Source organism: Rhinichthys klamathensis, unplaced genomic scaffold, assembly GCF_029890125.1.
Source record: "Rhinichthys klamathensis goyatoka isolate OS25496 unplaced genomic scaffold, OSU_Roscu_1.1 h1tg000261l_1, whole genome shotgun sequence".
In the NCBI taxonomy this organism is placed as follows: domain Eukaryota; kingdom Metazoa; phylum Chordata; class Actinopteri; order Cypriniformes; family Leuciscidae; genus Rhinichthys; species Rhinichthys klamathensis.
In genome coordinates, this window is record NW_026606782.1 from 367,875 (window position 1) to 589,825 (window position 221,951).

The 221,951-nt window shown below is 39.4% G+C and overlaps 7 protein-coding genes across 15 annotated transcripts; 5 read left to right on the forward strand and 2 right to left on the reverse strand.

Moving 5' to 3' along the window:
• Positions 1–19,259: 19,259 nt before the first annotated feature.
• On the forward strand, positions 19,260–24,442 carry socs6b (suppressor of cytokine signaling 6b). Its single transcript, XM_056267517.1, has 2 exons — positions 19,260–19,581; positions 22,538–24,442. Exon 2 carries the CDS (start codon positions 22,655–22,657, stop codon positions 24,245–24,247), a length of 1,593 nt encoding a protein of 530 aa, XP_056123492.1. The 5' UTR covers positions 19,260–19,581; positions 22,538–22,654; the 3' UTR covers positions 24,248–24,442.
• A 17,293-nt stretch (positions 24,443–41,735) lies between these two features.
• On the reverse strand, positions 41,736–43,601 carry cbln2a (cerebellin 2a precursor). The gene is made up of 3 exons (XM_056267527.1): positions 43,232–43,601; positions 42,943–43,062; positions 41,736–42,136 (listed from the first exon to the last, which is right to left on the reverse strand). Exons 1-3 carry the CDS (start codon positions 43,517–43,519, stop codon positions 41,939–41,941), a joined length of 606 nt encoding a protein of 201 aa, XP_056123502.1. The 5' UTR covers positions 43,520–43,601; the 3' UTR covers positions 41,736–41,938.
• Positions 43,602–49,909: 6,308 nt separating this feature from the next.
• LOC130101742 (neuropilin and tolloid-like protein 1) lies at positions 49,910–54,563 on the forward strand. Its single transcript, XM_056267587.1, has 5 exons — positions 49,910–50,059; positions 50,143–50,270; positions 51,209–51,437; positions 51,649–51,762; positions 53,798–54,563. The coding sequence occupies exons 1-5, from the start codon at positions 50,029–50,031 to the stop codon at positions 54,379–54,381; spliced, it is 1,086 nt and encodes a 361-aa protein (XP_056123562.1). The 5' UTR covers positions 49,910–50,028; the 3' UTR covers positions 54,382–54,563.
• A 1,264-nt stretch (positions 54,564–55,827) lies between these two features.
• atpsckmt (fATP synthase c subunit lysine N-methyltransferase) lies at positions 55,828–57,633 on the forward strand. The gene is made up of 4 exons (XM_056267516.1): positions 55,828–56,241; positions 56,445–56,582; positions 57,144–57,194; positions 57,292–57,633. The coding sequence occupies exons 1-4, from the start codon at positions 55,957–55,959 to the stop codon at positions 57,487–57,489; spliced, it is 672 nt and encodes a 223-aa protein (XP_056123491.1). The 5' UTR covers positions 55,828–55,956; the 3' UTR covers positions 57,490–57,633.
• A 547-nt stretch (positions 57,634–58,180) lies between these two features.
• Positions 58,181–82,809, forward strand: marchf6 (membrane-associated ring finger (C3HC4) 6). Its single transcript, XM_056267597.1, has 26 exons — positions 58,181–58,450; positions 59,239–59,338; positions 60,339–60,412; positions 62,094–62,237; positions 62,356–62,428; positions 62,631–62,799; positions 65,361–65,550; positions 65,652–65,713; positions 65,797–65,829; positions 65,910–65,961; positions 66,084–66,142; positions 66,245–66,325; positions 66,884–66,952; positions 67,283–67,357; positions 67,632–67,766; positions 67,853–67,972; positions 68,226–68,326; positions 70,427–70,564; positions 71,439–71,643; positions 71,758–71,827; positions 74,658–74,839; positions 75,587–75,721; positions 76,454–76,543; positions 77,163–77,295; positions 78,395–78,530; positions 81,149–82,809. The coding sequence occupies exons 1-26, from the start codon at positions 58,432–58,434 to the stop codon at positions 81,234–81,236; spliced, it is 2,733 nt and encodes a 910-aa protein (XP_056123572.1). The 5' UTR covers positions 58,181–58,431; the 3' UTR covers positions 81,237–82,809.
• A 2,273-nt stretch (positions 82,810–85,082) lies between these two features.
• On the forward strand, positions 85,083–93,528 carry ankrd33bb (ankyrin repeat domain 33Bb). Its single transcript, XM_056267588.1, has 4 exons — positions 85,083–86,376; positions 90,539–90,668; positions 92,155–92,295; positions 92,420–93,528. Exons 1-4 carry the CDS (start codon positions 85,924–85,926, stop codon positions 93,238–93,240), a joined length of 1,545 nt encoding a protein of 514 aa, XP_056123563.1. The 5' UTR covers positions 85,083–85,923; the 3' UTR covers positions 93,241–93,528.
• A 3,589-nt stretch (positions 93,529–97,117) lies between these two features.
• On the reverse strand, positions 97,118–203,533 carry ctnnd2b (catenin (cadherin-associated protein), delta 2b). 9 transcript variants are annotated; one of them, XM_056267545.1, is made up of 23 exons: positions 203,248–203,533; positions 182,703–182,836; positions 169,772–169,884; positions 158,323–158,357; positions 156,544–156,660; positions 149,568–149,734; positions 147,993–148,533; positions 147,665–147,808; positions 144,286–144,535; positions 141,841–141,897; positions 124,936–125,068; positions 123,432–123,645; positions 119,658–119,841; positions 117,599–117,716; positions 115,165–115,350; positions 112,047–112,220; positions 111,436–111,586; positions 110,372–110,591; positions 109,233–109,317; positions 108,748–108,874; positions 100,435–100,566; positions 100,001–100,077; positions 97,118–99,431 (listed from the first exon to the last, which is right to left on the reverse strand). In XM_056267545.1, exons 2-23 carry the CDS (start codon positions 182,829–182,831, stop codon positions 99,186–99,188), a joined length of 3,600 nt encoding a protein of 1,199 aa, XP_056123520.1. In that variant the 5' UTR covers positions 182,832–182,836; positions 203,248–203,533; the 3' UTR covers positions 97,118–99,185. The 9 variants fall into 9 exon arrangements, with proteins under 9 accessions (XP_056123520.1, XP_056123516.1, XP_056123515.1 ...); XM_056267541.1 differs by having other exon boundaries at positions 144,286–144,601; XM_056267540.1 differs by having other exon boundaries at positions 112,026–112,220; positions 144,286–144,601.
• Positions 203,534–221,951: the final 18,418 nt, after the last annotated feature.

The window sequence follows — 221,951 nt, forward strand, 5'->3', positions numbered from 1 at the left end:
TTAAACTGATTAAACAAAAGTGCCAGTAAATACATCTATAATGTTATAAAAGACATCTGTTTCAAACATAGGCTGTTCTTTTGAACTTTCTTTTCATCAAAGAATCTTGGAATAAATGTATCAAGATTTCTATATATATATATATATATATATATATATATATATATATATTTATAAATTAGCAGCACAACTGTTTTCAGCATTGATAATAATAAGAATTTTTTCTTGAGCAACAAATTAGAATGATTTCTAAAGGATCATGTGAATCGGAAGACTTGGAGTAATGGATGTTAAAAATTCAGCTTTACCATAACATGAATAAATTACATTTTAAAATACAGTAAAAAAAAAAACAAAAAAAATTTATTTTAAATTGTAATGATATATTTTACAATATTACTGTTTTTACTGTATTTTTGATCAAATAAATGCAGTCTTTGTGAACATAAGATACTTCTTTAAAAAACATTTTAAAATCTTACTGACCCTAATAGTGTGTGTTATGAAAAATTATGTACATTCATTATGAGAATAAGACTTCAGTCATAGAAGTAACCCTTAAAAAGCTGCTTTATTGTACATAGAGCAGGTCACCTCATGGAGGACACCATGTTGAAATCACATGACCAGCAAAACACTACTCTTTTCATCTCAGTAATCCTCCTGTTATTGGAGACTTCTGATGGTAGAATAAAGTCATGACTGACGATCTACAAAAGCATTTGTAACAGAAAACATAAAAAACAAGATCCATAGTCAAGAATCTTTGTGAGGTCACAAATGTTAACTATAGCATACATCTGGCTTTTATCCACTTTTGTTAAACAATTTGCTATAGAAGTTACACAGTAGTCCTTTTGTCAACCCACACTTTGAAGCAAGCTTTCTAAACAATAGTCACCAGTCTGTTGACAGTTACCTGGAGATGGAAGCTGTGTTGTGGAGGAAGCAGAGCAAATCTGTATGATGGTATCCAGAGAGAAGAGGCATGCATCAGAGCTCTGTCAAAATTCACAGGCCAGTGTGGCAGAAGCTGGAGCTGGATCAGGATAAGGACATGTCTGTACTCAAGACACAGGGGATGGCACTCCAATCAGAGAACTGATTCTGCACACACTGTGCTGCATACAAAAACACAATAGGATTGTTCCTGGAGTTTTTTTCTACATCTTTTTTTCACATTGGCAATCTAAGTCTCCCAAGTGTCAACCCCAGCAAACACATCCCTATATCCTCAAGATATGTTGTGGACCTTTGAAGGTGGGCAGTGAGTGTGAAGCTACACAGGTTTCACATGCTCATGTGTTCTTGGATTAGATCCAAGGTCTGAAAACAGTGTGACTTTATATTTGCACCCAACAGACTATTGGCTGGATGCATATAAACTGTAATGAAAAATCTGTTCATATTGCGGTCAAAATGAATAATGATCAGTATGCCACCAAACATGAGCATACCATGTTTTTTCCTAATAATGTGGTTCATTGCCATGAATTTAAGAAATATGATTTATCCTAAACATTTATTAGACTGAGAAAGATCCTTAACTAAATTATATGCATGATTACGGTCTAGATCAGGGGGTTTCAAATGGGTCTGGGGGCCACACGGGGGTGCTAGGGGGGGTCTACGGAAAATTTGAGAGAATTTTTTTTTTACAAAATGTATTTTTAGCACTGCCAAATTCACCATGTAAACTTAAAATATGAATTACACATGTGTAATGCAGTACTTTCTTCATTTGTAACATTTGATAGTCATGTCAATTAAATTAATTCATATTTAACCCTTAAATGCATGAATGTTTCGCCAATTATTATTACATTCGGGTCTTTAGTGACCCGGATCTATATCTAACACGGAAGGATCTCTACCTGTCGCGATAATATAAAACTCTCCTGATATTAGAGTAACAATTACAGAAGAATAAAGCATATTTTGTTACCTTTTGGAGCTTAAAGGGTTCAGTTTGAGCAGATGTTTTATACCATAACTTCACAACTTTTACTTGCATTGATCTTTTTCTTTTAGTTGTCCTATTTCATAGACAGCTATTTTCTTCTTGCTTTGTAAATTTGTTTAAATTCTTAATATTTTTCAATCTCGTAATATTCTGTAAAAGAGAGAAGTGAATCGCGCTGCTTCTCTCGCGAGAAATGAATTGCAGTTTCACTCTTTCTAAGCACGTGATTGGCTGTTCGCTACTGATGTCACACCTAAACTCCTAAACTCAGTATCAAAGCCTGAGTTGACAGAGAAAGTTGATGATCAGCATCATGGTACCAACAAGGCCTGGTTGGATTGGTTTGGTTTTGTCAACTCGAAACTAATCCTGTAACCCTGAATTTGTTCAACTATACCATCATGGTACAGATCCATCACGTGACATGTGACACTAATATTTGATTGCGTTCAGTACTTGCTTTGCAGTAATTTGACGAGCCATTTCAAGTTTTGCCGTGAATATTTCCTATTCTTTGTTTTCTGCCTGCGGTTACTATGAGTGAAACTTCATCATTGTGTATCAGACATTGCCACATTGTGGAATAACGGTGATTTGCATGCACGTATTCAGTCATCAGAGATTGAATTATTGTTGTGCAGAAAAAACATACTTACATTGTTAAACATCTCGGGTCATTAACAACCCTATATTATTATAAAATAATAATATTTCTTGTTATATTGTTTAGAATTAATTGATTGAGGAATACTAAGAAAGTTGATGTCTAATGTTAAAAAATGAATGAAGAGGAGGGTGGTGAATTATTTCCAGGGTCACTAAAGACCTGTATAAAGGTTAAAAATGTAATGTAAAATTTTTTTTTACCAGTTTTATTCAATTAATTTAAAATATTAGACAGAAATCATGAGATTATTCAAGATTATTTTATCCTATTGACAGACCTAGTTTTTAACATTATGAAATATATAGGCTTTTGTAAAAAGCACTTCAAAATAAATGTTACATTTACTTGAGAATTATTTTAGCAAAATTATTTAGTAATAATATAGTTTTAGAATTAACATGTTGTCTTTATAATATCAAACAATATTTATAATATCAGTTAAATGTGTCTTATACATAAATTTTTTATAATTGCCTTTATATTTTAGGAGTGCATCTGCTGACAACCTACCGAACAGTACCAAAACTGTTTATTGCACAAAATGTAATTTCAATGGTGTCATGCTCTCAGCAGCCAATAAATCACAACGGGAAACACATTGTGGGTTTCACAAACCACATTAATCCAAGCCTGGGTCAAATATTCTGTTACCTTGTGTAAATTTGTTACGGTAATAGTTTTCAAAGATGAGGACATTTCACGCAACCTGCCCTTGCTGTCCATAATAGCCTTTAGATTTGATGGGCATTTTCCTATTAACTATGCATGATTATATGCATGTAGTTGCATTTTATTATTCGTATTTAGCGTTAGATTTTCCCTGCTACCCACAGTCCTTTCAACAAACCTGTGACCCACCAGTCGAGAGCCAGTGGTCCAGAGAGAGATGACCACAGCATTGAATAGTGAGGATGTCTATTTGTGACCAATCCATTTTTGATATCCACAGCCTGGTCATTGTAAGCCAGTTTCTAGAAATGCCTCACACATTCATATGAATTCCTCAGAAGCCACTCTGTTGAGTGGACGTATATGATGTGTATGCGGTCGACAATAAGTACCTTCACATAAGAGCTTGCAGAGGCCGTGTGCGAGCTCACCACCACAGCAGATTTTAATGAGTACTATTCTAACATACTTACAGCAGGAACTTGGTGATGAGGGTGCGTTTCTTTGCATTGCTGGTTTGTATAATAATAATGGAATATTTTTAACAGTGCTTATATACATAAATATCCAACTCCTAACCCACAGAAGTGTCATATCTGGTTCCAGATGTTTTCATTCTATACATGTAAGTGTATTTCTGAAAATAGGACATTGTGCATGCTGGGCTTGTATGGGACAGAATTACAGGAAAACTGTTGTAACTTGATCTGAGAAACGTTATGATTCCAAAATGTTGGTTGCAGATGGTGATGCCCTTTCTGATGGGTGGAAAGTGTGGGTCATTTTGATTACATATAGTTTTTATACACAAAGAGGGAATTATTCTGAAAATCTTTCAAACTGAGGCCACACCATTTGCTGATATGCTGAAATATTATTCACCTTAGAGGTTTGTGTGTTTTTTTTTTCTTCTTTTCACCCACACACTCATCTAATGCCAACCCTCCCGTTTCTCACTACCCTAAATCTTTTGCGTTTCCCCCTCCCGGTTGCGATATTGGCTGTGTTCTAAGATGTATTTGTCGAGATCCCACACATTGAGGTTGTGCCAGTGTGGTGGTTGTGCAAGTTTTCCCTATGTTCACACAGCAGTAGTAAAGCAAAGAGCTTTCTGCCCACTCCCTGTACCCCCACTGTATGTCCTCGAAGAACCTGAGGAAAATTTTCCGCCATGGCTAAAACAGGCATGCTAACATTTGGCACGAGCCCTTGGTGCCCTCCTGTCGCTGACCTGAGCACACAACCGAGCCTATATTTTGATCTTAATATTTATGAATTTCATTAAATTGTATATTTTGATTCATTAGGAGCACACACCATCTCTTGAAATCACGACAGAGGGTTCGTTTTTGTCAGCTTGTGTGAAGCCAACCGAAAGAGAGTGGTTTGTTTGGGTTGGATGCCACAGTGGGTCATTTTGATGAGAATGTCCTGAATTAATTCAGGCACTGATTATATGTTGCTTTATTCATCAATATTCTTACATTTATTAGCAATATAAACATTGATGATCTGCTGCTTTAAATGAATTAAATCCCAACTTTGTTTCTTGTGACTCTGACTTTACAATGTGATCTCAAAATTATGACTTTATATCTCATGTGACTTTATATCTCACAATTATGACATTATATCCAACAATATGACTACTCACAAATATTACTTTATCTCTCACAACTTTATATATCATAATGTGATGCCATATCTTACAATTATGACTTTATATCTCATAGTATGACTTTGTCTCACAATTGCGACTTTATATCCAACAACATGATTATATATTTCTCACAATTACTAATTTACATATCACAACTGTGACTTTATAACTCACAATGTAATGTTACATCTCACAATTCTGCATTTTAATGAACAATTATGACTTTATCTCATATAATTATGGCTTTTTAATCTCAAAATTATGACTGTATATCTCATAAATGATGATGTATACATCACAATTATGAATTTGTATCCATAATGTGACTTTCTTTCTCATTTTAAATCACAATCACATATCACAATAACCTTTTTTCTTTTTTTCTTTTACTCTGAGGCAGAAACAGACATCCACAATATCCTATAGGAAACTATCCTAAAGTCAAACTGCTTATAAAATCACTGGCACACAGGTTTCTCATGTTTTGCATTAATGAGGTCCTAAACCACTGGCAAAACATTATAGATTTTGTATGCAAGGAAGCATTTCAAACCACACTATCAATTATTCTACAGCAGAAGATTTACTAACCATTTCAGAAAACAAACTTGTTGCTCTGTCTTCAAATAGCCTATATGCCCTGTGACTGAATGCTGACTGTGCGGTTCTTACATAAGTGCACTGTGCAGTGTGTACACATGCGATGACATGATTTCATCCAAGTCGTGGTGTTTATATGGGTGCTGGGGTTTCTTTCGCCAAGGGTAAACAGCGAGAGGTGCTGCTTATAGAATTGGACTGCTTAATGCTACGGTCAGGAGACGCGCTAATCCTCACTCTCCACGTCATCTCTGACCTTTTTTCTGTTTGGAGGAGGTATTTGATTTCACCTTTTTTTTCTCACGTTCACACATAAACCATTGTGGACAGTGGGTGAGTGTAAAATAGTAGCTTTTTTTTTTTATCTGATGGAGGTGAAGCAGTCAAGGCATCAAAGGATGGCACACAACCAACAGGAACGCCAGTAAAAATCAGTTTTAGATACAAAATTATTAAGTATTGTAGGCTATCTTCTGATCTCTTCATATTTAAATTGATGTAAATGGATGCTTTATGCATTCCCAGTTTATATAACCTGAAATTATTTATTTTGTATTAAGTTGACAGAGTATAATTAGGTCAAGATATAGGCTACCTGAACAGAAATAATTCAATACAATTCTGATTTATATGTAAAGTGCTTCTCACAAGTATATACTAATATTTGTATGCGTTTTTATGTGTTTGATGTGTTTGGACAGAAGATTCGGACGTTTGTCATTCAGATCAGTTTTTGGTCTCCAGTGCTTGCCTTGTTTCATCTCTAATATTAACGTTTTCACGCTACAAATGAAAACATATGACGAAATATATGTTATGTACAAGCACAAACTATACCTGTTCGCCTAATCTATTAATGTTTGTTATTTTCTTTCATAATGTGGACACCAAAAATTGAGCAAAACTCCTGATCTGGGGCCTCATTTATAACCGTTGCGTACGCACAAAACAGGCCCTGAAAGAGGCGTAGGCCTACGCCACTTCCGACGCATAAGTTGTGATTTATAAAAACAAACTTGACGGAAAAATGTGCGCACCTGCACGCAAACTCTGACCCATGCGTACGAACGTTTTGGAGACGGAGCAGTTTGGCGACACCGATGGTGAGCTGGAGTTAAATGTCTTTTTGGTCACTTTTAGACAGAAAATCTAAAGAAATTATACATAGGCTATACAGAAAGATAATACAAATATAATTTCACTCACCAAGCATATCACTTGAGGCAAATATTCATCCCTTCTTAAATGTCCGCGCCAGCGAGCGCGTTGTGCCGTTTAGTGAAACTAACGCTTATCTAACGACAGAGTCCTAATCATAAAAACAGTGCATGATGTTCACAATAACAGTTTAAATAAATAAAAGAATGATTTAAACTGTTTTACTTCTGATATAAACATTTAGATTAAATATGCCATTGTCATTGATGGAGTTAAACACTTAAACATGAAATCATTACTGAGAAGTTACAATATTTTTTATATTCAATAAATATAAATATTTCTTGTGGATGCAATGCTTTTGAACACTTTTCCTCTGGCATGCTGTGTTTTAATATTTTAACTAAAGAGATAATTGCTTATAGCAGATTGTCTGAGAAAATAGTTTCGTGCAAATAATGCACAACAGTCTATCTGTTTCCATTAAAAATATAAATCAATAAAAAATACTATTTGGTCAGTGGAAAAGATTGTGAAAACTTTCTCTGAAATGTATTTTACACTATTTGATTTATTTATTCAAAAACAAGGCAAGGATAGGCTACTAAATTATTTTTATTAATTTAGGCTAATGTGACGGCACATCCGTATTAGGCTATTTCATATTTTCCTAATGTCTATACCGTTAAACATGTTATCACGTGGATGAATAATCATATGCAAATGATATGCAGATGAGGATATGCATAGTAAAACTAGGCGTTGTAAGCTCCATATATGGTTATTTCGGGGAGGAGACGCGTGTGCGCACAATCTTCCGCTGACTGAGATTTATCGGGATTTATAAAGTGAATTCTGCGCAGGTTCTGGCGTACGCACGGTTTTATAAATCTGAATATGTTTTTGCGTACGTCATTTTTGGCTTTCGGGCGCACGTACACTTTTAGTAAGGATCCTACGCACAGTTTTATAAATGAGGCCCCTGGTCTGTCAACATTGTCAGCCGCTGTTTAAAAGCAACACTGCCCTCTACTGGACTCTTCGACTTCATTTCCTCCTGTTGTTATTGAAATTTTCATTTCAATTAGCCTTAAGCACAAAAAATCCTATTGTTCTACAGATGTGATAATTCATTATCACAAGGAAACCCACTGGGTGGTTTGGAACTATTCCATCTCAATCCCACAAGTAATATTTTATAAGCCGACCGTGACTGCACTACAGAAATGTTCAAACTTACACATCATTTCATAAAAGAAACCTTGCAACAGATAGCCTATCTATTGCAGTGTGTATCTATTCATCTTATAAAGCCAAAGAGAACAGTCATAACCTGTTCTGCATTCACTCATGCTTGTTCCACAAAGGAATGTAATGAAAGTGCTCAATTTGTCAGGTCTACCTACGCTTGACGAAACATTACGTTCTTCTTCTTTTTTTTTATTGGCCTGTTTTCAACCTTTAAATATAGTCTCATCAAAGTCTTGGATAACAAGGGAACCCTTTATAAGGGGACACTAGGGGCACAGTCAAAGCTGGTCTGTGTGGAAGAAGCCAAATTTCGTTTCGCTTCAGGGAAGTTTGGCACAATATATACTGCTTTCTTCCTGATAATCAAAGAAAGAGCAAATGCAGCAGAACTGTGAGTGTAGACCACAGGGAACCAGTGGGGTTAAGCTAAGCAGAAAGAAAATAAACCCCCCCATTTCAACAGACGGGACGCTCCAAAATATATTCATTGTGGGTGCTGATGATATTTTTGCCTACCTTTTGATGCAAATGCATTTCCTAAAATTTCCAACAAGAAAACACATTGATTTAAGTCTAAATGTCTCCCCTTTTCGTCATCTCTCAAGCTGCAGTGTCTCTGTTCTTATTTGCGCTAGTTTGCTTAGTCCACTATATCATATTAGGTAAATCAATTCTTGGCCAGCAAAGATATAAAAAATCTTGAGGTTTGCATACACAAACAGTCCATTAAATACAGCCAAAATAATCACATATGACTTGTGATTATTTACTCACTACCTGATTTTTGCATTCGTGGATGGCAATGCACCAGTGTGCCTATTAAACCCAGGGGGTAAATGTCTGGCAGGAGTCCCTCAGTGGTGATTGACATGTTTTCCTGTCTGTAACCACCTGAACTAATGGCAGTTTCAGCAGTTGTGACCCAAGCACACTTCATCGGCATGTTTTATTTAAACGTGGCATGACCTGTAAAGATCTCAAACACTATGATTTACTGTCACTCATTTACTTTCATGGATTGTGAGTAGATGTTAAATGTGCAATTAATGTCTTAATCTGCTTTTGACATATGTACATTGATGTTACCTTAATTTAATTATTTATTAATGAATCATTTGTTTATTAATTATTACTAGATAAATTCATTCAAGCAGCAGAATAAAAAGATTATTTAGAGACATAGCAATAGACAGCTGTTCAGTAGCATATATTTCATTTGAACATTGCGTGGACACTGTTTAATGAGTATTAAACTATTTTTATATATGAATGTACACACATGTATTTTTCTTTAACGTAAATATCTATATAGTAATATTCACTATGATTATATAAACATTTTTTTTTGAGGGACTGATTTCATGTAGGCCTATGTTCTGTTTATTAAACATTGCACTATTACTATTAACTTTTTACTAAGCAATCATCAAAAACACTGTAATGATCAATTCTTCATGTAATGACAGGCTCCATATATATATATATATAATTTTTTAATGTTTATTTTTCAAAAGATGCATAACTTTAAAGAATTCTTTTTTAAATCCTTTTTTCAAACATATGTCGACCACACATCGACATGTATATCATGACAGAAAACCTGATTTCATTATTTAAAAATTAATTAAAGTTTGCTAAACAAGTTTGTCATTGTGACATTACAGTAAAGTTATGTCTGAAAGATACTGACTGTGTGATATTTATAGATGACTAACAACTGTGATATACATTTTATTAGCACAAACGTAGCACATTCCTCGCATAAAACTGTGCAGTTTGCAAAAGCGCTTCGGTCTCACAGCAGTGCATAACAGCTACGCAGCTTAAATATTTAATTCCTCCATGGAGATGCTATCACACCTCTTGATGGCAGCATCCCCCTTTCCCTAGATATTTTTATATCACAAACAGACAGGCCCCAGGGTAACAGTGCCAGTCAGGAGGAAACGGATACACAAGGGGGGAAAAACAACAAACAAACCCTGGAACCGGTACAGGAAGCTATATGAAAATGAAGCTTGTCCATTCCTGCTGATGTTAGTTACTTTCAACTGTAGCCTAAAGCGTTGTATTGGTATGAATAAAATGAGCAGAGGTACAGCTGTAGGAGGCGATTGAGATACCGGTGTCTGGTGCAGATAATGAGGGGTACCAGAGAAATCTTAATTTCAGCATTATTTTCACTTGCAGACAAAGTGGAAAATGAGAAATCAAGCAAAGCTAGCAATGGAGAGACATATCAAACAGTGAACTTGAGTATAAATGTAATGCTTCGGCACATTTCAGGGACGTGTCTGGGTGAGAGATTGAAATGTGTTCTGCTGCAGGCTAGATGCTGTTAAGCTGTTAAACCAACCAAGAGCACTTTGCTTTTGTTTACAGTTTTGTTCTGCTTTGTTTGCTTGTAAAGCATTATTGTCATTCATTTTGTATTTATTTTTAGTAGATGATGTTTAATCAAATCACAATAGCTGCGGCACAAGTGCAGCACACACCAACAACTCGCAGTCCTATTATTTGAAATGTGCTTCAGCTCTTTAACTTACAATGGAAAAGCACTTGAAGAGATCCAATAGACCAAACAGGCTATTTGGTTACCAAAATATCCTCAAAAGTAGCCAGTTTATTGTATTAAACAATACAAATTCTGTGGAATTTTACAGGAAAATCATATATTTGTTTTGCAGCAGGCCTATATTTTCACAAGTACTGGTTTCTTTTATGATTCATCATTATCATTGTTCTGTCTCCAAAAGATGTAAAGTCAAGTCACATTTATTTATTTAGCACATTACAATACATATGGTTTCAGAGCAGCTTACAGTCATAAAAAAATAAACAGTATTAAATGTTGCAAAGTTCTTCAATTATAAAACAAATTCAATTTCAGCTGTAAAGCAGCTATAAAAAGACAATAGTGTCATTATTCAGCTCAGCTCAATTTAGTTGATTCAAATACAGTGTCAGTGTTGCAAAGTTCATTTTATAGTGAACTCAATTCAAATATAAAGCAGCTCCACAGAAGATAATGGTGTCATTATTCAGCTCAAGTCAGTTCAGTGTTGATTCAAGGAATCTAATATTTTAGCACCTCTCAAACTGGAGTCAAAGCTCTTTTCCTCCGATGTTAATGTCCTGTGCTAACGTGTGCCGCTTGAGCTGTGAAGGAGACTCGGGGCAGCTCTCTCCGTCTGAAGAACGAAATAAAGCCTTAAGTCGACAATCAGCCCTGATTTGCGATCCATCAGTCACATCACTCCATCACACAGTGAAGACTTCTGCAGTGAATGAGAACAGCCTGTTGGGTGAGTCATCACACGTACCCTCACACTGGGCTCCATCGCCCCCAATCAAACTCATTGTCCTGCTGCTCACCAGCCCTCTACGTGCACCTGATAAAGGATGGCCCGTCATGACTGCTTAATATGACCTTCGACCCTCGCGAGCACGTCAATCACTCTTGCTCATGTTTTCCATCTGGCCTCGCCGCCAATCGAGGCATGAAAACATGTCAGATGACATTGAGTCTGAGGCAGTTAATGCTATCAGGGGAAAGTAATGCGAGCTGTTGTGGCGGTATTTGTCACGTCATTGTTCAAAACTACTGAGATTCGTTTGACATACAGACAATGTAACGTAGCTCTAATAGCTCTAATTCTGAATGGCCAAACAGTGTTTGTTTACAGGTCACACCACTTCATTTAATTAGTGAAAACTAAGCTTTATTGAGTGGATGATCAAAATACAGTTTTTGACATTATAGGGGGGCTATACTGCAGGATATTGCAATCAAAAAAATGCAATATCCTGTCAAATGACATCATCTGTAATTCTGTGCCAACAAGGCAGGAATTTATTGCATAAATAATAATACCAAATAAAATGTTTTAAAACAATGTTCTAAGTAGAAGTAATTTTCTCTAAAATGCATAAGAGCAGAACCCATTGCGATGTCTGAGAGAGGTGTTTGTTTAACCCTCATCACTGAAGGTAATTATCCCTCTGCAGAGTATCTGTCTCCTTGTTGTAGCTTTCAGTACACCTGACCACAACAGCCCACAGCTCTGTCAGTTAAACAGGGCGGAAAAAACAACACAGGGAAAGAGTATGACATCAATTAGCCTGGCCTTGGCATGCATAGGCGCCCTCTTTAAAATATTACTGACACTAATTAGACCACACTTTAATCATCTAAAAGTCTGATGTGCAAAAGCACAGCAAAAGTTTTTTTTTTTTTTCTGTAAGCAGCAGTTAGAAAGACTGGTTTGCTTTTCCCGGGTCTCTTAAAAGAAGTACCGGTAGCTTCATATATACAAAAGATCAAAAAATACTTTAAGGTTTGATAGATTAAATCTGTTCCCAATAAAAGTAACGCTGAGAATATCTATATTTTGTTGTTTAAAATTGTACAATAAACAAATAACAGCTCTCCAATTATGATCACAATAATGTCACAAAAGTCTGGTCTGTCTTGAGTATCCTGGTCACATAATTTGCTTAAATTTTTTTGTGATCAATTAGTCAGCCTGACCTAAATCCAACATGGCTGCCAGTGGTGCAGAACATTCAGATTTTGAGATAAGTAAATATATATTAAACTTACTTTTCTTCTGAAAAAAAAAAAGAATCCGGCTAACATTAGTTGTGAACATTGTCTTAAGGTGCTGAAGGAGAAAATTAAGTAATATGTTGTTCATGTTGTTATTTAGCACGTTTTGAAATGTATGTGACTCCTGAGTCACGTTGCCTGTTTAGAGTATAAAAAAGGGATTAAAATAGCTCTATTTAAAATGTACTATTCAAACTTAAATTATTGTAATTCAAGAATGCTTTGGAATATAGACCTAAGTTTGGTCTTGTTTTAAAGAAAACAGTCTATTTATTGCTGAAGTGAAAGTACTTCAAAAAATGACTGTACTTAATATTTTTTCTTTTTTATAAAATATGTATTTTACAAAATATTTGTTACTATAAAATTACTATAAAATCAAAGCCATATAACTAACCAAGTTGTGTTCCAAATTTGAAGCTGATCTCACAAAAATAGAAGTTCCCATGAGATTTTGTTTAGGCATAGTACCAAAAATAGCCACCGGGTGACTTACATTCCATTGAATTTAATAGGCTATACTTCGCCTAACTTCCGCCTTTGACGCAAGGCTGCTCTTCAGTTTCCGGTTGGGGAGATTTAAAGCGGAGGAAAACGGGATTATGCCAGAGTCTTCAAAATTTGCTGTCCTCCCGTCTTTGAAACGAAACTTTCATACGTTTAGATGTCATTTTATATATATAGCCTATATATAGTTATGTTTATTTAATATAATAAAGCAAATAAGCATAAACAAAATGAGGGGTGGCTGTTTTGTCTGTTTTTGTGACTAACGTTACTTAAGTATAGCCAAAGAGTATAGAAGCCAATATAAATTCTCGGTATAGCATAGCACTCTACGATCGGCGGAAGTAATCCAGCATCCTTAGACCTTCACCGGAAATACGTCATGCACCGCCGTGCATAGAGCCTATTGTATGCATTCTGCAATGACAAATTAATACATTTCTGTCCAAATATCACTTCTGTCACAAAATATGGAACCTTGAGACTCAGACCTTTCTGACAATATGTGTTTTGTCAAGATTAGAAAAGGTTTTGATCATAAATTATGAAACACGACGATGCCCAAAAGGGGAGGAGCCCGATAAAATAATTTAGAGTACCGTTTCTATGGTAACGCAACGTCCAATTTCAAAACGGCTTTTATAGGCTGAATCTTGAGTTCGTAAGCTTTCGAATGATATATCATTTGTCATCATTAGATCAGGTGAAGTATGGGATATAATCGTTTTAAACATGCAGTGGCAGTAATAGTTAACAGATTACTGTTAACGTAGAGATTGACTTGATCCTTTTTTTATGGCCAAAAAAAAAAAAAAAAAACAGGCCCTAAATCAGGCCCTTTTACCCTAATCAGGCAACGTGACTCAGGAGTCATAACTCATAAAATCCTAAATATATCACATTTAAAAAAAAAATATTTTGGATATGTTTTATTTAAGTCCAGATGATATAAAAAATTACATGAAATTATTTTTTGCTTAGCATTTTCCACTCTTGCCTGTTTAAGGGTTAAATCACCATGAAATAAAATTTTAGAATTCTTAGTTTTTTTTTTACAGTTGCAGTGATTAGCCTATAAATGATTCATCCATGTAAGATACTTTTTTTTTTTTAATCATATGCCCTCGTAATCTTTAATCAAAAACGTTAACCTTCTCTCCCCTTTAAAAACTGCATCTGTTCTCTTCATGACATAGCCTATGTCTCGGTGGAGGGTGGGACTAAGCCTATATCCTCCATAACAGCAAACTGGCATTCAGATCTACGTCCATTTAAACGCCCAACTTCCTATGATTTGAACAATTCCCGAAGAACTAAATCTAATCCCGCCCTACATTTTTCTCATGCAGAAGCCATTTCACTCTTAAAGCCTATATTCTTTCTTCCCTATTGTGATGTAGGCTATTAAAAAATGTGGAATGTTTATTTTTGTTTATATCTACAGTCTTGAAATCTCAAATAGAGAAAAAAATATATATGACCACCATTATCCATCCACCCATGTTCCTAGCGTTATTCCCGCTCATTTGTAGGGTCAACTTCACACACACATTTGATTTGGTAATACAACCACTGAGAGTGCTGGGACACATTCACACTCACACACAATTTGGCATTATTGTTATCACCCAGGAAACAATATGGCCACTGTTCATTTAAAGGGGCTATATAAGAATAGTAGGCCTAATTCATCTATTACTCACTTTTTTAATGGCAATATGTGAACAGCTTAGGACAAACTTAGGACAAATAGCTTAGGACAAACTGTGAACAAACTTAAAAAATGAGAATTTCCCTGACTTGTCTTAACTTGAAAGCCTGTACTGATTTTTATGTGAAGGATTCAGTAGGGGTGTGACGGTTATTATATAACCGTGAGACCGACGGTTATAGTTGAACACCGTCATTAGAACTCTATAACCGCCAAAACCGTGCTATTAAAATATTTTTTACAAACATTTTTTATCATAGAGAATGTTTAAATACTAATATCAGCTTAAGAGGGAAACGGAGGCTGCTACTGCTGGAGATGATTCGGGAGAGGTCTGTGCACCTTTACCGATCAGAGCGCGCGCTGACACGGAGTAAAGCCTTGTTTATATTCGACGCGTCCGCACGATCGCGAAGGTGCGCGCGCCTGTAAAAATGACGCGTTCGGTGCGCAAGACCGGCAAGACCCCATTTGGCTTGGCTGTGTGTTTATATCTATGGGCTGTGTGCATGGCTTTTTTTTGTAACAGCGCGCGCGGCGCCGCGTCCGAATCATAGACTTCAAGCCGAATCTGCCCGAGCATGCACGTCTCACCGCACCGGCACGCAGTTTGCGCGTCTAAATTGCAAAGTTCATTCCAAAGTTTTTTCGTTAAGGTTTTGTTACTGTGTGTGACTTATAAAAAAAAAAAGCACGTTCATTGCAACGTTTGTTTGTTTTGTTAGTTAAGGATTTGTTTACTGTGTGATACATTTAATGGAAAGCACATTCACTTCTAGTTGTCTTGCTGTTCATGTTAAATAAACGTAGAGCCAGTAGCTAATCAGTGTCTGCTTGTTTATTCAAACTAAGTTGTCCTATAACAGACGAACAGTTATTCAACCCCCCCCCCCCCGACGACGGTTGTTATGAACCGTCACATTTGACTCACGTCATAACCGTCATCACCAATTCTGAAACCGGCACACCCCTAGGATTCAGGACATTTTTGATGGGAAAATCAAAAGGATGTGATGTTTACATGCGCTCGAGAGCCTCTTTTCCATTTAATGATAGGCCTAGGTGAACTGAATGCTTATACAATGTAAAGAAGTAACTTAAAGTGTGTGTTTTTCAGCTGAAACCATTAAATGCAAGTCAACAGCTACTGTCACTTTAAGCAGGGTTCTCAAGTCTCACGCATTGGCCGTGAGACACACGCAATTCAACCAGTTCACACGCTCACACGCCACACCGTGTATTTCTCACGCTGAAAAGGCAATGCCAACCAAGTTGTCCTGCAAGCTTTATATATAACGTTGTATACGAGGCGCATGCACACAAAGATAAGTTTCCTGCCGCCAGCGCGTCCGCATCTCGGCCAAATTGCGTTCGTTACTAGGCAACTTATAGACGCGCGAAGTCCGCGAACACACACGGAAGTTCGGCCACCGCGACATCGCGCGAACACACGGCGTGATGGAGAAAGTAAGTTGGAAGAAAGCTCGCCTAACATTTTTAGACTAGAAGTTCTAGAACATTTAATATATAGCCCATACATTATTGATGCAGTCAAAAACTCTACAACTGCTTTGCAACCAGGCCAAAAGCTTTGGCTCAGTTTGGCTAAGGAAATGTTATTGGGTATGTGAAGGAATGAAGATGTATTTCTTCAGTTTATTTTAAATTCTATATTATAATGTATTAATAGTATTTCTAGTTACATTAAGGCTAAGCAGAGTGCTCTTGGTAATATTGTATATCCTGTCAAAACATACATTAGCCTAATCATTGCCATTGCATTTGTATTTTTCAAAGATGTCAGGGAAAAATGCAAAAATATTTGTTTTTCCAAACATTTTGGAGCAATTTGTTATATATTTGTAGCCTAATTTTGAAATATAACATTAAAGAGTAGGCCTATATTTGATGTGATGAATTGCTCTGTCATTTATCAGATTTACCAATGTTATAATTTCAACTTTTGCTGGTTAATTACGAACAATGGGTAAAATTGGGGGCGGGGCTAGGCGGGGGCGGGGCTCCATTTAGGCTCCTCCCCTAACCGCATGTGATCTCACTCCTAGCTTTTGATAAAACTTGAGAACCCTGCTTTAAGAGTCAAATAAACATCTATTCTACAGGCTAAACAAAAGTAATACAGATGGCTCATGTCCTGATGACATAGCCTATGAGGTCTTATGAAGCGAAACGGTCCGACTGTGCTAAAAACTGAACATTATTATTTGTAACATTATTATTACGCTAAACCGTTGCTATGGTTACCACAGTGTCAATCATCGCAGTTTCGGGAGTGAGTGTTCCGTACACACATGGAACGATAAGGGACTTTAAGCAACAGCCTCTGGTGGAACGGCAACGGCATTCTGTCGTTCTATTGCGCATGCGCGACATTAACTGCTACTTCGCGACGTTCTACTGTAACCGTCTACAACGGGAGAACAGCTGATTTGCCGTAGTCGATACTACGTGACAGATTAAGAAAGTTAATGTTATGTTTTAGGTTATGTGGCATTATAATCGTTTCTGTATATCATTAAATGCCAAAATCAACTCTTCTCTTACTTTTTAAAATCAGTTTATTTTTTGTATTTTGTCTGATGATTAAATTATCCCCTATGCCGTCCTCTTTACTGTTGCTTAGTGATTTTTGCGCTCTTTAGCTACGGCAGTTAACCGTTTACTTCCGGCTGCCGTTGCCGTTCTATCAGCAGCTGTTGCTTAAAGTCCCTAATAATAATGCAGTTGTCAGTCACTCCTGAAACTTTAAAATATGTTGGCTACTAAGTGTGTACTATACTCTATGTAATAAGAGTAACTTGTCAGGATGTTGGTAACTAAATGTTGTTATTTAACCCGTTTAATCCCAAATTTTTTCTTGCAACTTGAGTACATGCATTTTACTCCTTAGACCTCCCTAACACTCAAACATTATGCCTTTTTTGATTTTATGTTGGTTAAGTTAGTGAAATATTAGGTTTTATACTCGGTCACAATAGTGACCGGTGGGAAACAACATAGTCAGAATTCATTCAAATTCTTCAATTAGACCTATTGACACAATTCATTCCAAGACATCCAATATCTCGTTTTGTCATTTCGTGAAGAAGGCTTAGTGAGGTTGTCATGTACAAAGTTACACCCTGGAGGAACTTCTGCTTGTTCGGCTAGACCCGTATGGGCTAGACCATGACTACACTTGGGCCCTGTCCTTGGCCAGTTTCAGGGAGATGTGTGTTCACTCATTCAGTGCACTGAAGATGGGCCGTGCGTTGTAGAAAGGGTTGTTTGTGGTCATGTGTGGGGCACATCAATTGGTTCTCATGAACATCTGCCCAATCCTCCAGATAATTCACCTCTGCATCGCCATTCAATAGTCTACTTGGCAAATGGGCTGTTTCACCCTGGTACTCCCTATCTGAGCCATCACTATCACAGTCACTTTCAATTTAGGGTGGGGGTGGGGGGAAGGGGGTCACGTACGTCAAGAAGGTCCAACACATTGACCGTTTCTGGGACACTCATCACTACACTGAACAAAATTATAAACGCAATAATTTTGTTTTTGCCCCCATTTTTCATGAGCTGAACTCAAAGATCTAAGACCTTTTCTATGTACACAAAAGGCCTATTTCTCTCAAATATTCTTCACAAATCTGTCTAAATCTGTGTTAGTGAGCACTTCTCTTTTGCCAAGATCATCCATCCCCCTCACAGGTGTGGCATGTTCAGTGTAGGATTGCCAAAACCTGCCAATACCAGCCAATACCTGTGTTTTCTATTGAAGCACTGTGTTATACTACCGGTCACAATTGTGACCGTAAACAAATTTACAAGTCTTACGAGCAAAATATATATGCAGGAGTATAATTTTCAAAATATATCAGTTGTAGACCCTTTAAAGAATATATGTACAAAATATGATAGTTCTATTATGTAAATTAAGATGTTTTATATACTACTTTTTGTAGTAGTCTGAGGAAGACATCTTCTTCTAGATGTGCAAGCAGGAAGTGAACTGATCTGGTCATGTGACCTTTCACACTAGTCACATGACATTAATTGATTTTAATCAAGACAATCTATTTTGTCATTTAAAAGTTGAATTTCTTGCCCAAAGTCAATAACAACATTTTTTGAGCTTCCAGAAATAAGAAAAAAGCTGTGGTCACAATTGTGACCGGTGGGATTAAACGGGTTAAGGGCCTTTTCATAGAGGTTAAAACAGTAAAACAATTATTCACCAAAAAAGCAAAACGTAGGCCATCCTAACGTTTCGCCAACAGAAACTGGAATTACAACAAATAAATGTGACAACATATAAACGTGACAAATGACTTGGCATTTATAAAATAAATTAGATAATATTATTTAAATAATATTTATGTGGTTTTGTGCTCACCAAGTAGACTGGTGTTCCGACGAGCATCAGAGATCTCCTCCCCTCTTTCACATTCACTCCCATGATGCAACAGCAAACAAAGAGGGCAGAGGAAAGAGACATTACATGGAGAAACGGCAGCTAGCTAGAGAAAAGTTTCAAACGCCGAAAATAGGCACAATTCAAAAAGTCCACAGCGTAAGGTGTCACTTTATCGCAAAACGCGGTCATAAACTGCCCATTATTAATCGTCTCTGTGAAAATTGAGTTCGTTTTTGCGCTGTTTTTGTAAGTGCAGGTATCAGCTAGCCGTGAAGTAATAATGTCTCTTAATGTGATTTCATAACTCTCCGGACACTGATATGACCACTCCTGTTAGTTGACAGTGTATTCAAGGAACATCGGGTAATGTATAGTTAATATATATGTGTAAATATTGATGGCTAGTGTTGTAACATTAGATAGAAGTGATGTTTATTATAGAGGGCCTGTACAGGTTAGCATGAGTGCTAACTGCTCTTAAAGCGTTAGCTCGCTCATATTTATGAATTCAATAAGTGTTTTATTTTGAACTTTGAAATGTATAACTCGTTAACAGGGTGACAAATTAATATTCTAGCTCTATTATCAGCTGATTAATCACTTTGTTCACTTTACATACTAGCTTTAATCCCTGTCAGACAGACATCAATCAGACATAAATACTTAACCTACTGTAAAATAATGTCTGTATTTTGTGAACGTCAGCCTTCCTTGATAAGACATTTGCCTTGATTAAAATCGCTGTTTGGTGTGCAATTTGGTTTTAGTTATATTGAGTTCATCTGGTGAATCTCTACTGAATCTGTGCTCATCTATTGAACAAATAGCCCTTAAAGTCAACATGAATTAAAAACCCTTGTAACCCTGTTTACTTTATTGGTTCATGTTGCTGATCTTAGTGTGTGTGTGTGTGTGTGTGTGTGTGCGCGCGTGCTTAATTTGTGCTTGTAACTTCCATGTTATCTCTTTGGGTAGATGATTTGAAATACTTTCATGAAGTTGACATGTCCTTCTGTGCTGTACTCCATCTAAATCTGCTGTGCAGTATTTAGATTCCATTCATAATTCTGTGTGCAGCTTCTGTTAGAAAGAGACTGGTAATCGTGTTGAACAATTTTTTATTCATTTTTTTCCTGATATTTCCGTTTCAGCTTCACCATTAACTCTACTTTATAACTGAGTCTACCAATTTAGACTATGAATACCAGCCAACAGCAACATTCATAAGGGTAATTTCATGTCAAATCAACCAGTTTGGAAACTTCCCCTGCTCAAATTTTTTATTTTGTTTATATATTTTTTCTGAAAAAAGACAAACATAAATGTTGATGAAAGCCAAAATATTAAATGTCGCAGATGTATATTGACTGAGTAATCCACTATTTTGTAGAGGCCTAGAGGGGGGTCAAAATGACAACTTTCGCCTGAGAGTTTGGAGCCAAATTACAGGGGGGTAAAAATTAGTTTAGAAAAAATGGCAGCATCATTATTTTAATTTTACACAGAGATTGCTAGGTCTATTAGTTAAATCTGTTGACTTTAGCAAGCTTTTTTGCATTAGCCTATATTGTAACAGTGAAAGTTCAAAAATGAGAAAAAGCACTTGTGTTTTTGCCCCAAGTTTGCATGACTGTAACTCAAGAAGTATTAAATATATCTTAATATCCTTTTAGATTTTGGTTTTTAACAAACATTTCTTTTGGTATCTTCAATTTAAAAGCGTTATATGGTTAAATCCCAGAGATATGGAGATCTTAATGCTGCTCCATGAGTAAATTGGTAAATTGTGCACATTTTCAGTCGTCAAAAACAAATGTGGGTCACTTTGCATACAGCTGATTCTTTTTTTCTTTTAAAAAGGATCATCTGAACAACAGATAAGATTGAAACTAGAAATGTATCTCGTTTTTTTTTCTATCAACACAATTGCATAGAATATACCTGTCTGAGTGCCATAAACATGTTTTTTCCAAAGTTTGTGTGCCTGTCACTTAAAAAGTATTAAAAATATCTCAGTATGATTTTAGATGCTGGTTATTAACAAACTTTTCATCTGAAATCTTCATTTTCAAGTATCTATGGTTTAATCCCATAGATAAGGGGATCTCAATGCGGCTCAATGTCCAATTTGTTGATTTTTTTTTTCCATTTTCATTGGTCGAAAACCAAATGTGATTCACTTTGCACACAGCTGATACTTTTTGCATTTAATGGGTAATGTTGTAAATAATAAATAATGTTGAAACTAGAAATGTATCTTGTTTCCCTCTATCAAAACAATTGCATAAATTGCACCTCTCTGAGTGCTCAGGTGAAAATTGTCATTTTGACCCCCCTCTACAAAATACAATATTTTGGCTTTCTTCCTCATTTATGTATTTCTTTCACCAGAATTTTTTTTTAAATCAAAATAAAAAAAAATTTAGCCCGGGACCTCTGGTTTAGTTGACACGGAACGACCTATAAGTTAAAATAATATATTTGATCTATTGTTTAGATAATTACTCAACTATTTAAATAAGTCATTTATTTTGAAGTGAGAATACACTATCGTTCAGAAGTTTGGAGTTTGTAAGCTTTTGTAATGTCTCTTATTCTCACCAAGGCTGCATTTATTTGACCAAACTACAGTAAAAACAATAACATTGTGAAATATTTAAAATATTATTTATTCATGTGATGCAAAGCTGAATTTTCAGCAACCATTATTCCTCAGTCCTCAGTGTCACATTACATGATCCTTCAGAAATCTTTCTAATATGCTGATTTGGTGCTCAATTATTATAAATTATATATATTTTTTTATTATTAGTGTTGAAAACAGTTAAATTCTGCTTAATATTTTTGTAGAAACTTTTGTAAAAAAAATATATATATATTGTAACGATACATTTTTTTTTACTGTCACTATATTAATCAGTTGAATGCATAGCCTACTTGCTGAAATAAGTATTAGTTAAAAAAAACCTACTCCAAACTTTTAAACAGTAGTATAAATGTAACTTTACAATTGGACATAACCCAAAACAAAGACGAAAATGTGACCATTTAGACCAACCATTAATTGTAGTCTAATATTAATTTATTATTACTTATTAATTTATTAGACACAACAGAATATTTGTGCTTTTTTGTCACAGCGTAGGACCTCTCAAGATGAGCTAGGCCAAAATGTGTATAAAATTGGTGAAAACCTTATACAATTGTATTGGTTTTATAGTTTAATTGCGAAAGTAACATGAGTTGCGGAATGTTTATGTAAGATTTCTCTGTGTTTTACTCTATATTAATGTATTTTTCAATCCTCTCTGTTTTGTAGGTATGGCAGTTGTGGGCCTTATGTGATCAGCTATGTGTAAGTGTTCACAATCATCTCCCTCATCCCAAGAACATCACGTGTAATCCCCCTCCAAATCATTAAGGGGGATCTTTCAGAATGAAGAAGATCAGTCTGAAAACAATAAGAAAGTCATTGAACATTAAAGGCAAAGAAGAGAATGAATATGCCGTATCGCAGCCGGACCTGGCAGCCAGTTTCTCTGCTGAAGACTCTCTGTTTGGAGGATGCTACAGCAAAGATTTCGCCAGCAGCGACCTGGATAACGAGGATGAAAAAAGATCCAAAGTCCGATCTAAGAGCGAGGGTCTCATGGGCACCTTGAAACGAAGGCTATCGGCGAAACAGAAACCAAAGGTCAAGAGTGGTTCTCCATCTGTATGCTCTATAGATGACGATACCTTCTCCTCCTCTTCGGCACCCATTACTCTAAGTGACATAAAATCCCAGCGTTCCTCCCGCTCCACATCCGTCCATAGTCATCATTACAGTCCCACCCCGTGGCCTCTCAGACCAGTGAACTCAGAGGAGATGTGTGTCAAAATGGACGTTAAGGCATTAATGAACTCCTCAGATCCAAGTCCGGCTTTCAACGGTGTGCGGCAAGACATCCTAAACCTCCAGAGAGAGTTTGAAGAATCTGGCAATTCGTTGAAAATCACCAGACGTGTGCCAGACCACCATTCTGGTGCTCAGAATGCTGATTTGCACCTTGAAATAGATGAACATGTGCCTGTAGTCATTGGTATTGCAGCTCAGGATTATATTCAGTACACAATGCCTTTAGATGATGTACTCTATCCTGACGACGAAGGTTCGCACTCTTTTTGCTTAGATGGTCCCACACCCATGGACGTTGTTCCGCAGTCAGAAGGATCTCTGCATGTAGATGAGGAGCCTATTGTCCAGGACCTCCTGTCACCAGACATCTTCATGGAGTCGTCATCTGTGAACCAGCTCTTTTTAAACACTGCAAATATCTTACTGCAGGGCTCCAGACTCGAAGCTCCTCTTTCCCCCATGCTACCTCCATTGCCCGATAGTTATCTCCAGAGAAGCTTCTCTCGGTTTGGTGGTACTCACGCTCAGGTTGCAGAGAGAGTCATGCAACATCTCAACTTTGACCCCAACTCGGCTCCAGGGGTGCAGCGGGTCTATGATGCTGTGCAGAACAGCGGACCCATGGTGGTTACTAGTCTCACAGCTGAACTGAAGAAGCTAGCCAAGCAGGGTTGGTATTGGGGTCCCATCACCAGATGGGAGGCAGAAGAAAAGCTGACAAATCTTCCAGACGGTTCTTTTTTAGTCCGCGACAGCTCCGACGATCGATATCTCCTAAGCTTGAGCTTTCGCTCACAGGGTAAGACGCTCCACACGCGGATTGAGCACTCGAACGGCAGTTTCAGCTTCTATGAGCAGCCTGACATTGAAGGCCACGTATCAATTGTGGATCTCATTGATAATTCGGTCAAGGATTCGGAGAACGGAGCGTTCTGCTACTCCAGATCCCGCTTACCGGGTTCCGCCACCTACCCTGTTAGACTGACCAATCCCGTTTCAAGGTTTATGCAAGTGCGTTCAATGCAGTACTTGTGCCGTTTTGTTATTCGCCAGTACACGCGGATAGATCTGATCCAGAAATTGCCTTTACCGAACAAAATGAAAGATTACCTGCAGGAAAAGCACTACTGAATGCAGTAAATCCTGACTTGGTTGCTACTTGCACTTTTTGGATAACACACACCGAAGCAGGTTTCGCAAACATTTCAAGAGTTTTGTTACCATTCAATTACACTTTTTGTTGAAAGAAAAGATGTTTGTCGGTCTGGTAGAGTAGATAATTCAGTGGTTTGTGAAGAAACGCAGTGCCAGAATGTTGTTAGAGTGTTTGGATCTCAATGTCGGAGCATTTTTCGCATGTTCTCTTAGTACTGTAGCATGTGATTTTGTTACAGTCAAAGACAGTCCAGTATTTTTCTGCATATCCCACATTATGAAATATCAGCACACAACTACAAGCTCCAGCTTATTGTAGGGCATTTAGAGATTCTTGGCAGCAATGCACAGAGGTATAGATGCCTTAATAATGGCCGCATGTTTGTGAATGCATAGACTACATTCCTCCTCGCCCCTTTTTTGAACACATAACTTTTGTTTTACTAGCCATTGTTGTGTCATGACCTTCTTCAAAGGGAAAATGTACTATACAATATGCCAAATGATGTCCTCTCACCCTACATATGATCTTACCCTTCTGTGGAGTTACTCTAATAAGCTATATTAGCTGCTCATATTTGTTAGATCATATTGTCACACCTCTTTTTTTTGTTGCATTTTTTAGCACATGTGAAGCCAAGGTTGGGTGCCTCGCTGAAATTCGTCTTTGCTGTAGCTAATTGATTTTGGACTGTATGATTTGTTCTTTATAACAGTCATCTTTTAACAGGCATGCAGTTATGTTATAAACGCATCTGGTCCATTGTTTAAGTGTTCATTAGAATAACTTATCATTGTTTGAAAACAGAAGGGTTTCCTGTGATGGACTATGTCAATGGTACAGTTTAAAATCATCTCTTTTTGGGAACATAATTTGCTTACTGATATGTTGTAACTTGAACTTGTTCTCCAGTTCAAAATAAAAGTTTTATATGGTTAATCTCTGTCAATTCCTTCTAATGTAAAATTGCTTGATCTGTTATTTAAATGTAGTAAAATCATTCTAACAGAAGCAGAGAGCAGTGCTGTGTGTGTATATATATGTATATATATATATATATATATATATATATATGTATATATATATATATGTATATATGTGTGTGTGTGTGTGTGAGTGTGTTTATGACAGGTTTTGCATTTATTAACATAGATTTTCTTGGTTCCCACCACTTATTCCCACTGTAATTTTCGCTTTCACCTCTTTTCGTTAATGAATTGCACAAATAGTGTCGAATTTTTGTGCCATTGTTGATGAGTTTCTTGACTTGCATATAATTCCTTGTTTTAATAGGCGCTAAATACATTACATTTTTATAATATCTTTTATACTAAAGTTATTTACTAGGAACAAGTCTTTCTTTCTGATTTTCATAAAACATGATGTCTTTGATTCATAGATTTTTATTGTTTAATTGATCATTATCCTTAAAGTTTGTGTGACATGCCATTTGGCTTATTTGGTCCACTAGAACAGAATTAAATGTGTGTGGGTTCAGATTGATGCTCAGTTGTGCTCCTTTGAGATGCTGCAGTGCTGTTATTTTACTGTTTTTGTGTGTGAATTAATGGTCTTTTGTAAAAGTGGGCAGCGTGTGGGCTTTAATATTGGTTGCCAAATAGGCTTTGCAATGTTTTCTCCATCCAGCACATTTAAAGAATTTCTTACCCTTTTCTTTCTTCATTTATATTATTACCAAGCAATTTGAGCCAGGATAATTCAACTTTATATGTGTTTGTTTGTAACTGCTGAGTAAGTGAAAGACCTCACAGGGCCAACAACTCCCTTTTGGCTGAATCAAAACTTGCTTTTCGCAAAAATATATGTTGAACGCAGAGAAGCAGTTCTCTTCAGACTCCAGAGACAATTTTTTAAGTAAAATGATTTTCATTTTTTTTTTACCTGCTCAGAGTAATGAAAAAGTTTAATTTGATGCCGCCATAGTATACTCACAGTGTCTGTCCGTCACCATATGGTGTAATGTAGAAGAGCAAAGCAATGTTTTGCTAATGCCAGCTTTTCTTGTAAACCGTAAGACAGCTGTTAACTTTAAGTTTTGATAGTACATTTCACTGCCTTTAAAAGACCTGTGGTGGACGAAGAAAATCTTACTCCTGAAAAAGTATTTAGTACTTCTATTTAACTTTACTTGAGTAACAGTACAAAAGTACTTCGTTTTTAGTGTACTTTAGTGTTAAAAGTAAAAAGTACTGATTGATGAATGTTTACTTATTGCGATTTTATAAACTCCATCCTACTACTCAGATTATGTGGGGTGGGGTAGGGGCTGTTCTGGCTTATTTGGTTGCCCTATATAGGCGAAATCAGCCATCACCCCAAACTCTCCACCCAAAAAGATGCAATAACATTGCATTGACATGCTTTTATTGTAGAACTACATACAACAACAACAAAAAACGCACCAAATAGAATAATTTAGTAAATATCTATTTACAACTCAACTCTAATAACTATTAAATAATAAAAGATAGAGAATTGACTAAAATCAGCTTGCTTCCATTTAGTGGGATTACACTTCACCTGAATTTAAAATGTAGCACTTCTGGTCTTCATTGATGCAAAGTCTGTATGAGACTAGAAGGGAGGTGTTGCACAAGGAACTGTATTGAAAATGTATTTTAATGAGTGGGGCAGTAATGACAAATGTCGAGAGCACATCACAGGTGGATTTCCTCATCTCGCACAAAACTGGACACTCTGCTCTCAAATATTAGACTAATCAGATACAAATATGCAGAATACTTCCACGATTGTCCATTGAAATAGTGTACCTTTAAATCGTAAAAAAAAAAAAAAATTGTAGGATCCATCTTTGTAAGTCGTGACCTAATTAATTTATAATTAATTTATTAAATTATAATTTTTATTTAGGCCTACAATAATAAATCCCAAAATTCTGCATTAGTAACTTACTTTTTGCGCCATCAGTTGGGAATGCACTCAAGCTCTGAGGATCTCCCCTTGGCTCATGTTCAGACAGACTTGTGAATTGTGAACTGGTGACTCGCTCTGACCAGATCACTGTATTTGAATCAAAGTTAGGTGTGTTTGACTGAAAGCGGTGATGCGCAGACCGATCGGTGTATGACATCAAAGTACGTGAGCGATTCCAAAGCATATGGAGCTTCTGCTCTCTAATCGCTCTTGCGGTACTTTGATGTCGAGAACGAATGCAAATGGCAAGCAAGTTGACACGTTTTTTATAAAATGTAGTGGAGTAAATGTACGGTATTATGCTTTGGGATGTAGTGCAGTTAAAGCAAAAGTGCAGATAGGCCTACTTGAAAAAAATGACTTAAGTAGGCCTTCGGTAACAAAGTAAAATATGTCCACTATTCATTTAATGAAGGCCAACATCTGCCCTGGTGGATTGGTGCTCAGGCGGTGTGATATTTACATGCCCTGGACTTCAGAAAGCATAAGACCCTTAGTTAGTTTCCCTGTAAGATCTTCTAAACAAGAAAGACATGAATCATTCAATACTATCTTAACCAGCATCCTTGCATATTGCTTCAACCCAACCAACTGTCATCCATTGTCAGTAAGGATTCACTTAGAAAGCTGCAGAAGTATTTTTATCTCATTTTATCATGTTGGCTATTATGTTGTCAATGCATGATTTGTCAATCCCCTACATCACTGTGACCCTATAGTAATCCATTCTGTTAAGGCTCTGGAGGACGCTTTATTACAGGTGGTGAAGGATTTCTGGCTCTGTTTATTACTCCCTCCCTTCTGTTTTAATTGGTTTCTTTGGAATTTCACATCAGACTCCTCTGAGAGCTTTCTTCACTCCACTTACCGGTGCAAATACCTTCTATGTTTTAATCAAAATTACCACTTTGGATATGTTTGTCTATTGAGTCTGAGGTAACTCGGGGGGTTTTGACAGAAGATACACTGCATACACTTGTCATTCACATAATGCATCAAACCACTATATTTAAAAGTACAAATATATAAAATAATTAATTGAGAGACAACACAAAATTCTCATATTTAATCATTTAGTCAAATTGGGTTAGCTATATACTCGAAATAGATGCATTTAATGCATTGCCACTATTTCATTGTTCCTGTACTCTTATTAATAACTTCAGTTTGACAATGAGTACAGCTTCTGGATGTTTTTGTAGTACTCCACCACTCGCATTTCAACCTTTGACTGTTGTGCATGAAAAGCCCTGCTGACATGCATCCACCATCATTCTTCTTTCAAAGTCACAATTCTTGCGCATTCATCCTTGAATTTCAAATATAATTATCAGTTTTCTCTCTACCTGCTGTAAATAATGTGGTCGGGTACACGTATCCCGTTATTGACAATATCATCTGTTCCACAGTCTGTTTTGTTTGTTTCATTTAATGGCAATGGCACATGATAAGACTGAATGCTTCTTCGGTTCACTGCTGATTTGCTCAATATAGGGTATATTTGTTAACTTCAAATGTTACATTAGAGATTAAACACTAAATTAGGTTTTATTCTGTCTTCACTGGAAAACTCGTGTGAGTTTGACTGGCAAGGCCAAGTGCCTTTTGAAATATATTTGAATATTTCACAGAGGAGCAAAATGTCACAGATGAAACAATCCAATCACATTTCCATAGCCCGTTTCTCTCCTGGCTTGATGATGAGGAAACGTTATCTGAGTTGGACCGACACCTACGAATGTTGTTTCAGAATAAATATTGTAGACCACCTGTTATGTATTCATTTGAACCAATGCGGTACCTTCAGCCTCAGCCTCGGTTGAAAAACAACTATAGTCCATTCATGATTTTGTATTTCCTTTAAATAAAGTTTTTTAGATCAGTAACAGAAGAACTGCTCTTTAACATTTGCTTCTTGAATTATTTTTATTTATCAGATATATGTACATCATATCTGCATTATTGTAATGCTCAACATCTCAGATTCAGTCTCTTTAAGTGCATAAAGAGCAGCAAAAATTGAGCCTGTAGAAAATCACAAAGGCATACGCAGCCTTACAGTGGATCTACTAGAGACCTGCAAAGTTGAGCTTTTTGTCACATTGACGCTGTCTTTATCTGTGAGCCATGCCATCTGTCAGAAACCCCAGAAGACCTCTTTCTGAGCACACCATGTGTCTCCACATAAAAGGGTGGCTTAAACAAACAGTACTGCGCGGCACCATACCTCACTCGCTTGAAGATTCATTATTCTATGAGATTACCCTAAGGGCATTTCCAGATGTGGCTTTATATAACCCAGAATTCACCTGTTGTTCTCAGTAGTATACAGATATGACACTTTAAATCATTAGCATCAAATTAAGTTAAGCTTAAGATAAAATGTGGAAAGATCAGATGGGCTGCAAAGTTTCATGGTTTTCCAGCTGTGTTTTGGTTTCAGGTGAGCTGTTTTAGTAGCATATTGGTGGGATAGCGTGCAATCGTGTCCCATGAGGATTCTTGCTCAGTTTGATAGCATCTACAACACTCTGGTTTGCTTGTTGCTAATTTTCTCATCATTTCAACACTAAATGATCATGATCACATTAAAAACTATGCCTTATCTGATTAAACATACTGATTACAGGAAAATTCTCACTAGTAAACCTTTTTTCGCAAATGGAGATTCACTTTTCACAATTGTGCATCAGCTAAGTATAATATATATATATATATATATATATATATACACTCACCGGCCACTTTATTAGGTACACCTGTCCAACTGCTCGTTAACACTTAATTTCTAAGCAGCCAATCACATGGCGGCAACTCAGTGCATTTAGGCATGTAGACATGGTCAAGACAATCTCCTGCAGTTCAAACCGAGCATCAGTATGGGGAAGAAAGGTGATTTGAGTGACTTTGAACGTGGCATGATTGTTGGTGCCAGAAGGGCTGGTCTGAGTATTTCAGAAACTGCTAATCTACTGGGATTTTCACGCACAACCATCTCTAGGGTTTACAGAGAATGGTCCGAAAAAGAAAAAACATCCAGTGAGCGGCAGTTCTGTGGGCGGAAATGCCTTGTTGATGCCAGAGGTCAGAGGAGAATGGCCAGACTGGTTCGAGCTGATAGAAGGGCAACAGTGACTGAAATAACCACTCGTTACAACCGAGGTATGCAGCAAAGCATTTGTGAAGCCACAACACGCACAACCTTGAGGCGGATGGGCTACAACAGCAGAAGACTCCACCGGGTACCACTCATCTCCACTACAAATAGGAAAAAGAGGCTACAATTTGCAAGAGCTCACCAAAATTGAACAGTTGAAGACTGGAAAAATGTTGCCTGGTCTGATGAGTCTCGATTTCTGTTGAGACATTCAGATGTTAGAGTCAGAATTTGGCGTAAACAGAATGAGAACATGGAACCATCATGCCTTGTTACCACTGTGCAGGCTGGTGGTGGTGGTGTAATGGTGTGGGGGATGTTTTCCTGGCACACTTTAGGCCCCTTAGTGCCAATTGGGCATCGTTTAAATGCCACGGCCTACCTGAGCATTGTTTCTGACCATGTCCATCCCTTTATGGCCACCATGTACCCATCCTCTGATGGCTACTTCCACCATGTCACAAAGCTCTAATCATTTCAAATTGGTTTCTTGAACATGACAATGAGTTCACTGTACTAAAATGGCCTCCACAGTCACCAGATCTCAACCCAATAGAGCATCTTTGGGATGTGGTGGAACGGGAGATTCGGATCATGGATGTGCAGCCGACAAATCTGCGGCAACTGTGTGATGCCATCATGTCAATATGGACCAAACTCCCTGAGGAATGCTTCCAGCACCTTGTTGAATCTATGCCACGAAGAATTGAGGCAGTTCTGAAGGCAAAAGGGGGTCCAACCCGTTACTAGCATGGGGTACCTAATAAAGTGGCCGGTGAGTGTATATATATATATAATTTATTTAGGTCCATAAAAATGGACTGATCTTTTAATAACTGATATTTTTTATTACTTAGGGTGGATGTTTGTTTTCTCCTTTTCGTTTTTTGTAGAGAAACCAGATTAAAACAACAAATCCTGAATCCGTGTATATCATGAAAAATCTATAGCAACAAACAATATATATTTCTTTTTTAAAATTTCAAACTCCTGAAAGCCCTCATTTTCATTCTTTTGATTTCTTTCTCTTTTTTAAATACATGCCTGCTTATTTAACAGAGAGTTGCTTGGTTTAAATATTTCATAATCTGCAACTGCAACCCTTCTCTGAATTATTAGCGGAGCAGGTTGCTTGTGATTTTGATGAAATAAGTAAGTGCACCATCCATAAAGCACTACACATTAAACAAATTGCTGGTGCAGCAGCCTCTTTGGGATCAACTTGGATGTGATCTCTCAATAAATAAAATATAAATGTGTAATCTCTCAGGAAACAAAATACTTAAATCTCAATCAGATATGTCAAATATCAAGCTAAATATGCATGTTAGTGCTAATTAATAAAGGCACACTGTAAAAAAAAATCCTGTTGTTTTTACGGAAAAAAAACTGGCAGCTGTCAAAAATACGGTATCAACGTTTTTGGTTTTACAGACTTAGCTTAAAATTTACAGTAATAAACCGTAATTCATTATCTGATATAATGACAATTTACCAACCTATTGAAGTATTAATATCTGTTTTGTACCATTGTAATACACTGACAACCACCAATCATCACAGCAGTGATGAGTCACATGATCAATTAAAGCTCATCACAAGCAGTCTTCCACAAAAAAAGTTAATACTATTATATTGAAGCTGCACAGTGTTATTCGCACAAACATTAAACACCATCATGGTAACACACATGACATTTTAAAAATGCAATAAACATTAATTTAACAACATTAAATGTAACATAAAACCCTAATGTACGTAACTGATTAGAAAAGAACTAAGAAAACTAAGAAGAAACATTGTTATTTCAACAAAAATAAATCAAATGTGAAGTGTCATGCAGGGAATTGTGGGAATGTCAATTTATGGTTTTTCACTGTAAATTATACAATGAGTTGTTCTTTTCACTTTCAAAAACTGTAAATTTAACGGTATTTTACAGTAAAATTACATTAAATGTACCGTTAGATCTATCACAGTTATTTACCGTATATAGTAAGGAAACTTTCTGTTAACCAATTAGCATTTTTACAGTATTTTACCGTTAAAATCACGATCATTTTTTACAGTACAGTGGTGTGTGATTAAACGAAGAGGTCTGAAATGATCAATAATGACAAAGTTGTGAAAGCATCCTTCTTTAAAAAGACATTCATTTGGTGCTGCCACTTTTGCAGGTGTTTGAGATTCACACTTCTCGGCAAGAATAAATGTGTGGTTTCATTAATTTAATGTATCCCCTGAGGTCTCACCCACATAGGAGATCCTTCCTTAAAGGAGAACTCCGGCGCAAAATGAACCTTTGGTCTAATTACACATTGTTACCTAGTCAACCGTTATCTGAGATTTGTTTTCATGATTATCGAATGTAAATAGTTTTATCTCTAAAAAAAGTTTAGCCTATAAAGCTAGTATAACGCTAGTATATTGGGCATAGTGTAATGACAAATAAAAATCGCTTGTTAATACCACTAACAAGGCTGAAAATAGCCCCACACAAACACGGTAGGATAATGAGGGTCCCTACCTTCAAACCGAAGCATTGAGAACTTTGTCAGTGTCCAGACAGTTTAATAAGAAGATATTTTAAACATACAGTCAACTTCGCGTATACAGGCACAAGCCATCTTTGAAATACAGTCTTTACCAGTCGATCTACGAACGCCGATCCAAGTGCGCTGGTGAGATGTGAACGAGCTATAAGTTGTGATAAGGTGAGCGCGAACAGCAGGCTTGGATCGGCGTTCGTAGATCGACTGGTAAAGACTGTATTTCAAAGATGGCTTCTGCCTGTATACGCGAAGTTGACTGTATGTTTAAAATATCTTCTTATTAAACTGTCTGGACACTGACAAAGTTCTCAATGCTTCGGTTTGAAGGTAGGGACCCTCATTATGCTACCGTGTTAGTGTGGGGCTATTTTGAGCCTTGTTAGTGGTATTAACAAGCGATTTTTATTTGTCATTACACTATGCCCAATATACTAGCGTTATACTAGCTTTATAGGCTAAACTGTTTGTAGAGATAAAACTATTTACATTCGATAATCATGAAAACAAATCTCAGATAACGGTTGACTAGGTAACAATGTGTAATTAGACCAAAGGTTCATTTTGCGCCGGAGTTCTCCTTTAAGTCTGGCCTAAATTATGCCAGAATTAAAGTAGAGGTTATCGTAATTCAAAAGACACATTAACGCACTATTAATATAAGCTGCAATTTTGTTTTTATCTAACACAATAATATAGCATTACAAAACAACTTAGCTGTTTAAAACAATCCAGTGATGGTGACTTAACAATATTGTCAATAGTTTCTTTGTTTTAGAGTGAACTAACAATTAACAACAATTGAAAGCATTTATTAGTCAATAAATATCTTTGGCCATTTATATATAACTAAGGTTAAAATATACAACTTGTAAAATGTTTAGTATATGAAGAAATTAACATTAAAGTCACCATGAAATTAAAATTAGATTATTCTAATTTTTTTATGGAATATTACAGTATTTGTTGTTAAATTAATTAAATTAAATGATTTATCTGTCCACATCATTATTTAAAACATATTAATGTGCCCTCGTAATCTTATCACTAAAGTGAGCTCCTCAGCAGACTTCTACCCCAGAGTCAAAGCGGCATTACATCATGTAAGTGCAGACTCGTTGGAATACTTTGAGTGTGAGGGTGCTATTTGGGACAGGACCTAAGGCTGCATTTCTCTGCTGCCACGTCATCAAGCGCCGCTGAGGGCCGTCTCAATTTGAAGGATCCTTGGAAGGCAGCCTTAAGGCCCTGTCCCAAATAGCACCCTAAACTTTGCGGTGTTCTTTGCAAGTCCACATTTCCGTGACGTAATGCTGCTTTGACTGCGAAGCTCGCTTCAGTGCAGGCTCGACAAAAGTGCTCATCGAGGGTGCATATCGACCGCAAAGGGGGTGCTCACGAGCACCCATCTGACACCTAAAATGACGAATGGGACACCCTACAGCATTGATAGGCAACTTCGGTCCTGGAGGGCCACTTTCATGCAGAGTTTAGCTCCAACCTTAAATACACCTGAATAAGGCAATCAAGCTTTTCAGGATTACTAGATAAATACAGGCAGGTGAGTTTTTATCAGGGCTGAAGCTAAACTCTGCAGGACTGTGGCCCTCCAGGACCGAAGTTGCCTATCCCTGCCCTACAGTCTTGTGGACAGTCATTGTAAGTCCACAAGACCAAAAGTGCATAAGACAGGGTCTTAGTTTCGCGTCCTTTATTCAGCTCATTCTGAAGGATGCATCGAGTGTATCCTTCGCATCCTTCAATCACTCACAATCCTTTGCTCACATTCCAATTCATGAAAAGGTAATGGCGAAAAACGACTCGGGACTGAGTTTGTCTGAGTTCATTATAAAATGTAAGACAAAAATAAAGTTTTCGGAGATAAATGCATGTTATCTTTTGTTTTGTGACCACAGACGGTTGTCATTCACTGTATTGCATTAATAAGAAGCCAGTTATTATAAAGATTTTTAAAGTCCCCCTGTTGTTAATAATGTTATCCCTTAAAACTCATCTTTGATCACCAAAATTACATATTTAAACGTTTTCCCTGGGAAAAAAATGTCTTCATGCCTTAATTTAGCTTGAATGTATCTCTACACCCTTGCTTCATTTATACACGGATACATGAATATGCAAATGAGCCCCGCCTCCACTCACTCACACCAGCTCAGAGATCCATTTGGTCAACTTAACTGAAGTAAATGTGACACAATCATGTCACTCTTTATAACGTTGGACACATAAAGGTAATTAATATGATTAGCCCTTTGCTTGATTATCAAACAGCTAATAATGTGTAGGTATAATGTTACACAAACCATGTTCCCGTTTGCCATCTCAGTCTGCCTTCTAAAAATCAGAATCCTTAGAAATGCTTTGTATAACTTAAGACCGTCAGTGGAGAAAGGCATGCAGTTCACCATAACATGATCGTAATATACATCATATACACAATTCACCTTTTATATTGATATATATTATGAATTTTCACATGGTTTGTCTTAAAGCATATTAAAAACACCACATAGATGAACAACATTGAAAACCATTTAAGCCATTTAAATCAGATATACGTCACAGGGGAAGAAAAGACTATCACAACTTCTTTTGTAGCTAAACACACTCAAAGCATGCATGCCTATTGTTCATGTGAATATGTTAATTATGGATAATGTAGTCAGTGACCGGCTGACTGTACATTAGCTCGCTAATATAAAAATATACTTAACGAATACTAATACATGTACATGAAATATTGATTTGAGTTTAAATTATTTGATCATTTTATATCCGTATAAAAATAGTCCATTATGAACATTGCAACAATATTACAGTAGGCTATATTAATACTGTAATACTACTTAATATAAGTATTAATAGTAGTGTAGTATTACAGTATATACTGTAATACTACTACAGTATTAATACTTATATTAAAATGTCCTTTAAGATAATTTTCTTTACAATAAACAACTGAGATGCATGAAAGAGATCCGCGTTTAAAGGAAGCGTGAATCTGCAGTGTGATATGAGATGTGAAAATAGTGCCGGTGTCAGTTATCCAGATGAGCAGATTGATACAGTTTTGCTGGATGATGCTGGATATTAGAACATTTCCGATCGCTGAATGATGTAATCAGTGTTTTTAAGAGAGTAATACTAATATTAACATATTCAACCTTAATGTTACCCAATACAAAAATCAATGAGCTAAACTGAAACTATGAGATTGTTCAAGCATCATCAGCACACCATGTGCTCATCATTGTGACAATAACTAGAAGTGAGGAGTGCGCTCTTCTCTCAGGCTCACTGACTTAATGAGAAGTAAGTAAAGGGTACATAACAGGAACCAGCAGATGCCCTTATTTATTATTTACATACAGCCACTGACATCCTTTAGAGACAGCTTCTCAGTTGGCATCACGGTCTACAGCTTACAAGACAACCGGGAGGCTCTGAGAACAGAGGACAAATGCTCAAACTCTTGTGCTGGTGATTGTGAGATTATTAAAGATTCTCTTTAAAGCAATTTGACAAAATAACTAAATTACTGAGCCCATGTTCACTACTAGACACTCTAGACAAATTTTGTTTGTATTGTACTTGCATTCAAAACTGAAGTGCTCCTCTGAGGACTATTTAAAAAAATCTAATATTACTTATTGTTGGACATTACTCTTCTAGAATTGCTGTCCCTCGCATTTCAAACCGGAGCAAATTTATGACCAACTTTTTTCAACAGATTGGACATAAATTTTATGATAAGCCATACTCTGTTAAGCGGTCTGAAAATCACAGCAGATGGGGTATGAAAAAATGCTTTAGATGCAGAAAAGTGAATGCTGTAATGTCAATATGCTCTGGCCAAGTTTGACACCATAAACCACTGTCTGTGATGGAGCCAGCATGCAAAGTGAACTATTGCATTCAAACAACCTGTTCAGAGGCCATAAAGTGAGAATCTGGACGGGGACAAAGGATACACATTGATATATTCACACACTGTATTTTACCTAAACACTATTTAGTATTAAGGTTCTTGAGGATTTCAAAGTATTGTCTTTGTTTCTTATTATTATTAATAAATAAAAAAAGAAATACAAAATAAAGAAATATAAATTATATAAAATTTTATGATTTTAAAATCCTACATATGATGCTTATTTATTGACAAATTATATATACATTATTTTATGTATATATTAAACTATTAAAAATATATACATTTAATTCATTAAATATAATATAAACAAATAAAATATAATTAATTTTTCCTTAAAGATATTTAATCATTGGCATTTGCATTGTACAATTAATTACATATGTAAATAAATATATATATACACAAATTGTATATACATGTGTCTGTATATATATGTGTGTTTGTGTGTGTGTGTGTGTGTGTGCGTGCATGCGTCTGTGTGTGTGTAGCATTGTTTAATTTTTAACTTTAAATAAATGTATATTTAAAAATACATACATATATGGATATATATGTATATTTTTTTTTTACAAAAAAGTATAAATAAGTAAATGATTACAACATAATATGTAAAAACACTGTTATATGAAACACCAGTACTGTACAGCAGCTTATTCAGCGGGTTAATGCAATGTTAGGGTGTAATGAAGATTGATGGTAGTGTTCCAGGTGTAATGGAGGCACAGAGGAGCCTAACACCTAATTATGTTTTAATTACTACAACTGTAATCATCGTGCCATCAGCACAATATCTGCCTCTTACAAGCAGAGATGCATGCTTTTCATTTTGTCATCATCTTTACAGTAAAATCATTCTGATTCAAAGACAATATCTAGTGTCTCAAACTATGTTGTTCCATTCCAATTGTCTAGCATCTTGCTTGGGCTATACGTGCTCCAGCACAGGCTGAGAGTTGATATCCAGATATCCTGATATATGAATGCCCGGTGGAGATGGCCGTGTGTTCATCTGGAGACGCTTCTGTCCCTCATGCCTGTAAAGGCCAGCTTGGCGTGAGTCTGCAGTGCTCGGGCTGATTATGGAGCTGCGTATGCCATGTGTCAGTGGGTCACAGATTGGACCGATGCTTTGCCACTCGGGCTCTCCCAGCATGCATCCCACAAGGGGTACGGACATCAAAAGGCCCCGTGTTGCACTCATGCTGGAAAGATGAGGAGGCTGTGCCTTTACCATCTGATCGGGGACAGAGGACACTAACACACATTACAGCCCAAAGATAGATGCAGCGACATGAAATATGCTCCTGTTGATGGCGAGAGAGAGGGACAAAGAGAGAGCTTGAAAATTTATTTGCATTTGCTTGGTAGGTCATTTAGGATTTCTCACCCTAGACAAGAGAGGTAACACGTTTAACTCAGTGGGGTGTTAAGCGTTGAATCTGGTCAATAAATCATTGCAGTGCAAAAATACACAGCAATTTTCTTCATAGGACAACGACTCTTCAATGCATAATGCTTGCTGCCAAAAGTCTGAAGCAATCTAGGATGATCCCACGCATGCATTTTGTTATTAAAGCTATTTTTGTATTGGAGAAATTAAGTAAAAAAAACATTTGCCAGATCCCATCTTATTATCCCATCTAGGTTATTCCCTTGGTTTGTGGCCTTTAAAGTGTAAAGTTACAGAACTCCCTGCTCTGCTGGGTTCTGGTCTGTCACTAAACCATCTGATCAAATCTATTTCAGTAGATCAATGCAAACACACAATCAGACAACATTCATTTGGGCAGCTACACTACTAGGTCAGTAAGATTTTTCTTTAAATAAATAATACTTTTATTCATCAAGGATGCATTAAATTGGTCAAAAAGTGACAGTGAAGACATTTATAATGTAAAAACTTTTGAAAATCTTTTGAACTTTCAATTTATCAAAGAAGACTGGGAAAAAAAAATGCATCACTGTGTTTCCACAAAAATATTAAGCGACACAACTGTTGATAATAAAAAAAAAAAATGTTTCTTGAGCACCAAATCAGCATTCTATAATGATTTCTGAAGTATCATGTGACACTGAAGACTGGAGTAATGATACTGAAAAATCAGCTTTGCCATCACAGGAATAGATTACATTTTAAAATAGAAAACAGTTCTTTTAACATGTAAATTTGTATTTTTTTTTTTTTAAATAAATGCAGTCTTGGCGAGCATAAGAGACTTCTTTCAAATACATTGACAAATCGTGGACTCCAAGCGTTAGTGTATGTAGACGGTTCTACGGTCAAAAGTTTGGACTGAATTTCTATTTTGCATTCTTATAAATTGTATTTCAAGCTTAAAGCTTAAATGCTTAAGATTGGTTTTGTCTTTACAAAGCTAACAGAACAAATCAATAAATAAAATGGAGTTGGAGCAGATGATGGAGCAACAGCCAACAAGTGTCCAGCTTACCAGGCCAAATGCTGCTTAACACACATCCCAGGATGCACCTCAGGGAGTTGGTTGAGAGAAGCCCAGATTTGTAATCTAGACAAAGGGTAGCTACTTTAGAAACTAAAATAGTTTTGATTTATTGAGCATTTTTAAGTCACTGGAGATTTCTTATCCTTCCATTAGTTTAATTTCTTAGCTCTGGTTCACATAATTGGGCATAGGTCTAGTATGATATTGATAGCATAAACAATTAAATGATAGACGAAGTATTCTTCAGCACCCAGTAGTACAAGCCAATTCGTAAAGCATTCACTATGTCTATGAAATCATGATATTTTATTCAACATAATTATTACAGTAATTAAATCAAGACTATTGGGGGTGAGACATATATATATATATATACTACCGTTCAAAAGTTTGGGGTCAGTGAGAATTTTATTTTTATTTTTTGGAGGAAAGAAATCAATACTTTTATTTATCAAGGAATAATTAATTTGATCGAAAGTGACAGTAAAGACATTTATAATGTTACAAAAGTCTTTTGAACTTCCTATTCATCAAAGAATCCTAAAAAAAAAACTAAAAAAAAACTGTACAACTGTTTCAACATTGATAATAATAATAAATGTTTCTTGAGCATCAAATCCTCATATTATACTGATTTGTGAAGGATCATTTGACACTGAAGACACTGACACTGGTGATGCTGAAAATTCAGCTTTGATCACAGGAATAAATTACACTTTACTATATATTCACACAGAAAACAGCTGATTTACACTGGAATAATATTTAATACTATAACTGATTTTTGTTGTATTTTTAATCAAATAAGCGCAGCCATGGTTAGCAGAAGAGAATTATTTTAAAAGTATTTAAAATCGTTCCGACCCCAAACTTTTGAACGGTAGTGTATTAAGAATTCAGTATGTTTTAGAAACAAGATTTATGTTCTTAAAGGACAAATGACAGAATTATGCATGAAAACATTTTCTGCATTTTGTCCCCCAAAACCAAAGTCATGTTAGTGACCTAGCAGCGACATGTGCTGTTGAGTCATGCTTTCATTCTTAATCATCTTTATGAAAAGGAAAGGTCAGAAAGAGACATTAGACAGCTTTTAGCCTTTGGGCAATGCCTTTTACTTCTAAGCCAAATCAAACGACAGTTCCAAGACAGACAAGAGAGATAAATTGTTTTTTCTTACTTACTTTTTAAAGGTTCACGGGCTGATCATGAGGTCAAACAGAAAATAAAATGTTTAATTATTATCTAACATAACCACTCGTTACCCCCTGAAACATTTCACACATGTGACGGTCTTGATCAGTGAAAATATGTGCAAGTGTCTTTTTAAGCTCTACTCTTGGAAGGAATATTTCACTGTTTAACACTTAACGCCCACATCATTCTCATACCTCATCACATTTGCATTTCACCTCCAAAAATTGCTGTCTTCACAGATTTTAATTGTGCCCTTGGTAATAAATTACCTAATTTCCATCCCATTTCCCAGCCATGCTTTGAAATATATATAAAGCTATAAATGTTAAATCTTTAAAGTTCACTGTTGCGTAAGACAGAATCTTGAAACACATGCCACTGCCCTGCCCTCAATGAAGAGACAACAAATCTGCATGGTGTCTATATCTTTCTAGTTTGTGCACATATTGATCTCCGTAGGTGGGTGTTGCTTTCATCCTTCCTAAAACTGCCCCGTTGATAGACTTAATCAGATATGTTTTAAGATTTTTATAAATATGTTTACACTCTTGGTACAAAATTACTCATAAATGCAACTTTTAAGATTATAAAATCAACACGTGAATCTGTAGATCTAGTCTACCTGGTAGCCATTGAAGGTATACGCTGTTCTCAAATGGTGACGTACTGTTTGTATTCAAAACAAATGTAACTGATAAATGTTGCACTGCGTGTTTCTAAGTAATAATTAAATAAATCATTCATATGTGTACTGGACAAGATTGCAGTTTTTGACGGACAGCTGTTTTCAGCACCACGGACAGCGTTGATTTCTTCTTTCCTCCACTCTCTCTTAAATGACTTTATTGCCTTTTTGCAAAATAAAACTTTCAAGTCCTAAATTAGTTTTTAAATACATTCCTTCTGTTTATGATATGGTATATATACATTCAAGTAATATAAAATGCAAGATATCGTTGCTTATCTATGCATTAAGCCGAACAACAACGATTAAAGAGAAATAGCTGTTTTTGTACTTACTTCGTTCATATTGAACATCAAATTTATAAGGGCTATACACAAAAATACAATGACGAGCACATTACAAAACACAATTCGTGCAAAATATGCTCTTGAATGCAAAAATGTCATTGACAATAACATACCGCTCTTTTCCAAAGCAATACGCAGACATCAATTGGTCCAAATACTGTCACTATCCTACTTGCTTTTAAATCTCACAAATAGTTAAACACACACACATACATACAAACTCATTACATTTCTTCAGATCCTAACAATAAATAAAATAAACTAGAATGCATTCCATGTTCTCTCTGCTACCTTTATTTTTGAAAGCAGATATGGAAATGTCCCTTGGTCTTCAGTCTGGGCCATTTAAAGTGGGCTATATTCAATCAGAGAGGGAAAACAAGGAAGCCAGAGAATGTGGAGTACTTCCACCCGCCCATGAGGTTCCCTCTCTCTAGTTTGAGATAGAGTCTGTCTTCACGCTCCAGGTGAAGAAGAACACTGTTACTCGCTGCCTCCCGGGTCACGTCTTGATCACCGGCAAACGCAGATATTATTGGGTATTCATTATGCATCAGATTGACCTAATGGCATGGAAACACAAGATGTGATCAGATGCATTACAACAAGCCAGATTAACCTTTACTTCATAGAACGAAACTGCATATGGTATATATAAAGCCATCATTTAAATTTCACTTGTAACTGTTCATTAATAGATAGTCCTTATTCCAGTAGTGGCTAGTCTCAGTTTAATAAGCCACTAGTATTGTTCATTACATTCATACATTTGTTTCCTTTGCTACTAGTCACTATTCCAACAGTGAAAACAAACTATTCTGTTTTACTGGTATGAAGTTACAAATTGAAATATTACCTTTAGACTAATAATGACTTCCAAATGTTGCTGATACTTATTCCAATTTTACTATTTCTTAGTTACTAACTAACATTTATTCCAGCTTTGCAAGTGGTTATTTAATACAGTACTACAGTAGCCTACATATTTATGTATATCAGTATCTATCCTTAATGGTACTAGTAACATTTTCTTATCTTATTTGTTTCCATTATTTTGTCATATGAAATGACTAGTCAGAATGATACAGTTCAATTAAAATATTTCTAGTAAGATAAGTGTTAGCCTACTATTGGAATACAGAAGTGTCTAATAAATAATATTCAATAGGTACTAAGAAAACTGGAACACATACGGTAGTAACTATTAAATTAAAGAATGAGTAGTAGCCTAGTGTTAAATAAATGTATTAGTAAAACTGGAAACGATACCAGCAGCTATTTCAATGGCCAGAGATTAATAATTAATATAGCCTATGCAATGATAAAAAAAAGCCGATGTAAAAAGAAGCAAATGTAAACATAGACTCGCCTGGATTGTCTGTCGGTTGTAGACCTTCACAACGTGAAAGCTGAAGCTGTAAATGCCTCGACGAGGAGCTTGAAATACACTTGCCTTAAGATCGAAATGATTTCCAATGTTCACTAGTACCTGCAAAGAGGTGTGTGTTCACTTAGTTAAAATGTTTTTTTTGTTGTTGTTGTTGTTGTTGTTTTTTTTTGGGAGGGGGGGGGGGGGGGGGGGGGTTGGGGGGGGGGGGGTGGTAACTTAACTCACAGATATGCGTAAATGTAAAAAAAAAAAAAAAAAAGGGTCTGACCTGATCAAAGTAGATTGTCATGGACTTGTTGCTCATTTCTGATGGTTCGTGGTTAGTTCCTCTGACAGCAGAAAAGGCCACTTTAGCACCAGCAGCCCGGACAGATATCCCAAACGACGAGGTCACTCCTCCTTCGGCGGACGGGTTCGAGTCACACACCACTAAACATTTTCCTTCCAAAACTACCGGTTCTGTGGCATTCTGTCCGAGGGAAAACGCAACGCCGCATCCCAAAAGAAGGGTGGAAGCCAGCACGGCCAAAGAGCCCTGTTCCCTGGCTCTCAACATGACTGTGGAAGACCTCTGAGCAAAAAATACTAACGACCACTCTTAGGAGATCAGTGAAGACGACAGCAACCCTCTCTCTCTCTCTCTCTCTCTCTCTCTCTCTCTCTCTCTCTCTCTCTCTCTCTCTCTCTCTCTCTCTCTCTCTCTCTCTCTCTATCATCCACACACACACACACACACAACGCGCGCACGCCTTATTTGAAAACAACGCCCTAAATTTTCACCATGTGCTAAAGTTTATAAATTGCGCAATAATTTCCGATCAAGTTCAAATCCAAAACGGATGCATCACAGCCTATACAGCCAACTACACATAGCCTATAATTAAAATAACCTTATTACTAATCGGTGCTTTGAAAACCATCACGACACAACAAATCTGTAGAAGGATAATGTAATGTAATAATGTAATGTAAATGTAAAAAGGATAAAGGATTTGTGCGTTGAATGAATTGCCTAGTCCAAAGATCTTAAAAGGACTGTATCCAATTTACTGTAAAGTAAATGTCTTATTATACCACTTTATTAACTTTAACTGCTCAGCATTTACGGCAAAACGAATGTCAATGTACTGTAAGAGGACAATGGCTGTACACTGGTGACATCCCTTTGTTTGTGAGTGTTTAAAAAAAGGAATATGATGTGCTATTGCTCCATCCAGTGGTTGTTATAAGATAAGCATTACATTAAAACATTAAAATTAAGCTCTTCAAATTTGAATTCACACATGCAGAGACTGTTAATCAACTGAAAGATGTAGGCTAGCTTGTAGGCTATACATCATAACATAAACGTGCAAAAGACCGCAGTCTGCATGGCTGACGTCTTTGGCTTTTTCTTTTAGCAACATAAAGATTTTAGGTTAAAAGCAGTTTTGGGTAAGTTACTCTATAAAAGTAGTTAATTACTAGCTACTAATTACATCTTTCAACGGTGTAATTAGATCAAGTAGCCTATACAAGTATTCCATAGCCTCTCAATTCATATGAGCTCATAATAATTATAAACATATTAGCAAAATACTGTATAGATTTAGATTAGCATGTAACACCACAGGACAACTTCATATGTCAACTACTTGAGCATAATGCAGAAAACAATAAAAGGAAAGAAGCAACTCTCAATGGTTACTGAAATGATATTTTAAATAGATATCTGCAGCCAGAATAAAAGTTAGAAAAATAGCATGTTATAATGACTACAACATCCTAGTTGTTTTTGTCTTTGAACCTATACTATAGGCCTACATTTATATATTTTCACTTCTCTGATGTTTCAAATTTCAATTTCAAGACTTGTTCACACATAACCTTAAATAAAATGTGCTTTAGGGGTCAGAACTGTTCATTCATTTTTATGAGACATATTTTGTAGAGTAACCTTTTGCAGCAACTACAGTTTTAAATCAGTTGGGGTGCATGCACCAGTTTTACATGTTGTTTGTAAATTGGGCTATCCTTAAATGCACATTTACTGCAGATTATTTATATTAATCGTCTTTCACACCACAAATTTCAGTGCCATACCATTTCAATTAATAGTTTTGTTCTTATGACTCAGTCAGTGTGCTAATTAAATTACTTTCCAGCTAAAAGATGAGAGATTTAGCCGACTGAAGCAGGTTATTTTGCAGTATTTCCCAGTTCTGGAGCATCCATTATTTCTTGTTTACAAAATGCTAATGAAAAGCAGTCCCACAGAGAATGCCAGTTTAGAAAGCATTCTAGATGTACAGTAATGTGGACCATGATATGGTCCCATTTTTCACTTCCCCCCCCCACATTACTGTACATCTAGTTTCTAGTTTGAACACATCACTCATATCGTTAAGTGCATAATATGCTGCTACAGGAACTTGAAAAAACTCACATTTTCATTTGGCACACGACAGTCAAACAACCATATTTCAAAGTGCACAAAGTAGTAGGCCAAATCAGCAAATCATTAGTTAACAATAGGCTACTTGGACAAACTTCATCTGAGGCAGGGTAGCCGATACTGCATTTAGAATATAGCCTATTCACGACGTTGTTAGCCAAGTCTGTCAACATGAGAGAAGGGATCTCGTTAATCCACTCTTCGTGTCCGCAGGTCTTCTGTGCAATGAGGCGGATTACGCAGATGTGTTTGTGTTCAACCTGTTCCATCAAACAGTCTTCAACTACTACACCGCGAGTTCTGGGAATAGCCGCAACAATCTTTGCAATGAATCTCACATAATTTGGGTCGCGTCCTTTTAAGCAGCCTCTTCTAATGACGGACTTTTATATATTGTAGTATATTATCTCTAAAATTTATCCTTCGCTTCGCCACTACAATTCGCATTTCATGGAATTCAAAGTTGAAACCCTTGGGAAGAATCATGGTGCCGCGGGTAAAACTGCTTCTTGGTGAGTAATTATCAAAACAGTGCGCTAGCCTATGAAAACGAACTTAAATGTTATGTTTTATTCATTGATATCGACCAAGTAACCTTGGGAACAATACATGCATGATTCCCTTTAAGTTTAAGCTATTCTTATGTTTAATGTATAATTCTGTTTGCAATGTTCACACGAAAGCAATATCAAAACCTCAAGTGGCAGTTAGAACATACACTTGCAAAAGTGGTTATAAAGTTGTAAAACGCAGATCAACATGTCGTTGTACTTGGGATATTTATTTGTTATTTAGCCTAGTCTTTATTTATGTACGGGACATACAGACACATGTCACAATTGACTGAGAAAACATCGAAGTGTACTGTATGTTGTCCTCAATTTTGATAATGCAGTGATAAAAGCCAGATAGATAGAGATAGGAATTGGTAACAAAAACACTAACACAGTAAACATTAAATGCAAAGACAGTATACATGTTGTACATTAGAGTTGTATTGGCACATTTAAGAACGTTTTAAGCATGAAGCAAGCTATTCTTGACCATCAGTATCTCTGATCATTATTATTTATTTTAGCAGTCGTTGCAAGTCTCGTCAATCTTGGATTTTCTGGAGCACCAACAGCACCACCGAAGAAAGCTGTAGGTAATTATCTCTTATTAACAATGACATATTAAGTGGGCAAGAAGGGCATTGTGATCTTGTGCAAAATCAGGATTGACTGATTCTAACAATGCACATTGTAGTTGTTTAACCCAAGTAGTTTTAATCTCATGGCAGTCTTCTTAATGCTTTGTCTCTTAAGTTGAAAACAACTCAGGTGTGACACCAGCGGGATTGTGCGGTTCTTGGGTCAAAGATTCTGATGGAGGAATTTTTACATCTCCTAACTATCCTGAGAAATATCCTCCTGACCGAGAATGCATATACATAATTGAAGGTTATTCAGCTTACATTTTGATCATTGTTAATGAGTCATATTTCTATATCTAACTAGAAATTTTAATTGTCCCATAGCTTTTCCAAGGCAATGCATCGACCTGTATTTTGATGAAAAGTATGCTATTGAGCCATCGTGGGAGTGTAAGTTTGACCACATTGAAGTCAGGGATGGACCCTTCAGCTTTTCTCCTATCATCGGCCGTTTCTGTGGACAAGAGAGCCCAAATTATGTTAGGTCCAGTGGACGATACCTTTGGTTAAAATTTGTGGCAGATGGTGAACTAGAATCCACTGGATTTTCAGCTCGGTACAATTTCACCCAAGGTAAGAGTTCTGTTTGTGTCATGATTATATGCAGGTCCGGGGTTCTGGTCCGGCGCCGGGAGGGTTGTTGTGGGGGGTTTGGGGGTGGGGGTGGGGGTGGGGGTGGGGGGTTTGGGGGTGGGGGTGGGGGTGGGGGGTTTGGGGGTGGGGGTGGGGGTGGGGGTGGGGGTGGGGGGTTTGGGGGTAGGGGGGCCCCGGTCCGGAAGGGAGGCACAAGGATATCCATGGCGCCAGGCCTGAGTATATGCATTTGTCTGTATCAACCAATTATATATCCATTTCTTTATACAAGTTTTTGTAAAACCTGATAATCATGTTGTCCAGATCATGATTTGAGATTGAACCATGGAGCATCTTGTTCTTCAGTGGGAGAACATCTGACCATCTGTACAAAGAGCGATATGATCCTTGTCACAAATTAACTTTTTTTGATTAGCGACCTGGAAATCTGAAATATTTTTTCAGTATGTTACAGGTTTAAATGACGTTTTGAATAGCAGATTTTGTGACTTTTGGACTCTGCTGTATCTATTGCAAAACAAAACGCATACACAGTTATAATGTTGGTTTGGTACTGGTGGTTTATTAGTAAGAATCCTACTTGTTTTGGTAAATGCTGTGTTCAGTGCTCAGGTCTGATGGCCCTGCATTTGTAGTGCAGGCACACGTGCAGCAGCTGAGTGGGGGAGGTTTGTGATTTTTCTGATCCCAGTTAATGAAAGCTTGTCTTCAGAGGAGCACACTCAGTCTGCTCCATGCCCTGAGCTCTGTCCTCCTACTTCAGCTTCACCAAATCCTATTGAAAATCTACACTCTAAAAAAAATAAAGGTTCCAAAAGATTCCAAATTAAGTTTTTATTGCAATGATGCCCTAGAAACAACATTTTGGGTTCTCCAAAGAACCTTTTAGTGAACGGTTCTTAAAATAACTATTTTTTTCTTATTGTGAAGAACATTTTATAATCTAAAGAACCTTTGAGCTTTGTCCAATGAAAGGTTTCATTGATGATGAAGTTTCTTCATTGAACCATCAATGCCAATGAGGAGTCTTTATTTTTAAGAGTGTTTGGGATGGCCAAAATATTTGTTATAGAGTATGCATTACTGTTGGGTTGCAAAGGGGTCATAAATGTTTTGTCAGAATATTTTTTATATTTTTCATAGTCACACCATTCAAAGTAAAAATGAATGTTTTTGACTATATTCGACTGAGGTTCGAGACAGATATGATGTCCGTTGGGCTGGTCTCCCTAATTATGTGATGTTAGGCACCGTGTTTATCGCAGCGGCCTAATAAACAGTGAACAGATAGGTAAGCAGTATTTAGGTAATGAAGCAGGGACATGAGGGAGAACCTGCCAGGTCCTGGTGGAAGGGGACCTGCAATAACGTCTTTGTCCTGAGCCCTGTGAATTTTGAGAGCCCTGAAATAAAGTCCAACACAAAATCCATGCATCATCACAGCCAAACACTATGACATCTAAACACTGCGGAAAGCTAAAAAATGAAAGGCAAACTTATTTTAATTTTACAATCAATGATTTTTGGTTATATGTACATCTGGAATACTGTAAAATACAATCCTGCAAATCATAAATCATAGATTTATCAGAGACCTACATCCATGCGTCCTGTTACATCATCATGAGAATAATCTTAGCCCAGCTGTACCAGAGGTAAGAAAACACGAGAGGATTATGGCGAATCCCTGAATGATTTTTAGATTGAAACCCTAAAGGACTCTGGAATATCCTAGTGAGTTTTTGGAAAATGATAGATTAGATCTAGATATAAACTGATCTACATTATAAACTGGCCAGAGCCTATTAACTGTTTAAACCTGAAATACTGTGCAAAAATATATTAAATACAAACAGGCTTCTGTAAACACACCTACATCTTATTACTTATTGCTTTCTCACGCTGTGCAGTCTAATCTGTGTGAGTCTGGTGCAGGGATTATTAATCCACGTACAATCATGACTCAAGCCCCAGGACATCATTCTCATTCCCTAATCCTACGTGTTTCAGTTATTAGGCAAAAAGAAAATAAATGATTGTGCTGGGATATAATTTTTCAAGGTCAGGGAGAGAAGTAAACCATGTGTTTCATTTATCTGTGTTAGTCTTTGAAACCATCAGGGAAATTAAATAACATCTGTTTTTAAAATAGTTCCCATGTTTTGAGGAAGAAATAATGGAGCCTACTGTCCAAAGTTTTGGGGTCCGTTTTTGAAAAAAGTCTCTTAAACTCACCAAGGATGCATTTATTTAATCAAAAAATACTGTAAAAAAAAAAAACAAAAAAAAAACACCGTAATCTTGTGAAACATTATTACAATGTGACGAATGTGATTTATTCCTGTGATGGCAAAGCTGATTTTTTCAAATCATTACTCCAATCTTCAGTGTCACATGATCCGTCAGAAATCATTCTGCTGATTTGGTGCTCAAGAAACATCTCGTATTATTATCTATGTTGAAAACAGTTGTTCAAAACAAAATCTTACTAATCTTACACCTTTGGACGGTAGTGCATGTACACTGTTTTGCATGCTGGTCCTTGCCAGGCTTCGTAACCAGCATGACTTTCCTTGCTAGACCAACTTTTGCAGAAAGATAATTGGGGAGAACTAGTGTTTTTTTTTTTTTAAGATAAACAGCATGACATAAACCTTTAAATTCATGCTGCTCTGCAGAGATCTTTACAACAACAACCACTCATTTAGGACAATATTTTGTGTACTGGCTACTTATTTGAATATGAAATCACTTGTGATTTTGACCTTGTAAACAGATCAAGGCCTTATTCAAATCCTTAATCACTCACTCTCCTCTGTATATATTTTCAGATCCTGATTTCATGAACCTTGGAGTTCCACCACCTCTTCCAAGTAAGTGAAGTGGGGTTTTTTTAAGTTCACCCTCTGGATATCAAAACCAGTTCACGATTCATTGCTGTGTTTTCATGGTGTAGTTTGTGAGTTTGAGATGAGCGGGCCAGAGGGCATTGTGGAGTCTGTAATGGTTGCGAAAGAGGGCAAAGCGTTGCAGACAGAGGCTGTAGACTGCAGGTGGTTCATAAGAGGTCCTCCTGGCTCTAAGGTAAACCTCCATTCACAACTGTATTCAATTCAATTTAAACCCAACATGTTGGTCTAAGCTAGTCTTTTGAGTAGTGTTTATCTTGTTCCAAATGACCTCGTTCAGAAGTTTACCCTCGTTACCTGGATGATCCACAACTTTTTTTTATGTTTTGTGATGCTTGTTCTTGAGTCCATTGTTTATCCTGAGCAGTTAAACTGCCTGATGTTCTTCAGAAAAATCCTGAAAATTCTTGGACCCTTTCCAACAGTGAATGTATGATTTTGAGATCCATCTTTTCACCCTGAGGACAATTGAGGGACTCATACGCAACTATTACAAAAGGTGAAAACATTCACTGATGCTCCTAAAGGAAACACGATGCATTAAATTCAAAACTTTTTTAATTTAAAGATCAAGGTAAATTGTACTTACATTTAAGAAACATTTAAGTATCTTCTGTTGCTTCTGAAGGGCAGTACTAAATTAAAACATTTGATATTTAAATAAAATAAGAAAAAATTGGACATCATCCTGTTCAAAACTTTTCACCCCCCTGCTCTTAATGCATCGCTTTTCCTTCTGAGGCATCAGTGAATGTTTTCACCTTTGCGAAATATGCTGGAAACCTGAAGAATTTGCAGGATCTGGAGGATTTTTCTGAAGAACATTAGGCAGTTTAACTGCTCAGAACAAACAAGGGACTCATGAACAACCATCACAAAACATAAAACCAGTCGTGGATCATCCAGGTAACAATACACAGTATTAAGATACAAGGGTATGCAAACTTTTGATAAATTCAGGTATTTTTTTTGTCTCGTGGACTATATGTTAACACATTTATGTAAAATATCTTATTCAGGACAGTACTAAATAAAAGAATAATTAACATTTTGCAGATTCTGCAAGTTGTATGTAAACTTTTGAGCATGACTGTAAATGTGTCTACTGCACAGATCTATTTGCGCTTCCTGGATTATGAGATGCAGAACTCGAACGAGTGCAAGCGTAACTTTGTGGCGGTGTATGATGGGAGCAGCTCGGTGGAGCATCTGAAGAATAAATTCTGCAGCACGGTGGCCAATGACGTGATGCTGCTGACTTCATTAGGTGTGATTCGCATGTGGGCCGATGAGACCAGCCGCAGGAGCCGATTCCGTATCCTCTTCACCACCTTCCACGAGCGTGAGTCATTAAATCAGTTTTTTTTTTTTATCTTAACACATTTCAGTAGCACATATAGCTTTTTAGCGTTAACGTTGTGATTTACCTCTTATTTTATCTGTATAATTGGACTAACACATTATGTGAGCTGTACTGAGTCACTTTAGCAGTTTTAACTGCATGATATGGTAGTGTCTCATGTGGTTTCTATAATTATCATTTTGCTCTTCAGCTCCATGTGAAGGAGATGCATTCTTCTGCCATAGCAACATGTGTATTAACCACACATTGGTGTGCAATGGTATCCAAAACTGTGTCTATCCTTGGGATGAGAATGGTTGCAAAGGTATATAATCACATATTCTGAAATGAAATACTTGCAATTGTATTTACAAAGCTAATGTAAATAATCCACTTATTAAGTAAAAAGTGAAGGGATATTCGTCCAAAAAAATCATTTACTCCCCCTCATGTCATCCCAAACCTATATCTACTTTCTTTCTTCTGCGGAATATAAAAGAAAATATTTTGAAAAACAGTTTTTGTCCATACAAAGAAAGTGAGTTGGGGTCCAAAACAAAATTGAATGATAAAAAAAAAGAAAAACTTTTTTAAAGTATCTTCTTTTGCTTTCCACAAAAGAATGAAAGTCATACAGGTAAATGATGACAACATTTTCATTTCCTTTTTTAGTAGGCTACACCACATCCATAAATTGTAATAATATTTCACAACATTACTGTTTATACTGTACTTTTGATCAAATAGATGCAGCCTTGATGAGCATAAAAGACTCAAACTTTCAAAAACATTTAAAAATATTACCGACCCCAAACTTTTGAATGTTAGTGTATTTTAATTTAAAGTAACAACAGGTAACTTTTCAACCTTCATAATATATTTCCAAGTCTCTTGTGATGGTACATCGACTTACAATAGGTTGAATGACACGTCTGCCATAGCCTGACGGGGTCTGTAGCGTTTTTAATCGTACTTTTAAACTTCGGGTTTCGGGTAGTAACCGGCGAACAAAGAGAACTACAAAATTCGACTGCTTTACGGCATATACGTCACTTCCACCACCACCACCACTTCCTTAAAATCGGACGTGCGAGCCAAATGTTATAGTCATGGCCGAAGCAGCACAGAAAAACAAGAAAGCAAAGGTTTTATCGGAGCAAAGCAAAAAGAGAAAAAGAGAAAGTGATCGCGTTAAAGGCAGAACGAGGATCAACATTGCAGAGCTGCCAACTCTCACGCATTGGCCGTGAGACACCCGCATTTGATTGGTTGCACACGCTCACACGTACGCCACACCCCCGGTTTCTCACGCTAAATTGTCAACCCGGTCGGTCAAATCCCTGAAAGATGAGTTTATCTATAGATCTACCTGTTGAGCCACTCGTGATCGACAAGTTATACCGCAAATTAGTTCAAATCTCCCGGAATCTAGAGCGAGCGCGCACGCGAGACAGAGACTGTGCTCCAACGCGCGCGGACGGCAGAGAGAGAAAGCGAGCGAGAGACCTTGCGTGTGCAGGGAGCATCAAACCCCCCATCGAAAAAAGAATGCCTCTCTCTGTCTAACCTCTCTAATTCGCTAGAGTAGTAGCGAATTATCAATCTGGTAGCTAGTAAACGATATTCTAGTTTTTGATGGTTAGCTATCGCTAGTATTCTCGTTCTGATTTGAACTTTGCAATCGATGAAATGCAAATAGCAAATGTTTGACCTAAAAAGTGTAGTCTACTCAACATGTACAAAGAAAGGAGGAAGATTATTAATAAAATCATATTTTAGGATACCTAACATGTCTGTGATATTTGTTTATTTGTCTTGCCTCAAGCTATAATGCAAATCGATTTGTAAAATTTGCAGATTCATTTCTGGTAGCTTGATATTATAATATTGACGATATATGGTTATTATCAACCACTCAAACATTGCATTGAAGTATCATATAGATCCAGTAAAACGGTAACCAATAGACTAGGCTACTATAATGACGCTGGCTTGTAAACGTGAGCATCGCGATCATTTGTCGTTAGAAAAAAAATAAAACCCATGAAATTATATTCATATGACATGCTGAAATATATGCCACTGTACCTGGGATGAAGACATTTCAGACGCGACGCAAGCAGAACACCTCCATGTGACCTCCTCCTACAGTGTTCAGGGCTATCGTGGTTGTCAACAATTGCACGTGCATGTAGGATGACGGAGTTTACGACAGTAGTAGAGGACAATACTGTTTCCCAACTGTAGGGGGAGCCCGAGAGCAAAAAACTACCTGTTGTTACTTTAATTATTTGTCATTTAGATATTTTCTGAATTCAAAACACTATACCACATAAAGTTTTCATGCCCCTCTCACACAGAGAAAAGAAAAGCCACAATCCTGGACAGCCTTGACAATACCAATGTAACCATTATTGGAGTGACCTGCGGAGTGGTGATTATCCTGCTTACCGTGTCGATAATCATTCAAATAAAACAGCCACGGAAAAAGTACATAATCCGCAGGGATGAATTTGACCCCACCTTGCTTCACGAGGCCTTTGAACCCCCGCACTACGAGCTGTGCACGTTACGGCAAGCAACCTCATCCGATGATGAGGTGTTACCTGAGGATTTCCCCAAATTGCAGCGCACCTCCTCCAAATGCATCCACGGTCACCACTGTGGCTCCGGGGTGTCCAGCACTCGAGGCAGCCGCACCGACCTCAGCCTGCGAGATGCTGCTGCCATTCTCTCAGAGATGGAGACGTCAGTACAACCCCAGTTCCCTATGCAAGCCACCCCTACTGGCCGCAGGAATATTCTGGTGATGAAGCACAGCTACTCGCACGATGGGGCTGAAGAGTGCGACCTGGATGATGAATTTTATGATGGGCCCACCACCAGCCACGGGCGAGCTGCAATGGACAGAACTGTGCATCGGTCAATATCCAATGACTTTTGATGGTTTTCCATGCACACCAGCCCAGCTTTCGGATTTATTGTTTCTTTATTGTCTTTTGTCTTGGTTTTATTTGTAGTGTTTTGTTTGTTGACAGACACAATTTCCTTGTCTAGTCACTTCATTTTCATCATTTTGCATCCATAAAGGAATATCAATCAACAAACATTGCTGTATGCATTAAATGAACCATTTACTGTCAGTTTTCTTTCCCTGATTTGCCTAGAACATTGTGCTTGCTGTCTATTCCATATAATTTGATGACTGTTATGCATTTTTGTTTTACTCCTAGTGTCGAGAAATTATATTAGGACAGAGGATCATTGCATATGTTTACATACATTTATGTTTCTAAATACTTTAGATTCATACTGTTTCGTTTGGGTCTGGTATTATTTAAAACATGACATAAAATCCTGTCATTACTGTTATGGTTATAATTACCATTGTTTTTTGGGGATCTGTAACAGGCTTCTCTCTTAAACTGTGGTTTAATTTAATTGTGTTTTCATTTTGACTTCATTTATTTGTATATTCATTGCTTTTATGCCAGTGTGAGAACATATGTGCTTCTTTTATACTTTGTTACCCTTCATACTTCAATTTTAATTCTCATATCACATTACTGATAAAATTATAAACAAGCACAGTTGTTATGCAGTCTGATTTTATTGCATTATTATTATAAAATGTGCATATACTGTAGAACAGTTGTTCTCAACCCTGTCCTGGCGTACCTCCAACACTGCACGTTTTCTTTGTCTCCCTAATCAAACACACCTGATTCAACTCATCAGCTCATTAATCCAAGTGATAATGAGCTGATGAGTTGAATCAGGTGTGTTTGATTAGGGAGACAAAGAAAACGTGCAGTGTTGTGGGTACGCCAGGACAGGGTTGAGAACCACTGCTGTAGAAAAAATATTTTTTTCACTGCATGTCTCCATTTTCCAAGCCTATTTGTTGCAATTTAATGTGGTCATAAGCACCACATATAAACATTTCTAAAAATGTGTAATCCTCGTCATAATAACATTTAAATAAGTTTTAAAAGTGGTGTTTTATTACATCCGCCACAAGATGCTGTGATGAGTATTGAGCCGCATAATAGTGCCTCCCACTGGTTTACAAAAGTAATTGCAGGGGAGGAATTTTCACTACTCAAAGTACCCGTAGAAAAGGGCTGTAAATTAACAGGTGGAAAGTTTTTAAGCAAAAATATGTTGGGCTTCTGCATGTCTCCCTTTTTATTATCTCTTGAATTAATAGTATGTGTCCATCTGATCTGTACGAAGTAACACAGAGAGTGGAACTAATGTCGACGTTCCAGTCTGTCGTCGGACAAATAAGTAGATGCACAGATTCTCACGCCTCTCGTCTGTGAAAGTTCTGTGGTTGTTGTATACAGTATAATAGATCTGTAGAATATGTAGACTTTTATACTGGTCTGTATATTTTCAGGGCAACGTTGTTAATTTATTGAAATGTTTAGCTCATTGCGTATCTGACCTCACAGCTGTCAAAAGCTGCGTGCTGTCATTGGGCATTCAGTAAGGAGGTCAGTGGATTCATTTCAGGATGTCTGACTTTGGCACAGAATCGAGTCTACGCTCAGATACTTTTAAACAGGGATCAGCGGGGGAAGGTGGTTTTAAAAAACGAATCGGTATTATTGCAACTTGTGTCGTCGGAGGGTCATTGGTCGCTCTGTATGCAGTCACCGGGCCGTTTATTGCACCAGCATTGAGGAAAGTTTGTCTGCCATTCGTACCTGCAACAAGGACACAAATGGAAAACGTTCTTAAGGTTTTGAAAAATAGATCAGGGTCCCTGGTGGACATCGGCAGCGGAGATGGACGGATAGTGAGTTTCCTGAATCGGACTATCTTTTGATTTGGAGTTTGCACTAACAGTAACGTTACCCCGCTTCAGTAGCGTGGTATATCATGGTCATTCAACTAAATAACAGCATTGATGTGATGTTAGTTAATCACAGTAACCTGTTTATAGTTGAACCATTATCCCAAAATCTCCTAAAAATCTTATTCCTGCATGGTTTGGTGTAGGTTATCGCTGCGGGAAAAAGAGGCTTCAAGGCAGTTGGCTTTGAGCTGAACCCATGGCTGGTCTGGTACTCCCGTTACAAAGCCTGGAGGGAAGGTGTTCATCACAGCACATCTTTTTATATTTCAGACCTTTGGAAGGTAAGAACAGGTCAATCATAATCTAAATGTGGATCTCCTTTTGTATTTTAATCAGTTGAGTAAGCAGCTAGAGATCAATATGATCTCTTAAAAAATAGTGCATGTGCTATAGATGCATCATGTAAGCATCCCTATGCCTCACACACTCTCTGAAAGGCAGAGCCCTTCAAATGGGGACTTTGGATGGAGCATGGCACTTATATAATATATATATATATATATAAGTGACACAGCTTTTTGAATAAAAAAAAAAAAAGTAGGACGGGACTTGATTTTGTCCATCCAATTAGGTGTCCACAACTTATTGGATCTTTGTGATTGCTATTTCTGTAATCTCATGTGAGTGACAGGTTGTCCCACCCTCATGAATAGTCATCATCAGAGAAGAGTTCTTGTTGCAAAGGGGAGGGGCAGTTATTTTGATTAAAGATTATGTGGGCACATGACTTTTACAAAAATAAAGCTGTGCACGGATAAATCATTTATCATAAATACTGCTTTATCCATAAAAATACAAACTGTCCATTTTGATTCCATGGTGACATTAAACTCCTTTCATAGGTCAGTTTTTCAGAGTACTCCAATGTGGTCATCTTTGGGGTTCCTCAAATGGTAATATGATGTATATTTAATATCTATATGTGTGTGTTTCCGATAATGCATCTAATCTAAGATCAGACAAACATTCTTTATCTTTTCTTCTCCACAGATGGAGCAGCTTGAAGTCAAGCTCCAAACAGAACTCCAGAGTTCAGCTAAAGTAGTAGCTTGTCGCTTTCAATTTCCCACTTGGACTCCTGATGATGTAGCTGGAGAAGGAATTGACACAGTGTGGGTTTACAATGCCAAGACATTCAAACCACACAACAGAAATGATAAAGATAGTGAAAGACAAGAGATGCCATAAGTCTTCAGCAGCGATGACCTAGGAAAACAAATACTACTTTCTTTACAATATTGACAAACATTTAGTCTCTGTAATATCATTGTAAAATTCAGACTATTTTGGTGTTATGTTCATAATAAAATATCCCTTTGTTTTAGTACAAAAAAGAATCTATTCTTTCAGCTTTTTTATTATGTGACAAAGAAAAGGATTATATATATATATATAAAGATTTATATTTATATATAAATCTTTCATAGCCTTATTTACACACCACCAAATAAACTTTGCTTTGTAGGGACCAACGCACCCATACAAAATATGAATTACTTATTACTAAAAAGCAGCTAATGAAAAGTCCCTACCCTGATAGAAAAAGGTGCGTTTGTGTGCACAGCACATGCCCAGGTGTGACTATCACAGTTCTATCCCTTAACCTTAACATACATGCAAACCACAAAGCCTCTAGTATTTTATGCTCGCCTCGCATTGTGCCCTGTATTCATAATAATAATAAAAGATTAAGGGTGGTATCTTAAAAATACGGTAACATATTTTGTGCATTATGAGTTAACAGTCGTAGTAGTAGTCCGTATGAAAATGTTCTACAATCCAGCGCAGTCACCACCGGAAAACGCTAGAAAGTGTCGTCGCGTTCTCTGCGCATGCGCGCTGCTCTGTCGTAAATCGAAACCGTAGCACTAGCAGCACAAGCACATTCGGATCTAGAGGCCACAAACATGTTCAGCCGAGCGTAAAATAGTCGACCAACAAGTATCTTGATCAGCGCTGTTTGTGTGCACTACAAGAATAAATAGTGTCCGGTCTGAGATTATGCGGCGGTCATGCTTGGATCGATTTTGTCATGTTTAATTTTAGCGTAATTGTGAGCTGATACTGTGTTTTGCTCCGCGGTGTGTGTTATGTGTTGACTGTAAAGAGGACAGTGCGTCACCGTACAAGATGGACACTGCCGAAGAAGGTAAGCTGTCTAGACACCGAGGCTCTCTGTCTGCTGTCTGTTTGTAGTTGGTTTTTATATGCGATTTGACAGAAGAGTGTTTATCATTATGTGATTATTTAGCCAGGGCGCTCAACCAAATATGCATCTTGCAATTATGCAATTGATGTGGCCTTTGCAAGCTAACAAGCTATATGCTTCCCTGCCAGCTTGGTCTTTAGTACAGCTGTCATCCTCCGAGCACGTCCAAATAAAGATGGCTTTAATATAAATTTGACTTAACAGGGTGTCATGGAAATGTTTAAAAGCACATCAATCATGTTGCCATAGTTTTAACCTTTATCATAACAACTGTAACTCACTCATATTTTGGCCAGGTTTAAACGCACATGAAATAAGATGACAAATTCAACTTAGTAGGTCAGTCAAATCACGTAGGCCTATATCTTCTTTGAAACACTGCAATGAGTGCTCATTAATTTTTTTAACTTTATGTGTGGAAGAGTGATAGTTGTCTCATGTTATTCATTACTATATCTAGTCAAGGTTTCTACAGTTATTACAAGAGGGCACAGAGATTGATTGGCAAGATAGCAAGCCATAATCGTGCTTGCATTGACCTTGTTTTGTTTTCGTCAGTAAAAATAATAAAACCTACTAGTCTTTTTTTCATAACTCGTATTCTCTCATGTTATTGTAGATTCTGGGTTTGTTGCAACATTCATTTCCCGTTCATCCTCATTTAATTGAATGTGTTAGGCTATTTAAAATTCTTTTTAACATGTTTATTTTGCCCTTTTGTCTGGCAGCTGATATATGTAGGGTGTGTCGATCTGAGGGAACTCAAGACAAACCCCTCTACCATCCCTGTGTGTGTACTGGAAGTATTAAGTTCATCCACCAAGAATGGTAAGAGCTTTGTTCATTCAGCGTTGTATTCCCTTTGCGATAACTGTTTTAATGAGATGCTTTTGGTTCAAACAATGTGAAATGTCTTCCAAAGTGTCATATTAGAAGTAACATTCAATGACGAAACCTGGTTCATCATGCCTAAAGTCACTTTATTATTAGTTTATTGTGAGTGCAATAAAATTCAGAAGATGTAATTTGAGCAGTTAACTACACTGAACCTTATGTCCTGCAGTAATAATTCTGGGTGTCCTACTAAAGGATGAGTCAGTAATGGCAAAAAATGGGACAGCATGAAATTGAAAACCTCTTGCAATGTAAGAAGGTAGTGGTTTTACACTGTTCATTATTAAGCTTACAAGTCAACAAGAGCAGGCATTAAGCATGGTTAGGATGATTTTGATTATTAGAAATAGAAAGTTCAAAAGAACAGCATTTATTTGAAATGTCTTTACTATCGCTTTTGATCAATATAATGCATCCTTGCGGAATAATATTATTAATTAGATTTTTTTTTTTTAAAGAAAGAAAATATTGCTGACCCCAAACTTTTGAACAGTTGAATGGCAATAGCCAAAAAAAATCTGAAACCAGTGTTTTAGGTGTATTGCACTGAATGAGAACCAGTTGAGGAATTTTTGTAATAGAAATCGCACAATATTGGTATTTCTTTCTAGAACAGAACAACTGTCTGATAGCGATATATAGGTTATCCTTTCTACTGGGGCTAGGTAATTTTGTTAGGCTTTGTGTTAATTTTTTAAAAAAAAATTTTTTTGGTTACTGAATAGAAAGAGCCAGCAACACCCATTTGACTAAATGACAAGCTGTAATTTATGAGCTCAGGGGGCCTCATCAATGTAATGGTAAACCCAACTATGGACTTCCAGCTGTTGTTATTCTTCCCCTGTGTAAATGGGAGATGAAGCTGGATTTTCAGTGCTTTTTCACACACGTCAGATCATCACCCTCATGCCTGCTTCCTTTTGTGTTTTCACAGCTTGGTGCAGTGGCTTAAACACAGCAGAAAAGAGTACTGCGAATTATGCAAGCACAGATTTGCTTTCACACCAAGTAAGTAAACCCCTCTCATTACATTCTTCAGGAGAGGTAAAGCCAAAGCTCTATATAGTCACAACGGCCTCGAATGGCCTGTTCAATAGCAGTGATTGTGTGCTTCAGAGCGATAGGGTTCTATGGGTTGAGTCATGTGATTTAAAAGCATGACACTCGTGTTGTCTGACGTAGATATTTGCTGAGGTGAAACAAGGTTTTTATACCCAGGCCAGAGTGAGTCATTGTTGCATGGCTTTGGGGCTTTACTACAATGAAGATGTCATAATTGAGTTTCGGGCTATGTTTTACAAAAGCGTTACAAATTTAAACACAGGCACTTTGGGAACCATTAGTTCCAGTTTCTTGCACTGTGTTATTTTACACACATACCGTTCATGATCCAGTGTTTTCAGTGTGTAAGAGCGGCTCAGTTTACAGAAAATGATGCTCCCCATGAACTCATCTCTGATTGTGCTCTGAGTTTAGGTTGCTTATAACACACATTTAAGGGTCACAACATGCTTCTATCTTCCTAAACTTGTAATGAAAAGTGCTGTCGTCAATAAAAGAGAAGCTTTTTGGGGTCCCTGTGGTTTTCTGCCGCAAAACTTGATGGTTTAATGTTCGAAAATTAAGAAATTAAGACAACCATATATAAAGTATATTAGTATTGTAATTTTACACTTGTAGTGTACAGCTGTATTATCAAATTATTAAAGCTGCAGTCCATAACTTTTGGCACTCTAGCGGTTAATAAACAGAACTGCATGCGTCTTGCGGAAGAACATTGTAGCCGGAGCTACTTCTCTCTGTTTATGTCGATGACGTGTCATTAGGGGTGGGCGATATCTCGATATTTAAAATATATGGAGATAAGTCTAAAATAGTCAGAATATAAACACTTATTGTAGGTGTACCTTAGTGATTCGAGATAAGACAAAAACACAGTTTGGAAAATGGATGCACGGTGTACTTGCTCATTATATACATTTTTTACATTTTGAACACAAAAAAAGTTACGAACTGCAGCTTTAATAAAAAAAGAAAATTATTATTAAGAAAAATCATTTTTCTTGAATGCTCTTTTATATTACAGTGAAATATTACAATGGTAATATTTCTTACTTTGTTTATTATTATTTGGTAATAATAATACTACAAATATTATTTATTATTATTATGTTTTTGTCATTAATATATATACATTTTTTGGACAGGCCCTACAAAAAAACAATAAAAAAAATGTCTCCCCAAAATCGTGCAGCCCATGCTCAAGTGATGCATAACCTTAGACGCTGTATCCTTGTTAACATTTTTGTCTGCTTTTAAATGTTCCCATCTGTGTTTATGTAGACAATAATTGTTGTTTTGATTCTCAAGTTTTTGATGACATACTTGAGACACTTCTGCTTCTTCTGTACTTCTATTTGTAGAGTTATGGTTTTGAGGCATTTCAGATACATGATCTGAGTGCAAGATGTATATTAAACATCTGAAAATAACCTAGTAATCAAAACAAGCCTGCACTCAAATAGTTGCAAAGGATTTTGAGCATCTTAAATTTGAATTAAATCAGTTTAAAATCCATATTCCTCAGTACTGAATGCTACACTTTCACTAATTTATGAAAAACCTTTACAATGTTTATCTATGATAGATATATAAAATGTATTAAAGTCCTGATCTCTTTTCCTTTCAGTTTACTCTCCAGACATGCCTTCACGGCTGCCAGTGCAAGACATTTTCGCAGGACTGGTCACCAGTATAGGCACGGCAATCCGATACTGGTTTCATTACACGCTTGTTGCCTTCGCTTGGCTGGGGGTTGTACCTCTAACAGCATGTAAGTGATGCCCATAGATCACAGTGTGTTACGTTGTGAGTGAGTAGTACGTTGTCTTTTTCCATATGTTGTGCATTATTTGCTATGTTGCTCATATAATGCTCTCCTTTTCCTTTAGGTCGCATCTATAAGTGTTTGTTCACTGGATCCGTAAGCTCCCTCCTGACTCTGCCATTAGACATGCTCTCCACGTACGTACCAGACAGGAAAGCTCAAGTTTTCTTCTTAAAATATTCATTTACATTGCGGATGGGCTCATTGTGAACTCTGAGCATGATGGGTTATTTCAGTCCTCGCCGCGGTCTCGGGTTTAGCTGTGGATGTGGTTGCGTGGTGAATTGTAATGGTTGGATATTTCAGAAGTGATGATCAGCGATTGTCCATCCTCTGCAGAGAGAACTTGCTGGCTGACTGCCTGCAGGGCTGCTTTGTTGTGACCTGCACCCTCTGCGCCTTCATCAGTCTGGTGTGGCTGCGGGAGCAGATTGTTCATGGTGGAGCCCCTTTATGGTTGGAGCAGAACCAGCAGCAGCCTGCCAATGCAGCAGGACCGCCCAATGAGGTAGAATATCCACACCGCTTTTCATCAGACTGAATGCAGATCACCCTCAAATTTAAATCATTTAGTACAATAGTAATACACTAATAAAATTGCATAACTACACTTTCTTTTTACTTTAGTTGTCATCATTACATAACCATCTACACTACTTTATATATATATATATATATATATACAGGTCCTTCTAAAAAAATGAGCATATTGTGATAAAGTTCATTATTTTCCATAATGTAATGATAAAAATTAAACTTTCATATATTTTAGATTCATTGCACACCAACTGAAATATTTCAGGTCTTTTATTGTTTTAATACTGATGATTTTGGCATACAGCTCATGAAAACCCAAAATTCCTGTCTCAAAAAATTAGCATATCATGAAAAGGGTCTCTAAACAAGCTAATAACCTAATCATCTGAATCAACTAATTAACTCTAAACACCTGCAAAAGATTCCTGAGGCTTTTAAAAACTCCCAGCCTGTTTCATTACTCAAAACCGCAATCATGGGTAAAACTGCCGACCTGACTGCTGTCCAGAAGGCCATCATTGACACCCTCAAGCAAGAGGGTAAGACAGAAAGACATTTCTGAACAAATAGGCTGTTCCCAGAGTGCTGTATCAAGGCACCTCAGTGGGAAGTCTGTGGGAAGGAAAAAGTGTGGCAAAAAACGCTGCACAACGCGAAGAGGTGACCGGACCCTGAGGAAGATTGTGGAGAAGGACCGATTCCAGACCTTGGGGGACCTGCGGAAGCAGTGGACTGAGTCTGGAGTAGAAACATCCAGAGCCACCGTGCACAGGCGTGTGCAGGAAATGGGCTACAGGTGCCGCATTCCCCAGGTCAAAACCTGGGCTACAGAGAAGCAGCACTGGACTGTTGCTCAGTTTTGCATGTCATTCGGAAATCAAGGTGCCAGAGTCTGGAGGAAGACTGGGGAGAAGGAAATGCCAAAATGCCTGAAGTCCAGTGTCAAGTACCTACAGTCAGTGATGGTCTGGGGTGCCATGTCAGCTGCTGGTGTTGGTGCACTGTGTTTTATCAAGGGCAGGGTCAATGCAGCTAGCTATCAGGAGATTTTGGGGCACTTCATGCTTCCATCTGCTGAAAAGCTTTATGGAGATGAAGATTTCATTTTTCAGCACGACCTGGCACCTGCTCACAGTGCCAAAAACACTGGTAAATGGTTTACTGACCATGGTATTACTGTGCTCAATTGGCCTGCCAACTCTCCTGACCTGAACCCCATAGAGAATCTGTGGGATATTGTGAAGAGAAACTTGAGAGACGCAAGACCCAACACTCTGGATGAGCTTAAGGCCGCTATCGAAGCATCCTGGGCCTCCATAACACCTCAGCAGTGCCACAGGCTGATTGCCTCCATGCCACGCCGCATTGAAGCAGTCATTTCTGCAAAAGGATTCCCGACCAAGTATTGACTATTGAGTGCATAACTGAACATAATTATTTGAAGGTTGACTTTTTTTTTGTATTAAAAACACTTCTTTTATTGGTCGGATGAAATATGCTAATTTTTTGAGACAGGAATTTAGGGTTTTCATGAGCTGTATGCCAAAATCATCAGTATTAAAACAATAAAAGACCTGAAATATTTCAGTTGGTGTGCAATGAATCTAAAATATATGAAAGTTTAATTTTTATCATTACATTATGGAAAATAATGAACTTTATCACTATATGCTAATTTTTTGAGAAGGACCTGTATATGTAATTTATTCCCTTCGACAAAGCTGAATTTTCAGTAGCCGTTACTCATGTCATGCAATATTTAAGAAATCAATTTAAAATGCTTATTTGCTGCTCTAGTTACATTTTGTAGTATTGTCAATGTTGAAAACAGTTGTGCTGCTTAATATTTTTGTGGAAACCGTAAAATACATAAATTTAATGCATTCTTGCTGAATAAAAGTATTAATTTCTTTCAAAATAATCCTTCTTCCCCCTAACTTTTAAACTGTATTAATGCACGTTGTTTAATAACTTTTAAATATTTATTTTCCAAACAGATCAGATTTTGTAGAACAGATCAGAATCAATATTTTCGCAGATTCAGTCTTTTTTTTCTTTTTCTATTTTTTTTTGGGCCAAAAAATTGTATTGCCATTTTATGTCATTTTCCACCTAAATTTCCACACAGGCAAGTTCTGTTTGTGAACGTATATTCTCTTGGAGAGCAAAAATTACATTCCTATTGCGGTTTTTGTCAGTGAAACTTTCTGAAGCTTGATATTCTTCAGAGACCAATTATGCAGGTTGCGCCATGACCCTCTTTGTTTACTTTGCTTCCTACTTACCGTAATTATCATTTTGTTTTGAGCACAGCACAGTAGCCTGCCTGACCTTCTGTCATCTTCAAATCCCACATTATCCCCTGAATCTCTAGAGACTGCTTTCTTACCAGAATAGTTGCTTGTTCTTTCTTGAATTAAACCAGATGCAGTTTACTTCTTTACAAATCCTCTTATTTAGATACTCTATCATCGTTGCCTCCAGTCAGCGGGTCGATTTTCTTCATTATCGATATGATATCTTATCCATTAGGCCCCGGGCCAGGGTAATGGAGGTGCTGAACAGCCCATGCCCGCCCCGGCTGAACCTCCAGGAGAGAACGCTGCAGCTGCTGAGGCTCCTGACCTCCCCGCTGATCCTGCGGAAGAGATGGAGCTCGATAATGAAGATGAGGAGGATGGAGGAGCTGAAGATGCGGCAGATGCCAACAATGGAGCGCAGGGTACGAACGCTTTAATTAAACGAGTTAGAAACTCTTAAGTGGGTATAATTGTTGACTGGTGGTGAACTGTAGTTATAGAGTTTTGTGTGTGTTCTGTACAGATGATATGAACTGGAATGCTCTGGAATGGGATCGGGCAGCTGAAGAGCTCACTTGGGAAAGGGTGAGACTGGTGTGCCATATATTGTACGTCATACCAAAATCTTTCAGAGAAACATTAAACCTGTTCTTCCCCTTTTTGTCCAGATGCTTGGGCTTGATGGGTCCCTGGTTTTCCTGGTAAGTAATTATACATGTGTCTCAATAAACATCTCATTCAAGAGAGCAGAAAAATCAATGGATTTTTATTGTTGCTGTAGGAGCATGTGTTCTGGGTGGTCTCACTCAACACACTCTTCATCCTGGTGTTTGGTAAGCATAGCTGCATTTATGTTTCAATCAAATTATAACATGCATTCAATAATGTTCAGCAGTATGACAACTATGTGTTCTCCAATTACAAACTTCAACTCTTAAAATCAATTCTTTTTAAGCTTTCTGTCCTTACCATATTGGCCACTTCTCAGTGGTTGGACTTGGTTTTGAAGAATATGTGAGTATCAGATTCGTTTTAGGTCCTTCTTTCCAGCTTGATTGAAAGATTTTAATGTAAACACAGTTTCAACATTGACAACAATCTCTCATCTGTTTTCAGGTTCGTGCTTCACACTTTGAGGGTCTCATCACCACTATAGTTGGATATGTCCTTTTAGCCATCACACTCATCGTGTGTCATGTATCCTTCCACACTCAGAAACACCTGGAATAAAACAATCCCAATCAACATAACTAGCCTGCACTGGTTTACATAGTCTTCAAGACCAGGAAATTACACAACATATGACTACTACTACTTTTTCTAGTTAAATCAACTTTTCAGTTTAAAAATATTAAAGGCGTGGTCACATTTACCACTGTTCGGCAAATCTTTGTGGGCAGAATCCAGTTATTTTGATAGGAATACATGCAGTTTGGAATTTCCCAAGCAGATTCAGCATTGGATTAAATTTCATCATATGAATTTGCAGAAAGCTGCCTGGTTTGAAAGTGACTTCTGTGTGACCTGTTCTGCGTACGTCACTACACTATTGACAGTGGACCTTTTTGCTCGCAAAATTTGACTGAAATTTCGCCAATGTTGACCGCACATTAACTCATTACTAAATCATATCTGTTTAGTAACCATAGTGATTTCAGTTAGGGTCTTGTTTACAACATTGAACTTCTCATATCTTAAGATGGGAAGTCCCTGTAATACGGCCCTTGATGTTCCTTTCCTTAATTCAGATCTCAGGGATTAGCAGCGCTGGTGAGATTTCAAAGATCACGCCGCTTGTTAGGAGTCTGCTACATTGTGGTAAAGGTCAGTTATATCAGCAGTTTGCATGTTCTGTTTGCTAAACTTGAGTCATTTGAAAGGGCGAGACCAATGACTTAATATTAGTGCGTAACACTGGTTGCAACACCTGGTTTTGAATAAGATCTTTGGGTTTTACCTCAATGCTGTGTTTTCAGTCATGCTACTGCTATAATTAGGTCACATTACCTAAGCTTAGATTACAGGCTTGGGCCTAACACACCTACAGTATGTATGCAACTATGTGTGTGTTTATTTGTCTTATATTAGCTTACTAGTTTAATAGCAGTATAGCAGTAATACTTTGAGTCTAATATTAAATTATCTTTCTTCCAGGTGTCTCTTCTTGTAGTTGTAGAGATTGGCGTGTTCCCCCTCATCTGTGGCTGGTGGCTTGATATCTGCTCTCTGGTATTTAGTTTCATTTTATCATACTAATTTAAGGTGCACTCAGTCATTTTTGTTCATGTTGGCCCAAAGAGGTCTGTAATAACTTGAGAAAGTCAGTTATCATTCCCATTCATTTATCTTCAGTGTCAGTGATCTTCCATGATCTTCAGTGCTCTGCTTCATTTCTTCATCTTAATATTTTATACGTTTTTGGTAAGTTTAGTTTAGGAACCTTAACCTTAGTGTTTGTCACACAGTAAAGGAAAATGTTTTTTTTTATCTACCTGTTTTGTAGGAAATGTTTGATGCCTCATTGAAAGACAGAGAGTTGAGTTTTGAATCCGCACCAGGGACCACCATGTTCCTTCACTGGCTGGTGGGGATGGTCTACGTCTTCTATTTCGCCTCTTTTATTCTTCTGCTCAGAGAGGTGAGCATTTCTGTATCAGTTTAACCATAGAGTAGATATTTCAGGAAATGTTTGGGAAATTTAGATGCTGTTCCTTTATCTCTCAGGTTCTAAGGCCTGGAGTCTTGTGGTTTCTCAGAAATCTGAACGATCCAGATTTTAATCCTGTGCAGGAAATGATTCACCTCCCAATATACAGACACCTGAGACGATTCATACTATCAGTGGTGAGTAAATGTTGCACTTTTTTTTTTTTTAGACTGTATCCTATGGAGCTCTTAAATTAGGTGGAATGAACACCATATTTAATTGCTTTTGCAAGCGAATGTAAAGTTTCTCGAGGGAACGCAATAGTTTTGCAAGAAAAGGCAAAAGTTTTGCGAGCGAACAAAATATATTAATTTAAATATATTCATTTAGACGTTTTGTACTTTTCTGGATTCCATGGTCTTGAATGAAAAGTCTTTGCTCTCTTTTCAGGTTGTGTTTGGCTCAATCGTTCTTCTCATGTTGTGGCTTCCTATCCGGATAATCAAACACATCTTCCCTTCATTTCTTCCCTACAATGTGATGCTTTACAGGTAAATGAGAAGTCTTAAACTTGAATGTCTCTTGTGGTAATTGCCTAAACTTTGGGGGGAAACTGATTCAGAGTTCGAGGAAACTGTCGTTTGGTGCTTTTGCTTGTTTTACTGTATAAATTTGGTCAGAGATTACAACCAGTAGAAGCAAAGTTCTCTCTTGATGTGACATCATGTTTAAAAGAAAGGGCCATAAATATGAAGTGCTAATTATTGCTGTTATCATGACAGACCTTTGCTTCGTTACCTAATGAGTGCCAGGACTCTCTGTAGTGTCAGGTGGGCCTGTTGCATCATTTGGGAGGTGTATTCCACTTGATGTCATCATTCCCAGAATCTCAGCAGACCTTACTTCAGTCTGATCTTGCAGAGAGCTGTTAATAATGGTGTCCACAACAATAATGCCATTAAAAGTCCCTTCACTCTGTATTTGTGTATTTTACCCTATGTAACCTTTCTGTTCTGTCAGCAACGCTGAGCTTTACATTCGTCACTATGAGAGTACTTTGAACAGCTGTAGTGTTTGTTGGGGCATGACTCTGATTTCTGTGGAAAGAGGCCATTGGGGTTTTTTAAATATTGTCTGAATGACTGAGAAAGCTGATGTTTGGACTTCTAAACCTGCATGACTTTTTTTCTTCTGTGGAACACAAAGAAGATATTTTGATTTAAGGATTCAACTTTTTTTGTATGCAGTGATTGTCAGTGCAGTCCAAAACAGCATTGCACCGCACAGACTTTTATTGTATTGACAAAAAACAACAACACTGAGACATTCTTCAAAATATCCTCTTGTGTTTCACAGAAGAACAAGTGTCATACATATTTGGAACAACATGAGGGTGAGCAAATGAACAGAAATTTCAGTTATGGATGAACTATCTATGCAGTGGTGTTTTTAGTTTTAATGCTACATAACGTCCTGTACTCTCTTTGTCCTGTACATGCAGTTTAACTCCTTAGGTTACCTCTGGCATATCTAATGAGTTTTTAGAATGGTTTTTTCGATTTATGAGGATAATAAAAGGCTGTTCAGAGTTCACACCAAAGACAATAACTATATAACTATATTGATAACTGTAATTTTAAAGTTCTAATTCTATGAGAATAGGGAAGCCCACACCACAACTATAATGATAACGGACATTATAGTTGGAGTAACTTTCAGAACGATTTTTTTTCCCCAGTTGATTTATGATAAAAACATTGTCGGCCAATCAGAATCCACCTACTTTAAAGAGCTTGAGCATTTAAAGCAGAAGACAACATATTTGCAGCAAGCATTGGAATAAACAGAATATTATCAAGCATTGGTGTGGAGTATAGTTATCATTTTAGTTATATATTTATAGTTCTTGTTCTTAATGTGAATGGTCCTTAAAGTATGTGGTTAACCATTACTTCAAAAAACATTTTGTTCTACAACACAAATGACACTGTTATACCTCAATTTTGAAATTGTGTGCTTTGAAAGCAGCAACAAGTTGCTACATAAAGACCACAGCGGTTATCGAACGAATTGCACAACAAGCTCATGCGCACATGCAAGGGGCAGTAGTCTAGGTTCTATTTTTAAATGTTTATATTCAAGAATTGAAAGGATTTAATTGAATAACTATTTCACACCATGATTTTTTAGACAAGTTTATTTTAAGACAACCAAATGAGTGTTGTAAGGGGTGAAAAATGCCTCAGATCTGGTAAGATGACTCCCAGGGTTTTTTTTTTTCTTAAAACCAATTAGATATTCCATAGGGAAGGGTTTAGCCTTATTGGTGGCCTACACATTGATGCCATTCCTGAACAGCACTATTGCTAAGTGAAAACAGTGATGCCAGTATTTTATATAGAATTGTTATTGTTATGAATTGTTCTCTCTCTCTCTCCTCTCTCTCTCTCATCTCTCTCTCTCTCTCTCTCTCTCTCTCTCTCTCTCTCTCTCTCTCTCTCTCTCTCTCTCTCTCTCTCTCTCTCTCATCTCTCTCTCTCTCTCTCTCTCTCTCTCTCTCTCTCTCTCTCTCTCTCTCTCCTCTCTCTCTCTCTCTCTCTCTCTCTCTCTCTCTCTCTCTCTCTCTCTCTCTCTCTCTCTCTCTCTTTCAGCGACGCTCCAGTGAGTGAGCTGTCTCTGGAGTTGCTGTTATTGCAGGTTGTTCTTCCTGCTCTGTTGGAACAGGGACATACACGACAGTGGCTCAAAGGTCTGGTACGAGCCTGGACCGTGACCGCTGGCTACTTGCTGTGAGTCTCACATACATATTTACCCTGTTGCCCATTACATCCGATAACCTCGTGAACTGAAATGACATTTCCTGATTCTCTCTGTGTTGTCCTTAAATCACTGGAACTGATCTTTGTGTTAAGGCAGCACGATTATGACATTCTAATTGTTGAATATTTCTGTTGATGTTATAATAGCAGTTGTTACTTCATGGAATATCATTCCATTATAATTAACTCTTTCCCTGCCATTGACAATTATCTCGTCATTCATGATATAACGCTTCCCTGCCAATGAGTTTTTACGGCTTTCCGTGTTATCACTGTTATAAGGTAGGGGGCACTATTACGCATCTCCTTAATAAGTACAGTATCTCCAGATCAAAATGCAGACAAAGAAGCAGAAACAAGCTATCTCATATGTAAGCAGATGAACAAGCTATCTCATATGTAAGCATAAAAATCTAAATGGCCTTAATGTTACTGAATGAAATGTCGCCATAGGAAGTGCTATAGGACTGTGAAGCTTTGGGGGTGTTGATGTACTCGAGCCACCCCATCTATGTTTTGATCATAATTTCTTTTGTTTAAGGCAGAGGGTCTGTTCTTTCTTTTGATATGTTGTATGTTCAGATATTCATAGAACAGAATATTCTGGTGGCCATGAAACTTTTGTGAAAATGACCAAAAACGCTGGCAGTGGCTGGCAACTTTTTTTTTTTAAATGCTGGCGGGGAAAGAGTTAATGCACTTTAAAAATCCAAAATAAGTAAAGCTGTCCACATCTCAGAATAAATCTCTAATTTACATTGTGCCTACACCTTTCTTGAATTTCTTGAATCTTGAAGTCATGATGATAATCTCGATCAATCCTACTTGGTGCCACACCTTTTAGAGACTTGCACTCTTACTTGCTGGGAGACCAGGAAGACAATGAGAACAATGCCAACCAGCAAGCCAATAACATCAACCAGCAGGCCCGTAACAATGCCATTCCTGTGGTGGGAGAAGGTCTGCACGCTGCTCACCAGGCCATACTGCAGCAGGGCGGCCCAGTGGGCTTCCAGCCCTATCACCGGCCTATGAAATTCCCTCTGAGGGTATGCCAACTCTCTCTTGTATACTTTATCCTTTAGTGTATGTCATGATTTTTTAAATCTGATTTTCAGATGAATGGTGTTTAATGTTTATTTTCCTCTTTATGCCCCCTATAGATTGTGTTGCTGATTTTGTTCATGTGCTTGACGCTGCTTTTGGCCAGCTTGGTGTGTCTCACATTACCAGGTGAGATCCAAACAAATTGGGGTTTCTGATCATTTGCTCACCCTAATTCTTTTCCAAACTTGTGTGACTTGCTTTCTTCCATGTGGCAAAAGGAAGTTTAAAGAATTGTTTGCACTTTAGTTTGTCCTAAAGTGGACATTAATTACAGTGACGAGCTTGCAAGATTAAAAAAGGACCAGTGAATAAGACTTAAAGCACCTTAGTCTTATAGACCTTTTTAACCCGTTTAATCCCACCGGTCACAATTGTGACCGCAGCTTTTTTCTTATTTCTGGAAGCTCTAAAAATGTTTTTATTGACTTTGGGCAAGAAATTCAACTTTTAAATGACAAAATAGATTGTCTTGATTAAAATCAATTAATGTCATGTGACTAGTGTGAAAGGTCACATGACCAGATCAGTTCACTTTCTGCTTGCACATCTAGAAGAAGATGTCTTCCTCAGACTACTACAAAAAGTAGTATATAAAACATCTTAATTTACATATAGAACTATCATATTTTGTACATATATTCTTTAAAGGGTCTACTACTGATATATTTTGAGAATTATACTCCTGCATATATATTTTGCTCGTAAGACTTGTAAATTTGTTTACGGTCACAATTGTGACCGGTAGTATAACACAGTGCTTCAATTGAAAACAGAGGTATTGGCTGGTATTGGCAGGTTTTGGCAATCCTACACTGAATGGATGGATGTGAGGGGGATGGATGATCTTGGCAAAAGAGAAGTGCTCACTAACACAGATTTAGACAGATTTGTGAAGAATATTTGAGAGAAATAGGCCTTTTGTGTACATAGAAAAGGTCTTAGATCTTTGAGTTCAGCTCATGAAAAATGGGGGCAAAAACAAAAGTATTGCGTTTATAATTTTGTTCAGTGTAGTGATGAGTGTCCCAGAAACGGTCAATGTGCTGGACCTTCTTGACGTACGTGACCCCCTTCCCCCCCACCCCCACCCCAAATTGAAAGTGACTGTGATAGTGATGGCTCAGATAGGGAGTACCAGGGTGAAACAGCCCATTTGCCAAGTAGACTATTGAATGGTGACGCAGAGGTGAATTATCTGGAGGATTGGGCAGATGTTCATGAGAACCAAATGGTGTGCCCCACACATGACCACAAACAACCCTTTCTACAACGTACGGCCCATCTTCAGTGCACTGAATGAGTGAACACACATCTTCCTGAAATTGGCCTAGGACAGGGCCCAAGTGTAGTCATGGTCTAGCCCATACGGGTCTAGCCGAACAAGCAGAAGTTCCTCCAGGGTGTAACTTTGTACATGACAACCTTTTCACCTCACTAAGCCTTCTTCACGAAATGACAAAACGAGATATTGGATGTCTTGGAATGAATTGTGTCAATAGGTCTAATTGAAGAATTTGAATGAATTCTGACTATGTTGTTTCCCACCGGTCACTATTGTGACCGAGTATAAAACCTAATATTTCACTAACTTAACCAACATAAAATCAAAAAAGGCATAATGTTTGAGTGTTAGGGAGGTCTAAGGAGTAAAATGCATGTACTCAAGTTGCAAGAAAAAATTTGGGATTAAACGGGTTAATGATGCTTTAATGGTGCTTTAAAGCTGTTTTGTGAAGAATGAAGATTCAGTCTCTATTACTTGTAATTAGAGATGCACCGATTACAATTTTCTAGGCCGATTTCCGATTTTTCCTTGAGTTTGACCTGCCGATACCGATTTTAGCCGATTCCGATTTCATTTTTTCAAACCACTTTACAGCACACACAAATATTTATTTTCTATCTTCTCTTTAATAGAACATTTAGCATAGAACATTTTTTTAACAGATAATCGCTATAAAATAGAACTATATAAATTACTCCTGGTGTGGGAAATTCACACACATCTAAAGTGCAGTGTTATGGAAGAACCATTTCCTTTTCATATCCAATTAAAAACACACACACACACACGCCTATTGCAATCACTTGTACATCAATGGCAAGTTATATTTCTCAAACAGTTCTTCTCTCATCTGACACATGTCCAGCCAGGCTAAACAGGACAAGTGGAGCATGTGCAGGGAAACGATTGGGAAATAATAAAAACAAGTTTAAATGGGTAAATTTTCTTTTCTGACATAGCCTAGCCTACTTCAGTTCTTAAAACACACCAGACATGCAAATTCTGTGCATTTTGGGCACTTTTTGGATGAAATCATATTTATTTTGTCCATCAAAAGTGTGTTTTCACTTAAATTGAGCGCAGCAAAAATAGACTCGGCGCTGAAACCCACGCTTCACTGCTGCTCACGCGCCGCTCCTGCTCGACGCTCACGCGCTGCTCCGGCTCCCGGTGTGAATGCACTCATTGATTAACATGCACGCCGAACAAAAAACAAACAAAAAACGCGCTGCTCCCGGTTGCGGTGTGAAACGGCCGTAATTCATGAGGTTTCCTACATGTGCGCGTTCCGTGTGCACGTGTGATGCTGATGTTGCGCAATGTTAATCATGCGGCGCCCGAGTGCATTTGACCGGCATAAAATCGGATTATGTCCGACTGACCGGCCTGGTCGCAGATCACATGAAAATCGGCCGATCCCGGTCACCAGCCGATCAATCGGTGCATCTCTACTTGTAATTGCATGGAAAACTGATAAGCATTGAATAATGACAGATTTCATATTACTTATTTAACTGCATTTTTGATCAAATAAATAATTAGCTCTTATTAAATCAGTGTTTTCCTTTACCGTTATTTATTCATCTTATTTTCATACTGATACGTTTTATGCTTTCAGAGAGAGAGCATAGGTTCATTTTGTCGTACTGATTTCCTCTGTGTTTATGGCAGTGTTCACTGGACGCTGGCTGATGTCCTTCTGGACGGGCAGTGCTAAGATCCATGAGCTGTACACTGCAGCATGTGGGCTGTATGTGTGCTGGCTCTCCATCAGAGCGATCACAGTGCTGTTGGCCTGGATGCCTCAGGGGCGTAGAGTAATCCTTCTCAAGGTTCAGGAGTGGACCCTCATGGTACTTAATTCATTGGCCTCATTGTGGGATAATGTGCCCCTTTTATGCTTTTTTGTGGATATTTCCTTTCGTGTAGTGTGTAATTTAGATGTTTGTAAATATTTGTCATGCACTTTGATCTTTGAAACTTTTACAAAGTTATTGTGTCATTTCAGTTTGACACCAATCTGTAATACATTTGCATAATGCCTGCCCGTGTACAATGCCTACTTTGACCCGCCAACAAAAAAAACTGTAGTTGTAGCTGAGGCCTGGAAGAGTTTGGTTTGTGCTGTCGACGTGTTGAGAAGACGCTATTTACTACATTGCGAAAGCAAACCCACTTTGTGTGCACTTCCAAAGGAAGTGTACTGTGGCTGGAGTTGATATGGTAAAATCGACTCCATCGGTACTGATCCTTGACCGAACCATTTCAGACACTGAGAAAAGAGGTGATGCTGCAATGTGTATTGGAAAAAGTAAAGTGTTTTTATTTTTATTTTTTACCTTGGATGTATGTAAACCTGTTGTAGGAGGAGACCTCCAAAACAAAATTAGGAGCCTTTAAAATAGCATAATAGGGGTACTTTAAATGTTTCCTCAAAAATTAAGGAATGAGAAAAATAGTTTTAAAATGTTAGTTTGGGCTTATTTTACTACAACATACAGGAATTAAAAACTGTTGATATTACATGTAAAGTAAACCAAAGACACAGATGATTCCCTAATGAAGCGTGTTGGTGATTTGTGTTTTCTGTGTGGATTCAGATTTTAAAGACACTGATTGTGGCTGTGCTGTTGGCTGGAGTGATCCCTCTGCTCTTGGGACTGCTGTTCGAGCTGGTGATTGTAGCTCCTCTCAGAGTGCCGCTGGATCAGACGCCTCTGTTTTACCCCTGGCAGGTAAAGCATGATTAGGGGTGCTGCTCTTAAAGACACGGGCTACCCAAAAATGACAAATCTATAATTTAATCACCATGTTGTTTTACACCCGTATGACTTTCTTCTGTGGAACACAAAATGTTTATTTGTAAAGAATTTTTTTTTTTTCTTCATCCCCAGTATCAAAAGCAATTTGTATGACATTGTTGGCATTTGGTCACAAAGAACCAATGGCCTTTTAAAGGATATTCTTTTTTTATTCTCTTTAAAGGCAAAACTTTAAAGACATTTGAAACAGGGGTGAATAAATGATAGAATTCTCAGTTTTGAGTGTTATTAGTCTAATGCCACTTGAGAAAAAGTTTTGATGATCCCAGTGCATAAAGTTTCACCAGTTCCACCAGGTGTATTAATGTTGTTAGATCTTTATACACAAATAGAGTTTAAAAATAACATTAAATGAGCGACATTATTCTCATCTGACATGTCCTCTGTGTGTCAGTATTGATCTGACCCAGCTTTTCTTGTGCTTCTACTGTTCTCGGTTTGAGCTAATGAGCTGTGTCACTGATGAACAGGAAAACAGATTTTTGGTTGGATTTCCGCCAGTAGCAGGCAGTTTAAAAAAAAAAAAAAAGACTCTTTTTGCCCTGCTAAATCTAATCCACCCTGTTTGGAGAATTTAATTTCCACAGGCGCAAAGTTGGGCACAGAGGTATATTGACTCTTAATTGTTTTTCTATATCATTTAAGGACTGGGCTTTAGGAGTGCTGCATGCCAAAATCATTGCTGCCATCACTCTCATGGGTCCCCAGTGGTGGTTGAAGACCGTTATTGAGCAGGTTAGTGGCTGTTGTTTGTCCATGTGTGGTGCTGTTAAGTCTCTAGATGCTTTATTGTAGATTAGAGCCATGCGATCATATTCATAAACAACAACGTTACTGTGCCTGTGACTAGTAAACCTTGGACAAAATCACACCGGAACATTCAAATCTGTTTTTGCACTGTCGATGAGCCAGAGAGAGTAGTTATCATGTATAGGTATGAAACCTCTTAACCAGCAATCTTTTCAAACAGTCTCGTTATTTCTGTTATACAAATATTCTTATTATAGTAAAAGTTTTGTTCGGAATCGGATGAAAACGCTGATGTCTGAGATTTGTTCAAAAATGCTGATTCATCCAGTTATGAAACAAGTGAAGTAGTCATTGAATCAATTATTCAAACCAATTTTTAAAAAAATATAATTCAGATTAATTAAACATTTTAAATCGATTGCAGCAATTAACATTTTGTCAGAACCTCTAGTAAATTACTCTATTTTGTTAAGTTGTCTTTTCAGAATCGTGGGAGAATAATCATGATCTCTGCTGGAAAATCGCAATTCTCAATTTATCCAGAATCGTGCCGCTCTACTGTAGATGGATACACACACTAACTGAATGATTTACCACTCTTTAGGTGTATGCCAATGGAATCAGGAACATTGACCTTCATTTCATCATCAGGAAGTTAGCGGCCCCGGTCATCGCTGTATTGCTGCTTTCTCTCTGCATCCCCTACGTGATTTCTGTAGGCATCGTCCCCCTTCTTGGTGGGTAGAAGCTAGACTTTTGTTAGTCAAAGCTCTGTTTCTCATATACAATTTTGTATTAGACATTGTTGTATTTCGTGTACAATTTATCTGTTATTTTCTAAGTTTCATAAGTTTGGTGCAGTCACTGTAAATAAGATTCATTCATTCAAAAAACTAACACTTTTTATGGCATATTCCCATTTAAATGTTGGGGTCATTACGATTTGTCATTTATTTTATTTGGGTTTTTTAACTTGGACACATTAAATTGATCAAGAGACATTAAAGACATTTATAATGTTACAAAAGATTTCCATTTTTATTTGAAAATAAAAGCAGCCTTGGTGAGAAGAGTTTCTTCTTTCAAAAACATGAAAAATAACACTGACCCTAAACTATTGATCTGTATCATATATTTAAATTTATTTATTAAATAAGTCTCTATATTTGTCCAAATAATGTTATTATTTTTTAATTCATTTGCTTATTACTAATTTATCTATGTATTTTTAAAACATTTTCCCCCACATTTATTTATTCATTCAAATGACCCCTACATATATAAAGTATAAGTTCTTAGTTTTCATTCACCCTCAATTTCACAGAACAAATGACTCGGTTGTTGCAGTTGAACATTGTTTGATTCTCATAGTTTAAAGCGGTTTCAGCGTGGCTTCATCTCGTGGGGCTCTGAGTGTCTTCAAAAAGTTTAGTTTTGACAGATGCATTGTAAATGACTACTTGAGCTCTTTAAGTACAGAATTCTGTTGATGTCTGAACAGTAAGATGTCCTTCATACTGCATTTTGAAGTTGTGTAGTGGCGTTTGCAAAAAATACCTGTTTCTTCAGGTCGAGACCTCTCTTTATGGTTAATAAAGATCAAATCAAATCCTCAGTGGCGGATCTACCGAACATTGAGAATACACCTGGCCTTCTTGAGGCATGCAAGATATCCTTAAAGACCTCAGCCATCCAAAATAAATCTTATTTTCTGTTTGTCTGCCTGAAAACCTAATTAAATCAATCAAAAACCAGTTTGATTGTTCCAGGGGTTTTCTCTCATGCTCTCATTAACCGCTCTTACCTATTCTAACCAGCTCTTGTCTCTCTGAATAGGGGTCACTATGGAGATGCAGAATTTGGTGCAGAGGAGAATCTACCCCTTCCTTCTGATGGTAGTGGTGCTGATGGGTATCCTCTCTTTCCAAATCCGACAATTCAAGCGCCTTTATGAGCACATCAAGAATGACAAGTGAGTCCTGAGCAGTAATTAACTTATTTTTTCAGAGCCAATACTTGCTTAGTGGATTACATTTTCAGGGACATTTTGTACCTTGCGAGCATTTTTTGATTGGTGTATCGCTCATTTACTCTACCATTCAAAAGTGACAGAAAATACATAATGTTACAAAAAATCTTTATTCATCAAACAATTCTGAGGGGAAAATGTATCACAGTATTCAACATAAATATTAAGCAGCAACTGTGGGAACACTTTATTTCGATAGTCCACTTTAGACATTCTACTAACTATAAGTAACTTTGCAACTACATGTCAACTAACTTTCCTTGAAGTATTAGTAGACTGTCTGCTTAATATCTGCTAACTTTATTTTGATGGTCCCCAACAGACATTCTACTAAGTAACTTTGCAACTTCATGTTGACTAAACCAAACCCTAACCTAACAGTCTACTAATACACTAATGAGAGTTAGTTGACATGTAGTTGCAAAGTTACTAATAGTTAGCAGACTGTCTAAACTATCGAAATAGTGTAACCTTAACTGTTTTCAACACATTATGATAAGAAATATTTCCTGAGCAGCAAATCATCATATAATGTGAGACACTGAAGACTGGAGTAATGATACCGAAAATTCAGCTTTGCATCACAGGTAGGGCTGGGCGATATGGCTGAAAACTGTATCACGATATCAGTGTTTCATATCGGTCGATATCGATAATTATTGATTTTTTTATGACCCATTTAAAATAAGGACCAGGAGAAAAAATATATTACATTTAAACATTTTTATTTTAAACTTACCCTTCCTCTGATTACAATCCCAAGACAGAAATGTCAACACAACCATGGAAAACTCAAATAATTAGAATGTAAACATAAGTCTAAATTCACAATCAGACCTGCAAACTCCTCAGAGTAAAAAAGGTGACAGTGGCGCGGCGGGACGGGGGTGGTGGGGGGTTGTGATCGTACGTGCCCCCTGCTTGATTTCTTTTTTGAGACATCACGGTTCGGTACGATTTCGGTACAATGGAGTGAAAAGCAAAACAGAAATATATTAGGCTTTTTTATAAATGTCTTAAGCCTTGTATTTTTTAAATAAGTTTTATTAATAAAGGCATAGAACCAGTTTATTTATAGTGCACTGATAATAGTTTTATATAATTGGTTTATTAATTAAACTAATAAAAAGATAGAAATGAGATATGTTTGGTAATTGTACCTGAATGAATTTAAAATTAATTTGCTATATTTCAGATCAATAAATTTGTTTTCCTTAATTTTAATTAACCCTAACTTTATTCTCATCAGAATTATAAATAATTGATTTCCGTATAAAATAATCTACCAACATATTTCACTTTCTTTTTTAATCAATGTGTAACTTAAAAATAAACAGATTAGTGCTCTGTTTTGAGGACAAGAAATGAAAACCAATGCGATATGATGAATGTCCAAAAGATGGAACACACAGACTGTTTTAAAAAGGGTTAGATAAATATGTTTTGCTTTTAAAACGGTGTGTGACAGTTGTAGGTTACAGTTTGACAAGAAATACAGTGTGACAAAAGCACAATGTTGTGTTTTATTGCGAGTATAGGCCTACACAAATATAAGTAAACACTTTGCAGACTGAATGATGTCCTGTATTAACAAAATGACGGAGTATGTTTTTATGTCTCCACTGTTCGATCGCGCCCGCGTGTCTCTCTCTCTCTCTCGCGCCTCTCTCTCTCGCGCGCGCGCGGAGTCGGACACACACACACACACACACACTCCAGCATTGAAATCTTGACATCGCAGCCTGTTCATTATGCTGTGTTCACATCAAACGCGAATAGAGCGAATTATCCAATAATGTTTCGCAACTCTAGCCTGCATGGCATGCAGATGAAGGGCACTCATTTTCTGCTTATCAATCGCCGGTTACTGAAGAGGAACCCAGCAGCACGAGACAACGATATGGCGCAACAAAACTGACACGTTACATGATTGCCTGAGCGTGTCACTCCCTACGTTGCTAGGTTACCAGAGAGCGCGTGCCTTTGATAATGCAACCAAACTTGCTTCGCAACCTGTGGTTTCTTCCGACGAAGAAAAAAAATATCGAACGTTTTATCGAACACATTTTTTATTGATATCGATCACGTGTCTATCGCGATACATATCGTTATCGTTTTATCGCCCAGCCCTAATCACAGGATTAAATTACATTTTATAATGTATTTACATGGGAAACAGTTATTTTAAATTAAAATATGTTTTGTAACAGTACTGTTTTTACTGTATTTCTTATCAAATAAATGCAGCCTTGGTGAGCATAAACATTCAGAAACATCTCACCGACCCCAAACGTTTGAACTAATGTAATTGAATGATTTAATTGAAATAATCAATCATTTAATTATTATTATATAATTATTAACAATAATTAATGATTTAATTTAATCAGTACATTCTGGCTGTTGTTTTGTAAATATTATAGTATTGTTATATAATTTGAATAATAATACAATTTTGGTAGCATTTTTGTCTCCAGTTTGAATAAATAATACTTGCAGCCTTGTTTATCTGGGCTTTGTTTTGCTCTGATTTGACTTTTGCTCTTTATTCGTCCATGCAGGTACCTTGTTGGTCAGAGACTTGTGAACTATGAACGAAAATCTGGCAAGGCCAGCACTACCACACACAGCAGTTCAGTGCAGGAGTAAAGAGCTTGGGATTGCTTTGGAGTCATGGTTTTGTGTGTGCGTGTAAGTGAGCGAGCATGTGTGAGCATGCGTGAACGACTGAATGAACCTTCCTGCTCCCTCTGCTTACCCGTGATGTGTGCGTCCATACAACCATCACGTCCACTAAGACTCTAAAAACTGACCTCTGGCCTCTCTGACTCTGCCAGCAAAAAAGGGGCGAAAGAGCCATGTACATAAATGGGGCGAAAGATGGAAACCCTACAGCCAACCAACCGTGGATTTAAAAAGAATGTCTCACTTCGAAAAGAAAACCCAGAAAGAAAAAAAAACAGATTAAGTATGTGTATTAATTTATTAAATCTTGTTGTTACCTTATTTGTGGAGATTTGTTTGTGGTAGGACTCGACCCACATGGTTCCTTTCATCAATCTCATGGAGAGGCCAGTCAGACTCCAGAGCTGAAATGTCTCTCGGACAAGCGTCTGGGTCATAATGGAGCTGGACTGTCACATTAGTACCTTCTTATTTATTAGTTTTGAATTTTCAATGAAATATGATCTTGAGGTTTTTGAATGAGTGGGGTCTCATTTGATTTGGTGCAATTGGCAGTGTGTCTTACCTTAATTTCTCGATGCTTTAACCTCCCTAGTTTTATGTGCGAAGCAGAAGTGGATGGAGGCGGTTACGCAACACCCATCCGCTTCCTGTCATGTGGAAAAGAGGGAATTTCGTTTCACCAACAGTTTGTGCACGACTGTTGTTCAAGAAGGCCGAAGCAGAGTCAGTATCTAGCAGACGAAGCATAGTTTGACGGTAGTGTTTATGGCTCACAGTGAGCCGCAAAGCCTACCTCTGCCTGCTAGCTCTTCGTTCAACTCTCAAAAAGCCTTTCGAGTAGCTTAGAAGACCGTTTAGAGTGCTAATTGCGTCAGTGGTTGAGCTAGCATATTTGTCTCCTGTTCAAGTTGATATCGACCGTTGTATGTCTGTCTTGTGCTCAGCATGGCCTAGCAACACTTTCTCATAGATGTAACTCTGGCACGTACACAGGTTGTTGCACTTTTTTTAAATTAATAAAGCATTTTTTTAAGAGCAGCAATAGTTCAGAAACCCTTTAGACCAACATTTTAAGTCCTTACTCTATAATTCATCAAACTGATCAGATTTCAGTCGAAACGTGTGGTTTATGATTCTTGCTTCGATTTGTTAGAAAAGAAGTCTTTTTCGTGTCTGTAGGTAAGGAGGAGATCCTCAACAACACATTTGTAAATAGTGTAACTTTTCAATTCTTTGTGTATGTTTTTCTCCATTTCAGATTTGCCGCGTCTGTTACAGGTTCACGATTCCCGAAGAATTTGTCTCAGATGGCTTTAGAGATAGTGTTAATCAGCGCTGAGATTCTATAAGTGACCTTATAGTATCTTCCTACACTGAAACTGGATACTGTATGCTTCTTGATAGCTTGCGCTCCTCTGAAAGGAAAATGTTCTATTTTTATATGTGCAACTAGTGACACCGTTTTCATGTTTGATCAGCCATTGATTTGATATCCTCTTTAAGTTTTCTGAGGTCAGCTAGAATCCAGGAAAAACACTGTCGTGTCTGGTTTACTAAGCCTTTTCATAGCATGTTTGTGTGAGAAGTATTCAGTATTTCTGAATGTTTTCAAACCTCCTGCTAGGAGGCTCTCGCTGTAACAATTACATTCTCATTTTCAGAATTTTTTTTTTTTGTTGTTGAAAACTTTTATTACAAATATTAAATCACAAAGTGTGGTACTCGCAGTGCTTTTGTGTCTTTAATCAAACTTGGAATCATTCACATACTTGATTTTTGAGATACTTATAATAATAATAGTGTCTGTTTATTACAAAGTGTGATATAAAGATGTTTATTGTACAAATGACTCAGTTAACCAGGTTTGATGTATAACAGTAATGGGGTTTGCAACATCTGGATTTATAAGACTGACTACTCACACAATGAGAACTGCATTTAAAGCTAACAAACTTGGTGGGTGTTTGTAATACATAAACAATGCAGGACAAGACCAGAAGTATTTCTGTGTTTGTAATATATTGAGACTTCTGATATGTCTAATGATACATTATTTCTATATGTGTCATAACCATTATTAGATGAGCATAATTTCTCATACATTCAGTACAAACTGTACACTTGTCCTGTCCTAGTCATCTGTAGAATAATGGCATCAACCTTGTTGTGAAACAATGGTGCATATAAGTAGATCAACAGATTATTCCTAAATACTCTTGGTTCATTTACCAGTGCTTTTACTTGCTATGGTTTCCCTTTATTGTACTAGGCTATTTTGTGTGATGTGGGCATTGACAGCGATGTCATATTATGTTGTTTGGCATGATGTACAGAACATTTTGTATTCCTAAATACACAGCAAAATAAAAGTAACCTTTTGTAAATACAAGTGACCAGTTAACAATCTGGACGCTCAATCAAAGTTCATAACCTTCAGCCTTAATATGCCTTGTGGGTCAGTCACATAATCTTTTACAGTCTACGGTTATGTAACAGATGTGTCATGTCTTGAGTTACAGAATGACCTGCTTTAATGCCACAATACAGAGCTGTTAAGTTGTAAAGGTCGTATGAATCCGTTTTGTTGTTGTAACTGAAACTACTAAACGTTTTCAGTAATTGAACTAAAGCTTAAATAAAATATAAACACTAGATGGAAAAAAATTCAGCTTAAAATATATAAGTTAAGTTTAGTTTAGTTTCCTGTGAAGAGATGACTTCAACTCATGCGAGGACTTCAGATGACGCAAACTTTGAATCAACATAAACCAATGCTAAATTTTCTATTATAATCACAACTTATTTGTGCCTTATTAGCCTACTTAAATTAGCTCATTGTTTCTGCCTTAAATTAATACATTGTTAGCTAACTGTATGATTGTATATGTACATTTCTGAAATACAAAACTTAGACACAGTCACCTCTGATAACAGATCGCTAAATTGTAATGTAGACACATGCATTGTCTGTAAAGCTGCTTTGAAATGATATGTATTGTGAAAAGCGCTATACAAATAAATGTGAATTGAATTCTCAGTTTAGCTGATAGCTGACATTATGAAATATAATTGGCCGTATCAGTTACCATATTACCTTTAGAAAATATTAGATCACGTGACCTTTGTGAAGATATTAAAGTGACATGAGCAGGTTTAGCTAGTAGATACATTTTCTGGGATAATTTACCCAAAACGGCCTGTGCTGTCACAAGAAATATCAATACAAAACATGCCTTAATACATCATCCTAAAGCCCAAAGCCCAAAAATGTTGCTGCCTTAAAGGGATACTCCACCCAAAAATGAAAATGCTGTCATCATTTACTCACCCTCAAGTTGGTGCAAACCTGTATGAGTTTCTTTCTTCTGCTGAACACAAAGGAAGATATTTTGAAGAACGCTTGGTACTTTGGCACCATTGACTTCCATAGTATTTTTTTTTTCTACTATGGAAGTCAATGGTGCCAAACAACCATTTGGTTCCAATCGTTCTTCAAAATATCTTCCTTTGTGTTCAGCAGAAGAAAGAAACTCATACAGGTTTATAACAACTTGAGGGTGAGTAAATGATGACAGCATTTTCATTTATGGGTGGAGTATCCCTTTAAACATCCAAGTTGATTGTACTTAAAAATGTAAGTAATTTCAACTTAAATTATAATAGACTGACTTAAGCAATTCTCAACTTTTTTGTTTTGTTATGCAAGATTCAACAAATTGTTTAACTTATTTGGATGAGTTAAAGCAATGCAAAAACATATGTTGTCATAACTTATTGATCATATAATTTTTAGTAGTTAGAAAACAGCAGTCTTAGTACAACCAAAAACATTGAAAGTGACGTGTTGTTGTGTTATTATTTTTTTAGAATGCAAATGAGAGAACAGCTTATCCACAACAAAATGTTATTTCTGCTGCATCCAATTAACCTTCCACTAATCCATCGAGGAGGCTTGTGCGGCCAACAGTTGATCACAGTCAAATATAGGCTATCAAAGTGTGGAAAGTCGCTCTGGATGTGCTTGCGAGTATCAAAGTCGGCTAAAAATAGAAGCGATAAGAGTAATAATGGTACACAGCAGGACTACTCGTATCCTGAAAGATATAAAAGTCCTCCTCACATTAACAGGCATCAGTTGTGTTAAGAACTGTTTTGTGTAACTGATGCAAATTTGTGTTGCATCAGTTGGAAAATGTACTGCATTTATTCCTCGGACAGTAAGATTACTGTTCAGCACATGCACACATGGAGGAGGGGGAGAGACAGTCAGAAAGAGACTAAGGCGATTAGGAGGCTTCTCTCGAAACAGTGCCCATGCATTTCCGATGGAAGTCCTTCATCCTCACTTTGAACTATTGGTGAATTCTCCAACAACAGTCAGATTGGTTCACAGAGCAAGTCAAGTGAGGAAAAATGGGATAGTTTTGGTGAAAAAAAACAAGCTTTGGTATGTATATTATAATCAGAAACTGGTTCTTGAAGAGCAGCAGATATGATATGGAAAAGATTATTCTAAAAGGTCTATGACTTCTGGTTCTTCATTTCTTGTGTCAATGACTGGAGTTTAGGATTGCCATTCATTATGTGACGGTCTCATTCTGGATCCTACAAGATTTTTGTTTTTGTGTTCCACCTGTCGGACAGTTAAATGGTGCTAATAACTGAGAATGGTGTTGCAGGAGGTGTACTTCCGGTCAAAGATCACCAATATGGCACCAGTGTCAACCAAGCAAGAGGCTGGAACAATGAGGAGTCCTCCATACAGAGCTCCACTATTGCGGAGCCAACAGAGGACTCTTATTATGCAGATGATGAAGACCACCATCTTTCTGATGATGATGATGATGATGACGACGACATCTACCAAGAATTTGAGGAGTTGGACTTTTCAAAACTACCGGATAGCAAGAGCATTTTGTCGGACGATTCCTTCTACCCACCTGATGATTCGCTCAACTTCGAAAAATGTCTGAGTCCTGAGAGCCCTGAGCCACTCAGCTTCTTCAAAGCATGCTGCACTAACAATGCCATCATTGTCAAAATCCTGATAAGACAAGGGGTGACGGAGGAGGAGGTGCGAGAGGTGGACAAAAATAACAGAGTAAGTCAGCTTTTGAATGTTTTAAAAGGGAAATGTGTCATATGCCACCAAACTGAATCACAGAAATTATTGTTTTAAAAACTTTCCCAAACACTCACATCCCCTATCATTGGTCGGACAAACAGAGGCCCGCCCCCAAACTCAAGCTATTGGTCGAATCAGTGTTGATGGTCGGGGTGCTCAAATTTTTTAAAAGCCTCTCAGTGTTTACACTTTTCTTGGGAAGTCAAGCTATACAAATGGCTTACTTATAGTTCTACAAAAATAAAACATTTGTGATTTAAATATTGTAGTGCTCTTTTGTTATATTCAATTTCACAAAGAAGACTGAGGATCAAACACCAGTTGTCACTGAATATTAAGACTCACATTTGTCTTTTAAGTGGTCTTAAGTTTAATTTTAGTCTTTTTCACTTTAGCAGCACAGGCAGTTGAGACATTCTCAGTTAAGAATTCAATTGCAGGAACATGCTCATGCAGTGTAAGAAAATCTCTATCATTACCATCCATGCTTTGATTGTTCTGAATAATGGAATAATGAACATATTACTTTCCAGGATCCATTCAGCTAAATCATGTGTTTAAAGAATGCCACTCTTGACTGGGAGACGGGCTTTCACTCCCCTTAGCCCTGAGAAGCTTACAATTATGACAATGTGGGTGATAACAGTGTCATGTTTATGCAAGGCTATTATCATATCAAAGAGTCTTTAAACATGCATGATCCACGCAGGGCTCCTCGGGGAATGAGCTCAGGCAGCTGTCTCCTTCATCCATAAATATCGATGCAGCGCAAAAGTGAGGCTGAGACTGTCATCCATGTATAACATTAAAGGCAGGATCTATAAGAAAAGAAATCTGGCTTGGATGGCAGCTGTAAGTAAAACATGTGCCTTCTTGACATGATGGAAATGCATTGAGTCTAAAAATATTAAATTGTAGTTAGGTTTTCACTGACATGACAACCACCATTTATTCGATGCATGTAAATAAATGGGTCATTATCAAGTCCAGGAGTTTAAAATGGGTGGCCAAGGGGCTACAAAGGTGCTAAGAGGTCCAAAAAGCACATATAGTAGCAAAATTACTAAAACGAAATGTAATAGTATATAAATAAAGCTAAAATAACACTTTTGTGTGTCCAAATGGGACAGAAAATGTTCACAAAAGATTCATGACATTTCTAAGTCAAATCTATGTCTTGACTTGATGTCCAGTTGTGTTGTGTCTGTGATCTACAGCTGAGATCTCATGGGTGCACCAGCCAGCTAAACCACAGATTGGAGTTTGAATTGCAGTCCGAGATGCAGCCCAAGCAGATCGTAATCATGACTGAGCTTTTTAAAGGCTCTCCAAGATGTCAAAATACTGCAGGGCTCTGCCTAGACAGTAGACAGGGATTTTTTTTCAGCTTGTCATATGAGCAGAGAAACCCTAATTTGTCCATTTAGCACAGACCTTACAATGTAAGTGTTATTCCACTCAAGGGAGTCTAGCTGCAGGCCATAAAAGTCTAAATTTGACTCTGCCACCTTGTCATGGTAAATTATATGTGAGAATTGAGATGACTCCCTTCCTCAGTGAATCATTTGAACTCAAATTGCATTGACTACTGCTAAACGTGTCGGTCTTCCTAAAAATAGAGCCTATAATAAATGAAGCATCACCTATTGCCCCCCTCTTTTGTGCTTCTGCTGCTACTGAGATCATATTGAAAAAGATACTCTTGTGCACTTTGCCATTTGGTACGAGCATTGAATTTGTTAATAAACATCTTATTTAACTATTCATCATTGCTGAATAGGACTGTATGCTTGGTCTGTGACTCACTCTTAACTTAGACAACACAGTTTGAAAACTCAATGTTCTGAACGCAAACAGAAACTACACATGCACAGAAACAAACGGTTACTCACACAGAGATAAAAAGGCTCTTGTTTTCCCCAAAGCAGCAGGCTGTGTGTGTGGCAGTTAAAGACACGCAGTCCTCCTTTAAGACTCTACGACCCATTTGCATGTAAATGTCTCTCAACTAACACAATCCCTGCTCATTTGTTTAATACAAATCTTATTCTACCACCATTAGCACAGGGGAAATTATGTGTAGCACAGTTAAACAGCACCATTAAGCGCTTATATTTAATGATCCTGTTTATCAATGCGTTGTGTTTTCACAGTGCTGAAAATGAAACATAAAAATATGAGATTTTAGGTTCAGGAAACCTGCTGACTGTGGGGATGCACATTTGATAGCTTAAAGTTTATATTTCACCTTAGAGTTTGTAATTCACCTTCACAGCTAAACTTCTGTTGATCCCAGGAGGGGGAGCTTTAGGAGGTTAGAGAGGCTTTTCTTCACAATCATCTTACGACAGCATGACATTTCCCATGTAAGACTGTGCTGTGTAACCTGATGTGATCCCTATGAAGTGTCATTAGGTAGAAATTGCTCATGCTATCTCATATGGCCGTTATAGCCTATTAATAACCTTTATATTAAGAGATCAATTTAAAATATATATATGTATTTGCTAAAGAGCCTTAATGGCGGCTAAGAGACCACTAGTCCTAAATTATATTTTAATTTAGCTGCATATATCGATTATATTAGCATTGATCATATTCAGTTTCTTGCTATTCTGGAATTAGCACCATAAATGCCAGCAGACAAGCGCTCTGAGCCCAGAGGGAACTTCATACTAAATCTTTGCTAATAGTCTTTATGGGGCTTACCATCTGCCTGTAGTGCTCTATAATCACTCAATCTGGAGACACAAAAGAAAAGGAAGATGCTTTGTACTGTTGTGAACTTTTTTTCTTCTAAAGTGTAGGAAACTTAGAAGCGAAGACCAGGAGACTTGGTGGTATCTTCAGCAGGATACTTTATTGAGAACAAAAGCTGCTGGTAGCCGCAGTCATCAAGTCAAGTCTGACTAAGGGAACGTTCCCTTGCAATATACATTTAGGGGTGGGGATTTACATTGTGATGAGACACTATTGAACAAAGCATGTAAATGAAGTATACAGGTTTAGAAACCTGCCCTAGACTGAGAGTGATACCAATCCTAATCCAATCAGCATAACTATTCAAACTGAGCCACAGGGCCCGGGCTCCCAGAGCCATTAAAGACAAGGAGTCTCAGTAATCTGATTCATTTAACTTACAATAGAGAGACCAGGACTGGCAGAATCTCTTGCTGGAAACTCTGATATAATCATCATTTATACCTCAAATGCTAAATTCAGTCTACTAAACTTTCTCAGTTTATATACTATTGTACTGGAACCTAAATTAAACATTTCATAAATTTTTAACACTACAGGTATTCAAGCAATGCCTCTGACCTCACGCATTTGTTTTTATTTCCTCGCAACCCTCACTCATCGGTGCCTTTGAAATTTGCTGAATTCTATTGAGATTTTACATATGCTGGAGCAGGTCTCCCCATGTCTGCACTGCATTTGTCTCTGTACAGTTTGTTATGCTTAATTGTTCGACATTACAAATAACAATTATTCTCCATTTACAGCATAACTGTTATTTAGTCTGAATGTGTACTTTTTTCAATCTTAAATATTTCTATTTAATAAGTTAGTTGTTTCTGAATATTAAGCAAGTCATTACCCAGAAGATTTCCAAGAAAAGTGTAAACACTGTGGCTTATGTGGTGCGTTCAAAACATTGCTTGTTTGATTGTTTGAGCAACACTTGCAAATTAGTTTATAGACTTTGGGTGAGGCTATCTGATGTCCAACCAATGGGAGATGAGGGGAAGGTTCAGAAAAAAAAAAATACACATTTCACCCTTAAATACCCATATAAATGCACAGTGGTGACATCCCAGTAATATTGACTGACCTAAATACAGTATAGGCTACACTTGCCAGTCTAATTATGCTTCTGCAAAACACCAATTGACACATTTACTCTAAAGATCAAGAGCTCATCAACCTCATAAATAAGACCACCAAACCCATGTGTCTCCTCCAAAGATGGATCTGGAAACTCACCCTGCAACAATCCCTGCCCTTAAATGAACTGCTATATAGCAGGGTTCAATGCCTCTGCAGTTTGCACGTTAAACACCTTCTTCTGCAGTAATGATGGACATTCAGGAAAATGACTGGAGATAACTCATTTTTCCTCTTCACTGCTTAACAGACAGGTCTGATAGTGGCGTGTTACCAGGGCTATGTGGATGTGGTCATTGCACTTTCTCAGTGTCCACATATTGACGTGAACTGGCAGGATAATGAAGGGAATACTGCTCTCATGACTGCTGCACAAGCAGGTAAGAGAAGTGACACCAATTCATCAAACACACTCACTTACACATTTTTGAGAATCTGAATGTCAGATAGTTGATGACATGGTAAGCAAGTTAGTGAATATTTTGAATAAAAAAGGAAAAACAATACAATTACGATCAATAACTCTCAGTATATCCCTGGGCCTTCATTTGACTTCTATAAAATCAACAGCAAATGTATTATCACTTACCTGTGAACAGAAGTAGCGAGAGATCCTTTCTTTATATGGCATAGGTTATCCAGTGAAACAGATTACTGAACAAAAAAATGGCATTTGGTTCACTTCAATTGTTGTTAATTGGATGGAGGCATATCTAAATGTGAGCTTGCAAGAAAGGGTCTAAATAGCTGCTTTCCCCCCGTGCGAACCAGGGCTAACAACGTGCCGGGTAGGGCCAATAGCCTCGGACCTCAAGCACCGAGCCCAAAATCAAGTTGCGCTTCCACTGTCCACAACCACACCATTTCAACAGCTTACTGAAAATAGAGAGACCTACTAGATCGCAAAATGAGCATGACAGAAGAGAATGTGTGGTCTTTACTTAAAGACATAAGATTCCAGCATCGTTCAGGCCGGCTGCAGGATGAAATGACTGAGGGGGCATGTGAAATTGTTAAGCTGGCTTAACTTTATACCATCAATGAACAATACACACTGAGTAGTGATGGGCGTATCGATACAAAGTCTGATTTCGATACTGATGTCGAGAATCGAAAGTATTGATACTCAAATAAAAATATCTATACTACAGGTTCTTTTTTTTTTACCAGTGATTTTGTTTACTTGACAAGAAATCTAATGCGTACAATATGCATATTGAATGCATATTGGATGAATAACCTATGTTAGTGAATAATTGTGTAATAGAACCACTTCCCTGCTTATCTGAACTGAACACACACAAATGCTGCAAGTCAGAACCAATCAATCATAGAGAGCAACAATGCATTCAAACCACTAATCTATTGTCATTATATAGATCAGTGATTCAAACAATGCTTAACAGAAGACAGAAAAATGTATATTTGAGCATGATTCTCTTTTCAGCCAGAGCAAGAGGGAACTCATGAGAAAACAGGAGTTATTAGTTATACGAGTTAACCGGAGGGCATGTTTTTTGAACATTCACTTGAAAAAGAAATGAAGATTTGTTCGTCTACACAGAACAAATGAAGCACCCTGTATAGGGACCAGAATATCATAAACTTGTTCTAGTAAGCAGACACCTATAGAAACCTCATTGAAGGACACGTTCAAAAATCGACTTTACATAAAGAGTATTAACCAGTTCTAACCATCTTAGTGGCTGTATTCTTGTAGCTCAAAATGTAGAGAATGTTGCTAGCAACATCAAGCTCATGGATTTGATTCCCAGGGAAGGCATGAAGTCATAATGTTGCTTTGGATAAAGGCATCTGCCAAATGCATAAACGTAAATGTATTCTATATCTTCTTCTGAATTATAGGCCACAGTATGATTACCAACTACCTGCTGAACTATTTTCCCGGGCTTGACACTGAACGCAGGAACTGCCATGGCTTCACTGCGATGATGAAAGCGGCCATTCAGGGTCGAGCCGAATGCGTGCGGTCTCTCATGATGACAGGTACAGTATCATCAGCTGAAAAATGTATATGAATTCCTAATTTAGTTCATGCATAATAATCTTCCATTTTGCTCCTTCATGTGGGCATTCATTTTCCCTTTGTCTGATGTTTTTCTTTATAAAGGAGGAGACATTGAAGCAAGGGACTTTGGCCGTAAGCAGACCCCACATGAATGGGCCACGTTCACGGGCCGCTACGAGACCGCCAAACTGATGTCCCGACTGATGGAACAGCCTTGTGCTGAACAGTTCTGTGACTCTTATCACATGGAGTGGCCTATGCTAAGCGAACTGGTGGCTCGATCAAAAGAGCCCAAGTCCTGCTTGAGGAAGTTCTCAGAGTGTGTCAGTAACTTGCTCTCCATCAGCATGAAGACCAACCCCGTAGAGGAAGGTGTCATGGACTATATGGTGCGCATGACCACGGCGCTGGCCAGCCCGCTCATAGCCACCGCCTGCCACACTGTGTGCCCGGGCAGCCCTCCGTGTGTTGGAAAACGCCGCCCTGCCGTACAGGACATCCTCCGCAGACAGCGTCTGGCTGAACTGAAGAACCTGGGGCCCGAGCGCCTCAACAACTACAAGCGGCTCTTCCAGAACTCCAGGGTCCTGCTGGTGCCGAAGAAGCAGGAGCGGCGCGCCAGTCTGCAGCCACAGTTACTGCAAAGTGTAGCGATGGCCTCCACCATGGCCCTGAGGAGAAGTAGCCTGCTGCCCCTACACTTGATGCGCAGAAGCAGTGTGCGTCCTGGAGTAGTGGTGCCTAAAGTCATGCTGTGTAAAGCTCCTGCCCCTGCATTCATACCGGAGCGTCCGCCTAGCAGGACTTCAAAAGACCCATTACACCTACAGATCCCTAAATGGAGGTACAAAGCTCTGAAGGAGGAGAAGAAGAAAGCTGAACAGATGAATAGGTTGAGATTGCCTATCGGGAGGAAAAAGTGATGTGGCTTTTGATGCCTTAGTGTTTTTTAAGGATGTTTTCCTCTGTGAAGGCTTGTGGTCTGTGAGAGGGTCAGCAGTACAAATCGTACACTCTAATCTTTTAGGCTAGCCTGACGTCGTCATTCTCAGATTCTAGTCAGAATGTGAGTCTGATACTGCTCCATTGGGCTGTGATTATGGGGCATGTTTCAACCGAACCAGGAAAGATAATGCCTCTGCACTCAATTGGATAGACCTACAACCAACCAGAGCAACGGACAAAATTCCAGCTTCCGAAAAGAAGCTGGCAACAACCGCTGGTTATGTCCACCTCGTCGTGCATGCCGAGTTGCATTGCCGTGATGGCCATTTCGGTTGCTTCTTTCACTTGGGCCTCCAATAGTGCGACCAAAGGAGAAACAACAATGACCACAGGGTTTTCATTGCGCCCCATCTTCTTAGCGACCATCGGAGCCAGCTGATAAATTAAACTTTTGCCGAATCCCGTAGGACGGCAAAAATATCTTTCCGATCAACAAATGCATTGATCGTGGTTCTCTGTTCCTCTTTTAAAATGAATGCGCTGTCTACATCTTCTATAACAGACGCGATGGCTGAATCTATACATCTGAATTCTCCAGCGGCAGCCATTCTTTGTTGTAAACGAATTCAACCCAAGCGCTCTTTGGTGAGGTGGATGATTACGTTACTGTTGATCATCTGTCCATCATCGTGTAAAGCCCGCCCTGACAATTTGATTGCTCCGAACAGCTTTGGTTCGGGCATACTTGCTTCACAACGGATCAAGTCCAGACCGAACTTCCCATCTTCAAATGTTGTGGGCGGGGCTAAGTTCGGCTGGCATCCAGGCTACTTTTAGGCTACCATGTACTTCACTCCTCAGTTCTATAATCTTTAGTCTGATCCGTTATTTTTAAGTGATAATTCTAATTTACAAAATCACCAAACATAATTAATGTGTAGTTTGTTTTCACTCATTATCTTTGTGCCATTTCATACTTGAAATTTGACGCACACTAATTTCTTTTTTTTATATATTGCTCTGAAAGACTGAATTTATGAAAGGGATTGAGTGTTAAATAAAGAAGCTGCTAAAACAATAAACAACATATTTATCAATGACGTTTATAACACCGAAATAATGCAATAGACCATAGTCAGGTTAGACGACATAGGCCTATTTAACGCAGATGAAAGCGAGGCTGTGAGGATAGGCCTACCTTTACAATGGCACGCGCTGTATTAAGGTCATAGATCAGGTAATTTGCAACTCGCACCTTTTAAAACTGTTTCATGTATAGTGTTTTTTTTTTCCCCGTAAAGACAAAATTCATTGTAAGCTGAACAATGTGGTGTAAAAAAAAAAAATCCATTGAATGCACTGTATTCTATCTCTCACCGACTAGTTTTCGTTCCTGTCAGTAAAAATGGCGCTACCCTGACTAGGTCGGCAGGTTATAATAATAATTATAACAATAATGATAAAATTTGAATTAAATCTACAAGATGCAGCTCCAGATTTTCAGTGAAGTATGCATTGCCTTGAGCATATTTTGCACTGCCGGTGACGGTGAGTGTTGCAAGTGGAGAGAGAGCCTTCAGTAGGCTTAAACTTAATCAGGTAAAGAACTACCTCAGATCAACAATGTCTCAGGAAAGACTAAATGGTCTGGCCATGCTGTCTATCGAACACGATTTTAAAAAGACGGCTTGATTTCAAAGATCTGATCAAAGTTTTTGCTGTGAGAAAAACACGTTGGTTAGCACTTGGGGAATAAGAAATTTCAAGTTGACAGCTTATTTTTTTTTATAAAACAGCTGCTTATAAGACATCCAGACAGAGTTTAAATAGTGTCTGTGTATGAGATGGAACAATGGTGTTGTACTGCAGTATGTAATTATTTGTATATAGTTATAAATGCATCATTTACTAATTTAATAAACTTTCAAATTTAGTTCTTTGTTGTCTCTTATTGAATATGCATTGATTGCTATGCTTATTGATAATTACTGTTGTTACATGTGGCAAAAAGATAAGATAATTGGGGGTTGGGGCCCGGATTACAAATTAGCCAGGGGCCCCAGAAAACATGGCGCCCCTGGAACTGGCCTATGTCTGTAAACCTGGAAAAGCTCTCTTCCCTTAATTTTTTTTTTTTTTCAGGGTTAGTCCAGTTCGTCTTACTTTGATTACACAGAACGCATTAAACAGATGTAGCGTCTTTTGTAAAAGTTGAACTTTTTAACAAGTCAAAACGCGTGCTGAGAACACATTACTTATGTTCAGAGCCAAAATACCTAATTCAGCGCCATGCCAGGTAGGAAAGCGAGGCTGTGAGGGGTAGACTTACCGTGTTTTCAATGGTGCCTGCTGTAAAAAAAAAAATAAAGAAAAGAGAAAAAAAGGTGTATAAAGCTCATAGATCAATAATAATTTTCCACAGCTCATGCATTGTCGAGTTTTTTTTATCTACTGAAATTTAATGGAAATATATTGTTGCTGTGTTTCGTCAGCAGAACATTTAAAATATGAAATAACAGTACAACCCACTGAAGAGATGTATGTCTATCCCTCACAGCATCACTTTCATTGCCGTTAAAAATAAAAGATGCCGCTGCTGTGAATAAGGTCTATGGATACCACACCCTAACCTTAACCTACCCTAACCAGCCACACCCTAACCGTACCCTATCCCTCCCTAAACCTAATTTAGGTTGGAAGTGAGCACCACTTGTGTTCAAACCGGGCGATGAATTAATTTGATAATGAAATTATTCAAAAGTAATGATAAAAGGTAAACTGTTTAAATAAATAAAAAACTGGGGGCATTTTCAGTTTGTAAAGAGAAACATATTTAAGTCAGCACAAATAGACAGTGCTAGAGAGAGCTAAGTAGTCACATATTGGTGAAGATTTGAAAGATAATGTTTGTTATCAGGTAATGTTTCCTTTAGACATGTCAGTGATAAAGATGTCAAACTATAGCGTTGAAATCCTTTAATAACAAAACAAAGCAGTCAAAGTTACAAGGGGTGCACCTGTAACAGCAATGCAGAGTGGCAGTAAACTTCCTATAGGGGTCAGTATTAGGCCTACATTCTAGTCAGTCAAGGTAAGGCTTCATGTTCTCAAAACACACAATCCAGACATTGAGAGCCATTTCAGCTCTCAAAATGCATTTCTTTAATATTCGTATCTAACGACACGTTCTTACACACTTACATTAGCAATCAAATGCAACACTCAGTTCACAGCATCACCACATTTTTATGCATCAAATTGAACTGTAGATGGATTAATACTCTATTACGCATAAGCATTGATGAAATTGAAATGAATGGACGTGAAGGGCTTGGTGTTTCAGAGCTGTAGGCATGAGATGTCGTTTAGCACCTGCCACACTTTTTTATACTGCAGACTGGTTCTCAGGACAAAGTGAGAAACACATACCCTGTCAATGTCAAAATGCCTCTCTGTGGGGAAAATGGTAATGAAACAGTCTTGATGAAACCCTAACAGGAGCTCGCAGCTTGCCCGCCTGGCCTCTGATAGCTATCTAGGAATTCTATCAAAAATACAATAAATTGAAAAGTCACGCCTGTACAAGGTAACAGAAATCTCTTGTGTGTTAGTGCTGATGTCTGGAACACAATAAATGCTGTTGACTAAATCAATAGCCTACAAAATACATGGAAATATCAGTGCTGTTAAAGTGTTGAAAGCATCATTCTAGATAAAAAGTGGTTTGGATGTAATACAAGTGTATTTTAAAACAAATCTGGCAATAAAGTGCATGCCAATGTCAGATCTGCCCTAAGAAAACCTCAATATAGGATAGAAATAACTCAGACACAGAACGAAATAAATCACAAAACAGTGATTCTCCATTAGTTTATATAGCAGTTGCAACCTGGCATTAAAAAGGTTCACAATTCTCTCAAACACTTTGTCTAGCAACAGAAAAAAAAAGTTTTACTTACATCTTCAATACAGGTTGTCTGATATGTCTACTTTTTCACAGATATTTTGCTTGTTCTCAGACGTTCACTATCGATGGTGCTGAAGATATGTGAGTTTGGGGATCATCGTCAATCCTTGCATCTGACAATTACCTCTAAGTGTAAATTGACATGAAGGGAAGACCAGGGCTTGCTTCATACCTTCCTTAAATCCGCCAGATTTGAAGTTTAAGGTTGGAAAAAATCACAAAAAAATTATAGGGTAGTGTCATTCTTTGTTCTCCATTCAGTCAATAGAGGAATGCTCACCCATCTTCTCCTGCAATAAGATGACCTGAGATTAGGTTTAGGAAATTACCTAAGAGAGAAAAAAAATGAAAATCAAGAGGCGTGTCTATACGCACAGCTCTCCTTCTAGATCAAAGCTATTCATTTTAGTGGCATCCATTTTACTAAGGACATGAAACATTCAAAAGGCATTAATAAAAGGTAGCAACATAGGCCCAAAAAATGTTAGAGCATTGTTTTAGCACCTTTTCAAGTCAATATTAGAAGCTTGCTCACATCTGCCCTTACTGAGCCCTGGTCTCACCTCTTTGAAACAGCAACAACATGACAACAGGAGGTCAACATCTGGTTAGAAATTAAGGTGAACAAAACCCTATGCTTTTTTTTTAACTAGCATTTTTTCCTTGCAATGTTTCTGCGTTATGTGACATCCACATCTGCACATAAAAAGTATATATATATTTTGTATTTATATAATATATATCCATATTCTATTGACAGATATGTCTACGATGAGCTTAAGAACCACTGATTTTTCTGGAAGAAAAAAAGCAGATTTTGCAAATGTCTATTTTACAACACAGAGTCAACTAATTGTACATCTTTGGAGGGGAAGTAGCTGTCAAAGACCGTGTTCCCTCCGTTTTTCGTTACAGTGTGAATGCTGTTGAAACACATAAAAAAAAAAGCATTTACAAACAGGCGTCGATAGAACCAGTGACTTGTCGTTAAATGTAACTTAAACGGCGGATCTACAGCACCCCTTGGGTCAGGGATTACCACATTTGGCACATAACTTAGCACAGATCACTCGACGGCTTGTGGAATGACCAGTCTTCATGTCAGTACAGTTGGGGAAAAAAGAAAACAGACTGACAGATAGGCCTGAAAACGTTCTTGTTATTGGTGGAAACCCTGTCCAGGCAGTGATGCTCGGTCGTCAGTTATTAGTAGTTTTCTCAGAAAAACGGAGAAAGAACACATTAGAGCAAACGACACCTCTGAATTATATGCTTTTCTTACCCATAGAACAGGACGCTGGAGTTCAGTGAGTGTATTTTCCTCTCTCTTTTAAAATACAGGAAAATAAAATGATATATTGAGCCACATGGGAGGACACAGTAGTCTTTGCGTAATATACACAATGCACCTTGTATCTACATATGTAATATACAACAAGTACTTTACACCAGACTTAAGAAGTTAAAAAGGAGGTACAAAAACAAGCAAATAATAAAAAGAAACAAAGTAAAATATACAAAGGCTAAGAGTGTAACCGAGCACTCCATAAAAGCATGGTTTAACATAAAGAAATGTCCCAAAAAATGTGTGAAAACTACTTCCTTAGCTTGTGTCGAATGTCGAGTTCTTGTGCTTCACGTAACTGTCCCATCTCTGCGCCACATACAGTATCTTCCACTTTCCCGTTTACATTTCGATTCCCTCCACTGCTTCGAAAAACACCAAAGTTCAAGTGGTCCCTTCGGTAAAACGCATTCCTTGAGCTCCTCTAAAATCCTCTCTCGTCAAGCACTTTCCTAACCTCGCTCACTGGCCGAGTGACGGCCCACTGTGGTGCGAGCAGTGAACCGAACTGAAGGTTTCGTGTGTGAGATGTCTACTAGTGTTCATGCACATGCTGGCCTGGTCTCTGTGTATGGTGTTCGTAGGCCAGCCTCCAGCCTTCCTCTGTGCCTCTACACCCACGAGTCTGGCGAGGCAGGGTAGTGGCTCGTCTCGTAGTTGAGTTCACTGTACGGGCGGGATGCCGAATAAAAGTCCACGTAGTTCCCCGTGGACTTCAGTCCCAGGTGCATGGTGCCGTCGGCTGCAGGTTGGGGGCGTTTATGCGCTTGGTCCTCGTAGTACGGCTCCTCGAAGTTGGCTCCTGGGGGAGTCTGGAAGGGAGGGTAGGCCTCTGGAGGGTTGCCTTGAGCGGAGACCTGACGGAAATAATAAGTGACATAAATGTGTTATGCGGTAGTTCAGAAACTAAGAATCAGATTTACAATTCAAATCAAGAACATTCCTCGCTTCTGTGTAATAAAGTTAAAAAGCAACAAATTTGTGTTATATAAAAGTTGCTTCATCTAAACCAGTGTTTCCCAACATTCTTTTTTGTGTCTTCGGTACCCCCACAGTGCAATCAAAAAGACTCGAGTACTTCATCCACACCAAAAAGGAACTGAAAAAATCATATTAGCTGGCTATATATAGATCTATTTTATTTTAATATTATTATATAGTAATTAAAACATATATATATATATATATTCTGACTGAGTGAGTGAGTACATTGTCTGTTGTTGTTTTTATCCCCTTTTTGACATGAAAATATCAGTAAAAAATTACAATAAGGTTCTGTTTCTTGACATTCTTTAACTACATATTAGTTAACTAACGTTAATACATTAACTAACGTTAAGTAATGAGACCTTATTGTAAAGGGTTATCAAAATATCAGTATGAGCTACACATTACTACAACGCTGTGTGATCTGTGGTGACCTCACCTGGTTATGTTTGATGTCATCACCAGGAGACATGTAAGCACCTCTGAACAGTGTAGATGTTCCACTTGAGATTTGAGCTGCGGAGACAGTGAATTATAAAGATTCTCAGAGGACTGGCAGGTACTTTGACTTGTTCTACAGGTACAGCAAACGTCTGCCTGAAACAGGTGAGCAGATATATGAATTGCAGTTCATGACTTTTGTTAAGGTAAAGGACTTTACACCAAGATGCAAGGGCGAGATATCACACATCTTTCTGTGAAATAAAAGTGTTACACTGTTACTGATACTGTACTTATTACAGCACTCAGGTGTAATTCATTGCCTTCGTTTATGGTATATTTGATGGTTTGCCTGAAAATAATTGTCGACTCAGTCAGTCATTTGATGAAAGCTTTAAACTCCCGTTGGAGGACTCCGAACTACGGCCTTACCTGCCATCGCATCTTTTCTGGAGGTGTGCTCGCCCTTGTTTCCATGGTAACCAGAATTAGTTCCAGTTGTCTCATAGTCTATCTTCCTCTCCTTCAAGCTCATCATTTCTCGAGGGGAGGTGGGGGCACTTGCTAAAAAAGACGGCAAGTCAACCAATAATGAGTGAGGGGGGAAAACAGCCTGTTTGTCTTGACGCATTTAAAAGTACAATAAGATCTCATTCCATCAAGGGATCTTTTATTTTACATAAAAAACTCATTTACTGTAATGAAGTAATTCTCTTGTTGCCTTTTGAGGCAAACAAGTGCCAGTGCTCTCCTCCTAATTGCTAAATGGAATTGGTCAGGTAATTGATTTGTTTTTGTCTGGGCTTCTTACTTGTTCCTTCGGCAATCATTTATTTCACCTTTCTAGTCACTTTTGTGTTTAGGAAAGCTTTCTGTCAGGAGATGTGATTTATAGAAGGTAAGACTTAATAAAAAAACACTTTATAAAAGGGATTATCTTAAAATATTATATGAACTTATACCGCATTCAAAGGGAAAACACGAAATCACAGCCATATCTTAGTATAAACCTTAAGTAATATTGACAAACTATATATCATTTGAAAGCTTACAATCTCTAGTTTCCATATTTGGTGACTGATTATCAGAATAAATTACAGAGGTGCTGTAATTACAGAATTTATCAATTTGCAACAAGAATATTTTCATACTCCTAAGGCGTGTTCAGACCTTTATTTTGAAATAGCAATGAACATGAAAAATCATGAAAAAATGGTAGAAACCTCAGTTTGTTTTCATGCCAAGAGTTCAAAAGATAGCATCCATTCAATTATATTAGAAAAAAAGGTCTGAAAATTTTTTTATATAAAGAAAAAAATAATAAATTCACCATTTGTGATGTGTACTGCGCCCAAACAAAGTTACTGAAAGCTAATTTTTTGAGATATCAACCTAACATTTTAAACACAACTTGTTCAGTTTTTTGGCTTTGATTTTTCTGCAGTTTTAGAGTAGCCCAGGTTTTGAAAATATACGGTATATTTTATATAAAATATGATTTTTTTTTTTACATTGTACATTTCCATAAACTCAAACTGATATAACTTTTTTCTGTTTCACTTTCTTAATTTATTTCACTTCTACAAAAATCTGCCAAATGTCTTCTTTAAAACAAGACCAATCTTATGTCTATATTCCAAAGCATTCTTGAATTACAACCATTTAAGTTCGAAATGTACATTTTCATGTCTATTCAAAAAAAGGGGGGTGACACTTAACAGGTTAATGACATTGAATTATATGATGTTTTATATTCTAATTATATACATTTGTTGCAGAGGAAATGTGACAACACAAAATACAACATAGCTGCTGTAATTTCAGTAAACAGTTTTATAATTCACCCAATAAATACTGAGATGGTTCTCTTACGAGAGGTTCTCTCGTATTGCGTAAGCTAGCTTACGCTGCGGGAAAGATTCATCTTTGCTGAGATATTGAAGCCAAAAAATTATTTCATAATTTGTATCCATACACAACGCAGTTCCTCTGCGGCAGACCTAGAGCAGGCTAGCTAGCAGCTCATTGGTTCGCTCAGAGAGAACTGCTTAAGCCTATGGGAGAGCGGGGCTGAACCCGCTTCCAATGAGAGGCGCCCGCGCGCTCATTGCGTCATAGCCCGCCAGAATGGGCGTGGCTATGGTGTATATAACAGTCTCTCCCAGGCTTATATGTTGATTCATTTCATCTTCAGCAAGCTGCACGCTTCTGCTGTCCTGAGAAAAGCCGTCGCCGTCGCCGTCGAGAAGGCATCACTCTAGCGAGCTCCCGGACCCTGAAGAAGCCGGCCGTCTTCGCCACCTTCAGCCGCCCTGCTAGCTAGCGCCATCCGACGACTGTATCCTTCTCTTTTCTCTATTTATATCTAAAAGAGCCGAGCGTCTTTTTAAAGATGTCTCGTTTTTCCTGCGGCTCTTGCCGCGCTCGTCTCGAGGACGGAGACCGCCATGTCATCTGCGCTCTCTGCCTGGGACTCGAGCACGCAGAACTCGCCCTCGCGGATGGAGGATGCGACTTCTGTGAGAGCCTGCCGTTGTCGTCCCTGCGGGCACGACTTCTGGCAGCAAAATCCGCTCCCGCGCCGCCTTCCTCTTCGCCGCGTAAGAAGAAACGCCGCTCCCAGAGGCCGCCGGAGCCCCCAGCGGAACCATGCGGGCCGCCGCTTCCCGCTTCCCGCTCTCCCTCCCCGCCCCTGCCGGACATACAGTTGCCGCCGAGTGGCCGCTCTGTCGCTTCCGATGACGCCGCGGAGGAGAAGGACTCATGTTCACTGCTCGCATCAGACAGTGAAGATTGGTCATCTCTCAGATCCACGAGAGAGTCGGCGGGGATCCGCGCCGGGATAGAGGAGGAACTAATGCGCCTCCTCTCACAGGCCGTCAAACGCCTCGGTCTCGAGTGGTCTCCTCCACCCGAGCAGGCCCCGAACCGGATGGACGGCAGCTTTTTTCATCGGCGCTCGTCCCCCGCGTGTAACCGGGCCGCCCCATTCCTGCCTGAACTTCACACAGAGCTGACGAAGTCCTGGAATGCCCCGCTCTCGGCTAGAAACCGCTCCGATATATCCGCCTCGCTGCGCTCGGTGGACGGAGCCGCCGAAAAAGGTTACTCAGCCATGCCGCCCGTCGAGGACTTGGTCGCCGCACACCTCTGCCCGCCCTCTGCTAGATGGCGCTCTTCCCCCACGCTTCCTTCGAAAGCTTGCAGAGCGACCTCGAGCTTTCATGCTCGCGCCTACGCCGCCGCCGGTCAGGCCGCCGCAGCGCTGCATTCTATGTCTGTCCTCCAAGTATTACAGAGCGATATTCTCCGTGAGTGGGCCGAAAGCGGTAGAAACCCCTCCCCCGCTGTCACGGATCTGAGAAGTGCTACGGACCTCGCCCTTCGCGCCACTAAAGCCGCCGCACAAGCTCTGGGGAGATGCATGGCCAGCCTTTGTGTTGCCGAGAGACACTTATGGCTCACGCTCGCCGACATGGGAGATTCTGAGCGCGCCGCGTTTCTTAACGCGCCCCTCTCCCCGACGGGCCTTTTTGGATCTGCTGTCACGGGAATCGTCGATCGCTTTTCTGAGGTCCAGAAAGCTACTCAGGCGATGAATTTGTTTCTGCCCCACCGCGCTAGCTCTTCCGCGGGCCGCTCTCGCAAGCTTCCTGCCAGAGCTCCACCACAGCGCCCCCCTCCGCAGACTCAAACAGCCCAGCGCAGACAGGGCGGCCGCCCTCGCTCTCGCTTTGACAGCCGCCGTAGACCGCCGCCCCCTCGAGGCCCGTGACCTAAGATCACGCTGAAGCCTGATCATCAGAAGTCTGCCTAGCAAAGTCAAGAAAACGACGGTGCTCTCCCGCTGCGGCCGGACCGCCGTCAAAGCTTCGCCCTCTGCCAGTCCCCGTTATTTCGCCGACTGCTGTAGTGTTGACCGCCACAAACAAGCCGGTGTCCCAGCCCGCTTGCGAGCGACAAAAAGCCGTTTTTACGGCTACCCAGAGAAATCTCAAAAAGAGAAAATTTGCCAGTTGTGTAGAAAATGTGCCCACAATCATGTGCTCACCCATACACACAAGCATAACATATCCCGTGTCTCTATCAGAGCCCCATCACATGAAACGGGCACAGCCCGCTCTAATATCAGAGAACATAAACACGCCCACGAGCTCGTGCGCGTGTCCCCTTTCTGCTCGCTCTGTTTCACGGCCCATAGACTCCTCTCTGAGTGCAAATCCCGTTGCCACACACATTCAAAGCGCGCCCACACACTGTGTCCAGCCCGCTATGTGCAGCAATCAGAGCGATATAGCCATTCGGCCACTAGCCGCATGCTCCAAAGCGTGGGAAGCCATTCTAGGCATTTCCCCGTGGGTACTAAGCATTATAAAGAACGGCTATCTGCTACAGTTTCGCCGCCGCCCGCCTCGTGCGCGCGCGCGGCTCGAATCTACTGTCAGCCCGCTGGCCGCCGGCACGCTCCGCTCAGAAATTGCGACGCTGTTGCAAAAGGGCGCCATAGAGAGAGTCCCACCATCTATGACCGAGTCGGGGGTTTTACGGCCGTTATTTTCTGGTTCCCAAGAAAAAAGGCGGCCTCAGACCGATTTTAGATCTCAGGTCTTTGAACAAAGTGCTCATGAAGAGACCGTTCAAGATGCTCACTACCAGGAAACTCCTCGCGCAGGTGCGCCAGGGGGACTGGTTCATCTCTCTAGACCTGAAAGACGCCTATTTTCAGATCCAGATAAATCCCCGTCACAGGCCATTCTTACGTTTCGCCTTCGAGGGTCATGTTAATCAATACGCCGTTCTCCCGTTCGGCTTATCCCTGGCGCCCCGCACATTTACGAAGTGCATGGATACGGCGCTCGCCCCCCCTGCGGAGCCAGGGGCTGCGCATATTGAATTATCTGGACGACTGGCTGATTTTGGCCCAATCACAGACGGAGCTTCTGTCGCACCGCGCAGTTCTCCTCGACCATCTGAAAACGCTGGGCCTCTCTGTCAACTGGACAAAGAGCTCCCTTCAACCCAGTCAATCGATTTCCTTTCTAGGAATAGATTTGAACTCGGTCACGATGACGGCTCGCCTGTCTACACAGCGCGCGCAGTGTACAGCGACTGGCCGCCTCGTTTCAGATGGGCACCCGCTCACCTCTGAAAAATTTTCAGAGGATGCTGGGTTACATGGCCTCAGCCTCCGCTGTGCTTCAGCTGGGCCTTCTGCACATGCGTCCGCTTCAGCTTTGGTTAAACAGCCGTGTACCCCACCGCGCGTGGAACACGGGCCGCCAGCTGATCAGAGTTACGCAGACATGTCTCACGGCGCTGCAGCCATGGACAGTAGCAGAATGGTTTCGACAGGGCGTCACGATGGGGACCTTTTCCCGCCGAAAAGTCATCTCGACAGATGCATCCAACACGGGTTGGGGTGCAGTCTGCGAGGGCTCACCGGCCTTCGGCCATTGGTCGACACAGGAAAGCCCCTTACACATAAACTGTCTGGAAATGCTTGCGGTCGGGAACGCGCTTTCGCGCTTCCTCCCGCTCATTCGGGGACACCACGTCCTGATCCGTTCGGACAACATGGCTGTGGTCTCCTATCTCAACCGTCAGGGCGGTGTCAGGTCCAGGAATCTCTTCCTACTGACACACCGCATTTTAGTTTGGTCTCAGAGCCGCCTGCTCTCGCTCAGAGCGACGCATGTGCCGGGCCATCTGAACGACGGTCCAGACATACTGTCCAGGAACCTCATCTCCTCAGGAGAATGGTCCCTGAACACACAAACGGTCCAAATACTGTGGCGGCTATTCGGCAGAGCAGAGGTGGACCTCTTCGCGTCAGAAGAGAACGCTCACTGCCCAATATTTTTCTCAAGGAGCGGCTCTGTCCTCAGTAAAACGCGTGGGGGATCTTCACGCGCTCTCATCCAGCGCTGCGTGTCTCGAGTTTGGCCCGAATGATTCTGTTGTCATTCTCAAACCTAGACATGGCTATGTCCCGAAGGCGATTGGTACCCCGTTCAGGGCTCAGATTATTTCCCTATCGGCTCTGCCTTCATCCGATAGTGAGCGCGACGCCAATCTCCTCTGCCCGGTGCGGGCTCTGAGATTGTACACTACGCGCGCTGCCGCGTTCAGACGCGCTGAGCAGCTTTTCGTGTCGTTTGGGGGGCGCACCAAAGGTCTGGCCGCCTCTAAACAGACACTGTCTAGATGGATAGTAGACGCTATCGCCTCTGCTTACGCATCTAAATGCCTGCCCTGCCCTCTGGGCATCAGGGCGCACTCCACTAGAGGCATGGCCTCATCGTGGGCATGGTCCTGTGGAATTTCCATTCATGACATTTGTGTGGCCGCGGGATGGGCCTCCCCGTCCACTTTTGTCAGATTTTACAACTTGGAAGTTCCCGCCTTGCAGGCAAAATTACTAGCTGTCTAACGACCAGCTCCCTAAGAAGCTGCATTACTGGGAGTCCCTCACACAACCGGTTCGCCCCTTGTGCTCTCCTTAAATGCTTATACACTTCATGTGCCCGCTCTGCCGGCCTCATATTACATTCACTCCACGTTAAAAATCCCCCGGTATCACCCTGGGATTCATGAGTGGATTCATAGCGCGCACGGCGTTGACCAGGTGTTCCCGCAGCGTAAGCTAGCTTACGCAATACGAGAGAACCTCTCGTAAGAGAACGAATCGGTTACCTAACGTAACCTCGGTTCTCTCTAGAAGAGGGAACGAGTATTGCGTTCCCGGCCGTGCTTGCGCTACTAGCGTTTCGCTTCACGCTGAAATAAATCAACATATAAGCCTGGGAGAGACTGTTATATACACCATAGCCACGCCCATTCTGGCGGGCTATGACGCAATGAGCGCGCGGGCGCCTCTCATTGGAAGCGGGTTCAGCCCCGCTCTCCCATAGGCTTAAGCAGTTCTCTCTGAGCGAACCAATGAGCTGCTAGCTAGCCTGCTCTAGGTCTGCCGCAGAGGAACTGCGTTGTGTATGGATACAAATTATGAAATAATTTTTTGGCTTCAATATCTCAGCAAAGATGAATCTTTCCCGCAGCGTAAGCTAGCTTACGCAATACTCGTTCCCTCTTCTAGAGAGAACCGAGGTTACGTTAGGTAACCGATTCGTTTTTCACTATTTATTATTTTCTTTTTTTAATTGTAACAATTAGTATTTTTGTGATGGTTTTTTCATTTAGTTTTGAAGTCGGGCAAGGGTAAAACAATAACGTTTATACATAAAAGGCTTTTGAAAATAATCAAAAATGAATAATAATAAAAAGTTTCTAGAGTTTTAATGTGACTTTCATAAAGAATAACAAAAAGTCAAATGAAATCTGTTAAGTCTTAATAAAACCCTTGGAATATACAATTGCTCACAGATGAAGAAACCACCCAATAATGTCCTCAGCTATTAAAAGAAAAGATTCTTTTACAACAAAAGTATTTCATTATTTCAGAAAAAAAGTTACTTATGTGCCATTATCTATTTAATTATTTGGATGTTAATGAATCGGCCCCTCGAGGACAGATTCTGTGCTCTTGCTCTTTTCAGCATGATTTGTCAGTCGGGACACAGTCTACTCCTCTGGATGGCCATCTTACTTGCAAATGTACTGATTTTCAGTTCCCTGACAATTACAACTTGCACAATTTAAAAGGTGTGAGATTCTCATTTGGGATAGTTCCCCACCACACCCTCCCCAGCATTGGGAGAATAAATATGCCCCCTCTTTGTTTTTCCCATGATATGTGAGGACATTATAAGCACTTAATATTCAGGTTGCCCTGAATAAACATAATGAACATCATAAATAAAGGTTTCTCACAGACTGGAGATGACATAGCACTATTAAACTAAAAATTAGTGCAAATGAAGAATCTACTAAATAATCTTTGATATCTGAAACAACTAGAGAACAGACAGTGCCTGCTAAACAAAGCATGTTAATTTAGCAGAACAGACTCTTCTGTAGCACTGTGTAATTAGGATACACATGGCGCCCTGACAGACAGTACTGCATTCTCCTTCCTGCCATCAGTTGGAAATAGAAGAATATCAGGATGTACCCTGATTATGACAGATCTGTTCCCTCTATGATCACATAACGGCATGGCCACATTTTTTATTGTCCTGTTAATGTACTACTTTGGGATTAGTCATTATGATTGACTAGTTGACTAAGGCCTTGTCCACACTAATATGTTTTCGCTTGAAAGCGCGTCTTTTTCTCTGCATTTTGTTTTTGTCCTGCGGTGCTTTTTGAAAATGTTTCCCAAGTTTTGAAACGCTAGTGTGAACGGAGAGCGTTTTAAAACGAAAATGGCGTTTTCAAATGTATCCGGATTAATGTAGCTTAGCCTAATTCTCCAACAAATGACTAGTTGATTAGTGAGGTCAACTTGTTTTAGATGCTTTACTTAGTGTGCTCTCTGACAAATTTCGTGCCATTTTTGAGCACCTTGAGCATTGTGGTTAGTTAATAGTTCCGTGTATCTCGATTGTTCCATCCTGATGCACACTGTCCACCTGACACCATTCTATTATACAAACTGATGAGTTGACTAGGTGTTCATGCAACACCCTGGCTATGCAACCAACTGATTTTGAAAATAAGTAGTTTTGATCATCTCAAGTACTTTTTTTATTCCTCTAATCTACTCCCGACAAGGAGATAAAGTCTCCTTGATAAATCAATGATATCACTTGTTGTCAAAATGGAGAAAAGTGGAGCGTCTCTCACCTGATCGATTATTGGGTGAAGTCCGCACAGGAGAGATAGATGGGGTGCGAGAGGAGGAATAGGGTCGTTGTCTGTCTCTCTCAATTGTAGATGAAGAGCCAATGAAGTGATACTGAGAATAGCCATCCTGTCATAAAAATAAGAAGAACATGATCATTGATTCATCCTGAAGCAACACTCATCAAAACCTCCTGGTTTCAAGTATATGACAGACACAGATGGAAAACAAAAAAATAAAACAGATTTTCATCCATTTGTCATGCATATTTTCATGCAAAATTTAATTCCTTTAAAATAATTTAGATAAACCAAGTGGTCAGAATGTGCCAGTTGGCGCCTGCTGGTAGATGCTATAGCTACACCATTCGGCAGCAAAAAGCCTCTCTCTCCTCTGATGCCAATTCAAAAGTAACCCTAACTCTAACCCTAACCCTAGGTGCAAATGTAATAGATGTGAGAACAGTGAGGTCTTCAGAATTCATTACCTTCTTATAGAGGCTTCGCAAATCTCTGTACTGCCACATGCTGTTGAGGACTTGAGAAGCTGCTTTCACCACCTTCGGTGTGTGTCTGCAGGGAAACAGAAGAGAAAATGGATACAATACATAGCCTTATCTGCAATAGTTATAAAAAAAAGTACATTCTCAGCAATATAAACAAACAGTGTATTCATCTGCTGGCTAGACATAGGTTATAAATATCTCAGTGAAAATATGTTTTAGTTCAGATCAATTTGTGCAAAGATTTCTCTACTGAGCAGTGTAGCTACTTCAAAGGCACAAAAACTCTCTCAAAAATGAGAATGATAAACACAATAACATCTAAAGTAAATGCTAAGGAGATTCATTTAAATTACATTATTGTAACCAAACACTTTTGGGTCTGTAAGACTTTTGAAAGAAGTCTCTTTATGTTTTTGAAAGAAGTTTTTCAAAACTGTTTTCTATTTTAATATATTTTTAAATAGTCTTGTGATGACAAAGCTGAATTTTCAGTCTTCAGTGTCACACAATCCTTCAGAAATCATTCTAATATGCTGATTTGGTGCTCAAAAAATGTCTTATTATTAGTAATGTTGAAAACAGCTGTGCTACTTAATATGTACGTGAAAACCATGTTACATTCTTTCAGAATTCTTGTTCAAAAGAATTCTTGTTTATTTGAAATGGAAATCTTTTTGTAACATTAGAAATGTATTAACTGTCACTTTTGATCACTTTAAAACATCCTTTCTGAATAAAAGTATTCATTTATTTAAAAAAAAAATCTTTTGAACGGCATTGAATGTTAACTATAAGAACTAAAAGGAAACATTATCTTGTAATGCACTTTCAGAGTAAACTGATCCAGTACAATAGCTCACAAAACCCAATAGAGTTACTGGACTTCCATCTATACTAATATCTCCTGAGAGGAGGCTTGGCTTCCTTCAAGGCAAGTGCTGTTTTTCACACTGTCACAAGTTTTCATTTTTCATAATAAACAATCCAGTCCAGCATGTCCTCTTCCTTTATCAACAAATTTTCTGTCCATTTAAATATGCCTAATTCTGTAGGATATAATAGGGTAAAATCTGATTTTGTCTATTGATCATGATAATTTTACAGAGCACCAAGATACTAACTTGTCTCCTTTGCTGCGGGCAATGCCGATGAGTTTCTCAATGCCGCCGGCGTCACGAAGGGCCTTGGTGTTCTCCATGTTCTTCGTGATGACTTCATGCAGAGCGCAGCAGATCGCCGTAATGGTGTCATCAGACATGCTCTTGCTGGAGCCGGTGCCGGTGCTGTTGTTATTGTTGCCGCCCGGTAGCCGATGGACCAGATCCCTCATGGCATACTTGCCTTGGGTTGCGTGGATGAGATGAACAGAAAAGAAAAGTCAGAGAGGAGGTGTGACAACCAGAGGCCTTTTCAGAGATGCAGATTTTGGATTCAGATTCTACCGTGGGCATGCAAAGCTCTTTTTAAATGTGCTGAACCTCAAGGCTGTAACTACTGCAGCATTGGAAATGCCAAAGCGTCCGATATACCCAGCAGCTCGCTTACACTTAATGTGACCGCGAAATACCCATTCCCACTGGGAAGCTAATTCTCTCTGCAACAACCTGCGCTACAAAACTGCTTTCAACTGGTATGCATTGAAGTTACATGAAAGAAAGGTTTCCATGTGCACTTGCAGCTTTGCCCGCTTCATTACTGATCTCCTTAAATAATGGAGGACATTTGAACAGCTCTATCCGCAAAGAACCCGCAGTATTCTGAGGGTGCCGGCGTCTCGACATTTGTACATTTTACGCCGTTCCTCTTGCCCTATATTCCAAAAGAGATGCACACGCCTTCGAACTCACGCAGGGCCGAGACCAGACTGAATGAGCCAGGCGGTTGCCATGGAGACACGGGGGCCCATCAGAATACACAAACTATTAAAAAGATCAATAGTCTGTTAGTGTCGTGAGCAGCCTTTCAAACAATGCCACCTCGTCTCACTGCAATACCTGACTAGAAATGCTACACTGATACACACATAACAAATACACACACTTACACACAAAAAGAAATAGATCTTGAAAGGCCTCTGCCTTAAAAGTAATTTAGGGGTACACGTACCTCTGCTGCATTCGGCTCTGCTGAAGTCAAAGAGAAAATGTTAGCTTGAGGCAAATACACTTCCATGTCCCGAACCTACCTATGAGCTCCTTGTTCCTGACATCAAGGGCCATGTTTCGGAGAGCTGTGGCCACAGCACACACCACCCGGTCATTGTCTATTCTCAGCAACTCCACCAGAATGGGCAGCCCTTTCTCTTTCCGAACAGCAGCACGGATGTACACCGACCACTACAGGCACAGAAAACGGACAAAAAAGTGCCGCAAAATGATTATCAATACATCAACTGAACAAATGCGTTCAAATGAGATTCGTGTCAACTTTGCATAATGTCACACCACTGTTTGTTTTCCCTTTTCTGTAACAAATGAGCAGAAAATGAGGACAACAGAAGATTTAAAGTGCAGAATTCGACAGAATATTTGAGTCACTGTCTAAACTTTCAAGACTTAGAGAGAATTCAGCTCTTTTCTTACGTTGTATCCATTTGAAGATATCTTACACTGTTTATGTACTCTCAAAAGAGACTTTGTTCTTGATAAAGTTCACCATGTTCTCTAACTCCATGACCTTGAGGTATGAATGTGTATTTGTGTCAGTCATAATGGTGGTGTGTGTGCCAGAGACAGTCTGGTTGGTTCGTGGCTCTTCAGGTGCAGGGTTACTCACAGGTTTTAAGGTGGGGCCTACCTTCCAGCTACCCGCTGCCAGGTTCTGTAGAGCCCCAGCCGCTCCCTCCAGTGTGTCCGGGTTTGAGCACTCAGACAGCAGAGTGAGGTATGGTTTTACTATGGACGGGTGCCACAGCATCTGTAGTCCCTTTGGAGGGTCACTGGAGTCTGGGAAAGGCCCAACACCATCCCACTGAAAGCAAAGACACAAGTGTCATTACACGAGACAAAATATCTGTAAGTGGTACTACTGAGAAAGACATCATGTACAGAAACCTTCCACAAATAAGGTACAAAATAGAGCTTGAACCAAAAAAGAATGGTCAAAGAACGAAGGTGCTCAACCAAAATATATATCAAAAATATTGATCATCAACTGTGATTTAGTTGTTTTATTTTCTATGCGGTTTTGCAACTCTGTTAGCAATATTTGACATGTCTGAATGAAGTTTTTAAATCAGATTTTTGTGATTTTATTTTATAGCAATAAATATTAAATAAGCAATAAATTGAATTAAAAAAAAGTAAATAAAAATAAAAATAAAACTTTATACCAGAAAGGGTAACAGGGTTTTTAATTTTACTAATGTCACATGGCAGGGACACACAAGTTTGGGACCATAGGTTGGGTAGTAATTACTGACAAGGGTAGTATTTCTCAAAAAACATGGTAAAAGAGTTGAGCACAAACAGTGGGACAAAGCTTAAAAATGATTTTTTTTGTAATTAAAACAAATTATGCTTATTAAAGGTGCAATGTGTAACATTTTTTAAGTATCTATTAACAGAAATGCAATATGACATCCATAACTATGTGTTCAGTGGTGTATAAAGAACTTACTTAATAAACCGTAATGTTTTTATTACCTTAGAATGAGGCATTTATATCTACATAGGCGCGGGAATCCCCTTCTATGAAGGTCGCCATATTGTGACGTCATGTTTCTACGTAGTTGACAGCGAACAAACAGCGTTACAGAGCGCGTTTCGTCACTACCTTGAAAGAGAAGCCGCAGGAAGCTAGAAGCTAGTCATAAACACCGTGAGTAGTGACTTTTCCCTTGTCAGTGGTGTAAATATGTAGTTGGATTGTTTCATGTAACTTAATTCTTCTCCCTCGCTGTGTTATGGCTTTGCTATGTGGGGATAAATGTGCTGTTTAAGTTCGTGAGACAGCTGATTAGTAGGCTACTCTTGTCATTGACCGTAAAACAGTTACAGGAATCACCAACCCGTCGATCTTGGAAGCATTTTAAGTCGATCGAGTTTCCAAAATCAGAGAAAAAAAGCCTATTGTGTGTAGTAAGTAGTGTCTAGGGGATGCGGAGGCGCGCGCGCTGTCATTTTCACGTCATTCACACAATCACGTCATTTTTGCCGCACGCACCTTTGGGCTCATGCGGACGCGTCGAGTTTAAACAAGGCTTAACGCTTTAACCAGCTCAGCCACAGTAACAGCTCATATTAGCCAGCTAAACTTTTACTACCCTGTTAGAAAAGATATATAGTTGCATAGTTTCATGTGGTTCTTCTCCCTCGCTGTATTATGGGTTTGCTATGTGGGGAGAATGTGCTGGTTATGTTCGTGAGGCTATATTATGTATTAAGACCCTTGATCCTCACCTGAAACTTTATCCATGATGTGGTTTATAATGGACTGTGGTACAGAAACTTGGTTTATGCTGGCTATTCTCTGCTGTCTCAGACGACGATATTTGTCCCGTTTTAGCCACCGTAGCTTCTTCGAAAGGGAGGGGAAAGCGGTGGGCTGAGCCCTTAGTGTAAACTCGCAACCGAACCGCTAGATGTCGCTAAAAGTCAAACACTGCACCTTTAAACAAGTTGACAATTTTTATCATAATTTAAAATAACTGTCTTCTATTTCAGTATATTTTTTAAATGTCTTTGATGATTTTATTTCAGTCTTTAGTGTCATGAATCTTCAGAAATCATTCTAATATGCCAATTTGTTGCTCATGAAACATTTCTTATTATTATCAATGTGTGCTGCTTAACATTTTTGTAGAAACTGTGATTATTATTTTTTCTGAATTCTGTGATGAATAGAAAGTCCAAAATAATGGCATTTATTTGAAATAGTAAAGACATTACAAAAGATTTCTGTCACTTTTGATCAATTTAATGAATAAAATTCATTTAAAAAAAAACAATTTTATTCTTGCTGAATAAAAGTATTCATTACTTTAAAGATATCGTACTGACCCCAAGCTTTTAAAGATTAGTGTATATTTTTACAACAATTAAAAACTGGATATCAGTTCAGCAAAAAATATGACACTGTTGTATGATTTTAATTGCTAGATACAGTGCAGATGGGACAGGACAAAAATCATAATTTAAATAGGATAGAGAGTGTTTCACAACAAAACGCATGGGATTTGTGCCAAAGTGTAATAGGACCCCAAATTGTACCCTATTCATGGAAAGTGCCAGATGCGATTTTATTTTTGTCCACTTTTATTTATAAAGACATCAGGCATCAGGAAATGATGGGGAGAAGAGGGGGAAACAGGACTGGGTAATGTTATGTGTCAGACTCAAACTTAATGTACTGTATATTGCATGCTTTAGCACAACAGCTCAATGTGACGTGACGAGATTAGATGATCATCACTGTCATGATCATGAGATCACTGTACGGAATGATTATACATATACTATAGTATTTACAAGGCACTCCAAGATAATTAAAGTGGCCACGGCAAAGGGAAATAACACTGTACTTTTGTTGTGTACTAGTGACATTTTTAAAGATAACGCTCACTAGTTGTTTAGGATACAGAGCAATTGAATAGACAGGGCAAACTGTCACACAGCCAGATGTGCATTTGCATCGTTGTTAAAGGAACAGATGACTCACAGACAATTAAGTTATTTAAAAGCCACAATGCAAAGTAATGCCACCTTTTACCTCGCTATTCATCCCATGCAAATGCTGAACAAACACTCCCGATGCCCCTATCTTCATCTGTTTTCAGAAACTAAATGAAATCAGCCTGGAAAATACGTAATTATCCACTGGAGTAGGACGAGTGTCGACGCAGGCGACCCGTACGCGAATGCTGCTAAGTGATGCTAATTGCCAGCAGCTGCAGGGATAAAAAACCCCAGCCCACCTGATCGTGGCTCTTCTTTTTCTTCTTCTTCTTGCCCCAGCAGCCGGAGCTCTCCGCATCCTTCCCGCTGGCATCGGTGCACAGAACCCCGTCCAGTTCCTCCGATCCCATCTGCTGCCCCTGAGACGTCTCTGCGGCCAACCTGTACGACAGGTTCCGCAGGATGCACACGCAGTTCTCGATGGTCTAGAAGGGGGCACGTTTGACGCGCAAAGAGTGTGGGAAAAAAGAACGTTTACAGATTAACACACCTCCAGAAGTTTGACTTTACTTGACACAGTAAATATCGAAATGTCTTTTTCTATTTGCAAGACAATCTGTCTTCTTTGTGAAGGCTGTGCATTATTGTGCCCTGAACTCTTAATAGTCTCTTGTTAGATTAGTCTTTTGGACAGACTCCAGTGGAGAACTGGGGAACTAATCCTATTGTGATGAGCAGTGAGGCAGGAAAAACAAAGAGGACGACTTTGATCTTGTAAATGCTTTCAGAGGGATTAAAGTGACACTCTTTTTTTCCTCATTCAAACTTGTTCTCACAAAGTATTATGCTAGTAAAAGAGACCCCTTGAAAATCAAACAAAACATGGACTCAAAATAGAGGGGTGTGTCGCTGCATTACTTTATCTGTATAATTACCATAAACCTCTCTTAATAGCAACTGCAGCTTGTTTTGTACAACATTGTTGGTGGTAAAAGCAATTAAAGGAGCTGAAACTAAAGCTAAACTGTCTGTCTGATACAATGTATATTGCCCCTGCTGGAAAAATAAATAAAAAACTACTGGGTTGGACCTGTTTAAAAGCATCCAAAATGGTTTTTAATTAGATTTAGGTGGGCTATGCTAGACTGTAAACTGCACAAGCTGGTTAAAACAGATATTTCTGCAGGCAAACCTGCTTGACCAGTGTAGTGATGTAGCTACATCATCATGGAAGATTTAAGGATGGGTTTATCTGAAATATTATACCACAATAAATATTAAACAGCATGTAAACAACTTATTTAAATCTGCGTCCTGTAGTCTCGATGAACGGCTGTTTAGAAAACGTCAGAAAAAATTATATATACTTTGTGATCAGAATTCCTGCCCATCCAAAAGGAAAAAAATCAGCCTTTATCACAGACATAAACTGTAATATAAAGTTCTGCTCAGTTAACTAGAGGACGAGTTAACTTATTAAGAGCCTTAAACAAAACTCAAAACTGAATTAATGGCTTAACTGAATATTGTTCAAAGATTCAATGCCATTAACTTGTAAAACTTTGGAAAATCCAATTATTTCATACTCAAAAGTGATCATTGTTTTACTCCGGTGCCTTGTTAATCTGTATTTCCAGGCAGACTGATAAAAAAACCCCTATGTGCACTCACTTCTAAAAGCTGCGGAAAGTCAGCTAATCAGAAATGTGTCATACTAACATTTCTGATTACCTATTCAATCTGACTTCTGACCTGTAATGCTGCCTGAATCATAATCATATACTGTTTGTTCGTTGGCCAGAGGAGAACTGGCCCCCCGAGCCCCGACTGAGCCTGGGTTTTATTCTCCATTCTGTCACCTGATTGAGTTTTGGTTCCTTGACACGGTTGCCTTTGGCTTTTGGCTTGCTTAGCTGGGAACTCTTAATATTCAACAATATTACTGATCTGCCTGCATTGACACCATTGTATGAGAACTGAACTGAGCTGGACGATGGCATCACTGTTGTCTCCAGAACGGCTGTATAGATAAATGAACTAAATTAATAACTTTTTTTTTTACAACAGAAATGAACCATCACTGAACTTACTTCAGCTGGACTATGACACTATTTTCTTCTAGATCTGCTGTACAGCCAAGACAAACTTTGTTGCCTTATTTTCCTGTTATCACTGTAAAGCTTCTTTGAAACAATATGTATTGTAAAAAGCACTGTATAATTAAAGACTTGACTTGACTAACAAGAAACTATGCTTCGAACCACAGGTTGAGAGCTGTAGATCCAACCACACAACTTGCAATGCTGAATGTTTGATGGAACTATGGTCTTGGGAAACACATAATCGCTGAACTATGTTGGTCACTTGCAACCATAATTGGCTTTTTGGAAATGCATCCCAGATTAGGGAAAGTGATTTCCAGTTTTGTGAGCAAAATTCATCAGATGGTGAGTGAACGGACTGTGGGTGGTCCGTGGGTGTGCCGTCTGAGACTAAGCTGGTCTAGACGGGCCTTTTTACAGCAGAACTGGCTTTTTTCACTGAGGAGTTTTTGCATATTCTGCACTGTGTTTTCAATCTCATCTAACATTTAACAGTGAAGAAGTACTCTAGTGCTGTGTTGAAAATGGTTGGGGAGCGAAAAACACTCAACTAAACCTGCTAGAACTCTCTGTGGTGCTCCGTTGAATGCATACAACTTTGGTAGAAAGGCAGGGGAGGGAAAGGTCAAACCTTGCTGTCGATCTCACTGGTGCCCAGGGCTGTCTGGATGACATAAAGCAGCGCATCAGTCAGACCCTCACACTCTCTCATCCTGCGGCGGGCTTCTTCTCCGGCTGAGCTCACATTCCTGTAGAGAACACAAGAATGCACACATGCATACAATGTCACACATTTTGTATTATCGACATCATTGATTATGTTTGGGCAGTTCTGAGCTTCAAGTCAATACTAAACCAACCAAAGTGGTCTTCAACATCAATGAGCTTTTCATGGAAATGAGTACTAACTCACTCACCCCCCCCCCCCCCTCCCCCTCCCCCCCCCCTCCCCCTCCCCCTCCCCCTCCCCCCAAATTTCTTTTCACACAGAACAATATTTGGATAGCAGTGTTTTAATACTTTCTGAGAAGTCAACTCGGTGATACGAGAAAGTATAACAAAGAAAAATTTCACATCAGCTTTATGAATCACCAGCAACATGCCTCAAAGCAACAAGCCTAGATTCCCAAGAGCTGGAGCCTCGGGAGACCTGAATCAGGAAGTCTGATCTGAGAAGGTGCTTGTGAGAAATCAAAGACCACATCCTGTCCTCTCTCTCTCTCTCTCTCTCTCCAAGAAGCTTCTAAGAGATCTGTGTGTCCCAGGCAGCTGCAGGTGGTGTGGCAACTGTGTCCAACCATTAAATATTCAATCAGACTTCTAGTTCCTCAGCCATCCATGAAGAGGATTAATTATCACGCTGGGCGTAGGGAGCTTAGTCCAGCCATCCAAGAGTGACTCAGCACTTTCTACAGTCCCGCTGCTTCAGACCCGAACGCTGATGCGCAGAGGGAGAGAGCATAGTATATGCATATAGTATGAGCTATAAATGTAAAGTGCTGTTAATGTCAAGCTGAGTTTTAAAGTAAAAAAAGTTTCTGCGCTCCGAAAGTACCTGCAGATTTTTTGTTGTTTCCAGTGAGCTCCTAATAGCTTAAGTGATATCAAAATGCACATTTCCATTTAGTAAGCAAAAAATAGAAAGCAGCTGGAAAATATGATATTAAGATAATCAACACAATATCAACAGCATTACGATGGAAAAGCTTAAACGTGCAAATAATGTGACCATCACATTGATAAAAATGACAAAGCCACAACATACAGCAGTCAAACATATTGACAGACTAGACAGGCTTTTTAAACCACACACTAGCCAGATAAATAAACATTTGACACTATGCCAAACGTTTTCCCATGCCTGTGTAGTGCCAAATCCCCCCCCATCCAATTCCTACCCCTTTGGACTCTAAGGAGTAGTTGTTTTTGCCTCATCAAAAAACCTGTCACATCATGACCATAATTTTGTTCTGGTTCATCAAAAGGCTTTTTTGTTAACCTTTTTCTTAATTGTGTAGAGTATATGCAGGCTAACCGGTTAGTTATCAAGCTATATTTAAAGGGAATCTAAAATAATAGGAAATGTAATTGGTTTGGGGGGAGGGGCAAAAGAGAATTGGACATGGGCAAGGTTTTGGCATGCCACCAGGTCCACAGTCACAGTGGACAGAATCCTATTGTTGAATCAGACCAATCCTGGCCAGAATATAATCCTAGTAAAGTGGCAGAACGAGCTCCATCACAAAATGGTTTTATGCACAGAGTCTGAGACCAGCCAAATTCATCAAAAGCAACTGAATCCATTTATTCAAATCAATTAACTTAAGTTATCAGTTGAAGGGCTCCAAGAAAAGCCTCAAAGCTAATTCACAAATGTGTTTGGTTGACACACAGAAGCACAGAGCCATTATCCAGATATGTACTTTATCCCACTGAGACCCCAATATACTGTGACACTTCTGAAGGCACACAAATTCATCATATCATGTCTTTTTGAAAGATGGAAATTCGGAGGCATTTACATAATATTTGCATAATTCTTACTTAAATAATCACCTAATAAAACAATGAATTGCTTCTAAGTGAAGATTAAGCCTCTTAAGAGCAAAAATAGAAACTGTGCCTGTATATAAATGAAAAACAATAGATTTTGAATAAATACTTAGATTGACATTAATTAGGAGCTGTACCTGAGGCACCCGGTAGCATTGCGGAGCACCTGTGAGGAATGCAGGTGCAGCTTGCGGTCGTCCTGATGGGGTGAGGTGTCCCAGCCCGAGTGAGGAATAATGACCGTGTTGGTCAGCACTGCCAGAGCATCCTGAATTATGGGCATCTTCAGTGCATCGCAAGAGGACAAGTTCCACAGCACACCTGTTTAGAAGAACAACATCTATGAACCCAAAAGCATTTCATCCAGTGGTGAAGTATACACCCACTATATTGATACAGAGATTACAATTTCCCTTCTTCACCTTGAGTTTATGTTGTGCACCAAAAAAAAGAATATATATATATATATATATATATATATATATATATATATATATATATATATATATATATATATATATATATATATATATATATATAATTAAAAGCACTGATTGCAGGAGGCTAAGAACATGCATTTGAATATTGCATGAGGTCTTGGTCAAGAGTCCTCAAGTGAAAACATTTCTGAAGTTTTACTAGTGTCCTCATCAGCTCTTGTTAGTATAAACGTTAGATTGTGTGGTCCAAGCCACATCACAATCAAGACTGAACTGTGAACTGCTAGAATGTAGAATATGGCTAACCTGTGTCTAATTTTGCATACTATTTGTCCTTTCACAAGACCCCTACTGCTCTGATTCAGTGTACAAGGGAGTGCTTTTGCAAGTTCTTCCTCCCTGCTGCTAGGGTATAAAACTTTGTCCCAACTAATTATATCTTATGTTATTTGTTAAATATCACAGTCTTCCAGTTATAATAATAAGAAATGTTTCTTGAGCAGCAAATCAGCATATTAGAATGATTTCTGCAGGATCATGTAACACTGAAGAAAAAGAAAATCAGCTTTGCCATCACAGGAATAAATTACAGTTTAAAATATATTAAAATAGAAAACAGTTATTTTGAATTGTAACAATATTTCAAAATATTTCAAATATCTTACTGTATTTTTGATCAAATAAATGCAGCTTTGGTGAGCATAAAATACTTCTTTAAATTTTTTTTTTTTTTTCGACCCATATCTTATCGACCCAAAACATTTGACCGGTAGTGTATGTTTGTTACAAAATGTTCACTACTATTTTGTAACACAAAGAGCTTATTATAAACACCAAGGAATAGCTGGTAGATATTGACATGCGGCTACACCATAGATGTGTCCTCATTCACATTCTATTACATACTATCCACCCAAATTGTACGCAAAAAATAGTATGCCAAATGGCAGTGTGCATCAATACTTTAAGTAACAATGCATTTTAATGAATTATTATAGTTTAAATATTATATAAATAAACTATAATTAAATATATTTCATTAAATATAATCACTATATTATTTAATTGCTATTTAATTAAATAAACGCTATTATTTTAATTCATTTAGGTAGATGCTAATACTCACAAGCAAGCTCAAACAGAAGGCAATGGGGGACTGTGGTATTAAAAAGTAATTTATGACATGCTAGTACATCCAAAGAGTCCAAATACATCTAATGATGTTGCTACATATTCAAAAGTATGTACTTTGGCATCCCCAGTGAAGTACATACTTTTATTACATTGTACAAGTATGCAGATTGGAATACTGCCTATGGATGTTTTCCTGCCATTTGTTTGGTACTCTCCATTGATGCGAGTTTGCCGTGTGGCATCCCCCAAAATGACTGAGTGTTTATGTGGGACACTATAATAGCTAGTATAGGACCAGACACATCTTCCTTACTAGTGTTTCTCAATCCAACTCCTGGAGGCTCCTTTTTGGGTGTCTCACTGCTGTTTAGGTCATTAAATCCAAGGGCTCAAAGTAACTTACTAACTACATTGTAACTACACCATCCAGATCTAAAAAGCATCTTTCACCATTGACAGCTCTTCAAAATTGCCCATGCATTCTCACAAAACAAACTTTTTGCAAGCAACACATATATCACTATCATTTTTCATTACATTTCATTTGAAAATCATGCTACAGTATACAAGTGAGCACTTTTGTAGGTCCTTCATCTGTATTGCTAGCATGGTGTACAGTTCTGCCCCAGCCAGTTTAAATGTATCTTATCTTATAATATCCAATCTTGTTTGTTAAACATCAAAGACTTTTTTTTAATGCAGCCTCCTGTCGAACCTAGAGTTCTGAGCTCAAATAGGCCCTAGCAGTCGCGACAGGCCCGTGTGTGTCTGGCTTCAGCAATTGGCAGTCGACCGGGGTCTGCGTAGGTGTAGCTTGAGGGGGGTTGTTACGGACTGACAAGAGGACTTTTTGTCTTCTGTTCAGAACCGCTCTCTAACTTAAACATTAATTGTCTTTGAAAAAGCACAAATGGCTTCTCCCCTCTTTCCAAATGTTTCATCTAAAGTGATTACATACAGAGACATAGAGCTGTAATAAGCAAGTGCCACTCAGCTTCGTTCTTCCTATATTCAATTTGAAACATTTTAGATGTTTCTCCGAGCTCTGGATTCAGGAGGATGGAGATTTTTCAATTGATGGACATTTAGATTGCTCACCAGGCTGAAACACAAGGGAGCCGCAACGTCTTATTGAAGCGTCTCCCAACAATTCAGCATCTGACATTTATGAAATGCCTCAAAAAGCAAATTGCCGCCCAATTTTTCCGACATCTCTCAGGAACTGTCTCTGTAACGGGAATATTTCTATAGGGGATTTAGAAGAGCCTTTGTCTTTTGTCAATGCGTCAAGACTCATTATACACAATTCCCTAAAGAGGCTATGCCAAGCACTGGTAGTATCCTTAATTATTATAGCCCTAACCAATTAGGAGATCATTAACAAATCATTTAATGGGTAGTGGGGTCCACAGTAACAAGCGGATGATTCTAGGAGAGCTGATTAAAAAATTGGGCCCAATTATAAGGAAGCCAGAGATAGTGACAGAAAGTTCATATGCAATGTATTTGTATGCTTGCTGAACATGCAAAAAAAGGTGGTCAGGAAATAAAGATAGAGCGCATTCAAAGATAGGGCCAGACACCACGTCCTAATCAGGTGCCACACAAAAAAGACAGGATGTTTTGTTCACGCCCACTGTGAAATCTCATTGGTCCAATATCTCTTTTCATATAACTGCAAAATATACTTGAAATGTAGTGCCCTTCAAGTGGAGCTGGAAATATAGCAATTACAATTTTTGAGCATATGAATTACCAAACGGAGTCGTATTTAAAGGTGGGAAACTTGCAATTCTAGATGATACCCAAGTTGTCAAGTTGTGATGTTGGAAGAGGTGTGTCAATTTGAAGTATAGTGGAAACTCTTATCTATATACAGACTATAATATAATATAATATAATATAATATAATATAATATAATATAATATAATATAATATAATATAATATAATATAATATAATATAATATAATATAATATAATATAATATAATATAATATAATATAATATAATATAATATAATATAATATAATATAATATAATATAATATAATGAAATGTGCAGTGCTGGGGGTGCTCCAGGACAGGTTTGAAAACCCCAGGTTTAGGTGACTTCCGTGTTATGTTTCCAATTTGAATGTGTGGCATGTCGTAATGGAGAATGCCCGACTCAAAGGTACAAGTTTCCCAGGTGCACTTAAAGGCAGCATAAGTTCTGCAGCATTTCCTCTTTCAGTGTGGACAAACAAATTACAAATTGCTTCTCGCCAGTATCCCGTCACATCAAAGAACAAAGGAGAAGGAATGAGAAATAAATGTGCTTAATGTGTCCTGAGCACCTGTGAGCAGCTCTCTGATCTCCACGTCTGTCGTCTTGCGCAGGAGTCGCACGAGTGCAGGGATCCCACCGCAGTTCTTCAGGGCGATCTTGTTGTCGTCATTGGCCTTGCCATAAACCAGGTTCCTAAGTGCGCCGCAGGCACTCCTGTGCACGTCAGTCATACGGTGATCCAACAAGTCCACCAGCAGCTGAATCCCACCCTGCCTTCGTATCTGATACACAGAGCCACACAAATATTAAACACATTGTAGACATTTTTATAAAAGTCTGCTTATCTAGTATATCTAGCCACCAGTCTGCTTATCTTAATCAACAAGACTTCTTTTGTCAACCATCTACATATACATGTACAGTATTGTTTAAAAATTTGGTGTCAGTAAGATTAAAAAAATATAATAATAATAATAATAATAATACTTTTATGCAGCAATGGTGCATTAAATTGATCAAAATAAATGACGGTTTCCACAATTTTTTAATTTTTTTTAAAGTTTATAACATTTATTCAATTAACATCATTTTTTAACATAACAGGTTTTGGAGGAAGGCAGCATGTCACACAACCTGTCTAAGTTGGCATCTGCCTAGTTTGGCTAGTTTCCACCAAGTGATGGATAAAGCGTTTTCTCCTTGTTAAAAGTTCATAAGCCTATATTTTGCCATCCTAATTATGGGTTATAGTTGGCTGTATATCAGTTTTTGGTAACACGTTATAATAAGTATACAGTAATAAAGTACTTACAAATCATTTGCAAACAATTATAGTAAATTCATAGTTAATATATTGTCGTCTTTACATTGCTAATATATAAATAGGCTATATACAAATACTGAGTTCATTATTCATTGTCACTGTAATTAACCAAATTATTGTGTGTGTGTGTGTGTGCTTAATGTATTTGTAAACAATTTAAGGAACACTGAATATGAATGCAATTAATTTCTAATAAAGGTTGGTTTAAAGCACTTAATGACATTTTCCCATTTACCATGACCTGTTCCTTTACTACGAGCTAATTAAACAATAATAATTGTGTTAACGTGATAATGAATGAAGAACTCACTATTTGTTAATAGCCTATTAATATATGAACAATGTAGAGACTATCATTTATTAACTATGAATTAACTATAAACTAATAGTTTGTTAATGATTTGTAATTACTTTATTAATGTATACTTATTATAAAGTCTATTACGCCAAGGTCATGGGTTCGATTCCCTGGGAAAGCAAGAACTGAAAAGAATGTAAATTGTGTACCTTGAAATGCAATGTAAGTCGCTTTGGATAAAAGCGTCTGCCAAATGCATAAATGTAAATGTAAAGTGTTTTTGGGTCACCAGTTGAAAACCACTGAGCTAGAATGACACTAACCAACATAAACCAGCCTGGACCAGCATGGAAATTCAAATGAAGCTGAAATCCCCACTGCAAGAATTTATTAGTCCATAGCCTATGCAAAACATGCAGAATGTTTTTGATGTTGGTATGCAGGAGTTACCTCTGACTTGATCTTGTTGTCTCCAAAGCACAAGTGCTGGAGGTAGGCGGCAGCGTTGGACTGTACCGATGGAAACTGGTGCTGCAGCATTTGGATTACCTCCGGCAGTTCAGGATCCCTCCAGCCAAATTCCCTGAAGAGGCAAATATACACACAAAAGTGAACATGGAGAAACAATGCTTTCACATAAAGAAACAATATAACATTAAAAAGCATGTTTGTGAAGGTGTCTATCATAAAATATAGCAGCATATTTCTCTTCTATGGTGTGTAAACATATATTTTTTTAATTCTCCTCTCTGGAGTCTCTGAATGTTTCTCTTCACAATTAATCAAACCGAATTCAACGTACACCAACTTTCTGCCAACATCTGTGATCTACCTCTGTTACTTTTCTCCTTTGAAAATAGTTGAGTAATACGAATTAACATAGAAACGAATGCCACTAAACAATGGAAACAAATTAACCTCAAAATATGATGTATGACAGTGCTTGTAAGGAGAAAAAAAAAATAGAAAAAAATAATGCATGAGAAACAAAGGTTTTACAGCTACCACACATCAGCAATCATTTTTTGAATTCTGATTTTCATGCTTTCTGCAGAAGAACGTCAGATCATGGGTAATCTATACAGACAATAGCATTCTCCCAGAAATGTCGGCTTTATTGCGGGTATCAGTGACAGCTGTGCTATTGCCTGGAGCAGTCCTAAGGTGCCTGGAGCCCCATAGGAGAATATCTGCATTTCCTAAACCCCCGAGTCTGTCGACTCTGAATATCAGTCAACACCATGATTTAGGTAAGCAGCAAAAACAAATTCAACATACCATCCTGATGTCTGCTGTGAAAAAAACATGAATACCATGTGTTTGACATTCATGTCTTTTTCTCACTATCCTTCTCAGACCAGCAAATTCTGTCTCTATGCTACTAAAATTTCAGAGGCTGTCAAACAAGAGGAATCGATTCAAATGATACGATCCTGTATGAAAGAGATGGGGCGGTAATGATAGAAAGAGAACAAAAGGAAGGATGGAAGAGAAGAGAGGAAAAACAAGACATTGGTGGAGGCAGAGAGAAAATGCAATGCTGCCAAAAAGCAACATGATGGACAAACATTTCTGGGTAAGAGGCACCATGGGAAACATCTATTGTAGCATGTCCTATTTCTCTCTAGCACCACCAGCAAACCTGAGAGGGCAATTGCGGTCATTAAAAGAAGAATGGGATCCATTGGGAAAAGGTCAAAAAGGAGATAATCCTGAAAGATTGGCACTTTGTTTTCTCTCACTGTATCTTTGTTGCTTTTTATCATTGTTTAACCTTGAGAAATGAAGGCATGTTTAAATCACATCTCACTAAGCTCCTATGTTGAGGGCTTTATTCACAAAAATAGGGAACCAAGTACATTACAGAGAGTTGGAATTGGCCAACAGCCCACAAACTCTCCAATGCATTAGATGCAATGACAGCAAGCTGTCATTAATCACAGGAGCGGGCTAATTGATCATGTTTGCGTAAATCAGTAATTAGAGCGTAACACAAAAATGGCTGTAAAATGGATGAAGTTTATATGGTAATCAATGTGGCGCTGTCACACAAGTCAACTCTGGGTTAATTAGTGTAAGTACATTTTTTGACAGAGGCTCTAAAAAGACTGTTAATTAACTAGTGCACTAAAGTGAAATTATTCACTCAATGTTTACCCCATGTAATTATAGACGGCAATAAAGCAAAAGGCATGGCCCCAATGCGTTACCAGCTGAGTTCTTCAAGAAGTGACATTTGTGTTTAGCAAAACAAAAAACTAAAGCTAGCTGCTTTAACAGTAAGCACCTAAAGATAATAATGATAATATTGATAACACAATCAATAACATAATCCAACCATAAAAACCAAGCACCTTGTGAATGTGGTAGCAGTTTAATAAACAATAAGTTACTGCTGTGTAACTTGCATATTTTTGCTTCATCATTTAAAATAGTTCCAAGTGAAGCCACTGCAGAATTATATGTTGCGTCTCTGATGAACACATTTTAACTCAAAGTTTTGAAAGAATTGGAACAAAACAAAAACACTAAAATGCATTTAGTGGGGAAGTCCATTTTTGGCTTTAAAGTCAGCTGCGGCCAGTTATTTTAGCGGTTCCAAAATAGTCTGTTATTCTGCTTGCTGTTGCACACAGGTATTTGTTATCATAATATTTGAATTATTATTGTAATCATTAACACACTAGTTTGTACAGCAAGTAGTTTTACTGTTTACTCCACTTCTAGTTATTCTTCTAGTTGTTTACCTATAGTGGCTAATGAATTGTAAATTCACAGAAAATAGCTTACTTGCGCATTGAAAATTAAGGTGGATACACAGTCTGGTACCTGTCTTTTTCCCGATTTCCAACTGCGAGCGAGTTGGTTGTGTGATTTTTTTATTAACGTAGAAAAGGAATGGGGAAATATCTTTGGTACCAAGGCCATTGAAGAAGTGGGCAGTCGCAGTTTTGCTCTACACCCATAGATAATGCAGCATCACAGCATGAAGGAATGCATACATAAGTGATGAGGACTAAACGCGTAGTAATGATTTAAATGTGCATAGCAAGGCACACAGATTTATTAGATATTTGCTGCTCTGGAAACAGACTATATCATTTATGATTAAAATCAGAATAGTAATGGCACCCTACTCGTTCTCGTTCGCATCATTAAACATGAATCATTCCCCAGCAGGCCAGTCCTACAGGGACACGCACAGAGTGCAAGCTGCTGCAGCCTGGTGACACTCCCTCCTCTCTGTCAGGTCTGTCACTGGCAGCCAAATCCTTAACCTCGCCATTATGACAATTAATGCCTGGGTGAAGCCACTCCCCCCACCACAGCTCCAGTCACTGTGACAGGCCGCTGAAGCAGGGATGAACCTACCATTAATCACCAAACATGAATAATCAAACGTCTGCTCAGAGCCCAGGCCTGCAAAAAAACGTCATCCCTTGCCAAAGCCGGAGAAGGATTTGGCTGGGAAGTGACTCATTCACGCTACAGAGAACAGAGAGCTCTTTCGTTATGTGCGCTCTCAGACTTGTGATTTCACCCCTCATGGTCTGATATGGAGAGATGCTGTGGGTGGGTGGCTGGTCTACTAATAAACCGTTTGTCCCTTAAACTTCACCTGCAGGATCCACCCCCTACAATTAAACTAAGCATTGACCTTCATTCTAACAGTCAGAAACGAAAGAGGCTCTGTTCCAAATACCTAGTGTGCTGCCTATGTAGACAGTATTTTAAGGTATGCACACAGACTTTAACAAAAATCAGGAGAATTAACATGTGTCCTTCTAGATAGGATGGGAAACTCATTGCTCAGTGAAAAAAATGAAACCAAAATGGTGGACGAGAAATTCATTCAATACTGAAAAGTATAGATAAAAATTACAAATGTATTTATTTTACCAAATATGTGTGCATGTGATGTATTTTAGGCTTATTAGAGTATTATCCAGTTAGCTTAACAAAATGCAAATATAGAGTGCTGCATATATGAGTTCTAAAACCCAGAAACAAGTAGACATTTTTCCCAAAAGGTTTTTTGAATGGATTTTTGGTTAAATGCCTGAATTAAAGTCTGTGGTGAACACAATCTCAAGATATGTACACATTTTCTTCAACTACATGAAATACACAAGAATTAACCCACTTTTTTTGAAAATTCACCTTTTCACTAGTCCGCTTTTACAGCCTTGTCATGTTTACTCACACTCATGCAAATGATTCTAAATCAGACTTTCCAACTTGAAGATTTTAAATATAGATTGAAATAATTGTCGGAAGCATAGTAATGGTGACATTAAAGCCATGCCAGCTGTGGTGTAGATATCTTATAGCTTCACTTTAGCTTTTTACTTCTGGCAATTGTATTTAGGCTTCAAAATTCCTAAAAGTTGTGTTCATTTGAGAAGATTACCTTACAAAACATGTAAGAAGCCACAGAGCTTATTTTCTGCAATAACACAAAAATCCAATGGATATATCCTATTGGGAAGCAAGATGATGCTGGGTTGGCTTACAAAATGATGTCTATTAAACTCTATTGAGATCAACTTAGTCTTCTGTGGGAGGCTCTATTTGTGTGGTGCACAGAGTTGCTGCCTATAGAGAGTGTTCGAATTTGTGAGGTTCTATGACTGTTAGGATGCTGCCTATATTTGCAGTGAGAAATGGGTCTTGTTGTCCATATAAAAGATTTGCAAGACATGCATCCTGAAAATCCTTCAGCAGAGCTTGATGTAACATTTGAGCACTCACTGGATTGAGACAAACTCTCCTGTTTGTGACAGGTCTTTGTTTGAGCTTTTGTTCTGGTTCAGTCAGGTGAGCTTATCTTTCATCCCCATAGCTGAAACATTAACACCACAAAACCCAGCTTCATGCTGCAGCGCAAAAGCTGAAATAACCCACGGGGCCAGAGGAAGAAGAGGATAAGCCCCTTGTGGACCACTGAATGTTTCGTGGCATAAAAAACAGCCAAATAAAAGCATTATAAATTATGCATTCTAGATGCTTGACTGAACATGATTATTAGAAATAGAGCGAATGGATTGATATTTTGAAAGAGATGCAGCAGAGGTAAATCTAATATAGTCTTTATGTGATGTACACGGATCCTTTTCAAAAAGTAAATGTCAGTTTATTGGTAAGCAGTTAATGTGGGGCAATCACCAGCATACTATGATTGGATTTATTCTAAATTATTTCTTCATAATTATTAAAATCTTTATTATAATATATGAATATATATATAAAACACTGCAAGATAGTAACAACTCAGTCACAAATAACAATGTTTATATATGATCGTCAACAGTATGCTTTTCGTTATATGTCAATATAGAAATTCTGGCCTATACAATAAGACAATAATTATTTTCATATTATGGGCAATAACTGATAAATGGCTAATATAATAAAATGTATATTACTTTGTAGTATAAAACAACTAAAATAAATAGTTTGAATGTTGTATCTCAACATTATAAGCCGCTTTCCGACCAAGTAGTTACAGGAACTTAGTTATAGGAACTGTCCACTTCTAAACAGTTCTAAGAACTACTCTCCCCCAAACTCGGTTTTGCTGTTAGCGTTCGCACTGGCCAAGTGGCCATAGGAACTGGTAGGAGGGGTAAGGGAGTGACGCAAGCACGGCGGCGGCGGCGCCACATACAACAACAACAAACCAGCGTGGAGGAGGCTATCGGAATGTTCCTGTTCTGCCTTGCCGGGACCTTAATAACGAGTACGAACGGCGGCGTTTAAAGATCTTGAGTTCTGTACAGAGAAACACAGAAGACGAAGGCTCCAGCGTAATATGATCTTAAATAATATGATGGAAGAAGAAAGAAGAGCAGAGCGCAGGAGGAAAACAAAACGACGGGTAAGTTTAGCAAGCATTAGCAATTAGCTGGTTGAATGCGTTGTGTTTGTCTTAAGTTATGAGTTAGCATAGCCTACATAGGCGAATTGCAACAGACAGTGAAGAAAATGTGTTGACAGTGGGCGTGACTTATAAGTTGAACCAATCAACGTAGACCTAGGGAAAGGGAACTAAAAAAGTCCTCGCTCTAGACTAGGTACTGAAAGAGTTATAGGAACTACGGTCTGAGGAACTAAAAAATCCCCAACTTAGTCCGGTCGGAACACGCGAAAAAAAGGGTTACAGGAACGTTAGGTTCTAGGAACTGCAAAAGTCCCTCCGGTCGGAAAGCGGCTATAATGTACAGTATTATAGAATAATACAAAATATTAAAGAAATAAAGAAGAATAAATATTCCTTTTGAAATTTCGACAAATGATAAAGAAATCATAGAGATATTTTGCATTGTTATATGATTTAACTAATTGTTTAATTATCATCACGGTATCTTTTCATCTAATCTCCATTGTGCTTTTCTTTATGAGTAAAAATGTTTTTGGCAGTGATTTCATTAGCAAGTTTAAATATGTAAATATGTTCTGCAAACGGTCCTCTCAGTCTCAATAACAAAAATGACAGAGGTGAGAAAACAGCAGTTAAGAAAGTATCTGATTATAGAGATGTGGATAAGTTAGCAACAATTTACCGGCATCTTGTTGACAGGTGAGGTCATTAAACTGTTATGATAGTATGTATGATTATAAAGTAGGCCTATGTTTGAGACTATAGACTATCTAGATCTGGTTATGTGAGACTATAGTTTTAATTAATCCCTTTTCTTTTCATGACACATTCACATTACAGTACAGAATAGCTCTTTTGGCATTATCCTGAACTTTGTGAAAGCTGTCCTTTCATGTGTCATTGAACGGAAGCTTCTATAGTCTCTTTACAGGCTTTCATAGACAACCTAGGAAATCAGGCAAGGCCTTGTTTTTTAAGTTTCATTACAAGTTGTAATGAAACTCGCAATAAAAATGCGATTTAATACATGGAAATTCTTGCAAAGCTCTATTAGTCCGTTCACTATCATGTCTTGCTCATAGAAAGAATTACTACGTGCCACATGTTCAAAGTGTGTGCAGCGCCAACACAACTGCCACACTGCAGGCCTGTTTGTATGTCATACAACTAGCTTCTGGCATTATAGGCAGATGAATAAAGAACTTACACATGCTGAGCAGAGTAAATAAGACCAGTCACCAGCCCATGTAAATCACCGCAGCTCTAGCTTGTGGCTTAGCCGCTGAAGCGTGCACACTGTTAAAACAAACACTCTAATGAGCATAGAGCTCCTCTGTCCTCTCGGCTTGCTCCCTGGCTTTCCTATTCAAACAAGCAAAGCGCTGAATAAGCTTCACGCACATGAAACATGCACTTCATGCACTTCCATTCTGGTGCGTACTTTTGTCTGAAAGAAAACGAGCGCTGTAACAACAACATGTGACAGCTCAATTAAAGACGGTGCGCATACAAAATAGATTCAACAAGAATTGCGGGGTCATGGATAAAGGCGATGTTGAAATACCTTTTTTCTATCGCAACTTAAAGAGATAGTCCAGCCAAAAATGAAAAATTCGGTCATAATTTACTCAACTTATGTTGTTTCAAACCTGTGACTTTCTTCCTTCTGTGGAACATTCCATTTTGAGGGATTTTATAACTGTTCTGGTAGATACAATGAAAGTCAACTGGGTCCAAAACAACATAGTTTTGAGTCATTTATATTATGGACAAAAAAAAAAAAAAAACGGGTTTGAAGGACATAATTGTGAGTGAATGTTGACAGAATCTTTACGATTCCTATCACTGACTGCCACAACACAGCAATACCAGCTTGACCGTGAGTTTGGAGCGGGATTATCTGCTTGTCCAACCAATGGAAGATAGGGGGAATGTTTGGGAAAAATATTTATAATTGTTTAGCAACTCCGTTTATGGATGTTAGTTGCATATAAGTTACACATTTTATATTTAAAGCTGCAATGAAATCAAAATTTCTTTTTTTTTATGTAATATGTTTATTATAAATGATTTATCCGTGGACATCATTATTTCCCCCAGTAGGCCCTTTGATTAACATTCTTCTTTGGTCATACACAACACTCCTGAGATACATTTAGGGGGATGAACAATGTATATATATAAATTTATTTTGATTTTTTTAGGGCAGATTATACTGCCCTACAAAGCAAAAAGGCAGTAACTGCATTTTTGGTCAAAAATGAGTTATTATCATTTTCATGACATTCAAGCCATCCTTTGTTATGTGACAAAACATCTTATCTCAAATGTGTGTCGTTTTGGAGAAAAATGGTAGTCGTTTGTACAGTAACTGCAAAAAGCCCTAGTGAAACAAAGCAAGAGTACAGTAACATCCATTACTGTATTCTTGTTATGTTTTACCTAACAAAAAATAACCGTGTTGCTGCGCAGTGTAGTTACTGTTGCCATGGTGAACACACAGCTGATTTCGCGGCATCCTCACGGGACGGTTTTAACATTTGCGATTTCACGCTTCTAACTTCACACAAATTTAGTTTGAGATGCAGTGTTTCCCCTAATTGTTCCCCTACCAAACTAACACACACACACGAGCGCGCGCGCGCGCGCTGAAGCACGTGTGTAACGCTCGAGCTGTTTTTTTTTGCCTATATGAGGACACGGTCTTTACGGCAACCCGTCAAAATAAAAGTTCGGTTTGACCTATTTTTTACAGTCTATGGGTTTAACTTGACAGAAATATATTACTGCTGTACAGTAGAATTTAGAAACGTCTCAATGTACTAACACTAATACAAATAAATTAAGATTAAAACTTAATTTTTCTTCAATGTTTTAATTTTAACAGTAAAGCTCATTGTGCAGCATGTTGTTTGACCAAAAATGTTTGTTTTTAAAATGTTGTATAAGTTTAATAATAGTTTATAATAAAAGTTTCATGATTTCAATTAATTAGACATGATTTTTGATTACTAAAAATTTACACCACATATCCGTAACACGCCCGCTCCGCAACACTAGTTTCGCAACACAAATTTTTTGAAAATGTTGTCCAAATGGTTCCATTTATTTCAAACACAGTTTATCAGACCCAGAGCCCAAGTTGTGGCAAAGTAGTTTTGGGAGAATCTGTAGTTACTGCCTTTTCCCTTCGTATGGTGCCACGTTTTTGGTAAGTAATACAAAGCAAGAATACAGTAACTGCAAAATAGGTGTAAAATATCAAATTAAATATGAGTATTGATATGTACAAAGAATAAGCTAATATAAAGTAACAAAACAGCCACATGTCCAATAATCTACCTATAACTACTTAGGCTGGATTACAGGATAACTTTAAAGTCATTTTTCTCTGTTCTGCACTCTGCGTAGTTACTGCCTTTTTGCTTTGTAGGGCAGTATAGGTTAGGTAATATTGTTCCAGAACCAACATTATGTATGTTCTACTTTAGTAAATCATGTTGTGTGGGGCAATTAACCAGCAGTCAGTTTGAGATTACATGGCTAATTCTGACAGCTCTCACCCTACAGTAGAACAAACCCATAATACACTGTTTTGACAGCCACAAGAGGAACTGGGGGACTCAGAGCTGCTAACGGTCACATAAATATGATGTGTGCAGCCAGGAGAGGTAAGCTCTATTAAGGTGTGAAAATGCGACCCGCAGTTGACCCCTTATTTAAGAAATAGTGGTCAGAAGTGTTGTGGATTCAGCACACACATGCATGAATGGTCCTGAGAGGCAGCTTGAACTGTCTGCAATGAGAGAGGTCAGGAAATGTCTCTGTCACATTCAGTGACCACTTCATCTCCTGCCACCCACTCAGACCACAGATCAGAGAATCAACACAGCACTTCTCAGCATTAGACTATATTAACGCTTCCACATGCCTGAACGAGGCAAATGCCTCTGGCATTTTTAAACAAAACAGTCACATAAATTTGATTTCCACAAAATGGTCAAATAAATCTTATATTACCGTACTACTATTATACTGGAATGAAAAGATTCCAGTGATGGCAAAGCTGAATTTTCACCAGCCGTTATTCCAGTCTTCAGTGTCACATGATCCTTCAGAAATCATTATAATATGCTGATTTTGTGCTCAAGAAACGTTCCTTATTATTATCAATGTTGAAAACAGTTGTGCTGCTTAATATTTTTGTGGAAATCATGATACTTTTTTTCAGGATTTTTTGATGCATAGAAAGTTCAAAAGAAGGTATTTATTTGAAATATTATTTAGTAATAATATAGTAAAAGCAGAAACCTCTGCTAACCAGTTGCATCGGTAGTGGACTGACTGAATGAATGAACATTCACTTATCATTCATGAGCCATTCATAACATTCATAAGGTTTATAATGTGTCTTATCTTGTTTCGCTCATTTCATGTCAATGCTGTTCAATGCCACTTTTACTGTAGTTGTACTGTACTAACACGAATTGTAGCAACTATTTTGACAGAAACTGTGACTACCAGTAAATGTTTGTAAGAGATGTTGCAAGTGTAGTCTCACTTAGTACACTTAAAAATGTCAACCTGGGCCCGTATTCATAAAGAATCTTAATGCAAAGAGTAGCTCCTAGTGATAAAATTCTAAGAAAATTCTTAGAAATGTGGGTGTTTACTCTTAAAATTAAAGAAAAAATCCTAGTACAGAAAAAAGTAATTCAGAAAGTATCTTAACCCTTAAAAGAGGTCTTAAGGTCAAAATTGTTAGGAGTACGGAAGAGGACTTTTAAGAGGTTTAAGAGTTTCTTTAGCAGAGGAGAAAATAGCAGAAAGATGAATCAGTGTAATTGGCTTAGAATGATAAAAATTGTTCCACTCTTTCCAATCAAATACCTTATAGGAAATTAACAGCATGGTAAATAAAAAAAAAAAGATTTATATACACATATATAATGTGTGTGTGTGTGTGTGTGTGTGTGTGTGTGTGTGTGTGTGTGTGTGTGTGTGTGTGTGTGTGTGTGTGTGTGTGTGTGTGTGTGTGTGTGTGTGTGTGTGTGTGTGTGCGTGTGTGTGTGTGTGTGTGTGTGTGAACGGTCAAATAGGAAAAATTACGCATGTAATTTCAAAATGAAGGCTTAGAATAGACCCTATACTTAAAATTAGGGATGCACCGAATCCAGATTTGTGGGGTTCGGCCGAATACCGAATCCACTGGTTAAGATTCTGCCGAATCCGAAACCGAAACCGAATACCGAATCCTACTCTCATCCTCAGTCCATTAACACAGTAAACACATTAATGAAGTAAACAAAGTGGATATTTCATTTTATTTTATTACTGTAAATAATAAACACTACTTTTACTTTTATAACTGTAAAAAAGAAAAGAAAAGAATAAGCAACATTATGCATTTTAACAGCGGCGATGTTGTGTAGCCTATTGTTTAGAGTCCTTGCCACCATGAGACAAATCGGCATTGCAAATTGAACATGTAGCTCGACTTGAATTGCCTTCTTTTGACTGAAAGTACTGCCAAACAACACTTTTTCTGCTCACGAGTTCCATTTTCACTTTCTCACAGCCTACTGCATTCGAACGGTCCACCTACTGTAACGACGAGTGGAAATAAGGTGTGGCCCCTTTAAGAACTGCGCGCTCCCTGTTAAAACTGTCTGCACTGCAGTCCGTATTGTATGTGCCGTGCGCCTCGAACACATGCCCATGTATGCAGTTTATTTCAGTTTGATGCTCATTTTTACCTTATTTTGTTAAGTAACGCTGTGGACGGTAGAACGTGTGACAGACAGTTACACAAGTTCGATTTGGGAATAAAGTGCGAGTTGCGAGATGCCAATCGCCTCCGTGAGTCTGTCTGGCCTCTGCAATAACTTTAGCTGTGAGCTATCCCTATTTTTCTTCCTGACACAACGCGTTACACTACTACAGGCTTGTTCGACTTGAACCTGAGCGCTGCACAGACAGATCAGTTTATGACATCAAAGTACCGCGACTCCGCGAGAGCAATTCAAAAGCATAAGGAGCCGTCTGCTCTCTATTCGTTCACGCGGTACTTTGATGTCATTCACTGATCGGTGACTTCGACGTAGCGCGCGTAGTGCAAGCCTAGGGTTCGGTTCGGTGGGAAAAAATTATGAGGTTCGGCAGAAACCGAACCCCGTTAAAAAGCCCAATATTCGGCCGAATCCGAATCCGAATCCTGGATTCGGTGCATCCCTACTTAAAATCACTTCTTTTTCTTGGACAACCAACCAATCACAGTCTTCAAAAGATTGTGTCATACATAGCAACGGGGTCAACCCGCCTCCTCACTAAGATGAAAGTTTTTGTCTTTTCCTTACTCAGAGTTGCTCTCAGATCGGTCCCGAATCGCTCTTAAGCTAAGACTCCTACGTAAAAGTTCCCCTTCGTTGTCACTCCCAGTTCCGTCGGATTAAAAACGAATGGGGGTTTCGCTTATCAACTTTGAGTATTACAAAACGAGCCAATGGCAAAGAAATACCATGGGTCTGCGGAATTTGCATGGCGCAACTCCGCCCCACCTCATGGGTATAAAAGGAGGAAGCCGGCAGAATGCAGATATGTTTTCGCTTCGGAGCCAAGTTAATTCTTCGTTCCTTTAGCCATCTCTGATTTCGTCAGCTTTCTACGAGATGAGCAAACTCTCCAGTGTTGGTGTGACGGCGATCTCCCGGCGAGTGCACACTTCCTGCTAATCTGTGCGTGGTTTGCCAGTTGGTGTGTTTCTCCGCGGGCGCTTCAACACTCGAGTTTTTTTCTCAAAAGAGCTTGCACACGGCACGTCTTTTTAAAGATGCCTCGCCCTAGCACTTCTGGTTGTGGTCGACTTGTATCTGACTCTGATGGGCACGAGCGCTGTCTAGTGAGTTTGGGCACTGATCACGCTAGAGCAGCGCTCGTGGATGACTCATGTTCTCTCTGTGGGAACATGACCATCGCAACACTACGATCGAGACTCCGTGACTTCGCATGAGTGAGAGCCCCCTCATCCACACCCCGATCTAGCGCCTCCACGGGAGGCTCTACTTCTGCTGGTGGCCAGGGTGATCTGAGGGTGACTGTGTGGAACAAAGCACCGACTATCTGTCCGTGCCCCACAGCACCTTCATCAGTGTTGCAACCCGTGAGTGTTTAGGGGATTGCCGCGGGACCATCTTCGGGTGCCCCGCGGGTTTCCTTTGGCACTCCTAGAGGAAGACGCGATGTCAATTGCAGCATCACAAGGCTGGTCTGATTCATCTTGAAGTTACGACTCGTCGCAGCTGCCACCTTCGGGTGTGAATATGGCTGTGGCTCAGTCTGATCCAGAGATGACGGCCATGCTTTCCCGGGCGGCCGCGTGCATCGGGTTAGAGTGGACCCCTCCACCCTGTCCCGAGCGCTCGCGGCTGGACGATTGGTTTTTGGGTGCAGCTGCTGGTTCCCGTCCGCAGCCTGCCCCAACACCTTTCTTCCCAGACGTGCATGATGAAGTCTCGAAGTCTTGGAAGACTCCCATGTCTTCTCGTGACCGCTCGTTGATTTCATCCGCCTTTCCTCCCCTCGATGGGGCAGCTGCCCGTGGGTACACTGGGCTCCCCTCGGTTGAATGCTCTGTTGCGATGCAACTGTGTCCTCAGAGTACTTCTTCCCCTGGCAAGCCTAAGCACCCATCCAAAGCCTGTAGGTTTTCGTCTACATTAGTGGCGAAGTCCTACAGAGCGGCGGGACAGGCAGCTGCTTCTCTGCATGCCATGGCCACTCTGCAGGTCTACCAGGCCCAGATGCTCAGAGACATGCACGAGGGTAGGACAGACCCAGGGATCTTTAATGAGCTGCGCGCCGCCACCGACCTCACTCTCCAGGCGATGAAGGTGACCGCATGCTCCCTGGGTTTGGTGATGTCCACAGCTGTGGTCCAGGAGAGACATCTGTGGCTGAACCTGGCTGACATGAAGTCTGTGGTTCGTATGACCCTGCTGGTACAGTCGTTGGGAGCCTGGCTAGAGCTTCCCAACCTGTCCCGCTGGGTCGCTCGGACGATCAGGCTCGGTTACGCGATTCAGTTCTCACGGTCTCCCCCCCGCTTCAGGGGAGTCCGCTCAACTTTGGTCGGTGGCAATGCCCCTATCATGAGAGCAGAGGTTGCTACCCTACTGGCGAAGGGTGCGATCGAGACTACCCCTCCAGCCGAAATGAGGTCCGGCTTCTACAGCCCGTACTTCATTGTCCCGAAGAAAACCGGTGGGTTATGGCCAATCCTGGACCTGCGCGTGCTGAACCGCACCCTGAACCGAACCCTCCGAGTACCAGTTACTCCGACCTGCCGTCAGACCGTCACCCCGTGGCCGAACCTCAGTTTTCTACGGGCCGGAGTGCCCCTGGAACGAGCTTCCCGGCATGTTGTTGTAGCGACAGATGCCTCTGCTACGGGCTGGGGCGCCATGTGCAATGGACGTGCTGCCGCGGGCTCCTGGACAGGACCCCACCGCCTATGGCACGTCAATTGCCTCGAGTTGCTGGCTGTAAGTCTTGCTCTGCGCCGCTTCCGGGCCGTGCTCAAGAATCAACACGTACTAGTCCAATTAGACAATACCGCCACTGTAGCGTACATCAACCGTTAAGGTGGTCTGCGCTCCCGCCGTATGTCGCAACTCGCTGCCACCTCCTCATATGGAGTCAGAAGCATCTGAGGTCGCTTCGTGCCATTTATATCCCCGGAGCCCTGAACTGTGCAGCCGACGAGCTCTCACGGCTTCAGCCCCTCCCGGGAGATTGGCGACTCCATCCCCAGTCGGTTCAGCTGATTTGGGACCAGTTCGGGGAAGCACAGATAGATCTATTTGCCTCTCACGACTCGACCCATTGCGCCCTGTATTATTCCCTGACCGAGGGCACGCTCGGCACGGATGCACAGCTTGCTGCGGGGCCGCAAATATGCGTTTCCCCCAGTGAGCCTTCTTGCGCAAGTCCTGCGCAAGGTCAGGGAGGACGAGGAGCAGGTCATTCTGGTCGCGCCGTACTGGCCCACCCGGACCTGGTTCTCCGAACTTGTACTCCTCGCGACAGCACCTCCTTGGCCGATTCCCCTGAGGAAGGACCTCCTTTCTCAGGGACGGGGCACCCTTTGGCACCCTCGTCCCGATCTGTGGAACCTCCACGTGTGGCTCCTGGACGGGACGAGGAAGGTTTAAGTACCCTACCACCAGCGGTGGTGGCTACCATCACTTCCGCTAGAGCGTCGTCCACGAGACACGTCTATGCGTTGAAGTGGAACCTCTTCGTTAACTGGCGCTCTTCTCACCGAGAAGACCCCCAGAGATGTTCGATCAGTGTCGTGCTTTCCTTCCTTCAAGATGGGTTGGAGCGAAGGCTGTCTCCCTCCACCCTCAAAGTCTATGTTGCCGCTATTGCCGCACACCATGACCCAGTCGAAGGTAAGTCTGTGGGGAAGCACGACCTGATCATCAGGTTCCTGAGAGGAGCGAGGAGACTGAATCCTCCTCGCCCTCCTCTCGTTCCCTCTTGGGACCTCGCAGTGGTTCTAACTGCCCTGCAGAGTGCTCCCTTTGAGCCTTTGCAATCAGTGGAGCTTAAGTTCCAGTCAATGAAGACAGTGCTCCTGGTTGCATTGGCCTCCATCAAGAGGGTAGGGGACTTGCACGCATTCTCCGTTGACTAAGCGTGCCTGGAATTCGGGCCGGCCTACTCTCACGTGATCCCGAGACCCCGGCTTGGATATGTGCCCAAGGTTCCTACCACTCCCTTCCGGGACCAGGTGGTGAACCTGCAAGCGCTGCCCCTGGAGGAGGCAGACCCAGCCTTGGCACTGCTCTGTCCAGTATGTGCTCTCCGCGCCTATGTAGACAGGACGCAGTGTTTCAGGACCTTAGACCAGCTTTTTGTCTGTTATGGTGGGAAGCTGAAGGGGAAGGCTCTCTCCAAGCAAAGGCTGTCTCACTGGATAGTGGACGCCATTGCTTTGGCATACCAGCAGCAAGGTCGACCGTGCCCCCTTGGTGTGACTGCCCACTCCACCCGGAGTGTGCCGTCCTCTTGGGCTCTAGCGCATAGCGCCTCACTAACAGACATCTGCAGAGCTGCAGGCTGGGCGACACCCAACACATTCGCCAGATTCTACAATCTCCGAGTGGAGCCAGTGTCCTCTCATGTACTCGCTTCAACCAGCTAGTACCGGACCCGCTCAGGTGTCTTCGCTTGCTCGCCATTCCACTCTACGGACTGGATACGTGCGATATTCTCCTCAGGTGAGCTTCCCCGAAAGCCCTGAGTTCCTCCAGCACTCCTGACGTCGGCGCCAGTGTCTATTGCCTGCGCGTCGGCTAGGTGCCTCCCGTGTGCATGGTCCCTCCTCTGAGCCGACCCCCACATGTGTATTTCCACTGTAAGCCTCTCTGAGCATGTGTCTTTCCTTTGGCAAGCCACCTTGCCACCCCTGGGGTTGAAATATTCCACCTGCGGCTGGACACCCCGGTGTTCTCCATATGCATCCCTCCGGGTCATATGTGTATTCTCTATGTATTCTGAGCTCAGTCTTGGCTCCTCAGCGAAGAAACATATCTGCATTCTGCCGGCTTCCTCCTTTTAGGTGGGGCGGAGTTGCGCCGTGCAAATTCCGCAGACCCATGGCATTTCTTTGCCATTGGCTCGTTTTGTAATACTCGAAGTTGATAGGCTTCTAAGCGAAACCCCCATTCGTCGTCATCCGACGGAACGTCTCCGTTCCCTACTCAGGGAACGAGGGTTACATCCGTAAACCGAGACGTTTTTAAGCTAAATTAAGAGTTTTCTGAGAGGATTCTTAGACTCGTTATGAATACGGGCCCTGAACTATATCCATCTCCTTGTTAACAAGTTTGGTTGCCAATACAGTACTTCAATTATGCACAATGTGGTAGACAACAATACAATCATGGCTGTTGCTTGCATTGAAAAGAAGACAATGGTGTTAAATAAAAGTAAAAAAGGATAATAAGCATGCTTTAACATAAAATGATAACAAAACGATGAATAACAACACAACAGGAGACACGCACACACGCACACACACAATGTGATGCTTTGCAGCAATGAACAAACTCTGGTTACCTATGAAGTCACCTATCACTCCTTCTGGAAAAGCCAACAGAGATCAGAACATACAGTATGTTCTTATAATGTAACTTTTTGATTTCTATCACTCCATTAATCTGATCAATCAAAAATGACTTTAGACTTGACCACAAATTAACCTTTCTGTGGATGATTAAAGGCCTAGCACTCTTCTTATAAACACAATGTGGAAATGTTGGAAGGAAATCCATAAAAACATATTCTGACATATTCTGTAAAGCAAAGCTTGTCTCAACACAGTCATGCTGCCCAAGCATATAATGTTGAGTAGAGAGGAGAACAGTGCTTTTGTGGATGAGTAGAAATGTAAATAAATGTTGGATTACTTTGTCATTCTTTGCTCGGCTTGATTTTGATTCCAGACAAGGAATTCAGGGTCGTACCTATCAGGAGACAGGCAGAGAGAGAGACAGGGTAGGTGTCTAGCACAAAGGGATTTGACATTTTTAAAATAATATTTTTACGTTTAGCTGTCTTCTTGCTGCTGCATGTACATATTACACATTTGACTGTCAACATGCACTATAAAGCTTATTTGTTGCTGGTTTTTATTAAAGAGGGGTCTCACATAATGGAAAATAACTCCCATCCATTTAATTCCAGTGTGAACCAGACAGTATAGCCTGCAATAGCTTATTTTTGGGTGAGATCAGGTTTCATATTTCCAGTCAGTGCAAATACTGATATTTGTTAATTCCTCTGCATTCTACTTTTAGAAAAAAAAAAAATCCAATACATTTCTCAAGACAATCATCTAGATCAGGGGTTTTCAACCTTAAGTTATTAATTGAACACTACAACAATAAATAACACAATGCGAAATTTGTCATTATTGCTTTTTATTCTGCTTTATAAAGACTGATTCGAAATGTTTCCATTGAGGGAAAAAAACCTGAACATTAATTTAAATTGAATTTAAAATGTCCAATATTAATCTAACAGTGAGTAGAAAAAATGCTGCCAACTCAATACAAAGTAAATACTGTCCAAATATTTTTTTGGGCTTTAGAACAATGACAATATAAAATCTATTTAATTTTGTAAACATGTTTCTTGTGTAATATCACTAATATTCATGTACAAATATTTCACACATTAAAAACTGTTACTTACATGAAAATGTATTGCAGCGATTATCATATTTATGGGTCCTTGGTGTCATTAAAAAAGTTTGAATGCCTCTGATCTAGATGTTCCTGTTTCTTCATAAGATGTACAAGATGTTATAATGCAGTGTCTTATGTATATACAATATTTTGAAACAAATTATTTTTTAGTTAAACAAATGCTGTTTCACATATAATTTGCAAGGATTTTGGGAATAACTGCGGCCGGTATGGTTGCCAGACCCACCCTTTAATATACCAAACACTATTAGTGAACCAAAGATAACAGACGACATTGTTTGACATGTTCTGAAACAGTTTGAAATTGTCTGTGCATATCTGTGCATTTGTTTGCAGCCAGTAAATGCAATGCATCACACGTCATACCACCTCCACCATAACCACTAGCAGTGAGAAGACATGGGGGAAAAACAAAAGAATGAGGGGTCAACAGAAGGGATGGCAAAAATCAACTAAAACAGGTCAAATCAGCAGAAAAAGCAAGCAAACAAAAAAAGAGAGAAATCATACAGTACTTTAGTTCACAAGAGATGATCGTCAATGGCCTCTCAGCACATCAAATTAACGTCACAGGATAAAATAAAAAATATACTTAATACCAATATAAAGAGTGAAAAGGTGGAACTGACTACCTCTCTAAAAAATCATGCGCTATCACTCCTGAAGTATGTTTACTTTTGTGACAAATGTGCAATAGGTTTTTGTGATTTTAGATTCTGTTAGTATACAGTACACAGGCAATCTGAGGTACTACAGGAAGTGAGGTCTTGTGAAGTCTGATTCATACTGTAGAGGAGAGTGGAAAAAGATGCGTCACCCCGTTAATCACGCAAACTGCACATTTATTTATTTTTACATGTGACCATATATTTGAAAAGAGCCAATCATATACAGCTGATGGTGATTGAAAGATGCAGATAAATAGTGAGGATTTTCATTTTAAAATATATTCAATATGGATGAATTTTAATTGTATAAAACTATGATTTTTTTTTTGTAAAAGATTAATTAGGTACATTACCGTTCAAAAGTTTGGGGTCAATACTTTTTTTTTTTTTACTTGGACTTGGTAAGCATAAGAGACTTCTTTCAAAAACATAACAAATTCCTACAAACCCTACACCTTTGAACGGTACCATAGTCTGTCAGATGCTTTGTTATACTGATAGCGAACATTACCACCAAATACAAGAGATAAATATTTCGCTAAAAATAATTTTATAAAATGTTGAAAATTATTTCACAAAATTCAAATACGTAGTGACAGTTGTCCTGGCCGTTTTATGAAAATACAAATGGTTCACATATTTACCCCTAACTGACTTTTTTTTTTTTTTTTGAGAAGTCATATTACCATGGCTCTGTTACAGATGGTTTATTTTGGATTCAGTTGCCATTAGACATTCTGAAATGTCATTAGCTGTATTAGTTCTCATTTCTCCTTGCCCAAGCACAAATTAAACTTAACAGTGGCACAGCTTACACCACTCTCCCCAACAATGTCTTCATTGACAATTTGTGCATGTGAAGCTCTATTTGATTTGTAAATCACACTGCACGTCATTCCGGCTCTAATTCTCACTAACTGGGTCAGATCTCCGTGTGCCGTTCTTTCAAGATGTATTAAACAATGGGAGGACTCACCTGGGGTCCTTCTGGATGCTGTCCACAGAGGGCGACCTGACCAGGGTAGCTTCCGGGGGCAAAGCAGGCCCCGATTTGCTGTAGGGTGAGTCTGTGGAGGGGCAGAACTGTAGTGTACGATAGGGGTTGGCATAGTCGGCAGTGGAGGCACCAGGGCCAGTAGCGTAGCCAGAACGGGGGAATGTTCCCGTGGCGTTCTGGCTTCCAGTGCGCTGCAAGGGTATGGAGTCAACACCGGGAGAGGAAGGGGCTACAACAGGAGAGTAGGGACAGAGCAGAAAGTTCAGGACCTGGTCACAAAACTGGTTCATTGGATCTTTGGGTGTAGCAAAAGGTGGAAAAACGTTACATGTTGACCAGGTATTACAATCAAAAGAGAAAAGGAGGAGGACAGAAGGAGCAAAACAAAACAGAAAGGATGTTAAACCATCGAAAAAACAAACTGACCCATAATGATAGCTCTTCAGTAGGTGCTTTATTAGCTTGTCTGAGTGTCAATGCAAAACAGTTTTTTTTCTCTCTGGCCTGCTTTTGTTCAGATTTGAATAGCTACCCAGAAACCACCACTGAGGGCTGTTCTTCCTGACTGCAGAGTTTTCCAGCTGACTGGAGCTCAGAGCCGAGCTGGAAACATTCCCGCTTTAAAGTCAACACGGACATTTACTTGTTCTTTTTTTGCACAAGCCTGGTGCGCACGATTCATCTATACACAATATTATAAATAAAAAAGTAATCTTTTCTCTCTTTTTTTCCATTTAATTAATTTATGTCAGCACCAAAGGCTATTATCATGGCAAAACCTGTGTAGTTTAAAACACAATGACAAGCAACTCTTACAGCATACAAATTTGTATAAGATACTTCAATTTGATATCTGAAAATTTCACAAAAAATCTTGGTTAGACCTTTATAAAAAACATCTTGTAAATCTTTTACATGACGTCACCATTCCTTTTTATTTTTCAAAATGTCCTTTTCTAGCTCCCTTCTATGGTATGCAGGGGTGTGTAACGAATTACAAACACTCACGTTACTGTAATTAAGTACTTTTTTGAGTAGTTTAAAAATTGTGTACTTTTACTTGATTACATTTTAAGTCATGTATCGGTACTTTTGGTGTGTTCAATTCCTCCTGGGAAGTCCGTATTGACGAGTTGGAAAGTTGTGTTTACGACTGCAGGTGCGTTCAAGTCACTTTCATCGGAAGATGGCGGTACATTTTCTCTTAATTAATTACACAAATAATTGTGTAAATTAATACAAATAATACAAATAATTAATAATTAATAAATACAGCAAGGTTCTTAAACTCTAGTTCTAGAAAATGAAGAACAAAGATGTGCATAAGGTGTGCTTAGCTTTTATAATGTTCTTAGTTAATTCATGAAGCCAAGCTGTAAACTTTGTTACATATTGCATTGTTATTTTATAATGCCATCATATTCTGTGCAGGCAATTAGCTTACTGCGCTGTAAATAGAAAAGCCTGACAATATCACTGCTAAATACCTTGAAGTTGGAAAAAAACCTTCTGTGCTGACATTGGAGGACCAGATTCAGTATGACCCATGGCGTTAACGTGTACTGCATTTCTGTCAGTGCGTGACAATAGCTGGTTAATAAACAACGTTTTTTGATTGATCCATTTCATACAATCCGCCTTAATTTTTTTTCCCTTTTTTCCATTCACTGCAAAGAGACGCGTGTTTGTGTGTGTTTCTTTTGAAAAAGTTTCCCCGGAAATACTTCCTTATTTAATGCAGAATTTTGCTTACAAATTATATTATCACCATAACAATTATTTGAGTAAATGTAGCTGTGTAAAATGTAAAGGATGATGCCCATCTTCTAGAACAATGTGCATTTACATTAACATATTTAATGCCATTCAATTACACTGTTGTTTGCTCACTATCTTAGCCTTTTTCAGTGTATTAGGTGAGGTAAACGGATAATATCAGTGATTCTTATTTCTTTATTAAAATACTAAAACTAAAACCATTTTGGAGAGAAATTGTGTCTTTTTAATCTCTCTATTTAACCCATCTCATGGTGTGTGATGCTGAACTCTCGTATGAGTCTAAAGATTTTTGAATTCTTTGCACTGTTCCGAACATTGATATTTTATGTGCAACAATATCACGCTCAGGCTCAGTGGCCTTACACCTAATTTTAAATCTTTTTTTCTTCTTCTTTTTTTTATGCTGATAGTGTAATGAGAATAACGCTTTCATCGCCTAATGGTAAATGGACTGCATTTATATAGCGCTTTCACAGACCCAATGGCCACCAAAGCGCTTTACATACTGCCTCACATTCACCCATTCACACACCGACGGCGGTGTCAGCCATACAAGGCGCCATCCAGCTCGTCGGGAGCAGCTGGGGTTAGGTGTCTTGCTCATGGACACCTCAACACTTGGTCAGGTGGAACCGGGGATTGAACCACCAACCTTCGGGTTTGTAGACAACCCACATGAACCACTGAGCCACTGCCGCCCCAAACATGGTACTAGTAATCTCTGTACTAGTCTTTCCGCGTTGTTTTGATGCATTTTATAAAGATGGACGGTAGATACAGTAGCTTCAATCTTTCTGACAAACAACAAAAGATAATGTAAATTACAGTATGTAAAATGTTTTCTAAACTTTATAATTGTAGTGTACAGTGTTTATTATAAGGGGGTAGAATCCGCAGCTCAGTACTCACTACTCATGAGTACTTTTAAATAAGCTACTTTTTTACTCTTACTCTAGTTTTTTGGCCAAGTAATTTTTTTATTTTACTCACACTACATTTTTTGGAATGTAATGGTACTTTTACTTGAGTCAACCAATCAATTCTGAATCCATTCCCTATTCCATAGCATAATCCATATTCGGTTTGACCCGGAAATACATTAGGTTATGGAAGTAAAATGGTGCACAAGTTTGATTGCCAAGGTTCAAGGTATAGTTCACCCAAAATTTAAAATGCTAACAATTACTCACCTTCATGTCATGCTTAATCTGTATAACTTTCTAGTAGAATCCCATTTAGCCTGCAAAAGTGTAATATAATTGTAGGAACGTCTGTGCTTTTATGGTTTATAGTTGTAATGATATATTACATTCAGCTCAACTGATAAAACTAAATGTGAACGCAAGTACATTTACTTTAAAACCTTTAAAGCAAAACTTGTTACTATCTGATACTGATGATGTCTGGTTGCTCACAGCTATTAATTGGGCACTTGGGAAAACACTTCTATTCTGAACAAAAATAAAGCTGAAACAAGCCTCTTATTTCATAAATGCACAGTCTGTACAAGAGCCATCTAGATGAAAATATTTTGTTGTTGCCTTTAAATTGTTAGAGAACCTGATGTCTGCCATCTTACCCTGGCCTTGGTTGAAGTTTCTCAGGGGGGCTTTCTGATAGACTCTGTCCTCATAAATGGGGTCGATGTGGTGCTCAGGAGACTGCAGGGGTCTGAGCTCTGAGCCCAGGTGACTGTGCTGACTGCTGTACGAACCTCTAGAACCTACATCATGGACAAAGGCAGATTCTCAAGCACAAATATGCTATAAATGTACAATAGTGCCAAATTTTTATCACCATGTCTAATGATATCAAACACCCGCTAAGAGTGAAAATAACCAGTGCTTATGTTTTTTTGGTAGTGCTACTACTAAACGGAAAGGCTGTATCTGGCAAAGAGCACTGACCTGCCAGACTGCCAGGTCTCTGGAGTGTGGCGTTGGCGTACAGATCATGAGAGATTTTGTACTGATCGGTGGTGTGCAGCATTCTCTTGGTGGGGGACAGAGTGGCGTAGCTTCCTACAGCAGCGCTGAGCTGGTGTAGCGGAGACGAGCTGGAGCCATTGCCCGGTCCGACCATGTGCAGCGGTGAAGAGGACGACCCTCCTCCCACCGCCATGTTGATGGGAGAGCTGGTGCTGTAGGACTTGGCTAGCCGGCTCGGGGACTGCTTGGGCGACGACACCCGCGCCAGAGTGGCGTAGCTGGGCATGTCGGAGGCTGAGCCCAGCCTCTGCAGTTTGGAGGGGGAGCCCAAAGCCTGCATGGAAAAGGGAGAGCTCACTCGCTGGGCTGGTAGAGTGGAGCAGGAATAGTTTACAGGGGCTGTTGGCGGATCGTCAGGCATGTGGAATGCACTGCCATGACTCTGGGCAAAGGAGTCTCGAGAATGGGCCCGGGCGGCTGTCTCTCTGGCAGCCAGCTGGGCAACACGATTAGACGTCACCTGGAGGTAAGTGACATGTAAAGAGCTAGAATTTCACTCATCTAGGAGCTATGAGCTAACTGATGGTGACCGACATGACATTTTCAAAGGGAAAAAGGGGTGAATTTGCTAAATCCTTGCGCCACTTTTTAGCGTGTGGTATTTCAGAAGAAAAACACCTCACAGTCTAGTATAAATGCAAATGAGTATTTCAATTAAGTCACTGTCATTCTTTTGAATTCATCTGAATTCACTGCACTGTTAATCTTGTCAATGAAATTACTAACAAAAATGTTTGTTTACGAAAATGAAAAAAGTGCATCATGATGAACAATTTTTAATTAAATTATACTACTGACGAAAATATAAAGAGAAATAATACCACACTGACAATGTTCTTTCATGTTGTATTTAAAAGTTTACAGAGCCCCGCACATGATATGTAGGGGGAAAACAATCTACATATTAATTTGTTCCCTCATTTTAGAGAAATTGTGGTACTAATTTGTGATTGTACGAATTTGTACAACAAGGCCACGTTTGAAATAAAATGAGTAAACTAATAATAAAACGTTACCAGAAGTCGTGGGAATGAGTTCTTAATTTTTAGCCACAATATCTATTTTTTTCCACACGTCACACATGGGGCTCTGTAAATTTTAACATGCATCAACTTTTAACAAAAAATGAAAAATGCAGTGTTATTTTTATAAATAAAATATTATTTAATAAATAAAATATTTGAATTTTCTAAAATTAGATGCCATTTTAGACTGAGTAAAAATGACTAAAACGAATAAATATGACAATGACATTTTTTGACTAAATTTAAAGGAAGTTTTCATCAAAAGGTCATGACTGAACAAAAGGTGTGAAAATGAACACTGATCAGGCACTAAATAAATGAAGGCAGCACATGCACATAAACAGCACTATTAGCAGACGCAATTCTTAGTGAATTCCCCCAGAGGGTCTTCTTGTAAAAACAGGTGGCAAATAACAGTTTAAGACAAAAGGGTCAAAATCAGAGTTTTTAAAAAGAGATCAATCCCCACCTGATTATAGCTATGTAAGGCTCCTCCAACCTGACCACTGCGCGGGGGCTGGGAGGCCGACAGGTCGCCCAGGGCCAGGGTCTGGTTGCTATGGTAACTGACTGGATAGGGAAAGGTGCCCTCTTGATTATTGAGCTGCAAAGCACTTTGAGAGAGGATGCCTGGTCCTGTGAAGGGGGAATTTGGGAGGAAGAGAAATACTATTAGTTTGACAAACAATTGTTTATATCCAACAGAGATGAAGAATTGCAGTTGGTCTTCTTTATTTGTATACTGAATTGTCTTTGGTTTTGTCATCTTTGCATATATTTAACCATGTTTAACTTCCTTTACAGTGACTGTTGATTCTTGTGTGCAGCCAAAAGAAAACAAGATGCATGATGATTGCCATGACAATGTCAAATCGGCATGAATCAGCATTACATTTATATAGATTCAAAGCTTAAAATCTAAACTTGCATAAAATGTTATTTCTTTTGCAGCCTTGCAAGCTCAGGTATTTCCTTCAGGAGATGCAAATCTTGTTACCCTCTCTTCTCGGTCCATATAATTCCCCTCACCTCATTTTACCTTCGTAAAATTGGTTAATTGCTTTACCATTTCATCTCATATCCTTTCATTGTCTTCCAGCCTCCATCCACAGTACTTCTCTTCTCTGTTTTACTTTCTTTTATACTGCTCATTATTTCAAGCCTCACAGTGAGTAGATGGACAGAAAAGGCATGCATAATTAATCACTGCTTGAAGACACTCAATGAGCACACATTCAGGAAAATGGGGTCAGCATGAACAGAAATCGCAGTCCCTTCTCTTTGCTCGGCCCTCCTGTGCTGACAGCCTGACACTGTACCAAATAGCAGTGATTCCCAGTCCTGTTTAGTCTTACAGTATGTCACCCACAGCCACATTAATAAGGCACAGGTACTCTTAGAAAGGTGTTCCTTTGAACTCATCATTCAGAATTATCATTATACATTTTTAAACTGTACACTATAAACATGATTAACTTTGGAACAAAAAAATCATACTGTTGGGGAAAAACTCACCAACTGAAGTAGTTTGAGAAGCTGTAGAAACTTGCTTTATAAATGTATTTAGTTTGATTGGCTGAGACATTTAATAAGATGAAAGTGTAAGTGAAACAAGAAAAACTGTTAGAGAAATAATAGAGAAGCGTGTTATATTATATTCAAAAGAGGCTATAAGCATATGAGTATTTCCACTTTGCTAAAAGTCTCATTCACAAGCAAATACATTTTTTTTAATAAAATACTTGTAGTTGGAAGTTAAATATAGCTTTTTACCATATTCACTTAAAATCCTACATATATAGTATAGTGTACATTGATATATTTATATTTTATATTCTGTATACACTACTGTTCAAAAGTGTGAGGTAAGATTTATCTTTTTAAGAAATTAATACTTTTCTTCTCCATGGATCGATTAAACTGATCAAAAGTGACGGTAAAGACTAATAATTTTACAAAAAAGAATCTTGAAAAAAGATGCTGTTTTCAGCATTGGTAATACTTAGAAATGTTTCTTAAGCAGCAAATCAGCATATTAGAATGATTTCTGAAGGATCATGTGACACTGAAGGCTAATGTGCTGAAAATTCAGCTTTGATTTAAAAACAAAAAATCTTAATGACCCCAAAACTTCTGAAAATAGTGTACATTATTAAAAACTTTTTTGAAGGAATAATTGATTAATAAATCAGCATCAAAATTATTGTTGGTTTCAGCCCTATTTTAAAGCACAATCCAAATTTCTGTACCCTTGTGGTTTGTACCTGTTTGGTAATCACCTCCATAGCAGCACATATCACCTGTGTGCACAGACATGAATTTAAATGCCATTTAATCTCCGACAGCCTGCAAAGTCGATCATGATGGTGTGTGGTTTTGTGTCGTGTTAACTGAAGCTTATTGCTGCACTGTCAGGGCATGTTTCTCCTCTTCTGAGGATGTCTGACAGCACCAAAAGATGTTGCATCTTTTAAAGAGATGCCAAGTTGAAATGGCCTGACTTTAGCATTAATCTCTGTTTTCAAAACATCTACATGCCACAACATGCTGTAAGATGAATCAAAATCAACAGCTTATTTTAGTGATATTTACATAAACAAAAATGGGCCACAAGTATGAAGATTAAAAGAAAACCAATAAAGGCCTATGGTCTTTGAAAAAATTTCCCATAAATGGACACACAAACACACACAACAGACTATGTGACAGAGCGACTTCACAACCATTGAAGATGATAACTGGGTCATTTCAGATGACCCAGTAATATCAGAAACTGGCTGACTGCGGTTATTGAAAATGGCTGGAGTTTACTACTATAACCACTTTAGCCACTATCAGATTCAAAAGAGGCACATTTACAGTAAGAGCTGAAAGTTTCATAAATGCATTATCAGACTTCTGGTCCTTCTCCAGTCTCAACTCAAGCGTCTCAGACATCTTAAGATGCCATTTGCTGCCATACAGAGTGGTAGTGTGGTTGACTATCTGTGTCCAGGTGGCTGGTCACTTATCTTTTTGGGTGTGGGGTTTTATCTGCACACTCTGTGACCTGCATTTTAGTTCAGAGCTGATAAATATTTCAGCTGAGTTCTATTTATAACTCACAGCTAGAGAGAGTGAAACCACTACAAGCAAGTAAATAAATACAAAATATACTGCCTTGTAAGATTCATTAAAAACCATTAAGGGTCCATGTGCACTGATTTATTTAGCAGTTTGCTCAATATTTCATGTTCTATGATGCTTTGGTTGAAGTTTCCTGTACTTAAGTTTGCTTACTTACAGCTATGTCAAACATTACTGAATGTTGTATTAATCAGATTAGTCAGGTATTGACACCTAGTGGCTAGTGAAAGTTATGTGCCGTGTATCTGTAATAATTAAAACTAGATTAAAACCAGCTGTAGATATTGGAGCCATGATCAGAAACTAAGATCAATATAAGTATAGTGCACTTTGAAATGTATATTTAACTTTAGAATTACACTAGCATACTGATTGTGTCACAAACTGCTCCGAGACACGAAGGTTGAGGATCCAATGCAGTTTTATTGAAAGGGTAATCCACAATCGTAGGTGAAAACAGGCAAAGGTCATAAACACCGGGTAATCAGTCCAAACAATAACAGGGTCAAAGGGGCACAGGCACAAACAGAGGAAACCAAGAAAACCGGACAGAAGATTGAAAACCAAGATAAAGAATACCAGGAGAATGCTTGGAATTGCAGTGTGACACTAAACAAGACTTCGCAGAATGACAATAGTCTAATGTGGAGTGCCCTCTGGTGGCTCTCAAGGGCACTCCAGCTGGTGACGTTACATAGCCCCCCCCCCCCCCCTCAAAGGACCGGCTTCCAGACGCTCCTAAAATTGTCCAGGAGGGAGGTGGAGCGGAGGCGGACCCGGTGGCGGGATGGAGGGCCAGGCCCGTGGAGCGGAAGAGGGCCTGGAGACCTAGGCAGAGCGATCCGACGGTTCAGGGAGCCAGGGCGGATCCGACGGTTCAGGGGAAGAGGCGGCCATCTTGTCCGAAGACACAGGCGTGGAGGCAGCAATCTTGTCTGAGGAATCTGGAACGGCGGCGGCCATCTTGGCCAAGGATTCAAGGGCTGGAGCCGATGTGGGTACTGCCCACACACTCAAAATCGCCGTGGCGACTATGATGAGTGCTGTCTTTTCCAGAACTGACTTAGCCGCGGCAGGCATGACGTGAAGAAGCTCAGGCTCGGCAGGCATGACGTGAAGAATCTCTGGTGTAGAAACCTCAGGACGGGAAGGTACTGGAACCACAGGATTAGTGACCATTATGGCTGGAGATGCTGGTGACCGTGGTGGGCCAAGCTCCGTGGGCACTTGATCTTGGTGTGTGATGCCCCTCCCCCAAAAACTTTTAGGGGACATGTCCTCCTCAACCTCACCAACCATGAAAGAGGAACAACACAAAACCAGGGCATAATCCAAAAATTCAATGAGGGACCCTCGAGGACCATCACGGATAAGCTTAGTCTGATAATAATCATTGAGTCCGTAACAAAAGACGACAAGGAGAGCATAGTCAGGAAGGACAGAGAAATTTGCCATGTTTAAGAAGTCCTGGATGTGGTCCTCGAGGGACCGATTACATTGCCGCAAACAAATGATTTGTACTGCTGGATCCATTGGTGGCGAAGTCTTCTGTCACAAATTGCTCCGAGACACGAAGGTTGAGGATCCAAATGCAGTTTTATTGAAAGGGTAATCCACAATCGTAGTCAAAAATAGGCAAAGGTCATAAACACCGGGTAATCAGTCCAAACAATAACAGGGTCAAAGGGGCACAGGCAAAAACAGAGGAAACCAAGAAAACCGGACAGAAGATCGAAACCCAAGATAAAGAAAGAATGCTTGGAGAACGCTTGGAATTGCCGTGTGACACTAAACAAGACTTCGCAGGGAAACGCAAACTCAGGGAGCTATATGAAGACTTCAAAACGTGTAAGCCCACATCTACCAAAACTGCTAACGAAATGCAAAGTATCAATAACAGAGTCTCACAGACAACCATTAATCAAAGTTTTGCAAGTGTAACTCCTGAAAAAAACTAAAGATCAGAAGAATATCTTTTAGCCTACCAGTGTATTTTAGTATGATCATTACATATATAAATGATTTTTTTTTTTTATCTTAATAAAAATAGCATTTCTCTAGTCTAGGGAAATATTATATAGCAAGAAATATCGTTATTGCAATACTAAACAACAATATCGCATATTTTCTCAGTATCATACAACCCTAATGTGGAGTGCCCTCTGGTGGCACTCAAGGGCACTCCAGCAGGTAACTGTTACAGATTGCTTCAAAGTACATGAACATGGAATAAAAGTATGAAGGTAAAATGATGTCATAAAGAATCGCATGCGCAGGGTAAGATTTGTGAAAGAGTACATAAGATTGCAAGCGTAAAATAAATTTGCATGCGCAAGAGAAGATTTGTAAAGGTGTAAATCGCCCTTCAAGTGTAAGGAAAAAATATTTGCAGCTTTTAACTGTTATTCGTAAGTTTAATTCATGTATTTTGAAGCTGCAGTTTCATGCTAACGCAAAATAAAGATCTGTATTCCTCAGACTTTAATTTTTCTGCGCTTACACTTTTGGCATGGTTTTTGCGCACAATTGCAGACCAAAGCATTGCAAGCCTGTGAACAGCAATCTGCAAGCGAAAACAACAGAGGCAGGAACTGCAAAACAGATGAATTGCGTAAAATCAAACTTTGTGTAAAAAAATAAACTGTTGCAAATGTCTGAATGACGACTTGTGTGCATGGGGCAAAAAAGTTCCCGAAATAACCCGATTTGTACAGTTGCGTCTTTCTTTTACCTGCGCTTCCAGTTTTGTCAATTTTCTCACTCACTTGCTGCATCCCAATTCGCATACTATCCGTCCTAAATAGTATTCGAAAATAGAATTAGTACGTCCCAAATCGTAGTATGTTGAAATGAGTGTTCCAAGATACCCGGATGGTCTACTATATCCGGTCAGAATCCGAAGTGCAGATCGATGCATGTCGCTACTCTATCTGTACCGGTTACACGATCTGTACTGCGCATGTGCGAGAACGAAATTTTTACATTTTTAAAGTCATGGAGACTTGGGGTTGGGCTCTTTTGACTCGGCCTATCACGAAACCAATAAATAGTGATATAATAACTTCATAGCCGTGCCCTAGCAACCACTTAGGGCACCCTAGCAACCATAAAACTACATTTCCAAGCCATATTTCAGCTCCAGAAAATAGTAGAAACATGGAGTTTGGCTTTTTTGACTTAGACTGTCAACTAGTCTTTAAATATCATCTCATAAACTGTATAAGCACACCATAGCAACCATATAGAATACCCTAGTAACCACCTGAACACATGAATAAGTCATATCTCAGCACCAGAACATTGTACAGACGTGTTTGTTGTCTCGTATGCAATCATGTGCCACACCCTTGCAACTGAGCGGCGAGTTTTGCCACTGCAAGCACCACTTCACATTTTCTTCTGGAAATGTACATTCGAATAGATTTATATTATAATGTATTTATAGAGTCTCCGCATGAAAGACCCACGACTGGCAGATGAACGTGCTACATTTCTCTCCGAAATGGTAAGAAATTAGATTGAATGGAGGATTTTAACTGTGACGAGATGATTGACAGGGCAGTTTACGGTGACAGGATGCACACGACAGATCTGTCCGTTAAAGATGACGAAGTAGTATGTCCCAAAGCTTGCCTACTCTTTTGCTACACTCAAAAAGTATGTACTTTTTCTTCACAAAAAGAGTACATACTTTTAGGGCGTAGTATAAGTAGGCAAATTGGGACGCAGTAACTGAGTTTTGCAAGCGCGAAGAGGAGGGCGGGTCTACCTTCATCATGTAGCCAATCAAATGAGCTTCTCGCTGACACTCGATTTCCTCTGATCTGATTGGTTCAATAAACACGCCAGTCACCAGAACACATCTTTATCTTTATTTTGGCTCAGAAATGTTCTCGTTGCCGAAATGGTACTTTTAATTAGCCTTTGAAAAATATCATATTTAATCAGTTCAGATGAAGTCTGATATTCTCAGCAGGGTGAATATACTTGTTTCCTTAAAAACTCTGTTGAGAAATCACCCGTAATTCATGCATTAAGCTACTAGCATGCATAATAAGAGATAGGGAGGTTAACTGATGAATTTCACAAAGCTGGAGCAAGCTCATGTCAATACACTCTACAGAGCAACACCTGCAAACTCATATTATGGGCTGTTACACATGCATTTCTGACTAAGAACCCGCAGAGAATGTAAATTATCAATCATTTGAGCTTAAGATCACAACTCTTCATCAGAACATTTAGGAGTCATTAACATAGTTCAGTCTCAGTAATTTCTTAATTGTGTTAAACTTCCAGTATTTAAAAGTGCTCCTTACTTTCGCCTGCAGTGAATTCCTGTGCATCCAGAATACCAGACTCTTGAAGAGATCGAATGCAGGAATCTACAAGTTCCAGACCTGTGGTGAGCTCCTCCTCTATATCCTTCTGTCCGTCTGTGAACAAAGACATAAGATGTAACTTCATCTAGCAGGCGTTTGATACAACTAATAGAATTACCTAAGGCAAAAAATCTTTTTCAATATTCTGGTAGTTACCTAGCAAGGACAAAATGTTTTACAATGTTGATTGCAGTTAGGGTAAGCTGAAATAAAATGCTGAAAAAAAAACATTCTATTTGCGTGTGCCATGTAAGCAGACAAATCAGATATTCCCCAGTAAATGCGAGTCGTACGTCATTAAAAAAGTGACGTCCACTCAGGTGGACACCACCAACTGAGATCACATTACTTTTTATAGGCGCGATGGAGGACTAAGGATACACACAGTGGAGCAATGCGGAGGTTTCATGTCTTTTGAGTGTTTGGGGCGAAGAGACAGTGCAGGCAAAAATGCAGGGTTGTTACAGAAATAAATCCGTGTTTGAACACATTTCACGAGATATGGGGAGGCACGGTTTTAAGCGCTTGTGGCAACAGTGCCAACAAGGGCTCTCCTCTTTTTTCTCCGCCGTACGAGACCTATGTTTTGCTGACTTTTTTGATGACTTTTCAAAATATTGTGGAAAGCAAAACACTGGATAATTTTATTCGCATCTGCATCCATTGCATTTCGTGCTGTTTTACTTCCTTTCCTTGTCTACATTTGGTAGTTTCAGCAGTGTATAGTGTAAATGCAAAAATCGGAGATGGGTCACTTTTAAAAGATGATGTAAGCGGGTCGTCAAAAAAATCGGATATAGTCAGAAAATCGGATTTGGGCATCAAGACCTGCAGTGTAAATGTAGCCTATATGTATCCGAAGCATTGTGACAATACGTATTATGTTAAAAAAAACACCCCATCTGACGTATTAAGGCCAATTCACACTGTACTGACAGACGGTGACCAATGCGCACAATCACCAGATTACAGTATGTCACTTCTCAGACATTCCACGACACGACAAACGCTGATTGAACATGAAAACAAGCGGCGTCCAATGCCAACAGATGCCGACAGGGGTAACACACTGATCCGACAAAGTGTCTGTTGCCATTGGTCGGCATCTGTCGGTTCGGTGTGAATTGGCCTTAAATTATTCTGAATAAAATTGTATCACAACCTTTTCACAAATTTTTATAATGTAGTTATGGTAGTCCTATTTTGAAGGCCAAAACTGGCATGAACTAAAACCATACAAATTTACAGTACAAAACTGAGGAACCACTGAGGAATCTACTAAATCCTTTTCTATTTGAACTAGCCTGCATGAAAATGAGATGCTTAATCTGGTTTTGTTTTGATTCTTCATCAAGAACCCAGTATTTTAAAGAGTGTGGCGTGACCGCAAGCTCATGAATCATTTATGTGCTGCACTTCTCCTGCTCTTCAATCTCAGCCTCTCCTCTGTGTTTTATGTTCTGGAAGGCAGAGGTTGTCATCTTTGGCTAACGTTTTGCTGTAGCACAATCGATACAGTCAAAAGTCAACATGTTTCACTCTGACATTCACGGTTTACCACGTGGGCAGCTAGATTATGACAACTGTCAAAACGCATTTCAGAAGGTGCTCTTCATACAACATTCACCTTCTTGTAAGGTTTCAAATCATGGATTTCAAAACGATGGGCTGAAGAGCAAGAAAATTCTCATTTTAGCAAGAAAACAGTTCAGTTACCTTGGTTGTTCCAGCGAAACTTCTCATCTGCAGAACTGTAGGATTAAGGATAGAATAGATTTATATGCATGGTCAACACAAACACTGAAGTGATCATAAAATTTTTTTTATGGTAAAGCAAGCACAAGAGCATCAGTAAGGTCAGGCATGATGGGGCGTAGTTTGCATTTTATCCCAACTGTGTTCAATGGTTCAGACTCAGTGAACAGTTCCTTCATGGACCTTGCTTTCTGCACAGGATCATGTCACACTGGAAGGGCCCAATTTTACAGTAAATGTTTGTCTAAGGAGATTGTACGGCTGTATGCATTAAGGGATATAAGTGAAATAGACATCTGCCGTAACTTTGGAATCAGTAACAGAAAACGTTGTAATAATATTTAGCAATATTACTGTTTTTACCGTATTTTTATTACAGAAATGCAGCCTTGGTGAGAGTAAGAAACTTCTTTCCAAAAAATGTAAAAATCTTACCGACTCCAAAATGTGGTGTTACTACATAAATACTTTGGCTTCCTTAAACTACTTGTATAGCTGTTTGCCCATCAAGTTCATAAATCTATTTGCACACTTTCTGAATCACATAACTCGATCAATGAAGTATCATCTCTGTTGTAGAACACACAAACAGTAGCTATGATGATTATGGATTGGGTGGAAATAAAGGCTTGAGGAAGAACGTCAAGTCACATACCCCTAATCAATGTCCGGGTTTGCCACCACACGGTATTGGCCTGCCTTACCCATAACGCTATCAGGAGGCTAAACGCTCACCCATTGTCCTTGGATCCTTACAGCAGCTGCTAAATCACTCTATTGATTTTCTTCCGGCGAGTGTTAAGGATTCATTTTGTGAGGCTGTCTGTGTTTGTGCGGGGGGGTGACGAATCGCAGAAGAAAACAAAACGCCACATGTTAATAGGGCCACGGCGTTGTTCTCCTAAAACCCATTCATCACCGATTCTTCCACGAACAATGCATAGACAGAGACAGGCTCCCTGAGAGTGAGTAACAGAGATGAGCCACAAGGCATTTTTAGACGAACCCCCGTTATAATGAGTGTGTCGACCTGCTTTCAAACAAGCATTAACTGTTTTCATCCTAATAGCTCCCTATAAAAGACAATTACTGGCTAAATATGTCAGGTAATTACAAGCAAAATAAATAAATAAGTCATCTAAGGTAGATGAACACTGATTCAGTTGTGAGATATGATTATGAGTGCCTACAACACAAAATAAAAAAAAATAAAAAAACAACTAATTGTTCGTATTGGCTGGAAATTGTCTTTCAATTTCCAGTATGCTATAAGAATGACAATTGTGATATCCCTCTCGAAGACATCTGGCTAGATAACATCACATTGATGGCACAGAATGATTCTGTCTTCATGGGGATCATTGAAGCCTTTTGGGATGAAGATATTTTTCTCCCCCAAGATAATTACCTTGAGAATAATGACATGACAGATGAGGCAATCACAGCTGTGGGTCATTGTGTGGTCAGTAGTTAATCACTGTTCTTTATGTGCTCCATTTCCATATTGACTCAACATATTAGCTGAAACACTTGGAGCAATGGGATTTTCGACCATTACAATTAGCACTCTGATTTAGTGTTCTTTGCCTCCTTCTGGCTAAATTTAATTGTCTACTGTCACCATTATGTTCAGTTTGTTTAGTAATCATGGACTTTTAGTTTGCATTCACTAAGATTCTGTCTCCCTTTGGTCCCGCCACTCCTTGGTTGTCATGGTTTCTGTCATTATGAGTTTGTTTGTATCAGCTGTGTTTCATTAATAGCCTTGTTTGAGTTCCTATTTAAGTCGTACCTTTTCTTCATTCAGTGTCCGGTAACATTTGTGTTTAGTGTGTGTTGCTCAGCCTGATGCCAGTTATTTGGATTATTATTAAAACTTTGTGTTGGAAGTCTATTGGTCTTCTTTGTCTGTTCTACAATTATTCATAAGATAGAAATATCTTCTTGGTTTGTAAACAACAAACAAAGTGACATGAACTGCAAATTAATGCTAAATTGATGAATAATGTCACTTGACAGTGTGTGTTTGTTACAGCCTGTTTGTCATAGGAGAAAGAAAGTTGAGATTTTGGTGTGAAAGAGTGAAAGTGTGCTATGAAAAGCTGGAACAAAGCTGAGAGCGGCTTTTGTTCACTGCTAACGTATGGGAAAAGAGTGAAAGAGGGAGGGAGAGAAGAAGGCCGTCCCTAAACCGCTGGGGGTCAATGAGTGCCTCCCAACTGACAAACAGAAAGATAGACGCATGCCATCAAGAAAGAGAGGTTGCTTGCTATTTTAAGCTAAATATATATCATATCTAGAGAAGAAGGAATTTAAATGAAACAAACACAGCTTAAAAAGAAGAATATCACCCCAAATAGTCTTGAAATTTAAAAATAAGATTACACACATGAAACTAACTGGTGATTTTCACAAGCGTTTGATCGAGGGGGTGAGGCTAACTACTTTCCCATGTCTTCAGTGTGGTACACAGGCCATGCTGTCAGACAAAGCATGTGAAAGGGCTTCACGTGATTGTATTAATGAGTGCGGAGCAGAGGCACTCATCTGTAAGAGCCAGGCCACCCATTATTAAACTCTACATGACTAAAATAGTCCTTGTTAGTCCTGGTACTGTATGTGAGATATATAACTTGGAGAGTAATTTATCATGAAACAGTCCGGCTAGACAGATAGAAACAATCTATTTAATCCATTTAGTCATAGGGCTCCAAGATTAGTCCACCTAAAAAGAAAAGAAATCTGTCAATTGTAAATTCAGACTTTCTTTCTTCCATAGAACACAAACTGTGAATTTAAGACAATCCTGCTCACTCCTTTCTTTATAATGAACGAGAATATGAGCTGTCAGTGTTAAGCTTTAAAATGACTATAAAAGTATCATAAAAGTACCATTTTCCAAGTCTTCTAAAGCCATACATATGATATCTTTCTGTGAGGAACAGGCTGAAATTCATGTCATTTTGCCAATCAAAGCACTCCTACAGTCCTTAAAAAGTCAGTTTAGCAAAAACATGAGAAAAGCAGAAACAATGCTGTGTGGGCTTTTGGACTCTTCATGGAATGAAATAGGATACGCTACAAATCAAGAGAGATGTAACAGTCCTCAGAGAGGAATACATTTCAATCCCAGTGCGAAAGAGCATCCCGTAATGAGAGAGCCCCTCTTGAAGTGCTGAATCATGGCCGTCTTTCTCACAGCAGAATTGTGTCAGAGGAGGATATGATAGCAATGGATGGTGCTGCACAGATGCTGTACAGCTGCTCTGTGATGGTGAACCCTCTTTTACAGTGTATTACTATGAATGACATGAAGGTAAAATACTTTCACTACAAATCACAGTAACATAAACATGAGTCCACAGACACCTCTGCTGCCCTGGCTGCCACAAAATGGCTCTCGTCTGGAAACTGACTCATGAAAATTTACAGTAGTTTTATATAGTAACACTCACTGTGGTAACTTGTTTACCTAAAATGTAGTACTTATGTATATGGAATACCATGGTAATTAAAAGAAAACATTAATATTGTGAATTTGAAATATTATATGTGTCAAATTATCCTTTGGAAATCATTCTAATATACTCATTTGGTGCTCAAATAACATTACTTATTATTATTATAAATGTTGAAAACAGTTGCGCTGCTAAATATTTTTTGTGGAAAAAAGACTTTTTTCACAATGCTTTCATTAATTGAAAGTTCAAAAGAACAACATTTATTTGAAATAGAAATCTTTTGCAATGTTGTAAATGTCTACTGTATCTTTTGATCAATTATATGCAATTTAATGCATTCTTGTTAAATAATTGTATTTTGTGTTATTAGTAAGCAATACAAATCAGTATTATGCAAGTTACTACAAATACCACAGTTACACTATGGGTACTATTCAGTAACTATGGTAAAGTCACTGCATTTCTACTTTAAATGTTTCAAAAGGAGTTTCCGGACTGATTTGAATTTAAAAAATAGATCTCAGAGTGCAGTAACAAGGCTAAGACAACAGCAGTTAGCCTGAGCAATTACAGGATCAATCACACATGTCCTATTGTAAGTGTGCTTTCTAAAAGGACGGAATGTTATTTAGACTGCATCTGAGGATGTGGTGGGTCATTAGGCTGACAGTGTGAGTGATGTCACATGTTGGGAGCTCAGTGGTTGAGATCTGCGCTATGCTAGGCTGGTTTATTTAAAGGGGTCATGAACTGCAGTGTTTCATTGTTTTATGTTTCCTGGGGTGCACTTATAATGTTAGTATGATTTTTACATTAAAAATTGTTTTCCTACCCTGATTTCAGCCCTCTGATTTGAACGCTCTGTTTTAAGGGGTGTGTCTGCTGTGAGACTTCAATGTAAACGCCCACTGCTGTGATTGGCTAACATCTTTGCATATGAAATGGCTAGTACTACAAGTGGAACTCTCGAAAACGATTCGCACATTTTTACTATTACAGCAGCCAAGGTTAACTAATCTTGAAAAGTGTTGATTATAGCATTATATTTAGATCTATAACACTATATTTAGATCATGGCATGAAAGGTTGCAGTGATCTCGTTTCGAAATGTATCTCTAACTCGATTTCTGCACACTAACGAATGCTTTCATCATAACTAACAGTGCAAACACAATCTAAATAAGAGATTCGTTGATTATACCGAGAGTTTTGGCGAGACTCCAGACTCAAAATTCAAAATTGCGACTGATTTACCAAAGAATGCACAGTGAAATGTACTGAATACAAATAAATAATGTTCAACTGAGACATTCACATTGTTGAAAATAAATAACCACATTCCTAGCATTAGGATCCTTTGGAAGGTAATGTTATTTTTAGTCCAGTGATCCTGTATCCCTCTTCTCTCCTCGTCATCTTACTAACACGCCAGTGAGCGGGGCCCAGTGTTCATTTTGACAGCAAATTTTGATTTAGTTTTAGTCATAGTCTTTTGACTAAAATGCCATTTAGTTTTAGTCATATTTTAGTCATCTGAATTGTTTTAGTTTTAGTCGACGGAATACAATAATATTTTAGTCGACTAAATCTACAGTAGATTTAGTCGACTAAAATATAATGGGTTTAGGAAATTGTAATGCGTTAATTTAGAATTTCTCTAAAATTTCCAAACCCATATACTCCCAGAGAAAACATCTATTAACCTATTAATATGAATGCTTTTTAAGTTTGAACATGCAATACAGATACAGATTTAACTACTGTGACTTAAAAAATATCTTAATTAAATAAAACCACTTTTCCTAAAGTAGAACACAGTCTTCTTTTCAATTAATGATATATGCATTCTTTATAACTACTTGCATACATCATTCTTTATTCTTTCAAGTAGACATATTTATTTGTATGAATTAAATATAATTAATCCTTATTAAAGCTATTAACAAACTGTGAATGCTTTTCTCTTTTTCTTTTGTTGCTTGATCAAAATTAAGGACACAGACCGCATTAGGTTTATTGCCACTGTCACTTTAAGACATAGGATCATGTCCAATGACATGCGGATTCAATTGCACTGATCCACATCCGATACACTCACAACTGTTTAAGACATAACCGACATAGTTTACATGAATACTCTCCAAAACGGACATTTAGACATAATGTTGTGTGTATTTGTCCATTCAGACACGAAAGAGAGCTCAATTCAGTACTCGCGTGCTGTATAGGTGTCTATTGTGCATGGCTGGACGCTTGGGTTGGGTGTGTGTGCACAGAAAACCGTGCCGAATAGAGCTCTTTTTTGCATCGGCACTCTTATTCATATCTATATGTCTGCTCTACTCATTCTCCCAGACGTTCACATTTTTTAACGTTTTATGAGACCGCTGGGTAGATCAGCACGTTACAGTACAAATGTGCGCATCTACCACACACGCAGGACATCAGTTCTGACTGGATCGCTTCCCAAATCTTCACTATCTAACATTTTCGTCTAGTTTTTATTCGTTGACGAAAATGTCAATAGATTTTCATCATAGTTTTTGTCATTCAAAACTAGGTTTTATTTAGTTATCGTCTCGTTTTCGTCTGTGAAAAAATGTCATTGACGAATAATTTTCGTCATTATTTTCGTCAACGAAATTAACACTGGCGGGGCCAAAGTTGCGATGATGAAGTAGGAGTTGATCATCTTCTTCAGAGGTGTTCTTTCACCTACCTATGACGTCATAAATAGGTTCTACAACGAGTCGTTCTCTGGGCTTGGTTACAATAAAAGCTGTTTTTGGTCTAACAAGGAAGTTTTCAGTTCTGAAACTTACAGGATATTCTTATAGTATGCTGACCTCTTGTGATATGTCAAAAGCTCAAGGAAAATTTGATTTCTCAGTTCATGACCCCTTTAAGCTAGGCAGCAGTGTGCCGCTTTGTCACAAGGCAGATCGAATATGTGTCGCTGTCTAGTGGTGACACTTTCACTGGCATTGACAGCCATGTAATGTTGTCAAAATACATTTTCCTCTCCTTCCTCTGTGTAAAAATAGACTAGAAAACATATTAAGACCTAAAACATTAGCATTAGATAATAAAACCAGAACTGATGGAAATACTATGATAAATGCCACAGTACTGCTATTTACATGTCTTTTCAGAAATGTTAATAAGTTAGCTATATCTGAATCAAAATATCTTATACAATATGTCTTCCAAAGAGTTATTTTATACAACTAATGAGAATGATTGTTTTTATTATATGTCATTCAGCATAATCTGGTTATCGAAAGCTACATGCAGTACAATAATTGCTGGGTGACCCCCTAGTAATTGAGATGCAGACAGTATCCTTGTCTCTCAGTCACCAGACTGGGTTTAAGTCTACATGGTTAGGCTAAAGTCAAACAGTCCGTGCTTATAACTGAACTTGGGCAGCAGAAGAAGCTTTCATCACCTCTTAAGCCAGACAGATTGCCTGCTAAATCAATACGCTCTGTATTCCCTGTACTGTATGGGGAGACACTTAGCGTGAGTCAGCCAGTGCACTAGACACCCTTAATATGCTTAATATCCTGTAAGAATGGAGAGGGATTGTCTGAGCACAGACTCCCTGGGTGCACAGGCAGATGGGAAGGTTTCTTACTGCCAGTGTCCTCAACCCTGTCCCTTCGATAAGGGTTCAACAGGATGAATTTCAATGGGTGCTTGTTGAAAACAATACAACATTATATTTTGAAGAATATTTTGTAACACTTTGCAATAAGGTTTCATTTGTTAACATTATTTAACTACATTAATTAACATTAACAGTGAACAATACTTCTAAAGCATTTATTAATCTTAGTAAATGTTCATTTCAGCCTTTACTAATACATTATTAACATCAAAAGTTCTAGGCTATCTGTTAATATTAGTTGATGCACTGTGAACTAACATAACATTTTTTTGTTAACTAACATTAACAAAGGGTAAGAAATGTTGTAAGAATATATTTTTCAGTGTTAGTTCATGTTAGTTATTGCATTAACTAATGTTAACAAATGAGAGCTTCTTGTTTTACAGAATGTTTTAACTGCTTTCATCCATATAATAAAAGTCAGTGGGGTCCAAAACAACATTGGACCCCACTGACTTGTGTTGTACCAAAAAAAACACAAAAAAAAAACACTGGCACTGTGTCTGAATATGCCTACTTCCATACTATATAGTATGCAAAAAAAGTAACTGCAAAAAGAGTAGTATGCTTAAAGTGCACTCTTCTATGCTGCATGCCAGGATTTAAAGAACCACAATAACTTAATTTACATACTAACGATATACTCATGAATTAATTTACACATGCACCGCTATTTCAGCTCACTTAAAAGCCTAGTTAAAGTAGATTGCTGGTGGTAGCAGATTTTTGCGCTCAATTACTGCACACACACACACACTCACACACACACACACAAAACTGTTTGGTGAATTCAGCCCACCATCTTTCTTTCCGTCAATTTATCCTCTGCAACTAGAGGGTGAAGAGAAATATAATGCATTTCAGTACAGTCTCAATGGAAAAGCCTTTCAATGTTTTCTTTTCTTTTCACATGCAATTTCAAGCAAAGTGGGTATCTAATACTAGACGTACATTCATGGATTTTCTTTTTACATTTCGACAGATGCTTTTATTCAAAGCAGATTACATTGTAATCAAGATACACGCTTTACCCATTCCCATAATGTTGCTAGCATCAACTCTACCAATTGAGCTGCAGGAACAGACAAAAAGATTGTTGCTACATATAGCAAATGCTGAAATAATGTACATACTTTACGAATTGAATACTAATAATACTATTTTCCCATTGCCAACTGTATAGCCAGAAGCTCTCGCTTGCCGTTTTACTATAGTGAGATTACAGCTGTCAAACACATTGTCTCCTCAATACAACTTATTTACACCACATGCCAACAGAGCATTATCTCTCCTCGAGGCACACATTGTAGACGTGTACAGTGCCAGCGCAGTCCAAGCTCACTGGAGACTGGTGGACTAATCTGGCAGGAAAACAGTCAAACAGCTTTGGCTTAATACTTCCTCGCTGTGCTCGACAGACAGCGTTTAGCAAGACAACTCCATGCTACCGGATAGGGCTTGACAGTGAACGTCTAGTCAAAGTCAAAGGCCTCACTCAGAGCAGCAGATGTTTGACGCTGTGCCTACTGTAGGTTCGGTCCGACTAGAGACAATAAGACAACTTCACGTGGTATTTCCACTGTTGCCGCAGAGGCATTTTGCATATCGGTTAATCAGAGATTTGTTTTTGCTGAGTATCAGTTAGTTGAAGAACTAGGCCAGCATTATGTTTGTTCAAAATGGAGTGCTATTTGAAAAGACCCATGTTTCATTAAACAAGTGGGTCATGGGCTGAAAGTGCTCTCTTTAGCCCACGGTGCTTCTCCTGATGCTGACTTTCAGCTTGTTGCCTTATAAAAAAAGAAACAAATAATAGTGCAGTGTTTTGTATCCGTATTGTTATGCAATTGAAATCGAACACCATTTAGTAACAACATCACTGAAAGTATATGTCTGTTGAAGTGAACAGCAGAAAAGAAAGTGCACAAAGTAAAATAACCATGAACTGAGAGCAATCAAGATCCATGCAAACCTTGATTAGATACTTGAGTACAGTGTTATTTGACTAGCAGATTATATTTTGGCCTTGAGCTGCTTGTTTGTCTGTAAGGTGTATTTGTCTTGAGAAGAGATCTGACCTAGCCTGACTCTTTAAGACTAAATACACTGACAGCCAGCAAAAAAATGCAAGAACATTCAAAGATCGAGCTTCATCAAAACTGAAAGACAGGTACAATCAACAACACTATAAGTCATTATAAATTTCTTAATTTTACCTATATACACGCCAAAATGGGCATAAATTCTAAAAATGCACATAAAAAAAACTTAAGCGCTCAACTGAGTCGGATAAACTTTTTATCCGATAAAAAAACATGCGCATAAATTAAGATGGAAACACATTTACAGAATAAATTCCTCGACGTACGTCAAAAACGACATGTGATTTGCGACAACATAACTTGACTAACCAACTGACGGATCTTGTTGCACAGCATCTGAAATGCTGTTTTGGTTGTTCCGAAATGCCTGAGCAAAGTCTGTCGTCAAAGTGGTTCGGTATAATTTCCTCCCAGAACTGTCTTACATGACTGTGTTCCCAAACAGCAGGCATCCGCCTCCGAAAGTAAGATACCTTTATTGCGTTTCGTCTGCACACTCTGAGGCGCAAGTAATTTATTATGTACGAAATTATTATATACAGTGGCTTCTCCTACTGCAGCAACTTCCATTTTTTTGTGATATTTAGAGTCAGTTTATCAGGAAGTGACGATTTTGCTCTCATCGGCTCACTGGATGGAAACGGTGCTTCATTCGCAAATGTGGCTAGTGGTTTCTAAAGTTACTAGCTACTCAGCATTTTCACTGGCATCGATACCATGGGGGAAAATACATTTTTAATATCATCTCATAATTTGGCAGCCGGTATATTAGGCTGCTGTCACTTTAAGACCTGACGCACGCACCCATTATACTGTTTTATATAGCTAATATACTTGGTTTTATGTGCGCACACTTTGGGTGGGAATGATTAAAATTATGCACAATACGCAAAATCCCACGCCGAAATTCAAGCCCCGTATAAGCAACAATATTCATCCGGAGGCAGAGAAAATGAAACAGTGAGTGAGGGGAGGCGGGTGTGTCCGTCAACTCGCTGTCGGAGAGATGAGATGAGAGCGAGAAAGCGCATGGTATTGTGTGTCTAACTCAGCGGAATATGAGTATTGGGAGCATTTCAGATATTTCAGTATTGGTATGTAGCGAAAAATCAATATTTTTGACAACACTACACTGCACGTAGCTTATTATTTCAGAAGCCTTTTAAAAGACTACGATTGAAAAATGTATATAAAATTCAACCCGCCAAAGTGGCTAGTAGAAGTGACTGCGTTATCCGCAGTGAAATCCACCCGCATTTGGTTGGTTGGCGGGGGTTAAAGTCAAGCCCTGGATACAAATATATAACTTTAAACCTGATATCATCCTGTACAACAGAATCTCACTGACAAAGCAAGCAACGTGGGAGTCTTATTGACTGAACAGCTGAAGGACATTTGATTTATTGAGTTTTCAGGCTTGATGAATAAACAAAAAAATATTCTCCACAGCAACAAGAGGATAATACAATGGGGCCATTCAATTCAATTTAAACATTCGCTGTAAACAGTGATTAGAAGCACTTATCAGCCTCTGAAGGGTCAAACTGATTGCATATAATCCATAGTCTGTTTTATTATAGTATCTGTTCTCGTTTACTGTTGAGATTTTAATTACAGGCTGAATTCAAAGCTTGTGACAACTTAACCCTTTGTTTACTTAGCAGTATTGAAAGAGTTTACTTAAAGAGATAGAGTTAAGATCTGAGTCTCCTCTGAATGTGGTTACATGAAAATATGCATGATGGAATAAGCTGGGAAAGGACATCAAGATATTTTCACAGAATAAAAACAATATGATTTTAAAGGCATTTCGTGAGCTTAGAATTATAAGGTTCTATCTCCGTTTAGGGTAGTTCTGAGATATAGAGCATCAAAGTTTTTACACCCTGCTGTTTTGTGAGATGGAACCTTTTTATTTTATTAATAACTACTAACAAAATATTTTTTTTTACAAAAATAACACCACACAGGCATTAATAAATACCTAATGGATAAGATTATGTCAAAAACTCAATTTTGACCAAAAGTGGAGATAGAACCATATAATTCTAAGCTCACGATTTGATGGTGTAGATCTAGGGGTGATTGAGGGATGTGAAAGATTTTAGCTGGTTTAAGTGGTGATTGTGGGATGAGACAGATTGAGTAACTGAGAGGTGTCACTCCACTAGACCCACCTGATGCTGCTCATGCTTCCGGTCTCAGATCCCAGCTTGCATCTCTCCAGCTGGGTGGCAACAATCTGCCTCTCAGCCTCCAACTCTCTCGTCAGTCGCTCAAATTGCAGCTCCTGCACACATAAAGCAGTCAGAGCATATGTGTAAAGCCCTAAAGGAATTATTGAATTGATTCTGTCTATAGCATGTATCACACATGCTCCAGTAACTACTACACACACAGAGAAAGAGAGAGAGAGCGAGAGAGCGAGAGAGAGAGCGAGAGAGCGAGAGAGCGAGAGAGCGAGAGAGCGAGAGAGCGAGAGAGCGAGAGAGCGAGAGAGCGAGAGAGCGAGAGAGCGAGAGAGCGAGAGAGCGAGAGAGCGAGAGAGCGAGAGAGCGAGAGAGCGAGAGAGCGAGAGAGCGAGAGAGCGAGAGAGCGAGAGAGCGAGAGAGCGAGAGAGAGAGAGAGAGAGAGAGAGAGAGAGAGAGAGAGAGAGAGTGTGTGTGTGGGATGAAGAGAGACTATGAGGCTGTTCAGCCACTCAGGGCTTTTCTTTCCATATTGATAAAAATGAGTTTGCATTCATTCAAAAATGTTGGCATACACAAAACTTTTGTCTCCAAAAACTTTATTAGGAACTGCAAATTAAAACACGGTCAAACTGTAAGAATGACTGTCAGTCCCTCGCTGACATAAGAAACACAGGCAATTGTAATCAAAAGCATACAAACCACCCACTAAAGAAAACATCTTTCATGACTTGTGCATCTTCTGACAACATTTACCTTTTATTTTTCTTCTCCAGGAATTGATATGGAGAAATGAATGTGCAATGATCCTTGTAAAACCAACAAAACAAATATACAAAATCTTGATGCATCATCTTTTGTGACAGGTACAGTTTCACAAAGAGACTAAAACTTGCTTTTATTTGATGTTGCAATGAGAAAAGTTTTGCATTATTTTTAATTCAAAAGGTTGGGGTCCAGACTTTTTTTTCTTAAGATTTTGAAAGCTCTTAAGCTCATTAAAAGGTTAGTTCACCCAAAAAGGAAAATTATGTCATTAATGACTCACCCTCATGTCGTTCCAAGCCCGTAAGCAGGGCTCAACATAAAAAAAAAATCCCCACTGGCCCCCGGGGCCAGTAGATCAGAGTTTTGCTGGCCCCTTCTATATTTTTACTGGCCCTGAAAGAAATAGAATGAAAAGCACTTTTCCATTGAACTGTATTGTATACATTAGGATTAATTTTTCTTGTCCCCTCACAATGACAGTAAACTAATTATTACATTACATGAGTGATGAATTACATAGGCTATATTTTCACTTCAAAATGGCGAAATTAGACAAAAGTATATTAGTTTGCCTGATTATTTTTGTCATACGTTTAACATTTATAACCTAAAAAACTGCCAATGAAGAAAAAATGAAGAACGTGCTGAATCTGATTATAACAAGACTGAAGCGAACACAAATTTGTGTAGCTTACACTTAATCACACATTTTTAGGGGGGCTAGGCAGAAGTTTAGGGGGGAATTTGATTACACTATTTTTAGATAGCCCGTCGGCACTCGGCAGGCCGGTTATGCATTTTGCATTTTGGTCGGCTGTTGTTGTAAATTTCCGGCAAACGAAACAGTACATGCCCTCATCGCCTTTCTCCACCCAGGTGTACTGCGTTTTCCATGACAATAGGAATTAGGACTGGGCGATATGGCCAAAAAATCATATCTCGGTATTTTTTGGTTAAATGGCGATATACGATATATATCTCGGTACTTTCTACGTTTTTCTATTTGGATAAAGAAAATCTGTATTTATTTAAAAAAAAAAATATTTCACATCCTGCTTAATGATATCCAAACAATGTTGATATTGAAGGATATGGAAACAAATATAGTGAATGTAATGTAGGCTATGGAATATATTACGTGCAAAAAGGTGGTTAAAATCATATTACATTCTAACATTACAATCTAAAAACAAAAATAATGCTTTTGTTTTTAAAATGACTAAGGCTAAAATAAAAATGAAAATAAAAACAAAAGCACAACTAATTATATTAGCCTGCATTTGATTACCCCGTTATAATGCTCACTTTCATAAAAACATAGGCCTACTTAGGTTTAAAATTCCACATATGGCACATTTATTCTCTCCAACAACAAATATTTTAGCAAGATGTATATTTTAGTCAGAATTATTGCGCGTCTGCTTGGCGCGCGTGCTCGCGGCAGCGCTCGTTCACGGAAGCTTGAATTTTAGCGGAGGTTCACTTGCAGAAGCTCATCCTCTCCTGACAGTGAAATGGGCATATTTGTTTGACTTTCTAACATTTACAGATGGAGAATATACCTGTAAAATGTAAGTTAAGCAGCACCACGTCTCAAACGCATTAAACAGCGCAAGTATTTATCTGTCAGTCAGCAACAGTATCTGTCAGAGCATCTGACAGGGCAAGCTGCTTTAAACTTGTTAACTGTATCTTACAAGTTATTTTGAAGTGCTTAATATAAGCTTGTGTCATGTTTAGGACAAATTGTACTATGTTTTTTCACTGCAGGAGCTCACACTGCGTACTCCGCTATTTTTCAGATGTGCTCGTATATTCAGATGATACTACTGTATCGAAACGGTATTGCCTCATTCCATATCGTTTAAAAAAAATCGATATACTGTAGCCTACAAACTCGATTTACCGCCCAGCCCTACTAGGAATGTCCTCTTTCTCGTATCAGCCTCGTAGTTCTTTGACATTTTAACACGTTATAACCTGAATTGACACTCTTCGCGCCACTGTATATGACGTTTGCTGTTTGTTTTGCTGATGGCCATTCACTGGCCCGCGCGGGCCAGTGACTGGCCAATCAACTAGCCCGACATACTCTTTTACTGGCCCCGGGCCATCGGGTCATTGCTTATGTCGAGCCCTGCCGTAAGACCTCCGTTCATCTTCAGAACACAGTTTAAGATATTTTAGATTTAGTCCGAGAGCTTTCTGTCCCTCCGTTGAAAATACGCTATATGTACGGTATACTGTCCTTGTCCAGAAAGGAAATAAAGACATCAAAGTAGTCCATGTGACATCAGTGGGTTAGTTAGAATGTTTTGAAGCATCGAAAATACATTTTGGTCCAAAAATAACAAAAACTACGACTTCCGCGTTCCGAAGTGTGTTCCGAAGATGAACGGAGGTCTTACGGGCTTGGAACGACATGAGGGAGAGTCATTAATGACATAATTTTCATTTTTGGGTGAACTAACCCTTTAAGGCTTTATTTCAGTAATAGTATTATCTTCTTCCGCTTCGGGTCGGGTCACGGGGGCAGCAGTCTAAGCAGAGACGCCCAGACTTCCCTCTCCCTAGACACTTCCTCCAGCTCTTCCGGGGGAATACCAAGGCGTTCCCAGGCCAGCAGGGAGACATAATCCCCCAGCTAGGTCTTCCCCGGGGTCTCCTCCCGGTGGGACGCGCCCGGAACACCTCCCCGGGAAGGCGTCCAGGAAGCATCCGGAACAGATGCCCGAGCCACCTCAGCTGGCTCCTCTCGATGTGGAGGAGCAGCGGCTCTACTCTGAGCTCCTCCCGAGTGACAGAGCTCTTCACCCTATCTCTAAGGGAGCGCCCAACCACCCTGAAAGCTCATTTTGGCCGCCTGTATCCGGGATCTTTTCCTTTCGATCATGACCCACAGCTCATGACCATAGGTGAGAGTAGGAACGTAGATCGCCTTGCAGCTCAGCTCCTTCTTCACCACGGCCGACCAGTACATCGACTGTATTACTGCAGAAGCTCCACTGATCCGTCTGTCAATCTCCCGTTCCATCCTTCCCTCACTCGTGAACAAGACCCCAAGATACTTAAACTCCTCCACTGGAACTCTCCACCAACCTGAAGCGAGCAAGCCACCCTTTTCCGACTGAGAACCATGGCCTCGGACTTGGAGGTGCTGATTCTCATCCCAGCCGCTTCACACTCGGTTGTAAACCGTCCATAAAAATTATGAACAGAACCGGTGACAAAGGGCAGCCCTGCCGGAGTTCAACATGCACCGGGACCAAGTCTGACTTACTGCCGGCAATGCGAACCAAGCTCCTGCTCCGGTCGTACAGGGACCGGACAGCCCTTAACAGAGGGCCCCGGACCCTATACTCCCAGAGCACCCTCCACAGGACGCTGCGAGGGACACAGTCGAATGCCTTCTCCAAATCCACAAAGCACATGTGGATTGGTTGGGCAAACTCCCATGAACCCTCCAGCACCCTGGAGAGGGTATATGCTGGTCCAGTGTTCCACGACCGGGACGAAAACCACACTGTTCCTCCTGAATCCGGGGTTCGACTATCAGCATTATTCTCCTCTCCAGTACCCTGGAATACTTTCCTGGGGAGGCTGAGAAGTGTGATCACCCCTGTAGTTGGAACACACCCTCCGGTTCCCTTTCTTGAAAAGAGGGACCACCACCCGTCTGCCAGTCCAGAGGTACTGTCCCTAACCGCCACGCGATGCTGCAGAGGAGTGTCAGCCAAGAAAGCCCCACAACATCCAGAGACTTGAGGTACTCAGGGCGGATCTCATCCACCGCCGGTGCCTTGCCACCGAGGAGCTTCTTAACTACCTCGGTGACTTCAGCTTGGGTGATGGACGAGTCCCCCTCTGAGCCCTCTGCTTCCTCAATGGAAGATGTGTCACGTGTCGGTCGGATTGAGGAGATCCTCAAAGTATTCCTTCCACCGTCCGACGATAGTAAAAGTTATATTGTCAAATATTACTCTTTTTTTTTTTTTTAGTTTTCTATTTTAAGATATTTTAAAATGTAATTTATTCCTGTGGTGGCAAAGCTGAATTTTCAGCTTCAGAAATCATTCTAATTTGCTAATTTGGTGCTCAAGAAACATTTCTTATTATTATAATGTTACAAAACTGTTGTGTTGCTTAATATGTTTGTGGAAACCATGATACATTTTTCAGGATTCTTTGATGAATAAAAAGTTCAAACAACAGCATTATTTGAAATAGAAATATTTTGTAATATAATAAATGTCTCTCACCTTTGATCACTAATGTGTCCTTGCTGATTGAAAGTAATAGTAACTTACTGACCCCAAACTTTTGAACGGTGGTGTATATATGATTAATTATGGGCCCTGGCCATAATGAGTTAATTGGTTGCAAAATACAGTAATTTAAAAATGAAACCGTACATTCTCTTTAACTATTCTACAGTTTCTCCAGATATCTAATGGCAGTATTCTGAACTTTGATAGTCACTGGACTATTCCAGCACTATGCACCACTTTCTCTCCACTTAATTAGATATGCACTGCTTAACATTTAATGACAAACTTGTCAATGTTAAATCAGAGATGAAATCCCAGAGCTCCTCTTTAAAGTAATCACTGTGAAAATCCAGTCAGAAACACTGCACTATGTCCCTGTGCCCGGGGCTACGACAGTCAATGCAACGTTCCCACGTCTTTTGTGACAAGGCTGAAATGAGTTCACTCAGCCACAAGGTCAAAGACACTCTCCCTAGAGCGGTTAATGCTAAGAGGGCTCCAGAACACATCACCTGCTATTTTGGGCACAAACCCAGTTGAAGGCTACAAAAATATCCATTCAGAGTGTTGCAGAGAGCTCTATATGGACCATGACGACTAAAGAGGCGCTAACTGCAGCATTTTCAACAATCACCCCAGTCTAGGGTCTCAATTAATGACGATATGGCAGACGCATCTCTGTGCATTTCCATCAAACAGGCAAGCCGCTCAGCGATAGCTCTTCTGCTGAAAAAGCATGCTCATTTCAACTCTGCAATTACGATTCTAACAAGCATAATCTCTGACCTTTCTTAATTCACATCAACAAGTTTATGATGGAGCCACCAACAGAGAACAACTACTGATTAGACTCTAAATCTACAACAACAAAACTGCTCCAGCTTTTTATCTACCCACAATAAAACACCTGTTGCCTTCACAAATAAAATTACACTGTTCTTACCGGCACATGTACCATACTCCAGAGGCCGTCCGTGCTGAGAACAAGCAGTGTTGGCGCATCACTATCCCACTAGACTGCGTTCATCTCTGCTTATCAAGAGAGTAAAGTCATTAGAGAAACTACAAGAGTGGTAGTGACTGCCTTCCAGCGGGAAAGCAAAAAGTGGAGTGCAGTCAGGCACAAAGGTCGTCATGGCAACAGTGAATTTAGAGCCCCTTTGGCATTATTTATGCAACATTGCATCACAAAGGGTCCCTCCCACCAGCCAGCCAGCCAAATACCACTGCCCTCCAGTCACTCTTCTGCCTCCTCCTAAACTCTTCCCCTCTTTCTGATGCCATCTGTGCTCCACTCTGAAGAGGAGAAGGGGGAGAAGCGGGGTCTCATTGAAAGGGTTGTAGAACGGCAGAGAGAAAGAGGTGTTTTTTGCGGGTCCTGGCAGTAAAAAAGCACCGTTCCACTGAGCAATGCTAAGCTTTGTGCTTCCTCTAGGGATCCTAACAGGCTGTTCTGCTCAGTAGCCTGCAATGGACAGACTCCCTGAGTGGGGAGTAGCCTCCACTTTCCACTTGTCACAAAAGTTGGTTAAATATAACATTCCGTACAGACAGGAAAGCCCTCAGTGAGTCACCTGGACCAAAATTGGTTATTCTTTAGCATTCAATGCATTGTTGTTGTTTTTTCAGCTCCTACACTATACTACTTATTTCATCAGGTAAAAACTGCAAGACCAGAAATGCAACAAGGATTAGAAACAGGAACGTATTCCCATTATCTTAAATATTAACTCCATAAAATGCCATTAAACCTATTTGGCTAGAAAATAAACATCCAAGGGACAGAGAAATTGATTTGACTGCTTCAAGAGCTGAATGTGGTCTTCTGGCCTAAATGCCTAATTGCGCCCTGTGGACAAAGACTGACATTTAAGTTTCTTCATTGGTCCGTTTGATTGCAAAATGTCACTTGGGGTTCGCCTCGCGAGTTCCTTTAAGGATTTAACCCAATTTCTATAATTTCACGGGGTTTAATGAGTCCAGACTCACTCCACAGCCTGACCAAACCACCATACAATGTTAAACAGGCAGGAATGACTCAAATGAATGTACACGTATTCCTGGTTGCAAATTACAGCAAAAATGAATATTTTCAAAAGACCACAGGATAAACTTCAAATAAACTTAAACCATCTTTTAGTTAATAATTTGCTAATTTCTCAAAACAAACTCAACACATTTATGAATATTACAAGTAATTAAAAGAACAGCTTTATTTGATTGAATATGTGACATTAATTATGTGACTGAGGAAATTCGAAATGACTTCACTTCTGGCTAAAGTAAATCACTCCTATCAGATGGAGATATAATGAGCTGATTAACATACTTTCCCTAAAATAATGACCAAAAATGCAGAGTTAGAATTAAATGGGAAGAAATATTCGACCTTAGCTGTACCCCTTACAAACACTGACACTTTCCCCAAAGAATCCTTGCCATGCTCATAATAAAACTTTACATGCCTGTGGCTTTTTTTGAGTAGTTAATGTGTCAATTTAACAACACTAAGATACAATTCTTTAATTAACACCACATTAAAGGGATAAAAACGAGAAAAACTAAAAGCTAAGCTTCTACAGCAGCTCTTCTGAAAATTAATTAAACATAGAATGTCTGTACTTTATAAATATGACTAATATAATCATTATATCAACATAGTGAGAAAGAAACACTCAAAGGGAAATAAAGTGTTCATTATATATATGAAATCACACTCATTGATCTTATACTGCCGATGCAGCACTTACTGTTCTTACCATAGTGTGAGCATTGCATATAAGTCCAAGTTGTTAAACATGCTCTCCCTTGCAGATTGACCAGTGCATGTGATTCTGTTTAGCACAAGTGATACAGGAGAATTTTAATGGGAGAGAGTCGTCGTACACAGGAGAGACTGTGTTCTGCTTGCACGTGCAACCTTGAAAACTGCACACAAAGCACACATACAAGAGACCTGGACATTTTGGTACATTGTTTTTATACATAGCAGAGGGGAGACAGGTCTTCAGTGCTACAGAGCATCCTTTGTCTTTATAATCTACGTTGGTTTTAGATCAACAGTTCAGTTTATTCTGTGATTTTTGCATCATGACCTCTGTCTAAACCACTTTTACCAAATGCCTCCAAAATGGGAGATTGCCATCTAGTGGAGGACAAAAAAAATTGGTGATTTATCATAATTTGAGCGTGTAGACAAGCAGTGGCAGAATGATAAACATTTATTTTCAGTGTATTTTGAAACGGACATCATGCCAGCTGCACTTGATAACAGTATCATGAATCAGAGATTCATGATACTGTATGACAATATGACTATAATAAAAAGCAGACGTAAGAAATTGCTGAAAAACACACAGAAGGTCATACTGAAACATGGATGTGGTTTATGCATACAGAACACACGAAATCATGAAAATATGAGTTTTAGTTTATGGCTTTTCTGCTAGTTTTGGGGTCTTCTTGATGCTAGTGTGCTCCTAAATGTTGACAAAACACTTTTAGAACATGTAAAATATTTCTCTTTTGGTAAATGGACCAGAAATAATGATGTTTTTTCTTTTTTAATAAAATAAACACAAATTATAAAATGAACACCCTGCCTGCTAACATGACCTACCACTGATTAGCAATAGCAAGCAAGGTCTCTTTGTCTAAATATATGAAAAATAAATGAATTTGATCAGAACAAGCAAAAACAACAAATTTTGAATGGCCATTGATGGAGAAATATACTTTTTAAAGCCAAATGGTGTAGTTACAGTATCTACCAGCTGGGGCTAAAATACTATCCCTTGATAGAGAGTAGCAATTCATGGTTCAAAAGTTTGGGATTGGAAAGATTTCTCTTTTCTTTCTTTTTTAAAAGAAATTAATACTTTTATTGAGAAAGGAAGGATGCGTTAAATTGATCAAAAGTGACAGTAAAGATACTTTTAATGTTACAAAATATTTCTATTAAAAATACTAAGTAAAAATAGCATATTTTCTAAGCGATAGATGCCATACACTAAGTGCAAATAGCAATAGACTCTATTTACACTGTAAAAATAGCAGTATTTTCTTTGCAACAAGTGTAGTAGTTAGATACTATTTGTACCTCAGTCTGCCGCCTTATTAGGACAATAAAGCGCTCCCTACACCTACCCCTAACCCTACCCGATAAACACTTTATTATTAAATAACTGGTAGGCACTTTAATTCCACTTTTCACATATTTGCTTCATATTTATTGAAAATAAATGCCTTTCCAATCTGATATGCGATGGAGAAATGTGTCTATCTACCATCTTCTACTCGCCTTACTCCCTACGCCACTGCAGCTGACAAATTACAGGCGTTTTTTGTACTTTGGTCAAGCCCAACCAGATATTGGTGGGCAGAGTTAGTGTAAATAACTTCTACCTACAAGGCAGGCTATTTGCACTGATAATAATAATAATAAATGTTTCTTGAGCTCCAAATCAGCACATTAGAATGATTTCTGAAGGATCATGTGACACTGAAGACTGGAATAATAATGACTGCTAAAAAAAATCAGCTTTGACTTCACAGAAATAAATTACATTTTAAAATATATTAAAATACAAGACAGATATTTTACAGTGCAATAATATTTCACAACATTAATGCATTTTTGATCAAATAAAAGCCTTGTTGAGCATAAGACACTTCTTTCAAAAAAATCGTACAGACCCAAACTTTTGAACACTAACCCTAAATTCTGAAAGTGAACACCAGTGTTTTAGCATTACATAAACAGTAATGTCACAAATCTGACAATGTAATTTTACATTAATGCAAAAATATATATATATATATTTAAATACCAACCATCTTTGCTCAACTGGTAATATATATAGTTGTATAAACCTGGAAACTTAACATCAAGAACATCCAGGTGAACAAAAACACCTGAAACTACGGGTTGACTATTAGTTATTTTAATTTATATTTATTATCAAAAATAAGAACAAAGAGGCAAATTACAAGCAATTGGGCAAATACAACAAAACAAAGATAGAAATGAAATTAACAGTGCTTTATGTTTTTCAGGTAGGGCTATATATCTATTTAACAGTAGCATTCAAGTAAGAAACAATACAGAAACTCAATAAAACTAAAACACTACATAGTCTTCACATGAATTAAATATACATTGATTCATAATAAAGCTACAAGAGTTATTCAGTCAAGAGCAGTGAGTGATTTTCTCTTTATCTTTTGTTGTTTGACAGACAACAGCAGCAGGTTTACTGTATTAGGCTGCTGTCACTTTAAGACCTAATGCGTGGATCCCATTTCTCCGAATCCAATTTCTTTCCCAACTGTTTACGTTCACTTAAAACATAACCGACTGTGTTTACATGAATACTTAATAAAAAATTTTAAAGGCAAGCAAGTCACAACAGTAGCGTGCTCAGTCTATTCTTTGCTATATGTGTTGACCTAAAACTTTTACTTTTTGAAGTAGCCTATTAAAATCATTCAGATATCGCAAGCCATTGCAATATGAATAACGTGCTATGTACATTTGTGATATATCGTGCAGCCCTATTTTTGAATTTTCTCTCAGAGAGAAACACTGTATACGACATACACTCACCGGCCACTTTATTAGGTACACCTGTCCAACTGCTCGTTAACACTTAATTTCTAAGCAGCCAATCACATGGCGGCAACTCAGTGCATTTAGGCATGTAGACATGGTCAAGACAATCTCCTGCAGTTCAAACCGAGCATCAGTATGGTGAAGAAAGCTGATTTGAGTGACTTTGAACGTGGCATGATTGTTGGTGCCAGAAGGGCTGGTCTGAGTATTTCAGAAACTGCTAATCTACTGGGATTTTCACGCACAACCATCTCTAGGGTTTACAGAGAATGGTCCGAAAAAGAAAAAACATCCAGTGAGCGGCAGTTCTGTGGGCGGAAATGCCTTGTTGATGCCAGAGGTCAGAGGAGAATGGCCAGACTGGTTCGAGCTGATAGAAGGGCAACAGTGACTGAAATAACCACTCGTTACAACCGAGGTATGCAGCAAAGCATTTGTGAAGCCACAACACGCACAACCTTGAGGCGGATGGGCTACAACAGCAGAAGACTCCACCGGGTACCACTCATCTCCACTACAAATAGGAAAAAGAGGCTACAATTTGCAAGAGCTCACCAAAATTGAACAGTTGAAGACTGGAAAAATGTTGCCTGGTCTGATGAGTCTCGATTTCTGTTGAGACATTCAGATGTTAGAGTCAGAATTTGGCGTAAACAGAATGAGAACATGGAACCATCATGCCTTGTTACCACTGTGCAGGCTGGTGGTGGTGGTGTAATGGTGTGGGGGATGTTTTCCTGGCACACTTTAGGCCCCTTAGTGCCAATTGGGCATCGTTTAAATGCCACGGCCTACCTGAGCATTGTTTCTGACCATGTCCATCCCTTTATGGCCACCATGTACCCATCCTCTGATGGCTACTTCCACCATGTCACAAAGCTCTAATCATTTCAAATTGGTTTCTTGAACATGACAATGAGTTCACTGTACTAAAATGGCCTCCACAGTCACCAGATCTCAACCCAATAGAGCATCTTTGGGATGTGGTGGAACGGGAGATTCGCATCATGGATGTGCAGCCGACAAATCTGCGGCAACTGTTTGATGCCATCATGTCAATATGGACCAAACTCCCTGAGGAATGCTTCCAGCACCTTGTTGAATCTATGCCACGAAGAATTGAGGCAGTTCTGAAGGCAAAAGGGGGTCCAACCCGTTACTAGCATGGGGTACCTAATAAAGTGGCCGGTGAGTGTAGAGTCATAGACCCTGTCCACCAGTACCCTCTAGTGAGAAGCATCAAAAAACGATGGCAGACAGTTTTTCTCGCTCTGATAGGAGAGCTATTAGACTGGCCCAGAGCAGCCTATGGCTGTGGCCTACTTTAACACTCCCCGTGTAGATTTCCAACCCTGAGAGCATGTCTCTTTTTTCTGCCCCATAGTTAAAAGCAGGAGTGTGAGCTAAACACTAGCAGGAATCGAAGGGCTTGTCACAATCCATTTTTATCTACACATAGTCTTGACTCAAAAATGGCCTCCAGCCAATATAGACATATATATGATTCACTTTGCATATATATATATATATATATATGCAAAGTGAAAGTGAGAAATACTATACATTATTGCACACTAAATTCTGACATGCAATAATCCTATAAATCATTTCATAAACGACTTTTTTTTTATGACAGGAGGGCATAAGCAATTACAATCACCTGTCATTATTCCTGAGAGATCAAGCCAGTTTATCATAAGGTTGTACCAATGTCTATGAAGCTGTCCATCTGCTGACAAGCAGGTGACCAGTCTTATTAAAGATAAGCTGCAGCGACGCAGCGTAGTGACTAGCATACCATGGAGACCTGATTGCAACATGCCGTGTCAAATATTTCACATTTCTTACACCACACAGCCCAAAAACCTACATCCACTACTCCCACTCGTCCGCAAAACCATGTGATACTGAGGCGCAACGGCACATTTGCAGTGTGGTGACCATCAAAAACCATTTGTATCTGTGAATTTAGACACAAGGCGCTAAATGAAACCGGTAGCACGAGATGATGGAAATGACTCACGCGAAAACCCATCAAACCTTGCGGCTCCTTAACCCAGATGGCATATGCAGTTCATCTGAGGGCTGGTATGGTTCTGTGTAATTACTGTTTACGGTATATAAAGATTCAGAGAGTTTCTAATTAAACAGTTGGAAAATTAATGTTTCCATATAGCTTCATACTATGAGTGTGATGGGGAAACATAACCTTCTATCAGAGACAATCTGTAAGAATGAATACATTTACAGTAGTTTGGCATGAAGTACCCACCTGTTCTTTAACAGAGGCCAAGATGGCAGAGGTGGTCTCAGTCTCAGATCCATCTCCATTGGAGGCGTTCAGTACCGGGCTCAACATGCTGGAGTTTTCTGTGTCAAAGGGCTGGTCTGGTACTGGCATTACTTCTGTGAACCAAAACAATAGCATCAATAGTTATTCAAGACGAACTCTGCAAGGCTTTTGTCATGCTTCTGTGTACTAGAGCAATCAGTTTAAAGTTTAAACAGATCCTTTACAAAGACATATTGTCAGTTAAAATTACATAAAAATTTGTGGTTCAGCACTTTTCAGCTGTCATAATACTAATCAAAGTGCTTTATCTACATTTTGATTGTTTGTCGTGATGTAATAATTGTTAGACATATTTAATTAACAGTCTCTGTTTCTTTCAGTCTCTCTCAGTCTCGTCATTGACCTACTTTTGTCTCCTTATCTCTCAAGGTTTATGATTCAAACCAAAATTTCTAAGCTTGTCGCTGACATGCTTTGATTTGTATATATATAAACTTCAGAAAAGACTCTTTTAGTTCATGTGTGTTAGCTTTGATGTCATCTCTACACTAATGTACTCCATAATAAAACTGTTATCTATAAATATTTTTTTTAAATGTAATTTATTCCTGTGATGCAAAGCTGATTTTTTAGCAGCCGTTATTCCAGTCTTCAGTGTCACATGATCCTTCAGAAATGATATGCTGATTTGGTGCTCAAAAAAACATTTCTTACTATTAGCAATGTTGTGAAACAATGAAACAGTTGTGCTGATATTTTTGTGGAAACTATGATTTGTCTTTTTCAGGACTCTTAGATGAATAGGAACTTCAACAGCATTTATTTGAAAAAAATTTTGTATGTCTTTACTGTCGCTTTTGATCAATTCAATGTCTTCTAGCTAAATACAGGTATCGATTTCTTTCATAAAAGAAATAAATACTGACCCCAAACTTTGAACAACCAGAAATATTTGACCCATCCTGCACTTTTAGATAATTACCCATTCAGATGCTCTCTAAAATGAGTAAGCCCCACCACTAATACAACCTAGCAACAGTGATGCAACTAAAGACTAGTTTTTTTGTTTGTTTTTTTAAGAATGACAAGCAAGCCCATAAAAATTCCTGTTTCAAAGGGAAATGCATCACCAAGTGAATTAGAGGGTTTTAAAAAAGATTTTGAGTAATGAAATCCCACTATAATGCTCTGGCTCTCTCAGATCAGATCACTCTCGTCATCCTCAGCTTCCTCCTTGGCAATTCCCTCCCCTCTCAAAATCAACCACCCAAATGTAAAGCTTCCCCAGAGAACAGTCTGCACACAGCAGGAACAGAGAGAAAATGGCTGCTCACGTGCGAATGAGTACCTATGAGTACCTATGAGCACCAGAACACAGAGCCTTTTTACACAACCACATCAGGTACAACTATGAACACGTCTGTTCTGTGTGAAAGAGAGAATATACAACACAGATCTTACTGCCTGAACAGTAAGATCTGTGAAAACAAATTCTAGTCGCTGGTGAGGTACAAGGCGAAATGGGAAAAGTAGGGATAGTTCACCCAAAAATTAAAATTCTGTCAGTAATTACTCACCCTCATGTTGTTCCAACCCCGTAAGACTTTCGCTCATCTTTGGAACACGAATTAAGATATTTTTGATTAAATTTGAGAGCTGGATCACTCCTCCATAGGCTTCAAAGGGATTGAAACTTGCCGGCCCAGAAAAGTTATTAAAGACATTGTTAAAATAGTCCAAGTGACTAAAGTGGCTCGATCTTAAGTTTATCAAGCGACGAGAATACTTTTTGTGTGCAAAACCCCCCCAAAAATAACGACTTTATTCAACTATTAATTTTAGTGGTGCAATATAATATCGGCCGATATGGTCAATTTGTTACACATCGGTATCGTTGCGATGTCAAAATAGGGTCGATGTGAACAGGCCGATAATGATTCCTGTGTATTTGACGTGTGTATAGATGTGAGTGTGGGGGCGGGGATGTTTGTTTTTGCACATACATAAGCGCACATAAGCGCATACATTATGAGCGCAAGTCCTGTCAGTTTAAACATCAAGCGCAAGAAGAGTGGAACTTGCGCGCTGTTTTCTGTCAGCCTTAGGCGTATTTTTGTCCCGCCAAAGCCTTATTTGACCGGTGAGTGATGTAGATGACTGACTGCTGTGCTTGTTTAACTGAGAGAACGAGCAGAGAGAGTGAAAGCCCTGGTCGCGCGCGCACTCTCACCTTCTTCAAACTGTCTTGCTCTCTCTCCCTCCCTCGCACATATTAATGAATTAAGTTGACTGAATATCTTTGAGAATACACGATGGTAAAAGGTCGGAAGACCAAAGTTTTTTTTTTTTTTTTTAACTACCACTGGTTGTGAATTGTGCTAAAATAAAGGCAACGCTATTTTAGCACAATTCACAACTCTGAAGTTTCGATAAACAAAACAAAAAAATCTATCTAGTGATGAAATGTTTTCTGTGTTGAGACAAATCTTGTGCGATGTCCTAAACTGCCTGGATAATCACACAACGTGTGCCGTGGTCCGTTAATGACACGTCCGATTCGTGAACTAATTACTCCTTTGAACCGATTCACTTTATTGAATGGTTAAAACAACTGATCTGTCCAACACTGAACTCAAGAGACATAAATCAGAAACACTTTACAATAAGGTTCCATTTATTAAAGTCTAGTTAACTGCATTAGTTAACATTCTAGTCTGGCAAAGCATCATAGACAAATCATTTCCAGAGGGGCGTCACCAACGGACGTCGCGGATAGACCTAAAACCCATCAGAGCGATGAAGGAGATGACGTATGCAGAGCGGCGGAGAAACATCTCCGTGTGTTGTTCTTTGCTCGGTTTTTAACAAAAAGGAAACGTTCAAATCGCTTAAAACAGACGCGATAGCTGATTCGAACGAGTGATGTTCGACGGCGGCATCCATCTTTGTAATGTAGGCTACAAAATCTGCTTCAAAATCCCAGCGCTGACGTCATCGTGTAAAGCCCGCCCCAACGTTTCTGATTGGTGCCTCGATTTCGACGGATTGGAAATGGGCTTGAATGAGCTCTTTGCCAGACTAACTTTCAGAGCAAATCTAAATTTGCCGGAAGTTGTCTGGGTTTTCCCAGGCTAGCACGTCGGTAAACTAGGAAATTAATTTGCGCTCCCTGGGCGGGTCGGCGCAAAAAGGAGGCGTGTTTCGGCCATAGACTGTAAAAAAATATGGACGTAGTGTCCGTGACGTCACCCATAGGTTTCTGAAGAGCGTTTTTTGAAGCCTAAAGTGGGCGGGGCCGGCCGTCGCCATCTTGGCAGCGCATCACCTCTCATCACTACCGGATAACAGAAAAATGGCCAAAAAGGCAGGACGTGGGTGGAGCTACTGGCCTCGCGTTAAAGTGAAAGCTGATTGAAGAATTAAAGCCAATAGTTTAGTTCACGTTTTTGCCCTTCGAAATATTATAATAGTTAAAAGACGTAACTAAAAGTGAGACTGTGTATAGTGATGTATTTTTATTCTGCTATAAAAATGTGTTATCATGCAGTAACTTACAATATTGCTCTGAGCTTGTGCGTGTGACAGTGATTCATGCGCATACATGTCAGTCAGCATGGCATCGCACGTCAAGTTCGTAAAGAGCTTTATTTAGACCATTTTAAAATCTGATTTTATCAGTGCTGGTACTACTCGACCTCAGTGCTGCATTTGACACTGTCGATCACGACATACTACTTGACAGGCTGGAAAACTGGGTGGGGCTTTCTGGGATAGTCCTAAAATGGTTCAGGTCATACTTAGAAGGGAGAGGTTATTATGTGAGTATAGGAGACCATAAGTCTGAGTGGACGTCCATGACATGCGGAGTCCCTCAAGGCTCAATTCTTGCACCACTCCTGTTCAACCTATATATGCTCCCAATGAGCCAAATAATGAGAAAGAACCGAATCTCTTACCACAGCTATGCAGACGACACACAGCTCTACTTAGCCCTATCGCCTAATGACTACAGCCCCATTGACTCCCTGTGCCAATGCATTGATGAAGTAAACAGTTGGATGTGCCAAAACTTTCTTCAGTTAAACAAAGACAAAACTGAAGTCATTGCGTTTGGAAACAAAGATGAAGTTCCCAAGGTGAATGCATACCTTGACGCTAGGGGTCTAACAACTAAAAATCAAGTCAGGAATCTTGGTGTGTCTCTAGAGTCAGATCTTAGTTTCAGTAGTCATGTCAAACCAATAACTAAATCAGCATACTATCATCTGAAAAATATTGCAAGAATTAGATGCTTTGTTTCCAATCAAGACTTAGAGAAACTTGTGCATGCTTTTATCACCAGCAGGGTGGATTATTGTAATGGACTCCTCACTGGCCTTCCTAAAAAGACCGTAAGACAGTTGCAGCTCATACAGAACGCAGCTGCCAGGATTCTGAGCAGAACCAGAAAATATGAACACATCACACCAGTCCTCAGGTCTCTACACTGGCTCCCAGTTACATTTAGGATTGACTTTAAAGTATTATTACTGGTATATAAATCTTTTAATGGGCTAGGACCTCAATATATTGCAGATATGTAACTGAATATAACCTAACAGATCACTCAGATCATTAGGATCACATCAGCTAGAAATACCAAGGGTTCACTCTAAGCAAGGAGAGTCTGCTTTTAGCTATTATGCCAGCCGCAGCTGGAACCAGCTTCCAGAAGAGATCAGATGTGCTCCTACAGTAGTCACATTCAAATCCAGACTCAAAACACATCTGTTTAGCTATGCATTTACTGAATGAGCACTGTGCCACTGTTCGTCCGACTGTTTTTACTGTACTTTATTTTTTATTCTAAACTGTTTTAATTATTCTTATTTGTTTTGATTATTTTAATTTCTTCTATGTAAAGCACTTTGAATTACCATTGTGTATGAAATGTGCTATATAAATAAACTTGCCTTGCCAACTTGCCTTGCTTCTCAATTTCTCAAATGGGTTAAACCAAAGATATTACCTCAGAAGTTCAAGTAAATGCACTAGAAATCCACGCTCATTCAAGGGTATTACTGCATGGACTGAGAGAAAGCACTGACACCTGCAGGATTTCATCTGACGGTACTTTTTATTTAACACTAAAAAGTTAAATAAGCATATCTGTTCCGTGAGAGCAACAGTACCGCATAACGAGTGTGGTCTCTCTATATCTATAGACTTTTTTAGCAAGGAAATTGTCAGACATCCATTAACGTTAGTGCATGCGAGGAAAACAACTGGAAATACAGCGCTGGTTGTTCTCACCATACTCGACAACTGAATCCAACGGCGTGGGCAAAGGTAATGCGTGTATTAAATTGTGTGAAATAATTCTGAAAAAAGCACAAACACGGCAGAGATGGCAAGTACAGCAGCTGCTGGAATTAACTGAGGGTGACGTTAACAGACAGCAGACAAACGGCCACAATCCACCTGTCACTCAAGTGGCCACACCCTTAATTATGCAGGCTTAATATAATTTAAACGGATGAGTTGTAAAAAAATTCACCCCCCTCACAGTTGTCATGAAGGGCAAAATAAGCTATAAAGACCAAAACCACTTTTTGCTCCAGGCTGTAAACATGTTTTTTTCTGCTGTAAAGTTGGGCATTTTAACATGGGGGAGATGCAGATTTGACTCACTTCTGCAGCCTGCCTCAAGCGGCCAGTAGATGAATTGCAGTTTCACGAGTTCACACTTACCAATGATCAGAGAATAAAAATGGTTATGCGTATTTGGCGTGCTGTCCGGGGGGAGGGCTCCGAGCTCGGAAATTGGGCCCGAACCCAGAGGACCCCGTATCTCTGTTTAGGAAGATAAGATGGGGTGGTGGAGGGATGCTGAAAACTGTCGAGGAATATGGGTGAGTTGACTGTGTGTATTTATAGGCTTTATTTGTGCTGATTGAGTGGACCAGTTGATTACTGATTGCTGACAGCTGGCTGACTTGATTGTTTGATCATTAGAACGTGTTCCTCCCGAACCTTGTTAATAAAACATCAATTAATTCACTTCCGTGTTGGTTTCAAGAGAGAGATAGGGAGGTTGCCGCTTGGTTTCGGCGCAAACATTCCCTAGTGCTATTTTGCAGTTCTAGAAAACAATTCCGCCACTGACCAGAAAAAACCTAGTCTAAAGTCAGTGGCGCGTTGCACGTTGTTCATAATGCTAGTTTAAGCGCGCATGCTTGGCCATAATGTAGCGGGTGCACAATGCGCATACACTTTGATTCTCTCATCAACACAGATGCAGCAGTTTATATTTTTGCAAAACATACATTATAACAAGGAAAAATATTAACACATGAGGGAAATCATTGTGGTCTCCATGAAGATGTAAAAAAATGTAGGCCTAAATCTAGCTTACACATTTACCCAAATTATTTAGGCTAATTGTAGTAATGACGGATCAGACCTGTTTGCCCAATAGTGGCAAGACACATATGTATATAAGGACATCTGACAAATTAGTTTGTCCGTCAAAAAAAAAAAACTCCCATCCCCATACAACGTCACTTCTCTGTCTTTCACTGCCCTGACAAGAACGTCGGTCTCCTCGGCTGTGAACCGCTCCTGGCGCGCACCTGGTAAATCCGCCATAATAATAACAATCCGCCATGCAACATGCGCACCTGGGGCCTATACCATGAACCCGGTTTAAGTGGCTAGCCAGGTATGTTTCAGTTTAGTTTGCGCCTACCCTGGGTTTTAGGCACCATGAAAGTGGTTTGGCTTTTAGCAGTGTTCATCGCCATAGTAACTTACGCTCCACGGCTAACCTGGGCCGGGGCAGGTTATGTTCCAGGTAAGAGGTTGCAAACCGAACTTGGACCAATCAGCTGTGAACAAAGTGACATATGTCTGACATGTGTAAAGTCACTCCACCTTTTTCTACTCCAAATTAGAGGTCACTACATAGCAAATGATTTTTAAAGACAAAATCGTCTGGCTTTTAGTAATGCTTATTTAGAATAATAAATGTGTATGATTTAGATATTATTTATGTAATTATTATACCCTTAATTGATCACACATGTATAATTTTAGTTCATCAATTATTATTACGCAGAGTTTAAATTAATAAATATATAAAGGTAATATAAATACGCTTTAGAGTCAATGAAGCTATAAAATGACTACTTGTGAGCTTAAAGCTTAGAGAGCAATTCTCTCTATACCTTTATCAACTGTATAAACTAACTTCACAACTTTTACTTGCACTGATATAAAGTAGTGAGACTTTCTTTTAGTTGTCCTCTTTCATAGACAGCTATTTTCTTTTTCCTGTGTAAATTTGTTTCAATTCTTAATATTTTAATACTTTTATTTGATAAGTGAATTGTGCTGCTTCTCTCGCGAGAAATGAATCGCAGTTTCACTCTATCTCAGCATGTGATTGGCTGTTCGCTACTGATGTCACACCTTAACTCCTAAACTCAGGATCAAAGCCTGAGTTGACAGAGAAAGGTGATGATCAGCATCATGGTACCAACAAAGCCTGGTTGGATTGGTTTGGTTTTGTCAACTCGAAACTAATCCTGCAACCCTGAGTTTGTTCAACTACCATCATGGTACAGGCCCCTGCTCTTAAAGGGTATGTTGGATGACACTCTGATTGGTTTATTTCACGTTACGCCCAAACCACACCTATGAATAATGAAGCTATTTCAGACCAACCCCTTTTAAACTTGCGTCGGGCGCAAGAGTCATTTATCCCGCCGGTAAAATAGCAACCGCTCCCAAGACCTGCCCACAAAGTTACTTGCGCTTCGCGCTTGATACTTGCGTTTCAGATCGTTAAAATAGGGCCCCCAGTCTATTTCTGCTGTGCTGCATGCGCTGAATTAAAGTGACAGCGCATAGTTTGTGGTCAAAATGAGCACAAATTGACATGACAATGAATTTCATCATAAATGCATTTAATTAAATAAAATGTAGTAATCTCCCCATAAATGCATTTAATTAAATACTACTATTTTTTACAGTCATCTTTTTACTTTTAACTTTTTAATTGTTTTTTTTGAGATTATTTTGATTTGATAGTTAAAAGATTAAAACATTTTTCTAACATGAGGTCTTGTCACTGTCAGTCTTTTTACATCAGTGCAAAACTATGGTATGCAGATTAAGACCACTATTCATCAGCATGCATTGATTAATCCCATGGCATGTAGCAAAAAAAAAAAAAAAGGTGCAACCAAATTATATGCTGGTGCGACCAACTGAGAAAGTTGGTAGAACGAGTGCAACCAGTGGAAATGTTAGTCTGGAGCCCTGGGGCATGTTCAAGATCACAACGGTGCGCAACGTTTTGCTACGGTTTCCGGGTTGAACGTCATGTTTCCTGGAAACAGCGTGCACCGGTGTGCAACGGGGTTTGAGATGCGTTTTCTCTTGTTTGGTGGGCGTGTCAGAACTGCAGTCCAATCAGCAGCAACATGTATATAAAGCACACGGTATTAAAGAGAACTCGCACAATGGAAGTAATTTACAAATGTGTTCGATACGCAACAACTGAGGATATCAGAAGACATGTTTGTCATAAGTATTATTGTAAAAAATATAGGATATCAACATAATGATGTAGTTGTTTGTATTTTTAGCTTCATTGCAAGTGTATGACATTTGGTATAGAAATAAACAATGCATGTAAAGTGCTTTTCCTAAAAATGAGAAAGAAAATACAGGGTATTAATAAAACATTATGAACAACAAGAATGTGAGGCTAAATAGATGTGTTTTAGTCTTTATTAGGTAAGATGTGCTTCCATTTCAGTTTCCACAAATCCCTTCACTCGATTGGGATGTTCTCTTGTGTTCTGGGCGGCAAGTGCAGAAACTGTAACATCGGGCATATTTTGTAGTATTAAACATATTTATACCGACTTCATCAGGCTCCGAAAATTCTTCACAAAGAACACAAAAAGCCTTCTCAGCTGCCGTAGTTGCAACTCTTGCGTCATCACAACAGTGCGTTCAACGCATCACCGTTTCTGTTTAAAAAACGTTCTGCAACGTTTTGTCGGCGCTGAACGCAGCCCTGGTAACCAACAGGACACAGCTGAACCAAATGAACTAATGAAGGGGGAGTGGCTAGAAACTGAACAATGAACACAGAGGAAGTCCAAACACAAACAGAAACGTGACAATAATGAGCTGAAAATTACATATTAATTTTGGTTTATGCCATCCTTTTCAAGAAAAACTTGGTTTATGATTTCATAACTGTCAAAAAGTCACATTATAGCCAAATCCAGCTATAATCACAAATGAAAACCCGAATAATTTTTGTTTGCTTGTTTTTATAAAGAAACATTTTTATTTAAAAAAATGTACAGGAGTAATGGTTGTAATTTCACATTTGCAATTTTCTGTGATTTCACAATGTTTTCACAGTTGATCAAATAAATGTGCCTGAGTGAGCAGAGACTTTTTTATAAAACATTAAAAAAAATTGCCAACCCCAAACTTTTGAACAATAGTGTATAAAAATGTATTGCCGTTCCAGAGAGCCTTTACATGTTTTGCTATAAGAAATTCTCTGCATATAATAATCATCACTAAATGAAATCTGAATGTTCAACATTCCAAATAAACACCATTTCACCACTGGCTTGCCCTGTCAACATTAAAATGAAATAGTGTCCATTAGAGCTGTCACGATATCTACTTTTTGTTGTGCGATATATTGCACCAAAATTAATTGCGATAAACGATATTGTAATTTTCAGACCATTTTATGCCACTGATTACATAATGACAATATAACAGCATAATAATGCAAATACACTGTTTCAAAGAACATTTTATTCTTAATCTATTCAATATTTAGACATTGTGAAATGTGAAAAAATATATCCCAAATAAATAAAACAAGTAAATAAATACACTTTCGTTAACAAAAAAGTGCAAGGTATAAAGAACTAGATCAAAACAAAGTAATATGTCAATTTAAACTTTTAAAGTGTCTCACACAAAGGCACAGATGCATCAACAGGACATTTCTGCTGTCAGATTCGTTTTTTAATTGTTAGGCAGATTCCGAGAAAGGAACACCAACATGTTTACCTTGTGGGGCTTAAAGGAGAACTCCGGTCAATTTTAACATTGAGCTCATTTTTTTGGTAAATTTGGAGTGCTGTCAGTACAGAGAACAACGACAAAAATCGGTGTTTCCTACACCGTGTTATCCTCTTTTTAAAATGTGCACACTGTTGACTTAAACGGGGCTAGTTTTAAACCTGTTAACATCCTTGATGTGTCATTTTAAGTGAACAGCCAAGTGAGTGATGTTATTCATAGTGAACACGGTGAAAGATATGAATAAAGATGTGAAAGATATGAATAAAAATGATGTTTATTCAGCCAGCTCACATACCCGTATTTACTTCCTGTTTTCGGTCGAAGTCCACAGTAGTCGATTGTCGAGTTCGCGCGCGCGATCATTGGTAACTAAGATAACTAATGATCGCGCCCGCGAACTCGACAATTGACTACTGTGGACTTCGACCGAAAAAAGGAAGTAAATACAGGTATGTGAGCTGGCTGAATAAACATCATTTTTATTCATATCTTTCACATCTAACGTTACTGCAGTCAGATTCACCGTGTTCACTCTGAATAAAATCACTCACATGGCTCAATTCCATGTTGGACTCGTTATTCCTAACTGGCTCGCTGTAGATGTCGCAGAACACTTTAAAATGCAGTTGGTTCACGCCTTCTCTTTACCTGACGGTGTCTCTCTCTCTGTGTGTGTGTGTGTGTGTGTGTGTGGGGACACGCTGCCTGAGCCCCGCCTCCGACACAGAGTGCAGACAAGATGACAGAGGCAGCGCGATCAACTAAAATGTTGGTGACATTCATTGTAATGTAAAAATAAATCTAATTATTATTTTTAATAATAAAACAAATTATCAGTTGCAATATATCGCGGCACCAAAAATGATCGCGCTCATTTCCATATATCGTGCGATAAGTCGATATATTGACTATCGCGACAGCTCTAGTGTCCATCTCCTTTTTATGCTGCCATTATACAAAATAACGATGCAATATTCATGTAATTTTGATCATAATCAACTTGCGTACATATCATATATCATTGAAATCAAGCACACTTGACTTTCTTTGAAGTGGTGTTTTTATCGGAATATTAAAAATTCCAATAAATTTTCAATTTTATTCAGCGATGTTATTATATGTGGAGAATTTCTCATAACAAAACATGTAAAGACTTGCTGAAACTGGATGGAGCACTAAGAACGGGCTGTGACGTGGAAGCACAATACATCAGCTAGGGGAGTTATAGGATGCATTAATCCAAATGAACATTTAATATATAATAAGTACTCCGGTTTCTGACTCACAAGCATATTACACATTAAAAGGAAATGGCAAAACTCTTAACATACTGAATAGACCATACAGAAGCTCACTGGCTGAACACACCCTGTGTGTTTAATGGAAAAAGAAAGAAAAAGAAAAAGGCATTACTGAGAAACAGGTAAAAGAGTCTAATTGTATTAAGTCACATGATTGCTACAATCACTCCAAGGCCACAGTTACCTTAGAAACAGGCCTGCGCTAGCTGCTCAGTGAATGTTTACTGTAATTTTACTAAAACGCCTTTCACAATGGCCCCTGACCTGTCAGATAAGGCTCGAGACAGTAGACGGGAGAGTCCCGTAACACAACCTCAATTTCATTGTCAAACACTAAACAAATTGAACAGTGGAAGAACCAGAGCCATTGTTCCCAACAAGCGCTTATATCCCATTTCACTTCCTCATTGGCACTTTTTCATTTAAAGTGACAAAAGCTACATTTTTGGATTAACGTACTTGAATGTGCTTCCACAATGACTTCTGTCTGAAACCACTGAGGTGAATGTAGACATTTTAAGCCTTTCCACTGAATTGGCTGCAGATATCAAACCAAAAAAGGGAAATTGATATAAATTGATCAAATTTGTGAAACGTTCATAATTAATGTCAGCCGAGTATCGCTGAAAGCCCTACAACAAAGGAGGATCTCTCTATTGGGGCTCATGTCTGAATGCCTAATTTGTCTATGACATCATGCTTGTGCCTGCTAACAGGCTCCCGTTACCATAGAGATATCAATCCATTATGACAGTCTCTCTCCAAGAAGGCAACCGTGAGGCTTACAGTGGATCATATCAGTGATGCTGCGCACGGCAACTAATTCTTCTCAAGATGCTTTGCACTGATGATTCAAGGTGGTTTTCGATGGCAAAAAACTAGGCTATTTTTGACTGGATAAAATTACTTTAATAAAAATCTCAAATAGTGTCTACACTGTGCTGCACATCTATCTTTCAGCATGAGTTTGTGTTTGCTGCATGTGTAGGTTCATATATGATGGTGTAAGAGTCTCGTGATTGCACCCAATGGAATTGCTGCATCTTCCGTCCTTTGGGATTATATACAACTCATAGCAACAGTATCTACAAAAACAGAAACCAGCAGAAATGAACCAAAAATCAGAACTGCAGAAACCTCAGTCCAAACATCTGATCAAATTTCAAGTAATATAATTTTTTTTTACGCTTTACACTATGCAATCTTGCAACCGGTTAATCTTGTTTTCTGCATTAAACATCTCATTCAAGACATCTGCCCTGCCTTTGCATTTTCATCCCCATTACATCCCATTAAGACTCTGGCCATATGCTTTTGACAACGGTTTACTCCCCTCGGACGTTTACCGTTTTGTTTTTCCGCAAGATTCAGAAGACTTACTCCCAAGATCTGATCACCCAGTGAAACGCCAGATGTCCCAGAAAAAAGGATCTACGTAAACCTACAGGACATGGTGTTGTTCGTTCGGCGGATGTTGCTATTGGCAGGCATCACAGTTGTGATCCCAGGTACACGATTAGTCATGTGTTCCCGCAGGATACTAAAGTATCAAAATGCACAAACAAAAGGCACATATTGTGTTTACAGTCACACCCACATTCACACGCTTTTACACACCCAGCAGTATTTTCAGTGTAAAATCAGGCTTTGATTAGTTGCTGGAATTAATGAGACAAAGAAAACAAGGGCAGTTCATTAAGAATATTTATGTGAAATCTCATGTGAAATCATTCAAGTAAAATTCGAATTATTACAATGTATATTAGTTATATAACTTATATGCCGAGGGATGGGAAAACAAATATTTTACAGCTTCATTAATCACACAGACATTAATCGGTCCTTTGTATTCTGACTGCGGACATATTTGTTTATTTATTGTCTCGACACACGACTGACAAGGTTGGGAATGAAAGAGCAATAAAATTCTGAGCACACTGCAAGATTAAAATGTTCAATAAGGTCTTAAAGGAAACTAATCTCTTTTTCTGTGAGGCTGGCACACTGGGAGATGACGTTATGCTCTCCTGCACAAAGCACCGAAATGAGACTGGAGATAATGTGTCTTTTATATTGCAATAGGTATATTTAATTAACCGTGTCTTTGCTGTAAACATTTTTAGTGGACTAGAAGTGTATGATACATGTATGATGATACGCATTCATTTAAATTTAAATAAGAGTGACCACTACAAAAACTTGGTTATGCCATATCACTGCACATTCTAGAGCTAATTAACTATCGGCAAAAGTCTTGGTGGAGAATTGTATAGTTTTTCCAAGACATGTCTCCTTGCCTAAAATGTCAACGATACATTAAGAAGCAGCGCAAATGTGAGGCAATTAAAATGCTTCTCAGATCATGTTCTCAAAGGACAGCTGAGCGTGACATCGATGATAAAGAGTAATTATGTGAGACTTGCTGTGATCAAACAGGCCCCACTGCTTATTAGGGCTTTTTCTCCTCTATAGTCTCTGGTGGTGATGCATTTTATTTTTTTCAATGGCCACCTCTTCCGCTCTTTCCCCAGCAAATTAAAGGTAAAGCCTGTGCGCATTAAGAACTATAATTGAAACAATTATCCATTTGGTGTCCGTTTACTGACTTTTTCTGTCTCTAGTTGGAAAAAAACCCAGAAAAAAGCTCTCTGTTTAGTTCTTTTCTAACTCACTGATAAAAAAATGTTTGTTTACATGTCATGATTTACTTTTCAAATATGTCTGCAACCTTCAACTTCCATGAAGGAAACTACTGATGATGTGTGACATGCCAGGGAGGGAACTGACATATATTTGCCATTCTGCTGTACGCCTGCCTGGAAAATGCATCATGGGATATCAGTATACGGCATGGATTTTTCAAGCGTGGCACGAGGACATTTCTGCCATGCCTGTGTAGCTCTGGGTGGAAGCGGTTGGTTCAGTAAGAGCCCTGACCTAGTATGGGATTAATGACTTTGCTGCTGGAGAGAGTTGACATTGCTGAAAGCTGTGTTTACTAGTGTTATCTATGTACAAGTGGCAACAGTGGAAATGTACACTCACTGAGGTCTCCAAGACAAAGCAGTGTGTTATTCCTTAAGGATGAAGAAAATGAATCTAATGGAGACCTCAAACTTGCAAATGTTCACTGTGTCATGTCAGCCCATTTGCTGTGTTTGTTTATGAAAAGCTAATTTAAGACCACATTCTGCATTTGTTTCAGATTGTTTTCACCGACATGCTGGGACCCTCTATAATTGGCCGCTGAATGATGGCTAAGAGGACCCCTACTGGTCAAACAATAGCAGGACCCAAAACTCTCACTAATACAAACATTTTCAATTATCTTACTTGGAGAGACGTCAAAATCAAAATCAAAAATCAAATATTTTTATTCTAACCAGTGATAAAGCTTGTCGTCACAGGTCTGTGACAACTGCAACATCTTAATTATGCATTCTGAAAAAAATAAGGTTATTATAAGATCAAATACAACATTTTTGGGGATAAGGAGTAATATTAAGTATTTTTAATAATAAGAAAAGTAATTATAGCAAAATTAACCCAGAACCCAGATCCTGATTGGGGTTTTTGTTAAATGTTTAACACAAGCTCAATATATATTTCACTTTTTATTCTACGAAACAAAATGCATCAATAACAAAGGCAAACAATTTCCATGTTTTCCCAACTAAATTATTATAATTTATATAAGGTCTTTCTCTAAAACATTTAAACAATGTCTTGAGGTGTGGTAACCATGGTAAAAGCATAAAAATTGGCTCATGAATTATTGAAAAATAATGCACACCAGGTGTAACTCCGCTTATTATTTTTCAATAATTTAATGGCCAGTTGCCTAGTATTCTGTGCATAATGAATGGTTGGTTGTAGATGACATGGATACCTAACAAATAAATGCATAATTGAATTGAAGTTTAAATTATATTATTTTATTATATACAGTAACAATAAAGGTTGCCAGTAGTCAGTTGTCCAGTTGAATGGTGGTCACTATGCAAAAGCATGAAGTATTCCTCTAATAATAATAATATACCATAGTATAATGGCATATCGCATAAAGAGTATAACACTGTTTGCAAAAGCAAGTTCATAACACAATGGCTATTTGACTGTCAAGTTATCTTATACCACTGACCTCTAAAAATATACTAAACAATCATTCAGATGAATTGATATTGCATAAATAATATCACAATTCTCATTTAGCAAATCCAAGATATCTCAAATGATTCCAGTTAAAAAGCAAACTATTCCGGTTTAGGTTGGGAACTTTAAACCATCCTTTAAACAAAACAATAATGACATCTGAAAAAACAACACTATAACCTTCCTTTTGAATTTATTTTGGTTGGCAAATCTAAAAATAGGTACCCAGGGCCCTGCTGTCTCTCATATTTCATATTTCATGTGTCAGTGGATTCCTTAATCATAAATGCAAATGCTCAGTGAGCACAGCTTGTCTCTCCTCACTCCAGGTCTGCATAATCCAGGCAGTCAGGTAATAATGTTTTTCTGCCCTACTATCAAGTCTTTTCTGGAGCATTGACAGGGGTACATAAGCAAGGCAGCTCCCCGGTGCATTGGTAGTGTGCATATAAGAAGATGTTTCTATGGTACACTGGCTAAATTAAGTTGGGTAAAGATCGCTCACTCAAGCACTTGATCTGTGTGGAAGGCAATGCTGGGAAATGAGGCCCCACAATAACAATAAGACTACTTAATGCACACAGGAATTTAACAAGGGGGGGGGCTATTCGATTTCAAAATCATATCTAAATGATTCTGTATGGTCATAATTGCAAAATAAACAAAAACACGACTACAAACTGAATAAATAAATTTTTGAGCATTAAATAATGATTTGAGTGGAAATTATAATCTTACCTTTAAACAATAGCAGGACCCAAACTCCATCTTAAAGCTTCCACTAGAGAAAAAAATAGTCTATTACAATGTACAATAGGCCTAGCCACAAGACGGGCAATGCTATATTAATATTATTTGAATAGTGAAGTCCTCTGAGGTCATTTTCACTAAATAACCAAGACGCAAGATGGCGTGGTGTAATACAAGATGTAAAAATAGTAGAGTTTGTTTCACAATCAAGAATTTCAAAGAGCCGTGTAATAAATATTTTTAATCAGCTACTGTAAATGATCACAGTGTGATTCCCAGCATGCAGTGAGTAATACATTTGTTGTGTTATGAAGGAAAATGTGTCTGCAATGATTTCACAGTAAAATTCTGAATACAGTGTAATATTGACTGCCATATTTTACAGTGGCCCTCTAAAGCGGATTTATCACTGTCAAAAAATTTTTTTATCCAAACTTTTTATCTTTTGTCAAATAAACTTAGAGAATTAATGTGTTTCAGATAACATAATATTTTGAGTTTCTATCAAACTAATTTCCCTCATTGTATTAACTCAAATTTTTAATTTCAATGAACTCTATGGGCCCTATTTTAACGATCTGAAACGCAAGTGTCAAAGCGCAAAGCGCAAGTAACTTTGTGGGCGGATCCCGGCGCTGTTGCTATTTTCCCGGCGGGATAAATGCCTCTTGCGCCTGGCGCAAATCTAAAAGGGGTTGGTCTGAAGTAGCTTCATTATTCATAGGTGTGGTTTGGGCGTAACGTGAAATAAACCAATCGGAGCGTCATCTCACATTCCCTTTAAGAGCAGGTGCGCAAGTTCCATTACGGATTGCTATTATTATGGCGGATTTACCAGGCGCGCGCCAGGAGCGGTTCATAGCCGAGGAGACCGAAGTTCTTTTCAGGACCGTGAAAGACAGAGAAGTGACGTTGTATGGGGATGGGAGAAACCCACCCAAATCAGCGTCGGTTAAACAGGCGTGGGAGGAAAAAAACCAAAAAAAATTACATCTTCATGGACACCACAATGATTTCCCTCATGTGTTAATATTTTTCCTTGTTATAATGTATGATTTGCAAAAATAAAAACTGCTGCATCTGTGTTGATGAGAGAATCAAAGTGTATGCGCGTTGTGCACCCGCTACATTATGGCCAAGCATGCGCGCTTAAACTAGCATTATGAACAATGCGCAACGCGCCACTGACTTTAGACCAGGTTTTTTCTGGTCAGTGGCGGAATTGTTTTCTGGAACTGCAAAATAGCACTAGGGAATGTTTGCGCCGAAACACGCCTCCTTTTAGCGCCGACCCGCCCAGGGAGCGCAAGTTCATTTCCTAGTTTACCGACGTGCGTCTGTGGAGGGAAAAGCCCGCTTTGCACGGGTGCAAAATAGGAATGATACATACAGTGTACAAACTCATTTGCCAGGGTGCAAGATAGGGCCCAAAATGTTAAGGCGGTACGAGGTAACTTACTTTTTTAAGTTATTTTTTTTACAGTGAGATATTAATCTTCAAAAATGACAGGCAAATAAGCTAATAATATGCATGTACACACCATGTACTCATAAACTCTTAACTAATCTGTTCTCTTGCACATCCTTTGAGTTTAACTTCTATAATATTGGCATATAGCTACAAATTAAGTGTACACCTCAAGCCTCAAAACGAGTCATCAAAGATTCATCAAATTTCAAGTCACTATATTCTGCAGATCTTCTTAGGGAAAAATGAAAATATAAAAGAAATGTATGACTCTGCACTCTCATATCCTCCAGTATGACAGCTATATAACTACATATTAGCCAGTGAGTGTCATGATGAGACAACAGATGACAACATGGCAATGCTCATATCTGCTCATATCAAAGCTGTGTCATCAACAGCTTTATTTCTGGGGTCATTATCAGAAGAGGAGACTGACTCAGTCCATACCAAGTGGCTGGAGTCAAGTTGGATATTTATCAATAGGTCTATTACTTTCACCTGAGCAGAACACTGAATGCTATATGAGCATGATATAGCCTTCCTCTGTTCACCTATGACAAAACGGTTTAAAAAATAAGGTTAATAAACACTGTTTCCTCAAAAAAGGTTTAAAAATGTTAGTATTTATAACAACATTTGTGGCAAAGAAAACAAGAATACAAAAACTGCAAAGGTTACTGCAACTTCAAAATAAATCTAAAGAAACTGCAGTAAACCTGTTAGATCCTAGAGTAAATGAATATGAAATGAGGCATATAGAAACTACCTCTATAGGTGAACAACGATCAAATAGAACAGAAAAATGCTAAAAACCTAAAAGTGATGGTTTTGAGATAATGGCAAAAGATAACAAATTGTTGTCAAATTGCCTATTATAAGCACCACTGCACTCAATGTGCTGAAAGTGCACCATTTTAATAATTAATACCAGCACTTTGCTTTTCCACAGTTTGATGTCTTTGCACCAAGTTTAAGCTATAGATTACCTGTTCATTATCCTGAAATTGCAGGGCCATTGATGGGCAAAGTCAGGTCATAATCAAGTCATGTCATTTTCTGTATCGAACATTTGAACGAAACATATAACTGCAACTGCAAACATTATAAATGATGATGGGTGTTTTGAATGTATATTGCACTAATTTCCTTGCTTTCAGCTGCTCGTCTGTTTCTCCTGTGAGATACCTCAGCGAGGTCTTCAAGTGTACGTGACCTGTTACAAAATGCATACACAGCGAGCTCCTACATTCTAAATCATATGCAGCCATATAGCAAGCAGGTTAATACCAGTATGCATACAATATTTCACAGTCAAGCACTGTTGCTCCCTGAGAGCACACTCTTATGTATCAGTACATTAAAATGGTGAATACCAGGGCCAGGGTGCTGAAACCTTTCTGCACAGGAAAAAAAAAATTCCATGTGCAATGTATAATTTATGATCAACCTGAGAATGTCCGATCCCTTAAACAATCAATATTCTCTCTTTCAATATCTCTCTCTCTCTCTCTCTCTCTCTCTCTCTCTCTCTCTCTCTCTCTCTCTCTCTCTCTCTCTCTGTTGCAATATCTCTCTTGATTTTTTCAGCAGAAAAGTACTTGTGTGAAAATTCACATAATTTTATGGCATCAGTAAATCAAACCCTTGCTACTACACTTCGCCACTAGTACTTCTTGTTGCTGCAAAAAAAGAAAAAATAGCTGCAAATAAAAAGTTACAGTAAACCTGGGGATTCCCAGAATTCTGCAGAATTCCCAGTGTGAAACATCCCAGTATTTTTACAGTAAAGTTCTTGCAACCACAGCAGCCAGGTTTGTATAGTGAATTTGACACAACAAAAATCAAGAATAAAATCCATCAATGTCACAGTTCTATCCATTAACAACTGCTTGCATATTGAGCACCAACATACTAATAACTGTGCCATGTGTGGGAAAAGATAGCACATTATTCAAAATTCAATAAATAAACACATGAGGGCCTAAAAGCTACTATGAGCTGAATTATTGTTTCTTCTCTTCCAAGACGGCCTCACCTAAGCAAGTGCAGAGAAAGGCGACCAGTCTAGCCACATACAGCCCTCCCATTTCCACATCAGCACACCTAAATAGGCTTTATTCATCTTTCATACTCAAAATCAATTTAAACAATGTTTTATAAAGAATTTGTCAATATTAGATGGTCAAAAATGCTAATTTTCAGCAGTAATGCTAGAAAAACCGAGGCTACACGAGCTAGTAAATCAAGATATTCAAAATGAATGGACACAAATGAAAACGGTTCTTCACAAGCAAAAGGCACTGACAGTTGGGTTTTTATAACGATTTGAGAGCCTGAGAGACATGCTGTAAAACTACACAAAGAAGCAGCGGTCATATACGTGGACTAGTGTAATCTTATAAATACATCATTGAAATTTAGGTCAATAGGGAAGTAATAGGTTTTCTGTAACCCCCCCCCCCCCCCCCCCCCGTCTTGGATGGAGAATGATGCTCTAATGGATTCCATTTTCAGTTCCCAGCCTGCGCTCATCGCGCTGTGAATACGAGCCTTAAATGCGATAAAAACCGCTAAACACAAACTCGGCGACATCCACAAGCAAGTATACTCACATAACATGCGCTGTTAATACGCGTACCAAGGGTTTCGCAACTGTTTCGAGCTTTTTCTTGGCAGATATCGTGGTTGTAGGTGGGGAATGTGACAACTGGAAATGCAACTGGAATGACATTGCGCTTACCGTGTAATATCCAGAGGAACAACGCTCTTCTAGCTTCCCCTCCCCGATTAATGCCGACAATTCACAGCGAGCGACACACGGAAATCATTCCCAACGAATGGCATTGAAAGCAAAAGAGATGCTGGTGTGCCGAGGAAAGGATAGCATCCGCTAGGTATCCAAGGAAAATCGTGTGGATAGAAGGAGACCGGAAAACTGCGGTGGGTAGCCACAGACACAGCAGCAGCAGCGCCTTCTCTCTCTCTCTCTCTCTCTCTCTCTCTCTCTCTCTCTCTCTCTCTCTCTCTCTCTCTCTCTCTCTCTCTCTCTCTCTCTCTCTCTCTCCTCTTCCCTGCTGGACCATCCCCATACAAGCACCTTGCTGCAGTGATGACGACGCGTCCCACAGCGACATCTCGCGGTCACGTGTGGAATTGCACATATATTCTCCCGTTTGAACGCCAAACAGAGCGTCAGAAAGGGTTTAGGCTACGTGCAATTTCCAAGTTGACAAATATGGCTTTATATAATCGGCTAGATTTCTTAATACGATTCATCCAAGTCTTTGAACGCTTATACGATAACAGAAAAAAATCCTGAAGAATATCCAACCAAAAGGAATAGGCTACTGATTATTTCATAGACATAAAAAGTACCCTATATGAGTCTAGAAAACTAGCAAATCCAGTTATTAGTTCTTCTTCAAAAAAGATGATTGTTTCACGTAAATATACCCTGGTTTTCAGGCGGACTGAGAAAAAAATCGTGTTTCATTATTCCTGAAAGCTGTCAGCCAATCAGATTAGAGCTTGCCAGACGTCTGAGAAGTGCTTTCCAGTTTTGTGTGCAATATCCTTCAGACTGTCATTTCAGAGAATATGGGCCGTTGGTGGACATGCCGTGTGCAGCTAATGTCCACACATTTGTTTTTTAAGATACTTTTAAGAATGTTTGTTAGATGTAAACTAACATATTTGTAATAACATGAATCATGATTGGATGATGATTTGTCTTTTCAGGCATGGGGAGTTAATGGAGGTAATGGACAATCAGATAAAGGACATTTTCTGTTTGATCAGTTTAGATCGCCTTTGTATGCCCAGACCAAAATGTCAGCATGATGTCATGTGAGAGGCACCACTGTATGAAAAGACTGTTAATCCCATTTCTGCCTGCCATCAGCCAAAGCAACACACAGAGAGACAGCGTGTCTGGACGGGGTACTTCCTCTCTGGAAGCAGTGGACACAGGCATTCATTCACTTCAGTGGCATTGAGTGGAAGAGGATGAAAAGGCACAGACTTAGTTCCTTAATCAATTAGTTCCAATTCCATTACAATTTGTCATTTGAATATGAATGTTCTGTTTGGATACACAGTCAGAATCATAGTCATATTCATAATCTAGCATGTTCATAATGCCACAGCAAAAAAAAAAAAAAAAAAAAAAAATTCTGGGACCGCCAGACCCAGAAGCAAGCAAAACCAGCAAAAATAAAGCTATAATTTTATTTATAGAAGCAATTAAATGACACAAAATAATATGGATCTCCATTAGACTTACAGTATTAGGCTAAAAAAAGTGAATTAATCAGAATCAGATAGAGCTTTAGGCTATTGCCAAGTGTGTTTGCATATACACAAGGAATTTACCTTGGTATTGAAGCTTCCATGACACAAATATAAATATAACAAGACATAACATTTAAGTTAAAAAAAAGTATAAAGACAGAGATAGGTTTAGTCAGAATAAACATTTACAGACACTGAACATACATTATTGTGAAGTAATATGAATAAATATGACTTTTTATAAGGATATACTGCACAGAGAAATGGGGTATTGCACTTGGAAGGCGTTTAGCTGTTACAAGAGGGAAATAGCCAGTGGGAAGAAACTGTTCCTGTGCCTAGATGTTCTAGTAGTGTTACGTTAGGAACGAGGACACAAGATGCAAGTAAAAGACTCTTTATTATAGTGCAAATAAAGATGATGATGATAAGTCCAGGTGATGCAGGCGGTGGCGCAGGGACTTCGATGGTCAGACACAGAGTGAAGGATGAAGTGCAGGGTGCTCTGAAGAGTGATGACGTAATCCAGACACGAAAACGAAATCCAACACGACGAAAACTGGAACACAGGAACTCGAGACGGGACACGAAGCACAGGAACAGGCACAGGTAACACGAAGACTTCATGCAACGATCTGACAATGGGAATGAGAAAGTGGTAAGTTTTTATAGGAGATGAGATGAGTGGCAGCTGGTACTGGTGAGTGATCGCAGCTGGATACTGATCAACTGTGATGATCCGGACTCACACACTCGCACACATGTAAACAACAAAGCACGAGACTAGAGAGAGACACTGGATCCATATACCGTGACAGTACCCCTCCCCCTAGGAACGCCTCCTGGCGTTCCCAGGACTCCTTACCTGTTGATTGTAATCATCGATAAGGGAGTGATCCAAAATGTCTCTAGCAGGTACCCAACTTCTCTCCTCAGGACCGTAACCTTCCCAGTCCACCAAGTACTGGAATCCGCGGCCCCTCCGCCTTGAGTCCAGCACACGATTGACCGAATAAGTTGATTCCCCATCTACGAGTCGTGGCGGGGGAGGAACCGGGATAGGTGGATTAATGCGAGAATGAAATACGGGTTTAATTTTGGATACATGAAAGACGGGGTGAATTCTCCTGTACACCGGAGGAAGGTTGAGGCGGACTGCCACCGGGCTAATGATCTTGGTGACAGTGAACGGGCCAATGAATTTGGGAGCAAGTTTATTAGACACGGAGCGGAGAGGAATGTTCTTGGTAGAAAGCCACACTTTTTGACCAACGACGTATACGGGAGGCCTAGACCGGTGGCGACCCTTGGTGCGCAACCCCACGTGGAGAAGAGTCTCACGGGCTCTAGTCCAAGTGCGGTGACACCTCTGGACGAAGGCGTGAGCAGAGGGGACCACGACCTCGGATTCCAGACTAGGATAAATTGGTGGCTGGTAACCTATGCTACACTCAAACGGAGATAGGCCCGTGGATGACACTGGCAACGTGTTGTGGGCGTACTCCACCATAGAAAGCTGTTGACTCCATGAGGAAGGGTTCTTGGAAACCAAACATCGTAACATTCTCTCCAAATCCTGGTTGGCTCTCTCAGTTTGGCCATTGCTCTGGGGGTGGAACCCTGAGGACAGACTGACAGTCGCCCCCAGAAGCTTACAAAATTCTCGCCAAAATTTGGACACAAACTGGGGTCCCCTGTCAGAAACCACGTCTGTCGGGAGGCCATGTAACCGAAAGACGTGGTCAACGACAATCACCGCTGTCTCCTTGGCTGAGGGTAATTTGGGCAAGGGAATGAAACGAGCCGCCTTCGAGAACCGGTCCACTACGGTCAAAACTACCGTATGACCCTGGGAGGGTGGTAACAAAATCTAGAGCGATATGGGACCAGGGTCTCGAAGGGACTGGCAGCGGTTGGAGTAACCCATCTGGGGGTCGATTGGAAGTCTTACCAGTGGCACAAACTGAGCAAGCCAAAACAAAACTGTGAATGTCACGAGCCATGAGAGGCCACCAGAACCGTTGTTTGACTAAAAACCCAGTGCGATTAACTCCTGGATGACAAGCCACATTGGAAGAATGCCCCCACTGAATGACACTGGACCTCAAACCCTCAGGCACAAATAAACGATTCGGTGGGTAACCGACCGGGGGCGTTACCCCTTCTAAGGCCTTCGATTCGACCTCCCATACGAGTGTGGAGATAAATAGGGTCTCTGGTAAAATGCACTCGGGAGTAGACGGGCGTTCGGAACGATCAAAAATGCGCGATAAAGAATCGGGTTTGATGTTCTTAGAACCCGGGCGGTACGAAAGAGTAAAATCAAAACGACCGAAAAAAAGTGCCCACCGAGCCTGCCTGGAGTTCAACCTTTTAGCAGTCCGAATGTATTCTAAGTTCTTGTGGTCGGTCCAAACGATAAAAGGTACTCCCGACCCTTCTAACCAGTGACGCCACTCCTCCAATGCTAACTTGACTGCCAACAACTCTCTGTTCCCAATGTCATAATTGCGTTCGGCAGGGGATAGACGGTGAGACAAAAACGCGCAAGGATGCATCTTGTCGTCTGAAAGAGAGCGCTGGGATAACACTGCTCCTACCCCCACCTCTGACGCGTCGACCTCCACCACGAACTGACGTAATGGATCAGGGGTTGTCAGAATGGGGGCTGAAACGAAGCAACCCTTCAATTTGGCAAACGCAACCTCGGCTGCGTCTGACCACCTGAACGTCGTTCTGGGGGAGGTCAAGGCGGTCAGAGGTGCGGCTAGTTGGCTGAAGAATAGAATATCATCAATTCATTGTAGAAATATCAGGAATATTATATTATTAAATGAATTAGACAGGGTGTTGTAAGCTGTTATCCAGATAGGGTGACCAGACTTCCCATTTTCCCAGGATAGTTCCGTATTTCAGCTTTATTTTTAGTGTCCCGATTTATTATAATCTTGTTTTATCCCGTATTTCTTCTTTCCTAAATTATCCTTGCTAGGTGATCATATAAAAGCGAGCGAGTAGACTAGCAGTCTTCTGTCACGCGAGAATAGCCAAAGGTTGCCAATCTCGTCATAGTATATTTTGAAGAACAAACTTACCATACAATCACAATACGTTATCGATTAACTTTCAGTTAATGAAGCCGGGATATTAAAGAGCGTGGAGGAGATCAAGAAGGCTGCATCCGAAAACTTAAAAATGCTGCCTTAGGAGCACGGATTCCAAGGTAGGAAAGCATCAATCCCGTTCATCTAATATCCCACCTTCATTCCGAATCCAATGTTAGCTTCACTTCCTGTCTCCTGAGATACCTTCCTCTCATCGATTTTTTTAAGGCAGCATAGATGTATCCTTCACTACCTTTGATATCCCACAATCCTATCTGTTCCATTCAGTGAGAGTTGAGCTTGAAAAAGATAGATGCATGGCGTATGAAAATTGCGGTTTCTGGTCAGTTTGTGTGTAAATGTAAGTTTTTGACAAACATTTTCCACTTCTAATTTGCACTTCCACTTCGTTGGGGTGGGTGCCAGTCCATCCCGTCCCGTATTCCACCATGAGAAATCTGGTCACCCTACTTCTAGAACTTCCTCAAAACCTCCTGTTTCTATAGCCAGATGCTTTCATATCCATGGTGACACACTCCTAGACGTTAGAAAGCACACGTGCGTCTGCAAGATGTCTGTTAAAGATCACTTCATCTGGAAAGCATCTACTGTTTACTAACATCTGATAGACATATTTAAGATGTCAGTTTTACATACATTCTAAATAATAAACATCTTAAAGACAGGAAACAGGAACGTCCAGACGTATTGCAGATGAGCAAACACTCTAAAAAAATACATCTTCCAGATGTAAACACGCACATCAAATAGACGTCTCCATATACGTATAGATATTACCTGTCAAGCAGAAAAGCATCTATTATTATTTGATCCGTTGTGAACAGGCATGATTGACAGGCAGAACACGCATCAAATGCCACCCGCGGCCACTTTTTTATATTTCTGTTTCCAGGGTCACAGCGAGATCTCAGGACCGTTATTTCAGTTACAAGTCAAGTCACATTTATTTATATAGCGCTTTTTACAATACAGATTGTTTCAAAGCAGCTTTACAGAGATAACAGGAAAATAATGCAAAAAAGTTTGTTTCCAGAAGAAAATAGCGTCACAGTCCAGCTTAAGTAAGTTCAGTGATGTTTCATTTTTGTTTAAAAAAAGTTATTAATTTAATTAATTTATATATATATATATATAGCCGCTCTGGAGTAAACCATGATGTCATCGTCCAGCTCATTTCAGTTCTTGTATAATAGTGTCAATGCTGGCAGATCAATATTATTGTTGAATATTAAATTTAATGTTAAATTTAATGTCCCCAAGCAAGCCAAGCCAATGGCAACAAAGGTGGAAAAAGGTGACAGTGGCAAGGAACCAAAACTCCATCAGGTGGCAGAATGGAGAAAAAAACCTTGGGAGAACCCAGGCTCAGCCGGTGGCCAGTTCTCCTCTGGCCAATGAACGAACATTGTATGATTATGATTCAGGCAGCATTATAGGTCAAAAGTCAGATTGGTTTGGAACAATCAGAATATTATCCAGTTCCATCTGGTTTAAGATCAGAGTCATCAAACCGGGATGGAGATGGGTTTGTTGAGGATCAGTGCTGATGGCTGTTGTGTCGATGAGGCCATCGATGAGAGTCTAGTTGACACAATCTCTGCTGACACTTCAGAGATGCATTGTGGTCATGTCTAGGTGCAGGTCCTCCATCTGGTCTGGATATGGCCCGGATATGGCTGACTACATCATGCGTTATGGTCGTGTCTAGGCGCATGTCCTCCATCTGGTCTGGATACACCCTGGATCCAGCTGATTACAGTAAATCTCGGAATAAGCAGAAAGACTAACATTAGCGTAGATGCCATTCTTTTTATGATGTAACGAGTACATCGGGTGTTATAGGAAATGTTCCCGGTTCCGGCTGACCTAATTTATTCAGCCTAATAATCATTTAACTGATTTGAATAATAGGAATGTACAATTTTCTATGTGTATGCCAGGTTGAAGAGATGTGTTCTCTTACGAGAGGTTCTCTCGTATTGCGTAAGCTAGCTTACGCTACGGGAAAGATTCATCTTTTCTGAGAAATTGAAGCCAAAAAATTATCCTATAATTTTGTATCCATTGTCAACGCAGTTCAGCTGCAGCAGACCATGAGCGGGCTAGCTAGCAGCTCATTGGTTCGCTCACAGAGAACTGCTTAAGCCTATGAGGAGACGCGAATGAACTCTCGGCCAATGAGAGTCTGACATGCTCTCATTGCGTCAGAGCCCGCCGAAACGGGCGTGGTCAGAGAGTATAATATTGGCGTCCTAGGCTGTAAACTCTGATTTTCATCTCTTCAGCGAGGCTACACGCATCTGCTGATCCTGCGAGAAGCCGCCGTCGTCGAAAAGGCAACTCTAGCGAGCATCTGGGAGACTGAGGAAGCCGGCCGTGTTCGCCACCTTCAGCCGTCCTGCGAGCTAGCGCCATCCGACGGATTTGTATCCTTTTTTGCAAAAAGCTTCCAGTACATTTTGTATCTAAAAGAGCCGAGCGTCTTTTTAAAGATGTCTCGTATATCTTCCTGCGGTTCTTGCCGCGCTCCCCTCGAGAATGGAGACCGCCACGTCAGCTGCGCTCTCTGCCTCGGATTGGAGCACGCCGAGCTCGCCCTCGCCGATGGCGGCTGCGATCTCTGCGAAGACATGCCGTTGTCGACCCTGCGGGCTCGACTTCAGGCCACTAAAATTGCTTCCACGCCGCCTCTGACTTCGCCGCGGAAGAAGAAACGCCGCTCTCAGAGGCCGCCGGAACCCCAGCCAGAAGCGTTCATTCCGCCGGAGCCTGTCGCCTCCCGCTCTCCTTCTCCGCTGCTTCCGGACATACAGTTTCCGCCGAGTGGCCGCTCTGTTGCCTCCGACAACGCCGCGGACATCAAGGAAACATGTTCGCTTCTCGCCTCGGACAGTGAGGAGTGGTCCGGTTCTCACGCCTCCTCGGCTCGAGAATCCTCCGGGACCCGCGCTGAAATCGAGGAGGAATTAGTGCACCTCTTCTCACATGCCGTCGAACGCCTCGGGCTCGATTGGTCTCCTCCCCCCGAGCAGAATATCAACCGTATGGACGGCAGCTACTTCCGCCAGCGCTCGACTCCCGCCACTAAACGGGCCGCGCCCTTCCTGCCTGAACTGCACGCGGAACCCACGAAGTCCTGGAATGCCACGCTCTCTGCTAGAACTCGCTCTGACTCTTCCACCCCGCTTCGCATTGTGGACGGAGCCGCAGAGAAGGGTTATCTCTCCATTCCCCCTGTAGAGGACCTGGTCGCCGCACATCTTTGCCAGCCCTCCACGAGATGGCGCTCATCACCTGTGCTCCCCTTTAAAGCCTGCAGAGCGACTTCTAGCTTTCACGCCCGCGCTTACTTAGCCGCCGGCCAAGCAGCCTCTGCACTAGAGGTCTTCTCGGGTCCTAAAAACTGTACCCGACCCGAATCGACCCGAATCACTACTTACCCGAACCCGACGTGCATAAATATTTTTTTTTTAAAGATAAACCCGACCCGAGACAGACCCGATAAAATTAGACCCGAGTCCGACCCGACCTGACGCCATTTCCTTTAGAACCCGACTGGACCCGAACGTAAACGGCATTAACATTGTGCACAGCCTGCAGCTCTGCGTTTCTCAAAAATGCACTTAACATAGACACGCGAGTGTAAGTGCGCTGAAGTGCTAAAATGTCAATCACACATCATAACCCATTACGTCCTATAACATTTGGCATAATGTTATTTACCGGACCAAACGATGATTAGAACCACCATTTATTTTCCCTCACCTTTTTCGCAATGTCGGTTATCCCCTCTGACAGTGTCGCGTATTTTTAAAATTGATTGACAGGCCTTGCTTAACAACAATTCAAATACTTGCATTTAGTCAAACATCCATCCACACTAGTTCACTAGTTCTTCTTGGCAAAGGGAGGGGTTGGTTTATGTGGAGCGAGCAACTGAGTAAATAAATGCGGAGGCAACCGCGTGCTTATGCTGATAGCCCATTTGCACGTAGAAGCGTGGATTCGCTCTCTCACTTAGAAAAAGTGAGAGAACGGTGTCAGTTGTTTTAAAAACTGCAATTTTGTTAAATGCCCAACATAGTTTAAAAGAATTCGGGTCTTCTCGGGTCCATTTGGAAAAGGCATATTTATTTTAAATTACCCGAGACCCGAGGCCACTAATACCGAACCCGACCCGTGTCCGAGACACTCGTCGGAGTTTTGGACCCGAACCCGCTCGGGTCTCGGGTCGGACCTCGGGTTTTCGGATCCAAGTGGACCCGTGAAGACCTCTACTCTGCACTTCACTCCATGTCCGTCCTTCAGATACTACAGGGTGACATACTTCGTGAATGGGACGAGAGTGGAAAAAATCCCCCTTCAGTCGCGGATTTGAGGAGTGCCACGGACATTGCCCTTCGCGCTACAAAATCTGCTGCTCAAGCCCTGGGGAAATGCATGGCCCCCATTTGTGTGTCTGAGAGACATTTGTGGCTCACACTCACCGACATGGGAGATTCTGAGCGCGCCGCCTTTCTCAACGCCCCGCTCTCTCCACCCGGCCTCTTCGGATCTGCTGTCACGGGTATCGTCGACCGATTTTCCGAAGTGCAGAAAGTCTCTTAGGCCATGAATCTCTTTCTGCCTCGTCGCGCTAGCTCCTCTGCAGGCCACTCACGTGACCTGCCTCCTGCACGAGCCCCACCCCAGCGCCCAGCTCAGCACAGTCAGACTTTTCAGCGACGCCAGGGCGGCCGCCCTCGTTCTTGCTCTGACAGCTGCCACAGACCGCCGCCTCCTCGGGGGCCTCGGCCCAGGATCGCGCTGAAATCCGATCACTCGAAGTCTGCCTAGCACAGCTGAGAAAAAGACGGTGCTCTCCCGCCGCGGCCGGACCGCCGTCAAAGTTTCGCCCTCTGTTAGTCCCACTACTACAGCAGTGTACTCCGCCATTACCAAGCCGGTCCCCCTTCCCGCTTGCATGAGCACAAACGCCGTTTTCACGGCGACCCAGAGAAATCTCATAAAGAGCATAGAAGCCTCCTGTGTAAAAAATGTGCCCACAACACTGTGTTCACTCATACACAAAAGCACTTCAGTTCCCGTGTTTCACACAGAGTCCACTCTCATAAAGCGGTTCCAACCCGCTCGAGTTTCAGAGTGCATAAGCGCGCCCACGAGCCCGTGTGCGCGTCCCACCTCTGCTTACTCTGTTACACGGCCCATAAACTCCTCTCCGAGTGTAAGTCCCGCTGTTATAAACACTATGAGCGCGCTCACGCAGCCCGCTATGTGCAGCGACGGGGACCATGTAGCCATTCACCCTCTAGCGTTACGCTTCAAAGCGTGGGAAGCTATTCCGGGAATTTCCCAGTGGGTGCTAAACACAATAAAGCTAGGCTATCGCTTACAGTTTCACCGCCGCCCTCCACGTTTTCGAGCGCGGCTAGAAACTATTGTGAACCCAGAAGCAGTGATGCTGCTCCGTTCAGAGATAGCAAAGCTATTGTGCAAAAGGGCTATAGAGAGAGTTCCTCTGTCTATGAGCGAGTCGGGGTTTTACGGCCATTATTTTCTGGTTCCCAAGAAAGACGGCGGCCTCAGACCAATCTTAGACCTCAGATTTCTGAACAAAGTTCTCATGAAAAGACCGTTCAAAATCCTCACTATCAGAAAACTCCTTGCGCATGTGCGCCAGGGGGACTGGTTCATTTCACTAGATCTGAAAGATGCTTACTTTCAGATTCAGATAAATCCCCTTCACAGGCCATTCTTACGTTTCGCCTTCGAAGGCCAGGTTTATCAATACACCGTCCTTCCGTTCAGCCTATCCCTAGCACCCCGTACGATCACGAAGTGCATGGATGCGGCGCTCGCCCCCCTGCGGAGTCAGGGGCTGCGAATACTGAACTATTTGGACGACTGGCTGATTTTGGCACAATCACAGAGAGAGCTACTGTCTCATCGTACAGTTCTCCTCGACCATCTGAAAGCTTTGGGCCTCTCTGTCAACTGGACAAAGAGCGCACTACAACCCAGTCAGACTTTCTCCTTCTTGGGTATAGAGCTAGACTCGGTCACGATGACGGCTCGTCTGTCAACACAGCGCGCGCGTGCCGTGTTCAGCGTCTCGCCGCATTTTTTCAGATGAACAGACTCACACCTCTGAAAACTTTTCAGAAGGCATTGGGTTACATGGCCTCAGCCTCCGCGGTGCTCCAGCTGGGGTTACTGTGCATGCGCCCGCTTCAGCTCTGGTTGAAGAGCCGTGTGTCTCACCGTGCGTGGACCACGGGCCGCCAGCTGATAAAGGTAACGCAGACCTGTATCACAGCTCTGCAGCCATGGACTGTGGCAGAATGGTTTCAGCGGGGCGTTTCCATGGGGACCCTTTCTCGCCGAAAAGTCATCTCGACAGACGCATCCAACACGGGTTCGGGTGCGGTCTGCGAGGGCTCACCGGCCTTCGGCCCCTGGTCAGCTCAGGAGAGCCTCCTCCACATAAATTGTTTGGAGATGCTGGCGGTCGAGAACGCGCTCACGCGCTTTCTTCCGCGCATTCACGGTCACCATGTGCTGATCCGTTCGGACAATATAGCCGTGGTCTCCTATCTAAACCGTCAGGGCGGAGCGGAGTCAGATCCAGGAATCTCTTCCGGCTGACAGAACGCTTCTTAGTTTGGTCTCAGTGTCACCTGCTCTCGCTCAGAGCGACGCACGTGCCGGGCCATCTGAACGACGGTCCAGACAGTCTGTCCAGGAACCCCATTCCCCCCCGGGGAATGGTCCCTGCACACTCTTACAGTCCAAAAGCTGTGGCGAATATTCGGCAGAGCAGAGGTGGACCTCTTCGCCTCAGAAGAGAACACCCACTGCCCAATATTTTTCTCAAAGAGCGAGGACGCGCTAGCCCAGACCTGGCCCAGCCGCCCGCTTTATGCATTCCCTCCAGTTTCTCTGCTACCACAGGTGCTTCAGAGAATCAGGGAAACACGCCACTCGGTGCTCCTCATAGCCCCGCGTTGGGAGGGTCAGACTTGGTTTCCGGAGCTCACTCAGCTGTCACAGACAGCCCCGTGGCCCATTCCAGTCAGGGCAGATCTCCTCTCCCAAGCTCGCGGCACGATCTGGCATCCCCACCCAGAGCGCTGGGCGCTACATGCGTGGGTGATCATGCTTTACTTTAGCTGGAAATAACATTATTCAAAAATCGCTATAAAGCCAAAACAATCTCTGTTACCGTAAATTGTATGTTTATCTCTGTAAAGCTGCTTTGAAACAATCTCCATTGTTAAAAGCGCTATATAAATGAAGATGACTTGACTTGACTTGACTTGACTTTGCCAGAGGGAGTGTTAAACACGATCATGCAGGCTAGAGCGGCTTGTACTAGAAGGCTCTATGCGTCTAAATGGTCTGTGTTCTCTAAATGGTGCACCGACAGAAACTTGGACCCACGGTCATGCGAGGTTCCTTCCTTGCTAGTTTTTCTCCAAGAGATGTTGGACAAGGGCAGGTCCCCGTCCACTCTCAAGGTGTATGTGGCAGCCGTCGCAGAGTTCATTGAACCCCGGCGCGGCCAGTCACTAGGCAAAGATGGCTTGGTCATCCGCTTCCTCAGGGGAGCTAGAAGGATGAACCCCCCACGCCCCCCTTCGGTGCCGATTTGGGACCTTGCCATAGTTCTCGAAGCTATGAAAGCCCCCCCATTCGAACCGCTAAACACCGTGGACCTCAAATACCTTTCGCTCAAAACAGTTTTTGTACTCGCGCTCGCGTCAGTAAAACGTGTGGGAGACCTTCACGCGCTGTCCATTAGCGCTTCCTGTCTCGAGTTTGGGCCCAATGACTCCTTAGTCGTTCTCAAACCTAGACATGGTTATGTCCCGAAAGCGATTGGTACCCCGTTCAGGGCGTCAAGTCAGTGCCTCATGATTCCCTGGTGACAAAACTGGTATAACTGTAAGCTTTTACGATATGTGATCAATTTAACATCCGTTTAATCACGAAAAAAATCATGTATCTGCATTTTACTAAGCCCTAGGAATGCCGAACTTGGTATGGTTGTAATCAGAATAATCAAAGAAGATTGAATCATCAACCCAAAATGTAATATGATGCATGCTTTTATTAATACTAGTTTAGAAGTGTATTTCGAACAAGTTTTATCCACTATGCACATGACCCGAAGGCGTGTACCACAAGGTCTGCCGACCCGCCTTCCTGCCAAACGATTGGATCAGACACGTGAGAAAGGCGTGTCTCGAGCTCCTTCAAAATAGACCGCCACCTTCTCCTCTTTGCAGTCTTTTAGCCAGAGAGAGAAATCCCAAATTTCCTGCAAACTCCAGCCGGAGTTCTGCCTATTCTTCATCGTCGTTTTTCCTACTTTGTTTTAATCTAAGTTTTCTTTTATTTGATCTACCTCCGTTTGATAGTTGACTTCGGTCAGTGTATTCACGAACGAAACAAGCCTAAGATTTATCGTTTCTCGTACGGGCCGCAGCTGAAGCAATCGCAAACATCTGCCTCCTATCGGAAGACGCTCCAGACACTCCAGCTCCCGATCAGTCTTTGCCACACAGCCGCACGCAAAAGGGGACCGTTTTAGTAATATTTATCCTTAGTATTGTGTTATTAAATTCCATAATCCTTTGAATCGAATCTGTCTCATGGTCCCATGCTTGAAGTCTCTGTAATATGTCAAAGGTCTGTAAAGTTGCCAAAGCTCTACCTCGGTTAACTATTTTAAACATCTGAAAGTGCCGTATACGAGCAAATACTTCCGTGTGGCCACCGGAAAATATTCACTCGGTATACAGGCAGGTAATCTTGTGATATAAGGAAGTTTTCGGGTCCGGCCGCAGGACGAACCGGGTGCCTGACAAACTGAGTTGGAATCACATGTAAATTTACTCTGAAAATTAATCTGACTTAACTGACCTAGATATCAATAATTACTACGAGCCATCGTGTTATTTATTCATATATGGTGAGGTTTAGTCCATTCCCTTTTTGGGATGATTTAATATGTATGCGATTACATATTCATTATCTAATGAATAATATTCCCCATTTGAACTAATAATCCCCCCCAAACAAGTCATTGTTGCTACACTGATAACGGTCAGATAAGTATGATTTAAATCATGCTAATGCAATTCCACTAATGCCAACATAATTTTCGAGTCTATTTAAAAGTTACAGGCTATACTTAAAGGGGTCATATAATGCCATTTCCATACAAGTTAATTTGATTCTTTACGGTCTAAATGAAAAGTTTGTAATATACTTTAATTAAAAATTCTCATTAGTATTGTAAGAAAACACAAATTTTACCTGGTCAAAAACAGCTCTGTTTTCAGCACGCCGTTTCAGTGCATACGCCTTTAAATGATAATGAGCTTCGCTCACAGACTCCACCCCTCTGTTCTGCGGGGCGTTTTGACAACGCACGTGGAGTGTTGCCTTGACAACAGTTGAGGGTATATTTTGGAGAGAGAATGGCAGCGGGAGTCCCTGAGGACACATCTGTGCAACCGTATCAGAACCGGAGTCGGATTAGGAACAAGATGACGGCCGCAAAGAGGTTCGACAATTAAGGCTTGAACAGGATGTTTCTGAATGGTTGGTTAACATAATGTCACTATCTTTGTTTACTGGCAGGGTAGAGTGACTTAGTGAGATGTACGAACGCTATGTGTTTACTGATGTATACATACTCCGTTTGTAATAACCATAGACTGTGGTAATAACACAATAACCATAATGCGTTGTTCAAAACTTGGGATTATGAATTATATTGAGAACCAGGTTTATACTAACCCTCGTTTATAAAGCAGTCTGGTGAGAAATGATTCACGCAAACATGAAAGCACGTTGCTCGTGGGGAATATTCCCTTCGAAAACAAAACTCAGCCACTGTGTCTTCAGCGTTTCGGATTTAGGAACATCAAAATGACTGCTGTGTTCGTTATTACACCCAAGAACAGAACACCACAATCGCTTAGACGCCATTCTGGTCCAGCGTATCAACAATGACGGACTATGATGACAGCTCGCTCACAGCGGGGATGTGTTGAAACGCTGCTGTCAATCAACAATCGTGGGAGGGGCTGTCACGTTACAGTTACAAAAAGTGGAGAGGAGGACTCAAGTGCAGCAACGGATGATTTATTAACAAAAGAAAACAAAACACAAAGCAAAAACCCACAAGGGGGAAAACACAATAAATGAGACATTAAACAAAACTGTAGTGATGTGTCGTTCGGCACCGAGGCTTCGAAGCTTGTATCAAAAAAACGAAACATCTCACATGAACCAATGTACCGGCGCTTGATTCGTTTTGCCATAACCATGTGATCAGTGACGTCCGAAGCTTCGTTTCGACACACAACCACGTGACTGCTTGTTTCGAGTGTCATGCGCTTCGGTAGTGAAAAGAGGCCGTTCGGAAGTCTGGCAGCATTTTCATGTCGTATCAAGTCCCATGTGAGAGAATATTCTCAAAGGCAGGGGAAGTAGTAAATAAAAAAAGAAATAGACTTAGCCCTCACACTGTTGAAAAAGTCCTGTTCCTTAGTAGAAAATCTTTAATTTCTTCAATTACAAAACTCCCCAGTTCACAAGCACTTTCACTACCCAGCCTTTCACCATTCCACAATAGCTTTCTTTTATTTTGATTATACAGTATGCCTAAATGAGCCTTGCCTATGAACTCATATGTTTAGGACTACGGCTAAAGTTTTAAGGCTATTATGTTCAACAAAGCAGAGTTAATTTGTCCCATGTATTAATTCTTTCATAAATTAATTCATAGACTCATTTGTAAACACCAACACTAACACTGATGATTTTTATTGCTTTGTGGTTTTCATAGCACAAAGTGATTTATAACATAAAACAATAAATAAAAAAATTGGGAAAGGGAGCTTTTCCACCTTTTGACCACAAGATGTCGTTAGTGTGCACCGTGTTGAAAAGCTTCGAGTAATGAACCAATTTACGATACACTTGAGGGGAAAGCCTCAGTCCTTCACAAAGCTTCATTTCACCATCACTACAAAACTGAACTTGAAGAACGAACACTGACTCTGAACACGAAGACCATCACACGGAAACTGGGAAAACATATGACAACGATCCGACAAAGACTGCAAACAAGAGGAGACTTAAAAAGGGAACAAATCAAGAGGGAACAGGTGGAAGAACTCAAACACTAATCAGGTAACAAGGGGGAGGGATCAAACAATAACGAGAGCACATGGGCCAAAATAACAAAAGGCTTGTTCGACTTCATGCAGCTCTGCGCAGACCGATCGGCGGCAGACTTGAAGCAGTGCATGCCGGTTAGAAATGTTGTCCGACTTGATACAGCGCCGACGCCACGTGACTGTGACGTATGCCATCAAAGTACCGCGAGAGCGATTCGAGAGTAGCCGGAGAACTCAGCCAGCGCAGCTTCTGAAGAGCAGCTGCTCTGGGCTGCACGAGCTGTGATGACGACACAGCTGTTCCACGATTGGCCGGATTCACCGCATGACAACGATCACGTGCGTTTCGTGTTTATTCTCACACCTTTAGTTCCACTAAAGCTCACAAATCAGTTTTTTTAATTACAGTAAACACTCTTTTCATGTAGTCGCGATTTATTGTGTTATGTTTATCAAAATAAAACTGATTAAAAAACGTTGATTCCACTTCATTGATAGTAGGCCTAGCTAGGCCTACTATCAATGAAGTGGAATCAACGTTTTTTAATCAGTTTTATTTTGATAAACATAACACAATAAATCGCGACTACATGAAAAGAGTGTTTACTGTAATTAAAAAAAACTGATTTGTGAGCTTTAGTGGAACTAAAGGTGTGAGAATAAACACGAAACGCACGTGATCGTTGTCATGCGGTGAATCCGGCCAATCGTGGAACAGCTGTGTCGTCATCACAGCTCGTGCAGCCCAGAGCAGCTGCTCTTCAGAAGCTGCGCTGGCTGAGTTCTCCGGCTACTCTCGAATCGCTCTCGCGGTACTTTGATGGCATACGTCACAGTCACGTGGCGTCGGCGCTGTATCAAGTCGGACAACATTTCTAACCGGCATGCACTGCTTCAAGTCTGCCGCCGATCGGTCTGCGCAGAGCTGCATGAAGTCGAACAAGCCTAATGACACCCAAGTGCAATACAAGACAGGACAGACACGTGACAGGGGCGTCCGTTTTATTGACATCACAAAAACGAACGGCTCAATTTGAGGCAGGGTAAAACATATAAGTAGAATTAAAACAAAAACACTGGATAGATTTTTATCATTATATGATGGTTGTGTACAGGCACTGCCAACACACATTTCAGTACAATCAACTTGAAAAAGTGCATGTACCATTATATGACCCCTTTAAGGCAGCATGAAAATGTTCTGCATGCCTTTAAAAAATCACTACAGCAATACAGGGGAGTTTCGGTGATGGTGTGTTTTACATTAATTCGTGTTATGTTGCAAGCTTTTTTTATAAGAAGACAAAAATTTATTTTCGTTGACCACTAGCCACCAGGGTGCCAAGAGAGACCATATCTGCTGTCTGCTTTGCAGTTTATATCGGGTGCTGCTGATCGGTCCCACATGATAATGTTTTTATGGTATGACAGTATATATAATTAGACATATTTACTGGAAGTGGCTTCTGGGTCTCCAAGTGTTCAGTGCAGGGATGTAATTTTTAGTCGCCAACCGACTACAACTGTCAGGACAGTGTGTGTCATATATTTGTTTTTTTCAAAAAGTAGGGCTTACTACGTTGATAATTAGTTGGCCTACTATAAATAATAGCCTACTTGTCTATCAGAAAAAATCATAGCCAATAGGAAGGGTGGTCTTTCTGTTTACCATAAAAGGAACACATTTAATGTAATGTCGCCGCAGCTCGAGTTCTTACCAGAACCAGGAAATATGACCATATTAGCCCGGTTCTGTCAACACTGCATTGGCTCCCTATTAAACATCGTATAAATTTTAAAATATTGTTGATTACCTACCAAGCATTAAATGGTTTAGCTCCGCAGTACTTGAGCGAGCTCTTAACGCATTATAGTCCTTCACATCAAAATTCCGGCCAGTTGATAATACCTAGAATATCTAAATCGACTGCAGGCGGTAGATCCTTTTCCTATTTAGCACCAAAACTTTGGAACAGTCTTCCTACCATTGTCCGGGAAGCAGACACACTCTGTCAGTTCAAAGCTAGACTAAAAACACATCTCTTTGACCTAGCATACACATAATACAAATAGACTTCTATAAATTCAATGTTAGGCTGCATAGATTAGGTCAGCCGGAACTGGGAACACTTCCCTTAAATCTTGATGTACTCGCTACATCATAAGAAGAATGGCATCTACGCTAATATTAGTGTCTTTGTTTATCCCGAGGTTTTCCCGCAGCCTGCCGGATCCAGGCCGTGTCCAGATCTGACGAGGGAGCTTTGCCTGGACCCGATGACAATGCAGTGCTGAAGTATCCACTATCCTCGCCCTATGGAGGATCCCTTTCCCACTCTACAGATAAAGCGTTGTGAATTCCGGCCCGCGTACCCCAAAGTGATAAAATAAAACAAAATTCTGTATCAAAATTTATAGGCAAGAAAAGTAGTTTGTTTAGGCTGGGTTGTATGAATTACAAACCTGCGCACATATTTTAAAAAGCACATAACTATAGAATTCTGAATGAGCATGTGAACGCCGTCTGCGTTAATCACAGGTTCGCGTTTAAAGTCTGATCATTTCGACGGAGGTGAATCAATCAAAGTTAACTTTAGCTGGAAGTAACATTATTCAAGAACCGCTATAACGCCAAAACAATCTGTTACCTTAAATTATATGTTTATCTCTGTAAAGCTGCTTTGAAACAATCCATTGTTAAAAGCGCTATATAAATGAAGATGACTTGACTTAAAGGCGGGCATACACTGTTCGATGTCTGTGTGATTTCAGCAAATTTACCTCACACTGAATGAGTTCAGTGACCCTGGGTATTACTGTATTTATTTTCAAGT

Coding starts and splice junctions, on each gene's coding strand:
- socs6b (XM_056267517.1), top strand. CDS start 22,655: ATGAAGAAGATCAGTCTGAAAACAATAAGAAAGTCATTGAACATTAAA.
- cbln2a (XM_056267527.1), bottom strand. CDS start 43,519: ATGTTGAGAGCCAGGGAACAGGGCTCTTTGGCCGTGCTGGCTTCCACC. Junction 43,063..43,231: donor TGACAATCTACTTTGATCAG/GTCAGACCCTTT, acceptor ACCTCTTTGCAG/GTACTAGTGAACATTGGAAA. Junction 42,137..42,942: donor ACAACCGACAGACAATCCAG/GCGAGTCTATGT, acceptor CCATGCCATTAG/GTCAATCTGATGCATAATGA.
- LOC130101742 (XM_056267587.1), top strand. CDS start 50,029: ATGAACCTTGGAGTTCCACCACCTCTTCCAA. Junction 50,271..51,208: donor GAGGTCCTCCTGGCTCTAAG/GTAAACCTCCAT, acceptor TCTACTGCACAG/ATCTATTTGCGCTTCCTGGA. Junction 51,763..53,797: donor GGATGAGAATGGTTGCAAAG/GTATATAATCAC, acceptor CCTCTCACACAG/AGAAAAGAAAAGCCACAATC.
- atpsckmt (XM_056267516.1), top strand. CDS start 55,957: ATGTCTGACTTTGGCACAGAATCGAGTCTACGCTCAGATACTTTTAAA. Junction 56,583..57,143: donor ATATTTCAGACCTTTGGAAG/GTAAGAACAGGT, acceptor CTCCTTTCATAG/GTCAGTTTTTCAGAGTACTC. Junction 57,195..57,291: donor TCTTTGGGGTTCCTCAAATG/GTAATATGATGT, acceptor TCTTCTCCACAG/ATGGAGCAGCTTGAAGTCAA.
- marchf6 (XM_056267597.1), top strand. Junction 62,429..62,630: donor CCATTAGACATGCTCTCCAC/GTACGTACCAGA, acceptor CATCCTCTGCAG/AGAGAACTTGCTGGCTGACT. Junction 78,531..81,148: donor GAGCACATCAAGAATGACAA/GTGAGTCCTGAG, acceptor TCGTCCATGCAG/GTACCTTGTTGGTCAGAGAC.
- ankrd33bb (XM_056267588.1), top strand. CDS start 85,924: ATGGTGCTAATAACTGAGAATGGTGTTGCAGGAGGTGTACTTCCGGTC. Junction 90,669..92,154: donor CATGACTGCTGCACAAGCAG/GTAAGAGAAGTG, acceptor TCTGAATTATAG/GCCACAGTATGATTACCAAC. Junction 92,296..92,419: donor GCGGTCTCTCATGATGACAG/GTACAGTATCAT, acceptor TTCTTTATAAAG/GAGGAGACATTGAAGCAAGG.
- ctnnd2b (XM_056267540.1), bottom strand. CDS start 182,831: ATGCCAGTACCAGACCAGCCCTTTGACACAGAAAACTCCAGCATGTTG. Junction 156,661..158,322: donor GTTTCGCTGGAACAACCAAG/GTAACTGAACTG, acceptor CTTTGTTCACAG/ACGGACAGAAGGATATAGAG. Junction 141,898..144,285: donor AGCATCCAGAAGGACCCCAG/GTGAGTCCTCCC, acceptor GTCTCCTGATAG/GTACGACCCTGAATTCCTTG.